We start from the raw sequence: 288,358 nt of genomic DNA, 5'->3' as shown, positions 1-288,358 counted from the left end.
GCTCAACATTGAGGGCTGAAGGGCCTGTTCTGTGCCATATTGTTCTATGTTCTTTGTTACTAAACTAACAAATTAAATAAAGCTGAAAAGTTTAGGTTCTCGATTTAACCCCAGTGTCCACTTTAATGATTTACATTATTTTTGAATATTTAGTTGGGTGATTCCTGGTGGTGGTGATGGTAGTTAGTCATTTTTGTAAAAAAGTCACTGATTTTGGTGGTGGGGTGTCACTTAGTTGTGTGCGACAGCTCTTCTGGCTTTGAAAACATAAAGGGAAACAAATAAAAGTATGAGTATCCCGCGGGGCAGTGGAAGTGTGAAATTTTGATTTCCCTGCCTAACAAGAATCTATCCACCTTTATCTTAACGATACTCAGTGACCCTCACCTCCACAGTCTGCTGAGACAGGCAGTTCCAGAGTCATATGACCCTCTGAGAGAGAGAAGCAACATTCCCCTCACCTTTGTCCTAAAGGGCAATCTCTAGGATAAAGACTGCCCCTTAATTCTGGACCGACCCACAAGAGGAAACACCTTTTTCACATCCACCTGGTCAGGGCCATTTTAGATCAGACTTCCATCACATCACGCCCATCAAAGCAGATGCTGGAAATCTGAAACAAACACACAGAATGCTGGAGAAATTCAGCAGGTCTGGCAGCATCAGTGCAGAGAGAAACACAGTTAATGTTTCAAATCTGGCGTGACGTCTTCTTCTGAAGGTGGTGTGATGTGATATTTGCTAAAAATGTGTTGCTGGTTAAAGCACAGCAGGTCAGGCAGCATCCAAGGAACAGGAAATTCGACGTTTCAGGCCAGAGCCCTTCATCAGGAATGATGTGATATTTCCGTGGTTGAATCAAGTCACCCCTCAATATTCTAAGCAGCTGTAGGAACAGATGTAGCCAGTCCTGTTTAGACAGCACTGGACTGCCTCTGCTGCCTTAAGATTGATTTTTAATTAAGGAGACCAGAACTGTACAACATAGTCACAATGTGGCCTCACCAATGCTCTACCACTAACAGACCATTCGGACGTATATGATCAACGCTGGCTGTGATAAATGATAGCACATCCATCGGTCACCCTTGTCACTTGCTGTTCCTACATACTAACCTTTTAGAGTCTTATATACCAGAGCATCTAGATCCCTCTGCACATTAGGATTCTGTGTCATCCTCCATTTGAGGAACACATTGCTTTTTCACTCTTTCTGCCAAAGGGAACTTACTTCACGTTTTTCCACGTTATACTCCATCTGCCAGGTTTTTGTCCAATCATTTAACAATGATGCAGATTGGTATAGATAGATAGTGTCATCACCACGCATACTTTCCTACATCTCTCTGTGTCATCTGCAAATTTTACTGCCACATCTTCAGTCGCCTGGTTTAAGACCATAAGACATAGGAGTGAAAGTAAGGCCATTCGGTCCATCGAGTCCACTCCGCCATTCAATCATGGCTGATGGGCATTTCAACTCCACTTACCAGCGTTCTCACCGTAGCCCTTAATTCCTCGAGACAACAAGAATCTATCAATCTCTGCCTTGAAGACATTTAGCGTCCCAGCCTCCACTGCACTCCGTGGCAATGAATTCCACAGGCCCACTACTCTCTGGCTGAAGAAATGTCTCCGCATTTCTGTTCTGAATTTACCCCCTCTAATTCTAAGGCTGTGTCCACGGTTCCTAGTCTCCTCGCCTAATGGAAACAATTTCCTAGCGTCCACCCTTGATATAAATTATACAAACTGGAGAGCCAGTACAGACCCCAACAGGGTACCCCTTGTGACATTCCTGCCAATCAAAGGCCTGTTTTCTGGCACATTGTCAGCCAAGTCTCCACACTAGCACAGAATGCTGTTTTATACAATAACCTTTGATGTGACACCTTGTCAAATTCCTTCTGGAAAACCAAGCACTGGCATCTGTAGGTTCCTTTATCCACAGGGAACGTTACTTCTTTCAAGGAATTCCAATAAATTAGTTAAATATCACTTCCTGTTCACAATACAATGCCTGATGTTCCAGATCACCTTGGGTTTGCAGGAAAGATTTACAAGGATGGTGCCAGGGTTGGAGGGTTTGAGCTACAGGGAGATGCTGAATTGGCTGGGGCTGTTTTCCCTGGAGCGGCAGAGGCTGAGGGGTGAGGATTATAAAATTGAGGTTTATAAAATTGTGAGGGGCATGGATAGGGTAAATAGACAAAGTGTTTTTTCCCCCCGAGGTGGGGTGGTCCAGAACTAAAGGGCATAGGTTTAGGATGAGAGGGTAAAGATTTAAAAGGGGCAATGTTTTCACGCAGAGAGGGTGGTACGTGTATGGAATGAGCTGCCAGAGGAAGTGGTGGAGACTGGTCCAATTACAGCATTAACAGGCATCTGGATGGGTATATGAATCAGAAGAGTTCAGAGAGATATGGGCCAAATGCTGGGAAATGGGACAAGATTTATTTAGAATATCTACTTGGTGGGAATGAGGCCTGTTTCCGTGCAGTACATCTTTATGACTGTGAGAGGCATGTGAGAAATTCTTCAATGCATGATTTTAATCATTTCCTCATTAACGTGTAGTTTCCTGTTTTCTCCCTCCCTCTCCTTGTGAATACAGAGTTATATTTGTTACTTGCCACAACCCCTCTCTCTTTCTCTCCCTATATCCTTGTCTTATTTTCCTGATGGCTGTGGGTCATACACCCCCCCTGTCTCTGTGCTGGGCTCAGCAGCCTGGGTTCTGAATACATGGTGTTGAAGGAAAGAAGAATATCAGATTTTATAAGCTGGTGTAAGGAGGAATATGGTTCATCCAAATGGCTCTGACCATATGACCATGAGATTTAGGAGCAGAATTAGACCAATCAGCTCATTGAGTCTGCTCTGTCTTTGTATTATGGCCGATACGTTTCTCAACCTCAATCTCCTGCCTTCTCCCTGTAACCTTTGATTCCTTTACCAATCAAGAACCTCTCCATCTTTGTCTTAAATCACTCAATGACTTGGCCCCCACAGCCCTCTGCGGCGATGAGTTCCAAAGATTCCCCGCCGTCTGGCTGAAGAGGTCCCTCCTCGTCTCAGTTCTAAAGGGTCTCCCCTTCATTTTGAGCCTGTGCCCTCGGATCCTAGTCTCTCCTACTTGTGGGAAAGTATTCTCCACTCTATCCAGACCCCTCGCATTTCTGTAAGTTTCAGTCAGACTCCCCCATCCCCCCCCCCGTCATCCTTCTGAACTCCATCGAGGACAGACCAGGAGTTCTCAACAGCTCCTCGTAGAAAAAGCCCGTCAATCCTGGGATCTTCCTTGTCAACGATTTAGCAATGACTTAGCAAGTCCCTTGGGTATTGAAAGGTGCTGTAAAATGCAAGTTGTTCCTTTTATTCCTTCCACTTTCTCTTGCTTTCAGGGGTGTCAAACAGCGATCCATGCCTCATGTTTCTACTGGTGTATGGGAGGATGTCCTCCCAGACCCTTTGGGGAATGAGCTGTAAGGATTGATGTGAAAGAGGTTGATTTACTGCTACTCAGCAGAACCTGAGCCCTGTTCGCTAAGTGTGTGGGTCTGGAAAAGCACAGCCGGTCAGGCAGCATCCGATGAGCAGGAGAATCGACATTTCAATGAGGTCTTATTCCTAATGAACAGCTTATGCTCAAAACGTCGATTCTCCTGCTCCTCAGATGCTGTCTGACCTGCTGTGCTTTACCGGCCCCCACACCCTTCAATTCTGATCTCCAGCATCTGCAGTCCTCACTTTATCCCTCGGTGTGCTAACCTATCGAAACTCAGAATCCACAATAGGATATTGATGAAGGACAGAAGAAGATGTTATAAAGACGGGACATGGATATTCTGCGTAGTAATCGGTCTGGTTCGACATCTGTATAACCAGCACAGTACCTCACCCATCGCTGTAACTTCTCATCATTCAGCTGACTCAAAATTACTCTCTCAAAAGTCATTTTAGTTCACTTTCTTTCTCCACCCTCTCCCTTAAAGCAATCACCTCAAAATGATAAACTCATTGCACAGAATGTTCTCAATGGTGTGCTGTTCCTGGTTGGTTGAACTGAAAGTACATGCACAGGTCGTTCTGCTATCACACAGGTTTCATTAATGCAAATTCATTATAATGCGATTGACGAAGTGGGGACACTGTTTCTAAATCGTGAACCTTGAAAGTGTGTATTGGTTGTAACGTGATTCCGGCCCCGTTAGTTTAAATGGTGCTGCTATTACACGGTTTTCTTATAACACAGGTTTGCTTGAGAACTGAAGTACCACATTATAACAGAGCCACCTGTATTCCACTTTGTCCATTTCCCTCAAGATTACAATTCATTAAAGCTCGCCAAATGGCAGGGGCGTAGATTTAAAGTGATTTGCAATCACAGCAAGGATAATGTGAGAAGAACATTTTCACACAGAGAATCACAGAGTCATAAAGATATACAGCACAGAAACAGACCCTTCGGTCCAACCCGTCCATGCCGACCAGATATCCCAACCCAATCTAGTCCCACCTGCCAGCACCTGGCCCATATCCCTCCAAACCCTTGTGCGCTGCCTGAGAATGTGGTGGGGGCAGGTTCAACTGATGCATTCAATGAGTGACATTGGAGGATTATTTGGATTGACATGGAGTACGAGGCCAACAGAAAAGTGTGGGAGGTTAGCACCAGGGAGTATAACTGGTGCTGGCACAGTGGGCAGAATGACCTCTCTCTTGTAACGATTCTGGGAATCCGTAATGAAGTGCTGATTCCACAGTGCCCATTGGTGAAACCCACTGTCAGCTGGTATTGCAGTCCCTTCAGGGTTTAAACTGTGGTGATGGGACGGTGGGTGGGAGTGAGAGTGGTAGGGCAGCATGTGGAGTGATTGGGTAGAGGTTCGATGTTAGTAAGTCTAACAGGAAGAATAGGTCGGGCCAGGTAATGAACACAGCAGGACTGGTGGGCTGAAGTGTTTTTATTTCAATGCAAGGAGTATAGTGGGTAAGGTGGATGAGCTTACAGCCTGGATTAGTACATAAAACTACAATGGTTGAGAAAAGGGCAGGACTAGCAGCTCAATGTTCCAGGGTTTACATGTTTCAGATATGATAGAGAGGGATGTAAAAGGGGGTGGCAGAGTTGCATTACTAGTAAAGGACATGACACAGCCACACTAAGAAAAGAGATCTTGGAGGACATCTAATGAGGCAATATGGGTAGAACCCAGGACTAAGAAAGATGAGTCACTATGATGGGGTTATACTATAAGCCTTCATATAGCCAGCAGGAGTGAGAGGAAGAGATATGTAGCCGAATCTTGGAAAGATGTTAAAATTACAAGGTTTTTGTAGTGATTTTGACCTCCTCAATATTGACTGGGATCTCCTTAGAGTTAGTAGTTTAGATTGGGGCAGAGTTTGTTAGGTGCATACAGCATGTAGATTGTCCAATCAGGGAATGGGCCTTACTCGACCTGGTATTGGGGGATGATCCTGGCCAGGAGATCAAAGTCTCAGCGATGGAGCATGTTGGGAGCAGTGACCATAATTCAGTAAGCTTTAAGATAGTGATGGCTATGGATAAGACAGGCCCTTGGGTGTAAGTGCTAAATTGGGGGGAGGCTAATTACAACAGGATTAGGCAGGAACTGAAGAAATTCGATGCCGGCAGCTGTTTGAGGGTAATCCCACATCTGACATGTGGGAGTCTTTTAAAGGCCAGCTGACCAGAGTTCAAGACCAGCATGCTCCTGTGAGGGCGAAAGGTCAAGATAGGAAGGATCAGGAACACTGGATGACAAAAGGCCAAAGCATGAAGGAAGTATATATATGGTTTAGGAAGCTGAAATCAAATAAGACCCTTTTAGAGGATAAAGGGAACAGAAAAAAATTTGAACAGGAAACAAAGAGGCCACAGGATCCTTGGCATGAAAGATTAAGAAGAATCCCAAAGCATTTTCCACGAATATAAGGGAGCAAGAGGGTAGCTAGGGAAAGGGTAGATCCACTCATGGACGAGCGAAGGACTTTATGTGTGGAGCAGGAGGAAATGGTGAAGTCCTTCATGTATACTTAGATATTTTTTGTTTAGATTTAGACTTTATTGTCACATGTACTCAAGTACAAAAGTACAGGGTCATGGAGAAAAGTGCATAATGTCATTGCCCACAGTGCCATCTTGTATCACCTAGGTACAAAATATTAAGAAAGAAACAAAGTTAAAACTTAATCATTACAGTCTTTATTAGTACTAAGTAGAAAAACAATGTAATAAAGCTAGAAGTTCAAACATTAGTCTTTCCTAAGTGCTTGGCCATGCCAGGACCCCTCAAGGGCTTGACCTCCTCCACTTTGACACGCTTGCCAGCACTGGTTTGATCTCCCCTGCTCTCATCATCGCTGCAGGTGTCAGGGGAACCTCCATCACAGTGTGGGGCTGACTCTGGGGATCTCAGACTGCCCAAGACCGCCTTCAGTCTGAATGCTGGGCATTGGGAACTCACCCCCTCTAGCTGACTGCCAGTGAGAGCCCCAGTTCAGCCCCAGCTACTGCCTCATCCTGGACCTCAAGCTGATTGTCAAAGTCTTCAACCAGCCCAACACTGCTCCAGAAGATACGTTAGTGGGAAAAACACTCACCAGCCTTCCCTTTCACCCTGACAGGAATATACTGTCTCTGGACCCTCCTTATCTCATTTCTGAAGGCTTCCCATTTCCCAGCCGTCCCTTTACCTGCGAACATCTGCCCTCAATCAACGTTTGAAAGTTCTTGTCTATTACCATCAAAATTCATCTTCCTCCAATTTAGAACTTCAACTTTTAGATCCGTCCTATCCTTTTCCATCGCTATTTTAAAACTAATAGAATTATGGTCGCTGGCCCCAAAGTGCTCCCCCACTGACACCTCAGTCACCTGCCCTGCCTTATTTCCCAAGAGTAGGTCAGGTTTTGCACCTTCTGTAGTAGGTACATCCACATACTGAATCAGAAAAATGGTCTTGTACACACTTAACAAATTCCTCTTCATCTAAACCTTTAACACTATGGCAGTCCCAGTTGATGTTTGAAAAGTTAAAATCGCTATTATTCTAACAGATAACTGAGATCTCCCTACAAATTTGTTTTTCAATTTCCTGCTGACTACTGGGGGAGTGTATAATTACAATCCCAATAAGGTGATCAACCATTTCTTATTTCTCAGTTCCACCCACATACCTTTCCTGGATGTATTTCTGGTAATACCGTCCCTCAGCACAGCTGTAATGCTATCCCTTATCAAAAATGCCACTCCCCCCTCCTCTCTTGCCTCCCTTTCTATCCTTCCTGTAACATTTGTATCCTGGAACATTAAGCTGCCAGTCCTGTCTATCCCTAAGCTATGTTTCTGTAATTGCTATGATATCCCAGTCCCATGTTCCTAACCATGCCCTGAGGTCATCTGCCTTCCCTGTTAGGCCCCTTGCATTGAAATAAATACAGTTTAATTTATTAGTCCTACCTTGTTCTCTGCTTTGTTCCTGTTTGCCCTGACTATTTGATTTCCTCCTTTTCCCAACTGTACCAGTCCCAGATTGATCTCTTTCCTCACTATCTCCCTGGGTCCCACCCCCCCCACCTTACTAGTTTAAATCTTCCCAAGCAGCTCTCGCATATCTCCCTGCCAGTATATTAGTCCCTTTCCAATTTAGGTGCAATCTGTCCTTCCTGTACAGGTCACTTCCACCCCAGAAGAGATTCCAATGATCCAAAAATGTGAACCCTTCTCCCCTGCACCAGCTCCTCAGTCACACATTCATCTGCTCTATCCTCCTGTTCCTACCCTCACTAGCTCGTAGCACTAGAAGTAATCCAGATATTATACTTTCAAGGACCTCCTTTTTAAATTCCTGCCTAACTTACTATCTTCTCCCTTCGGAATCCCATCCTTTTCTTGTCCTGTGTCATTAGCTCCAATGTGTACAATGACCTCCTGCTGGCCCCTCTCCCCTTTGAGAATACTCTGCACCCTCTCTGAGACATCCTTGCCCTGGCACTAGGGAGGCAACACACCATTCTGATTTCTCGCTGCCGGCCATAGGAACATCTGTCTGTGCCTCAGACTAGAGAATCCCCTGTCACAATCGATCGCTTGGAACCAAGTGTAACCCTCATTACATTAGAGCCTGTATTGATGCCAGAAACGTGGCTGTTCTTGCTACATTCCCCTGAGAGTCCGTTACCCCTTACATTTTCCAAAACAACATATTTGTTTGAGATGGGGATAGCCACAAAAGACTCCTGCACTACCTGCCTCCCTCTCTTACCTTTCCTGGCAGTAATTTATCTACCCGACTGTATCTGCTGTTTTTCTCCCTTCCTATAACTGCCATCCATCACACCCCTTTCCTGATTGCCTCTAACTGCTGCTCCAACTGATCCATGCAGTCTGATAGGATTTACTACCGAAGACACTTCCTGCTAACATAATCATCAGTAACATTGAAATTCTCCCTAATCTCCCACATCTGATGGGAAGAGCACATCAATAAAGTCCATCTTTGCACATTAACAAACCATAGACCCAGAAAATACTGTTTACTGCTCTAAAAAACACTGCTCCATTTGTAAAAGAATGCATTTATTGGCATAGTCAGCATGGCTTTATTGGGCAGCAGGTCAGGCAGCATCCAAGGAATAGGAAATTCGACGTTTCGGGCATAAGCCCTTCATCAGGAATGAGGAGAGGGTGCCAGGCAGGTTAAGATAAAAGGTAGGGAGGAGGGACTTGGGGGAGGGGCGAAACATAACAACACGACGGTTGGAGGAAGAACACCTCATCTTCCGCCTGGGAACCCTCCAACCACAAGGGATGAACTCGGATTTCTCCAGTTTCCTCATTTCCCCTCCCCCCACCTTGTCTCAGTCGGTTCCCTCAACTCAGCACCGCCTCCTAACCTGCAATCTTCTTCCTGACCTCTCCGCCCCCACCCCACTCCGGCCTATCACCCTCACCTTGACCTCCTTCCACCTATCACATCTCCATCGCCCCTCCCCCAAGTCCCTCCTCCCTACCTTTTATCTTAACCTGCCTGGCACCCTCTCCTCATTCCTGATGAAGGGCTTATGCCCGAAACGTCGAATTTCCTATTCCATGGATGCTGCCTGACCTGCTGTGCTTTAACCAGCAACACATTTTCAACTGTGATCTCCAGCATCTGCAGACCTCATTTTTTACCCGATGACTTTATTGGGAGCAGGTCTTACCTTACAAACCTGAGTGAGTTTTTTGAGGAAGTGACAAAGATGATTGATGATGGTAAGGCCATGAAAGTTGTCTACTAATGGGGTAAGTTGGCAAATTGGATACAAAATTGGCTTGGTTTCAGAGACAGAGGGTAGTTGTAGAGGGGTGTTTTTCTGACTGGAAGTCTGTGACCGGTGGTGTTCCACAAAGATCAGTGCTGGGTCCTCTGTAGTTTATGCTTTATATAAATGATTAAAATAAAATGTAGGTAGTCTGATTGGTATGTCTACAGATAACTTTGCATGCAAATCTGGTCTCCCTCCTACTGGAAGAATGTTGTGAAACTTGAAAGGGTTCAAAAAAGATTTACAAGGATGTTGCCAGGGTTGGAGGATTTGAGCTGTAGGGAGAAGCTGAACAGGTTGGGGCTGTTTTCCCTGGAACGTCGGAGGCTGAGGGGTGACCATATAGAGGTTTAAAAAATCATGAGGGGCATGGATAGGGTAAATAGGCGAAATTTCTTCCTTTGGGTCCGGAACTAGAGGGCATAAGTTTAGGATGAGAGGGGAAAGATATAAAAGAGACTCAAGGGGCAATGTTTTCATGCAGAGGGTGGTACGTGTACGGAATGAGTTGCCAGAGGGAGTGGTGGACACTAGTACAATTGCAACATTTAAGAAGCATTTGGATGGGTATATGAATAGGAAGGGTTTGGAGGGATATGGACCAGGTGATGGCAGGTGGGACTAGATTGGCTTAGGATATCTGGCCGGCATGGACGGGTTGGACCAAAGGGTCTGTTTCTGTGTTGTACATCTCTATGACTTTCTGAAAATTGGTGGAGTTGTGGTTAGTGAAGAGGATTGTAAAAGTTTATAGCAGGATATAGATCAATGGGAAAGTTGGGCAGATGGAGTTTAATATGAACAAGTTTGAGGTGATGCATTTTGGGAGGTCAATGCAAGTGGAAAGTACATAGTAAAAGGCAGGACCCTGAGGAGCATTGATACTGGGGTGCAGGTCTGTGCCCCCTGAAAGTGGCAACACAAATCAGTAACATGGTAAAGATGGTGTATTAGCAAGTCTTGAAAGGATTCATCTGAGGCCCACTGAAGAAGTTACCCAGTAGGGCAACGAAACATCTGGAAATGAACCTTACAGCTCAGCGAGCAAACCTACATCCAAAAGGGGGCATATGATACACCTGCCTTCATCAGTCGGGGCATTCAGTTTAAACGTTGGCAAATCATGTTGCAGCTGTACAACACTTCAGTTCAGCCGTGTTTGGATATTGTGTGCAGTTCAGTTCCCCATGCTATAAGAAGGATGTGGAGGCTTTGGAGAGGTTGCGAAAGAGGTTTACTGGGATGTTGCCTGGACTGGAGTATATTAGCTATAGCTGAAAATGTGTTGCTGGTTAAAGCACAGCAGGTCAGGCAGCATCCAAGGAACAGGAAATTCGACGTTTCGGGCCAGAGCCCTTCATCATCTGGCCCGAAACGTCGAATTTCCTGTTCCTTGGATGCTGCCTGACCTGCTGTGCTTTAACCAGCAACACATTTTCAGCTCTGATCTCCAGCATCTGCAGACCTCACTTTTTACTCGTGTATTAGCTATACACTTATTAGCTATTAGGTTGGACAAACTCGGATTGTTTTCACTAGAATCTGAGGTTGAGGGGGTGACCTGATCAAAGTGTACAGAATTATATATAGGCATGGATAGGGTGGATAATTGGAGTCTTTTTCCCTGGGGGGAGGGGGTGGAATGTCAAATATTAGGGCGGCATAGGAGGGAGATGTTTAAAGGAGATATTTAAGGGCGATTATTTTACACAAAAGATGGTGGGTGCCTGGAATGTGCTTCTAGTGGCAGTGGTAGAAGCAGACAAGATGACAATATTTAAGAGATACTTTTGCAGAGACAGAGGAATGGAGAGACACTGCCTGTGTCCAGGCAGGTGGGATTAGTTTAGAATGGTATCATGGTCAGCACAGGCACGGTGGGCCGAAGGGCCGGTTCATATGCTGTATGGTTCTACGTTCTAAGTTCTAACATGGTAACAGTTTCCTGTCCACTTCTGGAGGAACTGTAAGGGCAAAGGGAGCATTGGTATCACTCTCACATTTCAATGTCACGGCTAAATACTACACATTACATTGGTTCCACTTTATTCATTGTGACTAAGACTGGCTGAGTCAGGAGGTTAGATGTACTGGCACACATGGGCATAGTTTAGTCACGGAGTTAAACACACAGGTTTAAGTTAATCAGGAGGTTAAACACACTGGCACACATGGAATCCATAGAATCCCGACAGTGTGGCCCAATGCATCTACACTGACCCTGTGAAGAACATTCCATCCAGACCTGTCCCCCTGCCCTATCGCTGAGACCCTGCATTTCCCAAGGCTAACTCACACATCCCTGGACACTATGGGCAATTTAACACAGCCTATCCACTTCACTCGCACATCTTTGGACTGTGGGAGGAAACTGGAGCAAACCCACACAGACACAGGACGGATGTGCAAACTCCACACAGCCACCCGATGCTGGAATCGAACCTGGGCTCCTGGCACTGTGAGGCAGCAATGCTAACCACTGAGCCACAACTTAGCCAGGGAGTTAATGTACTGGCAGATGTGAGTGTAACATTGTGTGCAATGTGGAAACTCCAGGATTAACAAATTGTGTGGAGACGATGGTGGGCTTTACATTGGTTTCACAAGTCGGCGCAATGTTGAGGGCCGAAGGGCCTGTACTGTGCTGTAATGTTCTATGTTCTATGTCATCTTACCTGAGAGAATTGACAGCCAGAGCAGACCTAGGAATTGGGAGCCTGGGCTGAGGATAAATTGAGGTCCAGGTCTGGGGCCTGTTAGGAGCAACTGATAGGAGGGATAGAGCCTGGCATTCTAGACAGCAGGGGAAGTAACCTATCATTTTGGATTAGAGTCTGTAGCTGTAGAAACAGTTGGTTACCCATCATTTTGGCTCTTACAGTCTTCTTTAGGCACCACGCCCCTGTACAACTGAGTTACCCATCATTCCATAGTCTTGCCTCTTAATGCATTTCCCAGAGGAACTCTCACTCCTCAGAATTCCGAATGGAGGACACATCTTACTCAGGAGACTCCTGTAAGATGTGCCTGTTTCTACTTGACTGGTGGTTACCCATTCACACTGTCATCCTGCATATCCTTAAACTGGGACTTGACCCTTTCTGAAAGTGTGCTATCCACAAAGCTCACAAGGAGAGGCTTGAAGGGCCGATTGACCTCCTCCTTCACAGATGTGTTGCCATGACAGCAGCTGTTGTGAAACCTGGAGCTTGACCTTCTGTAATTGTTGACACTTGTCCCACGTGCAGTATCCAGGACACAGAAGGCATCCTCGAGCTCCCACATGTTACAGGATGTTGAACCTGGTTAAAACTGACCCATCATTCCTCGATCAGATAATATACCTGACTACAATTAACAAACATTATTAATTAAAAAAGAGGAAAACTCAACTACTACTCACATCATTTCAGTTGGTGTCACTTAAATGTAGGAAAGTTAACTGAATCTTTTAGTTAATTATTTTATTTTAATTTTTAATTTCCCAGTTCCTTAGACTAATCCACTTCTTAACTTTGTCAGAAAGGAAACAAAGTGTCAATACTCTTCAGTCAATCAACTCACTGCCTTCCTGAGATATCCAGTTTGAGAATGCCAAATCCTACTCCCAGTTTCTCCAAGCATACGTATAGGCCCCAAGCCTGGGCCTCAATTTATCCTCTCCAGCTCCCAGTTCTTGGTCTGCTCTGACAGTCAGTTCTCTCAGGTAAGTGGCCCTGAACATTATTCTTTCCCTGGAGCTCCTAATTCTCTGCTCAGGTAAGTTTGTGGGATAAAGAAAAATTATAAAGTGAGGCTAGGTAGCTCACAAACGGTGACCATGAAACAATGGAACCATGGTTCAATAACGTCCTTCAAGGGAGTTGAGGGCTATAAGGAGCCAGCACTAAAGAGAAGTTGAGGCCTGGGGCAGATTAGCCATGATCTTGTTGAATTGCAATGCAGGCTTGAAAGGCCAAATGTTGGGGTTGAGAGTGTGTTGCTGGAAAAGCACAGCAGGTCAGGCAGCATCTGCGGAGCAGGACAATTGACATTCTAGGCCGGAGCCCTTCATCAGGAATTGAAGGGCCAAATGGCCGACTCATGATCCAATTTTCTCACGTTCTTGTGTTTCGGAAAATATATCCTTGAAGGAAAAGAAATCTTGCCCGGTCTGGCCTAGAGGAGACTCCAGACCTGCAGTGATGTAGTTAGCTCTTACCTGTCCATTGGAATGACCCAGCCAGCCACTCTATCAGGACACTGATGTCCTGTGAATGAAGAAAATTTGAAAAAAAAAACAGTGCTGAAGGAGAGCATACAACAACATGAAGAAATTTAGAGAACAATCCATCAACAATCTAATGTCTACCCTTGTGACCTCCCTCCTGAGCCTGGAATGTGATGCTGATGTAGCATTAACAGATCTGAGAGGCTGCCATTAAACTCTGACACATTCACAAAGACTTTTCGGTTTCTCTTGGGATCAACTGAAATAATTTGCAGGATTAGCCTTTGTGTGGCAGGACATGTCTCATTCATTCTGTTCCCAATTGAAGAATGTTCACTTCACCCGGAAAAGGGCACCTCTTCCCTCCACCCTGTAACTTTAATGATACCTTTGTTATTTGACAATATTGAGAATTCCCAGCATTCCTAGCGTTTGCACTCATTATTCATCTCTCATCGCTGTAGAGAAATCTGACGAGATTTCCCCCGAGTGCTGGGGGACAGGGGCTATTCCTAGCAGACAGCTGTCCCTTGAATTCACACAGAGGAGCCCTCCATTACAGCCCTCTCTTACAGAACAGTGTCTGTCACTTAGTGAGGGTGTTGAAAGCTTTGGAAGAGACACATGGCTCAAGGTCATCAGAAAATCCACAGGACAATGCCAAATAAGCACTCTATCACCACAAAGTTATGTTAGCACCAAAGCTGTTGAGATATACCCACTTGTATAGAATAGACATTAATCTCACTGCATGCTGATATTTATGTTGCTAAATTAATTCGCAAAGATGATTCCAAGTGGTACTCATTGCTAAAGTCAACACAGAGCTCCACTTATTTTTACAGTCAACCTATTCGGAGATGTTGTCAAACACTTCTGGAGCAAGAGGAACTTACATCTGGCCCTCCTGGTGCACCAGCATTTCTACAATGAAAACAGTTACCCGTGCACACATCAAAGCATTAACTCTGTCTCTCTCTCTCTCTCTCTCTGCAGATTTTGCTGAGTTTCTTCATCATTCCCTGTGTTCATTTCAGATCTGCAGCCTCCGCAGTGCTTAGCTTTCCTGTTTCTCACAATAACCAGCTTCAGGATCATCTCTCTGGTCTCTGAGGTTAGTTGCCTGACCCATAGGGCTAGCTGTCCCTGGCAAGCACCATGCGGTATCACTCACAGGAGAAGCTTCTCCCACTGCACTGGCTAACTTGAGAAAGTCATAGAGATGTACAGCACGGAAACAGACCATTCTGTCCAACTCGCCCATGCCGACCAGATATCCCAACCCAATCTAGTCCCACCTGCCAGCACCGGCCCATATCCCTCCAAACCCTTCCTATTCATATACCCATCCAAATGCCTCTTAAATGTTGCAATTGTACCAGACTCTACCACATCCTCTGGCAGCTCATTCCATACACGTACCACCCTCTGCATGAAAAAGTTGCCCCTTAGGTCTCTTTTATGTCTTTCCCCCCTCACCCTAAACCTATGCTCTCTTGTTGACCGGTGATTTGATTGATGTTTCCAGGACATTAAGGGAATCAGATGGACACAGAAGGAGAAACAATTTCTCATGGTCAGAGATGCCAGCAATAAGAGCCAGTCCAGTCAGGAGTGGAGTGAGGAAACGTTGTTCCACACAAAGGATGGTAGAGGTGTGACATGTTCTGCAAATGACAATCGTACCAAAGCAATTCTTAACTCAGTAAGTTCTTAACTGAAGTGTATACCCTAAGTTACTGAGGACTGAGATGGTGTATACCCTGAGTTACTGAGGACCGAGATGGTGTATACCCTGAGACATTGGGGACTGAGATCATGTATATCCTGAGATATCGAGGACTGAAATGGTATATGCCCTGAGAAATTGGGGACTGAGATGGTGTATACCGTGAGATACCAGGGCCTAAGGTGATGTATACCCTGAGACATTGGGGACTGAGATAGTGTGTACCCTGAGGCATTGGGGACTGAGATAGTGCATACCCTGAGACATTAGGGACTGAGATGGTGTATATCCTGAGATACTGAGGACTGAGATGGTATATACCCTGAGACATTGGGGACTGAGATGGTGTATACCCTGAGACATAGGGGACTGAGATAGTGCATACCCTAAGATATTAGGGACTGAGCTGGGCGGCACGGTGGCACAGTGGTTAGCACTGCTGCCTCACAGCGCCTGAGACCCGGGTTCAATTCCCGACTCAGGCGACTGACTGTGTGGAGTTTGCACGTTCTCCCCGTGTCTGCATGGGTGCTCCGGTTTCCTCCCACAGTCCAGGTGAATTGGCCATGCTAAATTGCCCGTAGTGTTAGGTAAGGCGTAAATGTAGGGGTATGGGTGGGTTTCGCTTCGGCGGGTCGGTGTGGACTTGTTGGGCCGAAGGGCCTGTTTCCACACTGTAAATCTAATCTAATCTAATCTAATATTGGGGGACTGAGACGGTGTACCCTGAGATACCGGGGGCTGAGATAATGTATACCCTGATACATTGGGGACTGAGATGGTGTATACCCTGAGATACCGGGGACTGAGATGGTGTATATCCTGAGATATTGGGGACTGAGATGGTGTATACCCTGAGACATTAGGGACTGAGATGATGTATATCCTGAGACTGAGATGGTGTATACCCTGAGACATTGGGGATTAAGATAATGTGTACCCTGAGATACCGGGGACTGAGATGGTGTATACCCTGAGAATTTGGGGGACTGAGATGGTGTATATCCTGAGATATTGGGGACTGAGACAGTGTACACCATGAGATACTGGGGACTAAGATGGTGTATACCCTGATACATTGGGGACTGAGATGGTGAATACCCTGAGATTTTGGGGGACTTAGATGGTGTATATCCTGAGATATTGGGGACTGAGACGGTGTACACCCTGAGATACCGGGGACTGAGATGGTGTATACCCTGATACATTAGGGACTGAGATGGTGTATACCCTGAGATATTGGAGACTGTGATGGTGTATATCCTGAGACATTGGGGACTGAGATAGTGTGTACCCTGAGACTTTGGGGACTGAGATAGTGTGTACCCTGAGACATTGGGGACTGAGATAGTGCGTACCCTGAGACATTGGGGACTGAGATAGTGTGTACCCTAAGACATTGGGGACTGAGATAATGTGTACCCTGAGACATTGGGGACTGAGATAGTGTGTACCCTGAGACATTGGGGACTGAGATAGTGTGTACCCTGAGACTTTGGGGACTGAGATAGTGTGTACCCTGAGACATTGGGGACTGAGATAGTGTGTACCCTGAGACTTTGGGGACTGAGATAGTGTGTACCCTGAGACATTGGGGACTGAGATAGTGTGTACCCTAAGACATTGGGGACTGAGATAGTGTGTACCCTGAGACATTGGGGACTGAGATAGTGTGTACCCTGAGACTTTGGGGACTGAGATAGTGTGTACCCTGAGACATTGGGGACTGAGATAGTGTGTACCCTGCAAACTTCAGTGTTTCACAAATGATGAGATTCTCACATTTTCACTTTCGCTGGATTTGCCCACATTCCTCACCGTAAACCAAATGGTTCGGACAGTGGGAATTTCCACAGTCCAGTGTCCCAGCAAACCCAGAACAGCAGCACAATCAGACGAAGATTCAGGAGCGTAGGAAGTAGGAGCAGGAGGAGGCCATTCAGCCCTTCGAGCCTGCTCCACCATTTAATACCGTCATGGCCCATCTCGTCCTAGCCTCAACTCCTCTTTCCTGCCCGCTCTCTATGACTCTTCAAACTCTTACAAATTAAAAATCTGTCTATCTCCTCCTTAAGTTTACTCTACATTGCCCCACAATAGTACACATCCTATGTCTTCAATCCTCTTTAACATCTAATGTGCCTCAATTAGATGTCCTCCTATTCTTCTAAACTCCAGAAAGTATAGGTCTAAGCTGCTCTATCTCTCTGCATAAGGCAAGCCCCTCACCTCTGGAATCAATCTGAGCTGCCTCCAATGTAACTACACCCCTGCGAGAGTAAGATCCTGTGAAATAGAAACCTGTGCTGAAAATGTGTTGCTGGAAAAGCGCAGCAGGTCAGGCAGCATCCAAGGAGCAGGAGAGTCGACGTTTCGGGCATGAGCCCTTCTTCCTGAAGAAGGGCTCATGCCCGAAACGTCGACTCTCCTGCTCTTTGGATGCTGCCTGACCTGCTGCGCTTTTCCAGCAACACATTTTCAGCTCTGATCTCCAGCATCTGCAGTCCTCACTTTCTCCTCCAAATAGAAACCTGTGTCAGGCAGCGTCAAATGGTCTTCCCAATCCCAGTCTGGCTGTTGAAAAGGGGTTCCTTATTCGCAGTTTTTGAGAAGATTTGTAGCTCAGGGCTTGAATCAGGTTGTAAGGTTGCTCGCTGAGCTGGGGGTCTTTGTTCTTAGACGTTTCGTCACCATGCTAGGTAACATCATCACTGAGCCTCCGGTGATGTGCTGGTGGTCTGTCCCACTTGCTTAGTTACGTGTCCCAGTTTGCTGAGGTGGGTGGTATTATTTCCGGTCCTGATTCTTAATGTATGGGATCCCAAGAGGAATCTGCAAATTCAAAAATGTTCAAAATGAGAGCAAGGGCAAAGCAAATTAAAACAAAGAATTGTGGATGCTGGAGATTTGAAACAAAGCAAAATAGGAATTTATAGTGTCATAGGGATGTAGAGCATGGAAACAGACCCTTCGGTCCAACTCGTCCATGCCGACCAGATATCCCAACCCAATCTAGTCCCACCTGCCAGCACCTGGCTCATATCCCTTCCTATTCACATACCCATCGAATTTCTGGAGAAACTCAGCAGATCAAGAGAAGTCATAGAATGATGGAATCCTGACAGTACAAAAACAGGCCATTTGGCCCATTGGGTCTACACCAACCTTTCAAACAGCATCCCACCCTGACTTACGTCTCCATCATTTCCCTACATTGAGATTTACCATGGATAACCCATCTAGCCTGCACACCCCTGGATATTATGGGCATTTTCCCAGGGCCAATCCACCGAACCTGCATTTTCTTTAGATTAGATTACTTACAGTGTGGAAACAGGCCCTTCGGCCCAACAAGTCCACACCGACCCACCGAAGCGCAACCCACCCAGACCCATTCCCCTACGTTTACCCCTTCACCTAACATTACAGGCAATTTAGCATGGCCAATTCACCTAACCTGCACATTTTTGGGAGGAAACCCACGCAGACACGGGGAGAATGTGCAAACTCCACACAGACAGTTGCCTGAGGTGGGAATTGAACCCGGGTCTCTGGCGCTGTGAGGCAGCAGTGCTAACCACTGAGCCACTCTTTGGATTGTGGGAGGTAACCCAAGCAGACAAGGGGAGAATGTGCAAACTCCACACCGTCATTCAAGGGAGAAATCGAACCTGGGTCCCTGGTGCTGTGAGGAAGTCATACCAGGCTCAAGGTGTTAACTCTGTTTCTCTGTAACTCTTCACAGACGTCACCAGGCCTACTGAGCTTTTTTTTATTCACTCATAGGTTGTGGGCATCTCTCGCTAGGCCATCCCTAATTGCCCAGAGCCAGCCACATTGCTGTGGGTCAGGTAAGGATGGCAGTTTCCTCTTCTAAAGGACATCAGCAAACTAGATGGGTTTCTTCTGATAATTGGCAATCATTCAACTCTTAATTCCCAATTTTTATTGGATTTGAGTTCCACCATCTAATGTGACGGGATTCGAACCCAGGTCCTCAGAACATTACCTGGGTCTATAAATAGTCTAGTAATAATACCGCTAGGCCATCACCTCCCCTGATTCTCCTGTAGTATCTGTTCTGTTTGTCACCCAGTGCTTGACCCCATGTTCATGCGATTGGTCGCAAAATATGTCAATGTCCAGTCTTCATTGCACGTCATTGGAATGTGCAGAGTTCTCCCTTGCCTGAGATAAAAACAGACAATGACGGAGAAACAGAATTTCTCTGTTTTACCACCATTAACACTCTCTTTTGCTCTGGGCCCCCTCACCATTCGTTCCACTCCCTCTCCCCGTCCCGCTCTGTAAAGACCCCCACTCGTGTCCAGCCCCTTACAGTCGACTCTTCATTCCACAGTTTCCACCGGTTTGCGAAACATCCCCCTCATCTCGAACACGTTCCAGATGAGCAAACAGACATATTTAAAATCAGACAAGGAAACACAGTCCTAATGATTTTTTTTTGTTCCTCTGCTGAAACCCAGCTGTGTCCTACAGCTTAATCTTCAGTTCCAGGAAACTGGAGGATGGTCTTGGACAAGTGACAACCCCAGTTACAGGGCAAATTCCTGATTGAGATTCCACCAGCGATGATCCAAATACCCAAAACAGCCACGATATTGAGCGCAGAGCTGGGTGGATTAAATACAGCACGATATTCCAAATTCTCAACAAGACTGAAGGTTGGGACAGTTGCACTGTAACTTAGCAGGAGGCTGGAAGAACACAGTAAATCAGATTCCTGTTTATCTATCCCGGATTCCAACATCTGCTGTTTCTTTGTCCCTCATGTTCTAATTTAAGCAAAACAGAATGAAGGTGGAACTGTTTTTTTGCATTAAAGAGAATAAATAAATCCAAGTTGCAATCTATCTAAAGAAGAAAGATTTTAGGACTGGTTTAACAATTGATATGGCACAGTTATTATTATTCCTGCCTGTGAGACAGAAACTCTGGGTTCAAATCCCAATCCAAGGTTGGAAAGCCTAAGGCAGATACATTTATAAATATAGCTGAAAATGTGTTGCTGGTTAAAGCACAGCAGGCCAGGCAGCATCTCAGGAATAGGGAATTCGACGTTTCGAGCATAAGCCCTTCATCAGGAATGAGAGAGAGTAGCCAAGCAGGCTAAGATAAAAGGTAGGGAGGAGGGACTTGGGGAGGGGCGATGGAGGTCCACCGGCAGAACATAACAACACGACGGCTGGAGGAGGAGCGCCTCATCTTCCGCCTGGGAACCCTCCAACCACAAGGTATGAACTCAGATTTCTCCAGTTTCCTCATTTCCCCTCCCCCCACCTTGTCTCAGTCGGTTCCCTCAACTCAGCACCGCCCTCCTAACCTGCAATCTTCTTCCTGACCTCTCCGCCCCCACCCCACTCCGGCCTATCACCCTCACCTTGACCTCCTTCCACCTATCCCACCTCCATCGCCCCTCCCCCTAGTCCCTCCTCCCTACCTTTTATCTCAGCCGGCTTGGCTACACTCTCCTCATTCCTGATGAAGGGCTTATGCTCGAAACGTCGAATTCCCTATTCCTGAGATGCTGCCTAACCTGCTGTGCTTTAACCAGCAACACATTTTCAGCTGTGATCTCCAGCATCTGCAGACCTCATTTTTTACATTTATAAATATAGCCAAACAGGTGAGTTTCCTGGTCAGTTTAGAAACGGATCATAGGAACACCAGGAGGCCATTCAGCCCCTCGAGCTTGCCGTGCTATTCAATGTGATCATGGCTAATCCCAACTTGTTCCCCCCTTCTCCCCACAATGTTTGACCAGCAGAACTGTATCTAATTCCTTCTTGTCTTGCCACCCGCTGAGGCATGGAACACCACATGCTCAGCACTCTCAGTTTGATGTAGATTGAGGACTCCTCATGTTTTAACAGGCTGGTCAGTTGGGAAGACACAGATGGAAGCATGTGCTTTGCCTATCATGGGCCCCACTGGGTTTGACGAACAAAGGACAATAGTGGTTCTCAGTTTCCAACAACGGACAGGAGCAGGGATTTTCTTTTATAACTGACCTGGTCAGAAATGTCATTATGCAAATAGGAGGTAAGGGGGTGATTGCGATTGGAAGTCTGTGACCAGTGAAGTACCACAGGGATTGATGCTGGGACCCTTCTTTAGATTAACCACTTGGATATAAATGTTGAAGGTGTAATTAGTGCAGATGACACAAAAAATGTCGATTGTGAGGAGGATGGTCTCAGAATACAGTCTGGTAAATTGGGCAGACCAATGGCAGATGGAAGTTAATCCCAATAAGTGTGAGGTGGTGCATTTCAGGATGTCCGATAAGGGAAGGATTTATTCCATGTATATGTAGGTCCCTAGGGACCACTGAGAAACAAAGGGACCTTGGGGTACAGGTGAACTATACAGGTGTCTGCACAGGTAGACAGGGTGGTGAAGGTAGCATATAGGGATGCTTGCTTTCATTAACCAGGGCATAGAAAATAGGAGTAGGCCATTCAGCCCTTCGAGTCTGCATTGCCATTCAATATGATCCTGGCTGATCACATTATCTCAGAATCCCCTTTAGGTTATAAGCGCCACATCCAAGTCCTTCTTGAATTTATCTAATGAACTGGCCCCCACAGCTTCCTGTGGGAGAGTATTCATGTGGGACACAGAATGTAGGAACAGGGAACTCTTGTTGCAACTTTGTAGAGCATTAGTTAGATCATAGATGGAATACTGCACAGTTCTGGTTGCCACACTATCAATGTGATGTGATTGCACTGAAGGGGGTGCAGAGGAGATTCACCAGGATGTCACCTGGGGCGGAAAGTCTCAGCTATGAGGAGAGACTGGATAGGCTGGGTTTGTCTTTTTTTCTAAAGCCGAGGAGCCTGAGGGGGATCTGATTGAGGATTACAAAATGACGAGAGGCAGGGACAGGGTAGATCATGAGAATCTTTTCCCCATGGTAGACATGTCTAAGGCCAGAGGGCATAAGTTTAAGGTGAGGAGTAAGTGGTTTAGAGGGAATCTGAGGAAACATTTCTTTCACCCAGAGAGTGGTAGAAATATGGAACATGCAGTCTGAGAGGGTGGGGAGGCAGGTACTCTCACAATATTCAGAGATATCTGGACAGGCACTTAAAATGCCAAGATGCACTTAGCTATGGACTAGGTGCAGGTAGATGGGCTCAGTGTGCTTTATTGATTGGCATATACATGGTAGCCTGGAGGACGTGTTTCTATTCTGCCTGACTCCATGACCTCTGGAGCAGGTGGGACTTGAACCCTGACCCAGAGGTAGGGACACTACCACTGCAACAGAACAGCCCAGCTGCATATTCAGATTAAACAGGCCGGATAGGAGTTTGAAGGCAGCTGAACGTGAGGACTGCAGACGCTGGAGATCAGAGTCCAGATTAGCATGGTGCTGGAAAAGCACAGCAGGTCAGGCAGCATCCGAGGAGCAGGAAAATTAACGTTTCGGGCAAAAGCCCTTCATCAGGAAGCATCATTCCTGATGAAGGGTTTTGCCTGAAACATTGATGTTCCTGCTCCTCAGATGCTGCCTGACCTGCTGTGCTTTTCCAGCACCACTCTAATCAGGAGTTTGGAGGCTTGTTGTGTTTAAAGGATGTCAGTCTCTCCAAACTCAAATAAAAGGAGATACAATAACATCAAGGATTGACATTTATCTGATGTGTTTAGCATTGGCACTCAGCAGCAAGTCGAACATAGCTCTAGAACATCCATCCATGGCCGTTGGTGAAATCTTTCAGTATCTGAAAGTATCAGTATAGGCGGCACAGTGGTTAGCACTGCTGCCTCCCAGCGCCAGAGACCTGGGTTCAATTCCCCCCTCAGGCGACTGACTGTGTGGAGTTTGCACATTCTCCCCGTGTCTGTGTGGGTTTCCTCCGGGTGATCCGGTTTCCTCCCACAGTCCAAAGATGCGCAGGTTAGGGTGAATTGGCCATGCTAAATTGCCCGTAGTGTTAGGTGAAGGGGTAAATGTAGGGGAATGGGTCTGGGTGGGTTGTCCTTCGGAGGGTAGGTGTGGACTTGTTGGGCCGAAGGGCCTGTTTCCACACTGTAGGTAATCTACAAATCTAATCTAATTCACCATTTGGCCCTCAGTGGCCTCCCCTATGTTCCACATCTCTGTGAACATCTCAGACTATGGGTTAGACAACATTGGGGCCTGTTCCTCAGGCTTGAAATGCGTGGAGCTGGAAATCAGACCAACTGGGTTAACCTGTACCCAGTCTGTGCACCACAGGCTCTCTTGGGGTCGGGGTGTTTGTTTTTTAGGCAAATAGCGGAAGAAAACTCCAAAAGTGCCAATCGCTCATGTTTGCAGTGTCACCCGTATCCAAAAGGGATGATTAGACCAAGGGTCAGAGCCAGAGCCCCTCTCAGCATTCACCAACCTTCCCTGAAGACAGTACATAACTGTGCAATAGGAATGGTGAACCCTCCCTGCTGTATTACCTTGTTCCCTCCTGATGATAGCTCTTTCTCTGTACAATCGCCAGCAGCAGCTGTCCTCATGTGAAACAGACTTGGTCAGTACCTTGTATTTTGAGAAGTTTGGAGGTTGGAGATATCATGTGTAAGCAGTGAGAATGTACCTTGAGTCCAGCAAAAAGACAAGGGCTCATCATCCTCCTGCCCCCTCACCGAAAAACATCAACTGATTTGTCACTGACAGGGAACAATTCCACCAAACCTAGCAGAGAGGCAACATCAAAACCGTAACTTTCCTAGGTACCTGTGTTCGACTTTAACCTCATGCTGTCTTCAACCTTCTGGCTATTTTCACACAGCCACCTGATGAAGGAGCAGCGCTCCGAAAGCTAGTGCTTCCAAAGAAACCTGTTGGACTATAACCTGGTGTTGTGTGATTTTTAACTTTGTCCACCCTAGTCCAACACCAGATCTTTCACATCGTCTTCACTTTTACTGACATTCTTGTTTGTTGAAAGCATGGAATTGTTTAAATCTTCTTTTACATTCTCAGTTTTCTTCCCTCCAGTGCAGTGCAGAGGGAGTGCCACACTGTCAGAGAAACCACCTTTCAGTGGAGGTCTCACACCAACGTTCCTGTCTGTCTTTGTCGGAGTTCCTTGCCAATTTGTATCCCTCGAGAGACATCATTAAAACAGACGACCTGGTCATTTGCACATTGATATTTTCAGAGACCTTGCTGTGTGCTAATTTGGTTGCCTTCATTCCTGTATCCCAAAGGTGACTGCTATTCAAAAATATTTAACTGCCTGGGAAGTTCTTTCCAACTCCTGGTTGTGAAAAGCTATATATGAATGCAAATCTTTTTGTCAGGAAGGGGGATTCTTTGTTAAGCTGATGATCATAGGCTCCCTGTTGGTATCTCATGGGAACTGTGATGGTCCATGTATGATTGTAGAGATAGGTTTGCCTTCCCGGTGATAGAGTTCCAGTAAAGCGGGTCTACCGCCCCCAACTGGTCACATCCTGACCTCACAGGAACTGGCCCAGAAAGCTGATGTTGCTGTACGACAGGATACCACCGAGGGGGGGTGTTAAAGGGGTGGCATTGCCCTGTATTTGGGATGAATGTCTGTTTGTCTGGTTAAATGTGGCTGACAGAGCTGTTATCCCTGAATAGCCAACATATTGGAGGGTTATCAGGGCCCTTATTTTAAAATCTTCTAGAATCAAATAGTAAAGGAGTTATAGGTAGTCCTCTTTTCACTTAGCTGCAAATGTGTTGCTGGTTAAAGCACAGCAGGCCAGGCAGCATCTCAGGAATAGAGAATTCGACGTTTCGAGCATAAGCCCTTCATCAGGAATAAGAGAGAGAGCCAAGCAGGCTAAGATAAAAGGTAGGGAGGAGGGACTAGGGGGAGGGGCGATGGAGGTGGGATAGGTGGAAGGAGGTCAAGGTGAGGGTGATAGGCCGGAGTGGGGTGGGGGCGGAGAGGTCAGGAAGAGGATTGCAGGTTAGGAGGGCGGTGCTGAGTTGAGGGAACCGACTGAGACAAGGTGGGGGGAGGGGAAATGAGGAAACTGGAGAAATCTGAATTCATACCTTGTGGTTGGAGGGTTCCCAGGCGGAAGATGAGGCGCTCCTCCTCCAGCCGTCGTGTAGTTGTGTTCTGCCGGTGGAGGAGTCCAAGGACCTGCATGTCCTCGGTGGAGTGGGAGGGGGAGTTAAAGTGTTGAGCCACGGGGTGATTGGGTTGGTTGGTTCGGGCGGCCCAGAGGTGTTCTCTGAAGCGTTCCGCAAGTAAGCGGCCTGTCTCACCAATATAGAGGAGGCCACATTGGGTGCAGCGGATGCAATAGATGATGTGTGTGGAGGTACAGGTGAACTTGTGGCGGATATGGAAGGATCCCTTGGGGCCTTGGAGGGAAGTGAGTGTGGAGGTGTGGGCGCAAGTTTTACATTTCCTGCGGTTGCAGGGGAAGGTGCCGGGGGTGGAGGTTGGGTTGGTGGGGGGTGTGGATCTGACGAGGGAGTCACGAAGGGAGTGGTCCTTGCGGAACGCTGATAGGGGAGGGGAGGGAAATATATCCTTGGTGGTGGGGTCTCCTGCCCCACCGAACTCATCTCCCAATACCTCGACACGGTCCTCTCCCCTTTAGTCCAAGAACTCCCCACCTACATTCGGGACACCACCCACGCCCTCCACCTCCTCCAGGATTTTCGCTTCCCCGGTCCCCAACGCCTTATTTTCACTATGGACATCCAGTCCCTGTACACCTCCATCCCCCATCACGAAGGACTCAAAGCCCTCCGCTTCTTCCTTTCCCGCCGTACCAACCAGTACCCTTCCACTGACACCCTCCTTCGACTGACTGAACTGGTCCTCACCCTGAATAACTTCTCTTTTCAATCCTCCCACTTCCTCCAAACTAAAGGAGTTGCCATGGGCACCCGCATGGGCCCCAGCTATGCCTGCCTCTTCGTAGGATATGTGGAACAGTCCATCTTCCGCAACTACACTGGCACCACCCCCCACCTTTTCCTCCGCTACATCGATGACTGTATCGGCGCTGCCTCGTGCTCCCACGAGGAGGTTGAACAGTTCATCAACTTTACTAACACCTTCCATCCCGACCTGAAATTCACCTGGACTGTCTCAGACTCCTCCCTCCCCTTCCTAGACCTTTCCATTTCTATCTCGGGCGACCGACTCAACACAGACATCTATTATAAACCGACTGACTCCCACAGCTACCTGGACTACACCTCCTCCCACCCTGCCCCCTGTAAAAACGCCATCCCATATTCCCAATTCCTTCGTCTCCGCCGCATCTGCTCCCAGGAGGATCAATTCCGACACCACACAGCCCAGATGGCCTCCTTCTTCAAGGACCGCAGATTTCCCCCAGACGTGATCGACGATGCCCTCCACCGCATCTCCTCCACTTCCCGCTCCTCCGCCCTTGAGCCCCGCTCCTCCAACCGCCACCAAGACAGAACCCCACTGGTTCTCACCTACCACCCCACCAACCTCCGCATACAACGTATCATCCACCGCCATTTCCGCCACCTCCAAACGGACCCCACCACCAAGGATATATTTCCCTCCCCTCCCCTATCAGCGTTCCGCAAGGACCACTCCCTTCGTGATTCCCTCGTCAGATCCACACCCCCCACCAACCCAACCTCCACCCCCGGCACCTTCCCCTGCAACCGCAGGAAATGTAAAACTTGCACCCACACCTCCACACTCACTTCCCTCCAAGGCCCCAAGGGATCCTTCCATATCCGCCACAAGTTCACCTGTACCTCCACACACATCATCTATTGCATCCGCTGCACCCGATGTGGCCTCCTCTATATTGGGGAGACGGGCCGCTTACTTGCTGAACGCTTCAGAGAACACCTCCGGGCCGCCCGAACCAACCAACCCAATCACCCCGTGGCTCAACACTTTAACTCCCCCTCCCACTCCACCGAGGACATGCAGGTCCTTGGACTCCTCCACCGGCAGAACACAACAACACGACGGCTGGAGGAGGAGTGCCTCATCTTCCGCCTGGGAACCCTCCAACCACAAGGGATGAATTCAGATTTCTCCAGTTTCCTCATTTCCCCTCCCCCCACCTTGTCTCAGTCGGTTCCCTCAACTCAGCACCGCCCTCCTAACCTGCAATCCTCTTCCTGACCTCTCCGCCCCCACCCCACTCCGGCCTATCACCCTCACCTTGACCTCCTTCCACCTATCCCACCTCCATCGCCCCTCCCCCTAGTCCCTCCTCCCTACCTTTTATCTCAGCCGGCTTGGCTACACTCTCCTCATTCCTGATGAAGGGCTTATGCTCGAAACGTCGAATTCCCTATTCCTGAGATGCTGCCTAACCTGCTGTGCTTTAACCAGCAACACATTTTCAGCTGTGATCTCCAGCATCTGCAGACCTCATTTTTTACATTTATAAATATAGCCAAACAGGTGAGTTTCCTGGTCAGTTTAGAAACGGATCATAGGAACACCAGGAGGCCATTCAGCCCCTCGAGCTTGCCGTGCTATTCAATGTGATCATGGCTAATCCCAACTTGTTCCCCCCTTCTCCCCACAATGTTTGACCAGCAGAACTGTATCTAATTCCTTCTTGTCTTGCCACCCGCTGAGGCATGGAACACCACATGCTCAGCACTCTCAGTTTGATGTAGATTGAGGACTCCTCATGTTTTAACAGGCTGGTCAGTTGGGAAGACACAGATGGAAGCATGTGCTTTGCCTATCATGGGCCCCACTGGGTTTGACGAACAAAGGACAATAGTGGTTCTCAGTTTCCAACAACGGACAGGAGCAGGGATTTTCTTTTATAACTGACCTGGTCAGAAATGTCATTATGCAAATAGGAGGTAAGGGGGTGATTGCGATTGGAAGTCTGTGACCAGTGAAGTACCACAGGGATTGATGCTGGGACCCTTCTTTAGATTAACCACTTGGATATAAATGTTGAAGGTGTAATTAGTGCAGATGACACAAAAAATGTCGATTGTGAGGAGGATGGTCTCAGAATACAGTCTGGTAAATTGGGCAGACCAATGGCAGATGGAAGTTAATCCCAATAAGTGTGAGGTGGTGCATTTCAGGATGTCCGATAAGGGAAGGATTTATTCCATGTATATGTAGGTCCCTAGGGACCACTGAGAAACAAAGGGACCTTGGGGTACAGGTGAACTATACAGGTGTCTGCACAGGTAGACAGGGTGGTGAAGGTAGCATATAGGGATGCTTGCTTTCATTAACCAGGGCATAGAAAATAGGAGTAGGCCATTCAGCCCTTCGAGTCTGCATTGCCATTCAATATGATCCTGGCTGATCACATTATCTCAGAATCCCCTTTAGGTTATAAGCGCCACATCCAAGTCCTTCTTGAATTTATCTAATGAACTGGCCCCCACAGCTTCCTGTGGGAGAGTATTCATGTGGGACACAGAATGTAGGAACAGGGAACTCTTGTTGCAACTTTGTAGAGCATTAGTTAGATCATAGATGGAATACTGCACAGTTCTGGTTGCCACACTATCAATGTGATGTGATTGCACTGAAGGGGGTGCAGAGGAGATTCACCAGGATGTCACCTGGGGCGGAAAGTCTCAGCTATGAGGAGAGACTGGATAGGCTGGGTTTGTCTTTTTTTCTAAAGCCGAGGAGCCTGAGGGGGATCTGATTGAGGATTACAAAATGACGAGAGGCAGGGACAGGGTAGATCATGAGAATCTTTTCCCCATGGTAGACATGTCTAAGGCCAGAGGGCATAAGTTTAAGGTGAGGAGTAAGTGGTTTAGAGGGAATCTGAGGAAACATTTCTTTCACCCAGAGAGTGGTAGAAATATGGAACATGCAGTCTGAGAGGGTGGGGAGGCAGGTACTCTCACAATATTCAGAGATATCTGGACAGGCACTTAAAATGCCAAGATGCACTTAGCTATGGACTAGGTGCAGGTAGATGGGCTCAGTGTGCTTTATTGATTGGCATATACATGGTAGCCTGGAGGACGTGTTTCTATTCTGCCTGACTCCATGACCTCTGGAGCAGGTGGGACTTGAACCCTGACCCAGAGGTAGGGACACTACCACTGCAACAGAACAGCCCAGCTGCATATTCAGATTAAACAGGCCGGATAGGAGTTTGAAGGCAGCTGAACGTGAGGACTGCAGACGCTGGAGATCAGAGTCCAGATTAGCATGGTGCTGGAAAAGCACAGCAGGTCAGGCAGCATCCGAGGAGCAGGAAAATTAACGTTTCGGGCAAAAGCCCTTCATCAGGAAGCATCATTCCTGATGAAGGGTTTTGCCTGAAACATTGATGTTCCTGCTCCTCAGATGCTGCCTGACCTGCTGTGCTTTTCCAGCACCACTCTAATCAGGAGTTTGGAGGCTTGTTGTGTTTAAAGGATGTCAGTCTCTCCAAACTCAAATAAAAGGAGATACAATAACATCAAGGATTGACATTTATCTGATGTGTTTAGCATTGGCACTCAGCAGCAAGTCGAACATAGCTCTAGAACATCCATCCATGGCCGTTGGTGAAATCTTTCAGTATCTGAAAGTATCAGTATAGGCGGCACAGTGGTTAGCACTGCTGCCTCCCAGCGCCAGAGACCTGGGTTCAATTCCCCCCTCAGGCGACTGACTGTGTGGAGTTTGCACATTCTCCCCGTGTCTGTGTGGGTTTCCTCCGGGTGATCCGGTTTCCTCCCACAGTCCAAAGATGCGCAGGTTAGGGTGAATTGGCCATGCTAAATTGCCCGTAGTGTTAGGTGAAGGGGTAAATGTAGGGGAATGGGTCTGGGTGGGTTGTCCTTCGGAGGGTAGGTGTGGACTTGTTGGGCCGAAGGGCCTGTTTCCACACTGTAGGTAATCTACAAATCTAATCTAATTCACCATTTGGCCCTCAGTGGCCTCCCCTATGTTCCACATCTCTGTGAACATCTCAGACTATGGGTTAGACAACATTGGGGCCTGTTCCTCAGGCTTGAAATGCGTGGAGCTGGAAATCAGACCAACTGGGTTAACCTGTACCCAGTCTGTGCACCACAGGCTCTCTTGGGGTCGGGGTGTTTGTTTTTTAGGCAAATAGCGGAAGAAAACTCCAAAAGTGCCAATCGCTCATGTTTGCAGTGTCACCCGTATCCAAAAGGGATGATTAGACCAAGGGTCAGAGCCAGAGCCCCTCTCAGCATTCACCAACCTTCCCTGAAGACAGTACATAACTGTGCAATAGGAATGGTGAACCCTCCCTGCTGTATTACCTTGTTCCCTCCTGATGATAGCTCTTTCTCTGTACAATCGCCAGCAGCAGCTGTCCTCATGTGAAACAGACTTGGTCAGTACCTTGTATTTTGAGAAGTTTGGAGGTTGGAGATATCATGTGTAAGCAGTGAGAATGTACCTTGAGTCCAGCAAAAAGACAAGGGCTCATCATCCTCCTGCCCCCTCACCGAAAAACATCAACTGATTTGTCACTGACAGGGAACAATTCCACCAAACCTAGCAGAGAGGCAACATCAAAACCGTAACTTTCCTAGGTACCTGTGTTCGACTTTAACCTCATGCTGTCTTCAACCTTCTGGCTATTTTCACACAGCCACCTGATGAAGGAGCAGCGCTCCGAAAGCTAGTGCTTCCAAAGAAACCTGTTGGACTATAACCTGGTGTTGTGTGATTTTTAACTTTGTCCACCCTAGTCCAACACCAGATCTTTCACATCGTCTTCACTTTTACTGACATTCTTGTTTGTTGAAAGCATGGAATTGTTTAAATCTTCTTTTACATTCTCAGTTTTCTTCCCTCCAGTGCAGTGCAGAGGGAGTGCCACACTGTCAGAGAAACCACCTTTCAGTGGAGGTCTCACACCAACGTTCCTGTCTGTCTTTGTCGGAGTTCCTTGCCAATTTGTATCCCTCGAGAGACATCATTAAAACAGACGACCTGGTCATTTGCACATTGATATTTTCAGAGACCTTGCTGTGTGCTAATTTGGTTGCCTTCATTCCTGTATCCCAAAGGTGACTGCTATTCAAAAATATTTAACTGCCTGGGAAGTTCTTTCCAACTCCTGGTTGTGAAAAGCTATATATGAATGCAAATCTTTTTGTCAGGAAGGGGGATTCTTTGTTAAGCTGATGATCATAGGCTCCCTGTTGGTATCTCATGGGAACTGTGATGGTCCATGTATGATTGTAGAGATAGGTTTGCCTTCCCGGTGATAGAGTTCCAGTAAAGCGGGTCTACCGCCCCCAACTGGTCACATCCTGACCTCACAGGAACTGGCCCAGAAAGCTGATGTTGCTGTACGACAGGATACCACCGAGGGGGGGTGTTAAAGGGGTGGCATTGCCCTGTATTTGGGATGAATGTCTGTTTGTCTGGTTAAATGTGGCTGACAGAGCTGTTATCCCTGAATAGCCAACATATTGGAGGGTTATCAGGGCCCTTATTTTAAAATCTTCTAGAATCAAATAGTAAAGGAGTTATAGGTAGTCCTCTTTTCACTTAGCTGCAAATGTGTTGCTGGTTAAAGCACAGCAGGCCAGGCAGCATCTCAGGAATAGAGAATTCGACGTTTCGAGCATAAGCCCTTCATCAGGAATAAGAGAGAGAGCCAAGCAGGCTAAGATAAAAGGTAGGGAGGAGGGACTAGGGGGAGGGGCGATGGAGGTGGGATAGGTGGAAGGAGGTCAAGGTGAGGGTGATAGGCCGGAGTGGGGTGGGGGCGGAGAGGTCAGGAAGAGGATTGCAGGTTAGGAGGGCGGTGCTGAGTTGAGGGAACCGACTGAGACAAGGTGGGGGGAGGGGAAATGAGGAAACTGGAGAAATCTGAATTCATACCTTGTGGTTGGAGGGTTCCCAGGCGGAAGATGAGGCGCTCCTCCTCCAGCCGTCGTGTAGTTGTGTTCTGCCGGTGGAGGAGTCCAAGGACCTGCATGTCCTCGGTGGAGTGGGAGGGGGAGTTAAAGTGTTGAGCCACGGGGTGATTGGGTTGGTTGGTTCGGGCGGCCCAGAGGTGTTCTCTGAAGCGTTCCGCAAGTAAGCGGCCTGTCTCACCAATATAGAGGAGGCCACATTGGGTGCAGCGGATGCAATAGATGATGTGTGTGGAGGTACAGGTGAACTTGTGGCGGATATGGAAGGATCCCTTGGGGCCTTGGAGGGAAGTGAGTGTGGAGGTGTGGGCGCAAGTTTTACATTTCCTGCGGTTGCAGGGGAAGGTGCCGGGGGTGGAGGTTGGGTTGGTGGGGGGTGTGGATCTGACGAGGGAGTCACGAAGGGAGTGGTCCTTGCGGAACGCTGATAGGGGAGGGGAGGGAAATATATCCTTGGTGGTGGGGTCTCCTGCCCCACCGAACTCATCTCCCAATACCTCGACACGGTCCTCTCCCCTTTAGTCCAAGAACTCCCCACCTACATTCGGGACACCACCCACGCCCTCCACCTCCTCCAGGATTTTCGCTTCCCCGGTCCCCAACGCCTTATTTTCACTATGGACATCCAGTCCCTGTACACCTCCATCCCCCATCACGAAGGACTCAAAGCCCTCCGCTTCTTCCTTTCCCGCCGTACCAACCAGTACCCTTCCACTGACACCCTCCTTCGACTGACTGAACTGGTCCTCACCCTGAATAACTTCTCTTTTCAATCCTCCCACTTCCTCCAAACTAAAGGAGTTGCCATGGGCACCCGCATGGGCCCCAGCTATGCCTGCCTCTTCGTAGGATATGTGGAACAGTCCATCTTCCGCAACTACACTGGCACCACCCCCCACCTTTTCCTCCGCTACATCGATGACTGTATCGGCGCTGCCTCGTGCTCCCACGAGGAGGTTGAACAGTTCATCAACTTTACTAACACCTTCCATCCCGACCTGAAATTCACCTGGACTGTCTCAGACTCCTCCCTCCCCTTCCTAGACCTTTCCATTTCTATCTCGGGCGACCGACTCAACACAGACATCTATTATAAACCGACTGACTCCCACAGCTACCTGGACTACACCTCCTCCCACCCTGCCCCCTGTAAAAACGCCATCCCATATTCCCAATTCCTTCGTCTCCGCCGCATCTGCTCCCAGGAGGATCAATTCCGACACCACACAGCCCAGATGGCCTCCTTCTTCAAGGACCGCAGATTTCCCCCAGACGTGATCGACGATGCCCTCCACCGCATCTCCTCCACTTCCCGCTCCTCCGCCCTTGAGCCCCGCTCCTCCAACCGCCACCAAGACAGAACCCCACTGGTTCTCACCTACCACCCCACCAACCTCCGCATACAACGTATCATCCACCGCCATTTCCGCCACCTCCAAACGGACCCCACCACCAAGGATATATTTCCCTCCCCTCCCCTATCAGCGTTCCGCAAGGACCACTCCCTTCGTGATTCCCTCGTCAGATCCACACCCCCCACCAACCCAACCTCCACCCCCGGCACCTTCCCCTGCAACCGCAGGAAATGTAAAACTTGCACCCACACCTCCACACTCACTTCCCTCCAAGGCCCCAAGGGATCCTTCCATATCCGCCACAAGTTCACCTGTACCTCCACACACATCATCTATTGCATCCGCTGCACCCGATGTGGCCTCCTCTATATTGGGGAGACGGGCCGCTTACTTGCTGAACGCTTCAGAGAACACCTCCGGGCCGCCCGAACCAACCAACCCAATCACCCCGTGGCTCAACACTTTAACTCCCCCTCCCACTCCACCGAGGACATGCAGGTCCTTGGACTCCTCCACCGGCAGAACACAACAACACGACGGCTGGAGGAGGAGTGCCTCATCTTCCGCCTGGGAACCCTCCAACCACAAGGGATGAATTCAGATTTCTCCAGTTTCCTCATTTCCCCTCCCCCCACCTTGTCTCAGTCGGTTCCCTCAACTCAGCACCGCCCTCCTAACCTGCAATCCTCTTCCTGACCTCTCCGCCCCCACCCCACTCCGGCCTATCACCCTCACCTTGACCTCCTTCCACCTATCCCACCTCCATCGCCCCTCCCCCTAGTCCCTCCTCCCTACCTTTTATCTTAGCCTGCTTGGCTCTCTCTGTCTTATTCCTGATGAAGGGCTTATGCTCGAAACGTCGAATTCTCTATTCCTGAGATGCTGCCTAACCTGCTGTGCTTTGACCAGCAACACATTTGCAGCTGTGATCTCCAGCATCTGCAGACCTCATTTTTTACTCTTTTCACTTAGGCCTTATTAGTGTCATTTCTTTGAACATCATTTCAGTTTTAGACCCTATATTTCCTTGAATCATGTCACCATTTGCAGTACACCAACATTATCTCCCAGTGTTATCTCCCGATTGGCCATGCTCCCTCTGTGGCTGGCCTGGCATTGCCCTCTAACCTTTAGCCTCAGCCCTCCCCTTCCCATGGCTTCCATTCTGAAGTTGCACCAAAACCCTCCACCTGGTGGCAGAGGTGGTCATTGCAGGTAATGCTGGGAATTAGGAGCTCCTGACAGAGTGGTCGCTGGCCAATCTAAAAATACAAGATAATCACAAATTTTTAAAATATTTTAAAACATGTTATACTGCTTTGAATTTCCTTTATACTTATTGATGCATTTTAGTTTGTAAGCTCTTTCAGCCAGGAATACACAGCACTACATATGTGTGGAGCAGTATTTGAACTTTTATGTTGTTTCTTCCAGGCAAAAACCATGGTAGGAACTGAAGTCTGGTTTTAACATGGCCACCTATGACTGATTTAAAGTTGTTTCATGTAAAATAGATATTCTCAGTGTGAAAAACTAAGCTAACACACTTCAATAATTTCAGTCCAAGACAAAATCTGAATCAGTAGTGTCCTTTATTTTACTCTTGCAAGAGAGTGTGATGTTCACTGTATACATAATTTATATTTATATAATTTGGTTTCTATTTTTTTAATTTCATTGCTCCTCCCCTGTTTACATCTTCCACTTTCCTAAGACCAGTACCCATTACTCCTGTTTATCTTGCTTTATCTCACCTTGTCTGTGGCAAAATGCTTATTTCTGGCCTCACAAGGCCGTTTGACCTCATCCCGTCATTGGGGTCATTGGGTCATTGTTAGGCATATCCTTTCCTTACCATTATCTACTCCCTCCATCTGTGCCTTCCCAAACCATACTGATCCTTAATTGGGGTTTGTTCCTATGTTTCTGTAAAAGTGGGAAACAGATGTTTATACCTACTATTTGTACAGGCGTATCTAGCTTAACTCCCTCCCCTCACAGCATCTTATCTATTCGCCTGTAATATCTACCATTGTTTTGCACTCACGTTTATTTCTTGCATACACTTTTAGCTAATACAAAAAACAATTATGCATTTCCTCCGCATAGTTTCCATTCTTGTTGACTCAGCTTTTGGCTGAAACAATTACACACTGGTGTGAGTTCATTTACTTTGTATAAGCAATTATAATTGCAGAAGTAACACTACTTTACCTATAAGGTAAAAACAATGACTGCAGATGCTGGAAACCAGATTCTGGATCAGTGGTGCTGGAAGAGCACAGCAGTTCAGGCAGCATCCAACGAGCAGCGATATCGACGTTTCAGGCAAAAGCCCTTCATCAGGAATAAAGGCAGAGAGCCTGAAGCGTGGAGAGATAAGCTAGAGGAGGGTGGGGGTGGGGAGAAAGTAGCATAGAGTACAATGGGTGAGTGGGGGAGCGGATGAAGGTGATAGGTCAGGGAGGAGAGGGTGGAGTGGATAGGTGGAAAAGGAGATAGGCAGGTAGGACAAGTCATGGGGACAGTGCTGAGCTGGAAGTTTGGAACTAGGGTGAGGTGGGGGAAGAGGAAATGAGGAAACTGTTGAAGTCCACATTGATGCCCTGGGGTTGAAGTGTTCCGAGGTGGAAGATGAGGCGTTCTTCCTCCAGGCGTCTGGTGGTGAGGGAGCGGCGGTGAAGGAGGCCCAGGACCTCCATGTCCTCGGCAGAGTGGGAGGGGGAGTTGAAATGTTGGGCCACAGGGCGGTGTGGTTGATTGGTGCGGGTATCTCGGAGATGTTCCCTAAAGTGCTCTGCTAGGAGGCGCCAAGTCTCCCCAATGTAGAGGAGACCGCATCAAGAGCAACGGATACAAAAAATGATATTAGTGAATGTGCAGGTAAAACTTTGATGAATGTGGAAGGCTCCTTTAGGGTCTTGGACAGAGGTGAGGGAGGAGGTATGGGCACAGGTTTTACAGTTCCTGCGGTGACAGGAGAAAGTGCCAGGATGGGAGGGTGGGTTGTAGGGGGGCGTGGACCTGACCAGGTAGTCACGGAGGGAACGGTCTTTGCGGAAGGCGGAAAGGGGTGGGAAGGGAAATATATCCCTGGCGGAAATGTCGGCGGATGATTTGGTTTATGTGAATGTTTGTATGGTGGAAGGTGAGCACCAGGGGTGTTCTGTCCTTGTTACGGTTGGAGGGGTGGGGTCTGAGGGCGGAGGTGCGGGATGTGGATGAGGTGCGTTGGAGGGCATCTTTAACCACATGGAAAGGGAAATAGCGGTCTCTAAAGAAGGAGGCCATCTGGTGTGTTCTGTGGTGGAACCTTCTGGAGAGCAGATATGGCGGAGGCGGAGAAATTGGGAATACGGGATGGCATTTTTGCAAGAGATAGGGTGGGAAGAGGTGTAATCCAGGTAGCTGTGGGAGTTGGTGGGTTTGTAAAAAACGTCAGTGTCAAGTCGGTCGTCATTAATGGAGATGGAGAGGTCCAGGAAGGGGAGGGAGGTGTCAGAGATGGTCCAGGTAAATTTAAGGTCAGGGTGGAATGTGTTGGTGAAGTTGATGAATTGCTCAACCTCCTCGCGGGAGCACGAGGTGACGCCAATGCAGTTATCAATGTAGCGGAGGAAGAGGTGGGGAGTGATGCCGGTGTAATTACGGAAGATCAACTGTTCTACATAGCCAACAAAGAGACAGGCACAGCTGGGGCCCATACGTGTGCCCATGGCTACCCCTTTGGTCTGGAGGAAGTGGGAGGATTCAAAGGAGAAATTGTTAAGGGTGAGGACCAGTTCGGCCAAACGAATGAGAGTGTCGGTGGAAGGTACTGTTGGGGACATCTGGAGAGGAAAAAAACAGAGGGCTTGGAGGCCCTGGTCATGGCGGATGGAGGTGTAGAGGGATTGGATAACTTTACCTATATCACACATCAGGATCAGAATTGCAACATCAAATAAGGATCACCTCTACAAGATACTGCACACTTGGGCAAAAAAAAATCAACCTTTGTAGCCTTATCAACTACAGTGGAACGTCAATTTTGCAAACAACGTGGGTGGAGAGTATTTTGTTTGGATAATTGAATGTTCGGATAATCGAATACCGGATAACAGTTTAGCCAGGAATCGGGACCTTGCGATCTTGTTCGGAATAATCTGAAACTCGGATAATTGAATGCCGGATAATTGAGGTTCCTCTGTACTCAACTTCCTACCCATGTTGCTATGGTGTTTCCCAGGACAATGGTGTAGTTGTTGGAGGTCAGTCATCTCAGCTCCAGGACGTCTCTGCAGGAGTTCCTCAGGGGAGTATCCTTAGCCCAACCATCTTCACTGGTAGTTATAGACCAGTGAGCCTTACTCCTGTTGTGGGTAAAGTGTTGGAAAAGGATAATAAGAGATAGGATTTATAATCATCTAAAAAGGACTAAGTTGATTAGGGATAGTCAACACAGCATTGTGAAGGGTAGGTTGTGCCTCACAAACCTTATTGAGTTCTTTGAGAAGGTGACCAAACAGGTGGATGATGGTAAAGCAGTTGATGTGGTGGATATGGATTTCAATAAGACATTTGATAAGGTTCCCCACGGTAGACTATTGCACAGAAGCATGGGATTGAGGGTGATTTAGCGGTTTGGATCAGAAATTGGTGAGCTGAAACAAGACAGAGGTGGTGGTTGATGGGAAATGTTCATCCTGGAGTTCAGTTACTCGTGGTGTATCGCAAGGATCTGTTTTGGGGCTACTGCTGTTTGTCATTTTTATAAATGACTGAATGAAAGTGTAGAAGGATGGGTTAGTAAACTTGTGGATGACACTAAGGTCAATGGAGTACAGGATAGTGATGAAGAATGTTGCAGGTTACAGAGGGACATAGATAAGCTGCAGAGCTGGGCTGAGAGGTGACAAATGGAGTTTAATGTGGAAACGTGTGGGGTGATTCACTTTGGAAGGAGTAACAAGAATGCAGAGTACTGGGCTAATGGTAAGATTCTTGGTAGTGTAGATGAGCAGAGAGAACTCTGTGTCCACGTACATAATTCCCTGAAAGTTGCCACAGGTTGTTAGGGTTGTTAAGAAGGCATATGGTGTGTTAGCTTTTATTGGTAGAGGGATTGTGTTTCGGAGCCACAAGGTCATGCTGCAGCTGTACAAAACTCTAGTGTGGCCACATTTGGAGTATTGCGTACAGTTCTGATCACCGCATTATAGGAAGGATGTGGAAGCTTTGGAAAGGCTTTAGAGGAGATTTCCTGGGATGATGCCTGGTTTGGAGAGAAGGTCTTATGAGGAAAGACTGAGAAACTTCAGGCTGTTTTCGTTAGAGAGAAGAAGGTTGAGAGGTGACTTAATTGAGACATATAAGATGATCAGAGGGTTAGATAGGGTGGACAGTGAGAGCCCTTTTCCTCCGATGGCGATGGCTAGCACGAGGGGACATAGCTTTAAATTGAGGGGTATAGATATAGGACGGATGTCAGAGGTAGTTTCTTTACTCTGAGAGTAGTAGGAGTGTGAAATGTACTGCCTGCAACAGTAGTAGACTCACCAACTTTAAGGGCATTTAAATAGCCACTAGATGAACATATGGACGAAAATGGAATAGTGTGAGTTAGATGGGCTTCAGATTGGTTTCACAGGTCGGCACAACACCGAGGGTCGAAGGGCCTAGACCGCGCTGTAATGCTCTGTGTTCTATGTTCTAAGTCTACAATGGAGAAATTGTGTGTGTGTGTGTGTGTGGGGGGGGGGGGGGGTGCGGTGGAGATGTGTGTGTGTGGGGGGGGGGGCGGTGGAGATGTGTGTGTGTGTGTGTGTGTGTGTGTGTGCTTTTGACAAGGGGCTTGGGAGAGTACAGTCTAATATGTACACTTTGGAGGGAAATGTAGGAAGCATTACGTTCAGAGAACCCTGGATGTTGAGGACCCTTCAGGACTGGATAAGGGCAAAGAGAAGAACTTTAAGCAAAGCCAAGACAAACAATTCAGCCATGGCCCTTGAGGAATACAGGAGGCATAGGACAGAACTGAAGGAAGCAATTAGAAGAGTAAAAAGGGGACTTGAAAAACGATTTGCGAACAGGTTTAGGGAGAATTCTAAGATATTTTACAAATGGATGTTGGTTTGCTCGCTGAGCTGGAAGGTTCATTTTCTGTCGTTTTGTCACTCTACTAGGTAACATCTTCAGTGGGCCTCAGGTGAAGTAGGGTAACGAAACATCTGGAAATGAACCTTCCAGCTCAGCGAGCAAACCTACATCCAGAACCTCAACCTGAGCTTCAAATCTTCTCAAAACTTGCTAAGATATTTTATGAATACGTTAAAGAGGAGAGATTAACCAGGGAGAGAGTCAGGCCCAATAGGATCCAAAGGGGAAACCTGTGTGTGAAGCTGCAGGATATTGAAAGGGTGTTAATGAACATTCCTGTTCAGTCTTCACACTGGAAAAGGAGAATGTCGATACAGAATTTAGGAAAAAGGTAACTGTGAGTTTGACAGAGGAAATGGGGAGAAATTGGAGGCTCCGTCAGACTTAAAAATGGGCAAATCTCCCAGTCTGGATAAGTTACATCCCAGGCAACTGTGGTTCACAAGGCAAGAAATTGCAGGGGATCTAACACAATTTTTTAAATTCCTCTCTGGCCACAGAGGAAGTACCAGAGGACTGGAGGATGGCTAATACGGTTGCACTTTTTAAGAGGGGCATTAGAGATGAACCAGGAAATTACAGACCGGTGCGTCTCACATCAGTGACAGGGAAAACATTGGAGAGAATTCTGAAGGAACGAGTTAATGCCCATTTGGAAAGGCATGGGTTAATTTGGGATAATCAGCATGGCTTTGTCAGAGGGAAGTCACACCTAACAGATTTGTTAGAATTTTTTTGAAAGTGTGATCGTGTGTGAATGAGGGAAGTTGAGTTGATGTAGTTTAGAGTCATAGAGACATACAGCACAGGAACAGACCCTTTGGTCCAACTCATCCATGCCAACCAGATAATCCAACACAATCTAGTCCCACCTGCCAGCACCTGGCCCACATCCCTCCAAACCCTTCCTATTCATATACCCAGCCAAATGTTGCAATTGTACCGGCCTCCACCACATCCTCTGGCAGCTCATTCCATACACGTACCACCCTCTGTGTGAAAACCTTGCCCCTTAGGACCCTTTTATATCTTTCCTCTCTCACCCTAAACCTATGACCTCTGGTTCTGGACTCCATGACCCCAGGGAAAAGACCTTATCTATTTGTCCTATCCTTGCCTCTCATTATTTTATAAACCTTTATACAGTCACTCCTCAGCCTCCAACACTCCAGGGAAAACAACCCCAGCCTATTCAACCTCTCCCTGTAGCTCCAGTCCTCCAACCCTGGCAATATCCTTGTAAATCTTTTCTGAACCCTTTTAAGTTTCACAACATCTTTCTGATAGGAAGGAGACCAGAATTGCATGCAATATTCCAAAAATGGCCTAACCTGTACAGCCGCAACATGACCTCCCAACTCCTGTACTCAATACTCTGACCAATAAAGGAAAGCATACCAAATGCCTTCTTCACTATTCTATCTACCTGCAACTCTACTTTCAAGGAGCTATGAACCTGCACTCCAAGGTCTCTTTGTTCAACAACACTCCCTAGGACCTTACCATTAAGTGTATAAATCCTGCTAAGATTTGCTTTCCCAAAATGCAGCACCTCACATTTATCTGAATTAAACTCCATCTGCCACTTCTCAGCCCATTGACCCATCTGGTCAAGGTCCCATTGTAATTTGAGGTAACCCTCTTCGCTGTCCACTACACCTCCAATTTTGGTGTCATCTGCAACCTTACTAACTGGAGTTTATATGGATTTTACCAAAGCTTTGGATGAAGTCCCATGTGGGAGACTGATTGTGAAGGTTAAAGCACATGGAACTAAGGGAAACTTGGTGAGGTGGATCAGAAACTGGTTTGGTAATACAACACCAAGATTGGTGGGGGGAGGGGGGGGCGAACTATGTGGTGCTGGAAAAGAACAGCAGGTCAGGCAGTATTCAAGGAACAGGAAAGTCAATATTTCGGGCAATAGCCCTTCATCAGGAATGTTAGTGGGGGAAGGGACATTGCTAAGAGATAAATGGGGAGTAGGTGGGGGGGGGAAAGTACCTCTGAAGGCGATAGATAGATGCAAGTGGGGAGTGATAGTGATTGTTCGGAGGGGAGGGTGGAGTGGATAGGTGGAAAGGAAGATGAACAGATAGGACATGTTCAAGAGGGCAGTGCCGAGTTGGAGGGTTGGATCTGGGTTGAGATGAGGAGAAGGGAGATTTTGAAACTGGTGAAGTTGATGTTGATACAGTGTGGTTGTAAGGTCTCGAGGTGGAGATGGGAGTGTTTTTCCTCCAGGCTTCAGATGGCTTGGATGTGGCGGTGGAGGAGGCCCAGGATTTGCATATCCTTGGCAGAGTGGGAGGGGGAGTTGAACTGGTCAGCCAGTTGGGCAGTGGGGTTGTTGGGTGCGTGTGTCCCAGAGATCTTCCCTGAAATGCTCCGCGAATTGGAATCCTGTTTCCCCATTGTAGGGGAGACCACATCGAGAGCAACGCACACAGTAGATGAGATGTCTGATAGTGGTAGAAGGCTATTTGAGTGACTGGAGGCTGGTGTCCAATGGTGAATCATAAGGACCACTACTGGGACCCTTATTGTTTGTTATACACATAAACGATATAGATGAAAATGTGAGGGAATATTAAGTTAATTTAGAGATTCCAAGATTTGTAGAATGGTTAAGAGCGAAGGTTGTATGTTACAGGAAGATATAGATGGGTTGGTCAGATGCGCAGACCAGTGGTGGATGGTATTTAACCCTGATAAGTGTGAGGCACAAAGGACACTTACTTTCATCTGTCATGGCATGGAGTATAGGAGGAAGGAGGTAATGTTGGAGTTGTGCAGAACATTAGTCATAACACAACTGGAGTACTGTGTGTAGTTCTGGTAACCTCACTACTGGAAGGATATGATAGCACTACATGGGGTACAGAGGAGGTTCACCAGGATGTTGCCTGGGATGGAGAAATTGAACTAAAAGGAGAGACTGGACGGCTTAGATTGGTTTATTTAGAGCAGAGAAGATTGCAGGGTCGGGGGGTGGGGGGAGTGTGGCATGATTGATGTGTAGAAGATTATGAAGGATATGGGCAGGGTGAATAGAGAGCAGCTGTTCCCCTTGGTTGAGGGGTTAATCACGAGAGGAAATAGTTTTAGGGTAATGCGCAGATGGGATTTGGGGGAAAAAAAGAGTTTTCACTCAGAGGGTGGTGGGAATCTGGAATTCACTGCCTGGGAAGGCAGTGGACGCTGGAAACCTTACAAACTTTAAAAGATATTTCAAATATCACAACATTCATGGATATGGGACATGTGCAGGAAGTTGGCATTTGTGCACCTTTAGTGGAATGTATATTAGTGCAGATTCGATGAGCCAAATGCCTTTTCTACACTGTAAGACTCTGAATTTTACAAGAGCAGGTGAGAGGCTAGGAATACTGCAGTGAGTAACTCCCCTCCTGACTTCCCAAAGCCTGTCCATAATCTACAAGGCACAAATCAGGAATGTGATGGAATACTCCCCACTTGCCCTGAACGGATGCAGCTCGATTAACACTCAAGATTCCTGACACCATCCGGGTCAAAGCAGCCCCCACTTGATTGGCACCATATTCGCAAACATCCACTCCCCCCACCATCAACGCTCAGGAGCAGCAGTGTGCACTATCTACAAGATGCACTGCAGGAATTCCCCAAAGATCCTCAGACAGCACCTTCTAAACCCACGGCCACTTCCAACCAGAAGGACAAGGGCAGCAGGTACATGGGAACACCAGCCCCTGAAAATTCCCCTCCAAGCCAGTCACCATCCTGATTTGGAAATACATCTCCGTTCCTTCACTGCCGCTGGGTCAAAATCCTGGAATTCCCTCCCTAAGGGCATTGTGGGTCAACACACAGCAGGGGGACTGTAGCAGTTCAGGAAGACAGCTCACCCCCACCTTCTCAAGGGGCAACTAGGGATGGGCAATAAATGCTGGGCCCAGCCAGTGAGACCCACATCCCATAAGCAAGTGTAAAATATCTCACTTTCTCAGGAAAATGCAGCCCCATAAAAACCCCATCAAAGTGAACCGCCTCACATTTTGTCACATCAAACTTTATTTGCTGTTCACCCCCGAACTCTCTGACCTTGTTTGTGTTTTTCTATATTGAGGGCCCCGTGTCGTTAGCTACCCTGCTCGCATTGCAGAATTTCAACACTAATCCGTCCAATTTCCTGAACCCATGTCACCTGTTCATGTGTGAACAATAGTGATCCCAGAGCGGATCCCTGTGGATTAGTATTCCCCACCATTTGCCTGCTTGAGGAACTTCCTCTTCAGTCCTAACTTTTTCTCAGTTTTGTAGCTGCCTCTCAATTTATCTGTGAACCTTTGATCCTGTCTTGGTCATCAATCCTTTTCATGACGTCTAACCAATGGCATTGTAAGGCCCAACATATCACCCTCCCGACAAGGCCCTTTGCTCCATGTCTTCACATGGAGTTGCCTTTTGGCTGACGAGTTTACCGACATTTTCGGTGCATTGCTCAAAGTACAAAGAGTAACTCTTCCACTTGTACAGCGAGAAATCCTGACTTTCAAAGATTATGATGGTGGTAAACTAAATATCAAAGCACCGTACTCTCAAATTAGAGAGAGAGAGCGACAACTGATGGTGAGTTTACTGCACCTCAGGCAAGGTTGAGAAAGTGGGATTTATAAGGGTCACCTCAGCTAATGTGGGAATCGAGCCCACGTTGTGGGTATTGGTCAGTATTACAGCCCAGTTACCCGGCTCACGGAGCTAATCTTCTACTCATGTCCCAGCTTCCAGAGGGGTTCAGATGGTACCAAACTATGACAATGTTGGTTCTGGGCCACATTTCTTCCCCCTGGGGGGATTGTCCTGATCTACAGTCTTTGGTAAAAATAACAGTGAGTCAATTGTTTTCTTGTGTTTCTATTCCCTGAAAGGGCTGTGAGTCATTGGAAAGTCTCCCTTCCTTCTAAGCTTGCTAAAGCTTTGGGCTCTATCTACAAATAGGGACCAATGGCATTGAACCCTTTGATGTGTCTCCATTTAATAGTGAGGATCATTTCGCAGTTACATGCTCGATTAGTAGCTGGGTCTGTCATCAAGGTATGTAATCTATGTGTGTTTGGTTTTTAATCAAATGTTTTATTAACTGGTTATATTTTTAATTTAGCCAGTAGAGCTATTTCTAATTGGCACTGCAGGTTTTTATTTCATTAATGCTATGTGTCATAACATATTATGTGCTGGCGTGTTTTATACAATTACAGAATTTGTTGCACAATACATTCACAGTTTATATTATATAACACACTGACAATATATATTGTAGTTGCAATGCAACGCGTTATTAGGCAATATTTAATGTGCAGGTTAGGTGAATTGGCCATGCTAAATTGCCGGTAGTGTTCGGTGAAGGGGTAAATGTAGGGGAATGGGTATGGGTGGGTTGCGCTTCGGCGGGTCGGTGTGGACTTGTTGGGCCGAAGGGCCTGTTTCCACATTGTAAGTAATCTAATCTAATCTAATTTATGTAATGGGAATTATAAAGGCAAAATACTGCAGATGGTGGAAATCTGAAACAAGTACAGACCATGCTGGAGAAACTCAGCAGGTCTGGCAGCATCAGAGCAGAGAGAAACAGAGTTAACGTTTCCAATCCATTGACCCTTCTTCAGAATGTGGGAAAGGGAATCAGTGAAATGTCACAGTGTAGAAGGAGACCATTTGGTCCACCGTGCCTGTGCTAGTTTTATTATTGACTTCCACTCCACATTGTCTTTCCCACTTTTTCTGTACATCATTCCTATCCAAATAACCATCCAATGCTCCTCTCGAACGCTTCAGTTGAACTCACCAGGCAGTGTATTCCATAAGGCTTTTGCCCGGAACGTCGATTTCGCTGCTCGTTGGATGCTGCCTGAACTGCTGTGCTCTTCCAGCACCAGTGTACTCCATACCCTAACCACTTGCTGGGTTAGAAGGCTTTTTTTGTAACATCACCCTAACATGGTTTGTACTTTAAACCTGTGCTCTGTTATAGTTTATTTCTTTTACAATCAGAAACAGCTTCCCCCCCCCTTTTACTCTCTTTCAAACAGCATGTACTGTAATCTATAATGAATAGTATGGCTTGTTATACAGTATTTTTGATTAAGCTGCTCAGACACACTCCAAGGCAGGATGGAACGTTAACTGGGACTCCTAGAACACAGGGAGGGACACTGTCAACGCAACACCAGAGTCCTAAAGTAACTAGTTCTGTTAACTGCGGCGGAGAGTTTATGCCCTTTCTGTACTCTCCATTGGAACTGGTTGTGGGGTTAGAAAGACCTGCATCATTGAAACAAGCTCCATTTAAAACAAACTGCAGCTCTGTTTCCATGTAGAGTGGACATTTTGATGGTCACAAGGAGCCCCATTAATCGGGTCAGAGGGTGTGGTGTAGGACAAAGGGGTAGGTGTGTGGGGTAGGGGTACAGGGAGGGCATGGGGATTGGGCTGCAGCGGGTAGGAGTGGGGGATGATGGAAGGTGTGTGGGTGGGGGTCCGTGTGTGCAGTGGGAGGAGGTAGGAGTATGGTGGGGTAGGGATATGGAGTGTTCATGTGGGTGTTGAGTGGGGTAGGGGAATGAGTAAGGGTGTGGGGTATGGTGTGAGGGAGGGGAGGAGGGTGGGTGGGAGTGAGGGAGGGGTCTGTGGGTGTGAGGGAGGGGAGGAATGTGGTAGGAGTGAGGGAGGGGAGGAGTGTGGGTGGGAGTGTGGGAGGAGGAGGGGTGTGGGTGGGAGTGTGGGAGGGGGTTGTGGGTGTGAGGGAGGGGAGGGGTGTGGGTGGGTGTGGGAGGGGGTTGTGGGTGTGAGGGAGCTGGAGATGTGTGGGTGGGAGTGAGGGAGGGGATTGTGGGTGTGAGGGAGGGGAGGGGTGTGGGTGGGAGTGTGGGAGGGGGTTGTGGGTGTGAGGGAGGGGAGGAGTGTGGCTGGAAGTGTAGGAGGGTGTTGTGGGTGTGAGGGAGGGGAGGGGGGTGGGTGGGAGTGAGGGAGGGGTCTGTGGGTGTAAGGGAGGGGAGGAGTGTGGTAGGAGTGAGGGAGGGGAGGAGTGTGGGTGGGAGTGTGGGAGGGGGTTGTGGGTGTGAGGGAGGGGCGATGTGTGGGTGGGAGTGAGGGAGAGGAGTTGTGAGTGCGAGGGAGGGGTGGGTGTGGGTGGGAGTGTGGGAGGGGTTTGTGGGTGTGAGGGAGGGGAGGGGGGTGGGTGGGAGTGTGGGAGGGAGTTGTCGGTGTAAGGGAGGGGAGGGTTGTGGGTGGGAGTGTGGGAGGTGGTTGTGGGTGTGAGGGAGGGGAGATGTGTAGATGGGAGTGTGGGAGGGGGTTGTGGGTGTGAGGGGGGAGGGGTGTGGGTGGGAGTGTGGGAGGGGGTTGTGGGTGTGTGGGAGGGGAGGGGTGTGGGTGGGAGTGTGGGAGGGGGTTGTGGGTGTGAGGGAGGGGAGATGTCTGGGTGGGAGTGAGGGAGAGGAGTTGTGAGTGTGAGGGAGGGGTGGGTGTGGGTGGGAGTGTGGGAGGGGTTTGTGGGTGTGAGGGAGGGGAGGGGGGTGGGTGGGAGTGTGGGATGGAGTTGTCGGTGTAAGGGAGGGGAGGGTTGTGGGTGGGAGTGTGGGAGGTGGTTGTGGGTGTGAGGGAGGGGAGATGTGTAGATGGGAGTGTGGGAGGGGGTTGTGGGTGTGTGGGAGAGGAGGAGTGTGGGTGGGACTGTGGGAGGGGGTTGTGGGTGTGAGGGAAGGGAGATGTGTGGTTGGGAGTGTTGGAGGGGGTTATGGGTGTGAGGGAGGGGAGATATGTGGGTGGGAGTGTGGGAGGAAGTTGTGGGTGTGAGGGAGGGGAGATGTGTAGATGGGAGTGTGGGAGGGGGTTGTGGGTGTGAGGGAGGGGAGATGTGTCGGTGGGAGTGTGGGAGGGGGTTGTGGGTGTGAGGGAGGGGAGATGTATGGTTGGGAGTGTTGGAGGGGGTTATGGGTGTGAGGGAGGGGAGATGTGTGGGTGGGGAGGAATGTGGAGGGGGTTGTGGTTTCTCCAGAAATTTCTGTTCAGGACAAAAATCTTCTCAATGAGAAGAGAGATATAACGTCAGCACTTTATCGGTAGAAGTGAAGTCTAGAGAATTATTTAAGACTGGAGCAGAAGCTGGGAGGTGGTAGGTTGTAAAAATGCAGAGATAAAACAAGCAACAGCAGAGCGAATTTAATGGAGAGCGCTTAGCTTACAAAGGCTATGAGATAGCACACTAGCTCATATCAAGAAGAATCATGATTTTGCTCACTGGGTCTGGGTGAATGTTTGGACAGAAATAATGTGTCGGGCTATGAGGAAATGGCAGGAGATTGGCATGAGGTAACTGTGATCGTTTGAAGAGCTGGTGCAAACACGAGGGGCCAAATGGCCTCCTTCTCGTTCTATAACAATTCTGTGATTCTGACTTAATGAACACCCTAACAGTGCCTGGATAGTGATTGTAGAATGTAGTAGCATAGAGTACAATTGATGGTGTATCTGAAAGAGAGAAATGTGAATGGATGACCAATAAAATTCCAGCCTGACCAGTGATGATCACATCCTCTGAATGGGTGAAAATACAAGGTGAGTTGGCACAGAAATTCACACTGATATTCCCCGTGCCCTATCCCCATTTCTATTCCTCCACATCATTTTTAAAAAGGCAAACGTATACCTAGTGGACCCTACAGCGTTGATGGATAAAATGTTTATACTGTTGAGTTCATGACAGGCAGAGTAAACACAAAGTGACAATTAGCTTAGTTTTGAAGTCAGAGCAAATATACAGGTTTTAATTCAGAAGTTAGAAGACTTTGCCTCCGGAGGGGAATAAAGTCTGTTCAGAGAACTAATCACATCGACATAAGTAGTTTATAGTCTGTGGAGTTTCCAAGTCAGGAATGTTTAGCTTGAAAGCTGTTTAAACTGAGAAAGTTTATGCCACCAGAACTGATTCATGTCAGTCAACTTAGAAAGGAATCTTTTAAAAATATAGTCCCAGTGGTCTGAGGGAAAGAAACTGGACAGAACCAGTTGAGTAAAGCTTGCAAAAATTGGGAAAGAATGATATTTCTCTGAAATTGAGCATCTATGAAAGAATACTGATGAGAATTTTTTTTTAATGTTTGTGCTGTGAATCTTCTAACCTTTTTTTTATTTCTTTTGTACAACAAACTTATGTTCTCTTACCAAAGGACATTAGCAGCCTTGTGTGAATATGTTTCAATGACCAACTACCAACGTAACCAACTGCAGAAGTTAATTATGATCTATCAAGGCAGGGTTCCTTCTAGAATCTGTTTAGTATTATGATATTCTGGATTAGTGGATGCACCTGCCAATCTCCTTTTCCACTTATCCACTCCACCCTCTCCTCCCTGACCTATCACCTTCATCCCCTCCCCCACTCACCTATTGTACTCTATGCTACTTTCTCCCCACCCCCACCCCTCTCATTTATCTCTCCACCCTTCAGGCTCTCTGCCTTTATTCCTGATGAAGGGCTTTTGCCCAAAATGCCGATTTTACTGCTCCTCGGATGCTACCTGAACTGCTGTGCTCTTCCAGCACCACTGATCCAGAATCTGGTTTCCAGCATCTGCAGTCATTGTTTTTATCTTAGTATTACAATAGGCTGGGCTCATTACAGTGGGTCATTGTCTGGCACTTGTGTGGCATGATTGTTACTTGCCACTTACTAGCCCAGGTGTTTTGTACATTTTATACCCAGTTACAGTATGTGTGAGTTATACCCAATGACAATGTGTTATACTCGATACCATCCCTCTTTTCCAGCACCACACACTCATCTCTAGTCAGCCACTGCCCACCTCACACTGAGCATTCTCATGACTAATAAAATGCTGAGCTTTGGCAGTACACCTGCTTCCATGGGAGATTAGAGATTACAGTCTTGACAGCTATTGGAAGGCCTGACTAGAACAATGGAAGGATCCTAAAGCATTTCTGTCACCTAACTAGCCTTCAATTACAGGGCTGTCAATTGTCTGATAATACAGGTACACCTTAGCTGCTCTGGAATATTGTATAAAGTGGGTTGGCACAATACCAGCTGTGAATGAGCTGCCAGCGTCTATCAGGTCGACAGGACGGTATCACTCACTCCTTTCTCTCAGTGTCTGTGATGGCAGTGTACTCTCTGAGAAATGGGTACATTAGACCTCAGCTTTACTTTGTAGGATGCGGTCAGATCAGTGAACCTGAATCACATTACACTGTCTCTCAATTACCATGAATTTCAATTCAGGAGAAAGGTAAAGCCATGATCTCACTGAATGGTGGAGCAGGCTCAGTGGGCTGACTGGCCTCCCTTTGTTCCTGCAGCTTATTGTCTTTTTTAGTAATATTGGCCACCGCTGCCCATCTCATACTTAGAATCAAATTAGACACAATTTAAAATTTCCACCGGTCTCAATTGATCTTAATTTCAGGGTTTCCTGTTCGCCAGCCAATCTTCTATCCTTGCTGAAAATGTGTTGCTGGTCAAAGCACAGCAGGCCAGGCAGCATCTCAGGAATAGAGAATTCGACGTTTCGAGCATAAGCCCTTCATCAGGAATGAGAGAGAGTAGCCAAGCAGGCTAAGATAAAAGGTAGGGAGGAGGGACTAGGGGGAGGGGCGATGGAGGTGGGATAGGTGGAAGGAGGTCAAGGTGAGGGTGATAGGCCGGAGTGGGGTGGGGGCGGAGAGGTCAGGAAGAAGATTGCAGGTTAGGAGGGCGGTGCTGAGTTGAGGGAACCGACTGAGACAAGGTGGGGGGAGGGGAAATGAGGAAACTGGAGAAGAATGTAGTTCGGAGTCCGTGTGGGATCAGTCGGTTCCGTAGGCAGGTGCTGAGGAAGGAGATGTGGCTGTGGTAACGAGTCTGTTTGAGAACGTGGCTGAAGAGTTTCTGTGCAGAGGAGATGACCTGGGGGGGGGGTGCAGTGAGAGAGAGACTCACTGAAATCCTTGTAGATCTTACCCCCAACACCATGAGCTTTTAATTTCCACTATTTCCTTTGATGTAGCGCCTTCTGAAAATACAACATATCTATTGGTTCCCCTATGTCTATAGCACAAGTTACTTTGACAAAGAATAACAAACAATTAGTTAAACATGGTTTCCCTGTAATAAAATTAGGTTGGCTGTGCGCAATTATCTTGAACTTATCCTTCTATAACATCTTTAATAATATCTTCAAGTATTTTGTTGTTAACTTTAAATTTGAGGTAGATGAATTTTTCTTAAGCCAATGTGTTAAGGGATAGGGGTGAAGGCGATGTACAGCTAATTAGGCTACAGATCAGCCAAGATCTCATTGAAAGGCCTACTCTGTTTCCTATGGGCCTATTTTCTCTCTGACAGATGTTAAACTCACTGGTCGGTACTTTCCTGCTTTCTGCCTCCCTGCTTTTTTTGAATAAAGGGGTTGCAATCATTATTTTTCAATCTAAAGGAACATTCCTTAAATCTAATGAGTTTTGGAAAATTGAAACCAATACATCAACTACCTGACTTACTACTCTTCAGATACCCATCAGACGCTGAGGACATTTCAACTCACAGTTCCACTTGTGGTGTTCACAACAAGAATAAAACCAGGTTTTAGAACATAGAACATAGAAAGGTACAGCACAGAACAGGCCCCTAGGCCCACGATGTTAGAGTCACAGAGTCGTGGAGATGTACAGCATGGAAACAGACCCTTCGGTCCAACCCGTCCATGCTGACCAGATATCCCAACCCAATCTAGTCCCACCTGCCAGCACTCGGCTCATATCCCTCCAAACCCTTCCTATTCATATACCCATCCAAATGCCTTTTAAATGTTGCAGTTGTACCAGCCTCCACCACATCCTCTGGCAGCTCATTCCATACACGTACCACCCTCTGTGTGAAAAAGTTGCCACTTAGGTCTCTTTTATATCTTTCCCCTCTCACCCTAAACCCATACCCTCTTGTTCTGGACTTCCTGACCCCAGGGAAAAGACTTTGCCTATTTATCCTAACCATGTCCCTCATAATTTTGTAAACTTCTATAAAGGTCACCCCTCAGCCTCCGACACTCCAGGGAAAACAGCCCCTCTTATGCTCGCCAAGGATTAATCCTAATATAAAATAAATTAACTTATGCACCCCTCAATTCACTGCTATCCATGTGCATGTCCAGCAGTATCTTAAATGTTTTGATGGCACATTATTGTTTATTCCCTCTTCTTTCACAGAGAATTCCATAACTCTCTCTGCTCTTACAAAATGGACAAGGTGGATGATTTGGCAGCCTATGGTGAAGCTGCTCCTTACCTCAGGAAAAGCCCACAACAGCTGAAGGCAATCCAGAATGTTCCGTTTGACGGTAAGCTCTTTGTCCAGGTAGGGTGCGGTGTCAGAGAAGATGCTTCCTCATCATTGCCAGTAATCGCTTTTCAATAAAGTCATCTGGGTTAGACCTACATTTGTACAACAACCTCAAACTGTCCTAAAATGTCTGACAGCCAAATTATTGTTTTAAAATTGAAGACAAACATCAACATCCTGGGGTTACCATTGACCAGAAACTCAACTGGACTCACCACATAAACACAGTGGCTACAAGAGCAGGTCAGAGGTTGGGAATACTGTAGTGAGTAACTCCCCTCCTGACTCCCCAAAGCCTGTCCACCATCTGCAAGGCACAAGTCAGGAGTGTGATGGAATACTCCCCACTTGCCTGGATGGGTGCTGCTCCAAAAACACTCAAGAAGCTTAACACCATCCAGGACAGAGCAGCTCCATGATTGGCACCACATCCACAAGCATCCACTCTCTCCACCACCAACACTCAGTTAAGCAGCAGTGTGTACTGTCTACAAGATGCACTACAGAAATTCACCAAGGACCTTCCAAACCCATGACCACTCCCATCCAGAAGGACAAGGGCAGCAGATACATGGGAAACACTACCCCCTGCAAGTTCCTCTCCAAGCCACTCACCATCCTGACTTGGAAATATATTGCCGTTCCTTCAATGTCTCTGGGTCAACATCCTAGTCCCCTCCTGCCTATACCATATGTTGTGGGTGTATCTGTACCATAGGGACTGCACCGGTTCACCAGTCAAGCACAATTCGCAGTGGGCAATAAATGCTGGCTTTGCCAGTGAAACTGACATCCCATCAACAATTTAAAATAAACTCGTTGCTGTAATGCAGAGGAATGAGGTAGTGATTCTCACACAAAATCTGACATACAGCTGTTTTACCTCGAAACAAACAAGCTGGATGTTTTAGTGATATTGATCAAGTGATGGAATATAGCTCAGGATATATCGCTGTCCCTCGTTCAGTCAGACATGGAGATCTCTTTTCTATCTTCCTGGGGATAGCTGAGGCCTTGGCTGAGTTACCGATTTGGGAAATATTGCGAATGCCACCTTAGATGATAAACTTCAACATCTGGAGTAGGGCCAGAGTCTCCTCACTCAAAGGCCAGACACTGACCCTTGAACCCTACCCTTTGACACAGCTGAATTTAGCCTCAGAGAGACACCTTTCTGTTTTCCAGTCTCCTGTGGTATTCTGAACATGCACTGGACAGACTTACTCTGTCCAACTCATTGTCTCTACTAGACAGTCCTGGACATGCATTACTCCTGGAGTTAGGCAAGGTATTCTGTAAACATTTTCTTGTTTAAAAAGGTAAGAAGAAAGTCTGGGTCCCTGACAAGAAGGAAGTTTATATTGAAGCGGAAATAAAGGAACGTAACAGTGGGAAAATCATTGTGGAGACGATTGCTGGACAAGTGAGTGATCCTCCTGTGTGTTTTAATCAATTGTATTTTTAAAATTTGCTTTATTCTGTTTTAAGTCCAGCAGAGCAAGGTATGATTCTAGTTAAACGTTCCTTGCTCTCACATTTCAACAACTTGACTTCTGCCTTCTCAATAATTTCCAACCTCAATGACATGCAAATCCCAGGAACAAAGAAACAGGTGTAGCCCACCTTTCCTATTACTAAATCCAGATCATACATTATTCCTGCTCTCCGTTAACCCCTGGTCTAACAACGTCATATATTTAGAATTAAAATGTGAACAAAAATAAACAATTATCCCTGGAATTGATGTATGAAGAGAGACTGGACCCATCAAGACTGTATTCACTAGAGTATAGAAGAATAAGGGGGACGGGGTGCGATGTCACAGAAACCTATAGAATTCTAACGGGACTAGGCAGGATAAACTCAGAAAGGATGTTCCCAGTGCCTGGGGAGTCCAGAAGCAGGGGGTCCCAGTGAGGGCTGAGATGAGGAGGAATGTCTTCGCTCGGAGGATGGTGAGCCTGTGGGAATTCTCTACTGTAGAAAGTGGTGGAGGCCAAAACAGTGGACGGTTTCAAGAAAAAATTAGATACTGTTCTTAGGGTAAAGGGGTCAAAGGGTATTGGGGAGAGACTGGGAGCGGGGTTGGTGACTAAGTTGGATGATCAGCCATGACCATATTGAACGGTGCAGCAGGCTCAAAGGGCCGAATGGCCTCCTCGTGCTCCTGTTTCCGATGTGTCTATAATCCTTGCTGTCAAATCTCTTCAGTTCTTCCCCATCTCCCCTCCCGCAGTGGAACAGTCCAACATCTCTGTTCTCTTCCCAACTGGGATTTACAGCTCTCTGAGCACCTTCATCACACCGTTGTCCAGTGTTCCTTCATCTTGCCCGGCACTATGATCTGTCATTGACTCTTTCAAAGCTCTCCTCCTCTCTGTTAAACAAGTGAACCTCTTGGATTTGATCATTGGTGTCTGTGCAGTGAGCTGGGGAGCAGACCAGTCGAGGTGCTAAGGAAACGACATGTGGGCAAATTCCCGGAATTGTGCTAGGTGCTGATTGGCTCCTGCTGCTCTGTGGGATTGAACCAGGCTTGTCACGCTGACCTGAATTAAACCTGTTCAGCCACTCTGCTGGGGTTCACATGGGGAAGCGATCACCTGGTAGAAGAGGGAAGTGGGGGGGAAGTGGGGAGTGTGATAAGAGGGTGGCACGATGGCTCAGTGGTTAGCACTGCTGCCTCACAGCGCCAGGGACCCGGGTTCAATTCCAGCCTCGGGCGACTGCCTGTGTGGAGTTTGCATGTTCTCCCCGTGTCTGTGTGGGTTTCCTCCGGGTGCTCCAGTTTCCTCCCACAGTCCAAGGATGTGCAGGTCAGGTGAATTGACCATGCTAAATTTCCCATAGTGTTCAGGGATGTGTGGGTTAGGTGCATGAGTCAGGGGTAATTGAGGAGTAATAGGGTAGGGGAATGGGTCTGGGTGGATTACTGTTCAGAGGATCAGTGTGGATTTGTTGGGCCAAAATGGCCTGTTTCCACACTGTAGGGCTTCTATGATCCAACCTCCTTGACACAGTAACGATTGCCTCGTGTCAGGATGGTCAACTCACACTCAGGCTCTGCAGGCCTTTCCTGGTGTGGTGGTAATGTCCCAACCTCTGAGCTTAGAAAGCATGGGTTCAGACACAGCAAAAGCAGAACTTCCTGGAAACACTCAGCAGGTCTGGTAGCATCTGTGGAGAGAAATCAGAGGTAACGTTTCGGGTCCAGTGACCCTTCCTCAGAACTCAGTTCTGAGCTTTCTCTGATTTCTCTCCACATATGCTGCCAGACCTGCTGAGTTTTTCCAGCAATTTAGAGTCATAGAGATGTACAGCACAGAAACTGACTAGGTATCTTAATCTAATCTTTCAAGTTTCTTCACTTAGTGTTTAGATTAGATTAGATCAGATTATTTACAGTGTGGAAACAGGCCCTTCAGCCCAACAAGTCCACACCGACCCGCCGAAGCGCAACCCACCCATACCCCTACATTTATCCCTTACCTAACACTACGGACAATTTAGCATGGCCAATTCACCTAACCCGCACATCTTTGGTCTGTGGGAGGAAACCGGAGCACCCGGAGGAAACCCACGCAGACACGGGGAGAATGTGCAAACTCCACACAGTCAGTCGCCTGAGTCGGGAATTGAACCCAGGTCTCAGGCGCTGTGAGACAGCAGTGCTAACCACTGTGCCACCGTGCCGCCCACAAGTGTTAACCCAGGTTCAAATCACACCAGCTCTGGATTACATTTCTGAACAGGGTGAAAAGAAAATATTGACCCTGAGGAACTCCTGCAGAAATATGCTGGGGCTACAATGGTTGACCTCCACAATTTCACACTGATCTTACACTTAAAGATGAACTGCTCAATAAAAGGTACAACAAAAGATGCTGCCAGGTGCAAACTCCAATGTATCTTGTTTCAAAATTTCTTTCTTAGAAAGTGACTCTGAAGGAAGGGGATGCTCAGGAGATGAACCCACCTAAATTCAGTCTGGCTGAAGATATGGCCATGTTAACCCATCTGAACGAGGCGTCTGTGCTACACAACCTCAGGCAGAGATATGCAAACTGGCTGATCTACGTGAGTACTGGAGGAAAGGAACATTCCAGAACAATTGCCGAGATGTTCAGTACCTCTCTTACAGGCATGTACAGGCATGTTACTGACATTGGAGCAGTCATCAAAGGAATGGGTGAACATGAAGAAGCAATAATGCCATAATAGAACATAGAACACTACAGCACAAAACAGGCCCTTCAGCCCTCAATGTTGCGCTGACCTGTGAACTCATCTAAGCCCATCCCCCTACACTATCCCATCATCATCCATGTGCTTATCCAAGGATTGTTTAAATCTCCCTAATGTGGCTGAGTTAACTACATTGGCAGGTAGGGCATTCCACATCCTTACCACTCTCTGAGTAAAGAGCCTACCTCTGACATCTGTCTTAAATTTAGCGCCCCTCAATTTGTTGCTACACCCCCTCATAAAGCTGACATCATCATCCGAGGGAAAAGACTCTCACTGTCTACCCTGTCTAATCCTCTGATCATCTTGTATGTCTCCATCAAATCCCCTCTTAGCCGCCGCTTTTCCAATGAGAACAGACCCAAGTCTCTCAGCCTTTCCTCATTAGACCTTCCCTCCAGACCAGGCAACATCCTGGTAAATCTCCTCTGCACCTTTTCCAATGCTTCCACATCCTTCCTGTAATGGGGTGACCAGAACTGTACAATATTTAAAGTGCAGTCGCACTAGCGTTTTGTATAGTTGCAGCATGACATTACGGCTCCGGAACTCAATCCCTCCACCAATGAAACCTAACACACTGTATGCTTTCTTCACAGATGGGTGGCAACTTTCAGGGATCTATGTACATGGACTCCAAGATCCCTCTGCATATCCACACTACCAAGAATCTTTCCATTGACCCAGTCCATAGCTAATGTCCTCTAATGTGTAGCTGTAAAATGAGGTCATTTGGCCCATCTTCTGCCTACTTGATCCCCTTACTGATCAAGAACCTATCTATCTTAAACACACTCAATGACTTGGCCTCCACACCCTCTGTGGCAATGTCTCCCACAGATTCCCCACCCTCTGGCTGTCAAAATTCCTCCTTATCTCCATTCTAAAGGTCATCCCTTCACTCTGAGGCTGTGCCCTCAGGTCCTAGTCTCCCCTAGTAAACATAGAGTCATAGAGATGTACAGCACGGAAATCGACCCTGTGGTCCAACTCATCCATGCCGACCAGATATCCCAACCCACCTGCCTGTACTTGGCACATATCCTTTAAACCCTTCCTATTCATATACCTATCAAAGTGCTTTTTAAATGGTGTAACTGTACCAGCCTTAATCAGTTCCTCTGGCAGCTCATTCCATACACACACTACCCGCTGTGTGAAAACATTTCCCCTTAAGTTTGTTTCAAACTTCTCCCCTCTCAACTATTGTTTTCCCTCTAAACCTATGCCCCTTAGTTCTGGACTCCTCCACCCCAGGGAAAAGACTTTGCCTATTTATCCTATCCATGCCCCCTCATAATTTTGTAAGCCTCTATGAGGTCACCCCTCAGCCTCCGACGCTCCAGGGAAAACAGCCCCTGCCTGTTCAGCCTCTTCCCATAGCTCAAATAGTCCAACCCTGACAACATCCTTGTAAATCTTTTCTGAACCCTTTCAGGTTTCATAATATTTTACCTTCCACTCTATCCAGCCTATTCAGTATTCTGTAAGCTTCAATCAGATCCCCTCCCTCATCCTTCTAAACTCCATTGAGTACACGTCTAGAGTCCTCAAACTGCTCCTAATATGACAAGCCCTTCATCCCTGGGATCATTCTTGTGAACCTCCTCTGGACCCCTCTCCATCATCAGCACATCCTTCCTTTGATACAGGGCCCAAAACTGCTCACAATATTCTAAGCACAGACTGACCAGGGCCTTATACATCCTCAGCAGTACATCCCTGCTCTTGTATTCTTGCCCAGTTGAACTCAATGCTAACGTTGTATTTGCCTTCCTAACTGCTAACTGAACCTGCATGTTAACCTGAAGAGAATCCTGTACTAGGACTCCCAATTCCCTTTGTGCTTTAGATTTCTGAAGTCTGTTCCTGGTTAGAAAACAGTTTAGGAGGAGAAAGTGAGGCCTGCAGATGCTGGAGATCAGAGCTGAAAATGTGTTGCTGGAAAAGCGCAGCAGGTCAGACAGCATCCAAGGGACAGGAGAATCGACGTTTCGGGCATAAGCCCTTTTTCAGGAATGAGGAAAGTGTGTCCAGCAGGCTGCCTGACCTGCTGCGCTTTTCCAGCAACACATTTTCAGCTAGAAAGCAGTTTATGCCTCTATTCTTCCTATCAAAGTGCATGATCTCACACTTTCCCACACTGTATTCCATCTGCCACTTCATTTCTCACTCTCCCAGGCCTGTCCAAATCCTTCTGCAGCCTCCCCACTTCTTAGGTCCTCCACCTATCTTTGTGTCATTGTAAACTTGGCAATAATGCCCTCAGTTCCTTCAGGTCGTTAATGTATAACATGAACAGTTGTGGTCCAAACTTGATTACTGTGGAATACCACAAGGCACCAGCTGCCATCTTGGAAAAGACCCCATTATCCCCACTCTCTGCCTTCGGCCAGTCAGCCAATCCTCGATCCATGCCAGTACTTTGCCCTTTATTTAGCAGCCTCTTATGCAGCACCTTGTCAAAGGCCTTCTGGAAATCTAAATAGATTACACCCACTGTCTCTCCTTTGTCTAACCTGCACATTACCTCCCCAAACAATTCAGACATGACTTCCTCTTCAGGAAGCTGTGCTGACTCAGCCCTATTTTACTGTGCATTTCCAAACACTCCCTAACATCATCCTTAATAATGGACTTGAAAATCTTACCAACGGGCCGAGGTCAGGCTAACTGGCCTGTAGTTTCCTGTCTTCTGCTTCCCTCCTTTTTTTAAACAGGGGTGTTACATCATCCATTTTCCAGTTCTCTGAGACCCTCTCTGAAAGATCACTACCAATGCCTCTACCATTTCCTCAGCTATCTCCTTTAGAACTCTGGGGTATAGTCCATCTGGTCTGGGTGACTTATCCACCTTTAGATCTTTCAGCTTCCTTAGCACCTTCTCAAAGAACAAAGAGTGAATAATATAGCCCAGGAACAGGCCCATCGGCCCACCAAGCCTGCGCTGACACATTTTCCCTTCCTGTGTTCACTTCCAGGATCCGTATCCCTCTATTCCCTCCTATTCATGCACTCATCGAGGTGTTTCTTGAATGCTGCTATTGTGTCTGCTTCCACCACCCCCTCTGGCAGTGCATTCCAGGCACTGACCACCCTTTGTGTGACAAATTTGCAATCACACATCTCTTTTAAACTTCCCCCCTCGCAACTTGAACCTGTGCCCCTAGTAATTGACTCCTCCACCCTGGCTAAAAGCCTCATACTTTCCACTCTATCCATGCCATTCATAATTTTATAAACTTCTATCAGGTCGCCCCTTGCGTTCCAGTGAAAACAAACCCAGTTCCTCCAACAGTGATGACCACTACAACCACCTCTGCACCCTGACTCCCTTGAAGGTCTGGAATGCTGCTGGTGTTTTCCAACGTACAAACTTATGCAAAGTGCCTGTTCAGTTGCTCCGCTATTTCTCGTTCCCCATTACTACTCCTTCAGCATCATTTTCCAGTGGTCCAATGTTCTTCCTTGCCTCGCTCTTACTTTTTATATATCTAAAATTACTCATAATTTTTTATATTACTAGCCAGTTTACTCTCATATTTCATTGACTTCCCCCTTAATTGCCTTTTGAGTTAGCCTCCGCTGATTTTTAAAGGCTTCCAATCCTCTAGATTCCTACTAATCTTCAGCACATTGTAAACTTTTTCTTTTGCTTTTATAATGTCTCCGAATTTCGGCTGTTATCCCTGAATTGCCCCCAGAAACTCCTGCCTGTGCTGCTCTAATGTCTTCCATGCTCGGCTCCCCTTCCAATCACCTCTGGCCAGACTCCCCCTCTTGGCTTTGTAGTTACCTTTACTCAGTTGTAATACCGTTACATCTGATTCCAGCTTCTCCCAATCAAACCACAAGATGAATTCTAACATGTTACGGTCACTGCCCCTGAGGGGTTCCCTCATCTTCAGCTCTCTAATCACGTCTGCCTCATTAAACACCAGCAGATCCAGAATTGCTTGTTCCCCAGTGGGCTTAAGCTGCTCCAAAACAAAAAAATCCTCGACAATATTCCACAAATTCCTTTTCTTGAAATCCATTACCGATCTGTATTTGCTAAAGACTGCAGGTGGAGGAATATCTGGTTATTGTTGGATATTGATATGTTGCTTTGCATCTGCCTTCACCGGTAACATCCTGAAATTATAACGTGATGGATTAAAAATTCAGCTAAGGAGCACTGTCAAGACCATGGCTTTGAAACTAAACAGTTCCGAGTGGATTCTAGTTTGGTCATTTAGGTTGTGTTGGGGAATGAGTGGTGTGGAGAGTTAGCTGAAAAAGCTGAGCCTGTCCTGTCAGTGAGTGGCTGTGAACATCTTCAGTGGTATGTGCAGATTAACGGGAGCAATCTGTTCCTTTGCAGACTTACTCGGGGTTGTTCTGTGTGTCGGTGAACCCTTACAAATTGCTGCCTGTGTACACACCGACTGTGGTCGCGGCCTACAAACGGAAACGCAAGGGCGATGCTCCCCCACATATATACTGCATTGCAGACAATGCCTACTTCGATATGTTGAGCAGTAAGTACAGAGGGTCACACTTAACATTAACATTCAAACCCCACCATGTCGGATAAGCACATGTTGTCACTCTATGGCCTTAATCGGTCAGTGCATGGGCTAACACCACCACATTGGCATCCCTCACAAACTGATCATTATCCCTTCCCTTTCTCACTTACTTCCAATAGGAATTAACACATTGCAAGGCTTGTCCTCACCCATCACACCATTAAAGACCATCACCCAGTGATTGGCTCCCAATCTTTATATCTCTCTGTGTAAAGAAGTGAAAGGTTTGTTGTTTTATTTACTCATTCAGTGTGGGAAGTGGGCATCCCTGGCTGGCCCAGTGTGAATTGCCCGCCTCTAATTGTCCTTGAGAAGGCGATCAAACATCAATCTTCCCTTTATCGACAGACAAGGAAATCTGCTCTTTGAACTCCTCCCTGTTCTTGACATTGCTCCTAGCCCCACAATAAATCCTGCGAGCAACAGTTCCCAATAATCGGGATGAACCGTGATTGTTCCTTGTTGATATGATTAACATTACAATGTTCCCCATTGGACTGAGCAGCTTTGTGTGGAATTGGCATCTTGGAAATTGATGAGCAAACAAACCAGGAACAACAGCAGGCTATTCAGCCCATCGAGCCTTATGCGCTGTCTGCGGCTCATCTGACTTCAACTCAACGTTCTTGCAATGTCCCCAATAATCCCTTGGCAATCGAGAATCTATCTTCCGCTGCCTTAAAACAAGCCAAAGATTCTGCACCCACTGCCTTCTATCCATAGCTTTAGTGACATTTCTAAGGTTCAGAGTACAGTTGGAGGAGTGGGGTAGGACTGTAATTGATAAACTATTCCAACATGGAGAAGATCCAATGGTTAGCTCAGGTGCCTACAAGGCAAGTTTGCAATGAAGGATGATGCTAACAGTGTGGGTTCAATTCCCATGCTGGCTGAGGTCACTGTTAAGATTCAACCTCACTCCTCGCCTTGTTTATCAACTCATTCATTACCAACATGCTAATTGAAAAGCCGAAACATTGACGTTAGACCACTCTCAGATAATTGTGCACGGTTCTGGTCTCCCTATTATTAAAAAAACGGACAGAGACACTTGAGAAGACATGAAAAAATCAGAGTCGCGAGTGTGGCATCCAAGGAGCAGTCAAATCGATGATTCAGACAGGAGCCCTTCATCACTTCATTCCTGATGAGGGGCTCTTGTCTGAAACATTGATTCTCCTGCTGTTCGGATGCTGCCTGACTGGTTCTGCTTTTCCAGCACCACACTCTCGACTCTGATCTCCAGCATCTGCAGTCCTCACTTCCTACTCCATGAAGAAATCAGAGCAGAGGGGTAGGTTATAATCTGCTGAGCGTACTCCATCATTATGAATTCTGCTTTCCCCCCCTGCTCCCCTATCCCTTGATACCCTGGGTGACCAGGAATACCTCTACGCCAGCCTTAATCAATGACAAGCCTCTAAGTTAGAAAATTCCATCCGTCTACAACCCTCTGAGGGAAGTAGTTTCTCCTCAACTCAGTCCAAAATGGTTGACCTGTTATCCTGAAACTGTGTCCCCGAGATCTTGAAACTGCCAAACAGAGAAGTTTATTCTGATCAAGCCTGACTGCGGCTCCATAGCCGACAGAAACCAAAGGACTATGGGGAGGCCTGGTGGAGCTCCGTGAGTTTATGAACGTGTTCCCTCAATCAGGAATTGGGATCTTCCTCCAATCGGGAATTGAAAATCCCTCCGTTCCTGGTTGTACTGAACTCTGGGGTCATCTGTGAAAGTAAGTTTAGTTGTTGATGGAAATACCGGCAGCGATCCCTACCTAGGCCAAGGGTCAGAGGTTAAAGAGTGAAAGAGGAAGGCTGCAGATGGTGGGACATTGCATGGTGAGGAGCTGGGATTGTTCCAGTTCAAACAGGCCCCTGCAATGGGGCAGTCTGCAAGGGAACTCAAATGCATTTGTCTCCTGGGGCAGGTGATCTCAAAGAGCTGTGTGGGAGGAGGAAGCTCCCACTGCCCCCTCAAAATACACCCCCCACCCCGTCACCCAGTCCTGACCTACCCCCTCCTCCAGCTTGCCCAGGTCCCTGAGCTTCCCCCCCCCCACCCCCGAACAGGGCGTTTACCCAATGGTACCAAACCCCACCCCATCCCCTGTAACAGGGACTGTCCCTAAAGAGATCGGGATGTGAAGGTGTTAATAGAACATCGAACATTGCAGCGTAGTACAGGCCCTTTGGCTCTCGATGTTGTGTCGAACTGTGGAACCAATCTGAAGCCCATCTAAACCTACACTATTCCATTCTCATCCATATGCCTATTCAATGACCATTTAAATGCCCTTAAAGTTGGCGAGTCTACTAATGTTGCAGGCAGTGCAGTTGATGCTCCTACTACTCTCTGAGTAAAGAAACCACTTCTGACATCTGTCCTAAATCTAACACCCCTCAATTTATAGCTATGTCCCCTCATGCTAGCCATTACCATCCAAGGAAAAAGGCTTTCCCTGTCCACCCTATCTAACCCTTTGAAAATCTTATATGTGCTGCAAATGTGTTGCTGGTCAAAGCACAGCAGGCCAGGCAGCATCTCAGGAATAGAGAATTCGACGTTTCGAGCATAAGCTCTTCATCAGGAATAAGAGAGAGAGAGCCAAGCAGGCTAAGATAAAAGGTAGGGAGGAGGGACTAGGGGGAGGGGCGATGGAGGTGGGATAGGTGGAAGGAGGTCAAGGTGAGGGTGATAGGCCGGAGTGGGGTGGGGGCGGAGAGGTCAGGAAGAGGATTGCAGGTTAGGAGGGCGGTGCTGAGTTGAGGGAACCGACTGAGACAAGGTGGGGGGAGGGGAAATGAGGAAGCTGGAGAAATCTGAATTCATACCTTGTGGTTGGAGGGTTCCCAGGCGGAAGATGAGGCGCTCCTCCTCCAGCCGTCGTGTAGTTGTGTTCTGCCGGTGGAGGAGTCCAAGGACCTGCATGTCCTCGGTGGAGTGGGAGGGGGAGTTAAAGTGTTGAGCCACGGGGTGATTGGGTTGGTTGGTTCGGGCGGCCCAGAGGTGTTCTCTGAAGCGTTCCGCAAGTAAGCGGCCTGTCTCACCAATATAGAGGAGGCCACATCGGGTGCAGCGGATGCAATAGATGATGTGTGCGGAGGTACAGGTGAACTTGTGGCGGATATGGAAGGATCCCTTGGGGCCTTGGAGGGAAGTGAGTGTGGAGGTGTGGGCGCAAGTTTTACATTTCCTGCGGTTGCAGGGGAAGGTGCTGGGGGTGGAGGATGGGTTGGTGGGGGGTGTGGATCTGACAAGGGAGTCACGAAGGGAGTGGTCCTTGCGGAACGCTGATAGGGGAGGGGAGGGAAATATATCCTTGGTGGTGGGGTCCGTTTGGAGGTGGCGGAAATGGCGGCGGATGATACGTTGTATGCGCAGGTTGGTGGGGTGGTAGGTGAGAACCAGTGGGGTTCTGTCTTGGTGGCGGTTGGAGGAGCGGGGCTCAAGGGCGGAGGAGCGGGAAGTGGAGGAGATGCGGTGGAGGGCATCGTCGATCACGTCTGGGGGGAATCTGCGGTCCTTGAAGAAGGAGGTCATCTGGGCTGTGCGGTGTTGGAATTGGTCCTCCTGGGAGCAGATGCGGCGGAGACGAAGGAATTGGGAATATGGGATGGCGTTTTTACAGGGGGCAGGGTGGGAGGAGGTGTAGTCCAGGTAGCTGTGGGAGTCAGTCGGTTTATAATAGATGTCTGCGGCCGCCCGAACCAACCAACCCAATCACCCCGTGGCTCAACACTTTAACTCCCCCTCCCACTCCACCGAGGACATGCAGGTCCTTGGACTCCTCCACCGGCAGAACACAACTACACGACGGCTGGAGGAGGAGCGCCTCATCTTCCGCCTGGGAACCCTCCAACCACAAGGTATGAATTCAGATTTCTCCAGCTTCCTCATTTCCCCTCCCCCCACCTTGTCTCAGTCGGTTCCCTCAACTCAGCACCGCCCTCCTAACCTGCAATCCTCTTCCTGACCTCTCCGCCCCCACCCCACTCCGGCCTATCACCCTCACCTTGACCTCCTTCCACCTATCCCACCTCCATCGCCCCTCCCCCTAGTCCCTCCTCCCTACCTTTTATCTTAGCCTGCTTGGCTCTCTCTCTCTTATTCCTGATGAAGAGCTTATGCTCGAAACGTTGAATTCTCTATTCCTGAGATGCTGCCTGGCCTGCTGTGCTTTGACCAGCAACACATTTGCAGCTGTGATCTCCAGCATCTGCAGACCTCATTTTTTACTCGAAAATCTTATATGTCTCAAATAAGTCACCTCTCAATCTTCTTCTCTCTAATGAAAACAGCCTCAAATCCCTCAGTCTTTCCTTGTAAGATCTTCCCTCCATACCAGAGCTGAAAATGTGTTGCTGGAAAAGCACAGCAGGTCAGGCAGCATGCTGCCTGACCTGCTGCGCTTTTCCAGCAACACATTTTCAGCTCTGATCTCCAGCATCTGCAGACCTCACTTTCTCCTTCCCTCCATACCAGGCAACATCCTAGTAAATCTCCTCTGAAGCCTTCCCAAAGCTTCCACATCCTTCCTATAATGCAGTGACCAGAACTGTACGCAATACTCCAAATGTGACCTCTCCAGAATTTTGTACAGCTGCAGCATAACTTCATGGTTCCGGAACTCGATCCCTCTATTAATAAAAGCTAAAACACTGTATACCTTCTTAACAACCTTAACTACCTAGGCAACTTTCAGGGAATTACATACGTGGACACAGAGATCTCTCTGCTCATCTATACTACCAAGAATTTTACCATTAGCCCAGTACTCTGCATTCCTGTAACTCCTTCCAAAGGGAATCACCTCACACATTTCCACATTAAACTCCATTTGCCACCTCTCAGCCCAGCTCTGCAGTTTATTTATGTCACTTTGTAACCTATAACATCCATCGTCACTATCCATATCTCTTCGACCTTAGTGTCATCTACAAAGGTACTAACCCATTCTTCTGTGCCTCACCCAGATCATTTATAAAAATGACAAACAGCAGTGGACCCAAAGCAGATCCTTGTGGTATACCACTAATAACTGAACTCCAGGGTGAACATTTCCCATCAACCACCACCCTCTGTCTTCTTTCAGCAAGCCAATTTCTGATCCAAACCACTAAATCACCTTCAAACCTATGCCTCCGTATTTTGTGCTTTTGTGGGGAACCTTATCAAACATCTTACTGAAATCCATATACACCACATCAACCACTTCACCCTCCTCTCCCTGTTTGGTCACCTTCTCAAAGAACTCAATAAGATTTGTGAGGCACGACCTACCCTTCAAATACCGTGTTGACTATCCCTAATCAACTTATTCCTCTCTTGATGATTATGAATCCTATCTCTTATAACCCTTTCCAACACTTTACCCACAACTGAAGTAAGGCTCACAGGTCTACAAATTGTCTCTACTCCCCTTCTTGAACAAGGGAACAACATTTGCTATCCTCCAGTCTTCTGGCACTATTCCTATAGACAATGACAACATAAAGATCAATGCCAAAGGCTCGGCAATCTCCTCCTTGGCTTCTCAGGGAATTCCAGGATAAATCCCATCCAGCTCAGGGGACTTATCTATTTTCACACAGTCTAGAATTGCCAACACCTCCTCCTTGTGAACCTCAATCCTGTCTAGTTTAGTAGCCTGTATCTCAGTATTCTCCTCAACCACATTGTCTTTTTCTAGTGTGAACACTGACAAAAAGTATTCATTTAGCGCTTCCCCTCTGACTTCACACACAACTTCCCACTACTATGCTTGATTGGCCCTAAGCTTACTCTAGTCATTCTTTTATTTCTGACACACTGATAGAAAGCCTTGGGGTTTTCCTTGATTCTATCCACCAATGATTTCTCATGTTCTCTCCTGGTTCTTGGTTCTCTCTTTAGGTCTTTCCTGGCTAACTTGTAACTCTCAAGCACCCTAACTGAGCCTTCACATCTCATCCTAACATAAGCCTTCTTTTTCCTCTTGACAAGAGATTCAACTTCCTTAGTAAACCACAGTTCCCTCCCTAGACCACTTCCTCCCTGCCGGACCTGTATATACTTATCAAGGACATGCAGTACCTGTTCCTTGAATAAGCTCCACATTTCAATTGTGCCCATCCCCCGCAGTTTCCCTCCCTATCCGAAGCATCCTAAATCTTACCTAATCATATTGTGATTGCCTTTCCCCCAGCTGTAACTCTTGCCCTGTGGTATATACCTATCCCTTTCCATCACTAAAGTAAACATAACCAAATTGTGGTCACTATCACCAAAGTGCTCAACTACCTCCATTCTAACACCTGGCCAGGTTCATTACCCAGTACCAAATCCAATGTGGCCTCACCCCTCGTTGACCTGTCTACATACTGTATCAGGAAACCCTCCTGCAGACATTGGACAAAAACTGACCCATTTAAAGTACTTGAACTATAGTATTCCTAGTCAATATTTAGAAAGTTAGAGTCCCCCCTAACTACTCTATCATTCTTGCTCCTATCCAGAATTATGTTTGCTATCTTATCCTCTACATCTTTGGAACTATTCAGAGGTCTGTAGAAAACTCCCAACCTCTCCTTTTCTGTTTCTAATCTCAGCCCATACTACCTCAGTAGAGGAGCCCTAAAAATGTCCTTTCTGCAACCAAAATACTGTCCTTGACTAACAATGTCGCACCTCCCCCTCTTTTACCATCTTCCCTGTTCTTACTGAAACATCTAAGTCCCGGAACCTGCAACAACCGTTCCTGTCCCTGCTCTTCCCGTGTCTCAACATTGGCCACAACATTGAAATCCCAGGTACCAACCCATGCTGTAAGTTCACCCACCTTAGTCTGGATGTTCCTGGCGTTGAAGTAGACACACTTCAAACCACCTTCCTGCTTGCCAGTGAGCTCTTGCGATCTTGAAATTTTAGTTCTGACTTCACTATGCTCAACCTCCCATGTATTTGAACTACAATTTCAGTTCCAATCCCCCGGTGAATTAGTTTTAACCTCCCCCCCAACCCCCCAACCCCCGAAGAGCATTAGCAAATTTCCCTCCCAGGATATTGATATCTCTCTAGTTCAGATGTAGATCATCCCATTTGTAGAGGTCCCACCTACCCCAGAATGAGCCCCAATTATCCAGGAATCTAAAACCCTCCCTCTTGCACCATTCCTGTAGCCACGTGTTCAACTCCTCTCTCTCCCTATTCCTCGCCTTGCTAGCACATGACACAGGCAACAAACCAGAAACAACTGTTTGATCTAGCTCTAAGTTTCCACCCTAGCTCCCTGAATTTCTGCCTTACATCCCCATCCCTTTTCCTACCTATGTCATTGGTGTCTATGTGGACCACGACTTGGGGCTGCTCCCCTCCCCCTCAAGGATCCTGAAAACACGATCAGAGACATCACAAACTCTGGCACCTGGGAGGCAACACAGTCTCTCTCATCCCCACAGAACCTCCTATCTGTCCCCTAAACTGTAGAGTCCCCAATGACTACAGCTCTGCTCCTCTTCCCCCTTCCCTTCTGAGAAACAGAGACAGACTCTGTGCCAGAGACCTGTGCCCCATTGCTTACCCCTGGTAAATTATACCCCCCCAAACAGTATCCAAAACGGTATACTTGTTGTTGAGGGGAATGGCCACTGGGGATCCCTGCCCTGCCTGCCGGTTCCCTTTCCACCCCCTGACAGGAACACATTGACCTTCATCTTTTACCTGAGGGGTGATTACCTCCCTGTAACTCCGCTCAATTACTCTCTCCACCTCCTGAATGATCTGAAGTTCATCCAGCTCCAGTTCCCTGACGTGGTTTTCGAGGAGCTGGAGTGGGGTGCACTTCCCGCAGATGTAGTCAGCAGGGATAGGAGTGGTGACCCTTACCCTTATGTCAGGCTGTGTAACAGCACTGACACATTCCTGCTCCTGTCATCAGGAATTTTGCTGTTTTCAGTCTCACCCTCCTGACTGGGCCACCCTCATCCTCAGATGTTTATGTGGAAAGGATTCAAGGTTGTCTGAATCATTGTTATTCTTAATTCTAGATCGTGAGAACCAGTCCATGCTGATCACGTAAGTAATCCTGAGAAATCTGCTTCATTCCTTTCCATTGATCCCACCACAGGAGTCTCCGGTTTGGAATAGCGTCTGGGAACTCAGTGAGGAGCCTGAATTAGAACCAATACTTTCCTGTAAATTCACGCTGTTACCTGTTGTTTATTAACCAATGCACGCCATCTAATCTATGGCTGGAAACCAGGAGTAATGGTTACATTTTAGGGAATATTGAGATGTTGCTTTTCTGTAAAGTGAGTCCAAATCAACGGTTGATCTAGAAAGTACACAGTGAATGGCAGGACCCCTGGACAGCACTGATATACAAAAGGATCTTGGGATTCAATCCATAGCTCCCTGATAGTAGCAACGTAAGTAGCTAGGGGGGCCGTAAAGAAGGCGTATGGTGTCCTTGCTTTTATTGGTCAGGGAATTGAGTACAAGAGTCAGGATGTCATGTAGCAGCTTTATAAGACTTTCATGAGGCCACACTTAAGAGTATTGTGTTCAGTTCTAGTCACTGCATTACAGGAAGGACATGGAGGCTTTGTAGAGGGTGTAGAAGAGATTTACCAGGATACTGCCTGGATTGGAGGACAGCAGCTGTAAACTGGAACAACGTGGGTTAGATTAGATTAGATTAGATTACTTACAGTGTGGAAACAGGCCCACACCGACCCGCCGAAGCACAACCCATCCATACCCCTACATTTACCCCTTATCTAACACTACAGGCAATTTAGCACGGCCAATTCACCTGACCCGCACATCTTTGGACTGTGGGAAGAAACTGGAGCACCCGGAGGAAACCCACGCAGACACGGGGAGAACGTGCAAACTCCACACAGTCAGTCACCCGAGGCAGGAATTGAACCCGGGTCTCTGGCGCTGTGAGGCAGCAGTGCTAACCACTGTGCCACCGTGCCGCCCACTATTTGTTCTGTCTGGAGCGACAGAGACTGAGGGGAGACTTGAAAGATGTCTGTAAAATTATAAGATACATAGATCAGGTTGATGATCAGAATCTTTTGCCCAGAGTTGAAATGTCTAACACTAGGGGGGGGCAGGCATTTAAGGTGAGAGGGGGGAAAGTTCAAAGGAAATGTGAGGGGCAAGATTTTGACACAGAGGGTGGTAGGAGTCTGAAATGCCCTGCCAGGGAGATGCGATAGGGGTATTTAAGGGATTTTTAGATAAACAGATGAATATGGGTGGCACCTGGCTCAGTGTTTAGGGGTGGCACTGTAGCTCAGTGGTAGGTACTGCTGCCTCATAGTGCCAAGAACCCAGGTTCGATTCCAGCCTTGGGTGACCGTGTGGAGTTTGCACATTTTCCCCGTGTCTGTGTGGGTTTCCTCCGGGTGCTCCGGTTTCCTCCCCCAATCCAAAGATGTGTAGGTTAGGCAAATTCATCATGCCAAATTGCCCTGTTCAAGTCTTCAAGGATGTGTGGATGCATTAGTCAAGAAACAGGGTAGGGGAATGGGTCTGGGCGGGATACTCTTCAGAGGATCGGTATGGACTTGTTGGGCCAAATGGCCTGTGTCTACACTGTAGCACCATAGAGGCATAGAGATGTACAGCATGGAAACAGGCCCTTCAGTCCAAACTGTCCATGCCGACCAGATATCCCAACCCAATCTAGTCCCACCTGCCAGCACCCGGCCCATATCCCTCCAAACCCTTCCTATTCATATACCCATCCAAATGCCTCTTAAATGTTGCAATTGTACCAGCCTCCACCATATCCTCTGGCAGCTCATTCCCTACGCGTACCACCCTCTGTGTGGAAAAGTTGCCCCGTAGGTCTCTTTTATATCTTTCCACTCTCACCCTAAACCTATGCCCTCTAGTTCTGGACTCCACACCCCTGGGAAAAGACTTTACCTATTTATCCTATCCATGCCCCTCATAATTTTGTAAACCTCTATAAGGTCACCCCTCAGCCTCCGACACTCCAGGGAAAACAACCCTAGCATGTTCAGCCTCTGCCTGTAGCTCAAATCCTCCAACCCTGGCAACTTCCTTGTAAATCTTTTCTGAACCCTTTCGAGTTTCACAACATCTTTCCTATAGGAAGGGGACCAGAATTGCACACAATATTCCAACAGTAGCCTAACCAATGTCCTGTACAGCTGCAACATGACCTCCCAACTCCTGTACTCAATACTCTGCCCAATAAAGGAAAGCATACCAAACGCCGCCTTCACTATCCTATCTTCAAGGAATGGAGGCATATGGACCAAGGGCAGGCAGAAGGGATTAGTTTAATTTGGCGTCATATTCGGCACAACATAGTGGGCCAAAGGGCCTGTTCCTGTGCTGTATTTTTCTATATTCTAAATATACAAATGTACATGACTTCTCTGTGGGGAGTAGGTTCAGTTGACAAGAGACGGATGAGGTGATATACCTGTACAAATAACGAAACAGTATGAATGGAACTATACTAGAGAGAGCTGAAAATGTGATGCTGGAAAAGCGCAGCAGGTCAGGCAGCATCCAAGGAACAGGAGAATCGACGTTTTGGGCATAAGCCCTTCTTCAGGAATCCTGAAGAAGGGCTTATGCCTGAAACGTCGATTCTCCTGTTCCTTGGATGCTGCCTGACCTGCTGCGCTTTTCCAGCAACACATTCTCAGCTCTGATCTCCAGCATCTGCAGTCCTCACTTTCTCCTAAACTAGAGAGAGTGCAGGATCCGAGAAACCATGGTGGGTTTGTGCTTTGGATGTGGCAGGACTGGTCCAGAGAGCTGTAAATAAAGTACGACTGTATTCTCAGCTTCATTGAAGTACAGAGTACAGGAACACGGAGGTTATTGTGTATTGTCATGGGTGCCACAGTGGGGACAAAGCAGGAGGATTTTACTTGACTGGCTGCAGGAATGAGGAACTGCAGTGATGAGGATAGATTGAAGAGATTGGCACTGTTCTCCCTGGAGAGGAGAGGGCTCAGAGGAAGATCTGTTAGAGGCTTTTAACATCATCAGAGGTCTGGGCAGAGTGGGTAACGAGAAATTATTCTCATTCACAAAAGCCTCGGGAACCAGAGGACACGGGTTGAGAGCACAGTATTTTGAAAAAGAAGATGCCGCCTGGAAATGTGGTGGATTTAAGGCAAGTCGAGGAATTCAAAACTGCAGTAGAAATTACTTCAGTAGAAAACAGCGTGCAGATTTATGGGAAAGGGCGAGGTCAGCATTAAGTCAAATTGCTCAAAATGTCTGTGAGAGATGGTCTCTGTGGGGAATGGTCTCTGTGGGGAATGATCTCTGTGAGGGATGGTCTCTGTGGGGGATGGTCTCTGTGAGGGATGGTCTCTGTGGGGATGGTCTCTGTGAGGGATGGTCTCTGTGAGGGATGGACTCTGTGAGGGATGGTCTCTGTGAGGGATGGTCTCTGTGAGGGATGGACTCTGTGGGGGATGGTCTCTGTGAGGGATGGTCTCTGTGGGGATGGTCTCTGTGAGGGATGGTCTCTGTGAGGGATGGACTCTGTGAGGGATGGTCTCTGTGAGGGATGGTCTCTGTGAGGGATGGTCTCTGTGGGGGATGGTCTCTGTGGGGAATGGTCTCTGTGAGGGATGGACTCTGTGAGGGATGGTCTCTGTGAGGGGTGGTCTCTGTGGGGGATGGTCTCTGTGGGGAATAGTCACTGTGGGGAATGGTCTCTGTGAGGGATGGACTCTGTGAGGGATGGTCTCTGTGGGGGATGGTCTCTGTGGGGAATAGTCACTGTGGGGAATGGTCTCTGTGGGGGATGGTCTCTGTGGGGAATGGTCTCTGTGGGGAATAGTCACTGTGGGGGATGGTCTCTGTGAGGGATGGTCTCTGTGAGGGATGGTCTCTGTGGGGGATGGTCTCTGTGGGGAATGGTCTCTCTGCAGGGCTTGGATTGTGTGGGGCTTGGATGTGGATGAGACTTTGCGGGGAATGGACTCTGTAGGGGATGGATTCCTTAGGGATTGGGTTTTATGAGGATTTGACACTGTGGGGATGGGACACTGGAGATTGGATTCTATAGGGATTGGATTCTATAGGGATTGGATTCTGTGGGGATGGGACTCTGTGGGGATGGGACACTGTGGGGATGGGACTCTGTGGGGATGGGACACTGTGGGGATGGGACACTGTGGGGATGGGACTCTGTGGGGATGGGACACTGTGGGGATGGATTCTGTGGGGATGGATTCTGTGGGGATGGGACACTGTGGGGATGGGATTCTGTGGGGATGGGACACTGTGGGGATGGGTCTCTGTGGAGATTGGATTCTGGGGATTGGATTCTGTAGGGATTGGACTCTTAGTGTTGAATAAGTTTCGACCTTGTGTTGTTGAATCTATTTGTTATTGTACAGGGGTGAGTCTGGAGCTGGGAAAACAGTGAATACTAAGAGAGTGATTCAATACTTTGCCATTACCGCCGCTCAGGGAGACCTGGCAATGAAGAAGACGGTAAGAATGTAACACAGCCATGTCCGTGAGTCTGTCACAGAAATGCTGGAGCAATCAGCCATGATAGTAACTGATCCACAGGGCTCCCTGGAAGATCATTGAGGCTAGACCACTGTCCAGAACAGAGATAGATAAGGGGTCACCTGACCTCACTGAGATTATGAAAGTGTTCACTTGCAGAAAGCAGTAAGTCCTGGAAATTGCTGGCACTGGTCTGAGCACGGCAGTTCAGGCAGCATCCGAGGAGCAGTAAAATCATTTCGGGCAAAGGTCCTTCATCAGGAATAAAGGCAGAGAGCCTGAAGGGTGGAGAGATAAGCTAGAGGAGGGTGGGGAATAGGGAGAAAGTAGCATAGAGTTGGCTGTGGTAGCGAGTTTGTTTCAGGACATGGTTGAAGAGCTTCAGAGCAGAGGAAATGACCTGAGAGTTGCAGTGGGAGAGGGACTCCCTGAGATTCTTGTAGAGAGAGGAGGAAAACTTCTTCAAGGTAGGCGTCCTTGCAAGAGGATTCGCAGTCGGGTTAAAATCAACTAGGTAACAACAATGACTGCAGATGCTGGAAACCAGATCTCAGGGAGTCTTCCAGCACCACTAATCCAGAATCTGGGGGACAGCATGTGAACCAAGCTGACTAGGTACACTTAACGCCAAAATTAACCGCTCGGAAACCCAGAAGCAATACACAGGAGAAGCTGTTCCCATTGACACAGTGATAAAGTGTGGAAGGTCTCAGGTTTAAGGTGATTAGCAAAAGACAGCAAGAGGAAAGGCCTATGGAGAGCCAGGATCTGCAACATGCCATCCGTGACTTTCAGAAGGCAAACAGATTATCATCTGATGGGTAAAAATATCTCAGACTGGGAGGTGGCACTGGAATTGCAAAGAGTCAGCCAAGACTGGCCAAACGTGGAGATTCTATGATAACATCTAATTAAACATATATGTTGATTGAATGAATGATTTGGTAAATTGTGCAAGACTAGCTAAAGAGTAAGTCCATATATTGTACATTTTGCATTCTTAATATTTTCTACTTGTGAGTCCCACAGGCCTCCCTGGAAGATCAGATCATTGAGGCTAATCCAGCCATGGAAGCGTTTGGGAATGCTAAAACTGTTCGAAATGACAACTCTTCCAGATTTGTGAGTGGAAACATTCTTCCTTTGATGGCTCTCTCTCCTAACTGCAAGCTTGCCACTAATTGTGGCTCTACCCATGGTACCCAAATCCCAGACATAGCTCCTCCTGATCTCCAGCTCAGGTTGAGACAATCAATTGGATAAAACCTTGACAGGTTTCCAAACGTTAAATCCAAAGATCGGTATTAACCGTGACAGGCCAGAGACCAGAAAAATCATTGGTAACAAAAAAGGGGGTGGTTAGAGCTATCTTCTGTCCTCTCTGTGACACCTTCACAGTCTGATCATTTCAGTAGAAATGCTTCTGAAAATTAATCTTGAAAGGTGCTTTCTTGGTTAAGGAAGTGAACAAAAGATAGATTAGATTAGATTACTTACAGTGTGGAAACAGGCCCTTCGGCCCAACAAGTCCACACCGACCCTCCGAAGCGCAACCCACCCAGACCCATTCCCCTTCGCCTAACACTATGGGCAATTTAGCGCAGCCAATCCGCCTAACCTGCACATTTTTGGATAGTGGGAGGAAACCGGAGCACCCGGAGGAAGTAAGGGAAGTAAGGATGTTTTTCAAAGGCTATACAAAGCACTATTCAGACCACAGCTCAAAAAATGTCATAAAGATGTACAGCAAGAAACAGAATCCTTGGTCCAACCTGTCTATGCTGAGCAAACATTCCATCCTGACTTAGTCCCATTTACCAGCACTTCGCCCATATCCCTCTAAATGCTTCCTATTCATATCCCCATCCAGATGCTTTTTAAATGTTGCAATTATACCAGCCTCCACCACTTCCTCTGGCAGCTCATTCCATACACGCACCACCCTTTCTGGGTCCTTATCTAAGGGAAGATATCCTGGCATTGGAGGCAGTCCAGGTAGAGTTCACTAGGCTGATATCAGATATGGAAGGACATTGGTTAGGTCACTGTTGGAATATTGCGTACAATTCTGGTCTCTTTCCTATCGGAAAGATGTTGTGAAACTTGAAAGGGTTCAGAAAAGATTTACAAAGATGTTGCCAGGGTTGGAGGGTTTGAGCTATAGGAAGAGGTTAAATAGGCCAGAGCTGTTTTCCCTGGAGTGTCGGAAGCTGAGGGGTGACCTTATAGAGGTTTATAAAAATTATGAGGGGTATGGAATGGATAAATAGGCAAAGATTTTTCCATGAGGTGGGGGAGTCCAGAACTAGAGGGCATAGGTTTAGGATGGGAGTGGAAAGATATAAAAGAGACCTAAGGATCAACGTTTCACACAGAGGGTGGTACGTGTATGGAATGAGCTGCCAGAGGATGTGGTGGAGGCTGGTACAATTGCAACATTTAAAAGGCATTTGGATGGGTATATGAATAGGAAGGGTTTGGAGGGATATGGGCCGGGTGCTGGCTGGTGGGACTAGATTGGGTTGGGATATCTGGTCGGCATGGATGGGTTGGACCGAAGGGTCTGATTCCACGCTGTACATCTCTATGACTCTATGACTGCTTTATGAGGAGAGGTTGTGTAGATCGGGCCTGTACTCATTGGAATTTAAAAGAATGGGAGGAGACCTCATTGAAAGGTGTAAGATTCTTTAGGTTTTTGACAGATTAGCGGCAAGGTGGTTTCTCTCTTGTGGAAGAGTCTTGGACCAGAGGACATTATCTTTGGTTCCCCCATTTAAGACTGGACTGAGGAGGAATTTCTTCTCCCAGAGGGTAATGAATCTATGGAATTCTTTAGAGTAGAGGGATACTGAGGATGGGTCATTAAATATATTCAAGGCTGAGAGGGGACAGCTTTTTAGTCAGGAAGGGAATCAAGGGTCCAGGGGAAAGGACAGGAAAGTGGAGTGGAAGATGATCAAAAGAACCATGATCTCGACAATTGGTGGAGCAGACTCGATGGGCTGAATGGCCTACTTTGGGTCCGACATTGTATGGTCTCAGGGGTTTCTAAGAATTCTTCTATGGGATGGCATTTGGAGACCATCCTTACCTGCCCTCAAATTGAGAGGCTTGTTGAGCCATTTCACAGAGCAGTTCCGAGTCAGCCACACCGTTGTGGACCTGGAGTCACGTGTAGGTCAGACTAGGTAAGGATGGCAGATTTCCCTCACGAAGGCTCTTCACCAATCAGGAGAAACCCTACACAACAATCTCCGATAGACATCATGGAGGCTATTAATGAGACTAGCTTTATGTTCCAAACTTGAGGGCCAAACTTAAATCCCCTGAGTTGTTGCAGTGGGATTTGAACAGTGTAGTTCCAGAGTAGATAGTGGATAACTAATGGAATGTTACCACCTTCTCCGTCTGCACTACATACCCCCAAGAGGGGTGGGTTGGAGTTGAGCTGCAGGAGAGACGATCAAATCAAATGGCCAAGTAGCCTGCTCCTCTTCCTGTATAGATGCTTGGTCTGTCAGCCTGGGCATAGAGACAGAATGTTAACTAGCTCCAGTAACCCACTACATCGTACGTCATGCTATTTCGCTCCTCTTGAGGAACAACTAAACCTATTGTCTAATATCTACCTTGATTTCAGGGCAAATACATACGGATCCATTTTGGACACACGGGCAAGCTCTCGTCTGCTGACATTGACACCTGTATGTAAATACGATGATGCGCTTTGGGTTTGTGGGGAACGTGGGTGTGGGTGTCACTGGGTGGGTTAGCACTTACTGCCCGTCCTTAGTTACCCCCTTGAGAAAGTGGTGGGGAGCTGCCTTCTTCAAACGCAGCAGTCATAGAATCCCTACAGTGAAGGCCCATTGAGTCTACACCAACCCTTGGAAGAGCATCCCTCTCAGAACCACCCTCTTACCCTGTAACCCTACATTTCCCTTAGCTAGGCCATCTAAGCTACACATCCCTGAACACTATGGGCAATTTCGCATGGCCAATCCACCTGACCTGCACATCTTTGGATTGTGGGAAGAAACCAGAATCCACCTGGAGCACCTGGAGCAAACCCACGCAGGCATGGGAAGAATGTACAAACTCTACACAGACAGTCACCCGAGGCTGGGATCGAACCCGGGTCCCTGGCGCTGTTAGGCAGCAGTGTTACTAACTGAGCCACCGTGCTGTCAGGTACTGTAGATTAACCCACAATGCCCTTAGGAAGGGAATTCCAAGATTTTGACTTAGCGACAGTGAAGGAATGATGATATATTTCCAAGTCAGGATGGTGAGTGACTTGGAGGGGAACCTGCAGGGGATGGTGTTCCCCTGTCCTTCTGGGTGGATGTGGTCATGGGTTGGGAAGGTAGGATCTCTATTTGAAACTTAAACAGAAACAGCAGCTCATTCGGAAATTGCATAAAAATTTAATGCAGGAGGAAAGCTGCTCAGAGCAAGTAGGCTTGCCAGTTTGTAATGAAATGGACAGTGTCCTAAATACATTCCAAAGATGGGTTGGTTTGAAAGAGTTTAGTTTAGATTACTTACAGTGTGGAAACAGGCCCTTCGGCCCAACAAGTCCACACCGACCCGCAACCCACCCATTCCCCTAACCCTACAGGCAATTTAGCATGACCAATTTACCTGACCTGCACATCTTTGGACTGTGGGAGGAAACCCATGCAGACACAGGGAGAATGTGCAAACTCCACACAGTTAGTAGCCTGAGTCAGGAATTGAACCCGGAGTCTCATAGGATTGTGAGGCAGCAGTGCTAACCACTGTGCCACCGGGCCGTGTAATGGTGAACACATTTGGGGAAATGGTGGACACATTGTGTGAATACATCAGAATGAGAACTGTTATGATGCCTTGCAGAAGGAATGAAGAGAACGGGTGAAAATCGACCTCAACGAATTCAGGGAGAATAACTCACCTTAACTCTGAATTACAGTCACAGAGTAACTCAAAATAAGGGGCAGAATGAAGCACGGAACTGAGGGGGGAGAGAATGTCAGAATGAAATGAGGGAATGTACAGACAGAGTTTGTATATGGACAGGGAGGTCTCTGAATACCTGTCGTAGCTGTAGAGAAAGAGTGGGGATTGTTTTCTGCCAAGGTATTAATCAATATTTCTTCATCTGTTCAGACTTGCTGGAAAAGTCACGTGTTGTATTCCAACAACCTGGGGAGCGGAGTTATCACATTTATTATCAGATCCTGTCTGGCAAGAAAAAGGAACTTCAAGGTAAGGAGCAGCATTAGAGAGAGATCAATGGATTTACAGTGTGGGAGCCAGACACTCTTAGTTAAATGGAAAAGTCCATCAGCCTCATAGTCAATGTTGGGAGAAAGTGAGGGCTACAGACGCTGGAGGTCAGAGTTGAAGAGTGTGATGCTGGAAAAGCACAGCCTGTCAGGCAGCATCCGAGGAGCGAGAGAGTCGACTTTTCAGGAATTCCTGATGAAGGGCATATGCCCGAAACGTCGACTCTCCCCTCCTCGGATGCTGTCTAACTGGCTGTGCTTTTCCAGCACCTCACTCTCAGACTCAATGCTGCCATGTCCTTGACATCTCCCAATCTCGATAACCTCCTCCAGCCCTACAACCCTGACTCCCTCATCTCCCAGCCCCTTCATGCTCCCCATTGGTCTCCTTGTCTTAATTAACGTAGACCCTACGATCTTCGCAGATCACCTCACAGCTTGCTGTTTGAGCAAGATGCTGCTTCAAGCCCTTCACTCTGCCCAGACCTGACTCCCTCCTCTTTGGCTCAATGTTAACTTCTGTCTGAGACACACAACAGTGCATTAAAAACAGTTTCCCCACATACTGTTACTGCCTCAGGTTGGAATAGCTCACAGCACACGGAGTTAAGTTTCTAATCTGAACCAGGGACAGTTTACCATCACCAGAATCAAACGGAGTCCCCCTTCTCATTACAGATATCCTAATGGTCTCCACCAACCCCCACGACTATCACTTCTGTTCACAAGGAGTACTGACAGTGGACAAAGTTGACGATGGTGCAGAGCTAATGGCAACTGATGTAAGTGTTTTATATTCCACATCTCACCATTCCTTTAAGAAGTGGTTGTTTAATCAGGGGGACATGGTGCTTTGGGAATGCGACAGGAATAATCATCCCGAAGCCTGGCTTAATGCTCCTGCCTCGCAGGTTCGGATCCCATCACAGCTGGAGTTAAAATTAATTCTCACTCATTCATGAGGAGTGGGTGTCGCTGGCTATTTATTACCCATCCCCAATTGCCCAGTATGAACAAATCTGGAATTAAAAGTTAGACTCAGCAATGGTGAGCATTGACTGTTTTAAAAACCAATCTGGCTCACTCATGTCCTTCAGGGAAGGAAATCTGCCATCCTCACCTGGTCTGGCCAACATGTGACTCCAGACACATGTGGTTGACTCTAACCTGCCCTCTGAAATGGTATAGACAGCCACTTGGTTCAGGGGCACTTGGGGACAGGGAACAATGCCAATCCTTCCAGTGACATCCACTAACCATGAAAGAATGAAAAGTAACCCCTGTTAAGGGGACTCTGCGGCCTTTAAACTCCACTGACTAAATATTAAATATGGAAACTCATCCAGGTTTGTGGATAATTCTGTTGTTTACATATATTTGTATTTTTATATAGTTTTATTTATACTTTATAGATACCAGTCTGAGGAACCATGAGGTAAACATGCACACAATCCCAGTGACAGTTCATGGCCTCAGGTTGCTGACAGGGCAATACATGTGATGATGCCCCTTTGATAAGACGGGAATATTCCTGACTGCAGGATGGGGGTTGTTCCAGCCTTCCCTTGATCATCATTTTGTGTCTCTCCTCAGCCTAGTGATTTCTTAGAGCTCAGGTTGACAGTCTGAGATGCGAACAGGAATCATAAATTTGAATTGAATTATCGGATGTGACAAAGCGAAGTGAATGATTACTCTGCGTTGAACCAATGAGCTTCTGGCTGAAGGAGAGAAACACTGTCAGACACACATCAGACATGGGATCACTGGGTGCTAGGGGTATAAAGGATGAGGGTTATCCATCCTCCACCTTGAGCACTCAATATAATACAATTGAATTGAATTGAGTTTATTGTCATGTGTACCGAGGCCCAGTGAAAAGCTTTGTCAATGTGAGTTAAACTCGGTAAATGTCAATCCTTTTGGTTGCAGAATTCTTTTCCAATGAACAAGCAATCGGGGTTTCCCCTTCCTAAATTATAACGGCAGAGAATGTTTGTAAGAACTTTAAATCTTGCACCTTCTCTGTCATTGTGAGTGGTAACAGTTAACAATGTGTTTGCTGTCTGCAGGGGGGTTACACTCTCTGAGCCCCACCATGTACCTGTTCCTGTGCTCTACTCAATCACACACCGATCTCAAAAGGGAGGGTATTACAGACTCACAGGCAGGTTATTACAGACTCTCAGGGAGAGTATTACAGACTCACAGGGAGGGTATTACAGACTCACAGGGAGGGTATTACAGACTCTCAGGTAGGATATTACAGACTCACAGGGAGGGTATTACTGACTCTCAGGGAGGGTATTACAGACTCTCTGGGAGGGTATTACAGACTCTCTGGGAGGGTATTACAAACTCACAGGGAGGGTATTACAGAGTCACAGAGAGGATATTACAGACTCTCAGGGAGGGTATTACAGACTCACAGAGAGGGTATTACAGATTCTCAGGGACGGTATTGCCAACTCTCTGGAAGGGTATTACAGAGTCACTGGGAAGGTTTTACAGACTCTCTGAGAGGGTATTACAGACTCTTCGGGAGGGTAATACTGACTTTATGGGAGGATATTACAGAGTCACAGGGAGGTTATTATAGACTCTCCAGTTGGGATTACAGAGTCACAGGGAGGGTATTACACACTCACAGGGAGGGTACTACAGACTCTCAGGGACGGTATTACAGATTCTCTGGGATGATATTACAAATTGTCTGGAAGGGTATTACAGACTCACAGGGAGTGTATTATAGACTCACAGGGTGGGTATTACAGACACTCTGGGAGGGTATATAGATTCTCTGGGTAGGTATTACAGACTCTCTGGGTGTGTATTACAGATTCTCTGCAAGGGTATTACAGACTCAAAGGGAAGGTATTACAGACTCCCCGGGAGGTATTGAAGACTCTCTGGGAGGGTATTACAGACTCTCTGGATGAGTATTACAGACTCCCTGGGAGGGCATTACAGACACACAGGGAGCATAATACTGACTCTATGGGAGGGTATTACAGAGTCACAGGGATGGTATTGCTGACTCACAGGGAGGGTATTACAGACTCTCTGGGAGGGTATTACAGTCTCTCAGGGAGGGCATTACAGACTCACAGGGAGGGTATTACAGACTCTCTGGGATGGTATTACAGTCTCTCAGGGAGGGTATTACAGACTCTCAGGGAGGGTATTACAGATTCTGAGGGACGGTATTACAGATTCTCTGGGATGGTATAACAAATTCTCTGGAAGGGTATTACAGACTCACAGGGAGGGTATTACAGACTCTCTGGGAGGGTATATAGATTCTCTGGGTAGGTATTACAGACTCTCTGCGAGGGTATTACAGATTCACAGGGAGGGTATTACAGACTCTCTGGGAGGGTATATAGATTCTCTGGGTAGGTATTACAGACTCTCTGCGAGGGTATTACAGATTCACAGGGAGGGTATTACAGACTCTCAGGGAGGGTATTGAAGACTCTCTGGGTGGGTATTACAGACTCTCTGGGAGGGTATTACAGACTCTCTGGGAGGGTATTACAGAGTCACAGGGAGGGTATTACAGACTCTCTGGGAGGGTATCACAGAGTCACAGGGAGGGTATTACTAATCCTGTGTTTTTTTTTTATTAGCACGCTATGGACATCTTGGGCTTTTCCACAGAAGAGAAATACAACTGCTACAAAATGGTGGGGGTGATCTTACATTTTGGGAACATGAAGTTCAAACAGAAGCCAAGGGAGGAGCAGGCTGAAATCGATGGAACAGAAAGTAAGTACTTAACACGAGTCCATTATTGATCAGGGTGGACGGGATTACTTTCATTTCGAAACAGTGTGCGATAGCAGTATAGCAGCTCAATAACACACTGTACAGCTCAGAGTGGCTGCAATACTCATCCATTAAACTGGGGTGGTCCATCACACAAGCAAACCTGGAACTCAACAACACTGGCTAAATAACACACATATTGAAAGCTGGTTAAAAAGGGGAAACAGATGTTACTCATCTCCTTAACCATCAAGGGATGAATTTAATTGAAAGTTTCCTGCCTGATTCATGAATAGGTTCTTACTTTCACTGATGGTCTTTGGAATCCTGTTCCTCAAAAGGTGTTTGAAGCTGAGACCTTGAATATTTTGAAGACAGAGGTAGATAGATGTTTGAGAAGTGAGGGGGTGAAAGGTTATTGGTGAAAGGTTACTGAGTCCTGAAGCAGAGCCACTACGTCCCAAATATTCACTCTGTTTCTCTCTCCAGCAATATCTGACTTTGTGAAAGGTTATCAGGGTCATGAATGTGGAATATTCACAGCAGCCATCACCTCACTGAACGGCTGAGTGAACTCAAAGGGCTTACTCCTGCCCATAATTTGCATGAATTTACATCTTACTTGGAGACACATTGCTGTTCCTTCAATGACACTGGGTTAGCAGGCAGGAATTCTCCTTCCCAACAGCACCGCAGGAATCTCCACAAGCCCGAGACAACAAAGCAGCTCACCGTCACCGACTCCTGGGGCAATTATAGGTGGGTAACAGTTGTAGGTGCTGCCCTTGCCAGTGATACCCAGATTCCATCACAGCGGGATGCAGCGGATGGTCACCTTGGAGGCATAGTCCACAACAACTCCTGGATTCGGAATAAAGCGAGGTTTTACACTGATCTTTACTATCATCCCACCTTTTTGTAACAGGTGCAGATAAAGCCGCCTGCTTACTGGGAATTCGCTCAACAGACCTGATCACCAGCCTGCTCCACCCTCAGGTGAAGATTGGCAATGAGTGTGTGACCAAGGATCAGAATGTTGGGCAGGTACGTGAATCTGAAACTCAATCAGCTCTAGCTGCTCCCCAAACAATGCCGGCTGTCCCTGCAAATGGCGTTCAGCCTGGATAAATGTGAAGTGATGCATTTTGGAAGGCTGAACTCGAATGCTGAATTTAGGATTAAAGGCATAAATCTTGGGAGTGTGGAGGAACAGAGGGATTTTGGTGTTCAAGTACATAGATCCGTCAAAGTTGCTACCTAAGTGGATAGGGTTGTTAAGAAAGCATATGGTTTTTTTGGCTTTCATTAACAGGGGGATCGAGTTTAAGAGCCGCAAGGTTTTGCTGCAGCTCTACAAGTCCCTGGTGAGACCACACTTGGAATATTGTGTCCAGTTCTGGTCGCCCTACTATAGGAAAGATACAGAGGCTTTGGAGAGGGTGCAAAGAAGGTTTACCAGGATGCTGCCTGGACTGGAGGGTTTGTCTTACAGGGAGAGGTTGACTAAGCTTGGACATTTCTCTGTGGAGAGAAGGAGGAAGAGAGGAGACCTGATTGAGGTGTACAAGGTAATGAGAGACATAGAGTCAATAGCCAGAGACGTTTCCCCAGGGCAGGATTGACTGGTACACGGGTTCACGGTTTTAGGATTTAGGAGGAAGGTAGGTTCCTTATGCAGAGAACATAGAACATAGAAAAATACAGCGCAGTACAGGCCCTTCGGCCCTCGATGTTGCGCCGATCCAAGCCCACCTAACCTACACTAGCCCACTATCCTCCATATGCCTATCCAATGCAAGAGAGTTGTGAATCCATGGAATGCGTTGCCAGCAGTGATGGCGGCGGCAGAGTCATAGGGACATTTAAGCGACTGCTGAACATGCACATGGACAACAGTAAATTGAGGGGTATGTAGGTTAGTTTATTTTACTTTGGATTAGGATTAATCCTCGGCACAACATCATGCGCCGAAGGGCCTGTTCTGTGCTGTACTTTTGTATGTTCTATGTTCTAACTCCTGAAGTGTCAAAATCCTGAAATTCACTCCCTAAGGGCATTGTGGGTCTACCCACAGCAGACGGTTCAAGAGGCAGCTCACCCCCACCTCCTTAAGGGGCAACTAGGGATGGACAATAAATGCTGGGCCCAGCCAGTGACACCCACATCCCATGAATGTATTCAGGACTGAGATGAGGAGAAATATCTTCACCCAGAGAGTGGGGAGCCAGGGGGAATCCTCTGCCTCAGGAAATGGCTGAGGCCAAAACACAGAATGTTTTCAAGAAGGTACCAAAACAGACATTGCTGAAAAAGCTCATCAGGTCTGGCCGCATCTGTGGAGAGAGATCAGAGTTAATGTTTTGGGTCGAGGACCCTTCCTCCATTCTGACCCGAAACATTAACTCTGATCTCTCTCCACAGATGCTTTTGTTTCTGATTTACAGCATCCGCAGTTTTTTTTCAGATTTCAAGAAGATATTGTTCTTAATTCTTCAAGCCAAAGAGATCAAGGGAATGGGGCAAAAGCAGGAATAGAGGACTCAACTGGATAGTATTGAAAGGTGCAGCAGATTTAAGGGCCAAATGGTCTGCACCACCCACCCCCAACATTCCTGTGTATTTCAGTGAGATCTCCTGTACTCTCCGCAGCTCTGGGCAGTTTCACCTCAATCTTACTCATTTCAGGAACACATTGAATAAACCTATTTACCAAGCTTCATCTTTAGAAATGTAAAGAAAGGGATGAAAAAAAATGTACAAAGCTGGGGTGGAAATGCAAACTGTGAGGACAACACAAAGAGGTTGTGAGGAGTTATAGACAGGGTCAGGGAGTGAGCATTAAATCAGCGGTGGAGTCTAATGTGGCAGCCAGGAGATTATTCTGTTTGGCTGTAGGAATGGAAAATTAGAATCTTACCTTACACATTCATTCCTGAATTTGTTGCTTTCTCTTGTAATTTACTTATTTAGCTTTATCTCCACCCATCCTCACCCCTAAGATGGAAACAGGACTTGGTGCATTGCTCCAGGTGTGGTCTCACCAAAGACCTATGCAACTGTGGCGAGATTTCTTTACTTTTGAACTCCAGTCTCCTTCCAGGCAAAGCCAATCTGCCTTCTTCATTGGCTGCTGCCCCTGGATGCTAACTTGCTGTGTTCCTTGTCCAAACACACTCAAGTTCCTTCAAACAGCAACCTTAACAAGTTACACCAAAATAAAACCTACCTACTCAATTTGAATAACCTCCCACATTATACTCCATCGCCGAATCACTGATCCTGCCTATAAGTCTGTGTAACTTATTTGTGTCCTCACAGCTAGCAATATTAGCGAGTTTTATATCTTTAGTAAACTTGGATACATTATTTGTAATCTCTTTAAGTCATTAGTATTGATTATAAATATGGAAACTCATCCAAGTTTGTGGATTATTCTGTTGTTTACATATAGAGTCATAGAGTCAAAGAGATGTACAGCACGGAAACAGACCCTTCAGTCCAACCCGTCCATGCTGACCAGATATCCCAACCCAATCTAGTCCCACCTGCTAGCACCCAGCCCATATCCCTCCAAACCCTTTCTATTCATATACCCATCCAAATGCCTCTAAAATGTTGTAATTGTACCAGCCTCCACCACTTCCTCTGGCAGCTCATTCCATCCATGAGATATACTTGAGATATTTTTGAGAGAAGAGAGAAATTGACTAAAAATCCATGCAAACCCAAGTCCTAAGTTTTACTTCAAGGAACAGAAACATTCACTGAAGCTGTTGACTTGTTTCTCCGCAGGGTACTTTGTGCTAGCACTGCACCACTGTTCCTCACTGTGGACTGGCCTTTCAGTCAATTGGCTTTTTAATCTCTCCCACACACCTCTCCCTCTGGCGACTTTACTTCTTGCAGTAAACTTTATGTTGTGAAACGTGAAAGGGTTCAGAAAAGAGTTACAAGGATGTTACCAGGGTTGGAGGATTTGAGCTACAGGAAAAGGCTGAACATGCTGGGGCTGTTTTCCCCGGAGCGTTGGAGGCTGAGGGGTGACCTTATAGAGGTTTACAAAATTATGATAGGATAAATAGGCAAAGTCTTTTCCCTGGGGTCGGGGAGTCCAGAACTAGAGGGTATAGGTTTAGGGTGAGAGGGGAAAGGTATAAAAGAGACCCTAAGAGGCAACGTTTTCAAACAGAGGGTGGTATGTGTATGGAATGAGCTGCCAGAGGATGTGGTGGAGGCTGGTACAATTGCAACATTTAAGAGGCATTTGGATGGGTATCTGAAGAGGACGGGTTTGGAGGGATATGGGCCGGGTGCTGGCAGGTGGGACTAGATTGGGTTGGGATATCTGGTCGGGATGGACGGGTTGGACCAAGTTTCCATGCTGTACATCTCTATGACTCTATGTAAAGCACCTCTGCTCCCATATTTGAAACAAATTGCTTGATATACTCAATGAGGTCATGTCTGCACCTCTCCTGCCCATTGTCCGCACTAACAGGTGATCTGACCAACACCACATGGCTCTGGCTTCTGCCTGGACTCAGCTGGGCTTTGGTTTTTTATATGTCTGCTGGCAGGTCCTCTATGCTGTTGGAGCTTTAGCGAAAGCCACGTATGACCGGATGTTCACATGGCTGGTGACACGGATTAACAAGACACTGGACACAAAGCTGGCGAGCAAATTCTTTATCGGAGTGCTGGACATCGCAGGCTTCGAGATTTTTCAAGTAATTCTCAAATCAATTTTGCGTCCCACATAAGACGTTACTAAGAGCGGGTGGTGTGGGGGCTCATACAGAAAGGGGATGGGCTCAGTCCATTGCCCCTTGTCAGATGGATGAACTGTATCGAATAGCGGGGACCACAGCTATTTCTGATCCACGTGGATGAGTGAGGGGGCTAGGTCGGTCAGATTCACTGGTGGTCTGTGTAACAGCAGGGGGAAAGCCAAGTTGTGAAGAGGGTGCAAGGTGTCAGCAGGGAATGAGACTCCCCTCCACTCACTGTGACTCAGCACCCTCCCCTCACACTGCACACTCAGACCCCCACCCAAGCCATCGCCTAACGCAGATCTTCAGCACCCCCTCACCCCAGTCACAATCCGCAAGGTGGAGTGTGGAATCCTGAGGAGGGGGCTGTGAACTCTCTCTATGGTGGAGGGGGTGGGGGTTAATCCCTCACAGGGGAGGGGTCTCTCTGTCTCTCTCTCTGACCTGGGGAGGGGTCTCGCTCTGATTGGGGAGGGAGAGGGCCCTTTCTGACCCAGAGAGGGCTCTCTCTCTCTCTCTCTCTCTGATGGGGAAGGGGTCTCATTCTCTCTCTCTGACCGGGGAGGGGTCTATCTCTCTCTGACCGGGGAAAGGGGTCTCTCTCTCTCTCTCCGATGGGGGAGGGATCTCTCTCTCTCTCTCTCTCTCACAGGGAGTGGTCTCTCTCGCTCTCTCTCTCTTTCTCTCTCTCTCTCTCTCTCATAGGGAGGGGTTTCTCTCTCTCTGACAGGGAGAGGGGTCTCTCTCTCTCTCTCTCTCTCTCTCTGTCAGGGGTCTGTGCCTGGCCCTCACTGACCACTCTGTTTCTCCCTGCAGCTGAACAGTTTCGAGCAGCTCTGTATTAACTTCACCAACGAGAAGCTGCAACAGTTCTTCAATCACCACATGTTCGTACTTGAACAGGAGGAGTATAAGATGCAGGGCCTCGAGTGGACCTTCGTCGACTTTGGTATGGACTTACAGGCCTGTATCGACCTGATCGAGAAGGTGAGGGGGAGGGGGAGGGGGAGGGAGAGAGGGGGAGGGAGGGACAGGGAGGGTGAGGGAGAGGGAGCAAGGGGAGGCGGAGGGAGAGAGGGGAGGTGGAGGAGGGAGGGAGGGACGGGGAGGGGAAGGTGAGGGGGGAGGGGGAGGTGGAGGGGGAGGAAGGGAGGGAGGGGAGGGGAGGGAGGTGGAGGAGGGAGGGAGGGGCGGGGACAGCGGGAAGGAGGTGAAGGAGGGAGGGATGGTGAGGGGGAGGAGGAGGGAGAGAGGGACAGGGAGGGAGGGGTGGGGAGGGAGAGAGGCATGGAAGGAGGGAGGGGGAGGCAGAGGGAGAGGGAGGGGTAGAAGTAAGGAGGGAGAGAGGGGTGGGGAGGGGGAGGGGGAGGGAGGGAGGCATGGACAGGGGGAGGGGGAGGCGGAGGGAGGGATGGGGAGGGGGAGGAGTAGGAAGAGAGTGAGGGGTGGGGAGGGGGAGGGGGAGGGAGTGAGGGACGGGGAGGAGAAGATGGAGGGGGAGGGAGGGAGGGAGGGACGGATGGGGAGGGGGAGGGGGAGGTGGAGGGGGGAGAGAGGGAGAGATGGGGGCGGGCAGGGAGGGAGGGCCGGAGAGGGGAAGGGCGAGGGAGAGAGGGACAGGTAGGGAGGCACGGATGGGGGGAGAGGGAGGCGGATGGAGGGACAGGAAGGGGGAGGGGGAGGGAGGGACGGGGAGGGGTAGGGAGGTGGATTGGGAGGGGGAGAGGGGAGGGACGGAGAGAGGGGTAAGGTGGGGGAGGGGGAGGGAGGGATGGGGAGGGGGAGGGGGAAGGAGGGGTGGGGAGGGGTGGGGAGGGGCGGACATGGAGGGGGAGGGGGAGGGAGAAGGAGGGAGGGACGGACAGGGAGGGGGAGGGTTAGGGAGGGAGGGAGGGGTGGGGGAGGGAGAGGAGGGAGCTCTGTGCTGGCTGCAATGGAAAACCACAAACAGAATGTGGGGCAGAGCTGAGACAGTACAGCTCCATCATGTCCGTAACAGCCAGCCTCTGAGCAGTGGGGAAAGACTCGATTTGGGAGGTGTTTGAAACTTTCGTGCACACAGAGGCCTCTATCCCATCACCCTGTATTTACACGGGGAGAGTCCTCGACACTGACCCAGCTCCCTCCCTCTGGCTGACACTCCTGTTTATATCTGTCAGCCAGGGCTCCCTGACTGAAACAGATTGACAGCCCCAATCAGGGGACTCTTATTCTATGGGGTCCACTTCCTGACCTCGATACAATCACGACAACATGCTAAGTGGCCAATTCTGCATGGCAACCCCTCTGCCAATCAGAGTCCACTTGCCAACCAATGAGCACTCTCTTCTTGGACGGTATTCACGTTCTCCTTTCTCGTTGGAATTCCTGTGAGTTGTCCTGATGAGGGCAGGCCAAAGGATTGGACTAAATGGCTCAACCTTTGGACTAGATTTCCTAGCATTGCTCAAGTGCAAACATTATTGACTTTACAATGAAAATTAGAAAGATGGAAGGAACATAGCAACAACAGTCTGAATTGAGCCAGCATCCTGTTGAGAATCTTCCTCAGGGATTCAGAGGGAAACATTCCCAGCGGTCTGACCCCTGACCCATGCCCTGGGAGTTTGCTGCTATGAATTCTTTACTACACAGGGCTGTCAAGGCTAGGACATTACCTTCAAGGCTGAGGTGGACAGGTTTTTTTTTTAATCAGAAATGGAATGGACGGTGATAGGGAAAAGGCAGGAAAGTGGAGTTGAGGATCATCAGATCAGGAACTTGGTGAGACCACACCTGGAGTATTGTGTACAGTTTTCCTGAAGGAAGAATATACTTGCCATCGAGTGGAAGGTCATGAAGTGGATGAATTCACTACCACAGAAGGCTATGGAGGCCGTGTCACCGAGCACATTCAAGAAAGAGATAGATTTTTGGAATGTTTAGATTGTAATCGCATTGGGGGTATGGGGGGAAAGTGGGAATATCATGTTGAGGTAGAGGAGCAGCCATAATGAGGGAGGCCTGTGTTTCCAGATATAGGAAGTAATTGGAAGGCAAAATATTGGCATTGATTGCAAAGTGGTTGGAGTCCAGCAGTAAAGGAGCCATGATATAACCATGGTCAGACAACATCTGAAACAGTGATCGTGAATGTTGGGTGAACCTCCGATTTAGTCTGCACAGGGGATACAACAGTGAATGTTCTCTGGATTGATCAGAGTTCTTCTGTCGACAAGGGGCTGGACAAGGAGCATCTGTATTCTGTGAGAGAATGGAGAGAGATCTCACAGGTGCTGAAGGAGCTGGACAGAGTACACACTGAGAGATCGTTTCACATTGGTCAGAGAATGTGAAACAGGGGAACACCATCCCAGAACAAGGCAGAGGGGAAATCGCTTCCCTCAAAGTGTAGTGCATCTTTGGAATTCTCGATCCCAGAGTATTCATGGCTGATCCTTCATTGAACATATTTATCTGTGGGGGTGGGGGTGGGCAGGGAGTCAAGTGAGTGTCGTTAGGGTTTGGAACGATCTTGCACACAGCAAGATCCCATAAAAGGGAATGTGAAAATGACTGGATGGCCTGCTTGTTAGTTTGGCTGTGAGTACCCCGAGATTAACTCCTCCTTAATGGCCAGGATTTGAAGTCTCCCTTGCATGATGGAAGTTCACAAGATCGACACGCTGAGTGTTCAAATACAATGTCAGAATTTGAGGGCAGAAAGATAACCCCATTTCAAAATAAAACTTCACAGTAAAATCAGAGAGGTTAAACACAAAAATGTTTTTTTTTTATCAGTTTATCCAATCACTGGTTGGGTCAGTATTTCCTGCCCTGTCCCTAGTTGCCCCCTTGAGAAGGTGGGGGTGAGCTGCCATCCTGAACCTCCTGCTGCAGTCTGGGTGCTGTAGGTGGGCCCACAATGCCCTTAGGGAGAGAATTGCAGGATTTTAACCCAGCAATAGTGAAGAAACACTAGTGATATATTTCCAAGTCAGGATGGTGAGTGCCTTGGAGGGGAACCTGCAGGAGGTGGTGTTCCCATATCTCATGGGATCATAGACTCTCTGCAGTGTGGAAACAGGCCATTCAGCCCAACAAGTCCACACAGGCACTCTGAAGAGACCCGTTTCCCCAGCCTGTTACTCTAAATTTCTCCTGATTAATGCTGCTAACCTACACATCCCTGAACACTACGGGCAATTTCCCATGGCCAATTCACCTAACCTGCATATCTTTGGACTGTGGGAGGAAACCCACACAGGCATGGGGAGAATGTGCAAACTCCACACAGCCAGTCACCCGAGGCTGGAATTGAACCTGGGTCCCTGGTGCTGTGAGGCAGCAGTGCTAACCAGTGAGCCGCCGTGCCATCCAATATATCTGCTGTCCTTCTAGATGAAATTGGCCAGTTCTTGCCCAGTACCAGACATTCCTGATGAAGAGCTTATGCCCGAAGGTTTGATTCTCCTGCTCACCGGTTGCTGCCTGACCTGCTGCGCTTTTTCAGCACCACACTCGCGACTCTGACCTCCAGCATCTGCAGTCCTCACTTTCTCCCAATACCAGACACTGTCTGGCTCCAGGATTCTGCCCAAGGTGGGGACATTTTCCAACCACAGTGCTCCCCGGACCCTGCCCAAACCTGCTGGTGTTCGGTCCTGGGTTTGTCTTCACCACTCCCTACATCCTCACCCACATTCTGAACCACCACATGCTGACGGTCTATCACTTTCCTTCCCTTTCTGTTGGAATGTTGCAGCCGTTGGGAATCCTGTCGATCCTGGAGGAGGAGTGCATGTTTCCAAAGGCCACGGACGTAACCTTTAACGCAAAACTCCACGACAATCTCCTGGGGAAGTCGCCGAACTTTCTGAAGCCGAAACCTGACAAGAAGAGAAAATACGAGTCGCACTTTGAGATCCTGCATTATGCTGGAGTGGTGAGTAACCGGGATGGAACGGTATCCCAGAATTCCCTGTCCCATTCCAGGAGGGAACAGCATCCCAGAATTCCCTGTCCCATTCTGGGAGGGTATGGTATCCCAGAGCTCCCTGCCCCGTTCCAGGACGGAATGGTAGCCCAGAGCTCCCTGTCCCGTTCCGGGAGGGAACAGTATCCCAGAGCTCCCTGTCCCATTCCAGGAGGGAACAGCATCCCAGAACTCCCTGTCCCATTCCAGGAGGGAACAGCATCCCAGAATTCCATGTCCCATTACGGGAGGGAACAGTATCCCAGAGCTCCCTGTCCAATTCCGGGAGGAAACAGCATCCCAGAATTCCCTGTCCCATTCCGGGTGGGAACAGCATCCCAGAGCTCCCTGTCCCATTCCGGGAGGGAATAGCATCCTAGAATTCCCTGTCCCATTCCGGGAGGGAACAGTATCCTAGAACTCCCTGTCCCATTCTGGGAGGGAACGGTATCCCAGAGCTCCCTGTCCCATTCCGGGAGGCAACGGTATCCCAGATCTCCCTGTCCCATTCCAGGACAGAACAGCATCCTAGAACTCCCTGTCCCATTCTGGAAGGGAACGGTATCCCAGATCTCCCTGTCCCATTCCAGGACGGAATGGTATCCCAGAGCTCCCTGTCGCATTCCAGGAAGGAACAATATCCCAGAGCTCCCTGTCCCATTCCAGGAGGGAAGGTATCCCAGAGCTTCTTTCCCCATTCTTGGATGGAATGGTATCACACAGTTCCCTGTCCAATTCTGGGAGTGAATGGTATCCAGACCTCCGTGTCCCAATCTGGGAGAGAATGGTATCCCAGAATTACGTACCCCTTTCTGGGATGGTATGGTATCCCACAGAGCCTTGTTTCATTCTGGGAGGGAATGATATCCCAGAGCTCCCTGTCCCATTCCTGGAGGGAATGGTATTCCAAAGCTCTGTGTCCCATTGAGGGAATGATATCCCAGAACTCCATGCACCATTCTGGGATGTATGGTATCCCAGAGCACCCTGTCCCATTTCGGGAGGGAATGGTATCCCAGAGCTCTGTGTCCCATTCCAAGAGTGAACGGTATCCCAGGGCTCCAAGTCCCCTTCCGAGAGAGAATGGTATTCCAGACCTTCGTGCCCCATTCTGGGATGGTATGATATCCTAGAGTTCCCTGTTCCATTTTGAGAGGGAATGGTATCCCAGAGTTCTACGCCACATTCCAGGATGGAACAGTATCTCAGAGCACCCTCTCCCATTCTGGGAGGGAATGCTATTCCAGAACTCCTGTCCCCTTCTGAGAGGGAACAGTATCCCAGAGATCCCTGTCCCATTCTCCCATCCCAGAAACACACACACCCTCATTCAGGCACACAACACACACATACACACAGACACATAGAAACAGACGCACAAACACACACATACATACATAGACACACAGTCAGACACTCACACAACACACACAGATGCACACACGTACAGACACAAGCCCCACACAGACATACACACAGAGACAGACACAGACATGCACAAACCCACACACCCATTTTAAAGGGGCACAGTATCTGGAAGCGATCCAGTGTGGGAGGGGAATTAACTGAGCAAGTTCTCCCAGCGAAGGTCACCGTATTCCATTCTGTCACTCGGTCTCAGAGTATTTTCCTTTGATAAAAGTGAACAACATCCCAATGTACACAGGGAGAGGAAGGACACACTCCACACTCAGATAAACACTGCTGAAATCCGAGCGCTATCCAGGGAACTGTAACCCATATATCTCCCCATCCTGGGGAAGTTTCCATACACTTCACAACCAACGCAGTCAAGTTGAAAAATAGTCCTTGCTGAAAGATGTCAGTCTCAAGGAGAAGAATGAGCATTTAGGTGAAGTCGACTGAGAGAAGATTTTTCACTAAAACATGGGATTGTCCCAGGACAGGCTCTGGAATCTCTACCGGAATGATCTCAAGAGGGATCCTGTTCCCCTTCAGTGTGTGGACTGAGCCAGTGTTTCACTGGGTGAAGAACTGAGTGGGTTTTTGCCATCCAATCACTCACTAACCTCCCTCTCCATCCCTCATGCATCACCAGGCCCACAGTATGTAGTCCCACTGAATACCAACAGGTTAAGCAAGAAATTCTGACTAGAATTCCCTCCTTAAATAGTGGCTAAAACATAGTATATACGCAAACACTGTGAAGCGGCCATGATTTAAATATAGCTATGTTAAAATCTGATAAGCTTCATGAGTGTTAAAGGAGCTGTCCTCATCCAGACAAGTCAGGAATGTTCATAGAATCATAAAGTCCTACAACACAGAAACAGACCCTTCAGTTGAACCAGTCCATGCCGACCATGTTCCCTAACGTAACCAGTCCCACCTGCCTGCGTTTGGCCCATATCCCTCCAAAGGTAAAAACAATGACTGCAGATGCTGGAAACCAGAGTTTAGATTAGAGTGGTGCTGGAAAAGCGCAGCAGATCAGGCAGCATCCGAGGAGCAGTAAAATCCCTCCAAATCCTTGCTATTGGTGTGCTTATCCTAACATCTTTCCAACGCTGTAACTGTACTCGCATCCACCACCCCCTCTGGCTCATTCCACACACTGACCACTCTCTGTGTGAAACAGTTGCCCCCTTGTGTCCTTTTTAAATCTCTCAAAGTTTGTGAGAAGATTTGTAGCTCGGGTGCTCGTTGTTGTGGTTCTGTTTGCCGAGCTGGGAATTTGTGTTGCAGACGCTTCGTCCCTGTCTAGGGGACATCCTCCGTGCTTGGGAGCCTCCTGTGAAGTGCTTCTGTGATGTTTCCTCCGGCATTTAAGTCTCTCTTCTCTCTCCTTTAAAATTCGCCCCCTATTTTGAACTACCCCACATTTGGGTAAAGACCCTTGTCATTTGCCTTATTTTGCCCCTGACGATTTTATAAACCTCAATAAGGTCACCCCATAAACTCTGACACTCCGATGAAGGAAATCCCAGCCTATCTAGCCCAGTGTTTTATAACTCAAGCCTTCCATACCCAACAATAAAGGGAAGGCGATGGCCTGGTGGGATTATGACTAGACTGTTAATCCAGAGGCCCAGGTGAGATTCTGGGGACTCAGATCTGAATCCCACCATGGTAGATGGGGGAATTTGAATCCAATAAATATCTGGAATTAAGGATCTAATGACTACTATAAATCCATTGCCAATTGTTGCAAAACCCCATCTGGTTCACTAACATCCTTCAGGGAAGGAAACTGCCATCTTTACCTGGCCTTGCCTACATGGGACTCCAGACCCACAACAAAGTAGTTGACTTTTAACTGCCCTCTAGGCAATGCTTGCTGTCTGTATAAAGTCTTTCAAGCTCATTAGCTGCTATTTTAGTGTGTTGGTGGGTTTATGGGCTACCATGATGCCAAGGGGTCTGAGTGGTCTGGCAGTCATTTCCGAGATGTCTTTGATGTAGGGGAGAGTGGCTAGGATTCCTGGATGGGTTTTGTCTGCTTGTTGGGGTTTGCTGCTGAGAAATCGGCGGACTGTGTTCATTGAGTACCCATTCTTTTTGAATACACTGTATAGGTAGTTTTCTTCTGCTCTGCGTAGTTCCTCTGAGGAACACATACGGACTAAATATTGAGTCCCCCCCAAGCCCCTTTGAGTTGCAGCTTTCTGAAGTTTTCCTCCATTTAAATAACACGGTTATTTTGTTCTCACTTGCAAGATAAACAATCTTTTTATCCCAATTTCCCACGTTAAACTCCATTTGCCCACTTTTTTGCCTACTTACATAACCTAACAATATTTCTCTGTCACCTGTCTGTATCCCTTTCACAACTGGCCTTTGCAACTATATTTTGTGGTGTTTGAAAATTTGACTACGGTCTATTCATTTCTTTCTTCCAAGTCATTAACATATACTGTAAATCTATTGTCGTAACTAAACTGTCCAATTACTTCCTCCAAGTCATTAACGCAAATAGTGAACAGTTGTGGTCCCAACATAGATCTCTGGAACCCCAGTAGGTATGGGTCACCAACCTTACCCCCACTCACTGTTACCTGCCCATGAGCCAATTCTCTATCCATGCCAGTATACTACTGCCAACATCATGGACTCTTATCATATGACTTAACCTTCTGTGATGAGTTCTCTTAGAAAAAGAGATTTGGGCATCGCTGGTTGAGCCCATCGCTGGTTGAGCCCATCGCTGGTTGAGCCCTGTCCCTAGCTGTCCCTTAAGAACGCGTGTTTTAGGCAGATCGACAATCCTGTCAGAAAGCAGATTCCAGGACTTTGGCCCAGTGATACTGAAGGAAGTTGAAGACTGTGACGCTGGAAAAGCACAGCCGGTCAGGCAGCATCCGAGGAGAGGAGAGTCAACATTCCAAGCATGAGCTCTTCGTCAGGATCTCATCATTCCTGATGAAGGGCTTATGCCCGAAACGTTGATTCGCCCGCTCCTCGGATGCTGCCCGACCTGCTGTGCTTTTCCAGCGTCACAGTCTTCGACTCTGATCTCCAGCATCTGCAGGCCTCACTTGCTCCCTGACATATTTCCAAATCAGGATGGTGAGTGGCTTGGAGGGGAACTTGCAAGAGGGTGGTGGTGGAAGATTGACTCCTTGTACTATATGAATCCTTTCAATATTTCTCACCTCTGTGTTGTCCTTCACTGAGTTAGGGCTTTTGTTCAGATCTATGGCTCAGTGAGCCACTGTCCTTTAGAAACTGATTGAGAAAGAAGAGAATTCCATCACTTGCGTCTTTGTTGGACAGAGACACTTGGTTCAGTCTGGAATTAATCAATGTCCTCTCTCTCCTGTAGGTCCCCTACAACCTCCATGGCTGGTTAGACAAGAACAAAGACCCCTTGAATGAAACGGTAGTGGAACTCTTCCACCAATCCTCGAATGAGTTAGTGGCCCTCCTGTACCAGGACTACGTCAGTGCATATACAGGTGGTTAGAGAATTCTCCCCTTCAGATTTCCCTGAGCAGTTGAAGTTAGGGCCATTCTCCTGAAATAGGAAGAACACTTGGACCAAACTAATGGGATGGAAACAGCTGGCAACTGACCTATCAACAGCCAGAGACCTTCAAATTTGTGATTTGTAAACTCAAAACAGATACGAATTGAATTGAATTGAATTGATTGTCACGTGTACCGAGGCACAGTGAAAAGCTTTGTCTTGCGAGCAATACAGGCAGATCACAGAGTTAAGGAGCATAGATAGTAAATGATAGGTAAACAGTGGCAAAAACACAAACACAGGTACAGGCGAATGTTAAGAGTTTGTGAGTGCGTTCAGTATTCTAACAACGGGAGGGTAGAAACTTTTTCAAAACCGGCTGGTGTGTGTGTTCAGGCTTCTGTACCTTCTCCCCGATGGTAGAGGTTGTAGAAAAACATTGCCAGGGTGGGATGGATCGTTGGGAATGCTGGCGGCCTTTCCTTGACAACGGGCCTGGGAGATGGATTCTATAGATAGGAGGTTGGCCTTTGTGATAGTCCGGCCGAGTTCACCAAAGTATATCAGTGAATAAAATCCAATGAATAAACATCAATGATTACAACGAATGGAATAGTCTGTCTGGCTTGGAACCAGACTATTCAGTCCACAGGGTCTCTGCAAGCATTTATTTCCGACACAACTCCCTGATCATCCAACCCCAAAAGCTGATGAAAATGGCATTGAAACTGAAAAGAGAGAAAGGGTTCTGGTCAAGTGAGGAAGGAGGTAGACAGTGGTGTAGTGGTAATAATATCACTGGACAAGTAATATAGAGACTCACAGATTAATGCTACAGTTCAAATCCCATCACAGGAGGCATGGTGGCTCAGTGCCACTGTAGCACTGCTGCCTCATGGCGCCAGGGACCTGGGTTCAATTCCAGCCTCAGGTGACTGTCTGTGTGGAGTTTGCACATTCTCCCATGTCTGCATGGGTTTGATCAGGATTCCTCCCACAGTCTAAGGATGTGCAGGTGAGGTGGATTGACTGTGGGAAATACAGGGTTACAGGAATAGATGAGCCGGGTAGGATGCTCTTCAGAAGGTCGGTGTTGGCATGGTGGGCTGAATGGCCTGTTTCCATAATATAAGGATTCTATGTTTTTATCAAAGTAGCTACTGGAACTGAACGTCAATCAAAATAAAGTTAATCTCAGTAATAGTGAACATCAATTGTGTTAAAAACCCATCTGGTTTGCTAATATCCTCTTGGTAAGGAAGTTGCCTTTCTTCCATGTAACTCCAAAACCAGACTCTTAATTGCCTTTAATTGTCCTAACAAATCCTACCAGCAATCTCTGCATCGCCTGAAAGAATAAAATTAAAATTAGTGCACGTAAATCACTTTGGAAAGATGGATGTGTTGCTTAAAGTCTGATGTGGGACAAATGGGTTTCAATTTCTGGGACAATGGGGAAAGTGGGATTGATATCTTCATTAAAGTCTTCCTCTGATTCATGTTGGACCCCATGTTCTGGCAGGAGGTATAATTACGGTAGCAGAGAGAGCATTAAACCATACAGTGAGGGATCAAGTTTGGGAGTAGACAAAAATTCAATAGATTAGAGTCTAGATTAGAGTGGTTCAATTGAGAAGACAAAGCAAGAGAGCAAGGCAGCGATAAGGAAAATAGTGATTGGAGTGCAATAAGAAAGGATGGAGTGTACAGACCATAAAGAATACAACAACAGAGAGGGCTGGAGATTATAACAATCATAAAAGGCTAGAACTAAAGGTGCCATTTCTGAATACATTTGTGACAAAACCGGTGAATTGACAGCACAAATAGAAATAAATACGTCTGATTTGATAGCTGTCAGAAACATGGCTAAAGGGGTGACCAAGGCTGGCACTTGAATAGCTAAAGAAATCCAGAAAGCTTAAGAAAAGATGAGAAGAGTATTTCTGTTAATTAAGGATGACAATCAGTACAATAGAAAAAGTGAATCTCAGAGTCAACTTGCAATTCAATCAGTACTCGCTTCTCATACTGTATAAACATCTGCCCTTTACACTGGAATTCTTATTAATGGTCCTGATGAGTGCAAGACAAAAAACTCCATTAATATATTTTAGCAATACTGAAGAGCTTCACATTAAAGCGTTAGTTTATGTGAAGGTAAGAAACCGTAAAGGTAAGAACCCACTTGGGAGAGAAGTAGAGTTATAATTTTGGGTGATTTTACTCTTTACATTAGTTGAATGAATCAGATTGGTAATGGGCTCATAGAGTGTCTTTGCACTGTTTCTTAGAGTCGAACATTCTAGAGGAGAAAGTGAGGACTGCAGATGCTGGAGATCAGAGCTGAAAATGTGTTGCTGGAAAAGCACAGCAGGTCAGGTAGCATCCAAGGAACAGGAGAATTGACGTTTCGGGCATAAGCCCGAACATTCTAGAGCCAACCAGTGAGGAGACCATGTGTAATAAAATAGGATTGACTCATGATTTCACAGTAAGGGCACCCTGAGGTAACAGTGATCATAATAATGATTGAGTTTTGAACGAGAGAAGAACAAATTGAACACTAGCATTTCAAATTTACATGGGGGCTGGAGGAAAGCAGTAAACTGGGACATTAGATTAATGGCTGGGTCAGTATGGATACACTGGCAGATACTGAAGGAGGCATTTCAGAACATATTCTTCCAATTCGAAAGAAGATTCCAATGGAAGAACATTCCCAGTTGCAAATAAGGAGGTTAAAGATTGTATCAAACTTCATAATTCTAAGAAGATGAGCGATAGGTCAGAAGGTTAGATCGAATAGAAAGAGCCCCAAGGAATGACTAAAAGGCAAGAGAAATTGGAGTATGAGTGAAAGCCAGTTAGAAATCTTAATAAAAATTGTAAGTTTTTAGTTATAAGTTGTAAGTTAAAATAGAAAATAAGAAAATGGCTGGTGAGTTTAACAGATATTTTGAGTCTACCTTCATTACGGAGGAGTCCAGAGTTAATTGTGAATGAGAATGTGAAATGATCACAATCACTGGGGAAAGGGGACTGAGAAAAAATCCAGGAATTTCAACCAGACACATCCCAGAATCCTCATGGGTTCCATCCTTGGGTGTTAAAAGAAATTGTAATGCACACATGAATTTTATTTCTACAAATTACCTGTGATTCAGGAAAGGGTCCAATCAGATTAGAAAATGTAACTCCCTTTCAAGAAAGGAGGAAAATGAAATGCAGGAAATTACTGCACTGGCCCTTTTGTATTCTCTGTGATGAATAGATTTTGCTGTTTTTAACAATATTTATGTTTTTAGTGGCCCAGATATTAATGAAATGAACGTGCGGCAGAGAGAAGTTGTGCAAGCATTACAAGTGCTGGTTTTGTCAATAGCTCACTTTTTGAAAATTTGAAACTCTTCATTTATTTATGAATAGAGTTTATTTAGAACATTAAAACTTAAGAACCAGGAGCAGGAGGAGGCCATTCAGCCCCTCTAGCCTGCTCCGCCATTTAACAAGGTCAGGGCTGATCTCATCTCACCCTCGTCTCCACTTTGCTGCTTGCTCTCCATAACCCTTCAACATGTTACTCATTAAAAATCTCTCCATCTCATCCTCCAACTTACTCAATGTCCCAGCATCCACCTCACTCTAGGGAAGTGAATTCACAACCTTTTGAGTGAAGTAATTTCTCTTCAGCTCTGTTTTAAATCTGCCAATCCTTATCCAAAAATATGATTTCGAGATTGTCCCACAAGGGGAAACATCCTTTCTACATCTACTTTGACAACTCTTTTAGCATCTTGTATCCCTCAAATAGATCTCCTTCCTCTCTTCTAAGCTCCAGAGAACATAGGCCTGAACTGTTCAATCTGTCTTCATAAGACAAACTCCTCACCTCTGGATTCTATCCAGTGAACCTTCTCTGAGTTGTTTCCAATCTATATCCCTCTTCAAGTAAGGTGACCACAACTGTACACAATACACAGAGTTATAGTCATAGACCACAGAAACAGACCCTGCGGTCCAACTCATCTGCTCGACCAGTCTTCAAAATCTGACTAAGTTTCATTTGTCAGCATTTCCCTCCAATTCATATACCCATCTAGATGCCTTTTAAATGCTATATTTATACCAGCCTCCACCACTTCTTCTAGCAGTTCATTCCATACACGCACCACCCTCTGTGTGGACAAATTACCCCTCTATTTTAAATTTTTCCCCTCTCCCCTTAAACCTGTGCCCTCTAGTTTTGGATTCCCTACCCTGGGAAAAAGACCTGGTCTATTTATCCTATACATGCTCCTCATGATTTTATAAACCTCGATAAGGCCACCCCTCAGCCTCCAACACTCCAGGGAAAACAGCCCCAGCCTATTCAACAAAAGGTATCTGGATGGGTATATGAATAGGAAGGGTTTAGAGGGATATGAGCCAAGTGTTGGCAAATGGGACTAGGTTTATATAGGATATCTGGACAGCATGGATGAATGGGACTGAAGGGTCTGTTTCCATGCTGTATATCTCTATGACTCACCCTATAGCTCAAACTCTCCAATCCTGGCAACATCCTTGTAAATCTTTTCTGCACCCTCTCAATTTTAACAGCATCCTTCCTATAGCAAGGAGACTAGAATTGGGGTACGCAGTATTCTAAACATGACCTCACCAATGTCCTGTACAGCTGCAAAATGACATTCCAACTCCTATACTCAATGCACTGGCCAATAAAGGAAAGCATACCAAATGCCTTCTTCACTATCCTATCTAACTATGACACCACTTTTAAGGAGCTATGGACCTACACCCCTAGGTCTCTTTGTTCAGCAACACTCCAGGGCCTGAACATTAACTGTGTAAGTCCTGCTCTGATCTACCCTAACAAAATGCAACATCTCACATTTACCTAAATTAAACGCCACTTGCCATTCCTTGGCCCACTGACCTATCTGATTATGGTGCTGTTGTACTCTGAGATAATCTTCTTCACTGTCCACGATACCACCAACTTTGGTGTCATCTGCAAACTGACCATTCCTCCTATATCAATAATATAAATGATGGAAACTAGAGGATCCAGCACCAGCCCTTGCAGCACATCGCTGGTCATAGGCTTCCAGTCTGAAAAGCAACCCTCCACCATCACTCTCTTTCTCCTACTTTCAAGCCAATTTTGTATCCAATTGGCTAGCTCTCCCCGGAGTCCATGTGATCTAATGCCTTGTACAGTTGTAGCAACACTTCTCTAACTTTTATACTGTCTTCCTTAAGTAATAAACACCTGAAATTCAATTTGCCTTCTTTATTATTTCCTGTGTCTGCAAGCTAGTTTCCTGTGATTCATGCACCAGGACACCCAGATCCCTCTGCACCGAAGTACCCTGAAGCTTCTTGCCATTTAGGGAATAAGTTGCCTTTCTACTCATTTGACTAAAATGAATCATCTTCTCCATTAAACTTTATCTTCCAAATTTTGGTTTATTCAGAACAGAAACAGCCAGGCGGGAAGACCAGGAGGAGAAAAGCTGCCTCATTCCGTACTGTCTCACAGCTACATAAAGTGAGTACTCACCAGAGCAGATAATGTCAAATAAGACTGACACCAATATTGTCGCACTGCCCATTGTCTCCCTGTCCATCATTACACTGACACTAACCTCAGATCCCGTCCCCTGAGATCTTGCATCTAACTGTTGGTTTTCTGGACTGTTGGCCTGTGTTTCGGGTGTTTGAGGTGTTTAATTTCCCATGACTGTCAAATCGACAGATTTGTTTTTGTACTTTCAGGAGAACCTGAACAAGCTGATGACAAATCTCCGTTCCACACAGCCGCACTTTGTCCGCTGTATCATTCCCAACGAGACCAAGACACCAGGTATGACGGAGAGGCGCTCTCAGGAAGAAAATGGGTGAGGTGCTGGGACAATCCGAGCGCTGTAAACCACAGACTGACTCTCATGACCTCTGCTTTGGTCAATGCATTCCCTTTCTTGGCATTATTTCCCACGGCCCAGAAACATTTTGAAATGAGTGAGTGCGGGTTGCACACCCATTACGATGGGTAGCCACTCAGTATGAGATGTAGTTCAGGATTTTAGCTGTCACATTGCTGAGTCACACAGTTGTGGGTTCAAGTCCCACTCTGAACTCTTGCTGAAGGGAGGTGATGGGCTAGTGGTATTGTTACTGGGCTAGTCATCCTGACCAGGTAATGTTCTCATTAGAATAGTCATTGAATCCCTACAGTGTGGAAACAAGCCATTCGTCCCCATAAGTCCACACTGACCCTCTGAAGAGCATCCCAGCCAGACTCCACCCCTCTACCCTATTCCTATAATCCTACATTTTCCATAGCTAACCCACCCTAACCTGCACATCCCTGAACACCATGGTCAATTTAGCATGGCCAATTCACCTAAACATTATCTTTGGATTGTGGGAGGAAACCGGAGCACCCGGAGGAAACCCATGCAGACACGGGGAGAATGTGCAAACTTCACACAGTCACCCGAGGCTGGAATCGAACTGGAGTTCCTGGCGCTGTGAGGCAGCAGTGCTAACCATTAAGCCACCATGCCGCCCGGGTGGTTGTTTATCAACAGCACAGAAACAATGGGCCAATAGGCTTTTCTCTGTGATGTAGATCTCCATGACCCTTGAGTATAAAATCGAGGCTGACTCTCCAATACAGCTCTGTCCTCCTTCCCCTTTCCCCTCTCGTTCTTCTGACACTCCTTCCATCCTCCCAACTTTGATTGTCTCTCCGTCCATGTGAAGATGACACACCCCCAAGAGGCCGGTCACTACCTACGTAACTCCATCCCATTACGTAGTGAGTTGGCACTAGTTGAGGGGGTGACATTTTGTGTGGGATGGCAGTGGGCTTGGGGCTGGGAGGGATGGTGGTGGTGAGACAGTGATGTTGGAGGTGATGTCCCCCCCGAGGCAGTGGGGACGCTGGGAGCTCATCGGCCTGTGTTCTGTGTTGAAGGTGTCATTGAGCCCCATCTCGTGCTCCATCAGCTGCGGTGCAACGGTGTGCTGGAAGGAATCCGCATTTGCCGCATCGGTTTCCCCAACCGTATCTTCTATGGAGAGTTCAAGCAGAGGTTAGCCAGTGAATTTTCTTAAAATAATCCTTAAAATTTTGTTCTGATTTTCCTTCGTGAAGACTTGAATCCTCATGGACTGTGTTGTGAAGATGGCACAGATGTGTAGAGACCAAGTGGGAAATCTTGGAAAACCATTCAGTCTACACCTGTTCCAATAATGTGCAACTTCACTTTATCCCTCATAAAGATCTAACAAATTTTTGTTTGGGGGTTGGGGAGAGGGGGTATGGTGTCATAATGGTATTGTCACTGGCAATCCAAAACCCAAACTAATGTTTTGCGAATCATAGGTTCAAATCCCAGGATGGCACCTGCTGTGCTTTTCCAGCACCACTCTAATCTAGACTCTGATCTCCAGCATCTGCAGTCCTCACTTTTGCCTAGGTAGAGGGAGCAGCGTTACAATGTTTACTGAGGAAATTTGAGCTAAATTAATAAAGAATTTGGAATTAAAAAGCTAGCCTAATGTTAACCTTGTAACCAATGCTAGATATCGTTAAAGACCCATCTGGCTCACTAATGTTCCTTGTGGAAGGAAATCTGCCGCCCTTACCTGGTCTACACTATATGTGACTCCAAACCCATAGCAACGAGGTTGACTCTTACCTTCCCTCTGGGCTATTAGGGATTAGTAATAAATGCTGCCTTAGCCAGTGATAGCCTCGTCCTATGAATGAATTAAGAAAAACCAACTTCCTTAATCATCTTAAATGCAATTGGATCAGTCCTCCACCACGCTATACGCAAGACAACACCTTTGATAACAGGCAGAGGGAGCACAGCAGGTCAGGCAGCATCCAAGGAGCAGGAAAATCGATGTTTCGGGCAAAAGCCCTCCATCAGGAATCCTGATGAAGGGCTTTTGCCCGAAAGTTGATTTTCCTGCTCCTCGAATGCTGCCTGACCTGCTGTGCTTTTCCAGCACTACTCTAGACTCTGATCTCCAGCATCTGCGGTCCTCACTTTTGCCTCGGTAGAAGGAACAACATTACAATGTTCACTGAGGAAACTAAACTTGGCAAAGTCATCCATCATAAGGACATTACAAGGCTCCAGGATGATGTTAACGAGCAGAAGCATTGGCCAATGGATTCACCAAAGATGTGAATGCCTTAGAAAGGACATAAAGTTAGTGGTCAAGTGTTCTGTATTTTATTAGGGGAGTACAAAGGGTTTGTCGTTCAATACATTTAAGGCAATGACAGCCAAATGTCTAGTCTCTCAGGAAATCAAGAGGTGGAGGTATCAGGAGGGAGAGTGAGGTTAATGCCTGAGGAAAATTGAGTGATGGTTGTATGGCCTACACCTGCCATTTCCTGTGTTTCTGAGGGACTGTGCTCAGAAATGAATGCTGTGTTCTGGATGGGGTCTAAGCAGAGCCTGATACATCTGCAAAAAAATCTTCCACTGCTTTGTAATCCAGTCACATGAGACAGCTCTTTAAATTTTCTGTCACCACCAAAACTGGCCGATTTCCCAGCTCCGAGTCCGAAAAGCTCACTGCCCAGGACTCTCCAGAGTTTCAGTCATTCACTGACCATCAGATCCTACAGCTCTTACTCCAATCACTGCCACCACTGACATGTCTTCATCTGGAATCGAGAAAGCCTTCTGAAAATTCCGAGTCCAAAAGACTTAGAACAGAGATGAGGAGAAACTTCTTCACCCAGAGAGTGGTGGCTGTGTGGAATGCTCTGCCCCAGAGGGCAGTGGAGGCCCAGTCTCTGGATTCATTTAAGAAAGAGTTGGATAGAGCTCTCAAAGATTGTGGAATCAAGGGTTACGGAGATAAGGCAGGAACAGGATACTGATTAGGAATGATCAGCCATGATCATATCGAATGGCGGTGCAGGCTCGAAGGGCTGAATGGCCTACTCCTGCACCGATTGTCTATTGTCTATTGACTATTCTAGAAAACGCATCAATGAGAGAGTAAAATGAAACAAGGGTCTCAGTTTTCCCACTGTGCAGGCAGAACGGGGGGTCCTAATGTCAACTGGGGATTTTCTTCACTCAACCTATTCCTCAGGAACATTAGAGACCTTGGCAAAGCTGCCCTCTCCTGCCTCTATCATCGCTCCCTTCAAGGATTAGTGACTGACCACACTGAGTAGACCAAAAGAGCAGGATCTTTCCTCTGAAGGACACAGAGTGAGTGCCTTGGACTTTTATACAGCTTCCTTTGTTCTTTCTCCAGATACTAACCAACAGACCAGCTCTGGTGGGAGCTGACCCCCCCAGCATTGGGTCATTCCCTGTGTCATTCCAGCTTGCCCTTCCCGGCCTGCTATCCCCCCCGATACCCATCTCTTCACTTTGACCAAGCTGTGGATATGACTCTTACAGATACTGGATCTTGAACCCGAATATCCTGCCGAAGGGCACCTACGTGGACAGCAGGACAGCAGCAGAGGCCCTCCTGGCATCACTAGCTATCGATCGGAGTCAGTATCGCTTCGGGCACACCAAGGTGAGGGGAGAGCGTGGGCATCGGAACAATGGAGACGGCAATCACAGGCCCAGAAATGGCAGGGAAGGGTTCCAGTCGACCAAGTGGACCCCGGCGCGGTGTTAGCTCTCTTTCTCATTCACAGGATCTGGGCATCGCTGGCTGGGCCCAGTACTTATTGCCCGTCCTTAGTTGCCCGCTTGAGAAGGTGGGGGGGTGAGCTGCCTTCCTGAACTGCTGCAGTCCATCTGCTGTGGGTTGACCCACAATGCCCTTAGGGAGGAAATTCTGGGATTTTGACCCAATGACAATGACGGAACGAAGATATATTTCCAAGTTAGGATGGTGAGTGGCTTGGAGGGAAACTTGCAAGTGGTGGTATTGCCTTTATTCTCTCCCTAAAAGCTGTGGGAATCTAAGGATACAGAGTATCGGGCCCTGTTCCCTTATACACAGAAATAGGCCTAACTAATCCATACTGGTAGCCTTTTCACACCTCTCCCCATCTCACTCTATCAATAACAGTTTTGATTCCTGTTCCCCTTGCGGTAACTATGTTGATGAGGACATACTGTTCCAGCAATATCCACACAACAAGCCAAGTGAAGCAATTTTTGAAACAGGTTAGTCATGACCAGACAATATGTCTGACTTACTGATACCTGCATTCCTTATGTTTTCAAAGTCTGTTTTTTCACCTCACTCCCCCACCCCCCTCAGTCGGTGACCAAGGGTTAGACTGAAGCAGTTCCTTGTGTGCAGTTTAAGAATGACTGCGGTGGAGGCTGAGGGACACGTCGGCCAATGGCTGGGTAAAGGTGGGAGGGAAGGGGAAGACGATAAAGTAACCAGGGAGCGGCCTAAATGTTTGTCACTCCCTACCCAACAGGTGTTCTTCAGAGCTGGACTCCTTGGTCTGTTGGAAGAAATGAGAGACAAGAGGCTGGCTAAGGTTCTGACCCTGATGCAGGCCAAATGTCGAGGCATGTTGGCACGTTTGGAGTTTGCGAGGTTGGTTGAGATAAGGTAAGAGATGAGCGAGAGAGAGAATGACGGTAACCTGTTTGAACGGCAACTGGCAGCTTTGAACCAATCAGGGTTGAGAAGGGCATCGGAATCTTTGGAACTTCAACATCAAAGGATTACTTTGGTCTAATTGATTCCCAGATCCTGAAAGGATTTGCTGACGTGACATAGTCCTTTCCACCCAAAACAGGACAGACAAAAGTCTAGGCCATGCTCCATCCAGTCTCTGAATGAGCAGCCTATTGAATTCATACAAATCGGGGTCTTATTTCTTTCAATGGAACTTCATCCCTGACAGGAATGGCACTGGAATGATGTTCATCAATAATTCCCTAATTAGTGATAACCTTTACAATTCAGCCAATCAAAGCACTTCATAATTTGACAAACTGGTATTGCATCTTCCTTTAGCCTCTGCTGGCGATATTGTCATCTGAGATTTGGAGATCTGCTTGAAATGTATAAAATTCTAAAGGCGCTGGACAGATCGGAGGAAGGAAGGTTGTTTCCCCTGGGATGGAGTTTGAGAACCAGGGAACACAGATTGGGTAGACTGTTTAGGACTGAGATGAGGAAAGATAGTGAAATTCACTATTGCCAAATGCACTGGGGGAGGGGTGGGGAGGTTAAGTCTCTGAATATCTTCAAGAAAGAGAATTTTTAGATATTAAAGACATCAAGGTATTATAGACAGGAAACAAAATAGAGATAGGTAATCAGCCATGATCATGCTGAATGGTGTAGCAGGATCGTAGGGCAGAATGGTCTCCTCCTGCTACTCGTTTCTATGTAAAGTTCTCCTCACAGCTATGACTCCCCACCTCTGATGTATCTAAACCAATGATTCATTGTAACCCTGAAGGGATCGAAGGACATGGAGGAAAAGCAGGAACAGGATATCAGGTTGGATGATCAGCCAAGGTCATATTCAATGGTGGAGCAGGCTTGAAGGGCCGAATGGCCTACTCCTGTTCTTAGTTTCTATGTTTACCATCATCTTCTCAAGGAGAGCTAGGAACAGGCAATTGAAGCTGCTCCAGCCAGTGACACCCATGTCCCCAGAGAAAAATATTCCCACTCCCTTAGATTTCTGTTTGATGTTCTCTCTGTTATTTAAAATTTCCCCTGCCCTCTGACCTTCCTTCGTGTTCCACCTGACACATCCCCCCACCTTTTTCTCTACAGTATTAAACTCATCACATTCTCCACCTCTGCTCAGTCCTGATCAGACTTGAAACGTTAACTCTGTTTCTCTGTCCTCTGATGTTGCCAGACCGGCTGAGTTTCTCCAGCATTCTCTGTGTTTATGTTGGAAACTGATGTTTGTGACGTACGAGAAATGACAGATGATGTACCTCCCTGACCGTTCCGTTATTGTTCTCCTGAAGATTGATGTGGAACTTATCCACAAGGAGAGATTGAACAAACTCAGTTTATTTTCAATTGAACGTCAAAGGCTGATAGACATTTAGAAAACAGAGAAGGCAGGGATAGATTGGATAGTTGGAGTCTTTTCCCCAGGGGAGAAGCGTCAATTACCAGGGGACTGGGTTGTAAGGTACAAGGGGGCACATTTAAAGGTAATGTGAGAGGCAGGTTTTATTTTACACAGTGGGGGGGATAATTTCCATGGAATGTGCTGCAATAGGAGGTGGTGGAGGAGGATACAGTAACAATGTTTAAGAGGCATCCGATATATAAACAGGCAGGGAATAGAGGGAGACAGACAGTGTAGTAGCAAAAGGGTTTTAGTTTTGTAAAAGGTCATGTGTTGGCACAGTCCTGATGGGCTATACTGTTCTTTGTTCTTTCTCATTGTCAATACCACCACCCTCCCCCCTGAGTTTGTTCAGTCACTGGAACCTGTAGTTGGCCATTCAGCCCTTTAAGCATGCTATGCCAAGCAGCAAGATAGTGACTGATCTTTCTGTCAACTCCCTGAGGACTATCTTGACTCGACCCGCGTCCCATCTGGGATATTTCACCTTCATCGTCTTTTCCAGGGACACTATCCAGATCATCCAGAGAAACTTCCGGGCTTTCCAGAGGTTGAAGAAATGGAGCTGGATGAAGCTGTTTTACAAAATCAAACCCCTGCTGAAGTGTGCTGAGACAGAGAAACAGCTTCAGGAGCTGAAGGAATCGCTCGCAAAATCAGAGAGTATGAGGAAGGTGGTGGAATGCCAGCATCAGGAACTCATCAATCAGAAAGATGAGCTTCTGCAGCAACTACAGACCGTGAGCCGCCGCCCTTAGTTCCTTCTGTTTAATAGGAACCTTTGTGCTCATCAGAATGTAGCTCTGGTCCTGCATCTTCTCAGGATGGAATTGACTTTAACCCCGTTGACAATACTTGTGTGGATGTGAAAGATCCCGTAGTAGTGTTTTAAAGAAAGGAAAAGGAATCTCCCTCGCCCTCCCAGTGCCATGGCCCAATATCAATCCATCAAAAAACATTAAAAATAAACTGATCAATATCACATTGCTTTCGTTCAATAGAGTAATACATTTATGTGGACAGCACGGTGGCACAGTGGTTAGCACTGCTGCCTCACAGCACCAGAGACCCGGGTTCAATTCCCGCCTCAGGCGACTGACTGTGTGGAGTGTGCACATTCTCCCCGTGTCTGCGTGGGTTTCCTCCCACAGTCCAAAGATATGCCTATTCAGGTGAATTGGCCATGCTAAATTGCCCGTAGAGTTCGGTAAGGGGTAAATGTAGGAGTATGGGTGGGTTGCACTTCGTCGGGTCGGTGTGGACTTGTTGGGCCGAAGGGCCTGTTTCCACACTGTAAGTAATCTAATGTAATCACGGAAACAGAGTCTTCGGTCCAACTTAACCGTGCTGACCAGACATCCCAATCTGACCTAATTCCCTTTCTCATCATTTGACCCATATCCCTCTAACCCCTTCCGATTCATGCATTCATCCAGATGCCTTTTAAATGTTGTAATTGTACCTGCCTGTTTGTATAAGCTGATTCTGCTCAGTATCACATCACTGTGTTTTGGGGTCCACTGTGGGCAAATTGGTTGGAATATTTACGAAATTACATCAGCTGAGGCATCCTGTGGGCTTTACAAAACAGCAAGCCATCCACATCCTGAGAAATTGCCCAAATTTAAAAAAGTTAAAATATATACTTTTGATAGAATCTTTCTGATAAATCAAACGTTTAATCCCTTGAAGTGTTATTGGGCTACTCATCTGCTTTGTACACGTGCTAATGCAGCCCTGGTCTGAGGTTTGAGAAGGATATCTTTAACATTTCAGGCTCACATCATCTGGCAATCCAATGCATTCTTCACTCTGAGGCCTTGCATGAGATTTGAAACTCTTGTTGTGGTTTTACTTTGAGATTAAAATCTATTGACGTTTGGATTTGAGAATCACTGAAAAAAAGTTTTCTGTCTTGCACTTGTCAGGATAACTGACTAGAGTGCCAATTTAATTGAAAAAAACCAGGATTTATATTGCACGAGAGGAGGGTGTTGATTGTTTCGCAAGTGGACTCAAATGGTAGAGGTATTTCCATGGAGAACAATTAATTATGATTGATGAGTTAGTTTTAAATTTTAAACAAAGCCTGACTATTAAGTGTGAATCTGTAACTTTTAAAATTTAAAATTTTAAACAAAACCTAGCAGTCAATTATCAATTGTTTAAATTTTAAACAAAGCTTGGCAGTTAACTGTCAACTGTTTCAACTTTAAAATTTAAACAAAGCTTGGCAGTTAACTGTCAATTGTTTCAACTTTAAACTTTAAACAAAACTTGGCAGTTAACTGTCAACTGTTTCAACTTTAAACTTTAAACAAAACTTGGCAGTTAACTGTCAATTGTTTCAACTTTAAACTTTAAACAAAACTTGGCAGTTAACTGTCAACTGTTTCAACTTTAAAATTTAAACAAAACTTGGCAGTTAACTGTCAACTGTTTCAACTTTAATATTTAAACAAAGCTTGGCAGTTAACTGTCAATTGTTTCAACTTTAAAATTTAAACAAAGCTTGGCAGTTAACTGTCAATTGTTTGAATTGTAAATAAAGTTTGGTATTTTAATACATTCTCCATGGTAGTGCCTCTATCAGTCTTGCCAACTCTCACCCCATCTATTGTAAATGTTAGCTTTCTCCTTAAATCAATTTGTTTTTTGCAAATGGTCTCGATGAGTGCAGTAGATATCTGTAGAATTTATCTTGTAGGCTGTTCCATTTGCCTGACATTCCTCCTATTGAACTGTCTCCAGGATCAGGAAAACCTGGCCGATGCTGAGGAGAGGTGTGAGCTGCTGGTTAAGACCAAGAGACATCTGGAATCCAAAATCCAGGAGCTTCTGGAAGGTTTGGAGAGTCAGATGGAAATGAGCCAAGAGCTGGCCAATAGAAAGCGGAAATTGGAGGAGGAATGTGGGCAGATGAAGTCCAACATTGACACCTTGGAGAGTACTCTGAGCAAAATGAGCAAGGAGAAACGTGTAGCTGAAAACAAGGTACTGCCCACGAGTCAGATCCGCGGTTGGCTCTGCCAATGGATGAGGCTCTCTCTCAACCAGGAAATGAAATCTTTGGAAATTCTGGCTTCTAAAAACATTCAAGGGTTGGAGTTTATTGCCCCATTCTCTGTTGCCTTGTTCCAGCTGAATGGTGGATAGGCTACATCAGAGGGGTGGCACAGTAGCTCAGTGGTTAGCACCGCTGTCTCACAGTGCCAGGGACCCGGGTTCGATTCCAGCGATGGGTGACTGTCTGTATGGAGTTTGCAGGATTTCCCCGTGACTGCGTGGGTTTCCTCTCACAATCCAAAGATGTACAGGTTAGCTGAATTGGCCACGCTTAAATTGCCTCATAGTGTTCAGGGATGTGTAGGTTAGGTGCATTAGTAAATGTACAGCCATAGGTTCGGGGAATGGGTCTGGGTGAGTTACTGTTCGGAGGGTCAGTGTGGACTTGTTGGGCTGAAGGGTCTGTTTCCAAACTGTAGGGATTCTATACAACCTCAAACACAAGATCACATCTACACTCAGATCAGGTCAAGATGACAAATTCTGAGCATTTATGAAAAAAATTACACTTCTGTGACAATATAAAGGTCTACTTAAAAAGTTCTTGCCACACAAAAACAGGCCATTCAACCCAAATGGTCCATGCTGCCCCACACACTAGCTTCCTCTCCAATTCTTCATCTAAACTGTTAGAATACCTTCCTATTCCTCTGACCCTCACAGGTTTATCCCACTTCCCTTTGAAAACACTTCTATCTAAAACACATGACATGGTAGTGAGGTTTACGTTCGCACCATTCCCCGGGTCAAGTAATTCTATCTGAAATTCCCTTTTTGGATTCCCTAGTGACTACCTTCCATTTGTAACTCTAGCTCTGGCCTGTCTTGACTGTGCACCCCATTCCCCCCCCCCAGCCACATTATCTCATTGACGATGGTCGCCGTAGAAACAGAGTGTTCAATGCCAAACATCATGGAACAAATATAAAGTCGACTAAGTATGAGACCGTGACCGAGATAATCAATCACAGAACCTGTGGACATCGTGTCAAGGATTCATGTCTGTTGAATGTGTTTTAATGAGGACCTCTGTTAGGGAACTGGGACCTAGAACTAGGGATCACTGTTTCAAAATAAGGGCTCACCATTTATGTCAGAGATGAAAAATATTCTCTTTTTACACAGGGCAGTGAATCGTTGGAACCCTCTTCCTCAGCTGGCAGTGGAAGCAACATCTTTAAATATTTTTAAGTCAGGGGTAGGAAGAAGAACAGGCCGTCCAGCCAGTCGAGCCTTCCTCCACCTATTAATACCATCATGGCCTTTTTACCCAGCCTACCCCGACAGCCCTATGCGCCACTGGCAATCGGTAAACTGTCACTCTCTGTCTCAAACACACCCAAAGGCTGAACTTCCATTGGCTTCTGTGATCGAGGATTCCAAAAACTCTCTGAGGATAAGGGTGGCACGGTGGCGCAGTGGTTACTACCGCTGCCTCACAGCACCAGGGTCCCAGGTGTTCGTGTGGGGTTTGCACATTCTCCCTGTGTCTGTGTGGGTTTCCTCTGGGTGCTCCGGTTTCCTCCCACAGGTCAGGTGGATTGGCTATGCTCAGTTGCCCATAGTGTTAGGTGCATTAGTCAGAGGGGCAATGGATTTGGGTGGGTTACTCTTCAAAGGTTAGTGTGGACTGGTTGGGCCGAAGGGCCTGTTTCCACATTGTAGGGAATCTAATCTCATCATAAACAACAAAACAGAAACCTGAGGTGTAGAACAGCCCAGTCCTATTTCCAATTCTGATGTTCGTGAAGCAAATTAAAGTGATTCTAAACAATTGTATTTCCTGGTAGGAGCTTTTTAGGTAAATAATTTAAATTTATAAGCTGCCCTGAGTTGAATTTGCCTGCAATGCTAAGTCTGGATTTTTAGACAATGAAATCAATGACATACCCTTGGTACACTGATTACTGGACTCTGCTTATTCTGACAACAGCAACTTTAAGAACAAACTATTTCACCTGCTGCCTATTTTTCTAACTGTAACACAAACTTTGTTAGTTGCCAGAGCTAACTGTCTCAGATACCAAGTTATCCGATGAATTTCCATGTTCTGCTCCAGTAATTTATTCCAAGTGGTGATCATCGCTTGTGTTGACTGTTTGATTCTGATTTCAGACCATCTCACCCCATTTTTACAGCAACGGTGAAAGATACAGGGGGTGGGAGATGAGGGTATTTAACACGGGGTTCTGATATTTAACCCACTGCCTCCGAAGTGGTGGGAGCTAAAAGGAACATAGAACATAGAACATGACAGCGCAGTACAGGCCCTTCGGCCCTCGATGTTGCACCGACCTGTGAAACCAATCTGAAGCCCATCTAACCTACACTATTCCATTCTCGTCCATGTGTTTATCCAATGTCGACTACTATTTCAGGGAATGCATTCCACGCCCTTACTACTCTCTGAGTAAAGAAACCACCTCTGACATCTGTCCTATATCTATCACCCCTCAATTTAAAGCCACATCCCCTCGTGCTAACCATCACCATCCAAGGAAAAAGGCTCTCACTGTCCAGCCTACCTAACCGTCTGATTGTCTAATATGTCTCTATTAAGTCACCTCTCAACTTTCTTCTGTCTAACGAAAACTGCCTCAATTCCCTCAGCCTTTCCTCATAAGACCTTCCTTCCACACCAGGCAACATCCTGGTAAATCTCCTCGGAACCCTTTCAAAAGCTTCCACACCTTTCCTGTAATGAGGTGACCAACAGTTTTGTACAGCTGCAGCATGACCTTGTCACGCTGAAACTCAATCCCACTACTAATAAAAGCTAAACCGGGAATTAGGAATTGGGCTTGAGTTGAGAGATTCGCAGGGTTCTGGGTAAGGAGGAGGGCAGTGGGATTAATTGGCCATCTCTTAAAGAGTCGGCACAGGCAGTATGGGCTGAAAGGCCTCCTGTGTTGTAATATTCTGCCGAGTGACTCTCACCTGAAGCTCCGTCTTTGATTGAAGGTGGTAAATCTCACAGAGGAAACGTCAGAGATGAACGCGCTGATTGCGAAGTTGAGAAAAGAGAAGAATGCCCTTCAAGAAGCCCATCAGAATATTCTGGAAGATCTGCAAATGGAGGAGGAGAAGGTCAACAGTTTAAGCAAGGCCAAGGCGAAATTTGAACAGCAAGTGGAAGATGTAAGTGTAACCAAAGGGGCCATTATAAACGGGAAGGGGTGAGGAGGGGTATCCATGCCCAGAGAGGAAGAGAAATTGCTAAAGTCATTCACCCCATTTAACAACAAGCTGTCTTCTTTCCCAGCAAAGGCAAGATACAATCTGCCACAAAGCATGAGTTATTAGAGAGGGAAAAAATATCTCTGCAGATGCTGGAATCCAAAGTAGGCAGGCAGGAGGCTGAGAGAACACAGCAAGCCAGGCAGCATCAGCAGGTGGGGAATAGATGTTCGGGGTCCTAAAGAAGTATTACACCCGAAACATCGACTTCTCCCCTCATGATGCCTGGCTTGCTGTGTTCTTCCAGCCTCTTGCCTGCCTACCAGGGAATTATTCGGACAGGCCTTGGTCAAATAGGTAGATTTTAGTGAGTCACTCACGGGAGGGGAGAGAGAGAGAGAGTGGAAAGGTGTGTGAGGGAAGTTTTGAGCTTAAGCACAAGGGAGCTGAAGGAGCGCCCAACAATGTTGGAATGGTCAAAATTGGGAAGGTTAAAGAGGCCAGGGGAATATTTGGTTCCCTGGGACAGTCGAGCTGGGGGAGGTTACAGAGATCAGGAGGAGACACAGGCCTTTCCAATGTCAGGTGCTGATAGGTTAGATGGTTCGGCCTGAAAGGTAGGCCTCAAGGAGAAGAGAGGAGCAGGGAGGGTATTCTGGAATATGGGTCCCCAGGTACGACAGCCACCAGTCTGGGAACAATTCAACCCACCGGTGCTCAGAGACCAGAACAGGAGAAGCAGAGAGAGCACAGAGGGGTGTGGGGCTGGTGGTGATTGCAAGTATTTTAGAATCGAGATGTGCCCTGACTGGGAGCCAGACTGGGTCAGAGAACATGGAGGACGGGATAGAGTGATGGCTTGCCGTGCGAGTTCAGGGTTGGGTTGCTGAGATGTGCCCGACCTCAGTGGTTGGAAGGGCAGCCAGACAGCTTTGGAATTGTCAGTTCTGTAGGAAAACTGGATCAGGATTTGAGCGGCCGGTGAACTGATGCCAGACAATGGTGAAAAAGGAGGCAACTCACATGCCCTGTCGTTGGAAGTTCATTTGGGTTAAAAAAATAGGAAATACTCATGGAATGATGGAAAGCAGGAATTGAAATCCGGAAAGACCAGGGACACTCGACAGTCCTGGGTGAAACGTGCGGGGAATTCCTGAGGTGATCTGTTTGTAAACAATACTTCTTTCCCTGAAGATGGAAGTATCCCTGGAGGAGGAGAAGAAGATCCGTATGGAAATTGATCGATCCAGGAAGAAGTTGGAGGAAGATTTGAAACAGACTCTTGAGTCGGTGATTGACTTGGAAAGTAATAAAGTGCAAATGGAGGAAAAGCTGAGGAGGTAACCAGGGGACCGGGGGGGTAACCAGGGGTAACCGGGGGTAACCGGGTAGCCAAGGATAACGGAGTAACGGGGGGAACAGGGTACCCAGGGGTAACCAGGGGTAACCGGGGGGTAACTGGGTAGCCAGGAGTAACGGGGGGGAAAATGGTACCCGGGGTAACCAGGAGTAACCAGGGGTAACCGGGGGGTAACCGGGTAGCTAGGAATAATGAGGTGTACAGGGCACCCGGGGTAACCAGGGGTAACCGGGGGTAACCGGGTAGCCAGGAGTAACGGGGGGGGAGCAGGGTACCCAGGGGTAACAAGGAGTAACCAGGGTTAACCGGCGGGGTAACCAGGTAGCCAGGAGTAATGGGTGGAACAGGGCACCCAGGGGTAACCAGGAGTAACCAGGGGTAACCGGGGGTAACCAGGTAGCCAGGAGTAACGGGGGAATAGGGTATCCAGGGGTAACTAGGGAGAGCATCCTGTGGTTATAGGAAACTGGGATGGTCTCGTGTGAAGACCCTTGCTCCAATTTATGGGTTCATCCCCACTGTATCCATTTAACAATCCAGGATAACACAACACACCCTCTTCCACCGGAGAGTGGAGAATCTGTGGAACTCTTTACCACAGAAGGCTGTGGAGATGGGATCACTGAGTATATATAAAACAGAGATAGATAGGTTCTCGATTGTCAAGGGGATCAAAGGTCATGGGGAGAAAGGGGAAAATAGGGTTGAAAAATCTGTCTGCCATGATAGAATGGTGAAGCAGACTCGATGGACTGCATGGCCTAATTTCTGATCCTATGTCTTATTGCCTAGTAACAGCTTGTTCTATTAGACCATAAAACAAAGCGGCAGAAGTAGACCATTCAGTCCATCGGGTTAGCTCTGCCAGTCAGTGATATCTCAGCTGATCTGATAATCCTCAACTCTACTTTCCCAGATGTTCCCCATCACCCTCGATTCCCTTCCTGATTAAGTATCTAAACAAAATTAAAATCAATTAAATATCTGTCTGTCTCAATCTTGCATATACTTAAGGACACAGCCTTAGTAGCCCTCTGGAATAAAGAATTCCACAGATTCACTATCTTCTGAGAGAAGAAATTCCTCCTCATCTCCATCTTTAAAGGGTAACTCCTTATGCAGAGATGTTGCCCACTGGTCCCGGACTCTCCCCCCATCTCTCCACCTCTTACCTGGTCAGACCCCCTCAGGATCTTGTATGTTTATATAAGGTCTTCAGTCATTCTTCTAAACTCCAATGTGGACGGATCCAACCTTCTTAATCTCTCCTCATACGCCAGGCCCTCCATAACCACTTCTCTGCACTGTCTCCAATGCCAAGATATCTTTTCATAGACAAAGATACCCAAACTGTAGCCAGTATCCCAGCTGTGCTCCATTGGACTTGGGGTAGTGTTAGCCCCTGGTGTATACACTGCCTGGGCTTGGGGTAGTGTTAGCCTCTGGCGTATACTCTGCCTGGGCCTTGGGTAATGTTAGCCCCTGGTGTATACTCTGCCTGGGCCTTGGGTAATGCTAACCTCTGGTGTATACTCTGCCTGGGCGAGGGGTTGTGTTAGCCCCTGGTGTATACTCTGCCTGGGCCTTGGGTAATGCTAACCTCTGGTGTATACTCTGCCTGGGCCTGGGGTAGTGTTAGCCCCTGGTGTATACTCTGCCTGGGCCTTGGGTAATGCTAACCTCTGGTGTATACTCTGCCTGGGTGAGGGGTAGTGTTAGCCCCTGGTGTATACTCTGCCTGGGCCTGGGGTAGTGTTAGCCTCTGGTGTATACTCTGCCTGGGCCTGGGGTAGTGTTAGCCCCTGGTGTATACACTGCCTGGGCCTGGGGTAGTGTTAGCCCCTGGTGTATACTCTGCCTGGGCCTGGGGTAGTGTTAGCCCCTGGTGTATACTCTGCCTGGGCCTGGGTAGTGTTAGCCCCTGGTGTATACTCTGTCTGGGCCTGGGGTAGTGTTAGCCCCTGGTGTATACTCTGCCTGGGCCTTGGGTAATGTTAGCCCCTGGTGTATACTCTGCCTGGGCCTTGGGTAATGCTAACCCCTGGTGTATACTCTGCCTGGGCCTGGGATAGTGTTAGCCCTTGGTGTATACTCTGCCTGGGCCTGGGGTAGTTTTAGTCCCTGGTGTATACTCTGCCTGGGCGAGGGGTAGTGTTAGCCCCTGGTGTATACTCTGCCTGGGCCTTGGGTAATGTTAGCCCATGGTATACTCTGCCTGGGCCTTGGGTAGTGTTAGCCCCTGGCGTATATTCTGCCTGGGCCTTGGGTAATGTTAGTCGCTGGGGTATGGTCTGCCTGGGCCTTGGGTAATGTTAGCCCTGGTGTATACTCTGCCTGGGCCTTGGGTAATGCTAACCTCTGGTGTATACTCTGCCTGGGCGAGGGGTTGTGTTAGCCCCTGGTGTATACTCTGCCTGGGCCTTGGGTAATGCTAACCTCTGGTGTATACTCTGCCTGGGCCTGGGGTAGTGTTAGCCCCTGGTGTATACTCTGCCTGGGCCTTGGGTAATGCTAACCTCTGGTGTATACTCTGCCTGGGTGAGGGGTAGTGTTAGCCCCTGGTGTATACTCTGCCTGGGCCTGGGGTAGTGTTAGCCTCTGGTGTATACTCTGCCTGGGCCTGGGGTAGTGTTAGCCCCTGGTGTATACACTGCCTGGGCCTGGGGTAGTGTTAGCCCCTGGTGTATACTCTGCCTGGGCCTGGGGTAGTGTTAGCCCCTGGTGTATACTCTGCCTGGGCCTGGGTAGTGTTAGCCCCTGGTGTATACTCTGTCTGGGCCTGGGGTAGTGTTAGCCCCTGGTGTATACTCTGCCTGGGCCTTGGGTAATGTTAGCCCCTGGTGTATACTCTGCCTGGGCCTTGGGTAATGCTAACCCCTGGTGTATACTCTGCCTGGGCCTGGGATAGTGTTAGCCCTTGGTGTATACTCTGCCTGGGCCTGGGGTAGTTTTAGTCCCTGGTGTATACTCTGCCTGGGCGAGGGGTAGTGTTAGCCCCTGGTGTATACTCTGCCTGGGCCTTGGGTAATGTTAGCCCATGGTATACTCTGCCTGGGCCTTGGGTAGTGTTAGCCCCTGGCGTATATTCTGCCTGGGCCTTGGGTAATGTTAGTCGCTGGGGTATGGTCTGCCTGGGCCTTGGGTAATGTTAGCCCTGGTGTATACTCTGCTTGGGCGAGGGGTAGTGTTAGTCCCTGGTGTATACTCTGCCTGTGAGAATGCAGGCTGTGTGGAGCCCAGCTCTCGGGTAGGTTCAGTTGAATGCTTTCCTCTGCTCATTTCCAGGCGGGAGTTTGAGATCGGTGAGCTGCAGACAACTATCAGTGAGGACCAGAGTTTAATCTCAAAGCTGCAGAAGAGGCTGAAGGAGCTGCAGGTATTTACTTCACCCAGTACTTCACCAAGATGTTCCCAACTCAGGCCGTACTCACAGGCTGCAGCCCTGACACTACCCAGTAACCACTGTGACAACAAGGGACCGAGAGATTGAGTGTTTGAGACACTGAGGGGCTCTGAGGGGGAGGGTCTCTGAAGGGGAGGATCTGAGCGCATGAGGGCTATACGAGTGAGGGTCTGAGACAGTGAGAGACTGAGATGGTGAGTGACTGAGAGAATGTGTGTCTGAGAAAGCGAGGGACTGAGAGAGTGAGGTTCTGTGAGGGTGAAGGTCACACACACACACCCCAACCTAATCTAGTCCCACCTGCCAGCACCCGGTCCATATCCCTCCAAACCCTTCCTATTCATATACCCATCCAAATGCCTCCTAAATGTTGCAATTGTACCAGCTTCCACCACGTCCTCTGGCAGCTCATTCCATACACGTACCACTCTCTGTGTGAAAAACTTGCCCCTTAGGTCCCTTTTATATCTTTCCCCTCTCACCCTAAACCTATGCTCTCTAGTTCTGGATTCCCCCACCCTAGGGAAAGACCTTGTCTATTTACCCTCATGATTTTATAAACCTCTGTAAGGTCACCCCTCAGTCTCTGACGCTCCAGGGAAAACAGCCCCAACCTATTCAGCCTCTCCCTGTAGCTCAAATCCTCCAACCCTGACAACATCCTTGTAAATCCTTTCTGAACCCTTTCTAGTTTCACAACATCCTTCCTATAGCAGGGAGTCCAGAATTGTGTGCAATTATTCCAATGTCCTGTACAGCAATAACATGACCTCCCAACTCCTGTACTCAATACTCTGACCAATAAAGGAAAGCATACCAAACGCCTTCTTCACTATCCTATCTACCTGCAACTCTACTTTCAAGGAGCTATGAACCTGCACTCCAAGGTCTCTTTGTTCGAAAACATTCCATAAGTGTATAAATTCTGTCCTAATTTGCCTTTCCAAAATGCAGCATCTCACATTTATCTGTATTAAACTTTCTTAATTTATATAATTAAAATGACGCCAGCTTATGGTGACTTATACACATTTTTTTGTATTTTCATAAACATTTCTATCAATAAATTACTACTACACATGTTGCCCTCACACACAGGAGCAGCTTTTTCCTGCCATTATCAGAACCTCTCAAATATTAATTCTGATCTCTCTCTGTGCGGCAGTAACACTGTATTTTGCACTCTGTTCTGTTACCCTGATGCACTTTATATGTTACGATCTGCCTAAGTAGCACACAAAACAACACTTTTCACTGTATCACTGTACACGTGACAACAATGAATCAAACGCAGACATATGTAGATTCCTGTGTCACGGTGTGATCTGTTGCTGCTGTCGTTGTTGGATCCTGTTGCAGGGTCAAAACCAGGAGCTGACCGAGGAGTTGGAGAGTGAGCAGAGTGCGCGAGCGAGGAGTGAGCGGCAGCGAGCTGAACTCGAGCTCAGGGTCCAGGAGCTCACCCAGCAGCTCCAAAACGCCGGGGGCCAGAGCAGCTCACAGGCAGAGCTGACCAAGAGGCAGGAGGCAGAGTGCCAACGCCTACGCAGGGAGCTGGAGGAGAGCCGCCTGTGCCAGGAGAAGGCGGCAGCGGAACTCCAGAGGAAACAGCTGGGCACAGTGGGCGACCTGGAGGAGCAGGTCGAGAAGCTGCAGTACGCCAGACAAAACCTCGAGAAGGAGAAGCAGGCCATGAAAACCAACATGGACACGATGACTGCAAATATTGACCAACTCTCCAGAGCAAAGGTACCACAGCTCAGAGAGCTCAGGGCCAGCTATGTGGTCACCTGGCATCGGGTCCCACTCACAGACGGGACGGCAAGATATTACAGCCCAGTTCCACCGCTCACACAGTCACACAACAGCAGGGAAACACAGCATTCAGTCCAAAGTGTCCACCCCAACCACACTCCCAAACTCAACCAGTCCCACCTGCAAATGGAAAGTGCTGGAGGAACTCAGCAGGACTGGCAGCATCTGTAGAGACAGAAACAGAGTTACTGTTTCCAGTCCAGCATCAATCATCTCCTTCACTATTGTTTTGTGCAGGACTCCCTCAGTACTGACGCTCCAACAGTGCGGCACTCCCTCTGCACTGACCCTCTGACAGTGCGACACTCCCTCAGCTCTGACCCTCTGACAGTGCGATACTGCCTCAGCACTAACCCTGACAGTGTGACACTCCTTCAGCACTGACCCTCTGACAGTGTGGCACTCCCTCAGCACTGACCCTGTGACAGTGCGGCACTCCCTCAGTACTGACACTCTGACAGTGCGGCACTCCCTCAGCACTGACCCTCCGATGGTGCGGCACTCCCTCAGCATTGAACGTGTGACAGTGCAGCATTCCCTCAGCACTGACCCTCTGACCGTGCGTCACTCCCTCAGTACTGACCCTCTGACAGTGCGGCATTCCCTCAGCACTGACCCTCCGACAGTGCAGCACTCCCTCAGCACTGACCCTCCGACAGTGCGGCACTCCCTCAGCCCTGTGGTATGTTGTTGCCCTGGTTGATGTGCGGAAGTCACTGTGGTCGGGGTTTCTGATTGGTTGGATTCTCTACCCCCCACAAGCTAGGATGTGGATAGACTGTCACGGGCAGGTCTCACTGCGGAATTCCCTCTCTTTCAGGTTGAGTTTGAGAGACGTTGTCACGCACATGAGGCTGAAGCGAGAGACGCCAAATGCAAAGTGGAGGAACTTCAGAGTGAATTGCAAAACCTTCGAGCACACATGACAAGGACAAAATCTGAGGCAGGTGTGTGGAACGGAGGGAGTACGGCTTGGAGAGAGTCTGGGATCTGGGAGAAGTGGATCTGGGCTGTGGATGGCGAGCAGAGCAGACTGACGGGGAAATGTCCTCCCGCAGAATGAGGCTGTTCATCCCATTGAGGCCATGCTGGCCCTCGGCCAAGCAATCCCCCTCATCCCATCAATCCTCTCAATCACCATAGTCCCCTCCAATGACTCAGTTTCCATCAGACGTCTTTCCAATTCCCTGTTTGAAATTGATCGTTGCCTGTTGCCAACACCCTGTCTCCAAACAGGGATTTACCGGTTCGTTGTCCATTTCCTTTCCCGGCTCCTCTCCGTCCAGGAAAGTTGCTGGATGCACAGAAAACAATCTCTCTCCAAGACGGTATTGTCACCTCAACGCTTGGCATATGGAACGCTGTCCTACACAGAGTCCCCACTACTCCCCAGCTCCATCCCCCCCCATCACCAGGGCAACTTGCAGAAAGGGCCTGGTTCACTCCCTGATCTACAAAATGACAATACCATAACATCCCATTTCCAGAAAGTTCCGTCCTCACCTTGGCCATGCTAAGTGACACTGTGGTGTACAGGCTCGGTGGATTAGTCATGCAGACACAGGGATGGGCTGGTGGGAGTGGGTCTGGCTGGGATGCTCTTTGGAGGGTCAGCACAGACTCAATGGGCCCAATGGCCTGTATCTGCACTGTATCTGTAGGGGTTCTATGCTTTTCTAGACCAGGGCGTGTATCGTGAGCCAGCTCTGACGAGTGACTGTTCTGTGTGTGTACGGACAATGCCCATTGGCTCCTGCCTGGATGTGATCCCGATGTGTCTCCGCTTTCAGGGGAGCTGTCACACCAGCTACAGGAACGGGATGCTCTCATCGCACAGTCCGCTCGGGTTAAAATGGCCATGAACCAGCAGCTCGAGGAGCTGAGGAACCAGCTGCAGGAGGAATCGAAGGTTTGTATCCTCGGCCTACCATACTCACCCTCACTCCTAACAGGGGTAAACCCCAAACCAAAACTCTGACCTTTCACCCCACTTGCTGCAAGTGTGAGAGGCAAGGCCAGCCTTCATCGCCTGTCCCTAGTTGCCCTGGAGAGGTGGTGGTGAGCTGCCATCTTGAACAGCTGCAGTCCCCATGGTGGAAGTGGTCAGATTGACGCTACGTTAACCTCCGTGATATTGTGGTACAATTCCCCTCACAGATATTGTGGTACAATTGGCCCTTACTCCCCACCCATTTCTAATCCTCAAGGTTCAGATTGGATTCAGAGAGTCACTCTGGCACTGAAAGAGAAAGTGAGGACTGCAGATGCTGGAGATCAGAGCCGAGAGTGTGTCGCTGGAAAAGCGCAGCAGGTCAGGCAGCATCCGAGGAGCAGGAGAATCGACGTTTCGGGCCAGAGCCCTTCAGGAAGGGCCTGATGGAGAGCTCTGGCCCGAAACACCGATTCTCCTGCTCCTCGGATGCTGCCTGACCTGCTGTGCTTTTCCAGCAACACACTCTCGACTGTGGCACTGAAAGAGTCTGTTCAGCCCATCGCTGCCATGCCAGCCCTCTGTACTATAATCTCGTCACTCCCGATTCCCCATCCAATTCTCCTAATGCTGCAAATTTGTTTCTCAGCAATGTCCACCCAATTTCCTTCTGAAATCATTGATGCCCTCTGATTGTCCCACCACCCCCTCGGAGTGGGTTAAGGACAATGACCTAAGTGCTGGGTGAAATCGTTCTTCCTCATAACGCCCTCCCTCCCATATATCTCACCCCAGCAGATCCTTATTGGGTTATTTCCGGGATATGCCATGGTTACTGGAAATGCTCACGTTTCCTTTTATAGAATCCATGGTGCCAATAGGTTCATCACACATTTGAAGGAGTTCCCACTCCTGTTCCTTTGTGCTTTCATGTTGTTGCTTTGCAATTTAGTTGTCCTTATTCCCTCCAACCTTCCCCAAAAATCTCTGGGGTACATGAGGTATTTTTCATTCCCTTGATTCCCACTGCCAATTTGCAAACTGTGATCCAGTTCAAGTCGGATTTGGCCAAGTTTTTGCAGCATCTGAGATGGCCTGGTGAAGCCAGTAAGGTGTATGTCCCCAAGGGATGGGCAGTCAATACTTACTGAGTGTCAGTCTCAATCACACAGACACAATATCATAGCAGCTGTGTGACAGTCACTGCAGTCTGACTGCGTGGTGAAAACACATATCTCACAGTTCTGGAAATCCTTCAAATGCATACCCAGAATCAATGTTAACAATGGTATTGTTATGAACCAGACCAAACCCCCCTCAAGGGATATAAAGAAGATAGTCTGGATCCTGTCTGTTCCTTAGTTTAAAGGCAGGTGCCTGGAGTTGTATTCTGAGTCCATTTTGATTGGTCAAACTACCACATTTAAAGCAAAACACATTTTATTCACACACACTAGAGTTACAATGCCACAACAGAAAGAATTGGAATAACTTTATTGGAAAACTTAACAGAACAATAGATTATTCAACTCCTAAACAGTAACTGTTCCCAAATAGTAAACTCTCAGCAGCACACCCTTGGTAAAGGCAAATTCAGTAAAATCGATTATCTCACAAGCTATTCTAGCTGCAGGAAGAGAACCCGAGCTTTTAGCTGTAACAGAGAGAGAGGAATGCGAGCTTCCACATCTGCAACTGCAGAGAGCTAAAGCTAAACATGCTGTTTCTGTGGGAGCTTGACCCCACCCATTCAGGCTGCTTCTATTGTTCTAACTTAAAACAAAACCCAAGATTTCACAAGCTGTTTACTTTATTGGCTCTGAGCAGACTGCTCTGTACCTCTGTCTCAACCTCCCTTCACAAAAAAATGCCAGGACAAAATATACCTCTTAAAATCATACGTATTAATTCAGTACTTTCCAAAAACATCTTTCCTGAATGGTGCTCTGACCTAAACTGATGTTAATAACAGATCCCAGAATGAAACATGGATGGACAGTCCTTTGTTTCTTCTTATCCATGAGTTTGTCAGTGTACTTCCAATAACAAAGATAATGTGTTTATTAAACAAGAAGGAAAAACTGGACTGTACTATAAAAGAAAAGTTGAAAAGGTTCAATCACAAACACAAAAAATGATTTGAACTCACACTATTTCTTTAATTCCAGTAATATCCAGACAAACACCAAGGCTCCCTGACTGACAATGATTCCCACACCTGCTCCTTTTGCCCCAGTTAGCACAGTTGCCTGAGATTCCTTCTGGTGAATTCCTCACAGTCATAGAGATGTACAGCATGGAAACAGACCCTTCGGTCCAACCGGTCCATGCCGACCAGATATCCCAACCTAATCTAGTTCCATTTGCCAGGACCCGGCCCATATCCCTCCAAACCCTTCCTATTCATATACCCATCCAAATGCCTTTTAAATGTTGCAATTGTACCAGCCTCCACCACATCCTCTGGCAGCTCAGACCATTAACATACCACCCTCTGCGTGAAAAAGTTGCCCTTCAGGTCCCTTTTAAATCTTTCCTCTCTCACTCTGAACCTATGCCCTCTAGTTTTGGATTCCCCCATCTTGGGGTAAAGACCTTGTCTATTTATCCTATCCATGCCCCTCATGTACGAGTCTGTACAAGTGGCATAACTACAAAATGAGGGGTGATAGATTTAAGACAGACATCAGAGGTAGGTTCTTTACTCAGAGAGTGGTACGGGTGTGGAAAGCCCTATCTGCCAATGTAGTCAACTCAGCCACATCTGGATAGGAATAATGTGATCAAGGATAGTCAGCATGGTTTTGTGAAGGGCAGGTCGTGCCTCACAACTCTTATTGAATTCTTTGAGAAGGTGACTAAGGAGGTGAACAAGGATAAAGCGGTGGATGTGGTGTATATGGATTTTAGTAAGGCGTTTGATAAGGTTCCCCATGGTAGGCTAATGCAAAAAATACGGACGTATGACATTGAGGGTGAATTGGAGATTTGGATTAGGAATTGGCTGGCTGGAAGAAGACAGAGGGTAGTAGTTGATGTTAAAGGTTCATCTTGGAGTGCAGTTACCAGCAGTGTTCTGCAAGGATCTGTTTTGGGACCATTGCTGTGTGTCATTTTTATAAATGACCTGGAGGAGGGGCTAGAAGTATGGGTGCGCAGGTTTGCAGATGATACGAAAGTTGGTGGAATGGTTGTTGACAGTGAGGAAGGATGTGGCAGTTTCAGTGGGATATAGATAAGCTGCAGAGCTGGGCAGAAAGGTGGCAAATGGAGTTCAATGTAGGTAAGTGCGAAGTGATTCACTTTGGTAAGAGTAACAAGAAGATGGAATACTGGGCTAATAGTCGGATACTTGGTAGTGTGGATGAGCAGAGGGATCTTGGTGTCCATGTACGCAGATCTCTGAAAGTTGCCACCCAGGTAAATAGTGCTGTGAAGAAGGCATATGGCGTACTGGGCTTTATTGGTAGAGGAATTGAGTTCCGGAGTCCTGAGGTCATGTTGCAGTTGTATAAGACTCTGGTGCGGCTGCATCTGGAGTATTGTGTGCAGCTTTGGTCGCCATACTATAGGAAGGATGTGGAGGCACTGGAACGGATGCAGAGGAGGTTTACCAGGATGTTGCCTGGTATGGTAGGAAGATCGTATGAGGAAAGGCTGAGGCACTTGGGGCTGTTTTCATTGGAGAAAAGAAGGTTTAGGGGTGACTTGATAGAGGTGTACAAGATGATTAGGGGTTCAGATAGGGTAGACCATGAGAACCTTTTCCACGTATGGAGTCAGCTATTATGAGGGGGCATAGCTTTAAATTAAGGGGTGGTAGGTATAGGACAGATGTTAGGGGTAGATTCTTTACTCAGCGGGTTGTGAGTTCATGGAATGCCCTGCCAGTAACAGTGGTGGACTCTCCCTCTTTATGGGCATTTAAACGGGCATTGGATAGGCATATGGAGGATAGTGGGCTGGTGTAGGTTAGGTGGGCTTGGGTCGGCGCAACATCGAGGGCCAAAGGGCTTGTACTGCGCTGTATTTTCTATGTTCTATGTTCTATTAGGGAGTTTTAAACAATCCTTAGATAAGCACATGGATGATTTTGGAATAGTGTAGGGGCAATGAGCTGAGAATAGTTCACAGGTCGGCATAACATTGAGGGCCGAAGGGCCTGTTCTGCGCTGTATTGTTCTATGTTCTATGACTTTATAAACCTCTATAAGGTCAACCCTCAGCCTCCGATGGTCCAGGGAAAACAGCCCCAGCCTGTTCAGCCTCTCTCTGTAGCTCAAACCCTCCAACCCTGGCAACATCCTTGTAAATCTTTCAAGTTTCACAACACCTTTCCTATAGCAGGGAGACCAGAATTGAACGCAGTATTCCAAAAATGGCTTATGTCATGAGATGCTTTTTTCTTTAGCTGGTATCTCTCTCTGACATACTGTAAACGAATGGAAAGGTAAACTGATTGCTGCGTTAACTTCAGAGCAAACACACAATTCCTGAAGCCAGTTCCCAGCCAGTTTTGTGGGATTTCTCACTGACGGGTTTAACAGTCCTGCCTCCACAATATGGCGCATCCATCCATACTGAGTGACTGACTCCCTTCCAGAGTGTTCTCTGTCTCTGTGTGACCCTGAATCCCTGTCGCTAGGCAACAGCATGGTTTTATTTTAATGCACTACGCCACAAATTCCCACAGAGTCAAGGGTTGTAAAACCACATTAAATTGCTTATAAAGAAACGAGTTTAGGACATCCTTGTGCCAAGTTGTAAAACGGAAACTAAAACGATGTCCTCCACCCCCCCGCACCCCAACTCCTTAATAACACACAAAATCGAAATGTAAAGTTATATATTGTCCAGATCACTACGCAGTAATAGATATGAATATTTTTAAGTGCATCTGCCTCACCCAGTCTGTTTCTGAATCCCTGATTTAGAGATTTGCGATCTGCTTTGTTACTCTCACTCTCAATAAACGAGAACTCCTCCATAGTCCTGCTGCCCATCCCACTGTGTGCAGTTTGCCAGTTACTCCGAAAACTCTCAATCCCACACAGGCTCCCAGCTTGCTGATACTTCGAATGTAAAACATTCCCCAGAGGCTCTTGCTTCTCCTCTTATTTGTAATGCCCTCCAGCCCTAAAACCCCTCCAAGAGGGTATCTGTGCTCCTCCAATTCTGGCACTCCCACTCCCTTTAACTCAGCACTGGGGTGGTCAGGGCTGTAGTTACCCAGGCCCTAAACTCTGGGAACACTGCTCCCCCCGACCCCCTCCCAAACCTCCACCTCCCAACCTCACTCTCCTCCTCGGAAGGTGTTCTCTCAAGCCAACATCTTTGACCAACCTTTTGGTCACCATTTTCTCTCTTGGTGGCTTGGTGTTGAAGTCTGCTGTCCCTCCTGTGACATACACCTTCACATTCAACGACATTCAATGGCTTGGAAAGGGTGGACGCTAGGAAATTGTTTCCATTAGGCGAGGAGACTAGAACCCATGGACACAGCCTTAAAATTAGAGGGGGTCAATTCAGAACAGAAATGTGGAGACATTTCATCAGCCAGAGAGTGGCGGGCCTGTGGAATTCATTGCCGCGGAGTGCAGTGGAGGCCGGGACGCTAATTGTCTTCAAGGCAGAGATTGATAGATTCTTGTTGTCTTGAGGAATTAAGGGCTACGGGGAGAACGCTGGTAAGTGGAGTTGAAATGCCCATCAGCCATGATTGAATGGTGGAGTTGACTCGATGGGCCGAATGGCCTTACTTCCACTCCTATGTCTTATGGTCTTAACAAGACAGGAGCTATATCAATGTAAGTTGCTGCTGAAATCAATCCCAATTGATGGGGTGAACGTAGTTTCTACACCCCCCACACCATGTCACCTTCCACCGTCCAAAAACCTCCTGCTCACCCGGTGAAGATCTCCCGCAGCTTGGCATTAAATGCCTCAGGGCCGTTTCCCTGTTGCGCCGTGCGAGTGCAGGTTGTTGTTGTATTTGATAGTGGGTGCCCTCTGTCCACAGCTCCGGATGGGACTAGCTCAGAGCCTGCAGGACACCCGCAATGACTGCGAGTTCCTCCGGGGGCAGAACGAAGAGGAGCAGGAAGAACGGGCCCTCCTTCAGAAGAGCCTCAGCAAGGCCATTGCGGACGCCGCGCTGTGGAAGTCAAAATACGAGGCAGATGGAGTCCAGAAACTGGCCGAGTTGGAGGAGGCCAAGTACAGTGTTTGAACTTTAAAACCTGCACTCTTTCCCACAGCTGAGGATAGAAGGTGCTGGAAACAGTCAGTTGTCAGGCAACACCTACAGAGAGAGAGAGACAGAGATCACAATGGTGACCTCAGGGGGGATTCGAACTGGGGACAGCAAACATTCACGCTCTCCACAGGGAGACCTGATGAGTGTTTCCATCATTGTGCCCAGTTTGATTTCAGAGCAACGAGAGAGAGGGAGAGAGAGAGAGAGAGAGCAGCACCCCTTTAAAGATCAACAAGGTCATCTCTGTGTTGGACCTTGGAGATAGGAGCAACACTAAATAAATATCTTGCATCAGTTTTTACTGTAGAGAAAGAAATAAAGAGGGCAGCATGGTGGCTCAGTGGTCAGCACTGCTGCCTTACAGCACCAGGGTCCTAGGTTCGATTCCAGCCCAGGGGGACTGACTGTGTGGAGTTTGCACGTTCTCCCCGTGTCTGCGTGGGTTTCCTCCGGGTGCTCCGGTTTCCTCCCACACTCCAAAGATGTGCTAAATTGTCCATAGTTGTTAGGTGCATTAGTCAAAGGGGGGGAGGGGTGGGGTTGCTGTTCAGAGGGTCGGTGTGGACTTGTAGGGCCTAAAATGGAGGCTAGAGAACTCAGGGAAAATAAATGTTCATGCTTTGAAAACAGTAGACCTTGCAGAAGAGGAAGTGTTGGAGATCTTAGAAAACATGAAGGTGGATAAATCTCTGGGATCAGAGCAAGTCTATGCCAGGACGCTGTGGGAAGCCAGGGAGAAGGTTGTGGGGCCCGTGGGGCCCATAGCAGAAATAATTGTATCACTAAAGGTGCTGGGGGACTGGAGGGTGACTAATGTTGTATCTTTATTTAAGAAAGGCTGTAAGGAGATGCCTGGAACTATAGAATTGAGGATAAAATTGGACACAGTTCGTGGGGATTAAGGGGTAGGGGAGGAGGACGGGGTGGGGGTCAGATGACCAGCCATGACCATACTGAATGGGGAAGCAGGCTCGAGGGGCCGGATGGTCTCCCTCTGCTCCTATTTTCTATGTTTCCTGCACAGTATAACAACTGAGAACCTATGCCCACCCTCCAGCCTTGTCGTGGGTCATCCAAAATCTGGGAAAATCCCAAATCCAGCTGGTTCTGAGGGTGTCAGTTTCACATATGGAGTCCATAAGTGTCATGGGATCCTCTACTTGTCCCTGGGAGGGGAGTCAGGGCCTTGGTTTAATGTCTCATCCAATGGAGGGTCCCTTTGTCAGGACAGCACTCCCTCCCTTAATCGTGGGTGAGCAACGTTCCATTGTGTCCTGGGGACTCTGTGACTCCCTTTGTGTTTCTGTGTGTCCCCCTCCCCTCCCTGTCAGGAAGCATCTCGCTGCCCGCCTTCAGGAAATGGAGGACAAGGCTGAGGCAGTGGGCAGCAAGTGCGCTGCCCTGGAAAAGGTCAAGAACCGGCTCCAGGCGGAGGTGGGGGACCTCAACGCCGAGGTCGAGAGATCCCACGCTGTGTCCGCCACCCTCGAGAGGAAGCAGCAAAACTTCGACAAGGCCCTGAACGAGTGGAGGGTGAAACTGGAGCAGTCCCAGGCTGAGCTGGAGGCAGCACAGGGAGAGACGAGGGAGATAAGCACCCAGCTACTGAAGCTCAAATCGGCCTTCGATGAGGCAGTCGATTCGAGAGAGGCGCTGAGAAGAGAGAACAAGCACCACCTGGGTAAGAGGCAGCCGTACTGCCCTGGACTACATGGGGAATTGGAGCAGGAGGCCATTCAGCCCCTCAAGCTGCTCTGTTATTCAACTGGATCACAGCTGAACCTCTACCTCAGTGATATATTCCCTATATTCCTCAATATTCACCCATATTCGATATTCCCCATCCCTTGATATTCCCTCATATCCCTTGATATTCTCCCATTTCTCAAGATTCCCCCATTCCTCAATATTCCCCCATTTCACTCGATATTCCCCATTGTTCAATATTCCCCCATATCCATCAATAATCCCCCATTCCTTAATATTCCCTTGTATCACTCAATACTCCCCCATTCCTCAATTTTCCTTCATATCACTCGATATTCCCCATTGTTCAATATTCCCCCATATCCATCAATAATCCCCCATTCCTTAATATTCCCTCGTATCACTCAATACTCCCCCATTCCTCAATTTTCCTTCATATCCCTCGATATTCCCCCATTCCTCAATATTCCTTCATATCACTTGATATTCCCCATTTCTCAATATTCCCTCATATCACTTGATATTCCCCATTCCTCAATATTCCCCCATATCCATCAATAATCCCCCATTCCTTAATATTCCCTCGTATCACTCAATATTCCCCCATTCCTTAATTTTCCTTCATATCACTCGATATTCCCCATTGCTCAATATTCCCCCATATCCATCAATAATCCCCCATTCCTTAATATTCCCTCGTATCACTCGATATTCCCCCATTCCTCAATATTCCTTCATATCACTCTATATTCCCCATTTCTCAATATTCCCTCATATCACTTGATATTCCCCATTCCTCAATATTCCCCCATATCCATAAATAACCCCCCATTCCTTAATATTCCTTCATATCACTCGATATTCCCCATTTCTCAATATGTCCTCATATCACTTGATATTCCCCATCCCTTAATATTCCCACATATCCCTCGATATGTTTAGTATCTGCAAGTCCCCATCCGACTCCATCTCGAACATCCTAAGTGCCTATTGACAGGGTCCAATGCATACAAACAGCTGTAATGTTCAATTCAGAACCAGCTTTCACTAATTGAAAAGAAAGAGTTGCCGGGCACTGATTATTGGTTCATTGGTTCAAAGGGACGTCCCTTTCTAAGAGATAGGAACAGGAGGAGACCATTCAGAGAGCATTGCACAGAGAGGGGGCAGGAAGGATGTTGCCCGTGGCTAGGGAGGATCCAGAATTTGGTGGGGTGGGGGCAGTGTTTCAGAGAGGATGCAGTGGTGGAATGTCTTCACTCAGAATCACTGGGACTCTCTACTCTGGGGGCTATGGAAACTCAGGTTAAACACTGAGTTCATCAGACTTCAATATACTATATGATGGCTCAATGGTTAGCACTGCTGCCTTACAGCACTAGGGACCCAGGTTCAATCCCACCCTTGGGTGACTGTATATGTGGAGTTTGCATGTTTTCCTCATGTCTGCATGGATTCCTCCCACAGCTCAAAGATGTGCAGGTTAGATGGGTTGGCCATACTAAGTTAGAGTCATAGAGATGTACAGCACGGAAACAGACCCTTCGGTCCAACCCATCCACACCGATCCAACCCCATCTAGTCCCACCTGCCAGCACCAGGCCCATATCCCTCCAAACCCTTCCTATTCATATACCCATCCAAATGCCTCTTAAATGTTGTAATTGTACTGACCTCCACCCATTCCTCTGGCAGCTCATTCCATACACATGTACCCTCTGAGGTCTCTTTTATATCATTCCCCTCACACCCTAAACCAATGCCCTCTAGTTCTGGAATACCCACCCCAGGGAAAAGACTTTGTCTATTTATCTTATCCATCCCCCTCATGATTTTATAAACCTCTATAAGGTCACCCCTCAGCCTCCGACGCTCCAGGGAAAACAGCCCCAGCCTGTTCAGCCTCTCCCTATAGCTCAAATCCTCCAACCCTGGCAACATCATTTTAAATTGTTTCTGAATCCTTTCAAGTTTCACAACATCTTTCCGATAGGAAGGAGACCAGAATTGCATGGAATATTCTAACAGTGACCTAACCAATGCCGCAACATGACCTCCCAACTCCTGTACTCAATACTCTGACCAATAAAGGAAAGCAGACCAAATGCCTTCTTCACTATCCTATCTACCTGCGACTCCACTTTCAAGGAGCTATGAACCTGTAATCCAAGGTCTCTTCATTCAGCAACACTCCCTAGGACCTTACCATTAAGTGTATACGTCCTGCTAAGATTTGCTTTCCCAAAATGCAGCACCTCGCATTTATCTAAATTAAACCCCATCTGCTATTTCTCAGCCCATTGGCCCATCTGATCAAGATCCTGTTGTAATCTGAGGTAACCCTCTTCACTATCCAATTTTGGTGTCATCTGCAAACTTACTCATTGAGTGTGGGCTAGGTGGGTTAGCGGTGGGAGATGTGGGATTGTGGGGATAGGGTAGGGGAGTGGGTCTTAGTTGGATGCTGTTTGGAGGGCCAGTGCAGATTTGATGGGCTAAATGGCCTGTATCTGTACAGATTCTATGATTTAGGACTAATGGAAGAAAGTGGGAATATTTACAGAGTTGGATGATCACACTCTTGTTCCTAGTTTCTTTTCGGGGATAGTGTGGAAAATGGCGTGAGTTGGAAGACCAGACAATGAAATAGGAGATCATTCAGGTCCTCAGCCTGCATCACCTTTCAATGGCTGATTGGATTAAGTTTGGAATTCCACATTCCCACCTCTTGCCCCGGTACACCCCCATAATCTTTAATTCCCTGACTGACAACAATCTATGTATCCCCACTTCCAGAATTTTCCGATCTGGAAGACTCCCAGGTCACACAACCTTCTGACAGAAAATAGGTTTCCCACATCACTTTCTGCAAAGACAACGCCTAACTTTAAACCAGCGCTCCCTGGTTCAGGACTGACCCACCAAGAGCTAACATCTTTTCCACATCCACCTTTTCAAGACCATTTAACATTTTACACTCTTCCAATCCAATTATCGTTTCCCTTTTAAACTCCAATAGAAACATACCTAGCCTCTCCAATCATTCCAGACAACCCTCTACTCCAGGCTTCAATCCAGTAAACCTCCTCTGAATCACCTCCAGGGCAGTTAGACCCGTTCCAAAATAAGGAGATCCAAACTGAATACAGTATGTACAAACTGGCCTCACCAAAGCTCTGTGTAACAGAAAGGGAACATTCATATTCATGTTCAATTCCTTGCCTATTAAAGGATAGCATTGCATTAGCCTTGCTGAGCGTATATTGGTCCTGAGTGTGTGCCGGACTTGAGTGTGTGTTGTACCTGAGTGTGTGCAGTACCTGAGTGTGTGTTGTACCTGAGTGTGTGCTGTACCTGAGTGTATGTTGTATCTGCGTGTGTGCTGTACTTGAGTGAGTGCTGTATCTGCGTGTGTGCTGTATCTGCGTGTGTGCTGGACCTGAGTGTGTGTTGTACCTGAGTGTGTGTTGTATCTGCGTGTGTGCTGTACTTGAGTGTGTGTTGTATCTGCGTGTGTGTTGTACCTGAGTGTGTGTTGTATCTGCATGTGTGCTGTACCTGAGTGTGTGTTGTATCTGAGTGTGTGCTGTACCTGAGTGTGTGCTGTACCTGAGTGTGTGTTGTATCTGAGTGTGTGCTGTACCTGAGTGTGTGCTGTACCTTAGTGTCAAGCTCTCAAACACCTTGATCCCTCTGCGCCTCAGAGTTCTGAAACATCTCTGCTTAATTAACACTCAGCATCTGAATTCTGCATGCCAAGGTGAACAAATCGCACATTTTCACACATTATGCTCCATTTGCCAGATTTGTGTTCAGTCACATAAACCTTCTCTACGCTGGTCTACACCTTCACATCCTGACCTATCTTTGGAATATCTGATAGCTCCCATGCCTTCAGTCCTCTCCTCTGAACGATTGATATAAATTATAAACACATACAGATCCTGGTAGGGACACATCATATCCTGCCAATCTCAATACCCATTGATGCATGCTCTCTGTTTCCTGCCAACCGGCCAATCAGCTGCTGGTATGTTACCTCCTTCCACCATCAGCCTTTTGTGCTGCAACATATGAAATGCCTTCTGGAAATCCAAGGACTATATGACAACATGCACCCATTACACAACACCACGTGTTACTCAGAGATGTATGCTTTCCTTCACAAAAGATATTGTCAGGGTTGGAGGATTTGGACTGTAGGGAGAGGCTAGGGCTGTTTTCCCTGCAGTGTCGGAGGCTGAGAGGTAACCTTATAGAGGTTTATAAAATCATGAGGGCCATGAATAGGCAAAGTCTTTTCCCTGGGTGGCGGGAGTCCAGAACTAGAGGGCATAAGTTTAGGGTGAGAGGGGAAAGATATAAAAGAGACCTAAAGGGCAACATTTTCACACAGAGGGTGGTACGTGTATGGAATGAGCTGCCAGAGGAAGTGGTGGAGGCTGGTACAATTACAAGGCATTTGGATGGGTATATGAAAAGGAAGGGTTTGGAGGGATATGGGCCAAGTGTTGGCAAATGGGATCAAATTAGGTTGGGATATCAGGTCAGCATGGACAAGTTGGACCGAAGGGTCTGTTTCCATGTTGTACAGCTCTATGACTCTATGGCTTGAATTGTATACATTTCAATCAGATCTCCCTCTCATCGTTCTAAATGCCGGTGAACACAGGCTGAGCCGAACCAATCTCTCCCCCAGAATGGTCCTGCCATTCGGAGACACTGAGGACTGCAGATGCTGGAGGTCAGAGTCGAGAGTGTGTTGCTGGAAAAGCACAGCAGGTCAGGCAGCATCCGAGGAGCAGGACAATCAACATCTCAGGCTGGAGCCCTCATCAGGAATCAGGAGTCCTGATGAAGGGCAGGCCTATATCCCCTACCCCTGCTCCTAATTTATATGCTTATACAGGTAATGGATAAGTAAAGTCAGTGTTGAGTCTCCAGAGTGAGAATGGGGGAGATAATTGCGGATAATAAGAAAAGGGAGACATAGACAATTAATATTTTACCTCAGTCTTCACTATAGAGGATACAAAAACCACCCCAATAATAACTGGAGGTTGAATGAACAGAGAACTGTCATCAGGTGGGGAGTAGACTGAACAAACTGATGGGACTGCTGTTCATAGGTGTCCGCGTCCCAATGGTCTTCATCTGAGGATCTCACTGGTGGTTAATGAGATGGAAGATGTGCTGGTGTAACAACAAACTGTGTTCAATTCAGGAAAGGTTCCATCAGACTGGAAAGTAACATGAGAAGGAGGCAGGCAACAGAAAACAATACAGCACTCAGTGTGGCGTGCGTCATGGGTCATGTGTTTGAGTCAGTGAACCAGTCAACAGCTGATAACAGCACACTTAGAAAACCTAAAGGAACAGTGAAGAGGAATTCACTTTAACCAATCTATTGGAATTCTTTGAAGGAGGAAAGATGTTGTGAAACTAGAAAGGGTTCAGAAAAGATTTACAAGGATGTTGCCAGGGTTGGATGATCTGAGCTATAGGAGAGGCTGAATAGGCTGGGGCTGTTTTCCCTGGAGCGTCGGAGGCTTGGGGGTGATCTTACAGAGGTTTACAAAATCATGAGGGGCATAGATAGGATAAATAGACAAGGTCTTTTCCCCAAGGTAAGGGAATCCAAACTAGAGGGCAAATGTTTAAGGTGAGATAGGAAAGATTTAAAAGGGGCAATGTTTTCACACAGAGGGTGGTACGTGTATGGAATGAGTTGCCAGAGGAAGTGGTGGAGGTTGGTACAATTACAACATTTAAAAGGCATCTGGATGGGTATATGAATAGGAAGGGTTTGGAGGGATATGGCCAAGTGCTGGGAAATGGGACTAGATCAGATTAGGATATCTGGTTGGCATGGATGAGTTGAAGTGAAGGGTCTGTTTCCATGCTTTAGAGTCATAGAGATGTACAGCACGGAAACAGACCCTTCGGTCCAACCCATCCATGCCAACCAGATATCCCAACCCAATCTAGTCCCACATGCCAGTACCCGGCCCATATCCCTCCAAACCCTTCCGATTCATATACCCATCCAAATGCCTCTTAAATGTTGCAATTGTACCAGTCTCCACCACATCCTTTGGCAGCTCATACACATACACGAGGATTTGGAGGCCAATTCACTGAGTATATTCAAGAAAAAGATTAATACATCAATTTCACACGGATGATCCCTGGAATGGTAGGTCTAACAGGTGAGGAACGGCTGAGGATCCTGGGATTGTATTCATTGGAGTTTAGAAAATTAAGGGGAGACTTAATAGAGATGTACAAGATAGTACATGGCTTGGAAAGGGTGGACACTAGGAAATTGTTTCCATTAGGCGAGGAGACTAGGACCCGTGGACACAGCCTTAGAATTAGAGGGGGTCAATTCAGAACAGAAATGCGGAGACATTTCTTCAGCCAGAAAATGGTGGGCCTGTGGAATTCATTGCCACGGAGTGCAGTGGAGGCCGGGACGCTAAATGTCTTCAAGGCAGAGATTGATAGATTCTTGTTGTCTCAAGGAATTAAGGGCTACAGGGAGAATGCTGGTAAGTGGAGTTGAAATGCCCATCAGCCATGATTGAATGGCGGAGTGGACTCGATGGGCTGAATGGCCTTACTTCCACTCCTATGTCTTATGGTCTTAATTTTAAAGGCATCAAGGGGTATAGTGAGAAAGCAGGAATGTGGATTTGAGAAGGAGGATCAGCCAGGGTCATAGTGAATGTTACAGCAGACTCAAATAGCTGAATGGCCTGCTGCTGCTCCTAGTTTTGATGTAATTTAAGCATATTCAGGTCTGAGATAGATTTTTAACCAGTAAGGGAATCAAGGGTTCCAGGGAAAAAGCAGCAAACAGCAGATCAGGAATATCAGAACAGTCATGATCTCATTGAAAGGAACAGCAATGGGCCAAATGGCCTGAACCTGCTGATGGCTCTATATTTGCTGGAAAAGGTTGGCGGGTCTTCCAAAACAGATGGTCTTTGCTGCTCTGTCAACTTAGCGATGGATTAACCCAGTTCCTCTCTCTCTCCCAAACCAGAGGAGATTGCCTCGCTGACAGAGCAGCTGAATGAAGCCACACAGCACTGGCACGAGACGGACAAGATAAGGAAACGGCTCCAAGAGGAACACACGCAGCTAGAGGTGGCACTGGAGGATCTCCAGGTACAACCCTTTCACCTTTCACCAGTCAAAGCAGCCGCAGCTGTCAGTGGGCAGGAGGTGGGGGCTGGAGGGTGTGGGGGAGTACCGGGGATGGGGCAGTCTCAGGTAAAATTGTCAAATGACCATGGTATACAATACCTACAGCGTGGGAGCAGGCCATTCAGCCCATTGAAGCCATTTCCCATGGTTAATTCATCTAGCCTACACATCCCTGGACACTGGGCAATCTCCCATGGCCAATCCACCTGACCGGCACATCTTTGGACTGTGGGAGGGAACCCACGCAGACCCAGGGAGAATGTGCAAACTCCCCACCGAGAGTCGCCCTAGGCTGGAATCGAACCCAGGTCCCTGGTGCTGTGAGGTAACAGTGCTAACCACTGAGGCACCCCTTTGATAAGAAGAACACTGAGAGATAATTCCAAATAAACAACACAAATCTAAAGCAAGCAGGAGAACAAAGGAACCTGGGTGTGTGACTGAGCTGAAAATGTGTTGCTGGAAAAGCGCAGCAGGTCAGGCAGCATCCAAGGAACAGGAGATTCAACGTTTCGGGCAGAAGCCCTTCTTCAGGAATCATGTCAGGACAGCTTAAAGGACAGATTGAGAGATCAATTTAACCATATGTTATCCCAGACCATACCAATAGGGCAAAGAGTTCAAAAGGAAAGAAGTTATGTTGAATTTGCGTGGGATTCATCAAGACATGACGTGGCATTATCATAATGGTCTGGCAGTATCATTCTCTGATACTTATGTTAGCTCCTGTTACATCATGATCAGAGCTGAAAATGTGTTGCTGGAAAAGCGCAGCAGGTCAGGCAGCATCCAAGGAACAGGAGATTCGACGTTTCGTGCATGAGCCCTTCTTCAGGAATGAGGAATGTGTGCCAAGCAGGCTAAGATAAAAGGTAGGGAGGAGGGACTTGGGGGAGGGGCGATGGAGATGTGATAGGTGGAAGGAGGTCAAGGTGAGGGTGATAGACCGGAGTGGGGTGGGGGCGGAGAGGTCGGGAAGAAGATTGCAGGTTAGGAGGGCGGTGCTGAGTTCGAGGGTTGGGACTGAGACAAGGTGGGGGGAGGGGAAATGAGGAAACTGGAGAAATCTGAGTTCATCCCTTGTGGTTGGAGGCTTCCTAGGCGGAAGATGAGGCGCTCTTCCTCCAGCCGTCGTGTGGTTATGGTCTGGCAATGGAGGAGTCCAAGGACCTGCATGTCCTTGGTGGAGTGGGAGGGGGAGTTGAAATGTTGAGCCACGGGGTGGTTGGGTTGGTTGGTGCGGGTGTCCCAGAGGTGTTCTCTGAAACGTTCCGCAAGTAGGCGGCCCGTCTCCCCAATATAGAGGAGACCACATCGGGTGCAGCGGATGCAATAGATGATGTGTGTGGAGGTGCAGGTGAATTTGTGGCAGATATGGAAGGATCCCTTGGGGCCTTGGAGGGAAGTAAGGGAGGAGGTGTGGCGCAAGTTTTGCATTTCCTGCGGTTGCAGGGGACAGTGCCGGGAGTGGAGGTTGGGTTGGTGGGGGGTGTGGACCTGACGAGGGAGTCACGGAGGGAGTGGTCTTTTCGGAATGCTGATAGGGGAGGGGAGGGAAATATATCCCTGGTGGTGGGGTCCGTTTGGAGATGGCAGAAATGACAACGGATGATACGCTGTATATGGAGGTTGGTGGGGTGGTAGGTGAGAACCAGTGGGGTTCTGTCCTGGTGGCGATTGGAGGGGCAGGGTTCAAGGGCGGAGGAGCGGGAAGTGGAGGAGATGCGGTGGAGGGCATGGTCAATCATGTCTGAGGGAAAATTGCAGTCTTTGAAGAAGGAGGCCATCTGGGTTGTCCGGTATTGGAACTTCATCTTCCGCAGCCACACTGGCACCAACCCCCCACCTTTTCCTCCGCTACATCAATGACTATATTGGCGCTACCTCATGCTCCCACGAGGAGGTTGAACAGTTCATCCACTTTACTAACACCTTCCACCCCAATCTCAAATTTACCTGGACTGTCTCAGACTCCTCCCTCCCCTTCCTAGACCTCTCCATTTCTATCTCGGGCGACTGAATCAACACGGACATTTACTATAAACCGACTGACTCCCATAGCTACCTAGACTACACCTCCTCCCACCCTGCCCCCTGTAAAAACGCCATCCCATATTCCCAATTCCTTCGTCTCCGCCGCATCTGCTCCCAGGAAGACCAGTTCCAATACCGAACAACCCAGATGGCCTTCATCAAGAATCAGATTCTGGATGACGGACTTATGCCCGAAAAGGTCATTTTCCTGCTCCTCAGATACTGCCGATTCTGCTGTGCTTTTCCAGCACCACTCTAATCTTGACGCTAATCTCCAGCAGCAGCAGTACCCACTTCTGCCTACATAATGATGAAACGTGGCTCACGGAGTACTGCATCATTCACTGAACTTTTCTTGCATCAGCTGCCATTTATAAATGTACGTTACAATCTCAGGCACCTGTGTGTGCCTGCTCACACTAAGCAGTTCAGATGCCCTAGCCCACATTACTCTGTGTCCTGCTGCAAAAGGACAGAGCTCAGTAACCATGGAAACTGTGAGCTTCATATCAGAGGCCAGGATATTAGATTAGATTTGGTTGAAAATGTGTTGCTGGTTAAAGCACAGCAGGTCAGGCAGCATCCAAGGAACAGGAAATTCGACGTTTCGGGCATAAGCCCTTCATCACAATTAGATTAGATCACTTACAGTGTGGAACAGGCCCTTCGGCCCAACAAGTCCACACCGACCCGCCGAAGCGCAACCCACCCATACCCCTACATTTACCCCTTACCTAACACTACGGGCAATTTAGCATGGCCAATTCACCTGACCCGCACATCTTTGTGACTGTGGGAGGAAACCGGAGCACCCGGAGGAAACCCACGCAGACACGGGGAGAACGTGCAAACTCCACACAGTCAGTCGCCTGAGTCGGGAATTGAACCCGGGTCTCAGGCGCTTTGGGACAGCAGTGCTCACCATTGTGCCACCGTGCTGCCCACGGTGGTGACATCATGACCCTGTCCTTTAAAGGTATATCGTACATTGGTCTGAGATATAAGCTAACGTCAGATGTTGTTTCTTTTAACCTCAGCCGAAGTATTGGTGTTTAGTTCTGGACTGTGTGAACTGGACATAGCAGGCTAACGGTCCCAATTGTACTGTAGTTATTTTAATACAAATAACCTTCACAGACTCACATTTTCTTCACAGTTTGCACTCCTTTTCTGGTGTTACTTGTACAGTAGGATAACCTGACGGCCTGTATTTCAGGTGATGTGTTGCTGATAAGAAGTTCAATGAACCTTAATCATTTAGTTAAGTTTTGTAGCGCCAAAAGACTGGAGGTTGGCAAACGTGGTGCCACTGTTTAAGAAGGGCGGTAAAGACAAGCCAGGGAATTATAGACCAGTGATCCTGACCTTGGTGGTGGGCAAGTTGTTGGATGGAATCCTGAGGGACAGGACGTACATTTATTTGGAAAGGCAAGGACTGATTTGGGATAGTCAACATGGCTTTGTGCATGGGAAATCATGTCTCACAAACGTGATTGAGTCTTTTGAAAAAGTAACAAAGAGGATTGATGAGAGCAGAGCAGTAGATGTGATCTATATGGACTTCAGTAAGGCGTTTGACAAGGTTCCCCATGGGAGACTGATTAGCAAGGTTAGGTCTCATGGAATACAGGGAGAACTAGCCGATGCTGCATTTGGGAAAGCAAATCTTAGCAGGACTTATACACTTAAGGGTAAGGTCCTAGGGAGTGTTGCTGAACAAAGAGACCTTGGAATGCAGGTTCATAGCTCCTTGAAAGTGGAGTCGCAGGTAAATAGGATAGTGAAGAAGGCGTTTGGTATGCTTTCCTTTATTGGTCAGAGTATTGAGTACAAGAGTTGGGAGGTCATGTTGCGGCTGTACAGGACATTGGTTAGGCCATTGTCAGAATATTGCGTGCAATTCTGGTCTCCTTCCTATCGGAAAGGTGTTGTGAAACTTGAAAGGGTTCAGAAAAGACTTAGAAGGATGTTTCCAGGGTTGGAGGATTTGAGCTACAGGGAGAGGCTGAACAGGCTGGGGCTGTTTTCCCTGGAGCGTCGAAGGCTGAGGGGTGACCTTATAGAGGTTTACAAAATTCTGAGGGACATGGATAGGATAAATAGACAAAGTCTTTTCCCTGGGGTTGGGGAGTCCAGAACTAGAGGGCATAGATTTAGGGTGAGAGGGGAAAGATATAAAAGAGACCTAAGGGGCAACTTTTTCACGCAGAGAGTGGTACATAAATGGAATGACCTGCCAGAGGAAGTGGTGGAGGCTGGTACAATTGCAACATTTAAGAGGCATTTAGATGGGTATAGGAATAGGAAGGGTTTGGAGGGATATGGGCCAGGTGCTGGTAGGTGGGACTAGATTGGGTTGGGATATCTGGTCGGCATGGATGGGTTGAACCGAAGGGTCTGTTTCCGTGCTGTACATCTCTATGACTCTATAACATCAAAATACAGGACTACAGGATCCATTGAACAATTGACTGACAGAGAGTTCCATGGTGTGAGAGAGGGAGTTGAACTTCCTTTTGAGAATGTGAATAATTGAGTGGAGCCAAAGACCCTTGACAGATTGAGACAGGCAGGACTAACAGTGTTCTCTGGAATCTCCCTGTGCCACTGTCACTCACTGCTTCTCTCTTGTTGTGTGTTAGAATGAGCTGAAGACAGCGGAGAACAGGAGCAGCCGTCATGAGGTGGAGCTGAGTCAGCTGCAGAGTGAGAATGAGAGAAAACTAAAGGAGAAGGATGATGAGCTGGCCAGCGTGAGGTAAGGAGGAGGAAGCACACTAGGAAGCAGGGTGACCTCTACTCTGCCAACATTAATCACTTCGGAGAAAGTCAGGACTGCAGATGCTGGAGATCACGAGTCGAGAGCGTGTTGCTGGAAAAGCACAGCGGGTCAGGCAGCATCCGAGGAGCAGGAGATCGACGTTTCAGGCATAAACCCTTCATCAGGAATATGAGCCGAGGGGATGGAGAGATAAGTGGGATAGGGCGATGGGGCTGGGGGAAGGTATGAGAGTGCGATAGGGAGATAGAGGTGGGGTTAGTGGTGGTAGATCGGAGAGGAGGGTGGAGTGGATAGGTGGGAAGGAAGGTGGACAGGAAGGACAGGTCATGAGGGCGGTGCCGATTTGGAAGGTTGGATCTGGGATAAGGTGGGGGGAGGGGAAATGAGGAAACTGGTGAACATCGATCATTGACAGAGGGAAAGCAAGGGTGTTTATTACTGCATTCATGTCCCAGATAATGTGACTGCTATTGCTGGCCACAGTCTGGGTGTTTCATTCAGCCAATCAGATACATTACTAACAAGAAAACAACCACTGGGAAGTCTAACAGCAGCAACCTGCATCTTTACAGCACCTGTAAACAATGAAATGCCCCACTGTCATAGGAGCATCCTGAAACAAAGTATAACACTGGCCCCCAGGAAGAGGGGTAAATCAGACATCCAAGAGGGTATAAGAAGTGTCCACAGGTAGGATGTAAGGTGGAGACGCACGAAGGTGTAGGAAGGCAAATCCAGAACTTGGGGGCCTTGGCAACTGAAGGTAAGTCCAGTTGTGGCGAACCAATACAAAATGGGCGTGTACACGATGCCTAAATTAGAGAGGGGCAGAGATTATACAATCATAGAATTCCACAGTGGAGAAGGAGGCACTGTTCCCTGTCCGGGAGCAGCAGGAGACAGAGCGGAGGTGATAATGGGACCAGGAGGATACCAGGAAGGGAAGGACTTGGTATATTATTGGGCAGCAGCTGAGGTTTTTTCTTTGTTTCATCTCTTTAAGTGCATTGTTTGGTTTTAGTTAGTTGATATAAAGCTAAGGCTTACAATGTCAGGGGAGCTCAGACCCGTGGCATGTGCCTCTTGCCTGATGTGGGAGCTCAGGGACGTGGCTGACGTTCCTGACCCTTACACTTGCAGGAAGTGTGTCCAGCTGCAGCTCTTGTTTGATCACATGACGGCTCTGGAGCTGAGGATGGACTCACTGTGGAGCATCCGCGATGCTGAGGGGGTCGTGGATACCATGTTTAGTGAACTGGTCACATTAGAATTACTGAGGGAGACAGTGAATGGGTGACCAAAAGGCAGAAAAAGAGTAGGAAGGCAGTGCAGGTGTCCCCTGTGGTTATCTCCCTCCAAAACAGGGATACCGCTTTGGATACTGTTGGGGGAGATGGCTCACCAGGGGAGGGCAGCAGTTGTCAGGATCATGGCACCGTGGTGGGCACTGCTGTTTGGAAGGGTGGGAAAAAGACTTGTAGGACCATAGTCATAGGGAATTCTATTGTGAGGGGAGTAGATAGGCGGTTCTGTGGCTGAAAATAGGCCTCCCGGATGGTATGTTGCTCGGATCAGGAATGTCACCCAGCAGCTGCAGAGCATTCTAAAAGGGGAGGGGGAACAGCCAGTTGTCTTGGTGCATAGAGGCATCAACGATATAAGCAAAAGAACAAGATGAGGTCCTGAAAGCAGAATTCAGGGAGCGAGGGGAGAAGTTAAAGAGGAGGACCTCAAAGGTAGCGATCTCGGGATTACTACCAGTGCCACGTGCTAGCCAGCGTAGAAATGAAAAAATAGGCAGGATGAACACGTGGGGCTTGAGGGATGGTGTAGGAGGGAGGGGTTCAGATTTGTTGGACATTGGGACTGTTCTGGGGAAGGTGGGACTATTACAAATTGGACAGTCTACATCTGAACCAGACTGGGCCTAGTGTCTTTTGGGGAGGTTTTGCTCCTGCTGTTGGGGAGGGTTTAAACTAATGTGGGGCTGGGAACCCCCAGAGAAAACAAGTAGGCAGTGAGGTGGAGACTGGGGACTGTAAGGATCATGAAGATAACATTAATAAGGGGAATAGTGGGCCGAGAGCAGGTGAGCTCAAAAGAACTGGTGGCCTGAAGTGCATCTACTTTAATGCGAGGAGTGTAGTGGGTAAGGCAGATGAACTTAGGGCTTGGATTGGTGCCTGGGAGTATGATGTTATTGCCATCACAGAGACTTGGTTGAAGGAAGGGCATGATGACTGGCAACTAAATGTTCCAGGATATAGACACTCAGACCAGACAGGGAGGGAAGTAAAAGGGAGGTGGAGTTGCATTGCTGGTCAGGGACGATATCATGACTGTGCTATAGGAGGACACTATGGAGGGCTGGAGTGTGAGGTAGAAGAACAAATAGGTAAACAGATTATGGAAAGATGTAGAGGCAATAGGGTCGTGGTAATGGGAGATTTTAATTTTCCCAACATTGACTGGGATACACTTAGTGTCAGAGATCTGGATGAGACAGAATTTATAAGAAGTGTCCAAGAGAGTTTTCTAGAGCAGTATGTCAATAGTCTGACGAGGGAAGGGGCCTATTGGACCTGGTACTGGGGAACGAGCCAGGACAAGTGGTAGAAGTTGCGGTGGGGGATTTCTTTGGGAATAGTGTCCACAATCCTGTAAGTTTTAAAATACTTGGAGACAAAGATGAGAGTGGTCCTAAGGGAAGAGTACTAAACTGGGTCAAGGCCAATTATATCAAAATTTGGCAGGAGCTGGGAAATGTGGATTTGACATAGCTATTTGAAGGGAAGGTCCACATTTGAGATGTGGGAGACTCTCAAAGATCGGTTAAAGATAGTGCAGGATAGGCATGTCCCGTTGAAGGTAAAGGATAGGAAAGGCAAGCTTCGTGAAACGTGGATGACAGGAGAAATCATGTGACTAGCCAAGAGGAAAAGGGAAGCATACATAAGGTCCAGGCAGCTAAGAACAGAACGGGCCCTGGAGGAATATCAGAAGAGTAGGGCAAGCCTTAAATGAAGAATCAAGTGGGCTAAAAGGAGTTCATGAAATAGCTTTAGCGAGCAGAATTAAGGAGAATCCCAAAGCCTTTTATTGTTATATAAGAAGCAAGCGGGTAACTAGAGAAAGGATTGGTCGACTAAAGGATAACTAAGGAAGGCTGTAAGCCGAATCTGAGAGAATGGGTGAGAGTCTGAATGATTACTTTGCATTACCGACCTCAAATTCACCTGGACTGTCTCAGACTCCTCCCTCCCCTTCCTAGACCTTTCCATTTCTATCTCGGGCGACCGACTCAACACAGACATCTATTATAAACCGACTGACTCCCACAGCTACCTGGACTACACCTCCTCCCACCCCGCCCCCTGTAAAAACTCCATCCCATATTCCCAATTCCTTCGTCTCCGCCGCATCTGCTCCCAGGAGGACCAGTTCCAACACCGCACAGCCCAGATGGCCTCCTTCTTCAAGGACCGCAGATTCCCCCCAGACGTGATCGACGATGCCCTCCACCGCATCTCCTCCACTTCCCGTTCCTCCGCCCTTGAGCCCCGCTCCTCCAACCGCCACCAAGACAGAACCCCACTGGTTCTCACCTACCACCCCACCAACCTCCGTATACAACGTATCATCCGCCGTCATTTCCGCCACCTCCAAACGGACCCCACCAGCAGGGATATATTTCCCTCCCCTCCCCTATCAGCGTTCCGCAAGGACCACTCCCTTCGTGATTCCCTCGTCAGGTCCACACCCCCCACCAACCCAACCTCCACTGCCGGCACCTTCCCCTGCAACCGCAGGAAATGTAAAACTTGCGCCCACACCTCCTCCCTCACTTCCCTCCAAGGCCCCAAGGGATCCTTCCATATCTGCCACAAGTTCACCTGTACCTCCACACACATCATCTATTGCATCCGCTGCACCTGATGTGGCCTCCTCTATATTGGGGAGACGGGCTGCTTACTTGCGGAATGCTTCAGAGAACACCTCTGGGACGCCCGGACCAACCAACCCAACCATCCCGTGGCTCAACACTTTAACTCTCCCTCCCACTCCACCGAGGACATGCAGGTCCTTGGACTCCTCCACCGGCAGAACATAACAACACGACGGCTGGAGGAGGAGCGCCTCATCTTCCGCCTGGGAACCCTCCAACCACAAGGAATGAACTCAGATTTCTCCAGTTTCCTTATTTCCCCTCCCCCCACCTTGTCTCAGTCGGTTCCCTCAACTCAGCACCGCCCTCCTAACCTGCAATCTTCTTCCTGACCTCTCCGCCCCCACCCCACTCCGGCCTATCACCCTCACCTTGACCTCCTTCCACCTATCACATCTCCATCGCCCCTCCCCCAAGTCCCTCCTCCCTACCTTTTATCTTAGCCTGCTTGGCACACTCTCCTCATTCCTGATGAAGGGCTTATGCCCGAAACGTCGAATTTCCTGTTCCTTGGATGCTGCCTAACCTGCTGTGCTTTAACCAACAACACATTTTCTACTTTGCATCAGTGTTCACTGAGAAGAGGAATATGATGGATGATGAGTTTAGAGATAGAAGTTTGTTTACTCTGGATCACATTGACATAAGTAGGGGAGATGTGTTGGGTAGGCTAGAGGTTATTAAGGTGGACAAATCCCAAGGACCGAATGGGACCTATTCCAGGTTGCTAAGGGAGGCGAGAGAGGAAATAGCTGGGGCCCTGACAGATATCTTTGTGGTATCTTTAAACACAGGTGAGGTGCCGGAGGACTGGAGGGTTGCTCATTCGATTAGATTACTTACAGTGTGGAAACAGGCCCTTCGACCCAACAAGTCCACACCGAACCGCCGAAGTGCAACCCACCCATACCCCTACATATACCCCTTACCTAACACTGCGGGCAATTTAGCAGGGCCAATTCACCTGACCCGCACATCTTTGGACTGTGGGAGGAAACCGGAGCACCCGGAGGAAACCCACGCAGACACGGGGAGAACGTGCAAACTCCACACAGTCGCTTGAGTCGGGAATTGAACCCAGGTCGCTGGCGCTGTGAGGCAGCAGTGCTAACCACTGTGCCACCGTGCCACCCCTAATGTTGTCCCCCTGTACAAGAAGGGTGGTATGGATATTCTGGGTAACTACAGACCAGTGAGCCTGATGTCAGTGGTGGGAAAGTTGCTGGAGAAGGTACTGAGGGATAGTGTTTCTTTATATTTGGAAGCCAATGGGCTTATCAGTGATAGGCAATATGGTTTTGTGCAGGGAAGATGGTGCCTTATCAACTTAATAGAGGAAGTGACCAAGTTGATAGATGAAGGAAGGGTTCTACATGTCATATACATGGACTTTAACAAGGCATTTGATAAGGTTCCACATGGTAGACTAATGGAGAAAGTGAAGTCACATGGTGTGCAGGGTGTTCTAGCTGGATGGATGAAGAACTGGTTGAGCAACAGGATACAGAATAGTAGTTGAAGGGAGTTTCTTGAAATGGAGAAAGGTGACCAGTGGTGTTCCACAGGGATCAGTGCTGGGGCCACTGTTGTTTGTGATGTACATCAATGATCTGGAAGAGGGCACTGTTGGTATGATCAGCAAGTTTGCAGATGACACAAAGATTGGTGGAGTAACAGAAAGCATAGGGAACTGACAAAGAATACAGGAGGATATAGATAGACTGGACAGCTGGGCGGAGAAGTGGCAGATGGAGTTCAATCCAGGCAAATATGAGGTGATGCATTTTGGGAAGTCTAATTCTAGAGAGAATTATACTGTAAACGGAAGAGCCTTGGGAAACGTTGATGATCACAGAGATCTGGGAGTTCAGGTCCATTGTACCCTGAAGGTTGCTGCACAGGTGGATAGAGTGGTCAAGAAGGCACATGGTATGCTTGCCTTCATCAGACGGGGTATTGAGTATAAGAGCTGGCAGGTCATGTTAAAATTGTACACGACATCGGTTCAGCTGCATTTAGAATACTGTGTACAGTTCTGGTCGCCCCATTACCAAAAGGATGTAGACGCTTTGGAGAGGGTGCAGAGAAGGTTTACGAGGATGTTGCCTATTATGGAAGGTGCTAGCTATGAAGAGAGGTTAAGTAGGTTAGGATGGTTTTCATTAGAAAAAAGGAGATTGAGGGGGACTTGGTTGAGGTTTACAAAATCATGAAGGGTATAGACAGGGTGGGTAGAGATAAGCTTTTTCCCAGGGTGAGGGATTCAATAATGAGAGGTCACACCTTCAAGGTGAGGGGTGAAATGTTTAAGGGGGATACACGCGGCAAATACTTTACACAGAGGGTGGTGGGTGCCTAGAACGCATTGCCAGCAAAGGGAGAGGCATAATTGTGCATAATGTTGGACACCTCAATAAGGTCACTTCTTAATCTTCTCTGCTCCAAGCAGAATAAGCCCAATCTCTCTAACCATTCCTTGTATCTAAAATCGCTCATTCCTGTTATCACTCTAGTAAATCTCCTTTGAATTCTTTTCAGGACTTTAACATTTTACCTTAAATAAGGTGCCCAGAATTGAACACAACATCCTCAATGACCTGGCTCCCACAGCCTTCTGTGGCAATGAATTTCATTGGTTTCCCCACTCTCTGGCTGAAGACGATTTTCCTTATCTCCGTTCTAAAAGGTCTTCCCTTTACTCTCAGGCTATTCCCTTGGTCCTAGTCTCTCCTGCCAATGGAAGCATCTTCCCAACATCCACTCTGTCCAGGCCATTCAGTGTTCTGTATGTTTCAATTAGATCCCCCCTCATCCTTCTAAACCCCATCGAGTATAGAACCAGAGTCCTCAAACATTCCTCATATGTTAAGCTTCTCATTCCAGGGCCCATTCTTGCGAACCTCCTCTGAACCACTCCAGGGCTAATACATCCTTCCTCAGATATGGGGCTCAAAACAGACCACAATGCTCCAAATGTGGCCTGACCAGAGCCTTATAGAACCTCAGAAGTACATAAAAAGAAAAGTTGTGGTCCCAACACTGAGCCTTGCCGAATGCCACCTATCACCAGCTGCCATCCAAGACAGACCCTTTTATCCCTACTCTCAAAACAAAAATACAGGTACAGGTGAATGTTAAGAGTTTGTGAGTCCATTCAGTATTCTAACAACGGGAGGGTAGAAACTGTTTCAAAACCGGCTGGTGCCTGTGTTCAGGCTTCTGTATCTTCTCCCCGATGGTAGAGGTTGTAGAAAAACATTGCCAGTGTGGGATGGATCTTTGAGAATGTTGGCAACCTTTCCTTGACAGCGGGCCTGGGAGATGGATTCTCTCGATGGGAGGTTGGCCTTTGTGATTGTCCGGGCTGAGTGCACCACTCTCTGTAACCGTCTCCGATCTGGAATGGTACAGTTGCCATATCAGGTAGTGATACATCCAGACAGAATGCTCTCGATGGTGCACCTATAAAAGTTGGCGAGGGTATTCGCCGTCACGCCAAATTTCCTCAGCTGCCTGAGGAAGAAGAGACGTTGTTGGGCCTTTGTAACCAGTGTGTCCACATGAAGAGTCCAAGAAAGCTTGTTGTGGATGGCTACTCCCAGGAGCTTGACACTCTCCACTCATTCCACCTCTGTGCTGTTCATGTATAGGGGGGTATGAGTAACATCCCACCAAAAGTCAATAATGAGTTCCTTGGTTTTGCTGGCATTGAGAGCTAGGTTGTTCTCAGTTTCCAGGTCTTTCACTCCCATCTGTAGCCTGTTTCGTCATCATCTGAGATTCGACCAACTATGGTGGTGTCATCAGTGAACTTGTAAATGGCATTAGTCTGGCATGTGGCGACACAGTCATGGGGATACAGTGAGTACAGTAGGGGGCTGAGTACGCACCCCTGGGGGGCTCCAATGTTGATGTTAGTGAGGATGAAATATTGTCTCCAATCTTCACTGATGGTGGCCTGTGGGTCAGGAAACTGAGGATCCAGTTACAGAGAGTGGGGCTTAGTCTGAGATCACTAAGTTTAGTAATCAGTCTCAAGGGGAAAATAGTGTTGAAGGTTGAACTGTAGTCAATGAGTAGGATTCTTACGTAGCTATTCTTGGTGTCAAGATGTTCTCGGGAGGGGTGAAGGGCATGTATATGGTATCTGACGTGGATCTGTTGGTCTGTTTGACAAATTGGAGTGGGTCAAGAGTAGTGGGGAGGCTGGAGTTGATTAATGCCTTGACCAGCCTTTCAAAGCACTTCATGACCACTGAGGTTAGGGCCACTGGGCGGTAGTCATGGAGACATGCTGCATGAGCCTTCTTAGGCACAGGGATGATGTTGGCCCTCTTGAAACAGGCAGGGACAGTGGCCTGCTGCAGGGAGAGGTTGAAGATTTTCCCAGTCCACCTACATTATGAAATCCCCATGATGACTGTAACTTTGCCTATCCTACACATCTTTCCTATCTCCTGGTGTATCTTGCGCCCCAGTTCCTGAGGCCTGTACATAACTCCAATTCCGTTTTATTTTACCTTTGTGGTTCCTCAACTCTACCCACACAGATTCTACACCATCTGACCCTATATCGTTTCTTACTATTGATTTAATTTCATTTTTTACGAATAAGGCAACCCCCACCTCTCTGCCCACCTGCCTATCTTTTCAATAGGCTGTATATCCTTGAATATTCCGTTCCCAATCCTGATCTCCTTGCAGCCAGATCTCCGTGATGCCCACTACATCATACCTACCAATTTCAACCTTCACCACAAGCACACTTACCTTATTCCTTATACTACCTGTATTCAGGTATAACACCTTCAGTCCTGTATTCACTGTCCCTCTTCTCATTGTCATTCATTATTCAGTGTGCTTGAAGTTTGATTGGCATGTATTTAGATACAGTGAAGTGTTGTCTTACATGCTAACCAGGTAGATTGTCCAATACAAAGTGCATCAGGGTAGCAGAACAGAGTGCCGCAGTGAGATAGAGAGAGAGAGAGGGGGAGAGAAAGAGACAGACACACAGAGAGAGATCCGAGGAAGGGTCCCTGGACATGAAATGTTAACTCTGATTGCTTTTCCCAGACACTGCCAGACCTGCTGAGCTTTTCCAGCAACTTCTGTTTTTGTTTCTGGATGTTATTAAAGACTGGTCACTGAAACAGCTGCGCTGGTATTGACCCCCATTAGAACCAGGTGACCATTGAACCAGATGTTTATTTTGATTGGTTCTGATTTGGATGTTGCTAAGCAATTTAGCTGTGCCAAACCAGGATGTTCCGGGGTGTGCACTCTCCTGGGTACCGGCCTGTGAGTTCTCTCACTCAATTCAGACCAGGAGGGACTCTCACCGTCTCAAATTGATTCTGAAAGCCAAACGTCACTTTATGGAGCAACTCATAACTATCAGCTGTTAACCTTGCTGTTTTAACTCTCTGCTCTTCCACATGAATTCTCACTACTTCAGAAAGTGAATTTTTGAATTCCTCCAAATTAATTATCCCTCAAAGAGCATCACAGGTTTGCTCTATTTTTAATGCCCTTGTCCACATATCAAAATTACTTTGTTTGATCCTTTCAAACTCACTGTAGGTTTGATCAGGATCTCTCCTTAATTCCTGAAGCGTTATCTGTAAGCTTCGGGCACCAGCTCCTATGTACTGAAGATGGATTTCTTCATCCCCTCATCCTCCCCAGATCCCTCCTCTGATAGTGATGTGAATACCTCACCGGTTCTACCTACAAGTTTCGTTTAATCAACAAAACCCACATGGTCACTGGCCATCGCTGTTCTTTAGTCACTTTTTCACATGAGATGAAAAAGTCTTCCACCTCCTTCTCATTAGCTTTAGGCAATGTTTGAATATATTTAAACAGATCCCCACCAGGCCTTTGGCTGCCATGGGTTTGCTCATCCTCACTCTCCTCCTCACTGAGCTTACCCTCAGTCCTCATCTCTATCCCTTTAAGCTGACTTTCCTGCCTGAGTGCCAATTTCTGAGATTCAAATTCCCTCTCTTTCTTCCTTTCCTCTCTCTTCTGCTCTTTATCAGACCTCAAACTGTTTCATTTTTGTTGCCCTTTCCTTGTCTTTCGCCTCTAACTCAAGTTGCTTCATTTTCAGTTGAATTTTAGCCATCGCTAAAGGTTCTGTTAGTGTTTCCAGCAAATGTAAATGCTGAGCTATTGCTGTAATTATCTCTTCTTTCCTCACGGAAGGATGCAGCTCCATCTCCAGATTATCTGCTAATTCCAGCGGCTTGGCCTTCCTTGTAAAACCCCAAAGTCAGTTCTTCCAACCCCTAGAAAACTTTTGATGACTGAAAGAGTCATTGCTATGCTAAACCAACCAGAGTCAACACCCAGAATAAAAGACACGAACACCTATCACTCGCTGCCCTCAAGTCCAACAATTTGGAACTACAAAATAAATCCTGCAAAGAGGCTCCAACCTGTTATGGACCATTGAAAACGTTTCAAGAAAGTATTCCAGACCCTAACTTTGCTAGTTGTTTTCAGCAGGTCTAACGTGGGTCTTTCAGGAGAGATACCAATGGTCAAACCACTAAGTTTTAAACAAAACAGAATTTATTTGCAAGATTACTGAATGAAACACAAACAACAGAAAACAGAATACCGAATAACTTTAACCTCTCCAAACACCCAACAGATTATCCCAACTTAATGATGCTGTTCCAAATACTTGCGACAATCCCCATGAACACCCCTTGGCACAAAAGGTGAAATCAAGCATAAGTTCTTACAGATTGAAGTCAGAGAGAGAGAGGGCTAGCTTAGACCAGCTTCTTTGGGTCCACACTATTGCTAAAAACCAAACCAAACCAGAGTAAAGCTGGGCTGGGAGAACTAGCCACCCCCCTTTCATTGTATAAGTGTGTGTGTTTTTTTAAGTAAAATGTGAGGTCTGCAGATGCTGGAGATCAGAGCTGAAAATGTGTTGCTGGTTAAAGCACAGCAAGTCAGGCAGCATCCAAGGAACAGGAAATTCAACGTTTCGGGCAAAAGCCCTTCATCAGGAATGAATTCATTCATTCCCGATGAAGGCCTTTTGCCCGAAACGTCGAATTTCCTGTTCCTTGGATGCTGCCTGACTTGCTGTGCTTTAACCAGCAACACATTTTCAGCTGTGTTTTTTTTAAACTTGAAAGCCTTCTGCCTGAGGTAGTATCTGTTAGCTATTATCAAATTGGCCCTGAAACCCTACATGCCCAGACTTTTCGGAGTCTGTGTCATTTATGACTTTCTGAAAAAAAAAGCCAAGGACAGCATAAACTTGTTAAAAGAGCAGCAGAGGCACAGGTACATGACATGACACTGACCCAGCTGGTGCAGAGCCAGCTCTCAGAGTCAACAGAACCCCCAACAACCCTGTTTGTTTATTTATTTATATAGTTTTATTACCCCCACACTACCGCTAACTACGGCAGTGCTTATTTATTCCCCCAGCACCCATGCTGTGTGTGTGTGCAGGTGAAAGTCACAAGGTGCACGAATCTTTATTCAAATTTCCACCACCAGGAAGAAAGGAAAACACCCGAGTGGCCAGTGACGAGCAGTGCCCTTCACATCAAAGGGCAATGCTGTGTGATCAAACAGTGAAGGGGAGGGCAAGAACTAAATCAAAATAGAGTTGGAGGGGGAAATGATGCACTCCACTCCCTGCGGCGCCCACCTCTCCCTGAACAACTCCAGGGTGTTGGTGGACACCGCGTGCTCCTTCTCCAAGGACACCCGGGCCCTAACATGACCGCGGAAGAGGGGCAGGCAGTCGGCCCTAACGACCCCCTCCAAGGCCCGCTGCCTGGACCTGTTTATGGCCAGTTTGGCCAGGCCCAGGAGCAGACCCACGAGGAGGTCTTCAGGCCTGCCCTCCTTCCTCCGTACCGGGTGCCCAAAGATCAGGAGCGTGGGACGGAAATGCAACCAAAAGCAGAGGAGGAGGTTTTTGAGGAAATCAAAGAGGGAGTGCAAATGCCCACCCCAATATACACATGGTCCACGGACTCCACAGCACCACAGAAAGGGCTGGGAGTCCGTGAACCACCGCAATCTGCGGTTGCAGGGGACCGCTGTGTGCAGCACCCTCCACCCCAGATCCCCGAGAGATTAGGGGAGGACTCCCACATAGAGGGCCCTCCACTGGGGATCCCCACCACCCGGTGGCAAATGGGCACGCCAGGGCGTGGACACTCCTGTTTATAGCTGTCAGCCAGGGCTGCCTGATCGGACCAGATTAACAGCCCCAATCAGGGAACTCATACTCAGTGAGGTCCACCTCGTTGCTGTCACTACAGATGCAATGTTAGTTTGACCCTGCACCTGGCCCCATTGTCCCCTGGAATCTCCACCCAGGATGTGTATCTTGCTAACTACTGATACCAGGGCTATCCCACTCAATGACATGAATGAACATTATCCCAAAGCCCTGTGTGTCTCTATCTAACTGGGAGGAATGTAATCTCTGCAGGAGGAACCACCAGCGTACCATAGACACCCTGCAGGCTGACCTGGAGACTGAGATGAGGAGCAGAACCGAGGCTCTCCGAATACAGAAGAAAATGGAGAACGACCTCAATGAGATGGAGCAGCAAATGAACCAAGCGATTCGCAGAGCCAATGAGACACAGAGGGCTGTCCGCAACTTATTGTCTCAGACAAAGGTCAGTGTGCGTTCGGGCAAAAACACACTCACCTCCTCACACTCACTCACTCACACTCACCACGGGAAATCCATCCTCACACTCACTCACTCACACTCACCACGGGAAATCCTTCCTCACACTCACTCTCACTCAACACAGGAAATCCCTCCTCACACTCACTCTCACTCAACACGGGAAATCCCTCCTCACACTCACTCTCACTCAACACGGGAAATCCCTCCTCACACACACTCTCACTCAACACAGGAAGTCCCTCCTCACACACACTCACACTCAACACAGGAAGTCCCTCCTCACACACACTCACACTCAACACAGGAAATCCCTCCTCACACTCACTCTCACTCAACACAGGAAGTCCCTCCTCACACACACACTCACACTCAACACAGGAAATCCCTCCTCACACTCACTCTCACTCAACACGGGAAATCCCTCCTCACACACACTCTCACTCAACACAGGAAGTGCCTCCTCACACACACTCACACTCACACTCAACACAGGAAATCCCTCCTCACACTCACTCTCACTCAACACAGGAAGTCCCTCCTCACACACACTCACACTCAACACAGGAAATCCCTCCTCACACTCACACTCACTCTCACTCAACACAGGAAATCCCTCCTCACACTCACTCTCACTCAACACGGGAAGTCCCTCCTCACACACACTCACACTCACACTCTCCACGGGAATTCTCTCACACTTACTCACACTCACCACGGGAAATCCCTCCTCACACTCACTCTCACTCACCACGGGAAATCACTCCACACACACACTCTCACGCACACTCACCACAGGAAATCCTTCCTCACACTCACTCACACTCATCACGGGATATCCCTCCTCACACACACTCTCACTCACCATGGGAAATCCCTCCTCACACTCACTCACACTCACCACGGGAAATTCTTCCTCACACACACTCACACTCACCACGGGAAATCCCTCCTCACACTCAGTCACACTCACCACCGGAAATCCCTCCTCACACTCATTCACCGTGGGAAATCCTTCCTCACACTCAATCACACTCACCACGGGAAATCTCTCCTCACACTCATTCACACTCACCACGGGAAATCCCTCCTCACACTCACTCTCACTCACCACGGGAAATCCCTCCTCACACTCACTCACACTCACCACGGGAAATCCTTCCTCACACACACTCACACTCACCACGGGAAATCCCTCCTCACACTCAGTCACACTCACCACCGGAAATCCCTCCTCACACTCATTCACCGTGGGAAATCCTTCCTCACACTCATTCACACTCACCACGGGAAATCCCTCCTCACACTCACTCTCACTCACCACGGGAAATCTCTCCTCACACTCATTCACACTCACCATGGGAAATCCCTCCTCACACTCACTCTCACTCACCACGGGAAATCCCTCCTCACACTCAGTCTCACTCATTACGGGATATCCCTCCTCACGCACACTCTCACTCACAATCACCACGGGAAATCCCTCCTCACACTCAGTCACACTCACCATGGGAAATCCCTCCTCACACTCACTCACTCACACTCACCACAGGATATCCCTCCTCACACTCCCTCACACACACCACGGGAAATCCTTCCTCACACACACTCACACTCACCAAGGGAAATCCTTCCTCACACTCACACTCACCACGGGAAATCACTCCTCATACTCAGTCACACTCACCACGGGAAATCACTCCTCACACTCAGTCACACTCAACACGGGAAATCCCTCTTCACACTCACTCACTCTCACACACACCACAGGAAATCCCTCCTCACACTCACTCTCACTCACCACGGGAAATTCCTCCTCACACTTACCACAGGAAATCCCTCCTCACACTCACTCTCACTCACCACGGGAAATCCCTCCTCACACTTACCACGGGAAATCCTTCCTCACTCTCACTCTCACTCACCAAGGGAAATCCCTCCTCACACTCACTCACTCACCAAGGGAAATCCCTCCTCACACTCACTCACTCACTAAGGGAAATCCCTCCTCACACTCACTCACTCTCACCAGGGGAAATCCCTCCTCACACTCACTCACTCACTCACACTCACCACGGGAAATCCCTCCTCACACTCACTCACTCTACTAGAGATCCTTTCAAACATTCACACGCAAACTCGCACTGACTCTGAGAGCCTTTGCTCACCCCTCACAGTCACAGTCACTCTGTGGCCCCGTCATGGCCTGACTATCTCCTGCTCTGTCCTCACTGCTCCATCCCTGTTCCTCTCATGGCCTTAGCCACACAGTGAGGGGGTAATGATCTGGAGTAACACTGCTGGGCTCTGAACAAGTGGAAGTTTCACATGCAACATGAACACCAGCTTGGGCCTGATGGGCCAAATGGCCTGCGTCTGTGTTGAGAATGGACAGCTCTTTCAAAGATCTGACCCAGGCACCGCGGGCCGAATGGCCTCCTCTGTGTTCTCTCATTCTACAATCTTTCATCTAGTATAATCTCCGAATCGGACCAATCAGGAAACAGTGGCGACACATGACACTGGATACAGACAATGTCACAACAGCAAGACATTTGTTCAATCCCATGTGAATGTTTGTATCACTCTGGGACATGGGGCAGGGTTGGGAGGGAGTGGTGTATGGGATGTGTGTTATCCATTGTGTAACAACTTTTCACAGACCTCCATCCATCACCAATGCATAGCCCTTGACAACAGCACTGCCTCTAATTGAGTCAGGCATTCCAACATCCCTGACGTCCATTTCCTTGCTCCTCGGATGCTGTCTGACCTGCTGTGCTTTTCCAGCAACACACTCTCAATTCGTCCTTTTGTGTCAGCCAGGGCTCCCTGATTGGGCCAGATTAATAGCTGCAATCGGTGAACTTGTTCCAATGGTTACACATTGTGCAGTGTGCTGTCCTCTGTGCTGTCAGTGAATTACATTCCCTCTCCCTCCTCGTTCACCACTCTCTCTCTCTCTCTCTGCTCTCCGGCCAGGAATTACAGGCTCAGCTGGAGTCCAGCTCTCAGCTGAACGAGGGCCTGAAGGAGGAGCTGAATGTGTCAAACCGCCGCGTAATTACGCTGACCGCTGAGCTCGAGACCGTGAGAAACCTGCTGGAGACCGCAGAACGCAACTGCAAAACAGCGGAGCAGGAACTGCAGGACGGACGAGACAGATCAGAAATGATTCTCTCTCAGGTATCTCATCATCTCTAAATTCAAATGGTCGCGCGTTAGATCCCTGACTCTTATTGGCGTGCAGTGAGAACCACCGGTCAGTGCAGACACGAGGGGCCGAATGGCCTCTCTCCACATTGTAGTGATTCTATGATTAGATAAAACAGTTGGGATTTTCTGACAATGGACAATGGATTCCTCTCAATTCCAGATTTGTTTTTTCCTTTTCCATTGAATTCGATTTCCACCATCTGTTTGTGGCGGAATTCAAATCCAGATCCCCACAACATTGTCTGGGTCGGCAGATTAACAGTCCAGCGATGTCCTTTAGGGAAAGCAACTGGGGTCCTCACCTGGTCTGGCCTACATGTGACGCCAGACCCACAGCAACGGGGTTGATTCTTAATCGCCCTCAGGGCAATTAGGGATGGGCAATAACTGCTGGCCTAGTCAGTGATGCCATCATCCTGTGAATGAATAAACGAGAGAGAAACAAATTGGAACGTCATCATTCTCAGATCCCAGGAGGGAAACAGGAAATGAGGGGAATTGAGTGGACAGAACCAGCCGTAAGACCCGTGCTGCCTTTGAGTCCTTTGTAACGTCTTCCTCTATCCTAGTTCATGGAGATTTTGTGACTCAGCGGGTCATGCCCCTGTCGCTGGGACAAAAATCCAAATCCCACTCCAGGATTGGCTGGTCCCATGTAGGAAACAGGGAGGATGCAGTCGAGACAGCACTCAGTGGGTCAGCTTGCAGAGTCTCTGAACACTTCCCCACCTGGAAAATTCCATCCAGCAGCTGAGTAATGATATTCCCAATGGGTTTCCATTCCATTTTGTGTCAGTTCTCAGTGACCCACTGTGTCTTTCCCACAGCAGCCTCTTCAGATCTCTCAGTGAGGAGACTTTAGTTGAACACTCCACAACCCACTGGCTCTGCTAAATGTGTTTCATTCCTCCAAAGAACTACCACCATCCCCCACAGCTCATTCATGGAATATTGCTTGGAATTTTCCACTGGATCTTTCCAGAACTCGCACTGTAATTCCAGATCATTCCATTTCTCTGGAATCTCAGCTGAAGTTAAGGCAAAAATTGGGAAGAAGCCCATGGGGTTTCCCTGTTATTAGATTAGATTAGATTCCCTACAGTGTGGAAACAGGCCCTTTGGCCCAACCAGGCCACACCGACCCTCTGAAGAGTAACCCACCCAGACACATTTCCCTCTGACTAATGCATCTCCATGTGTTATTGGGAGATCGATCTCACTGTGCTCAAATCAGCAGTGTGTGCTGGATTTTGTCTGAAGGTGGAGTCACAGGTAGACAGGGTGATGAAGAAGGCATTTGGTATGCTTGCCTTTGTAGGCCAGTGCATTCGGTATAGGCATTGGGAGGCCATGTTGTGACTGTACAGGACATAGGTTAGGGCCAGCTTTTGGAATCCTGCATTCAATTCTGGTCTCCCTGCTATAGGAAGGGTGTTGTTAAACCGGAAAGGGATCAGACAAGATTTATAAGGAAATTGCTCGTGTTTGTGCTCTGGGGAGAAGCTGTATAGGCTGGGACTATTTTCCCTGGAGCAATGGAAAATGAAGCTTATACAGGTTTATAAAATCATGCGGGGTGTGGATAGAGTGACTAGAAAAGGTGTTCTCCCCAGGGACACAGGTTTAGGTTGAGAGGGGAAAGATATAAAAAGGACCGAAGGGGCAACATTTTCACGCAGAAGATGGTGCGTGTATGGAATGAGGAGGAAGTGATGGAGGCTGGTACAATTATAACATTTAAAAGGTATCTTGGTGGGTATATGAATAGGAAGGATTGCGAGGGATGTGGACCAAATGCTGACAAATGGCACTAGATTAGTTTAGGATATCTGGTCAGCATGGACAAGTTGGACCGAAGGGTCTGTCTCTGTTCTGTACAACCCTATGACTCTCTGAATCTTTCAAAGGTGGAATGGCGTCCCGAGTCCATTCACACTCAGGGTCAGGCCTGGCTCTTCTCTGAGTCAGGAGGGTGAGAGTTCAAGTCCCACCACAGGATATGAACATCAAAGCTGACCCTGCAGCTCAACACTGAGGGAGTGCTGCACTTTTTCAGGTCTTGGATGTTTCGATGGATGGGTGTAAAAGCCAGAGAAACCTCACCAGAAACAGATGAGCCCAGCTGTTGCTGTTGGGATGTTGCTGTGCATGAATCGGGCGCCAACTTCGTCTCAATTACAACACAACCATACTTCACTGGAATGTTATTTAGGATCTCCTGAGGATGTGAAGGATGCTACAGGAGGGTGAGGTCAGAAGAACACCAGGGGACAACATAAAATAGGAAGGGACAATTCTAAAGGTGGGGCAGCAACAGAGGGATCTCAGGTTTTATTCGCACAGATCGTCGAAGGTGACAAGACAAGTGGAGAGAGCAGTAAATAAAGCAGACAGTGCTCTTAGTTTTACTAACAGGGGTATTGAGTAGAAGGGCTGAAAATGTGTTGCTGGAAAAGCGCAGCAGGTCAGGCAGCATCCAAGGAACAGGAGAATCGACGTTTCAGGTATCTCATTCAAATCCCTCGAACTCAGCACCACCTTCCTAACCTGCAATCTTCTTCCCGACCTCTCCGCCCCCACCCCACTCCAGCCTATCACCCTCACCTTAACCTCCTTCCACCTATCGCATTTCCAACGCCCCTCCCCCAAGTCCCTCCTCCCTACCTTTTATCTTAGCCTGCTGGACACACTTTCCTCATTCCTGAAGAAGGGCTTATGCCCAAAACGTCGATTCTCCTGCTCCTTGGATGCTGCCTGACCTGCCGCACTTTTCCAGCAACACATTTTCAGCTCTGATCTCCAACATCTGCAGTCCTCACTTCCTATTGAGTAGAAGGGGAAACATAGTGGTATTATCACTGGATTATTCATCCAGAGACCCAGGTAATATTCAGGGGACCCGGGTTCGAATCCCACTGTGGCAGGTGGTAGAATTCGAATCCAATTTTATAAAACTCTGGAACTAAAACTCTAATAACCCATTGTCAATTATTGGGGAAAACCCATCGGATTCACTAATGTCCTTGAAGGAAGGAGACTGCCATCCTTACCTGGTCTGGCCTACAGGTGACTCCAGACCCACAGCAATGTGGTTGACTCTGGGCAATTAGAGATGAGCAATAAATGCTTGCCTCACCCCTGATGCCTTCATCCTGAGCGGAAAGGTGACTTTGAACTTATACAAGACACTTGTTAGACCTCAGCTGGAGTAAAAAATGAGGTCTGCAGATGCTGGAGATCACAGCTGCAAATGTGTTGCTGGTCAAAGCACAGCAGGCCAGGCAGCATCTCAGGAATAGAGAGTTCGACGTTTCGAGCATAAGCCCTTCATCAGGAATAAGAGAGAGAGCCAAGCAGGCTAAGATAAAAGGTAGGGAGGAGGGACTAGGGGGAGGGGCGATGGAGGTGGGATAGGTGGAAGGAGGTCAAGGTGAGGGTGATAGGCCGGAGTGGGGTGGGGGCGGAGAGGTCAGGAAGAGGATTGCAGGTTAGGGGGGCAGTGCTGAGTTGAGGGAACCGACTGAGACAAGGTGGGGGGAGGGGAAATGAGGAAACTGGAGAAATCTGAATTCATACCTTGTGGTTGGAGGGTTCCCAGGCGGAAGATGAGGCGCTCCTCCTCCAGCCGTCGTGTTGTTATGTTCTGCCGGTGGAGGAGTCCAAGGACCTGCATGTCCTCGGTGGAGTGGGAGGGAGAGTTAAAGTGTTGAGCCACGGGGTGGTTGGGTTGGTTGGTCCGGGCGGCCCAGAGGTGTTCTCTGAAGCGTTCCGCAAGTAAGCGGCCTGTCTCCCCAATATAGAGGAGGCCACATTGGGTGCAGCGGATGCAATAGATGATGTGTGTGGAGGTACAGGTGAACTTGTGGCGGATATGGAAGGATCCCTTGGGGCCTTGGAGGGAAGTGAGTGTGGAGGTGTGGGCGCAAGTTTTACATTTCCTGCGGTTGCAGGGGAAGGTGCCGGGGGTGGAGGTTGGGTTGGTGGGGGGTGTGGATCTGACGAGGGAGTCACGAAGGGAGTGGTCCTTGCGGAACGCTGATAGGGGAGGGGAGGGAAATATATCCTTGGTGGTGGGGTCCGTTTGGAGGTGGCGGAAATGGCGGCGGATGATACGTTGTATGCGGAGGTTGGTGGGGTGGTAGGTGAGAACCAGTGGGGTTCTGTCTTGGTGGCGGTTGGAGGAGCGGGGCTCAAGGGCGGAGGAGCGGGAAGTGGAGGAGATGCGGTGGAGGGCATCGTCGATCACGTCTGGGGGGAATCTGCGGTCCTTGAAGAAGGAGGCCATCTGGGCTGTGCGGTGTTGGAACTGGTCCTCCTGGGAGCAGATGCGGCGGAGACGAAGGAATTGGGAATATGGGATGGCGTTTTTACAGGGGGCAGGGTGGGAGGAGGTGTAGTCCAGGTAGCTGTGGGAGTCAGTCAGTTTATAATAGATGTCTGTGTTGAGTCGGTCGCCCGAGATAGAAATGGAAAGGTCTAGGAAGGGGAGGGAGGAGTCTGAGACAGTCCAGGTGAATTTCAGGTCGGGATGGAAGGTGTTAGTAAAGTTGATGAACTGTTCAACCTCCTCGTGGGAGCACAAGGCAGCGCCGATACAGTCATCGATGTAGCGGAGGAAAAGGTGGGGGGTGGTGCCAGTGTAGTTGCGGAAGATGGACTGTTCCACATATCCTACGAAGAGACAGGCATAGCTGGGGCCCATGCGGGTGCCCATGGCAACTCCTTTAGTTTGGAGGAAGTGGGAGGATTGAAAAGAGAAGTTATTCAGGGTGAGGACCAGTTCAGTCAGTCGAAGGAGGGTGTCAGTGGAAGGGTACTGGTTGGTGCGGCGGGAAAGGAAGAAGCGGAGGGCTTTGAGTCCTTCGTGATGGGGGATGGAGGTGTACAGGGACTGGATGTCCATAGTGAAAATAAGGCGTTGGGGACCGGGGAAGCGAAAATCCTGGAGGAGGTGGAGGGCGTGGGTGGTGTCCCGAACGTAGGTGGGGAGTTCTTGGACTAAAGGGGACAGGACCGTGTCGAGGTATTGGGAGATGAGTTCGGTGGGGCAGGAGCAGGCTGAGACAATGGGCCAGCCGGGGCAGGCAGGTTTGTGGATTTTGGGCAGGAGGTAGAAACGGGCGGTGCGGGGTTGTGGGACTATGAGGTTGGAGGCGGTGGATGGGAGATCCCCTGAGGTGATGAGGTCCTGGATGGTCTGGGAGATGATGGTTTGATGGTGGGAGGTGGGGTCGTGGTCAAGGGGGCGATAAGAGGAGGCGTCCGCGAGCTGGCGTTTGGCTTCAGCGGTATTACAGGTCAGTGCGCCAAACTACCACCGCGCCTCCCTTGTCTGCGGGTTTGATGGTGAGGTTGGGATTGGAGCGGAGGGAGTGGAGGGCTGCACGTTCTGAGGGTGAGAGGTTGGAGTGGGTGAGAGGGGAGGGCTTATGCTCGAAATGTCGAATTCTCTATTCCTGAGATGCTGCCTGGCCTGCTGTGCTTTGACCAGCAACACATTTGCAGCTCAGCTGGAGTACTGTGTACGGCCATTAGCATCATACTATAGGAAAGATGCAAATGTATTGGAGAAAATGCAGAAGCGATTTGTTAGAATGAGCGCAGGAATGAGAACCTTCAGTGATGAGGATTGATTGAGGAAGTTGGGACTATTCTCCTTGGAGAGAGAAAAGCTGAGAGGGAGGTCTGATAGAGGTATTCAGATAGAGCGGATAGGGAGAAACTGGCCCTTCTCGTAAAAGGAACAAGAACGAGAAGACATGGATTTAAGGTGTGGAGTGAGAAAGACATTTTCACCCAGTGAGTTATCGGGGTGGAGAGTGCACTGCCTGGAAATGTGGTAGGGGCTGGTTCACTGAAGCATTCTAGAGGGGTATTGGATGGGTGTTTGGATAAGTTTGTTTGCAGGTATGTGGGGCAAAGGCAAGAGATTGGCACTAGGTAATACAGGAGGAGAGAGTGAGGTCTGCAGATGCTGGAGATCAGAGCTGAAAATGTGTTGCTGGAAAAGCGCAGCAGGTCAGGCAGCATCCAAGGAGCAGGAGAATCGACGTTTCGGGCATAAGCCCTTCATCAGGAATGGTAATACAGCCAGGCTAGTTAACAGGACCAGTGCAGAGGTGATGGGCTGAGTGGCCTCCTCTGCACTGAAACAAGTATGTGATTTGACGGTAAACTCATGCACTTCCCTCTCGCACCTGCAGAACATAAGCCTCCTAAATCAGAAGAAAACGTATGAATATGACATTGAGCAACTGAACCAGCAAGTTGAGAAATTGGTGCAAGAATTTCGGATGGAAGCAGAGAACTCCCGGAAAGCCAAAACTGAGGTAAGTACAACACAGTGTTCTGACTGGGCACGCAACACTGACTCTGCTTTCTCTCTCTACAGGTGCTGCCAGACCTGCTGAGTTTCTCCAGCACCTTCTGGTTTTGTTTCAGATTTCCAGCATCCTCAGTTTTTGCTTTCATTTAATTTCAGCACTTTTTTAAAAATGAGTTCACATCCTGCCTCATCCCTATCTGTCACTATCCCTAATCCTGTGTAATGTTCCCAGCTCCACAGACTCTCCTCCCTGTCAGAACCTGACTTATATTAAAATTGTGCTGACAAGTAGCGAGTAACATTCGTGCCAGACAATTGGGGGTCTGGATCAGAGTGGTGCTGGAAAAGCACAGCAGTTCAGGCAGCATCCGAGGAGCAGGAAAATCGACGTTTCGGGCAAAAGCCCTTCATCAGGAATATAGGCCTGAAAGGTTGATTTTCCTGCTTCTCGGATGCTGCCTGACCTGCTGTGCTCTTCCAGCACCACTCTAATCTAGACTCTGGTTTCCAGCATCTACAGTCATCGTTTTTACCTGTGCTAAGCAAATGCCAGGCTATGACCATCTCCAATAAGAGACAATCTAACCACCGCCCCTTAACATTCAATGGTGTTACCATCACTGAATCCACCACTATCAACATCCTGGGGGTTACCATTGACCAGAAACTCAACTGGACTCACCACATAATTACAATGGCTACAAGAGCAGGTCAGAGGTTAGGAAAACTACAGTGAGTAACTCACCCCCTGACTCCCAAGAGCCTGTTCACCATCTGCACAAGGCAAGTATACTTCCTACCGGCTTGGAGGGGTGTAGTTCCAACAACACTCAAGAAGCTTGACACCATCCAGGACAAAGCAGCCCACTTGATTGGTACCACATCCGCGACCATACACTCCCTCCACCATCGACTCTGCAGAAATGTACCAAAGATCCTTTGTGGGCAGCACGGTGGCACAGTGGTTAGCACTGCTGCCTCACAGCGCCAGAAACCCGGGTTCAATTCCCACCTCAGGCGACTGACTGTGTGGAGTTTGCACGTTCTCCCCGTGTCTGCGTGGGTTTCCTCCGGGTGCTCCGGTTTCCTCCCACATTCCAAAGATGTAGGGGCCAGGTGAATTGGCCATGCTAAATTGTCCATTGTGTTAGGTAGGGGCTAAATGTAGGGGTATGGGTGGGTTACGCTTCAGCGGGTCGGTGTGGACTTGTTGGGCCGAAGGGCCTGTTTCCACACTGTAAGTAATCTAATCTAATCCTCCAACCCAGCTATTGTGGCCCAAGTCTTTAACAGTGGCAGTCTACTCTCAGTCTGAGTTGGTTGGACAGTATTTGGAATTGGACTGGAGACCCTGGAAACGCAAAGACGCTGCCCCCATTCCTGAGGAGGCCTGGGCAGAAAGACTGACTGAGAGTTCCAGCCAGTTTAAAAGTAAACTTTAGAACAGGGGGTCATTCTTACTATTCTCGCCCCCTCACCCTCCCTGCCCTCACTCTCCCTTGCCCTGCACAGTTCAGAGAGTGCTGACTGCACGTGTTTCTCATTGTTCAGGTTACGGCACTGACTGAGAAGCTGAAGAGAGAACAGGAAATCAACTCCAGCCTGGAACTGGCCAAAAAGAGCCTGGAACAGATGGTCAAAGACTTGCAGGAACAGCTGGATGAAGCTGAGATGGGGGCACTGAAAAGCAGCAAGAAGCAGATGCACAAGATGGAGGCTCGGGTGAGAGGTCCAGAGCTGGGGTAACCCACACTGTACAGTATCCATGGAAACCAGGCCCTCCATCGTACAATATCCATGGAAACCAGGCCCTCTGTTATACAGTACCCATGGAACTAGGTTCCCCTCGTACAGTATCTATTGGAATCAGGCTGCCATCATGGTATCCATGGAAACCAGGCCCCCCACTGGACAATGCCCATGAAAACCAGGCTCTCCATTATCCAGTATCCATGGAAACCAGGTCACCAACGTACAGTGTCCATGGAAACCAGGCCCCCACTGGACAATGCCCATGAAAACCAGGCCCTCCATTATCCAGTATCCATGGAAACCAGGTCACCATCGTACAGTGTCCATGGAAACCTGGTGCTAATCGTTCAATATCCATGGAAAATAGGTCCCAATTGTAGAGTATCCATGGAAACCAGGCCACCTTTGTACAGTGTCCATGGAAACCCGGTGCTTATCGTTCAATATCCATGGAAACTAGGTTCCGATCGTAGAGTATCCATGGAAACCAGGTTTCCATTGTACAGTGACCATGAAAGCCAGACGTCCATCATTCAGTATGGAATATGAGCCCTGAATTGGCAAACACACCCTCCTACATGAATCATAAATGTTTAGTTTGCAGGTATAGCCTGTAATTGAGAAAGGCAATAGCGTGTTGACCTTTATTGCAAGGGGCATGGGGTATCAAACTAGGGAGGACTCCCTACAACTGTGCAATCAATGAATGAATATATCAGAGTCAGTGGCAGTGAAAGTGAGGGCGAGCATGTTCCTGAAAGGATGAAGATTGTGACCCAAAATTCCTGAGAACCCTGGAAAAGTCAAGGAATGTACAGGATTGAACCAGGAATAAAAGTGAAGCCAACAGCTTAGAGAACCTGAAACCAGAGGAGACTGAGAGGGGGCCATGATTGAGGTGTTTACAGTTATAGAGGGGTAGAACAGGAGAGGTTGGGACAGAACCTTTCCCTTGGTGGAGGGATCAATGATCAGAGGGACATTGACCTGTTTGAGAGGAATATCTCTTATACCTGAAGGGAGGGAGGTGGGAATCTGCCTGTGAGGCTGTTAGAGGCAGAAACCCTCATAATAAAAAGAACAAAGAAAATTACAGTACAGAAACGGGCTCCACGGCCCTCCAAATCTGTACCGATCCAGATCCTCGATCTAAACCTGCTGCCTATTTTTGAAGGATCTGTATTCCTTGCTCCCTGCCCATTCATGTATCTGTCCAGATACACCCTAAATGACACTAGCGTTCCCACTTTCGTTGGCGATGCATTCCAGGCCCCCACCACCCTCTGCGTGGAGAACTTTCCAAGCATATCTCCCCTAAACCTTGCCCCTCTCACTTTGAACTCGTGGGTCCTTTAGTAATTGAGTTCTGCACTCTGGGGAAAAAGCCTTCTTGCTATCCACCCTGTCTATACCTGTCATAATTTTGTAAACCTCAATCAAGTTCTCCCTCAACTCCATCTTTTTAATGAAAATAATCCTAATCTGTTCAACCTCTCTTCATAGCTAGCACCCTCCATATCAGGCAACATCTTGGTGAACCTCCTCTGCACCCTCTCCAAAGCATCCACATGCTATTGGTAACATGGTGACCAGAACTGTACGCAGTATTCCAAATGTGGCCGAACGAAAGTCCTATACAACTGTAACATGACCTGCCAACTCTTGTACGCAATACCCCATCCACCGAAGGAAAGCATGCCATATGCTGCCTTTACCACTCTATCGACCTGTGTTGCCACCTTCAGGGAACAATGGACCTGAACATCCAGATCTTCCTGTACATCAATTTTCCCCAGGGCTTTTCCATTTACTGTATAGTTCGCTCTTGAATTGGATCTTCCAAAATGTATCACCTCGCATTTGTCCGGATTGAACTCCATCTGCCATTTCTCTGCCCAGCTCTCCAATCTATCAATATTCTGCTGTATTCTCTGACAGTCCCCTTCACCATCTGCTACTCCACCAATCTTAGTGTCATCTGCAAACATGCTAATGAGACAATCCACACCTTCCTCCAAGCATTTATGTATATCACAAACAACAGTGGTCCCAGCATGGATCCCTGTGGGACACCACTGGTCACAGGCTTCTGTTTTGAGAAGCTCCCTTCCACAACTACACTCTGTCTCCTGTTGACCAACCAGTTCTCTATCCATCTAGCTAGAACACCCTGGACCCCATGCGACCTCACCTTCTCCATCAGCCTACCATGGGGAACCTTATCAAATGTCTTACTAAAGTCCATGTATATGACATATACAGCCCTTCCCCCATCAATCAACTTTGTCATCTCCTGAAAGAATTCTATTAGGTTTGTAAGACATGACCTTCCCTGCACAAAACCATGCTGCCTATCACTTATGCTACCTATAAGCCCATTTTCATCTAAATGGGAATAGATCCTACCCCTCAGCAGCTTCCCTACCACTGACATCAGGCTCATCGGTCTATAATTACCTGGTGTATCCCTGCTACCCTTCTTAAACAAGAGGAACACATTTTATTTTTCCTCCCTGGGACCAGTGGGAGACAGAGCAGAGGTGACATGGAGACCAGGATGGTGCCAGGAAGGTAAGGATTGGTAAATATTTGGGCTGTGGCTAAACCCAAGATCCTACACATGTAGTATCTCCCTCCCGCACCCCCCTCCTCTAACCAGAAGTGAAAGATACTGTAAGGTAAGATTTTTATTTTTTTCTCTTTCTTTCATATATTGAAGTGCGTTGTTTGGTTATAGTTAGTTGATATAAAGCTAAGGCTTACAATGTCACGGGAACCTCAGACCCATGACATGTGCCTCTTGCCTGATGTGGGTGCTCAGGGACGTGGCTGACGTTCCTGACCCTTACACTTGCAGGAAGTGTGTCCAGCTGCAGCTCTTGTTTGATCACATGACGGCTCTGGAGCTGCGGACGGACTCACTGTGGAGCAGCCGCGATGCTGAGGGGGTCGTGGATAGTACGTCTGGCAGACTGGTCACACCGCAGGTTAGAATTACTGAGGGAGACAGTGAATGGGTGACCAAAAGGCAGAAAAAGAGTAGGAAGGCAGTGCAGGTGTCCCCTGTGGTCATCTCCCTCCCAAACAGGGATACCGCTTTGGATACTGTTGGGGGAGATGGCTCACCAGGGGAGGGCAGCAGTTGTCAGGATCATGGCACCATGGTGGGCACTGCTGTTCAGAAGGCCGGGAAAAAGACTCGTATGACTATAGTCATAGGGGATTCTATTGTGAGGGGAGTAGATAGGCGGTTCTGTGGCCGAAAACAGGACTCCCGGATGGTATGTTGCTCGGGTCAGGAATGTCACTGATTGGCTGCAGAGCATTCTAAAAGGGGAGGGGGAACAGCCAGTTGTCTTGGTGCATAGAGGCACCAACGATCTAAGTAGAAAGCGAGATGAGGTCCTGAAAGAAGAATTCAGGGAGCTAGGAGAGAAGTTAAGGGGGAGGACCTGACAGGTAGCAATCTCGGGATCACTACCAGTGCCACGTGCTAGTCAGCGTAGAAATGAAAAAATAAGCAGGATGAACATGTGGGGCTTGAGGGATGGTGTAGGAGGGAGGGGTTCAGATTTGTTGGACATTGTGACCGGTTCTGGGGAAGGTGGGACTATTACAAATTGGACAGTCTACATCTGAACCAGACTGGGCCTAGTGTCCTTTGGGGAGGTTTTGCTCCTGCTGTTGGGGAGGGTTTAAACTAATGTGGGGCTGGGAACCCCCAGAGAAAACAAGTAGGCAGTGAGGTGGAGACTGGGGACTGTAAGGATCATGAAGATAATATTAATAAGGGGAAGAGTGGGCCGAGAGCAGATGAACGCAAAAGAACTGGTGGCCTGAAGTATATCTACTTAAATGCAAGGAGTATAGTGGGTAAGGCAGATGAACTTAGGGCTTGGATTGGTGCCTGGGAGTATGACGTTATTGCGATCACAGAGACTTGGTTGAAGGAAGGGCATGATGATTGGCAACTAAATGTTCCAGGATATAGACACTTCAGACAGGACAGGGAGGGGAGTAAAAGGGGGGTGGAGTTGCATTGCTGGTCAGGGACGATATCACAGCTGTGCTAAAGGAGGACACTATGGAGGTCTTGGGTAGCGAGGCATTATGGGTGGAGCTGAGAAATAAGACGGGTGCAGTGACATTGTTGGGGCTGTATTACAGGCCTCCCAACAGTGAGCATGAGGTAGAAGAAAAAATAGGTAAACAGATTATGGAAAGATTTTGGATGAGAGGTGCTGGAAAAGCACAGCAGTTCAGGCAGCATCCGAGGAGCAGTAAAATCGACATTTTGGGTAAAAGCCCTTCATCATGAATACAGTATTCCAGTATCCTGTGTTCCTGATGAAGGGCTTTTGCCCGAAACGTTGATTTCCCTGCTTCTCGGATGCTGCCTGAACTGCTGTGCTCTTCCAGCACCACTGATCCAGAATCTGGTTTCCAGCATCTGCAGTCATTGTTTTTACCTAGATAATGGAAGGATGTGGAGGCAACAGGGTGGTGGTCATAGAGGCATAGAGATGTACAGCATGGAAACAGACCCTTCAGTCCAACCCATCCATGCCGACCAGATATCCCAACCAAATCTAGTCCCACCTGCCAGCACCCAGCCCATATCCCTCCAAACCCTTCCTATTCATATACCCATCCAAATGCCTGTTAAATGTTGCAATTGTACCAGCCTCCACCACATCCTCTGGCAGCTCATTCCATACACATACCACCCTCTGTGTGAAAAAGTTGCCACTTGGGTCTCTTTTATATCTTTCCCCTCTCACCCTAAATCTATGCCCTCTAGTTCTGGACTCCCCAACCCCAGGGAAAAGACTTAGCCTATTTATCCTATCCATGCCCCTCATAATTTTGTAAACCTCTATAAGGTCACCCCTCAGCCTCCAACGCTCCAGGAAAAACAGCCCCAGCCTGTTCAGCCTCTCCCTGTAGCTCAGATCCTCCAACCCTGGCAACATCCTTGTAAATCTTTTCTGAATCCTTTCAAGTTTCACAACATCTTTCCGATAGGAAGGAGACCAGAATTGCATGCAATATTCCAACAGTGGCCTAACCAATGTCCTGTACAGCTGCAACATGACCTCCCAACTCCTGTACTCAATACTCTGACCAATAAAGGAAAGCATACCAAATGCCTTCTTCACTATCCTATCTACTTATAACTCCACTTTCAAGGAGCTATGAACCTGCACTCCAAGGTCTCTTTGTTCAGCAACACTCCCTAGGACCTTACCATTAAGTGTATAAATCCTGCTAAGATTTGCTTTCCCAAAATGCAGCACCTCGCATTTATCTGAATTAAACTCCATCTGCCACTTCTCAGCCCATTGGCCCATCTGGTCCAGATCCTATTGTAATATGAGATAACCCTCTTCACTGTCCACTACGCCTCCAATTTTGGTGTCATGTGCAAACTTACTAACTGTACCTCTTATGCTCGCATCCAAATCATTTCTGTAAATGACAAAAAGTAGAGGACCCAGCACCGATCCTTGTGGCACTCCACTGGTCACAGGCCTCCAGTCTCAAAAACAACCCTCCACCACCACCCTCTGTTTTCTACCTTTGAGCCAGTTCTGTATCCAAATGGCTAGTTCTCCCTGTATTCCATGAAATCTAACCTTGCTAATCAGTCTCCCATGGGGAACCTTGTCGAACGGCCTTACTGAAGTCCATATAGATCACATCTACTGCTCTGCCTTCATCAATCCTCTTTGTTACTTCATCAAAAATCTCAATCAAGTTTGTGAGACATGATTTCCCATGCACAAAGCCATGTTGACTATCCCGAATCAGTCCTTGCCTTTCCAAATACATCTACATCCTGTCCCTCAGGATTCCCTCCAACAACTTGCCCACCACCGACGTCAGGCTCACTGGTCTATAGTTCCCTGGCTTGTCCTTACCACCCTTCTTAAACAGTGCCAACCTCCAGTCTTCCAGCACCTCACCTGTGACTATCAATGATACAAATATCTCAGCAAGAGGCCCAGCAATCACTTCTCTAGCTTCCCACAGAGTTCTCGGATATACCTGATCAGGTCCTGGGGATTTGTCCACCTTTAACCGTTTCAAGACATCCAGCACTTCCTCCTCTGTAATCTGGACATTTTGCAAGATGTCACCATCTATTTCCCTACAGTCTATATCTTCCATATCATTTTCCACATTAAATACTGATGCAAACTATTCATTTAGTATTTCCCCCATTTTCTGTGGCTACACACAAAGGCCGCTTTGCTGAACTTTATGGGGCCCTATTCTCTCTCTAGTTACCCTTTTGTCCTTAAAATATTTGTAAAACCCATTTGGATTCTCCTTAATTCTATTTGCCAAAGCTATCTCATGTCTCCATTTTGCCCTCCTGATTTCCCTCTTAAGTATACTCCTACTTCCTTTATACTCTTCTAAGGATTCACTTGATCTATCCTGTCTATACCTGACATATGCTTCTTTCTTTTTCTTAACCAAACCCTCAATATCTTTAGTCATCCAGGATTCCCTATAGCTACCAGCCTTCCCTTTCACCCTGACAGGAATATACTTTCTCTGGATTCTTGTTATCCCATTTCTGAAGGCTTCCCATTTTCCAGCCGTCCCTTTACCTGCAAACATCTGCCTCCAATCAGCTTTTGAAAGTTCTTGTCTAATACCGTCATAATTGGCTTTTCTCCAATTTAGAACTTCAACTTTTAGATCTGGTCTATCTTTTTCCATCACTTTTAAAACTAATAGAATTATGGTCGCTGGCCCCAAAGTGCTCCCCCACTGACACCTCAGCCACCTGCCCTGCCTTATTTCCCAAGAGTAGGTCAAGTTTTGCACCTTCTCTAGTAGGTACATCCACATACTGAATCAGAAAATTGTCTTGTACGCACTTAAGAAATTCCTCTCCATCTAAACCTTTAACACTATGGCAGTCCCAGTCGATGTTTGGAAAGTTAAAATCCCCTACCATAACTACCCTATTATTCTTACAGATAACTGAGATCTCCTTACAAGTTTGTTTCTCAATTTCCCTCTGACTATTGGGGGGGGGTCTGTAATACAATCCCAATAAGGTGATCATCCCTATTTTATTTCTCAGTTCCACCCAAATAACTTCCTGGATGTATTTCCGGGGATATCCTCCCTCAGCACAGCTGTAATGCTATCCCTTGTCAAAAATGCCACTCCCCCTCCTCTCTTGCCTCCCTTTCTATCCTTCCTGTAGCATTTGTATCCTGGAACATTAAGCTGCCAGTCCTGCCCATCCCTGAGCCATGTTTCCATAATTGCTATGATATCCCAGTCCCATGTTCCTAACCATGCCCTGAGTTCATCTGCCTTCCCTGTTAGGCCCCTTGCATTGAAATAAATGCAGTTTAATTTATTAGTCCTACCTTGTCCCTGCCTGCCCTGACTGTTTGACTCACTTCTGTTCTCAGTTGTACCCATCTCAGATTGATCTCTTTCCTCACTACCTCCCTGGGTCCCACACCCCCACCCTTACTAATTTAAATCCTCCCAAGCAGTTCTAGCAAATTTCCCTGCCAGTATATTAGTCCCTTCCAATTTAGGTGTAATCCGTCCTTCTTGTACAGGTCACTTCTACCCCAAAAGAGATTCCAACGATCCAAAAATGTGAATCCTTCTCCCATACACCAGCTCCTCAGCCATGCATTCATCTGCTCTATCCTCCTATTCCTGCCTTCACTAGCTCATAGCACTGGGAGTAATCCAGATATTACTACCCTTGAGGACCACCTTTTTAAAATTCTACCTAACTTTCTGTAGTCTGTCTTCAGAGTCTCAACCTTTTCCCTTCCTATGTCGTTGGTTCCAATGTGGACAATGACCTCCTGCTGGCCCCTCTCCCCCGTGAGAACATTCTGCACCCTCTCTGAGGCATCCTTGATCCTGGCACCAGGGAAACAACACACCATTCTGCTTTTTCTCTGCTGGCCACAGAAACGTCTGTCTGTACCTCTGATTACAGAATCCCCTCACACAATTGATCTCTTGGAAGCCAATGTACCCCTCATTACATTAGAGCCAGTCTCAATACCAGAAACTTGGCTGTTTGTGCTACGTTCCCCTGAGAATCCATTACCCCTACATTTTCCAAAACAGCATACCTGTTTGAAATAGGTATATCCACAAAAGACTCCTGCACTAGCTGCCTACCTCTCTCACCCTTCCTGGAGTTAACCCATCTATGTGACTGTATCTGAGACTTTCCCCCCTTCCTATAACTGCCATCCATCACATACTGTTGCTGTTGCAAATTCCTCATCGCTTCTATCTGTCTCTCCAACCGATCCACTCGATCTGATAAGATTCGCATCCAACAGAATTTATGGCAGATATAATCCGCAGTAACCCTTAAACTCTCTTTAAACTCCCACATCTGACAAGAAGTACATATCACTGCAAAGGCCATTTTTGCTCCTTCACAATCTCCAGACCCAGAAAACACTGCCCCAGGTTAAATTAATAACTATGGCTTATATTTTAAGTTTAATCAAGAGACTTATCGCCAAAAACACATAATCAAGAGAGAATCCACTATACTCACTACTGCAGCCTTTCTCTTGGACAGACTTAAAACTATAGTTAACTTCTCTGATTCTGTGCTGTGAACTTCGTCCAACTTTCCCCAAGATTAGTTGTGAATTTCACTGTTTGTTAATTTTCCCAGATGCACTCCGAAGTCCAGCAATACACGAATTCAAAAACAGCAAAGGCTGTAACTGTGCAGGTTTTCTCTCTCTCTCACTCCTGCACTGACCTCACCATGTACTTCCTTTGTCTGGCCTTCTCCCTTTTAAACTGCTGTTGCTTTGACTTTTTTTCCCACAGTTCCAAAACAATGCAACAGCATATAAAACTGTCATTGCTGCTCCTGGAATTCGAGGAAATCACCAACAACACCTAAAATACCTCAAAAAAGGAGCAGCTCTTACAGACAGAAATTTTTCCTGTCCTCCATCTTGGATTGGTGATGACAGATTTTAATTTTCCCAACATTGACTAGGATACACTTAGCGTCAGGTGTCTGGATGGGGCAGAATTTGTAAGAAGCGTCCAGGAGAGTTTTCTAGAGCAGTATGTCAATAGTCTGACGAGGGAAGGGGCCATATAGGACCTGGAATTGGGGAACAAGCCAGGACAGGTGGTAGAAGTTGCAATGGGGGATTTCTTTGGGAACAGTGTCCATAATTCTCGTAGACAAAGAAGAGAGTGGTACTAAACTGGACCAAGGCCAATTATATCAAAATTAGGCAGGAGCTGGGAAATGTGGATTGGACACAGCTATTTGAAGGGAAGTCCACATTTGAGATGTGGGAGGCTTTCAAAGAGAGGTTAAAGATAGTGCAGGATAGGCATGTCCCTTTGAAAGGAGAAAGTGGGTATTGCAGATGCTTGAGATCAGAGTCAAGATTAGAGTGGTGCTGGAAAAGCACAGCAGGTCAGGCAGCATCCAAGGAGCAGGAAAATCAACGTTTCAGGCAAAAGCCCTTCATTGGGAAAACAGATTTCCTAATGAAGGGCCTTTGCCGAAACGTTGGTTTTCCTGCTCCTCAGATGCTGCCTGACCTGCTGTGCTTTTCTAGCACATCTTGAATCTTGTCCTGTTGAAAGCGAAGGATAGGAAAGGCAAAATTTGTGAACCGTGGATGACAGGAGAAATCGTCCGACTAGCCAGGAGGAAAAGGGAAGTGTACATAAGGTCTAGGCAGCTAAGAACAGAACTGGCCCTGGAAGAATATCGGAAGAGTAGGAGGTGTCTTAAACGAGGAATCAAGCGGGCTAAAAGGGTCATGAAATAGCTTTAGCGAGCAGAATTAAGGAAAATCCCAAAGCATTTATTCTTATGTCAGAAGCAAGCGGGTAACTAGAGAAAGGATTGGTCCACTAAAGAATAATGAAGGAAGGCTGTGCGCCGAACCTGAGAGAATGGGTGAGATGCTGAATGATTACTTTAGAAGTTTTCACTGAGGAGAGGAACATGATGGATGTTGAGATTAGGGATAGAAGTTTGATTACTCTGGATCACGATGACATAAGTAGGGAAGATGTGTTGGGTAGGCTAGAGGCTATTAAGGTGGACAAATCCCCAGGACCGGACGGAATCTATTCAAGGTTGTTGAGGGAGGAAAGAGAGGAAATAGCTGGGGCTAGTTCCCCATGGTAGACTAATAGAGAAATTGAAGTCACATGGTGTGCAGGGTGTTCTAGCTAGGTGGATAAAGAACTGGTTGAGCAACAGGAGACAGAGAGAAGTAGTTGAACGGAGTTTCTTGAAATGGAGAAAGGTGACCAGTGGTGTTCCACAGGGGTCAGTGCTGGGGCCACTGTTGCTTGTGATATACATAAATGATCTGGAAGAGGGCACTGTTGGTATGATCAGCAAGTTTGCAGATGACACAAAGATTGGTGGAGTAGCAGAAAGCATAGGGAACTGACAAAGAATACAGGAGAATATAGATAGGTTGGAAAGTTGGGTGGAAAAGTGGAAGGTGGAGTTCAATCCAGGCAAATGTGAGGTGATGCATTTTGGGAAGTCTAATTCTAGAGTGAATTATATAGTGAATGGAAGGGCCTTGGGAAATGTTGATGGACAGAGAGATCTGGGAGTGCAGGTCCATTGTACCCTGAAGGTGGCTGCACAGGTGGATAGAGTGGTCAAGAAGGCATATAGTATGCTTGTCTTCATTGGATGAGGTATTGAGTATAAGAGCTGGCAGGTCATGTTAAAATTGTATAGGACATTGGTTTGGCTGCATTTAGAATACTGTGTACAGTTCTGGTCGCCACATTACCAAAAGTATGTGGATGCTTTGGAGAGGGTGCAGAGAATGTTTACAAGGATATTGCCTGGTATGGAAGGTGCTAGCTATGAAGAGAGGTTGAGTAGGTTAGGACTGTTTTCATTAGAAAAAAGGAGATTGAGGGTGATCCTGATTGAAGTTTACAAAATCATGAAGGGTATAGACAGGGTGGATAGAGATACGTTTTTTCCCAGGGTGAAGGATTCAATAATGAGAGGTCATGCTTTCAAGGTGAGAGGTGAAAAGTTTAAGGGGGATACATGCGGCAAGTACTTCACACAGAGAGGATGGTGGGTGTTTGGAACGCGTTGCCAGCAGCGGTGGTAGAGGCAGGCATGGTAGATTTATTTAAGATGCGTCTGGACAGATGCATGAGTAGGTGGGGAGCAGAGGGATACAGATGCTTAGGAATTGGGCGAAAGGTTAAAGCAGTAGATTTAGATCGGCTCAGGCTTGGAGGGCTGAAGGGCCTGTTCCTGAGCTGTACATTTTCTCTGTTCTTTGTTATTAGCAACTCTCCAGTCCTCCGGGACCTCACCTGTGTTCAAGGATGCTGCAAAGATATCTGTTAAAGCCCCAGCTATTTCCTCTCTCATTTCCCTCAGTAACCTGGGTTAGATCCCATCTGGATCTGGGGACTTGTCTACCTTAATGTCTCTTAGAGTACCCAAAACTTCCTCCCTCCCTTAAGCCAACTTGACCTAGAGTAATCAAAGATCTATCCCTAACCTCAATATTCATCTCCTCGATGAATATCGATGCAAAGTACTCATTAAGAATCTCACTTGTTTTCTCTGATTCCGCAACCTTCCTCCTTTGTCCTTGAGTGGCCAACCCTTTCTCTCATTACCCTCTTGCTCCTTATATATGAGAAAAGGTTTTGGGACTTTCCCTAACCCTGTTTGCTAAAGATATCTCATGACCTCTTTTAGCCCTCTTAATTCCTCGTTTCAAATTGGTCCTACATTCCTGATATTCTTCCAAAGCTTCGTCTGTCTTCAGGCCGCAAGACCTAATGTACGCATCCTTTTTCCTCTTAGCTAGTCTTTACAATTTCACCTGGCATCCATGGTTCCCTAATCTTGCCATTTCCCTCCCTCATTTTCACAGGGACATGTCTGTCCTACACTCTAACCAACCTCTCTTTAAAAGCATCCCATATATAAAATATGAATTGACCCTCAAATAGCTGCTCCCAATTCACATTCCCCAGCTCCTGCCAAATTTTGCTATCGTTGGCCTCTCCCAATTTAGCACTCTTCCTTCAGGACCACTCTTGTCTTTGTCCATGAGTATTCTAATATTTATGGAATTGTGATCACTATTCCCAAAGTAGTCCCCTATTGAAACTTTAACCACGTGGCTGGGCTCACTCCCCAACACCAGGTCCAGTTTGGCCCCTTCCCGAGTTGGCCTGTTTACATACTGCTCTATAAAACCCCCTCCTGGATGCTCCTTACAAATTCTGTTTCATCGAAGTGAATCCCAGTCAGTGTTGGGAAAATTAAAATCTCCTATCACCACCACCCTGTTGCTCCTACATCTTTCCATAACCTGTTTACATATTTGCACCTCTATCTCACACTCGCTGTTAGGAGACCTGGAGTAGAGCCCCAACATTGTTACTGCAGCCTTCCTATTTCTGAGCTCTCCCATATTGTCTCACTGCTCGAGTGAGGTACACAGTGCCCTCCTTCAGCACAGCTGTGATATTTTCTTTGAGCAGTAATACAACTCCTCTACCCCTTTTACCTCCCTACCTATCCCGTGATATCCTGGGATATTTAGCTGCCAATCATGCCCTTCCATCAACCAAGTCTCAGTAACAGCAATAATGCTGCCAGGTACTAATCCAAGCCCCAAGTTCATCTGCCTTACCTACTACACTTCTTCCATTAAAACAAATGCGCCTCAGACCACATGTCCCTTACCATTCATATCTGCTCCTTTGCCTCCTCTTTTTAATCAGTAATTTAAGAAGTAACATTTAAGAATATTTAAGTTATAGACCATATGAGGTTATGGACCAAGTGCTGGAAAGTGCTTAGAATTGTTGGAAGGCTACTTTTGAGCAGCAGAGAGTCAATGGGCAGAAGAGCATTTCTCTGACTGTAGGTCGCTCGAGACTATCTCTAGAAGAGTATCAAATGTACAGGGGATGGTTTTAAAAGGAGATTCGAAAAGAGAAGAGCTGTGAAAAAGCACTGACGGCTAAAATAAAGAAAAATCCATCGGTGTTTTATATGCATATTAGGGGAAAGAGAATCACTTGGGAAAGAATAGGGCTCATTAAGAATGAAAGTGGCAATCTGTGTGGAGTGGAAGACATATCTGATATTTTAAATGAGTACTTTGCATTTCTATTCATGATAGAGAAGATTGTTGTACATATAGAAATCAGAACTGAGGTTGTGATATACTTGAATAGATTAGCATTGCGAGGAAAAGGGTATTAGTGATTTTAGTGAACTTGAAAGTGGATAAATATCCAGGCCCAGATGAGATGAATTCCAGGCTCCTCTGTGACACATGGGACGAGATTGCAGAGGTTCTGACTTTAATTTTCAAATATTCTCTGGCCATGAGGGGTGCCAAAGGACAGGAGCATGGTTAAAGTAGTACCAAAACGCAAGAAGGGTGGTAGGGGTAAACCAGGAAAGTATAGGCCAGTGAATCTAACATCTGTGGTATGGAAATTATAGGGAAAACACTGAGGGGAAACTATAGGAAAAACTCTGACGGACAGAATTAATCTGTACTTGGGAAGACATGGATTAATCAAGGATAGTCACCATGGCTTTGAAAGGGGAAGATCATGTCTAACAAATTGGATTGAATTATTCAAGGAGGTGACTGGGTATGCAGATGAGAGTCATGGAGGCTACATGGAATTCAGTAAAGCTTTTGACAAAGTCTCGCATGGGAAACTGATCAGGATGTAAGATCCCATGGGATCCAGGGCAAATTGGGTCCAGAATTGGCTTAGTGGCAGGAAACAGAGGGTGACGGCCAAAGGATGTTTTGGTGACTGGAAGCTTGTGTCTAATGATGTACGAGGAGAAAGTGAGGACTGCAGATGCTGGAGATCAGAGCTGAAAATGTGTTGCTGGAAAAGTGCAGCAGGTCAGGCAGCACTGGAAAAGCGTAGCATGAGCCCTCCCTGAAGAAGGGCTCATGCCCGAAACGTCGATTCTCCTGTTCTTTGGATGCTGCCTGACCTGCTGCGCTTTTCCAGCAACACATTTTCAGCTCTAGTGATGTACCACAGGGTTTGGTGCTGTGTCCCTGATGTCTGTAGCATGCATTAATGATCTTGACATGAATGTATGAGTTATGATCAGTAAGTTGACCTCCTGAAGTTGTTATGTAGTGAGAAGGAAGGCCTATTAATACATGACAGTGTCGACAGGCTGATTAGATGGGTTAGCAGTGGCCAATGGGAGGATTAATAAACAGGAGAGTACACAGAGAAAACCACTGGGTCCCTACAAAGGTTACATACAGTACTACACTTCCTGTTCCAGAAAGTGGATTTTCATAAAAATATTCACTCTCCATTAGGCCGCATGTTGGTGAAGGTTGTCATAGTGACAATGATGGCACAATCTTGGCCTAACTAAATTATCCCACAACAGTGTCTGCCTCATTAATGAAATACAAATGTGGTGCATGTAAACTCCCAACTCCTCCAGCGATTTCCATTCGGATAAACCCCCCCACTCCACAGCTAAAGTCTAGGATTTCAACTTGTTATTGGATTTCAGTGGGTGAGCTGCCTTTAAATAAAATGTGGGGATTATTTCTCAAACTGCAGGTCCGAGGGTTGGAGGAGGAGATTGCCATCGAGAAGAAGAAGAATGCTGAGTTACAAAGAGGAATAAGAAAGCAGGAACGCTGTGTTAAAGAACTCAACTTCCAGGTAACTGACTGCGTCATCATCAGCTAATGCTCCCACTGCTTCAGAAAATTCCAACAACCTCATCAAACACAATTTGTCGTTAACCAACCTTTGCTGGTTTTGCTTAATTAAATCGCCACTTTATCCAAGTTGATGATCTAGTCCCATGTTGTATTTAGAACACATAACAGTACAGCACAGCAACAGGCCCCACTAAGTCTGTGCTAACCTGAATAATCCCATCTGCCTGCACATGGTCTATACCCTCTATTCGCTTCCTGTTCATGTGTCTGTCTCAATGGCTCTCAAACATCGCCCTGGCAGCGCATTCCACACACCTACCATCCTTTGTGGAAAAAAAATTGCTGTGGACACGTCCTTTAAACTTTCCCCCTCTCACCTTTAACCTTTGCCTCCTAGTACTTGACATTTCCACCATAGGAAAACGATTCCGACTCTCCACCCGACCAATGCCTGCTTATAATTCAATGCACTTCAAACAGTTTGCTTCTCAGCCACCAACACCCTAGTAAAAACAATCCTTATAGCAAACACACTCCAATCCAGGCAATATCCTGGTAAATCTCCTCTGCACCCTCTCTAAAGCCTCCACATCCTTTCTATAGTGTGGGGAGAGAACTGGGCGCAATATTCATGTTCCAAATGTGGCCTAATTAAAGTTTTGTACAGCTGCCACATGACCTGCCAGCTTTTATACATAATGACCCACTCAATGAAGGCAAACATGCCATATGCCTTCTTTACCATTTTAGTCGTTTGTGTTGCCACTTTCAGGGAGCTATGGCCTTTTTACCCAAGATCCCTCAATGCTGCTTAGAGTCCTGCCATTCACTGTACACTTGCCACTTGCATTTGACCTCCCAAAATGCATCACACTTATCCAGATTAAACTCCTATCTGCCATTTATCTGCCCAACTTTCCAACTCATCTGTATCCTGCAGCAACCTTCCTCCCTAACTACAACTCCACACTTTCTAGAAGCTTCCGCACGACCGAGGTTAAACTGACTGGCCTTTAGTTGCTGTACTTACCCTTACACCTTCATGGGCGGCATGGTGGCACAGTGGTTCGCGCTGCTGCCTCACAGCGCCAGAGACCTGGGTTCAATTCCTGCCTCAGGCGACTGACTGTGTGGAGTTTGCACATTCTCCCCGTGTCTTCGTGGGTTTCCTCCAGTTTCCTCCCACAGTCCAAAAATGTGCAGGTTATGTGAATTGTCCATGCTAAATTGCCTGTAGTGTTAGATGGAGGGGAATGGATCTGGGTGGGTTGCGCTTTGGTGGGTTGGTGTGGACTTGTTGGGCCGAAGGGCCTGTTTCCACACTGTAAGTAATCTAACCTACACCCTTTTTTTGAACATGGGCGTAACATTTGCATTTGGCCTCTCCTCTGGCACTAGCCCTGAGTTGGAGAAGGACTGGAAGATGATGACCAGAACCTCTGCTATTGTTATCCCTACTTCTTGTAGCATTCCTCAAAGCTTCCCGTCTGAAAACCAGTCTCTCCAAGACTGCCCCTTCGTCAACTTCTAACCAATTTGGTGTTTCAACCACCTCCATTTACACCATAACAAAAACACGTGCAGCACGCTCACTTGGTTTCTGCCTTCATGTATAAACCTCCTTTTGGCCACACTTACGGAGTCGTAGTCATCCAGCACGTAAACAGACCCATCAGTCCAACCATTCCAACCCAAAGTCAACTGGTCCCACCTGCCTGCACTTGGCCCATATCCTTCCAAACCTTTCCTAATTATGTACTTATCCAAATATCTGATAAACATTGTAATTCTGCGCATATCCACCACTTCCTCAGGATGTTCATTCCAATGCTGTGTGTGAAAGGTTTGACTCTCATGTCTTTTTTAAATCTCTCTCCTTAAAAATGTGCTCCCTAGTTTTGAAATCTCACATCCTCGGGAAAAGACAACCACTGTTAACTCTATCTATACTCGTCATTTATTTTATAAACTTCTAGAAGGTTGCCTCTTGACCTCCTGAGGCCAATAAAAGATTATGAATTATTTTTAAGGTACCTCCTTGTTCTTTCTTGTACCCCATGTGTCATCCAGAACATGAATTTTTAAATGTAATTTCTCATGACATTATCTTCAGAATATAGACAATATGCATCGCCCCACTGTCACAGGCCATGACACTAACTGGACAGGAGGCATCACCAATAACCTAGCCTGACTTTCAGACCGAAAGCAATGACGATCTAGTATTACTTTCCCAAGTCATTTTGGTTTTTCACATATTTCCTTTCATTTCTACTTTTAAACAGACTGAAGAAGATCAAAAAAATTTGAAAAGGCTGCAGGAAGTGATTGATCAAATGCAGCTGAAGATGAAAAGTTACAAGCAGCAAACTGAGCAGGCCGTAAGTAACCTTCACTCTGCAATACTTCATGGGAGTTACTAGGCAGTCAGTAACCTACTTATGAGGATCCTAACCTTGCAACAGCAAGGACTTGAGTGGCCCAGGCAGAACCCAAACTGGGCATCACTGAGCAGGTTATTGCTGAGCAGGTGCTGCTTGATAACAGCTTCCATCACTTTACTGATGATGGAGAACAGACTGATGAGGTGGTCATTGACTGGGTTGGATTTGTTCTGCTTTTTATGTACAGGACTCACCTGGGCAATCTGCCATGTTGTTGGGTAGATGCCAGTGTTGTAACTGTACTGGAACAACCTGGCGAGGGGAGTGGCAAGTTCTGGAGCACAAGTCTTCAGTACCATTGCTGGAATGCTGTCAGGGCCTTTGCAGTGTCCACTGTCTCCAACTGGTTCTTGATATCACATGGAGAGAATCAAATTGACTGAAGGCTGGTGTCTGCAAAGCTGGGGACCACTGGAGGAGGCTGAGATGGATCATCCACTCAGCACTTCTAGCTGAAGATCACTGTGAAAGCTTCAGCCTTATCTTTGGCATTGATGGTTTACTCTCTTCTATCACTGAGGATGAGGATATTTGTGGAACTTCCTCCTTTAGTGAGTTATCTAATTGTCCACCACCATTCACAACTACACGTGGCCAGAACTGCAGAGCTTAGATCTGATCCACTGGTCGTGGGATCGCTTTGCTCTGTCTATCACTTGCTGCTTATGCTGTTGGGCACAGATGTAGTCCTGAAAATGTGTTGCTGGAAAAGCACAGCAGGTCAGGCAGCATCCAAGGAACAGGAAATTTGACGTTTCGGACATAAGCCCTTCATCAGGAGGGCTTATGCCCGAAACGTCGAATTTCCTGTTCCTTGGATGCTGCCTGACCTGCTGCACTTTTCCAGCAACACATTTTCAGCACAGATGTAGTCCTGCTTGGTAGCTTCACCGGGTTGACACCTCATCTTCAGAGATGCCTGGTGCTGCTCCTGGCATCCCCTCCTGCACTCTCCACTGAACCAGGGTTGATCCCCTGGCGTGATGGTCATGGTTAAGTGGGGGATATGCCGGGCCATGAGGTTTCAGATTGTGCTGGAGTATAGTTCTGCTGCTGTTGATGGACCACAGCACCTCATGGATGCCCAGTCTTGAGTTGCCAGATCTGTTCGAAATCTTTCCCATTTAGCACGGTGATAGTACCACACAACACGATGGAGGGTATTCTCAATGTGGAGGTGGGACTTTGTCTCCACAAGGACAGTGTGGTGGTCACTCTTACCAATACCATCATGGACAGATGCACCTACAGCCGGCTGATTGGTAAGGATGAGGTCAAGTATGTTTTTCTTCTTGTTGGTTCTCTCACCATCTGCCGCAGACCCAGTCTGCCAGCCGTGTCCTTTAGGACCCAATCAGCGTGATCAGTGGTATTCCTGCTGAGCCACTTTGGTGGTGGACATTGAAACCCCCAGGGTACATCTTGTGCCCTTACCATCCTCAGCATTGTTCAATATGGAGGAGTACTGACTCAGCACCTCAGGGAGGATGTGGGAATCAGCAGGAGGTCTCCTTGCCCATATTTAACCTGAAGCCAGGAGACTTCCTGGGTCTGGAATCAATGTTGAGGATGCCCAGGGCAATTGCCTCCCGACTGTATCTCATTGTGCTGCCACCTCAGCTGGGCCTGTCCTGCCAGTGAGACAGGACATATCCAGGTGTGTCTGGAGTACTGCCTGTAAGGTTTGATTCCGTGAGTGTGATTATATCAAGCTGTTGCTTGACTAGGCTGTGAGACATTCCTGATGAAGGGCTTTTGCCCGAAACGTTGATTTCCCTGCTCTTCGGATGCTGCCTGACCTACTGTGCTTTTCCAGCACCACACTCTCAACTCGAGGCTGAGACAGCTCTCCCAATTTTGGCACTAGCTCTCGGGTGTTAGTGAGGAGGACCTTGCAGGGTCGACAGGACTGTTTCTGCTGTTGTCTTTTTCAGTGACTAAGTGGATGCCAGGTAATTTGTCCAGCATCAATCCTTCAGTTACTCGAGGAGTTACTGGGCAGTGAATAATCTTTACTCTGCATTACTCGATGCATTACTGCACAATGACTAATACTTGGACAAGTAGCCAATGAATTACCTGAACTCTTATTATTCTAAAGGTTACTAGGCAGTGAGTAATGCTCAGTCAGTATTCAACTCAGGCTGAGCAGAATACAGTTGATCAGGCGAAGAGTGGGTGACGAGACCAGAGGTACTGTTTTCCTACCATCTGCTCATACTAGCAGGTTATAAACACATTATAGCAGGTTATGGAAAGGATACTTAACTAGTTAATGTAGAGAAAAGTTTCCTTAATATTGTACAATCCGAGAATATAAGTAAGAGTACAAGCCCTGAGAAATCCCAGCTTGTGTAGATGTGGGTATTTTGCTAATCAACCGTCTCGGGGATGTTGGACCAGGTAGCACTTGAACCTTGGCCTCCCAGTTCAGAAGTACGGACACTACCACTGCATCAGAAGAGTCCTCCCTGCTTTAGGTATACTGATTACCTGTAGGTGTAGAATAATGTTTCAGTGAGATATAATCTATGTGAGCGTCAAATGGTGTGTGCACTTACTCTGCATAATGTCAACTCAAAATTGCCAGTCTACTGTAACCAGGACAGTTAATGAACATGTGTATATTGCCACATGAACTGAGTGTTTCCCTGATTCCAGGAGGAACAGGCCAACATGAACCTCTCAAAGTTTCGGAAAGCACGGTACGAGCTGCAAAACGCAGAGGAGCGAGCGGATGCAGCAGAAAATCAAGTGAACAAACTGCGGCCAAAGGCAATGCAGCTCTATGGTTAGGTAAAGAACTGAAAATGAGATTATTGTTTGTCTGTGTACAAAACGACCTTTCACAGTACAGTGAAATGACACACTCAGCTGCACAATATTCCCTATTTAATATGGATTATAATTCAGCCCAATTTGTGTTGCTCTGAAAAATAAAAAATTTTTCAAAAAATCATTTGTGGGATGAGAGTGTCACTGGCTGTGCCAGCATTTATTACCCGTCACTAATTGCCCCTTGAGAATATGGTGGTGAGTTGTCTTATTGAATCACTGTAGTCCACCTACTGTGGGTTGACCTACAATGTCATTCGGGAGGGAATTCTAGGATTTTGACCCAGCAGCAGTGAAGGAACAGTAATATATTTCCAAATCAGGATGGTGAGTGGCTTGGAGGGAAACTTGGTATTAGTAGTGTTCCCATGTATCTGCTGCCCTTGTTCTTCTGGACAGAAGTGGTCATGGGTTTGGAAGGTGCCATCTGAGGATCTTTGATGGATTTCTGAATTGCATCATGTACATAGTACACAGTGCTGCTAGAGCATGGGTGGTGGAGAGTCATTGAGTCATAGAGATGTACAGCATGGAAACAGGCCCTTTGGTCCAACCCATCCCTGCCGACCAGATATCCCAACCCAATCTAATCCCATCTGCCAGCACCCAGCCCATATCCCTCCAAACTCTTCCTATTCATATACCCATCCAAATGCCTCTTAAATGTTGCAATTGTACCAGCCTCCACCACTTTCTCTGGCAGCTCATTCCATACACGTACCACCCTCTGCGTGAAAAAGTTGCCCCGTAGGTCTCTTTTATATCTTTCCCCTCTCACCCTAAACCCTCTAGCTCTGGACACCCCCACCCCTGGGAAAAGACTTTTTCTATTTATCCTATCCATGCCCCTCATAATTTTGTAAACCTCTATAAGGTCACCCCTCAGCCTCCGACACTCCAAGGAAAACAGCCCTAGCCTCTTCCGCCTTTCCCTGTAGCTCGGATCCTCCAACCCTGGCAACATCCTTGTAAATCTTTTCTAAACCCTTTCAAATTTCACAACATCTTTCCGATAGGAGGAGACCAGAATTGCACGCAATATTCCATCAGTGGAATTTTCTGAACCCTTTCAAGTTTCACAATGTTAAAAATCACACAACACCAGGTTATAGTCCAACAGGTTTAGTTGGAAGTACACTAGCTTTCAGCGTTTTGCTCCTTCATCAGGTGATAGTGGAGGGGTCAGTCCTAAGACACAGAATTTATAATAAAAAATTACAGTGTGATGTAACTGAAATTATACATTGAAAAATACCTTGATTGTTGAGTCTTTCATCTGTTCGAATTTACATCACACTGTAATTTCTTGCTATAAATTCTGTGCCTTATAATTGTGTCCTCCACAATCACCTGATGAAGGAGCGACGCGCCGAAAGTTAGTGTGCTTCCAATTAAATCTGTTGGACTATAACCTGGTGTGTGTGATTTTTAACTTTGTACACCCCAGTCCAACACCGGCATCTCCAAATCAAGTTTCACAACATCTTTCCGATAGGAAGGAGACCAGAATTGCACGCAATATTTCAACAGTGGCCTGACCAATGTCCTTTACAGCCACAACATGACCTCCCAACTCCTGTACTCAATACTCTGACCAATAAAGGAAAACATGCCAAACACCTTCTTCACTATCCTATCTACCTGCAACTCCACTTTCAAGGAGCTATGAGCCTGCACTCCAAGGTCTCTGTTCAGCAACACTCCTTAGGACCTTACCATTAAGTGTATAAGTCCAGCTAAGATTTGCTTTCCTAAAATGCAGCACCTTGCATTTATCTGAATTAAACTCCATCTGCTACTTCTCAGCCCATTGGCCCATCTGGTCCAGTTCCTGTTGTAATCTGAGGTAGCCCTCTTCGCTGTCCACTACACCTCCAATTTTGGTGTCATCTGCAAACTTACTAACTGTACCTCTTATGCTCGCATCCAAATCATTTATATAAAAATGACAAAACGCAGAGGGCACAGCACCGATCCTTGTGACGCTCCACTGGTCACAGGCCTCCATTATGAAAAACAACCCTGCACCACCACTCTCTGTCTTTGAGCCAGTTCTGTATCCAAATGGCTAGTTCTCCCTGTATTCCGTGAGGTCTAACCTTGCTAATCCCCATGGGGAACCTTGTTGAACACCTTATTGAAGTCCATATAGATCACATCTACAGCTCTGCCCTCATTAATCCTCTTTGAGTTTTTTTTTGAAGAAGTAACAATCAAGTTTGTGAGACATGATTTCCCACGCACAAAACCATGTTGACTATCCCTAATCAGTCCTTGTCTTTCCAAATACATGTATATCCTGTCCCTCAGGATTCCCTCCAACAACTTGCCCACCACCGACGTCAGGCTCACCGGTCTATAGTTCCCTGGCTTGTCCTTACCACCCTTCTTAAACAGTGACACCATGTTTGCCAACTTCCCGTCTTCCAGCAGTCACCTGTGACGATCGATGATACAAATATCTCAGCAAGAGGCTCAGCAATCACTTCTCTAGCTTCACACAGAGTTCCCGGGTACACCTGATCAGGTCCTGGGGATTTATCCACCTTTATGCTTTTCAAGACATCCAGCACTCCCTCTTCTGTCACCAACTATTTCCCTACAGTCTATATCTTCCATATCCTTTTCCACAGTAAATACTGATGCAAAATATTCATTTAGTATCTCCCCCATTTTCTGCGGCTCCACACAAAGGCCGCCTTGCTGATCATTGAGGGGCCCTCTCTCCCTAGTTACCCTTTTGTCCTTAATGTATTTATAATAACTCTTTGGATTCTCCTTAATTCTATTTGCCAAAGCTATCACATGTCCCCTTTTTGCCCTACTGATTTCCCTCTTACGTATACTCCTACTTCCTTGGATGCAATGCCAATCAAGCAGGAGCTGCTTTGTCCTGGATGGTGTCAAGCTTCTTGAGTGTTGTTGGAGCTCCAGCATCCAGGCAAGTGGGGAACATTGCATCACATAAAAGGCAAAACAGTCGGCAACCATGGTATTTCATCCCAAGTAAATATTGAGTCCTACAGCACAGAGACAGGCCCTTTGGCCCAAACTGGTCCATGGCGACCAAAATATCCATAAATGCTAACCCCATTTCCCTGCACTTGGCCCATATCCTTCTAAACCTTTCCTATCCATGTATTGGTCCAAATGCCTTTTAAATGTTGTTAATGTACCCGCCTCAACCATATCCGCTGGTGGTTCATTCCACATATGTACCACCCTCTGTGGAAAAACGTTGCCCCTTGGGTTCCCTTTTATTTTTTCTCCACTAACCTTAAACTGATGCCCTCTAGTTCTCGATTCCCCAACCCTGGGAAAAAGACTGAGTGCATTCACCCTATCCATGCCTCTCATGATCTTATACATTTCTGTAAGACCCCCCCCTCATTCTCCTACGCTCTGAAGAAAAAAGTCCTTGCTTGTCCAAATCCTCCCTGTAACTCAGACCACTCAGCCCTGGCAACATCCTTGTAAATTTCTTCTGCACTCTTGCCAGTTCAATAACATCCTTCCCACAGCAAGGTGACCAAAACTGAACACTCCAAAACTGGCCTCACTAATGTCCTGTTCAACTGCAACATAACCTCCCAACTTCTATACTCAGTGGCCTGATTATTGAAGGCTAGTGTGCCAAAAGCCATCTTCACTGCCCTGTCAACCTGGGACTCCACTTTCAGAGAACCGTGCCCCTGAACTCCAAGTTCTCTCTGTTCCACTACACTCCTTAAGGCCTTATCATTCACCATGAAACTTCTGCCTTGATTTGACTTTCCAAAATGCAAGACCTCACACTAATCTATATTAAACTCCATTCGCTATTTCTTGACCCACTTCCCCAGCTGATCAAGGTCCTGCTGCAATTTCTGATACCGTGATACCACCTATTTTAGTGTCATTGATAAATAGAAAATATGTTTTTAAAAAAAATTCAAGACAAGAAGAATCAGGAGGTATCATAAAGTTACTCCACATGGGCCACCCAGTGGCTGCAGCGTGAAACTAAAATGTGACTGCTGAGATGGACAAATTGAATAAGAAATATCAATAAATATAGAACATAGAATGTGGAAAAGTACAGCACAGAAAAGGCCCATGATGATGTGCCGAGGATTAATCCTAATGTAAAATAAAATAACTTAACCTACGCACCCCTCAATTCATTGCTATCCATGTGCATATCCAGCAGTCACTTAAATGTCCCCAATGACTCTGCTAAATATGACAAAAATATTACGACAAGGTGGAATTCTTGTAGAAGTGTGTCCAGCATAAGACGTTTAATTATATTCAAGACTAAAACAGGATGGTAAAAGCCAATGCTAACAATATTTAAGTACCTAGATTGAGGGGGTGACTGAGGTTGAATTATTTGTTTTAATAAATCTTCATCTTATTGACACTCCTTAGGGTAGCGACGGATGGAATGCAAGAGGACTTCATGGCCAGGCGAGAGCTGCAGTGAAATTTGATTGCTTGAGCTGAAACACTCGAGAATCGAGGCGATCTTGCTGATGATTCCAAGCCCAGATTGGGAAATCACAGATTATGGATGGGCTATGACACCTAGAATTTTGCCAATAGCTAAACAAGATTTACAATGAATTTTTAGAAAAAAAATTGTCCGAAGATTTAAAGAAAAAAAACACTGGCTTTTCCATCAAGTGTGGAAATATGATTGATTCGCGCTTGTTAGTACAAATGCCTCTGGCACCATCAGTGCTTCATTTAATGCTTTATAGAATTCTGCAGATTGATGAAAACACGCAAACGTACATCTGCCCGATATGATTCAGTAGTAGCACTTTTCTGAGTCAGGAGGTAACAGATTCAAGACCCACTGTAAGCGAGGCTGATGCAGTCTGAAGGGATTCCTGCATGTTGCGGGTGCTGTCTTTCACATTTAATGTTTAACCAGAAAATACTCCAAGTCCAATACCCCATTGGCTGAGATAGGTGCAAAAGACGCCACTGTCTGAGGAGTAAGCTTGTCTTCTGGCCAATATTTATTACTCAACTCAGATTAACTGATCAACAACCTGTTGCTGATGAGACATTGCTATGTGGATATTGACTAGTAGTCATGCTTTTCCTGACATTACAAAGCAATGGAGCATTTTTAAGTGAAAAAAGGACTATATCAGTCCAAATTCTTTCCTTGCTAACTGCAGACCAGCTGCCATGATATTGTTAGAAATGCAGGAAGAAGCAACTGCAATTCCCTCCTGCAGATCAGAGCTCCACCTCCAAGTACCTCCTCATGCAGACTGGAAACAGGTGTCTCTGAGCTTGGTAAAGTATCACCTGATCAGACTATCCGAGTGCAGAACTGAGAATATATTGTGTCCCTTATTTTAGATGAGCAAAAATAAGTTGTACATCCTGAGGACAGATAAGGAAAATGAAACAAAATGCTACAATCAAAACAGAAAGATTTGAAATTGCCTCAAGTTCTAACGAAAGGTCACACTCAACACTTTCAGTTGGCTTGTCATCTTATTCAGATTTCCAACAGGGACCATTTTGGCAGCTTTCATTTTACAGATTACATTTAAATAGCAACTTTATTCAACTGAACTCACCCAAAGTGCTTCAACAGGAGCATAAACAAAATTAGACACCAAACTTCAACAGGAGACCTTAGGGAAGTTTAACAAAATATTGGTCAATAAGGTAGGTTTTAAGAAACGCCCTGAAGGCTAGGGGGAGGAGAAGTTCAGGGAGAGAATCTCAGAGGCTTGTATAACTGAAGATCTAATATAAATCAGGGATGCAGTGCACTGCAGATAAATCATCGGTGAGTGGTGTTAAACCCATTGAACTTTCAGGGATCATAATAGATATTCTTAAACTGAAATCAGGTCAAATTGAGAACCGTATTGTGAAATGATGGAATCAGTCAATTGAGTTGAAAATATAGAGTGTAATAAGCACAAATTTCTGAGTTCGGAGGGTCGAGGTTCAAGTCCAGCTCCAGAGATTTGTGCACACAGTTCAGGCTGACACTCCCACAGCACAGACTCTACAGCTTAATACTGCGTCATCAGAGGGGCTGTGTGTTTTGAATGACACATTAAACGAATTAGGGTAGGCCATGTGCCTCCTCAGGCCTGCTTCATAAAACCAGGGCCTATCTACACTACTAGACATAAAAGATGCTAGCATACTATTCAAAAAGCAGCAAAGTACTCTCTCCTGGTCAACATTAATTCTCAACTGACATCAGTAAAATAATTAATTTGCTCATTATCACTGTGGGAACTTGCTTTGTACAAACTGGTTTCTAGACCTTTTTTTGTATGAAACGACCACATTTTACACAGTGGTGGTAAAGCATTTTCATTCGTACTGAGGCAGTGAAAGGTTTAAATGCAAGCTCCTTTGCTTGATTGAGTTCTCAGCTGAAGTAATGGTAATCACATAAGCCACAGGCAACTCATGGTTAACTAACAATCACTCTAACTCCACATCCTCCTCTCTCTCGCACAGGGTCTCTCCCATTTCAGTGATACACTGACTCACCCAGAGACAAACATGATCATAGACTGTTTGAGATGGCTCCCACAGTTGGAAATGGTGGAAATAACCTATTCTAGTAAACCCAAAAGTTTGATGTTTCTTGATAGTTTGTTGCTTTGCTTTCTCCCTCCTGTTTTGAATATTGCTTTGATAGCTACAATAACTGATGTCATGCAAGAACAATAAAATTGTGGAAAGAATATGACCAATCTTTCTCAAAGCAAAATTTATTTGTTTAAAAAAAACATAAAAAGTCCAGGTACTTAGTTATAAAATGAAACTTCTAATTGAATACAAATATAAATAGATTTAAGACAGTCAGAATGCTGTGTAAAATGACGACCCATGAACATTGTGATACCTTTGGAACATTCCCCTGTATGCAGGAAGCCTTGTTCACCGCAGTACATCACCTCTGCAGAGCTACAGCAGTAGAGGAGACTGTTTTGAAGGCAGTAACTGAATTAATAAGCACATTTGGAAGACGTGATTGCGAAATTACTCTGGTTGTCGATGACCATTGAACGTTTACCCTCGAACATCAATTAAAATAATTTAGTATTAACACAACATTAGGTCCTCCATAAAAACTCAGCAGCTCTGATTTAAAAATAAGAAGCTGCCAAATATTTCAAGTTACTACAGATTTACAAATTATTGGAAAATACAAAAGTTGAAGGCCTGAAATAATAAGTCAGAACATGTATGAACACGCAGCACGACCATTAATACTAACCAAGAGAAATGAATATTTTGGGTGGATCTCATTCACGAGAGTATTTCTGACAAAACGTCAGTCCCAGAGGCCTACCTGTTTTCACAGTTCTGGATCATCTAAATGGGAGTCAGTGTTCCATTATTATTGCTTTGAGATATATTTAATGGCTCGAGCACTTCAAAAACTACTGATGGCAAATGGTTACCAAAGCAGCAGTGATGACAAAGTGCTTTATTATCCAGTGTTTGCCAAGGATCATTTGCCGGTGGACTCCTCTGCAGCCTGTGTTAACATGACATGCATTAGCTGCACATCTGAGAGCTCCCACTGACTTTAACCCTACCACTGTGAACAGGAGCTGCCCAATGGATGCCAGGCTTAATATGGAAACCATGATTTAATCACAAATCCTATTTCAAAAGGTTCCTTCCCCTTGCTTTATGGAAATTAGTTTTTCCTCGGTTCCTAGTAACATTCCCATGCTTTTTTGGTTTTGAGTTGGGAAGCAGGATGAGAAGAGGGAACAGCCCTGAAATTCACAATGAGTCAACAGCTAAGAAAACTCTGAATGACAGAGTCTGATTAGATTTGATTCCCTACAGTGCGGAAAAGGCCCTTCGGCCCAACCAGTCCACACCGACCCTCCCTGACCCATTCACCTACTCATGCACCTATCACTACGGGCAATTTAGCATGACCAGTTCACCTGACCCGCACATCTTAGGACTGTGGGAAGAAACCGGAGCACCTGGAGGAAACCCACGCAGACACGGGGAGAATGTGCAAACTCCACGCAGTCAGTCGCCCGAGGCTGGAATTGAACCCGGGTCCCTGGCATTGTGAGGCAGCAGTGCTAACCACTGAGCCGCTGTGCCGTCCTCCTTGCACAGGATCGGGATGAAAAGAGCAGCCCATTATACTAAAATCATCATGGATCTAAGATCACTGCTCCCAAATGAAGGTGTTATGTGGCACAGTTGAGAGGTAGCTACAACGTTTAATAGCAGCACTAACCATGTTATGGTAACATACATTCCACCCCAGGGATCTGGCTGCCAGAGCTCACTTCATTCTGATCAATTCCTCTGTCGCCATCCGTATTAGTTCATTGAAATCAAAGTGGAGATATTTGCGCCAGAATCTTCGATCTCGCCCGTAGATCTGAGCTGGATAACATGGGCTCTCTGTGTAAACAGAAGGAAAAGAACAAGAATATGTTATATGTTTGTCAGATAACAACTGGAAAACCAATAAAAACATTTCAGCTCAACTGCACTTGTTAACAGAAAGCATATGGTGGCAGCTATGTCGTGTCTAGACAATAAACATAGCATCTCTCTGAACAGTATATATGTCAGAAAGAGGGCGACAATGGAAATAGACGGAGGTGCCGGTGTTGGACTGGGGTGGAAGAAGTCAGAAATCACACGACACCTGGTTATAGTCCAGCAAATGTATTTGACATCACAAGCTGTCGGAAAGCTGCTGCTTCATCAGGTGAAATGACAAATGGGAATGGATGCAGTCTAGAACCAGGCACGTGTGTACACACACACACACACACACACAACATGGCAGCTGGAAGAATTTAAATTCAGTTCGTAAATCTGGAACTGAAAGCTGATCTCAGTTATGGCAACAATGAAACTATCAATGTGCTGATTTTTTTGGGGGAAATCTACCATCTTACCTGATCTACATTTGACTTCCCCACCTGTACCCCTCTGAAATGACCTACCAATCCACTCAGCTCAAGGGCAACTAGGGATGGACACCAAAAGCTGGTGTTACCTGCAACAGTCACATCCAAGGAAAGAACATACATTTTAAAAGTTCCAGGGTTGCACTGAGGTCACCGATTATGGCCTGCACCACATAGGGTGTTATGCTTGGACTCTAAACACATCAACCCAGAGATCCCATCATCACATAAGGTGAAAATGCATGCATTAAATCTGGGAACTTGAGTGAGCAGCAGAAAATGACCATGTAGGCCACCACATTAAAAACCAGCTGTTTGACCAGTTTCTTCTGGGGAAGGCAAGCTCCATGATTCCGTTTTCACACTTTGGTGAATGACATTGTGACAGTAGTGAAAACCAAATTAACCAGGATTCCCGTTAGCGATCACGTTTCTACAACACAGAGACAGAGACAGAGTCTCAGAGTAAGGAACAGAAACAGAAGTTGTTGGCAAACCAGGTCTGGCAGCATCTGGGGAGAAAACGTCGAGTTACCATTTTGGTTTGATAGTTCTGAAGAAGGGTCGCTGGACCCCAAACATTAACTGTTTTCTCTCCACAGATGCTGCCAAATGCCTGAGTTTTCCCAGCAATTTCTGCTTTTGCTTCTGATTTTCAACATCCACAGTTCTTTGTTTTATTTTTCTCAGAACAAGGAGTTGGGCCATTTAGGTCTGAGGAGAATGTTTTGTTTTCCCCTTCACACTCAGATGGTGGTCAATCTTTGCAATTTTCCACCCTAGATCTGATTCTGACTATATTCAAGACAAAGGTTGTTAAGACCTTCGAATACGAAGGGAAGTAAGGACGTGAGGTTAGTTTGGGAAGATAAAATTGATGGAAATCAGCAATGGTCTTGTTGAATGTCAGGACACTTGCATGACTGAATGCTTGATTTCGTTCCAAGGCTAAAAAAGTATGGGAGCAAAGGTAAGTCAGAGTTGCGCAGCATAGAAACAGAGCCTTCGGTCCAATGTGTCCATGCCAATGAAATATCCTGAACTAATCTAGTCCCATTTGCCACCATTTGGCCCATATCCCTCCAAACCCTTCCTATTCATTAACCCATCCAGATGCCTGGAAAATGTTGCAATTGTACCAGCCTCCACCACTTCCTCTGGCAGCTCATTCCACCCTGTGTGTGAAAAATCTAGGTAGGGGAGTCTAAACTAGAGTCAATAGATTTAAGATGAGAGGAGAAAGAAATAAAAGGGACCAAAGGGGCAACTTTTTCACACAGATGGATGGTGCATGTTTGGAACAACTTGCCAAAGGAAGTGGTGGAGGCTAGTACAATTACAAGACATTTGGATGGGTAAATGAACAGGAAGGGTTGAAGGGGTTATGGACCCAATGCTGACAAATGGGACCCGCATTCAACCCAACAAGTCTGTTCGACCACTGAATGAGATCATGGCTAATCCGATAACTCAATTCCACTTTACTGCCTTTCCCACATAACCTTTCACGCTCTTCTGTTTATCTGTTTAAAGCTTTCTACCTCACTCTATATTTCATTCCAGTAACCCTGTCGATAGAGCTTCTCTCTCAGTGACACAGTTTTAATGCTCACTTCAGACCCTCTTGAAAAGCTCACTTGAATGAGACACAAACTGGCTCTTGTATAACCATAATCCAAAAGGTCAAGGGGAGGACAGGAGGAAAATTAGCAAAAGACAGCAGGTGGGATTAGAAATTCACTCCAAATCCAGTAAGGCTCAACACGGAAACACGTTTTTAAAGTTTTAATAAATGAGTAGGAGGTGCCTTACCAATACCATGAAATATTCGTGCAATGGCTCTGCCAGAGAACTTCTCATCATGACGAATAGACAGGAACTGTCGGATATCAGCTCGGATCTGACTTTCCCAGTCTTTGAGCTGAAACAGAGATGCCAATTCGAGTGAAGTCTTACAATCACCGACCCACCCTCTCGAGATGTTCCCGCTTTAGGAAAACAAAACTACTAGTCTTGGCCAAAAGGAAAATGACTGAGCAATGCCCCTTTCAGTCATTCCGGGAGATGACTTCTGTTAAGTGGCTGGGATTGATTTGACACACATCTTTGGTATGAGGCAATTATCTTCCATTGGTCACACTTAGCTGTTCTCATCAGGAAATGGCTGAGATTGCTGACATGAGTTGTGTTGGGAAGGGCTTTTGCCCGAAACGTCAAATTTCCTGCTCCTTGGATGCTGCCTGACCTGCTGCGCTTTAACCAGCAACACATTTTCAGCTCTGATCTCCAGCATCTGCATACCTCACTTTTTACTCATAGCCCTTAGGAACTAATTTGAACCGTGTTCCATCTCCAACTATCATAACACTCACTGCAACTTGTCAGTGCCAACAACGTTCTCAATTGTCAAACCCATTTTAGTTACAAAAGTAATGGACCTCAGAACCTAATGTGGCCAAAATGAGCCAATGGAGTTACAAATTCACTCCAATTCCATTAGGGTTCAGCACTGAAAGAACAGAAACAAATTTTTCAAGTTTTAATAAATGGGTTCTAATAAATAACGTTGGAGATGCATTCTTCACTCAGTTCATTTTTAAATATCAAACAGCACCATAAAAAGCTCTGGGCCTGTACAAACCTTTGCTCTGGTCAGGTCGTCCTCCCAGCCTTCTGGGTAATTTGCGCTTTGACTCTGGTCATTTTTCTGGTCAAAATATTCTTTCAGCACCTGTTTTAATCGTGAGCTCTTCTCCATAGAAACAGCATCTGCACAGATGCTACAGTTCTTAAAGGCCACACTGTAAGACAGGGAGAGAGAAAGAAAGAGGGAGAGAGCGAGAAACAGAGAGAGGCAGACAGATAGACAGAAGAGAGAGAGAGACAGAGACAGAGAGAGACAGACAGACAGACGAGAGAGACAGAGAGAGAGAGAGAGAGAGAGAGAGACAGAGAGAAAATCAGAGAGAGAGAGAGAGAGACAGAGACAGAGAGAGACAGAGTGAGAGAGAGAGAGGAGAGGGAGTAAAGAGAGAAACAGTAATTGGTCCTTAATTAAAATGGCTTAACAAATACCACACTTTCAGCATTAACGAAGAGTAATCTGATGAATCCAGTCCAAGTTTAGTTAATGGAATTATCAGTACGCAAGCCAGTGAGGAGCAAGGTCAATCATCCAATGGCCTACTTCAGGATAATGGCCACCTCCTTTGGCTTTCACTCTTCTTTGTCACTCACTTATTTGAGGACCTTATTTCGTACAAGTCACCTGTATATACAAGCAAGAGATTGTTACAGAATGACACTCACTTTTCCAAGTACTTTACTTTAAGAAGTGATGTGCCACCTCAGAAAGCATGTAAAGGTCCTTGAGAGAGTATATGAAGAGGGAACCAGCATGGTTTCATGGCAGGGGGTACTATTTAGACACAAAATTTGGTTCAGTAATCTAGGGGTACCCTCGGCCAAAGGACATTGAGTGGAGATTTGATAGAGATGTACTTGATTATGGCAGGTTCAGGTATGGTATACAAGTTCCTCAAGAAATGTAACATTCACATCAACATGGGAGAGATCCTTGTTCAAAAGGAACCAACTAAGAGGCAGTTCCTGTATGAGGGATACCTTGTTTTGAGAATAATCACTAGCAAGAAGTACAGAAATACATCTGGTCACACCACGTTTGGAGTATTGTGCACAATTTTGGGCTCGATATCTCAGGGAGGATGCACTCGCCCTGGAACGTGTTCAGAGGAGGTTCCCAAGAATGGTCCCAGAAATGAAAAGCTTAACGAGTCTGGGTCTATACTCGATGGAGTTTAGAAGGATAAGGGGGGATCTGACTGAAACTTATAGAATACTGAATGACCTAACAGAGTGGGTGTTGGGCAGATGTTTCCACTGGCAGGAGAGTAGGATCCAAGGGCACAGCTTTAGAATAAAGGGAAGACCTTTTAGAATGGAGATAAAGAGAAACTTCTTCAGCCAGAGTGTGCTGAGTCTTTGGAATTCATTGTTATAGAAGGCTGTGGAGGCCAGGTCATTCAGTATATTTAAGATTGAGATAGATAGGTTCTTGGTTGTCAAGGGGATCGAGGGTTACAGGGAGAAAGCAGGAGAATGGGGTTGAGAAACTTACCAAGGCTGAGCAGACTCAATGGGTTGAATAGCCTAATTTCCGCTCCCATGTCTTATGGTCTTAAATGAAATAGAGATAGGAATGCCAGCAGTCAAAGTCAAGAACATCACTCCCACCGCCTGGAAATACCTGCCAAACATGTGGCCATAGCTGCGGCTCTAGGATTGGGCTCATCATCCAAACAAAGGCCCCCAGAAGCCCAGACCAGTGACATGGAGTTCGCGAGGTGGACAGACGTACTCACAAGCTGATAATGACACGGAAAAGGCACTTCCTTTAGATAATAACACAAGGATGAGGGACAATGATTTAAGGTTTTGGGAAGGAAAGTCTTTTGTAAAAAAATCATTCTTGTGATGTAGATGTTACTGGCAAGGCCAGCATTTACTGCCAACTTCTAATTTCCTTTGAGATGGTGGCGGTCAGGGGCCTTCTTAAACTGCTGCAGATTGTGAGGAAGATGGAAAGTGGCTTCAGGTGAATTTGGACAAACCTAGTGAACAGGCAAGAACATGGCACATAGAATATAATGTAGAAAGTATGAGGTTATCCAGTTTGGCAGGAGAAGCAGAAATGCACAGCACTTCTTAAAAGGTAAGAGAGGTTGAAAGGTGTGGTTGTATAAAGGGACCAAGGTGACCTTGTTGATAAATCACGGAAGGCTACAAACAGCAAACCATATGAAAGCTAATGGAGTGTTTTCCTTTAATACAAAAGGATTTAAGTACAGGAGTACTGAATTCTTTCTTCAATTGCAAAGGGGCTTGGTTAGACTGTGCCAGGAGTACTGACAGCAATATCCAGTATCTCATGTTAAGCTTTTCATTCCTGGGGGAGTGCAAATAGGTTCACAAGTTTTGTTCCTGGGATGATGGGACTATCTTATGAAGACAGCTTGAGTAAACTGGCTCTGTTTTCTTGAGTTTCAAAGAATGAGAAGGAGATCTCATTGAAACTTACAAATACTTGAAGAAATTGACAAGGTAGATGCAATTAAAATGTTTCCTCTAGAGGAGAGTCGAGAATCAGTTGGCAGAATCTAAAAAAATGAGGATTCCACTTCAGTCAGAGATGAGAAGAGTTTGTTTGACTCAAAGTTGCGAATCTTTGGAATTCTCCACCTCAGAGGGTTGTGGAAGCTCTGAGTATATTTAAGGAAGAGTTTAATCCATTTATGATTACCAATGACATACAAGCTTATTGAGATGGGGTGGGTAAAAGTGTTAGGTCATACAGAATGGCTCGACAGACTGAATGCCGTGCCCTGTTCCTAATTTTTTTTATGACATTGCTGTTGGAAAGAGATTTCTAGGACTTTAACCTAATGAGAACAATGGCAATATAGTCCCAATTCAAGATGGTGTGGGGCCAGGAAGTGAAATTGTAGGTTATCATGCAACCTCTGCCCTTCTCCTTAGCAACTGGCAATGGGAGATCAGTGGCAAGAAAATGATGGAAGTAGAGACCATGTGTATTTTCATAATGAAATAGATGTGCATTCAAAGGAAGCAAACTTATAGGGTTATGAGGACAATGTGACAAAATTGGACAAATTGAGTTGCTATACATGAAGTCAATGGGATGAACAGTTTCCATTTGTTCTGTAATGAATTCAAGACCGTCTTTTGAAGACCCTAACCTGTGCTCTTCTGGACAGATGATACCCACCTGTGGAATGACTTGAAGCAAGCTTTGAGGTGACACAGCGCAGTCTTTTCATGAGCCAGTACTCGTTGATGCAGGAACCTACAAACTGCATCCAGTTCCTCATGGTCAAGATCTCCATAGGATCGGAAGTGGAAGGACAGGTTACTGAATTCCACAAGTATGCCACTCTTCCCTGTGCCTTGAAACCCTATCAACAGAGTTTAAAAAAAATCGACAAAAATCAAAGCTGACTGAGCAAGATCCCGACAAAGTGAATTTTAGCCAAAGGGAAACATCAACTTTAATGAAAGGTCTATGACCTGTAATATGAACTCCATTTCTCTCACAAACACTGAATGATCCACTGAATATTTTCCGATTTCCAGCAGCATCCATACTATCTAGATACTGTAAGGGAGACAGCAGGTTTGTCTCGACCAGCAGTTAATGGCTGTGTTGCAAACCGCATGTGTGATCAATCATTCAAATTAACAGCAGCTGAAAAATGAACTAACTAGAATGGCGAAGAACATAGAGTGAATTCCTCAGTAAATGATTGGTTAGTACAAACCAGATTATGACAGGTTATATTGAAAGAGAGTTGCCTATTGACATCAGTGAAGACAGGGAAGGTTTCATATCCTTCAGCCTGGCAGCTAAGTGAAAACATGCTCTACTTAATTAAGTCTAGACAAACCTAGAACTTAGGAGCATGGTACAGGTACCCAACCCTTTACCCAAAAGTTCAAAATCCGAAAAACTCCAAATTCGAAGTTTCTCTTGTGAAGACTTTTTTCTGCATAACAAGGTTGTCTGGCATGTGAACAGGTGGCCCAAGTTCCCATCCTCTCGAGAGTGTGGTGCTGGAAAAGCACAGCCGGTCAAGACAGCATCCGAGGAGCAGGAAAGTCGATGTTTCGGGTAAAGGCCCTTCATTGGGAAGGGTTCCCCTCCCCACCAACGTCACTTAGACGTGACGCAGCAGCATGGCCCAGCACTGGCAGACATTAACTGTGTCTCAGCGCTTGTACTAGTTGCAAGTGGGTCTGCTGTTCGGTAATTCTTTTTTATTTCACTGTGAAAATGTCATTTATTCTGAAATCTGAAACAACTGGCACCAAGGATTTCGGATAAAGGATTGTGTAGCTGTACAATCAGGATAAGGATCTATGGTAGTGAAGTATGCACCTTTCACAAAACGGTATGAGCCAAAAGTATTCAAAAGCACATTTCAGAAAGTACCAGCGTGCTGAATTATTCAAGCAGAAGGTTAGATAGCTGTACCTGGCAATAAGACCACACAGGAAAGGTTTCCAGAAGAAACATTAAGAAGATTCAATGAAACATGTTCAACAAATGCGGCCGCACTTGGAGTATTGTGTACAGTTCTGGTCAGGAGAAAGTGAGGACTGCAGATGCTGGAGATTAGAGCTGAAAATGTGTTGCTGGAAAAGCGCAGCAGGTCAGGCAGCATCCAAAGAGCAGGAGAATCAACATTTCGGGCCTGAGCCCTTCTTCAGGAATCCCTGAAGAAAGACTCAGGCCCGAAATGTCGACTCTCCTGCTCCTTGGATGCTGCCTGACCTGCTGCGCTTTTCCAGCAACACATTGTCAGCTACAGTTCTGGTCACCACATTATAAGGAGGATGTGGAAGCTTTGGAAAGGGTGCACAAGAGATTTACTAGGATGTTGCCTGGTATGGAGGGAAGGTCTTACGAGGAAAGGCTGAGGGACTTGAGGCTGTTTTCGTTGGAGAGAAGAAGGTTGAGAGGTGACTTAACAGAGACATGCAAGATAAACAGAGGGTTAGATAGGGTGGACAGGGAGATCCTTTTTCCAAGTATGTTGATGGCGAGCAGGAGGGAGCATAGCTTTAAATTGAGGGGTGATAGATATAGGACTGATGTCAGAGGTAGTTTCTTTACTTAGACAGTAGTAAGGATATGGAATGCTTTGTCTGCAATGGTAGTAGATTCACTAACTTTAAGTACATTAAAATCGCCATTGGACAAACATGTGGACGTACATGGAATAGTGTAGGTTAGCTGGGCTTCAGATTGGTATGACAGGTCAGTGCAATATCAAGGGCCAAAGGGCCTGTACTGCGCTGTAATGTTCGATGTTCTAAATATAATTCAGAGACTGCATTAAAAAGGAGGAAAATGAAAAACAAACATCTTACGGAATGGGATTGTCCAAAACACAGCAATAATGTAGACAATGAAAGAATCATAAACAAGGGTATTCAACCTGGGATACAGTAATATAGGAGCAGGCCATGTCAACCCATCAATCTGTTCCACCATTCAATCAAATCATGGCTGATGGGCAACCTGAGGGAGTGTATATAGCTTTTTCTCCACATCCCTCAACACATTGGGTTAACAAAAGTTATCAATCTCAGATTTAATGTTCACACTTGATTAACAGCAATTGAGTTCCAGACTGCTACCATCCTTTGCACAAAGAATATTTCCAAATTTCACTCTTCATTAAAGACAACCAGGGTACTAGAAAGAAAACGTGTAGCTTACGTGAAAAGGAGAGTCAATAACCTTTGGAAGTCAGAGTCATACAGTGCGGAAACAAACCCTTCGGTTCAACTAGTCTCTGCCGAACATAATCTCAAACTACATTAGTCCTACCTGCCTGCTCTTGGCCCATATCCCCCCCATACCTCTGCTATCACTAATAAGAGGAATCTCTTGCCAGAGAGTAGTGAATCTGTGGAATTCTTTATCGGATAGGGCTGTCAAACTGAGTCATTAAGTACATTCAAGGCTGAGACAGATTTTGAATTAGTAACGTAATCAAAGATTACTGGTAAAGGTAGAAAAGTGGAGTTAGGGGTCTATCAGATCTGCCATAATCACATAGAATGATGGAGCAGACTCGATGCGGTGAATGGTCTATTCTGCTGCTACATCTTATGGTCTTATAGAACATAGAACAATACAGCGCAGAACCGGCCCTTCAGCCCTCGATGTTGCACTGACCTATGAACTATTCTCAGCTTGTCTCCTACACTATCCCATGCAGGTAGGGCATTCCACACCCTTACCACTCTCTGTGTAAAGAACCTGCCTCTGACATCAATCTTAAATCTATTATCCCTCAATTTGTAGTTATGCCCTCTCGTACAAGCTGACATCATCATCCAAGGACGTCATTATCCAATAGTAGTAGTGGGAAAATTCTATAGTTGGTGGGTATACAGCTTTTACAGTCATGATTTAAAATCTCAAATAACATGACATGACATCTCCCAGCTCCCAGAGCTGAAGGACTTAATGGAACGGATGGGAAATACTGTCAAAAAATGGGAAAATAGAAAGAGGTGGTTTGCGTAGCAAAAATTGAGAGAAAATAGAAGCAGATATTTTGCATGCAAGACTCGGAGGAGAGGAATCTCAGCATTATGCTCTATTCTCGAAGAGGTCCTCAGCTCCACCCAAACTCACTTACTCACCTTGCCTGGATTGAGTTGTCCACTGCAGTTGCCTTAGTTCTCGTTTAACTGGCAGTAGTTCCCATCCCATTGAATCAGCCAGTTCCACCACATCAAACTCAACTGAATTGGAGTGGGTATGATCCACACCACGCAGGCGCTCTTTGGCGAGAGCCACAGCTATAGGAGGACATCTTCAATTAAACAACAGGCAGAAATTAAACATGACCAGCCTCCTCGAATGTCAAAGCTTCAACATGCTCAGTGATTTAGTTATTGTTGTGGTGCTTAGATTCCTATGCAACAAGAGGTTTGCAATAGATATGTTGGGCAAGGACAGGAACTTGCAAGGGGACTAAACCCTTGATTAGATTAGATTCCCTACAGCCCAACCAGTCCACACCGACCCTCCGAAGGGTAACCCACCCAGACCCATTTCCCGCCTGACTAGTGCACCTAACACTACGGGTAAGAAATGAGGTCTGCAGATGCTGGAGATCACAGCTGAAAATGTGTTGCTGGTTAAAGCACAGCAGGTCAGGCAGCATCCAAGGAACAGGAAATTCGACATTTCAGGCCAGAGCCCTTCATCAGGAATCTGGGGCTCTGGCCCGAAACGTCGAATTACCTGGTACTGCACTGCTCGGCCCGACACTGCACTGCTCGGCCCGACACCGCGCTGCTCGGCCCGACACCGCGCTGCTCGGCCCGACACCGCGCTGCTCGGCCCGACACCGCGCTGCTCACCCATACCCCTACATTTACCCCTTACCTAACACTACGGCCAATTTAGCATGGCCAATTTACCTGACCCGCACATCTTTGGACTGTGGGAGGAAACCGGAACACCCAGAGGAAACCCACGCAGACACGGGGAGAATATGCAAACTCCACACAGACAGTCACCCGAGGCTGGAATTGAACCTGGGTCCCTGGCACTGTGAGGCAACAGTGCTAACCACTGTGCCACCGTGCCGCCATCTACTCTGGTTCTGCCCGAAATCAAGATTGATACAGAAGAATTCGGTTTGCTGTTCTCTTCTCCAGATAAAATGTTACAGGAATTCCAGGAGAATCCCATACATCACTACCTTGCCAGAACTAGAAACTGGACCTTCCAAAAGCTGATTTCAAAGGAGGAGTAATCATCAATTCCTAGGAGACTGATTCCCAAATTTAGGTCACCTTTGTCTTTGGGATGAAACAATGCAAGTTTGAAATTTTCCCTTTGATTTGTAAGGAGCTAATAGTTGCCACAGTCAGAACTGTGGGACACTACTCCAATTCCCCAGATTTCCTTGTGCAAGATGATGTTTAAAGGTCACTGACACTGTATTTGATTGACCCTAACCCCGAGGTTGTTAATGTCACCTGCTGTTATGGCCAAGAGTTACAGTTATTCCAGCAGAGAAACCTGATGCCTTTTTTCACAAACAATGACTTCAGCTTCAAGTAAATCTGAAAACTGCGCAGAATTTACATTGAAATGCCGGTTGACAGGATGGGGAGGAACTGCAAAAGGTCACAAAGCATCAGGTGCAGCAAGTCTTGGATGCATTGGAAAGTTTTCTGATGCTAAAGATTCGATACAAGTGTCAACTGTGGTTGAAAGAGTCAAGGCTGTGTGTGAAGACACAAGGTGGTAGGAGCATGGACTGAAACAGAGTAAAAACTTGATCAATGCTGCCCCACTCATGACAACTTATCATTATTATTTGGTATCAAAAAGCTTGCAGGACATTCTGCAGCCCTGACATGACACTGATTTTATACCGATTCAATTGGAACCAGACAGGTTCATCTCATACCTACGTGACTGCACCAATACACTGTGATAGGTCAGGACTTTGTTTTAGGAGAAAGTGAGGACTGCAGATGCTGGGGACCAGAGCTGAAAATGTGTTGCTGGAAAAGCGCAGCAGGTCAGGCAGCATCCAAGGAACAGGAGAATCGACATTTCAGGCATAAGTCCTTCTTCAGGAATGAGGAAGAGCTCATGCCTGAAACGTCGATTCTCCTGCTCTTTGGATGCTGCCTGACCTGCTGCGCTTTTCAAGGACTTTGTTTTGTCACATAACTTGTTTTTAATTGATACAGAGTCTCAATCTTTTCTTTTCCAAGGAATTCCAGTCAACTCTGCAATGAAATCCTCTCTCATTCAGCATTACACTTCAGAGTCATTACCTTCAGCCACCATCACCGATGATAATGGGAACAATGTTTACCTTCTTGCTGTGCTTCTCAGTTGCACGGGTCCACTGTAACACTGGAGGCGACAGGTTGAAAAGGTTGGGTGCATCAACTCTACCCACTGCTGGGGGTGCAGCTCCAGGTAACAGAGCAAAGTTTCAATTCCTGCAAGTTAAACAGAAATGTGCCCGAGTCATCCATGTCTTGGAACCAGTGATGGAAAACCAACACTACATTCCTGCGGCAACCTGCTTACACCAAGAACGTGGGCACTCCAAAACTTAGAACGCTGGTGAAAAGTACAGCCAATATTCAGGTCTAGTTCAGTTCCTGTTGTTTTATATGTAATATATAGTGGGTTATTTTGAAGTCTGATATCCAGCCACAGACAAGTTAACACTGGGAGAAGCATTGCCACCTACCTTCCTCTCGGAGATCTAACATCTCCACAGTTTTCTGGATTGATATTGCCCTCTCGTGCCTGTGGCACACCCTTGGAGAACTTCCTTCAAATTCTTTGAGGGGCTGAGCTCCTTCAGGGGGCAGCTCCTCAGATGGGTCAGGCATTTCCAGCAACTCATCATCTGTGATGGCCCTACACTGTCATGAAGGAGGAAAAAAAAACACAGGAATCTCACCATCTGGATCTCCAATGTAAAATCAAACAAGCTACAATGATACCAAAAGAGAAAACGCTGGAAAATCTCAGCAGGCCTGACAAAGGGTCAGTTAGACTCAAAACGTCGGCTCTTTTCTCTCCTTACAGATGCTGCCAAATCTGCTGAGATTTTCCAGCATTTTCTCTTTTGGTTTCAGATTCCAGAATCCGCATTAATTTGCTTTTATTAAGCTATAATGATACATTATTTCAGGAAATCAGACACCTAAAAAAAAACACCTGATCACCGATGGCACTATTCTCTCACTACATCTTTTTAGTCAACTGCTGCTTCAACACACCATGGTGCTTCCTGGTCAACATCTCTATGCTCCACAACCACCCGACGAAGGAGCATAGTGCTTCCGAATAAACCTGTTGGATTATAACCTGGTGTTGTGTGATTATGTTCAAGACTCATATTGAGTTCAATAATTTTAGGTCCTGTAGTCCTTCTCCCAGGTTCTTGTTCTCTCTCCAACACTAGGCTTTGTCATCATATGGTCTCCTATCACAACCATCCTATTGTCAACTCCTAATGGCCCCCAGGCTGACCTTTATCCAGTCCTTTGTCTGTCCAATTGGTTTTCTCTCTCTGGGCTTCACCTATCATTTAAGTCTCCCCCTTTTTCCCCACTCCATCTTCAGCATATAAACCAACCTTTACCAAGCTAAAATCAACTCTGAAGGTCGGTCACTGGACCCACAATGTTAATTCTGCTTTGTCTCCACAGATGCTGCTAGAGTTGCTGAGTTTTTCCAGCAATTAAACATACTTCACAGTCACGTGTGTTTAAATAGGTCTAGCAGTCGATAGAACAGAAATAATTAAGAGCTGGATTTGGCAACTTGGTCCAACGAGCCTGCTCCAAATTCTCTAGATCATGGTTGATCTTGGGTTTCATCTCCAACACCCATATTTTGCAGCATACAGTCCATTTACAAATATTATTCACAAATTTGCAAATAATACTCCACTGCTAAAATTTGGTGATCTTGGAAACTTGTATTGCATTAGCTTTGGAATGTTAATTGATCCCTTTAAAGGTGACAGTCATTAACTGTGGAAATAACTGCTGCTCCATCACTAGTCAGGTCATTCTGGAAACTTGCTTGTTCTCTTGACATTTACGATTAACAATTTAACCAATTTGTCAGGTCTTTCATGGTTCTAATCTTTCCCCAGATAAAACAGCCAAAATATGCCAGACGTTTGAAATGTATATAAATGTGGTTCAGTGTTGCACTGAGAGCTATATTAGAGAGTTGACCTGTGATGAAAATGGGGGCGGGGAGTAAAGAAGAAAAATAAATAATCACTGAAGCATGAGACTTACACTGACGACCTGCTGTTTCTGATAAATTTGACGGCATTTACAGGGTTGGAATACTTTCTGTACCAGTTTCTTGACTGTATAATAATCCACAGTGTCAGCATAAATGTGCCGTCGCAGTTCATTCATATCTCCACCCTGAGAAGAAAAGCCCAGCAATTAAACAGACCATCGAGGATTTGCCAGTTAAAAACATTGTTGGCTAAACAAAAGTCACATGAAGGATGAGAACACCCGACCTTTTTTGAACATTTTACTTTTGTGCACATGCACATGATAGGATTGCCAATTCTGCTTGCACCACGCCACCCCCACCCTTCCAATTCTGCCATTAGTTTCCTAAACGAATTACCCGGCAGGAGTGCAACATTCCTAATCACTTGTGAAAAGTTGGGAGTGGGGGAGTGTTGAAATGGATTAAAAGTAGCTACAGGACTGTGACAGCTGAACAAACTCAACAAAAGTTCAACAAAACTTGGTCCAACAAAACAATTGGTCTTTATTAACAAGGAAACTATACAGAGAGTGGTTGAACTTGGAAAAGAAAGAGTTGATTACAGCATGGAGGCTCTCTCACAAGTTCACGCTTACAGAGAGAAGAGCAGGAATCTTTATACTTAAAAGTTATCAACAGCTATCAATAACTATCACTAGAGGTTAGTCACCCATTATACCAGTACATTGAATCCTGATCTGTGTTATTACTTCCAAGGTTTATAGAACAAGAACCAAAGTAAATTTACAAGCCCTCCAAGCCTGAGCCGATCCAAATGTACTGTCTAAACCTGTCAGTCAATTCCTAAGCATCTGTATCCCTCTGCTCCCCATCTACTCATGCAATTGTCCAGATGCATCTTAAATGAATCTACCGTGCCTGCCTCTACCACCCCCTGCTGGCAACGCGTTCCAAACACCCACCACCCTCTGTGTGAAGTACTTGCCGTGTGTATCCCTCTTAACTTTCCACCTCTCACCTTGAATTATATTGACTTCCCAAAACCTTGTGCCACATACATTATCTCATAATTTCATCCTTGTTGGGGCTCAGAGGATTCTGTGGAATATCTTAATTTGGGCTTAGCCAGTATCCCAGATTTTATGTGGAGCCAGCCAAATCAAGGTCTGCCGAGATGGGCTGCACGGTGGCACAGTGGTTAGCACTATTGCCTCACAGCGCCAGAGAACCGGGTTCAACTCCCACCTTGGGCAACTGTCTGTGTAGAGTTCGCACATTCTCCCAGTGTCTGCGTGGGTTTCCTCCGGGTGCTCCGGTTTCCTCCCACAATCCAAAGACGTGCAGGTTAGGTGAATTGGCCATGCTAAATTGCCCACAGTGTTAGGTGAAGGGGTAAATGTAGGGGAATGGGTCTGGGTGGGTTGCTCTTCGGACGGTCGTTGTGGACTAGTAGGGCCGAACGGCCTGTTTCCACACTGTAAATAATCTAATCTAGCAAGGTTAAAGAGTTTATGTGCACTTAGCCTACTTCGAGTCCTGCTGAGGTTAGCAATGCTTTGACCTTTGCAATAGTCTGAACTTGTGTTATGGGACAACCAGGGGTTAGCCAGTTTTCCCATCATGCAACCATCTGTTTCGTACAATTCCACAGGAAGGGGTTGCGGAAAGAGGGAACTGTCAGCATTCTGTTTGTTTACTGATAAAGAAGGAAAACAGAAATGCAGATGGAGAGGGACCAAGCTGATACATTACACCATGTTTCTCTATTCCTCCTTGAAGACCTGTTGAGTACTGTCAAAATTATTTGATTTTCATTAAATTCCAGTCTTATTATAGCCAATTGGATGGCCCCTACTGGTTTAGTTTTTTGTTGTGGTTCTGCTCGCCAGGTCGATGTGTCACATCGACCTGGACCCCACATACAAATCACTGCAGCTGAAACTGACACCCGGAAGCGGCAAGAACAAACCACTATAAATACCGGAAGAAACATCAAAGCAGCGCTTCACACGAGGCTCCAACAGCACTGATGATGTTCCCTAGCCAGGGAACAAAACGTTTGCAGCAAAAACTTCCAGCTCGGCGAGCAGAACCACAACAACGGATACCCGAGATACACATCTTCAATCTGGTTTAGTTTTCTTTGTTAACACATTCAAAGAGAGATATACGAGACAGAAGAAAAAAAAACACCCTTTTCTTTCCCCCACCCCAAAACCATCCTTGAATGGAGTGGATCACTGAGAAATTTCAGAAAGCATTTCATAGTCAACCATACCGCTGAGAGTCTGGCATCAAATGTAGGCCAGACCAGGTAAGGAAGGCAGACTTCCTTCTCTAAAGGAACATAGAAATAGATGTCATTCAGACTGTCAAACCTACTTTATCATTCAATACGATCATGGCTGTTGGAACACTTCAATACCTTTTATCCTCATAACTCTTATGCCATGGTAAATCAAAAGTTTAATCAATCTCTATTTTAAATAAACTCGAAGACTGAGTTTCACAGTCCTCTGGGATAGAGAATTTCAAAGATTCACCGTACTCTTAGAATAAACATTTTTCCATATCTTGAAAACTTTTGAAATTAGTCTTATTTTTTCCAAGTGGAACATAGAATTCTATAATTTAGTATCCCTAACCATTTAACAGGTGGAAACAGGTTGCAAAACTCTCGCTTTCCTTCTGCCCTTCTAACTTCAACCTGTACGCATTTGTTCCATTTTTACTGTTTTCTTTAAGGGGCCATACTTATTGGGACTGTTGTGTATATTCAGAACAGCATAACTAAGTCTAATTTGAATAGCCAGAGTTCTGTAGGGGTTTTTTGTGCTTCATTGTGTAATTTTGTGAATAAACGTTTGTCTGTTTTAAAACCTGGTAGTCAACCTAGCTAACTTCGGGTAATTTTCACTGTACACTTACCGAAACAAATTGCCAAGTTATGGTCTGGGCTGTCCGCTTAAGAGTATTTTGAGTGTCTGGCCTAGTCCAGAAAACACTGTCAAAATTGTGCATAATGTTGGACACCTCAATAAGATCACCTCTAAATCTCCTCTGCTCCGAGCAGAATAAGCCCAATTTCTCTCATCTTCCTTGTATCTAAAATTGTTCATTCCTGACATCATTCTAGTAAATCTCCTTTGAATTCTCTCCAGGACTTTAACATTTTTCCTTAAATTTATGGGCGGCACGGTGGTTAGCACTGCTGCCTCACAGCGCCAGAGACCTGGGTTCAGTTCCTGTCTCAGGCGACTGACTGTGTGGAGTTTGCACATTCTCCCCGTGTCTGCGTGGGTTTCCTCCGGGTGCTCCGGTTTCCTCCCACAATCCAAAAATGTGCAGGTTAGGTGAATTGGCCATGCAAAATTGCCCATAGTGTTAGGTGCAGGGGTAAATGTAGGGGAATGGGTCTGGGTGGGTGCGCTTCGGCGGATCAGTGTGGACTTGTTGGGCCGAAGGGCCTGTTCCCACACTGTAAGTAATCTAATCTAATCTAAGGTGCCCAGAACTGAACACAATACTCCAAATGTGGTCTGACCAATGATTTGTAGAGGTGTAGCATCACTTCATTGCTTTTATACTCTTATGCCTCTATGTATAGACCAAAGGATCCTATAAGACTTCTTAACAACTGATTCAACTTGCCTAGCCACCTTCATAGAATTATGAACGTGAATCCCAAGGTCCTTCCGCTCCTGTACTCCCCTCAAAGCTGGACCATTGAGCCTGTATTGTCTCTGTGTTTCTTCTAGCAAAATGCATTGTCTCACATTTCTCTGCATTGAGATTCACTTGTCCAGTGTCTGCCCATTTGTCCAACTTGTCGATGTCCCTCTGAAAGTCACTCAGTATCATCCTTACATTTCACTAAATTTGCAGATGATACTGAACTAGGAGGAATAGAGATTTTGCCCTCAACACCCATCTCCAAATCGCTTATAAAAATCTGAAAAAGCAAGGGTCCCAAGACTGATCCTTGGAGAATGCGTCTTTCAACTAGGCTTCAGTCTAAGAAATGCCCAAGTGCATAAGATGCACAAGATACAGGAGCAGAATTAACCATTGGGCCCATCAAGTCTGCTCCACCATTCAATCATGGCTGATGGTTCTCAACCCATTCTCCTGCTTCTCCCCGTAGCCTTTGATCTCATGACTAATCAAGAGCCTCCCTCCCTCTCTCTGTCCCAAACACATTCAATGACTTGGCCACCACAGCCCTCTGTGACAATGAGTTCCACAGATTCACCACCCACTGGCTGAAGATATTCCTCCTCTTCTCTGTTCTAAAGGGTCATCCCTTCATTGAGGCTGTGCCCTCGAGTCTTAGTCTCTCCTACTAGCAGAAACATCTTCTCCATGGTTCTTCTATCCAGGCCCTCAATATTCTGTAAATTTCCGTCAGATCCTGTTCCCACCATTTCTAAACTCTATTGAGTAGAGACCCAGAGTCCTCAATCACTCCTCATTTGGCAAACCCTTCATCCCTGGAATTTTCTTGTCAACCTCTTCTGGACACACTCAAAGACCAGCACATTTTTTCTTAGATATGGACCCAAAACAGCTCACAATATCCCAAAGGAAGTCTGACCAGAACCTTATACAGCCTAAGCAGTATGTCTCTGTATATTCTGTGTCTCAGTGTATCTCTTAGATCCTGTGCCTCTTGAAATGAAAACTAACATTGCATTTGCCTTCTTAACTGCCATGTTAAACTTAGAAGGATCCAGAACTAGGTCCGTCATGTCCCTTAATGCTTCAGATTTCCAAAGCCTTTCCCCATCCTTTCTACCAAGGTGCATTACTTCATACATTCCTGCACTATATTCCACGCGCCACTTCCTTGCCCACTCTCTAGCTTGTCCAAGTCCTTCTGCAGCTGCCCCACTTCTACACTCTCTAAATAATTTTGTGTCATCTGCAAACCTGAACAAAATCGTACCTGCCAATTCCAATCTCTGCTACAAGCTCATTTACTTTGTTTTGTATACAGTGTGCATTTAAGTACAACACCCTCAGTCTGGCATTGACTGCCCCCACTTCTCATAGTTGTCCCCTTAACTGTTGTGCCCGAAGTTAGATTCCTGACCCTTTCCATATTCTGTCCCAACACTAGTTCTGGAAACTTCCATAACCTCTGTGAGCCGTCCCCCACTTCAACTTTTTCCATAATTTTCCACACAACTGAACCCACTCCCAAGTATTTAGATTAAAGCTCTATACAGCCCTAGGAGTGAGACCGGCCAGGACTCTAGTTCTATACCTACCCTGGTTCCCATTCTTTTACACCTAACTTGTAATCCATGATGTCAAGAATCCATCAATCCCAAATATTTCGGATTTGTTAACAAACCTGCCATTTGGCACTGTACCAAATACTTTCTGAAAGTCCAAATATACAAGATCCATAGCACTACTCTCATCCACTGGCCATTAAAGAACTCATTAAGGGACCCAGTTAAATTTACCAGACATGATCTGCCCTTGACAAAGCCACATTGACTTGCTTATTTTTCTCTAAACGTATACAGAAACTATCTTATCCTGTACTATGGTCTCCACCAGTTTTCCAACTATTGCTGTCAAGCTGATAGGTCTGGTCTGTTGTTTCCTGGGGGGAGCTATCTTCGACCTTTCTTAAAGTGTCACATTTGCAATCCTCCAGTTTCCGGGAACCAATCCTTGTTTGGAGGCCTGGAAAACTTCTGTCAACAGCTCTGCAATTTGCTCCCTTACCTCTCAACAATCTCAGAAGCATCCTTGGGGAACTCTCAACCTGGAGTGCTGCCAGCCTTTTTAGCACATCTCCTTGACCTATCGCTACCTTGCTCAGTTGCTCAACACCCACATTTTCACCTGGGTCAGTGTCACTGCCTTTTTAAAAAAAACTTGGTAAAGATAGAAGCAAAGTACTCATTTCACAGCGAGAATTCAAGAGTGAACGTTTCAGGTCCAGTGACCTTTCCTCAGCTGGACACAAAATGTTAACTCCGATTTCGCTCCACAGATACTGCCAGACTTGTTGAGCTTTTCCAGCAATTCAGTTTTTGTTTCAGATTTATAGCATCTGCAGTTCTTTCTGTGTTTACTCATTTAGTAGCTCTGCCATACCTTTTACCTCAGCAAGCTGCTTACCCTGCTTCTTCCTATGGTCCCATTCTATCCTTCAGTAATCTCTTACATTTGAAGAACATCTTATCACTTATTTAGCACAGCCTGCCATCCTTTCCTCATACTTCCTGTTAGCTTTCCTTATTCCAGCCTTAGCCTCTCTCCTGCATTGAAGATATTCTTCCTGATTTCTATTGCTATTATTTTTCCGATATGTACCACATGCCTTTATCTTCCTTATTTTCTCATCAGTATCAACAGCCCCAATTTCTTCAATTTTTTTCCTCATAACTGAAGTTTCACGTTTCTGAACCATTCTTGTAAATCGCTTCAGCCCTCTCTCCAATGCATTCACATCTTTTCTATAATACGGCACCCGCAACTGTACACAATACCCTCGCTGAGGTCTAACAAGTGTCTTATACAAATTCAATATCACCTCCTTGCTCATGTCCTCTGTTTATTCACAGGATGTGGATGTCACTGGTTGAACCACCATTTAATGCCTATCCCTAGTTGTTTTAGAGAAGATGGTGGGTGGCTACCTTCTTGAGCCAGAGCAGTGTATCTGGTCTCGGCAGGCCTACAATACCGTTTGGGAAAGTTTCAGAACGTTGACCTGGCCACATTAAGGAATTGCAATATATTTCCAAATCTGGATAGTGAGTGGCTTTGACTGGGAGGGGGCGGTTGTGGGGGAGAATTGTGGTTGGTGGTGTTCCCAAGTATCTGCTGCCGTTGTCCTACTGAATGGTTGTGATTTTGAAGTGTGCTGTCAAAAGGAGCTTTGGTGAATTTCTGCAGTGTATCTTGTGGGTGGTACACACTACTAGTACTACTGAGCATCAGTCGTGGAAAGACTGAATGTTTGTGAATGTTGTGCCAATCAAGTGTGCTGCTTTGCCCTGGATGGTACCAAACTTCTGAGTGTTGGTGAAGCTGCACTCTTCCAGGCAACTGGGCATATTCCTGACTTGTGCCTTGTGGACAGGCTCAGGAGGAGACCTATTTGCTGCAGGATTCTTAGCTTCTGGCTTCACTTGTAGCCATTGCAATTATAGGGCTAGTCCAGTTCAATTTCTGCTCAATGGTCAACCCCAGGAATTTGATGGTGGGGGAATTACCAAGGCAATGTCAGTGAATGTCACAGGTGATCGTTACATGCTACACAAGTTGGTCTCAGCCTGTATATTGTCCAGACCTCGCGGCATGGAAACATAGGCTGCTTCAATATCTGAAGAGTTACAATGACATTGACAATTATGTAATCAGTAGATATTCCCACTCCTGACCTTGTGATGGACAGAGGTCATTGATCCTGAACTGATGGTGTGCCACGGGGATCAGTGCTGGGGCCACAATAATTTGCCATCTATATTAATGGCTTGGATGAGGGACACGAATGCACTACAGCCAAGTTTGTGGATGACACAAAAATAGGTGGGAAAGCAAGTAGTGATGAAGACACAGAGTCTTCACAGAGATATAGATGGGTTAAATAAATGACCAAAAACTTGGTCAATGGAGAAATGGGGAAATGTAAGGTTATACATTTGGGTAGGAAGAGGAGGAGCTGAATACTATTTAAATGCTCAAGATGTTTGGGAGTCCTGATCAATGAATCACAAAAAAGCTAGCATTCAAATTTAGCAGATAATGGAAATGGTCTTAATTCCAAGGGAAATGGAGTATAAAAGTAAGGACCTTCTGCTAGAACTATACTGTAGTGATTGTAACAAGGTCAGCCAGATGGACCTCAGAGTATGAATTCCCTGATTGGGACCGTTAATGAGGTTGAATCAGGGAGCCCTGGCTGACAGACATAAACAGGACTGTCAGCGGTTCTGTTCACTCTGACAGCTGGCTCTGAAGAAGCTGCATCAGTGTCAATGCCTTTCCTCATGTCAATAAAGGGTGACTTGGTGATGGGATTCCAACCTGTGTGGAGTTATTCCACATACAGGCACTAGTCAATATCACAGCTGAAAAACTTAGATAAGGAAAATTATACTAGCATTGGAGGCAGTGCAGGGATGGTTCACGAGGCTGATACTAGGATGGTGGGATTTTCTTATGAGTTGAAATATAGAAGAATGAGGGGTGACCTTATTGATACATACAACCCTGTGAGGGAACCTGACAATGTAGATACAAAAAGATTGTTTCCCATTGTGGGAGTGTCTAAGACTGCAGGGCATAATCTCACAATCACAGGTCACCGATTTACAACAAAGATGAGGATGAATTTCTTCTGAGGGTAATGATTCTGTGGAATTCTTTACTGCAGAGAGCTATAGAAGCTGGGTCATTATTTGTATTCAAAACTCTACATTTATGTGAGGAACAAGAGGATGGCCAGAGTGAGGGTAGTGGAGGGAACTTGTGTCTGGAGTCAGAGGTGGTAGGGGAGGCTTTAATGAATACTTTGCTTCAGTATTCACTACTGAGAGGGACCTCGACGTTTCTGAGGACAGCATGAAACAGCTCGAACAGATTGATGTTAAGGAGGATGTGCTGAAAAGTTTGAAAAACCATGACTGATGATAAATAAATCCCTTGGGCCAGATGGGATATACCCTAGGTTACTGCAGGAAGTGAGAGAAGAGATTGCTGCATCTTGGGGAATGATCTTTGCACCCTCACTATCCACTGGAAAAGTGCCAAATGATTGGAGGATGGCAAATATTATTCCCTTCTTCAAGATAGGTAATAAGGAATTACAGACCAGTCAGTCTTATGTCTGTGGTGGGCAAAGTACTGGAAAAGATTCTGAGAGACAGGATTTATGACCAGTTGGAAAACTATGTTTGAATAGACATAGTCAGCATGGCTATGGCTGGGGTGGAGGGGGGGTGATCCGAGGAGCAGGAAAATTGACATTTTGGGCAAAAGCCATTCATCAGGAATAGAGGTCTCCAGCACCACTGATTTAAACCCTATAGATCTATAGAGTCCTGGTTCCATCATACTTGGAATATTGTGTTCATTTTTGGTTGCCTCATTTTAGGAAAGATGGGGAAGCTTTGGAGGAGATTTACCAGGATGCTGCCTGAACTGGAGGACGTCTTATAAAGAAAGGGAGCTAGGCTATAAAGTCATACAGATGTACAGCACAGAAATAGACCCTTCAAGTCCAACTCGTCCATGCCGACTCGATATCCCAACCCAATCTTATCCCACCTGCCAGTACCCAGCCCATATCCCTCCAAACCCTTCCTATTCATAAACTCATTCAGATGCCTTTCAAATGTTTGCAATTGTACCAGCCTCCACCACATCCTCTGGCAGCTCATTCCACACAGATACCACATTCTGCGTGAAAACGTTGCCCCTTAGGTCTCTTATATCTTTCCTCTCTCATCTTAAACCTTTGCTCTCTACTTTTGGACTCCGCCACCCCAGGGAAAATACTTTGTCTATTTACCCTATCCATGCCCCTCTATAAACCTCTATAAGGTCAACCCTCAGCCTCCGACACTCCCAGGGAAAATAGCCCCAGCCTGTTCAGCCTCTCCCTACAGCTCAAATCCTCCAACCCTGGCAACATCCTTGTACATTTTTCTGAACCCTTTCAGGTTTCACAACATCGTTCCGACAAGAAGGAGACCAGAATTGCCCACAATATTCCAACACTGGCCTAACCAATGTCCTGTACAACCGCAACATGACCTCCTAACTCCTGTACTCAATACTCTGACCAATAAAGGAGGTGGTACTGTGGCTCAGTGGTTAGCACTACTGCCACACAGCACCATGGTCCCAGGTTCGATTCCAGCCTCGGGTGACTGTGTGGAGTTTGCATATTCTCCCTGAGGCTGCATGGGTTTCCTCCGGATAATCCGGTTTCCTCTCACAGTCCAAAGATGTGCAGGTGAATAGGCGATGCTAAATTGCCCACAGTGTTAGGTGCATTAGTCAGAGGGAAATGGGTCTGGGTGGGTTACTCTTCGGAGGGTCAGTGGTTGGGCCAAAGGCCCTGTTTCCACACTGTAGGGAATCTAATCAAACACCTTCTTCACTATCCTATCTACCTGCAACTCCACTTTCAAGGAGCTATGAACCTGCACTCCAAGGTCTCTTTGTTCAGCAACACTCTCTAGGACCTTACCATTAAGTGTATAAGTCCTGCTAAGGTTTGCTTTCCCAAAATGCAGCACCTCGCATTTATCTGAATTGAACTCCATTTGCCACTTCTCAGCCCATTGGCCCATCTGGTCAAGATCCCATTGTACTCTGAGGTAATCTTCTTCACTGTCCACTACACCTCCAATTTTGGTGTCATCTGCAAACTTACTAACTGTACCTCTTATGCTCGCATCCAAATCATTTATATAAATGAAGAATAGTAGTGAACCCAGCACCGATCCTTGTGGCACTTCACTGGTCACTGTTGTGGCACTCCACTGGTTCTTTTCTCATTGCAGAGAAATGGGATGAGAGGTAACTTGATAGAGGTGTACAAGATGATGAGATGATGTGGAGGAGTTGATGTTGATCTGGGGTAGACAAGTTAAAAATCACACAACACCAGGTAATAGTCCAACAGGTTTATTTGGAAGCACTAGCCTTCGGAGCACTGCTCCTTCATCATGTTGTTGTGGAGCAGGACCAAAAGACACAGCATGTATAGCAAAAGATTACTGTTTAATAAACTGAAGTCATATACTGAACAAACCTAGATTGCTAGGTTTGTTTAATATATCATTTCAGTCGAATGACACTGTAATCTTTTGCTATAAATTCGGTGTCTTATGATGCTGTACCACTAGTTACCTGATGAAGGAGCAGCACTCTGAAAGCTAGTGCTCCCAAATAAACCATTGGACTACAATGTTGTGTGGTGTTTAAAGATGATGAGAGGCATAGATAGAGTGGATAGCCAGAGACATTTTCCCATGGCGGAAATGTCTGTCACGAGGGACCATAATTTTAAGGTGATTGAAGGAAGGTTTAGGGGAGATGTCAGAGAGTGGTGGGTGCATGGAATACACTGCCTGTCAGATACATTAGGGACATTTAAGCAACTCTTGGATAAGCACATGGAAGTTAGTACAATGAAGGGTATGTAGGTTAGTTTGATGTTACAGTAGGATAAAAGGGTGGTACAACATTAAGGGCTGAAGGGCCTAAACTGTGCTGTACTGTTCTATGTTCTCTATGTTCGAAAACAAAAACAGATCTCTAATCAATAATGGAATCAAGGATTATGACAAAAAGGCAGGAAAGTAGAGTTGCGGATTATCAGATCAGCCGTGATCTCACTGAATGGTAAAACAAAACAGTTAAATTGCCTACTTCTGCACATTCGTGGTGTGGTCTTCTCGATGAAGCAACTAACGGTAGGTGAGCTGAGGATGGGGAAACTGGATGCTTTATTAATTATTCTTTCTATTGAATGCATCACCTCACACTTCTCTGCATTGAACCTCATCCTTCCACTCCAGTGTGGAGTTCCACACTGTCCTCACAGTTTGCAATTTTAACAAGTTTAGTGCCATTGTGGAAAACTGAAAATTGTCCCTTGCACATCAAGATCCGGAATATGAAATACAGTAACAGGAGGAGCAAAAATCCCAGTGTCGACCCATAGGAAGCTCTAGTGTGCACCTTCCCCCTCCCCCAGAAATTCACACTGCGAGCAGTGGCTGGGTTGCAAGTGGTTTGAGTAAAAAATGAGGTCTGCAGATGCTGGAGATCACAGCTGCAAATGTGTTGCTGGTCAAAGCACAGCAGGCCAGGCAGCATCTCAGGAATAGAGAATTCGACGTTTCGAGCATAAGCCCTTCATCAGGAATAAGAGAGAGCCAAGCAGGCTAAGATAAAAGGTAGGGAGGAGGGACTAGGGGGAGGGGCGATGGAGGCCTATTGCGAATCCTCTTACAAGGATGCCTTCCTTGAAGAAGCTCTCTTCCTCCCTCTACAAGGATTTCAGTGAGTCCCTCCTTCCACCTATCCCACCTCCATCGCCCCTCCCCCTAGTCCCTCCTCCCTACCTTTTATCTTAGCCTGCTTGGCTCTCTCTCTTATTCCTGATGAAGGGCTTATGGTCGAAACGTCGAATTCTCTATTCCTGAGATGCTGCCTGGCCTGCTGTGCTTTGACCAGCAACACATTTGCAGCTGCAAGTGGTTTGAGTTAAAAATGTGTTGCTGGTTAAAGCGCAGCAGGTTAGGCAGCATCCAAGGAACAGGAAATTCCTTGTGGTTTGAGTTGTGGAGTGCAAAGTTGATTTGTAAGGAACACAACATGGGAACTGCAAAACAGTGAAGGGGTGGGAGTGCACTGTGACCTGGTGTTGTGTGGTATTTAACACTGTGCTCAGTAAGGGAGCAGTGATCAAGCTGACAGGCTGTGTTATTGTGCTGCACAGCACTCTGTTTGCCCACCACCGGGAAATGCAGCGAGTGGAGGAGTTTGCATTAATTAGGCAACACATTTGCAGCTGCATTAATTATCCCCAGGTTTGAGATGGAGATGTGATGGAGAGTTCCCCAAGTCTGTGGTGAATGAGCAAGGGGCAGTGTCTGGACAGTGGACACCCCCCCCACGGGGTCACCTCTGGCGGGGGGATGGAGGGCACGGACATCGGGGAGTGGTTCTACCACCAGCGCCTGGCTGACGGCCTCTACCTGATCCGGGAGCGTTACTTCGAGTCGGGGAACCGGGCGAACATGTGGCTGCTGCGGGGCTCCGCTCGGGACGTGGTGGTGGACACGGGCCTGGGCCTGGGCAGCCTGCCCGAGTACCTGCGGCGGCACGGCCTGCTCGACGGCCGCCGGCCCCTGCTCGCCGTCGCCACCCACGTCCACTTCGACCACGCGGGCGGCCTGCGGCACTTCGAGGGCGGCCGGGTGGCGGTGCACCGCGCCGAGGCGGCGGCGCTGGCCCGCGGCGACCAGCTGGAGGCGGTCTGCTGGCTCGGCGAGCGGGAGCTGAGGCGCCCGCCTCCCGGGGCAGGCCCAGGATGGACGGCCCGCGGTTACCGGGTACAGGCCGTCAGCGCCGGCCTCCTGCTGGAGCACGGCGACCTGCTGGAGCTGGGGGACACGCAGCTGCGGGTGCTGCACACCCCCGGGCACTCCAGGGGCAGCGTGTGTCTCCATGAGGCCCGGCGCGGCCTCCTGTTCACCGGCGACACCCTGTACCAGGGGGCTCTCATTGACTGGCTGCCCCACAGCAACGTGGGCCATTACCGCCGGAGCTGCAGGCACCTCCTGGAGCTGCTGGACCAAGGCCAGGTACACACCGTGCTGCCCGGGCACTTCGACCCCTTCGGGCCCGACACGATGCGCAGCCTGGCCTCGGACTACCTGGCCCGGGCTGGGCTCTGCCACAGGATTACGGCCAGTGCCATCGGCTGCCTGGCAAACGTAGCACTGAGGGGGAGGCACTTGACCAGATGACCAGCCAGAGGGCCAGGACAGGACACCAGCCACTGGGCCAGAGGGACGGGCCAGGACACCAGCCACGGGGCCAGAGGGCCAGGCCAGGACACCAGCTAGAGGGCCAGGCCAGGACACCAACCACGGGGCCAGAGGGCCAGGACAGGACACCAACCACGGGGCCAGAGGGCCAGGACAGGACACCAACCACGGGGCCAGAGGGCCAGGACAGGACACCAGCCACGGGGTCAGAGGGCCAGGCCAGGACACCAGCCACGGGGTCAGAGGGCCAGGCCAGGACACCAGCCACGGGGGCCAGAGGGCCAGGCCAGGACACCAGCCACGGGGGCCAGAGGGCCAGGCCAGGACACCAGCCACGGGGGCCAGAGGGACAGGCCAGGACACCAACCACTGAGCCAGAGGGACAGGCCAGGACACCAGCCACGGGGCCAGAGGGCCAGGCCAGGACACCAGCCACGGGGCCAGAGGGACGGGCCAGGACACCAACCACAGGGCCAGGCCAGGACACCAGCCCAGGGCCAGAGGGCCAGGACAGGACACCAGCCACGGGGCCAGAGGGCCAGGACAGGACACCGGCCAGAGGGACAGGCCAGGACACCAGCCACGGGGCCAGAGGGCCAGGACAGGACACCAGCCACAGGGCCAGGCCAGGACACCAGCCACGGGGCCAGAGGGCCAGGACAGGACACCAGCCACAGGGCCAGGCCAGGACACCAACCACTGAGCCAGAGGGACAGGCCAGGACACCAACCACTGAGCCAGAGGGACAGGCCAGGACACCAGCCACTGAGCCAGAGGGACAGGCCAGGACACCAGCCACTGGGCCAGAGAGACAGGCCAGGACACCAGCCACTGGGCCAGAGAGACAGGCCAGGACACCAGCCACTGGGCCAGAGAGACAGGCCAGGACACCAGCCACTGGGCCAGAGAGACAGGCCAGGACACCAGCCACTGGGCCAGAGAGACAGGCCAGGACACCATCCACTGGGCCAGAGAGACGGGCCAGGACACCAGCCACTGGGCCAGAGGGACAGGCCAGGACACCAGCCACTGGGCCAGAGGGACAGGCCAGGACACCAGCCACTGAGCCAGAGGGACAGGCCAGGACACCAACCACTGAGCCAGAGGGACAGGCCAGGACACCAGCCACGGGGCCAGAGGGACAGGCCAGGACACCAGCCACTGGGCCAGAGGGACGGGACGGGACGGGACAGGCCAGGCCAGGACACGACACCATCCACCAGGGGCGGTTATGATTACATTGATATTAGAAAACAAACTTGATTTATCCAAGCTTTTTTTAAAACAAAGTACACTCAAATTTATACTGCATATTACTTATACAGCATTTTAAGAACTGTTTTCCAAAGAAAATGTTCACCATAATAACAAATCTTTCAGCATCATTACTTGATTTCTCTGGGTTTTTATTTTAGGACATGAATTACTTTGTTATCAGCTCGGAAGTCTATTTCCTTCCATTGTAGGCACTTTTTCACATTAATTAACACTTAATTACAAAATGGAACAACTTAAACTTGATCAGTGTGAATTTCCACTGTCTGGCTCCCCTGCAATCAATGTAAAGGTACAGTTCTAATCTCCAGTATCTAACAAGAGTGATTGAATCAAGGCAGTTAACTTATTACTCAATACCTCTAAATATTACTTCATTCATTTCTTTTTTATTTCTATCCTAAATCCTATTTCCACAAGCATTTAAAGCTTGTACTCTTTTCACACACAGTGCCAGCCTGACAAGCTTTTATAGGCAATTTCCATTGCAATTTAGGAAGGGAATATGAACATGTTTAATTCATTAAATGAAAATATTAACAGCTGTACAATTATTCTTCAAACCTTCTGATTGTTGGGTATCAAGGGAAAGTCTTTTCCCTGGGATCGGGGAGTCCAGAGCTAGAGAAATGGGTTTAGGGTGAGAGGCGAAAGATATAAAAGAGACCTAAGGGGCAACTTTTTCATACAGAGGGTGGTACGTGTATGGAATGAGCTGCCAGAGGATGTGGTGGAGGCTGGTACAATTGCAACATTTAAGAGGCATTTGGATGGGTATATGAATAGGAAGGGTTTGGAGGGATATGGGCCAGGTGCTGGCAGGTGGGACTAGATTGAGTTGGGATATCTGGTCGGCATGGATGGGTTGGACTGAAGGGTCTGTTTCCATGCTGTACATCTCTATGACTCTTGAATGGTCTTGTGTTCTGAACAAAATAAAGAGGGGTGAGGGTCCCTTGTGTTCGTGGGAGAAGAAAAATACAGCTGAAGTCTTGCTCGTGATCAGTTTGTTTCAGCTGTTTGAAATATGCCAGACTGACTTCAAGTAACAGGAGGATCTGACTGCAAAGAGATAGCTAACCCGACTGTTTCTGTACCAGTTGAATGATAAGCACAGAAGTTTGCCATTTGGACCACTGTGTCTCTTCTAGCTCTATGAATTACCCAATTAGTCCCATTCTGTTAGCACAGCCCTGCAAATTGCATCCTTTTTTAAAAAAAATTCCTACTGAAAGATGCTGTTGAATTTGCTTCCATCACCTTTCCAGACTATACATTTCAGAGAACATCTTTCTATGTTAAACAAAGAAATCATTTCTCCTCTGATCATAGAACTGTACAGAACAGAAACAGACCCTTCAGTCCATGCTGACCAGACATCCTAAATTAATCGCATCTCATTTGTCAGCAATTGGCCCATATCCCTCTTAAACCCTTCTTATTCATATACCCATCCAGATCCCTTTTAAATGCTGTAATTGTCCCAGCCTCTATCACTTCCTCTGACAACTCATTCCATTCACACCAACCTCTGCAGAAAAAAGTTGCTCCTTAGGTCCCTTTTAAATTCTACCCATCTCAACTATACTCTCTTGTTTTGGATTCCCTTTTCCTGGGGAAAAGATCTTGGCTGTTAACCTTATCCATGTCTCTCATAATTTTATAAACCTCTATAAGGTCACCCCTCAGCCTCTGACACTCCAGGGAAAACAACACCAGCCTGTTCAGCCTCTCCCTATCGTTCAAACCCTCCAACCCTGGCAACATCCTTGTAAATGTTTTCTGAACCCTTTCAAGTTTTACAACATCTTCCCCAGAGCAGGGAGAGCAGAACTGAATACAGAATTGACCTAACCAATGTCCTGTATAGCTGCAACATGACCTCTCAACTCTGATAATGTGTTGCTGGAAAAGCGCAGCAGGTCAGGCAGCATCCAAGGAACAGGAGATTCGACGTTTTGGGCATAAGCCCTTCTTCAGGAATGAGGAAATTGTGTCCAGCAGGCTAAGATAAATGGCTTATGCCCGAAACGTCGAATCTCCTGTTCCTTGGATGCTGCCTGACCTGCTGCGCTTTTCCAGCAACATATTTTCAGCTCTGATCTCCAGCATCTGCAGTCCTCACTTCCTCCTCTCAACTTTGATACTCAATTACTGATTAATAAAGGCAAGCATACCAAATACCTGCTTCACTACTCTGTCCAACTGCAACTCCATTTTCATGGGACAACGAACTGTTCTTTTGCTAATTATCTTTGCTCTGTCTTCTCTATTAATGATCCTCCTACAAGTGCAAAGAGACACAGTAATTGCTTCCAGCACCAGGGATGCAGAAATGCAAATCTCAAAAGTAAGCAATACAAAGTCAGAAGTCGCACAACACAGGGTTATAGCCCAACATATAACCTGTTGGACTATGACCTGGTGTCATGTGACTTGACTTTGTCTAGCCCAGTCCAACACCAGCACCCCACATCGTAACTAATACGTAACATGTTTGTACTCACATCTGGGTCGAGGAAGAGATGGCAATGGGCAGGCTTCCCATCTCTCCCAGCACGGCCAATTTCTTGCACATAATTCTCAAAGCCCTTTGGTATATTATAGTGTATGATTCCTCGGACATCCGACTTATCCAATCCCATGCCAAATGCCACTGTTGCCACCACAATACGCAGCTGACCACTCATGAAGTTGTTCTGAATTCTCCTCCGTTCACTGGCTGACATTCCAGCATGGTAGCAATCAGCAATCCACTTTAAAGGCCGCCTCAACTTCTTTTTTGCTGCATTTTGTGTAGAGGAATTGCAAGAAAATAATCTTTAGAACCTTCTCCACAACCAAAACAAATTGTACGTGAATATATTTTTCCCAGTGTCAGGACAGGCAAAAAATCCTATCTAATAAACTCATTTCAGACTCTTATTAAATACACTGCCTATCTTTGGCAGTAAAATACACCAGTGATACTGGTTTAACTGACCTCAAGAAAAATGGCAGACAGTGTTATAATTGGCATCTAGGCTGAGAAATAAATTGCAGAGATAACTATCAAATCTGTCACGGGATCCTACATGTGTCCCTCTCTCACAATAGAACACTAATCCACCTTCAATGTTGTGAAAAAAAGTCATAAATGAAGTTTTCTGACTTGCACTCATTAGGAACAATGCAAGATGACCAATGGATGTAGGTTTGCAAGTTGAGCTGGAAGGTTCATTTTCAGATGTTTCGTCACCATACCAGGTAACATTATCAGTGAGCCTTTGGTTGAAACACTGGTGGTATGGATTACTTTCTATTTATGTGTTTAGGTTTCCTTGGGTTGGTGATGTCATTTCTTGTGGTGACATCATTTCTTGTTCTTTTTCTCAGGGGGAGGTAAATGGGATCCAAGTCAATGTATTTGTTGATAGAGTCCTGGTTGGAATGCCATGCTTCTGGACATGCAAGAATGCCAAACTTCAAAATGATCACAAAAACACATACTTTTGGAGAGAAGGGTGCTGATTGGTCAGCAAGTTGACTCTTAATTGGCTGAAATATTACCATGAAGATCACAGCAAGGAATTGTCGGCTCAGTGAGCTCTTGAATAGTTCAAAAAAGGCACAAGGCTTGAGCATATTCTTGTTTGCAGTGTCTGGATTCTTGTGCATGAATCAATGTACTTCTAATGAGCATAAATGAGCTTTGTTCCCACCTTAATTTGTTGTCTGAAATTGGTTGTACGTAGAGCCATTTATAGCCAGGATTATTCAAGCAAGTGCTTCCCAATTACAGAATCTCATGCCCCAACCCCACTCTCCTCCCTCTATTTATTCCCAAGTCTCCTTCCCCAGTCCTGACCCAAAAGATTGACTTTCCTGCTCCTTCGATGATGTCTGACCTGTTGTGTTTTTCCAGCTTCACATTTTATTGACTCCAAATGTTGGTTTTGGGTTTTGCCAGTACAGGTTGGTTGGATACAGTTTGTGCTCTGACTATTACAAACAGCTGAAGGAACTGCAAGATGTACAGCCTATGGACCTGGCATTGCATTGACACTGAAATTCATATACAATGATGCAATATACAATTCATAAACAACTGTTAAGAGTAGTAGAGCATCCTTTTGGGCATACAGCACCCCATTAATGGAAAATACTATCTGTGTTACCTTTGCATAATGGCAGCATGAAATGACTTGCTTAATTTGTTGTTCAAATGTTTCAACGTGTTGCCTCTCCCAGGGCATTCTGAAGTAGACAAAGCACTGTTCAGGTTCAGAGTGGCAGACTCTGGCTCAATTGCATGTATGAGTTTGAGATTATTCCATTAGTCACAATAAGTACGAGTCAAAAATCTTCAGAAACGAGACTCTCACCAAGAATAATTTTCTCATTCATTGCAGGGACACTACACTGTTGCCACCACTCTAATCAGCATTCTGGCTATTTATCATTCTCAATGATTATAGCATAGAAAGAGGCCATTCAAACAGTGGCTGAAAATGTGTTGCTGGAAAAGCGCAGCAGGTCAGGCAGCATCCAAGGAGCAGGAGAATCGACGTTTCAGGCATGAGCCCTTCTTCAGGAATAAGGAAAGTGTGTCCAACAGGCTAAGATAAAAGGTAGGGAGGAGGGACTTGGGGGAGGGGCATTGGAAATCCGCTAGTGGAAGGAGGTCAAGGTGAGGGTGGTAGGCCGGAGTGGGGGTGGGCGCGGAGAGGTCAGGAAGAAGATTGCAGGTTAGGAGGGTGGTGCTGAGTTCGAGGGATTTGACTGAGACAAGGTGGGGGGAGGAGAAATGAGGAAACTGGAGAAATCTGAGTTCATCCCTTGTGGTTGGAGGGTTTCTAGGCAGAAGATGAGGCGCTCTTCCTCCAGCCATCGTGTTGCTATGGTCTGGCGATGGAGGAGTCCAAGGACCTGCATGTCCTTGGTGGAGTGGGAGGGGGAGTTGAAGTGTTGAGCCACGGGATGGTTGGGTTGGTTGGTCCGGGTGTCCCAGAGGTGTTCTCTGAAACGTTCTGCAAGTAGGTGGCCTGTCTCTCCAATATAGAGGAGGCCACATTGGGTGCAGCGGATGCAGTAAATGATGTGTGTGGAGGTGCAGGTGAATTTGTGGCGGATATGGAAGGATCCCTTGGGGCCTTGGAGGGAAGTAAGGGGGGAGGTGTGGGCACAAGTTTTGCATTTCTTGCGGTTGCAAGGGAAGGTGTCGGGAGTGGAGGTTGGGTTGGTGGGGGGTGTGGACCTGACGAGGGAGTCACGGAGGGAGTGGTCTTTTCGGAACGCTGATAGGGGAGGGGAGGGAAATATATCCCTGGTGGTGGGGTCCGTTTGGAGGTGGCGGAAATGACGACGGATGATATGATGTATATGGAGGTTGGTGGGGTGGTAGGTGAGAACCAGTATGGTTCTGTCCTGGTTGCGATTGGAGGGACAGGGCTCAAGGGCAGAGGAGCGGGAAGTGGAGGAGATGTGGTGGAGAGCATTGTAGATCACGTCTGGGGGGAAATTGCGGTCTTTGAAGAAGGAGGCCATCTGGGTTCATTCAAACAGTTGCCAAATAAATTCAGCTAGTCCCATTCCCCTCCTCCTTCTACATGACCTGGCAAATTCTCTCTCTCAGTGCTTATCCAATTTCTTTTTAGAATCCTATGTTGAATCTGGCTGCACTCTCTGGTAATGCATGCCAGATCATAAGCACTCATGTAAAAATATATTTGTGTCACTATTTCTTCAAGTTTCTTTTTGGTGTTTTGTGCTTCTTGATATAAAATATTGAACTTGTCAATGAGTTATACCAGTTCACCCTTGTCAGACAGTCCAGATTCAACTTGCAGTGGCTCCACTGAATTGGTGCTGAAAATGTGTTGCTGGAAAAGCGCAGCAGGTCAGGCAGCATCCAAAGAGCAGGAGAATCGACGTTTCGGGCATGAGCCCTTCTTCAGGAATTCCTGAAGAAGGGCTCATGCCCGAAACGTCGATTCTCCTGCTCTTTGGATGCTGCCTGACCTGCTGCGCTTTTCCAGCCACACATTTTCAGCTCTGATCTCCAGCATCTGCAGTCCTCACTTTCTCCTCCATTGAATTGGTTCCAGGCAGTGTTTTCCATATCTGTGAACAGTACCTTCTTATTCTCACATACAGTACAACCTCGATTATCTGAACATCAATTATCTGAAAAAGCTCTCAACGTCCTGTAAAAAGGGTATTAGGCAACTCAGCATTCAGTTCACAGTTAACAGCATTATGGCATGCAATGCCAGATAACTGAGGCATGTTTGATAAACAGCGCTCAAATTACCACTTGTTTACAATCAGATCAGTTATTCGAACAAAATACTCACCGCTCGTCTTGTTTGGATAATCGAGGTTGTAGTGTATATCAAGACTGGCATTATAGTTATAGTCCTCTGACACTGGAGATAACACTATCCCTTTTAAAATGTTCTATTCCTGCCTAACAAATTTCTCAATGGAATCTTTAAATTGGCACCAGATCTAAACTTAGCCATTTAAAAGGACTTAACTCCTGATTAGAAGTGTCCTTAAAAAAATGAACTTAGCAAATTTAGCAGTGGGCCTTTTGTGGAGCTGCAAGCCATTGCTAAATTGATATGCTTTCCAGACATTTTATGCCCCAGTGATTGAGTGTATAGCATTTCAGTTTCTACCCCAAACAACTCATTTTGAGCAACATCCTGAGCTTCCAAAGGCAACTTACCCATAGCTTTCTTTCGTTTTGCTAGGATTTCCTCAGCCATCTTCCCCTCCTCATTTAGTTCTTGTGGCGACTCCTTTAGTGTGACTCCCTGAAGGCATGTCCGGAGCAGGGCTGCAATGCGGGTCGTCTCTTCTCTTCGTGTGCAGTAGACAATAATGGAATCCAAAGAGGCAAATCGATCCCCTTGGATCAAAGTTACAAGAGCCTGGGCAGGAATGAAATTAAACAATTTACCACAATAAAAAAAAAGCACACAGATATAAAACATAAAGTTGATATTCTAAAATATTATTTCTGGAGCAAAGTTTCTGCCACCTACAAGGACAAAAGCAGCAGACATATGGGAAGATCATAATCACCAGCAAACTCCCCTCCAAACTTGAAAATATAGAAAGTGGATGGAGGAGTAGGCTGTTGGAACCTGCTCTGCCATTCACTATGATCATGGCTGATCCTCTACCTCAGCACCATATTCCTACTCTCTCTCCATAACTCTCGATGCCTTTAATATGTAAAAAAAAAATCACTCTTTATAACACCATTCCTGCAGGATTGCAAGGATAAAAACCTGAATCATTCTACCCAATAGCACTTTGTTCAAGGCAGCTTTACAAAGGCAATTAAGCAAGTGCAATAAATGCTAGTATTCTCAGTGATAGAGCTGAAAATGTGTTGCTGGCAAAGCACAGCAGGTCAGGCAGCATCCAAGCAGCAGGAGAATTGACTTTTCGGGCATGAGCCCTTCCTCAGGAATCGGGCTCATGCCCGAAACGTCGATTCTCCTGTTCCTTGGATGCTGCCTGACCTGCTGCACTTTTCCAGCAACACATTTTCAGCTCTGATCTCCAGCATCTGCGGTCCTCACTTTCTCCTATTCTCAGTGATATCCAATTTGAATGAATGCATGAATTAGCTTCATTGTCACATGCTCAAATGAGTACAGTGAAAAGATCATTAGTTGCCACTTATAGTGCCATCTTAGATGTCAAGGTACAGCTTCTTCAGTTATAGACTACTCACAGTGTAACAATGTCACTAACATACTGCACCATCTTAGGTACAGAGTAGCTAAGTCCAATCCAAAAGAGAAAATGCTGGAAAATCTCAGCAGGTCACAGCTTTGACAAAGGGTCAGTTAGACTCAAAATGTCAGCTCTTTTCTCTCCTTACAGATGCTGCCAGACCTGCTGAGATTTTCCAGCATTTTCTCTTTTGGTTTCAGATTCCAGCATCCGCAGTAATTTGCCTTTGCCTAAGTCCAAACCTTGGTTATAGAATAGCATCATTTTAAAAAGTTCAATGTTCATCTGGTCTAACTTCAATTTAATTTGGGTCTCATACACCACATTATTGCAAACAAAAACAGAACTTGTTGGAAAAACTCAACAGATCTGGCAGCATCTGTGGACAGAAAGCTGAGTTAATGTTTCGTAACCACATTATTGCATATTTTTACACAGTTACTAACAAGAGCCAGATGCTTTTCGCTCTCATGCTATCCTAGCCAGCAAGGACCACACCCAGTAAGTGATTAAAAAGCTCCCTTCTACAATGGGCTATTAACAGTCCGACTCTCAGGCTTTACCTGGTCTCTATCCCGGTCAGTAGACACACTGAGGAATAAATTGGCTGGTACATCTGCAGAGCGTACAGCTATTCCTTCTCGCTCCTGGATCCCAAGGTGATGTGCGATATTTTGGGCTGTCGCTAGCGTGGCAGTGGCTGTTAATCCCAGCAGGCATTTCACTCCCAAACGTTCCTTCAGGACCTGCAGATCAGACAAAATAATTGACTAAAGAATAAACATACTGGAACTCTGCAGGTTACTCTCTAGTGACATTTGGAATTTAAATTGAATTTGTTCATTCACTGGCTGAAGTTCTGACATAACTGAGAAAAGGAGCAATTTAATTAGCCTACTAGCTAACTGACAGTAGTGTTCAGTGCGTCACTGATTTTCTTTTCAAATTCCTCCAATCACCCTCCCTCATCTCAAAATGACTGATTTGTGATAGGATGCAAACGCTTTGGCACTGCCTATGCTCGAATAGTCAAGTGTCCAGTACTCAGTCTTTCTTTAGTCAAACAATTGTATTCCTTTAGCACATAAATAATCATATCTCAAGGATATGCAGCCATCATTAAGGGCTCTTCTGGTCTGGTCATGTCCCTGCCTCTGATCCAAAAGGCCCAAGTTCAAACTCACCTGCTTCAGAGGTATAATGATAATCCATCTGAAGACAGTGATTAAGAATATCTATACAGCCATGCTCACTCTGTCCTCAATTTGACCAATTAATCAAAGGCATAATTGTGGGCGGCACGGCGGCACAGTGGTTAGCACTGCTGCCTCACAGCGCCTGAGACCCGGGTTCAATTCCCGACTCAGGCGACTGACTGTGTGGAGTTTGCACGTTCTCCCCGTGTCTGCGTGGGTTTCCTCCGGGTGCTCCGGTTTCCTCCCACAGTCCAAAGATGTGCAGGTCAGGTGAATTGGCCATGCTAAATTGCCCGTAGTGTTAGGTAAGGGGTAAATGTAGGGGTATGGGTGGGTTGCGCTTCGGCGGGTCGATGTGGACTTGTTGGGCCGAAGGGCCTGTTTCCACACTGTAAGTCTAATCTAAAAAATAATTCCAGTGAATCTGTTTAACCTTCAAATCTTTCCCAACAGAAAATGCGAGAAATACTCAGCAGGTCAGGCAGAACCTGTGGAGATAAGTACCTCAGATCAATGGAAATTCAGAATCCGAATCACTATCAGAATCAGTGGGAGTTCATCAATCTGAAACAAGGATTCGGTTTCTCTTAACAAATGCTACCTAACCTGCTGAGCTATTCCAGCACTGTCAACTTTAATTTTGGATTTCCAGCATGTACAGTTTTCTACTTCTGTAAGTGATTGCTGACCCTTGATGTTCAAAACTAAAGACGTGAGCTCCAGATGGTATCTAACCAAGATTATGTACAATTGATGCATTCGCACCTCATTGCATTTGACCAACACATTTGAGAAAACAAACATGCCATCATATATTATTACTAAAAACAGAGTCACAGCTTTTCATTTTACACTCAAAATTAGGGGACAAGATACAGGCTTAATTGAAACAAAGGACACCAATTAAGTTACAGGATAAAGGTAGCTAGGTGACTGTCAGGAGAGGGTAAGAGAATAGGCAGACAGTGCAGCGATCCCCCCTGGCTGTCTCCCTCAATAATAAGTATACTGTTGGGGGTGGGTATGACGTACCGGGGAAAGCCAGCGGCCAGGTCTCTGACAGTGAGCCTGGCTCTGTGGATCAGAAGGGAAGGGGGAGAATAGGACAGCAATAGTGATAGGAGATTCAGCGGTTAGAGGAAAGACAGAAGATTCTGTGGTCGTGAACGAGACTCCTGGGGTGCCAGCATCAGGGATGTCTCAGATTGAGTCTACAGGATTCTTAAGGGGGAGGGGGAGCAGCCAGAAATTGTGGTACACTTTGGTGATATAGCTAGGAAAAGGGAGGAGGACCTGAAAAGTGAATGTAGGAAGTTAAGTTGTAAGCTAAAAGGCAAGACAAGCAGAGTAATAATCTCAGGATTGCTACCAGTGCCATGGGCTAGGAACAGAGAGCGAGTGTAGCTGAACACATGGCTGCAGAGCTGATGTAGGAGGGAGGGCTTCAGATATGTGGATCATAGGGATACATTCTGGGGAAGGTGGGACCTGTATACCTGGAGGATAGGTTGTACCTGAACTGGAAGGGCACCAATATCCTGGGCTGAAGGTTTTGTTAGAGCTTTACAAGAGGGTTTAAACTAGTTTGGCAGGGGGATGGGAACCGGAACTACAGATCAGAGGATGGGGTAGCTGGTGAACAGGCAGATACAGCGTGCAGAGAGTCTTTGAGAAAGGATAGACAGTTGTTAGGGCAAAGTTGCAGTCAGTGTGATAGTTTGAAGTGTGCATGTTTTAACACAAGAAGTGTCAAGAATAAAGAGTGATGAACTTAAGAGCATGGATCAGTACTTGGAGCTACGATGTTGTGGCCATTACAGATATCACAGGTTCAGGAATGGTTGTTACATGTTCCGGGGTTTAGATGTTTCTAAAGGAAGAGGGAGGGGAGTAGCCAGAGACTTTGCCCCAGAGCAGGATTGACTGGCACACGGGATCATAGTTTTAAGATATTAGGAGGAAGGTATAGAGGAGATGTCAGAGATAGGTTCTTTACGCAGAGAGTTGTGAATGCATGGAATGCGTTGCCAGCGGCGGTGGTGGAAGCAGAGTCATTAGGGACATTTAAGCGACTGCTGGATATGCACATGGACAGCAGTGAATTGAGGGGTGTGTAGGTTAGCTTATTTTATTTTAGATCAGGAATAATCTTCGGCACAATACTGTGGACCGAAGAGCCTGTTCTGTGCTGTACTTTTCTATGTTCTATGAGTAGCATTGCTAATCAGAGATTGTATCACAGATGCAGAAAGGGAGGTCGTCAAGGAGAGTTTGTCTGCTGAGTCAGTACGGGTGGAAGTCAGAAGCAGGAAAGCAAGTCAATTTATTGAGAGAATTGTATACAGCCCCCAACAGCAAGAGAGACACAGAGGAGTAGATTGGGAGCAAGATTTTGGAAAGCTGCAGAAGTAACAGGGTTGTTATCTTGGGTGACTTCAACTTCCCTAATATTGATTGGAACCTCCTTACTGCAAATCGTTGGATGGAGCAGACTTTGTCAGGTGTGTCCAAGAAGGATCCCTGACTCAACATGTAGGTAGAGGGGAGGCCATATTGCCAAGCAGCAAATCCAATGAGCCATATCAGGTGTCAGATCTCTGAGTGGGAGAGCATTTCAGTGATAGTGATCACAACTCCCTGACCTTTACTACAATCATGGAGAAGGATAGAAGCAGACAGTATGGGAAAGTATTTAATTGGAGGAGAGGGAATTACAATGCTATTAGGCAAGAACTGTGGACCATAAATTGGGAACAGATATTCTCAGGGAAATGCATGACAGATATGTGGAGGTTGTTTAGGGAGCACTCACTGCAAGTGCTGGATAGGTTTGTCCCACTGAGGCAAGGAAGGGATGGTATGGTGAAGGAACCTTGGATGACAAGAGATGTGGAACATCTAGTCAAGAGGAAAGAAGCTTACTTAAGGTTGAGGAAGCAAGGATGAGACAGAGCTCTTGAGGGTTACAAAGCAGCCAGGAAGCAACTGAAGAATAGACTTCGGAGACCCAGAAGGGGGCATGAAAAAGCTTTGGTGGGTAAGGTTCAGGAAAACCCCAATGAGTTCTACATTTTGTGAGGAACAAGACGATGGCCAGAATGAGGGTAGGGCTGATCGGGGATAGCGGAGGGAACTTGTGCCTGGAGTCAGAGGAGGTATGAGGGGTCCTTAATGGATAGCTGAAAATGTGTTGCTGGAAAAGCGCAGCAGGTCAGGCAGCATCCAAGGAGCAGGTGAATCAACGTTTCGGGCATGAGCCCTTCTTCCTTGGATGCTGCCTGACCGCTGTGCTTTTCCAGCAACACATTTTCAGCTCTGGTCTCCAGCATCTGCAGCCCTCACTTTGTCCTTAATGAATACTTTGCTTCAGTATTCACTACTGAGAGGGAGCTTGTCGTTTGTGAGGACAGCATGAAACAGGCTGATATGCTTAAACAGGTTGATATTGAAGAGGAGAATGTGGTGACAGTTTGAACAACATGAGGATAGGTAAGTCCCCTGGGCCAGACGGGATATTCCCAAGGCTATTACAGGAAGCAAGGAAAGAGATTGCTGCGCCTTTGGTGATGACCTTTGCGTCCTCACTGTCAACTGGAGTAGTACCAGATGATAGGAGGGTGGCAAATGCTATTTCCTTGTTCAAGAAAGGGAATAGGGATAACCCTGGGAATTACAGACCAGTCAGTCTTATGTCTTGGTGGGCAAGTTATTGGAGAGGATTCTGAGAGACAGGATTTATGATTATTTGGAAGTTTGATTAGAGATAGTCAGCTTGGCTTGGCTTGGCTTGGCTTTGTGAGGGGTAGGTAATGCCTCACAAGCCTTATTGAATTCTTTGAGGATGTGACAAAACACATCGATGAAGGTAGAGCAGTGGATATGGTGTACATGGATTTTAGCAAGGCATTTGATAAGGTTCCCCAAGGTAGGCTCATTCAGAAAGGAGGCATGGAATACAGGAAAGTTTGGCTGTCTGGATACAGAATTGGCTGGCCCACAGAAGACAGAGGGTGATGGTAGATGGAAAGTATTCAGAGGGATCTTAGGGTCCACCTCCTTAGATCCCTCAAAGTTACCACCCAAGTTGTTAAGAAGGCATATCATGTGTTGGCTTTCATTAGCAAGGTGATTGAGTTTAACAGCCACGAGGTTATGCTGCAGCTTTATGAAGCTCTGGTGGGACCACACATGGAATAGTGTGTTCAGTTATAGTTACCTGATGTGAAAGCTTTAGAGAGGGTGCAGAGGAGATTTACCAGAATGCTACCTGGACTGGAGAGTATGTCTTGCGAAGAAAGGTTGAGGGAACCAGGGTTTTTCTCATTGGAGAGAAGAAGGATGAGAGATGACTTGATAAGAGTTGTACAAGCTGATGAGAGGCAAAGATTGAGTGGATAGCCAGAAACATTTTCCCAGAGAGGAAATGGCTATCAAGAGGGAACATAATTTTAAGGTAATTGGAGGAAGTTTTGGGGGAGATATCAGAAGTAGGTTCTTTACACAGAGTGGTGGGGAAGTGGAAGGCACGGTCAGCAGTGGTAGCAGAATCAGATACATTAGGAACATTTAAGCGACTCTTGGATAGGTACATGAATGATAGCAAAATGAAGGGTATGTAGGTTAGTCTGATCCTAGAGTAGGATAAAAGGTCAGTACAACATGGAGGGCTAAAGGGCCTGTACCATGCTGTACTGTTTCATATTTTATGTTCAATGTAAGAGGGCCAGAATACAAAAGTAGAGATGTACAAGAATGTGGTCAGACTGTCTTTGGAATATTGTGAGCAGTTTTAGGCCCTGCATCCAAGGAAGGATGTGTTGGCATTGGAGGCAGTCCAGAGAAGGCTTCCTAGAATGATGCCAGGGCTGAAGGGCTTGTCAGATGAGAAGCAATTGAGGACTCGGAGTCTGCACTTGATGAAGTTTAGAAGGATGAACGGGGAGATCCTGAATGAAACTTCCAGACTTCCAAAAGGCCTTGATAGTCAGCCTGGAGAAGATGTTTCCAATAGTAGGAGAGACTAGGGTTCAAGGGTACAGCCTCAGAGTGAAGGGATGACCCTTTCAAATTGAGAGGAGGAGGAATTTCTTCACCCAGAGGGTGATGAATCTGTAGAACGCATTGCCCCAGAGGGCTGTGGAGGCCAAGTTATTGAGTGTATTTAAGACAGGGATAGATAAGATCTTGATTAGTAAGAGGATCAAGTTTTGGAGACAGGGCAGGAGAATGGAGCTGAAAAACATGTCAGCCAAGATCGAATGGTGCAGTAGACCTGATGGGCTGAATAGCCTAACTCTTCTCCTATATTTTATGGTTTTATACAACATCAGAATGTGGTGCTGATTGGTGGATTCATCATTGGTGCGGAGATGCAGTTAACTGTCAACCTTAGTAATTGGATCAAGCAGGTACACAGATCAGTCAGGGTATTAGCAGGTGGCTACAATGGGGATTTATAGTCTCCATGACCCTTTTTCTCTCCCCACTGAGAAAGGCACAATATAAATGCAACCGTTTTCCATATCTGTTCGTCGCGTCCCAGTTCTCTTCGGTGCAAGACAAAAAGTCCTTCCAGGAAACGCATCAGGGTGGAAATTGGGCAAGGCCAACATTACAATGTCCATCACATACACTACTCGAAGTCAGGGTGTCAATCAAATAGGTCACATGCTCTAGGAAGCATCGTCAGGAGAGCAGGAAACTGAAAATGTAATTAGATTCCGAATTTGAATTCAGATTATTTCCCTCAAACTAATCCTGATCAAAGCTGCACTGCACAAAGGAGCCACCCGTCTAAACCACGACACCACTGAGATGTTCCTCCCTTACCTTACACAGACGGAGATAGCATGGTCTGAAGTTGTGAGACCATTCCGAAACACAGTGTGCCTCATCAATACATGCAAAAGCCACTGGGGGAAGCTCGTGTGCAGGCGGGAGACAACTTGATCCAGCCCGACCACCACCAACAAGTGCTTCTGGGGACAGCAACAGCACATGGACCTTACCCTCTTTCACCTGAGGATCCAAAGATAAACATATGAATCCAAACCAATCTGAAATTACTTCCAATTACATTGAAACAAAAAAAATATTCCTGCTGCAGTTTGTTTTAAAATACTTGATGTCTTTCAGCATATATTCTGCTCTGCAACCATCTGGTCATACACCTCAACATCACCAATCATCCAATGAGAACTGTTGGGAGTGAAGTCAGTAACTGTTGTACATTGTGCCAGTGGTGAACGGGGCTCCAATCAATGACTAATTTGTCCTGAATGATGTCAAACTACTTGATGTTATTAGAGCTGTACACATTTAGGCAAAGTGTTCCATCATACGCCTGCCTTGCAGGTAAAGGATAAGCTTAGGGAAGTCAGTCATCACAATTCCCAGTCACTGACTTGTTTTCATAGTCACGATTGTTCCAAGTAGCGACTTACAATGTGTTGATGGTGGGACATTAGAAATATTAGTAAGGACAAGAAATATCACTGGGAGGTAGATTAGATTAGATTAGATTACTTAGTGTGGAAACAGGCCCTTCGGCCCTTACCTAACACTACGGGCAATTTAGCATGGCCAATTCACCTGACCTGCACATCTTTGGACTGTGGGAGGAAACCGGAGCACCCGGAGGAAACCCACACAGACACAGGGAGAACGTGCAAACTCCACACAGTCAGTCGCCTGAAGCGGGAATTGAACCCGGATCTCTGGCGCTGTGAGACAGCAGTGCTAACCACTGTGCCACCGTGCCGCCCACAAATATATTCTTGCTGGAGATAGCAAGATGGTTGTAGGCAAATAGGGATGGAAATAAATGCTGGCCCTGCAAACAAATAAAGTGAATTTAAAAATGATCATTGCCTGAAACTTGAGTGACATAAACATGACAGGACTTGCTGCTTGGTCCCATGAGACCAAAAAGTACAGATTGTTTCAATAGAGGATAAAGACACAAAGCTGCATCCAATGGCCTGCCACATACTTGGAGAAACAAGACAGCAAGAAACATCACAGGTGACTCTACATCTGATGGGTCCCACACAAAAGTGCTTTAAGTTAGGCCTGTATTTTCAGTGTTTCGAAGAATAACGCACATTTAATAGAAACCTTCAAAATTGTTAAATATAAAAAAAGTGTGAATGAATAAAGAACGTTTTCACAAGTTCTGGGGTCTATAACCATGAGACAGTCTCAAATTAAAAGGCAGGGGGCATGTAAAACTGAGATACGAAACAACTCCTTCACTCAGATGGTAGCAAGTGTTTGGTATTGTTCATCCACAAGGACTGTGGAAGTCCAAAACAGAGGTCATTAGATTTCTAATTATAATGACAAGGAATATGGGAATAGCGCAGGCACATGGCATTGAGGTAGATACTCAGCTTGGAATAGTGGAGCAGGCTGTAGGGGTTGAATGGCCTACTTCTGCAACCTTCTGAGCATACCAAGGTTAAAAACTACACACAGACAGTTACAAGGATATACCCATACAGGATTAAGGGACACTTACTTTTTTATGGCAGGGAGCTAATCTTTTCTCATCTCCTGACTCTCATACTCACTGTGAATCCAGAAATTCAAAATGTGACACGATAATGTTGGTAATAGAGGTTTAAGAGGTAAAAGTTCCTATAGTTCAAGGCATGAAGTAATAAACTGTACAAGTGAAGTTTTTGATGGCTCTGTAAAGTTAACATTTGTAAGGACTAGCATCATTTGATATTAAAAACCGAAAGAACTGGGGATGCTATAAATCAGAGATAAAAATAGAAATTGCTGGTAAAAGCTCAGCAGGTCCAGCAGCATCTGTGGAGAGAAATCAGAGTTAACGTTTTGGGTCGAGTGATCCTTCCTCAGAACTTTGATATCACCTAGCTGTACTGGGGACACAACTTGTTTCAACAGCATATTTCTGAACCAAAAATGCTTTCCAGCAATGCTTTTGAAATATGGATAATCTCTCAGAATCCTTTAGCATCAGTATTCAGCAGACTTGTACCGGAGTTTTTATGTTGATGACAGCATTGCTGCTAATCTAAATGCTTATATTTAAAATGGGATTAATGGAAACCTGTAGCAAAGAAACAGTATCCTCACTCCAAACTGTACTGTAAAATTGGCATTCGTGTATCCCAAAAGATGATAGAAATAATTGGGTTCTTTCCATTTGAGAGAGTGGATGCTGACTAAAATAGCAGTGGGAGCACAGTGGTTCAGTGGTTAGTACGGAGAACCAGGGACTCAGGTTCGATTCCGCCCTCAAGCAAGTGGTGTAGAGTTTGCATGTATGTGTGTGTTGCCTTCCACAGTCCAAAGACATGCAGGTTAGGTGGACTGGCCGTGGTAAATTTCCCAGGGATGTACTGTCTAGGTGGATTTGCCATTGGAAATACAGGTTTGCAGGGACAGGGTAGGAGGTAGATGTGGGTGGGATGCTTTTCTGAGGATCAGTGTGGAATTGATGGGCTGAATGGCCTGCTTCCACTGTCGGGAATCTATGATTCTAAGCAGAGTCAACATCAGCTTTCAAAAATGGAATTGAATAAACACTTGGACAAATATTAGAGCCAGCACACACAGGATGAGCCAGCATATCCACCTGTATGGCACAGTTCTCTAAACAGCTCAAAGAATAATTGAAACTAGGTCAGATTGTCATATTTCCACAGTTGATGAGCACAATGAATCATTAAATCTTCAGCTGACCTTTGCAATAGCTGCTTCTCTCTGTGTCCTTGTCATACTGGAGTGGATACAAACTGCCTTTAGGTTGGAAGGAAGCCCCGAAACCTGTTAGAAAGGTACAAAATAAATTTGCAAAAGTTAATTAGTTTCTCACCAATAACCTGATATCGGAGCACAATTTGACATGGAGTGAACTAACAAAAGGAGCTACGTGCATATGCCATTGAAGGTGACATAAAAGACAAGTTGAATGCAACTTATAAAGCATAAAAATCCAGGGTTTTATCAACAATGACAAAGTAAAAAAGAGAAGGTTGTTATTCAAAGTTTGGGAGAAGATTTGTAGCTCGGGTGCTCGTTTTTGTGGTTCTGTTCGCCAAGCTGGGAATTTGTGTTGCAGACGTTTCATCCCCTGTCTAGGTGACATCCTCAGTGCTTGGGAGCCTCCTGTGAAGCGCTTCTGTGATGTTTCCTCCGGCATTTATAGTGATTTGTACCTGCCGCTTCCGGTTGTCAGTTCCAGCTGTCTGCTACAGTGGCCGGTATATTGGGTCCAGGTCGATGTGTTTGTTGATGGAATCTATGGATGAGTGCCATGCCTCTAGGAATTCCCTGGCTGTTCTCTGTTCGGCTTGTCCTGTAATAGTAGTGTTGTCCCAGTCGAACTCATGTTGCTTGACATCTGCGTGTGTGGCTACTAAGGATAGCTGGTTGTGTCGTTTCATGGCTAGTTGGTGTTCATGGATGCGGACCGTTAGCTATCTTCCTGTTTGTCCTATGTAGTGTTTTGTGCAGTCCTTGCATGGGATTTTGTACACTACGTTGGTTTTGCTCATGCTGGGTATCGGGTCCTTCGTCTTGGTGAGTTGTTGTCTGAGAGTGGCTGTTGGTTTGTGTGCTGTTATGAGTCCTAGTGGTTGAGTAGTCTGGCTGTCAGTTCAGAAATGTTTTTGATGCATGGTAGTGTGGTTTGTCCTTTGGGTTGTGGCATGTCCTCGTTCCGTTGTCTTTCCCTTAGGCATCTGTTGATGAAATTGCGCAGATAGCCGTTTGGCGAATACATTGTATAGGTGTTCTTCTTCCTCTTTTTGCAGTTCTGGTGTACTACAGTGTGTTGTGGCCCTTTTGAACAGTGTCTTGATGCAACTTTTTTTGTGTGTGTTGGGGTGGTTGCTTTCGTAGTTTAGGACTTGGTCTGTGTGTGTGGCTTTCCTGTATACCTTTGTGATGAATTCTCTGTTAGGTGTTCTCTGTACCGTCACATCTAGGAATGGGAGTTGGTTGTCCTTTTCTTCCTCTCTAGTGAATTGGATTCCTGTGAGTGTGGTGTTGATGATCCGGTGTTTGTTCTCTATTTCTGTGTTTTTAATGATTACAAAGGTGTCATCTACATATCTGACCCAGAGTTTGGATTGAATTTGCGGTAAGACTGTTTGTTCTAACCTTTGCATTACCACTTCTGCTATGAGTCCAGAGTCCCGATTCACTAGAGAGGAAGAAAAGGACAACCAACTCCCATTCCTAGATGTGACGGTACAGAGAACACCTAATGGAGAATTCACCACAAAGGTATACAGGAAAGCCACACACACAGACCAAGTTCTAAACTACAAAAGCAACCACCCCAACACACACAAAAGAAGTTAAATCAAGACACTGTTCAAAAGGGCCACAACACACTGCAGTACACCAGAACTGCAAAAAGAGGAAGAAGAACACCTATACAATGTATTCGCCAAAAACGGATACCCGCGCAATTTCATCAACAGATGCCTAAGGGAAAGACAACGGAACGAGGACATGCCGCAACCCAAAGGACTAGCCACGCTACAATACATCAGGAGCATTTCCAAACTGACAGCCAGACTACTGCAACCACTAGGACTCATAACAGCACACAAACCAACAGCCACTCTCAGACAACAACTCATCAGAACGAAGGACCCGATACCCTGCATGAGCAAAACCAATGTAGTGTACAAAATCCCATGCAAGGACTGCACAAAACACTACATAGGACAAACAGGAAGACAGCTAACGATCTGCATCCATGAACACCAACTAGCCACGAAACGACATGACCTTAGGAGCCACACACTCCGATGACAAGCAACATGAGTTTGACTGGGACAACACTACTATTATAGGACAAGCCAAACAGAGAACAGCCAGGGAATTCCTAGAGGGATGGCACTCATTCACACATTCAATCAATAAGCACATCGACCTGGACCCAATATACCAGCCACTGCAGTGGACAGCTGGAACTGACAACTGGAAGCGGCAGGTACGATTCACTATAAATGCCGGAGGAAACATCACAGAAGCACTTCACAGGAGGCTCCCAAGCACTGAGGATGTCACCTAGACAGGGGACGAAACGTTTGCAACACAAATTTCCAACTCAGCGAACAGAACCACAACAAAAGGTTGTTATTTTAAAACTGTACAAAATACTGGTTCACCCTCAAATGTAGTACTGCACCCAGTACGTGGTCATACATGAGAAAGGAAGTGAAGGGATGAGACAGGGAATAAAGAAGGTCCATTATATTCCAGTGATGAGGAACTTCAGTTGCAGAACAGAAAAGCTGGGGTTGTTCTCCTTGGAGAAGAGAGATTGAGGGAAATTTGATAGAGCTGTTCAAAATCATGAGGGTTCTGGATTGAGTAGACAGGGAGAAACTTCCCAATGCTGCAAGCATCAAAAGAGATCACAGGTATAAGATAATTGGTAAAAGTAGTCATGGTGACAGGAGGAGAAACATTTTCACGCAGCAACTGGTTACGGTCTGGAATGTTCGACACGAGTATGTGAAAGAGACAAGTTCAATCAAAGGATTCAAGAGGGACTACTCTCTGAAAAGGAACAATTTGTAGAGTCATGGGGAAAAGTCCAGGGATTGCCTCTCAGTGATTTGCTCCTGCGAAGAGTCAGCATGAGTAGGATAGATTGAATTGCCTTCTCCTGTGCTGATGTTGAGTATTGCTTGTTGTTCCTTTCAAAAGATTTAAAAGGTATTCTCATACCTGATATAAAGCAAACAATAGATCAGTGATTTTTTTTTCTGCCCTTAGGCTTCACAGCACCAGGGATCTGGGTTCAATTCCAGCCTCGGGCGAGAGTCTGTGTGGAGTTTGCACATTTTCCCCTTGTCTGCGTGGGTCCCCTCTGGGTGCTCCGGTTTCCTCCCAAAATCCTAAGATGTGCAGGTGAGATGAAGTGGCTGTGCTAAATTGCTCATAGTGTGCAGGGATGTGTAGGTTAGGTGAATTACTCAGGGGAAAATGTAGAATAATACGGTAGGGAAATGGGTCTGGGTGGGATACTCTTCGGAGGGTCAGTGTGGACTTGTTAGGCCGAAGGGCCTGTTTCCACACTACTGAGACCTCGATGAGGCTATCCCAAAGCAGTTCACATCCAACCAAGTACTTTTTTCATTTTTATTTTTTTTCTGGAGGATCTGGGCATCACTAGCTATATCATTATTCCCATCCCTCATTGTCTCAGAAAAGATGGTGTGCTGACTTCTTGATGTGCTGCAGTCCCTGTGGTCTCGGAACACCCACATTGCTGTTACAAAGGAAGTTCTGTGATTTTGATAGGATTCCAAGTCAGGATGGCAGATGTCTTGACTGGGAACATGCAGGTGATGGTCCCAGGCACCTCCTGCCCTTGTCCTTCCAGGTGGTCGAGTTTGTGGGTTTAGAAGAGTGAAAGTGTCACTTGCCACTTATTAGCCAAAGCTTAAATGTTCTCCATGTCTTATTGCTGGACCCAGCTGGAGGCCTGGAGTCAGAACTGCCGTGGGCAGTAAGAGGCTTGTGAGGCCGGTCAGACCACATGTGGATGCCCCTGTGCTGATCTACTGCAACGTAATGTTTATCCTTTAAACTTTAAGTCTTACTTTCTAATTTATACTATGAATCACTAAGGTAATGCAACTTTTTTTCTCCTTTATTTCTCTTTCTGTATATAAAATTTTTACCTAGGGACTTTGTACCTAATGAGGGACAATAAACCTGACAATAAAGCTAATTCTAATTCAGTATCTGAGGAATCACAAATGATATCGAATATTCTGCAAACCTCTGGTAACATTTCCCTCTACTAATCTCACAACAGAAGGAAAGTCATTGATGACACAACTGAAAATGGCTGGTCCTGGAATACTACACGAAGGAATTCCTGCAGTGATTAGATTAGATTATTTACAGTGTGGAAACAGGCCCTTCGGCCCAACAAGTCCACACCGACCCGCCGAAGCACACCCACCCAGACCCATTCCCCTACATTGACCCCTGTAGCCAACACTACAGGCAATTTAGCATGGCCAATTTACCTAAACTGCACATTTTTGGATTGTGGGAGGAAACCGGAGCACCTGGAGGAAGCCCTTGCAGACACGGGGAGAATGTGCAAACTCCACACAGTCAGTCGCCTGAGCCGGGAATTGAACCGGCAGCAGTGCTAACCACTGTGCCACCGTGCCGCCCAAAATGATGTCCTTGGATTGCAGTGATGTCCTCCAGCAACTGTAACCTTTGTGTTACATATTATTCCAATCAGTGGAGTGACTGTCATTACTCCCATTGCTTCCAAGAATCCATACTCAGTCAAGTGCTGCTTGATGTCAAGGGGAATCACTCTTAACTCACCTATGGAGTTCATTTTTTTAAAAATCATAATTAAAATTAAAAGGTAAAAGATCAGAAGATAAATCCAAACTGAATGTCAGTGAATAGCTCATAGCTAAGCAATGTACACCTTCCATCACTTCCCTGATAACTGACAGTAGATAGATGGGGCAATTATTGGTTCAGTTAGGTTAGTTCTGATTTCCGAGTTCTGTAGAAATCATACTGGCATCGAAACATTAACTCGGTTTCTCTCTCCACAGACAGTGCCGGGCCTGCTGCACTTCTCCACGTTTGCTCCTGGTGGCTGCAATATTTGTAAAGCTGGTACAGTCAGTTTCTGATCAATACTGATCCTCAGCTGTAGACAGACAGTCAGGATTCTGTGATGAAATGTTGTTGGACTGAAGAAAATGCAGTAGCCAGTTTGTTTCAGTATGATCCCACAGATAGCTGCAAAACAGATAACCAGGCTTTTCAGCCCCATCTGAAAGACCTTGTGACAGATGATGCCTGACCTGCTGTGCATTTCCAGCATTTTGTTTATATTTCAGAGTTCTCACAGAGTGCTTAGCCTTGCTTCCATTTAGTAACCTTAAACTATCAGCATTTTGCATGGAGTACTAATACCATAATGTATGCCTGAGTTATAGTTTAGGTTTGTGACTGAGAAGTAACTGAAGTAGGATTGGTGCATCATCTGTTAGGGTAAAACATACTTCATAATTTGTCGAGTTAGGAGTTAGACAGAACAGGACTTGAGTGCAAGGACCCTCTGGGTTATGAACAGATGCTGTTACATGTTCTAAAAGTGTCAATGTAGTGAGGGTCACTCTTTAAAAACAGATGCACTATACGATAAAGAAAATAAACTGAAAATCTCACCTGATCATCCATCAGTGAGACAAGAGGTGAAATCACCAAGGTGATGCATTTTGACCTCTTGGCATACAGGTACGCAGGTAATTGGTAGCAAAATGATTTCCCCATTCCGGTGGAGAGCACAACCAAAGTAGAAAGACCTAGTTTGGTGACAATGGACAGAACAGACACCACACAAGAACATTAAGCACCTCTGAAAATGTTGTGTTCAAGTGTTACATTTTAATTAACTAAGTTGTACAGCAAACATTTTATTGACCAGCACCTATGGGACCAGGAGTGTACCAGTTATCAAATATTCTGGTTGATCAAGAGGTCCACATAATCAATGTAAAAACACAGAGTAATGCAGGTATACACATCCCTGTTATACATTATTTACAACATAAATCACTTAAATAATGATGCAACTTTGCCTTAAATTTTTTAAAAAGTGTACTGTCAGAGAGACTTTTCACTCGCACTCTCAGCTGACTACTCAGACATTGTGGAGATTGCAATAATACGGTAAATGTCTGCTATTTGAGGTATATAATTTTTGCTGGTTTAATCAAGTGTGCCAGTTCCAAAGTGCTAGTTAAAACAAAGTTTGAAGTTACTTTACATGCTGAAGCAGAGGAGATATGACTCATTCTAATTGTCACAAGGAAACGAATAATTCAGTAAAGCCATCATACAGATGAAGCCTTTCCTCGCCTTGCTTCTCACCTCTCGCAGCCTTCATATTGAGTGGCTATGTCATTTATTCCTGTTTGCAGAACTTTATTTGACAGTGTGGGTTTCCACATAGTGCCAATAGTTACAGAATAAACAGACTTCCCGGCTGGAGGGACTGCACCACTATTGCCATACGTATGTTACTGAAACATGGTCACTGCCTGAACCAGTTTGTTCTTTCTGACATACCTGATAAAATTCTCATCACGGTTAATTCCTGGCCTGGTCTGAACGAATGGTACCCGAGCTCTGTCAGGGCTTCAAATACCTCTGCCGGAGTAGCTGACAAAGAGAGTTTTAAAAAAAATTAATAAATGTAGTGTAACCCAAATCCAGAGCCTGAGCTGGTAGCACACATCACCAGGTCACAAATCCCATTCCAAAACCGGAGCACAAAACCCTCAGGCTGACAGTACATTGTCTTACACTTTCAGAAAAATCATTAAACCATGGAACCAAACATTCTGACAGGACAAAGCAAAAGACTGCCTGGTACCATTTCAAGGAAAAGCAGAGAACTTATCTCTGGTATCCTACTAATATTTATTCCTCAATCATCATCCTATAGAGATTTCCTGGTCATTACCATACTGCTGTTTGAGACAGCACGTCCTTTGGAAATTGGCTGCCACATGTTTCACCTGACAACAGTGTATACTGTTTGACACACCCTAAGATATTCTATAGAAATGCAAAACCTTTCCTTCCTTATGGTTAATTCAAATTTCCCCCAAAGGAAAGTAGTCCACATGATTGGCAACCCATCTAACTACAAGCTCCACTGCACCAACTCAGAGGATGCTTCCCCAGCACTTTCAAGACTCAACCTCTACCAATTAGAACACCAATTTCTATTCCAAGTCACACCCCACCCTGACTTGAAATTGTGTTGTTGTTCCTTCCCTACAACTGGCTCAAAGTTCTGGAACTCCTTATCCAAATCATGGTAGGTGTCCCTACACTCAATGGATTGGAGCAATTCAAGGCAGCAGCTCACCACAACCTCCTCAACTGCAATTAGGAATGACACAAAATGTTGGTCTTGCCAATAATGTCTACATCACATGACCAATATTAATACATATTTTTCCATAATTAAAGCTTCACTTAACATCAGTCACTTGTTACACTGTCCTTTTGGGTTGATTGTAAAGGACTGTCCTATTTGTGGGGATCTCAACCAACAGAAGACTGTGGTTATTCGTTTGTGTTCCATAATAAATCAGAGTCACTGTTATAGAGTTATACAGCACGGAATCAGACCCTTCGATCCAATTTATCCATGCTGATCTGATATCCTAAATTAATCTAGTTCCATTTGCCAATATCCCTCTAAACCCTTCCTGTTCATGTAACCATCCAGATGCCTTTTCGATGTTGTAATTGTACCTCCACCATTTCCTCTGGCAACTCATTTTATACCATCTGCATGAAAAAGTTGCCAATAGTTATAATGTCAGTAATAGACAGAGATTCATTTATATTCACCCATTACTAAGAATAAAATTAGGCAGCCAGATAACATTACACAAAGATGGTTTCTCTCCACTGCTCTATTATATCTTCCCTTGCAGTGCTGCACATGGACATCAACATGCAACCTCCTGCAGAGGTGATAATGGAACTATTTGGAAACATGACCTTATCTCTTACACCAAGCTCATATATACTTTCTGGCAAGGATAGCTTACAAATATTAGAGTGTGAAGGGGCTTTTTTTTTATAAATTCATTCACGGGACGTGGGGTGTCGTTGGCTGACCAGCATTTATTGCCCATCTCTAGCTACCTTTGAGAAGGTGGTGATGAGCTACCTTCTTAAACTGCTGCAATCCACATACTGTAGGTTGACCTACAACGCACTTAAGGGAGGAAATCCCAGGCATTCGTCCCAGTGACCGTGGAGAAACAGCGATAGATTTCCAAGTCAGGATGATGAATGGCTTGGAGAGGAACTTGTTGATAGTAGTGTTCCCTTGTATTAGTGTTCCTTTGTCCTTCTAGATGGAAGTGGGTGTAGGTTTGGAAGGTGCTGTCTGAGGATTCTTGATGAATTTGGTGCATCTTGTAGATAGTACACACTGCTGCTTCTGACCATCACAGTGCTGGATGCTTGTAGATGTGGTTCCAATCATGCAGACTGCTAGATGGTGTCAAGCTTCTTGATTGGGAAGTATTCCACCACACTCTTGACTTGTGCCTTGTAGTTGGTGGACAGACTTTGGGGAGTCAGGAGGTGAGTTACTCTTTGCAGTACGCTCAGTCTCTGACCTGCTTTTGCAGCCACTGGATTTATGTGGCAAGTCCAATTGACTTTCTGGTCAGTGGTAATCTTCATAATGTTAATAGTGGGAGATTCAGTGATGGTAACATCATTGAATGTCAAGGAGCAATGGTTAAACTGCCTCTTACTGGAGATGGTCATTGCCTGGCAGTCTGTGTTGCAACTGTTACTTGCCACTTGTCAGCCCCAGCCTAAATGTTTTCCAGACCTTGTTGCATACGAACATAGACTGTTTCATGACTGGAGGAGTTGCAAATGGTGCCGAATATTGCATAATCAATCCTTGGTAAACATCCCCATTTCTGACCGTATGGAGAGGATGCAATGGCTTAGTCTCATTATCACTAATCTATTTATCTAGAGACACAAAGAATGTTCTGAAGACCCATTGCAGTGAATGGTGGAATTTGAATTCCATTAAAATCTGCAATTAATAGTCTAACAGTGATCATGTAACCAATGCTGATTAGCATTAAAGACCCACTAATGTCCTTTAAGGAAGGAAATCCCATGGCCTACATGTGACTCCAGACTCACAGCAAAGTGGATGCCCTCTGGATAATTAGGGATGGGCAATAAATGCTGGCCCAGCCAGCGACACCCTCATGCCATGAATAAATTTTAAAAAAAGATCATTGACGAAGTAGCAAAAGATGGTTTGTTAAAACTCAATTAAATCTCATACCTATGACCTTTCCATCCTCTCCAAGCCTGTACAGAGGTTCCACTGCTGGGGGAGCATCTGGTTTCTCAAATGTCGGACAGGCAGTGTTCACTTGAAGCTCAGCAGCAGACACCGGTTCAAACTGTGCCCTTGTATTATCTGGAGCCGAGATGCCTGCAATGGAAATGTGATAGCCAAGAACATGGTCCTGGTTACAAGGTTAAAACAGTGACACAGACATGTAAGAAGGACCACTTTCAGAGTCAGCAGCCCTAAGTCTGAATAAAATAGGGAAAGAGGGTTCATTTCAACAGCTTCTGTGAGGTGGGAGATTTGCTCATGATTTATCGCCATCATTTCTAATGATGTTACAAATGGATAAACTATGTGGTCAATTTTAACTAACTCATATCCAACATTATTAAACATGAAAGATGGCCCATTCAGGATTAGACTGTCCTAATAGGAGATTTCCCGAGTGTATCCATAAATGGTTCCACCCCATTAATTATCAACACCACCCATCGCTGAGAAAAATCCCATGGCCTTTGAGGGAAACCAATCCATTCATTGATCGTGGAGAATATAACTAAAGTGTACCTTCCCCTCTACCTTTGGATTTTCATTTGTTTTGCAGTACTTACAAGCCTCATTCTATTCCAAACTGCAGGTCGCCCAAATGCAAGAATCAATGTGATTCTTTAGTCATGCTAACAGTGAATCAGACCAACAGGATCCTTCCATTCAACTGCACACCTAATGTGGTTTTTAAAAAGGTTTTAAATTTTATTTTGCTCCACTCTCTTCCTTTACATTGTACATTGAAAATGAAACTCGTTTTTATTGAAACCTGAACCATTTGTTTCTCAGTCATCTCTCTTACCCCTCTCAGTGTTACACATTGATGTCAAACGTGCCACTTCCTCCAAGGTTGGTAATGGGGCAATCTCATCATCTATCATCTCAGACATTTCCACTTTCTCCTCAGATACTGCTTTAAACCTGGTGTTAACTCCTGAAACAAAGCATGACATTGCAACAGTTACTGCACTGTTCAGAAATGTGAAATGGTGTTTAGTATCACTTCTACATTGTAAGATCCCCTGTCCAGAGACATGGAGGTTAGTTAGCAAGGGTTACTGTAATGTGCAAGTTTAGTCTAGAGAGAAAGCAAACTATAAGTGTAATAGAGGCTAAGGGCATTACTAAGTTATAGAGTCATAGAGATGTACAGCATGGAAACAGACCCTACGGTCCAACCCGTCCATGCCGACCAGATATCCCAACCCAATCTCGACCCAACTGCCAGCACCCGGCCCATATCCCTACAAATCCTTCCTACTCGGATACCCATCCAAATGCCTCTTAAATGTTGCAATTGTACCAGCCTCCACTTCATCCTCTGGCAGCTCATTCAAGTTGTGCAAAGGACTTTGGTCATTTTGTAATTGGAAAGGTGATAGAAAGGCACTTCAGTATTTCTGGCTGGAGACAAACATTTAATAGGGGAACATCTCTTCCCACATCAGGAGTCCTTCCAGAGCAATAGCCCGAACAGTGAAAGTTTACAGAATTGCAAGGAGGACAGTGATAAACTTCAAGAGGGCAAAGACAGGCTAGTAGTTTGGACATGTGCATTGAGGACAAAATTTAATGTAGAGAAGTGAAATTATTTATTTTAGCAGGAGTAATGAGGAAATGCAGAATAAAATAAAGGATGATTTTACAAGGGTACTATTGGAAATGGGGTTCCCCTTTAAAACGGTGTTCTTAGTATTCCATATTTAGCATTTCCCGTGTCGCATCAGACCTCCTGCTATCGGGAGAGGGTGAATAGGCTAGGGCTGTTTTCCCTGGAGCATCGGAGGCTGACGAGTGATCTCATAGAGGTTTATAAAATCATGAGGGGCATTGATAGGGTGAATAGACAAGGTCTTTTCCCTAGGGTGGGGGAGTTGAGAACTAAAGGGCATAGGTTTAGGGTGAGAGGGGCAAGATATAAAAGAGACCTAACGGGCAATTTTTTCATGCAGAGGGTGGTACGTGTATGGAATGGGCTGCCAGAGGATGTGGTGGAGGCGGGTACAATTGCAACATTTGAAAGGCATCTGGATGGGTATATGAATAGGAAGGTTTTGGAGGGATATGGGCCAGGTGCTGGCAAGATTGGGTTGGGATATCTGTTCGACATGGACAAGTTGGACCAAAGGGTCTGTTCTGTGCTGTACATCCCTATGACTCTATGACTAACCATCTACAAGCGTAAACAAAGACTTATCATGTACCACGCTTCTTGATTATGAGTGCAGCATTTTCAAAAATAACAATTTTTTGTTTGTGGAAGAAACAAAAACTTTCAAATGGAGGTGAGCAAGGTGACAACGGTCATTCAACATCAACATTTTGGGCGGCACGGTGGCACAGTGGTTAGCACTGCTGCCTCACAGCGCCTGAGACCCGGGTTCAATTCCCGACTCAGGCGACTGACTGTGTGGAGTTTGCACGTTCTCCCCGTGTCTGCGTGGGTTTCCTCCGGGTGCTCCGGTTTCCTCCCACAGTCCAAAGATGTGTGGGTCAGGTGAATTGGCCATGCTAAATTGCCTGTAGTGTTAGGTAAGGGGTAAATGTAAGGGTATGGATGGGTTGCGCTTCGGTGGGTCGGTGTGGACTTGTTGGGCCGAAGGGCCTGTTTCCACACTGTAAGTAATCTAATCTAATCATGAGGAGCTGTTCCATGGTCATTTACCAAAAGGATTCAGACAGTTGGTTGACACAGCATAAGCTGCCAGATATCAGGGTGCTCAGGCATAGATCAGTCCTGAAAGAGCTGTTTACACCAGAAAGATGGACCAGAAGACGGTGGGCTGGCGGGGGGAGACAAAGACCCAGGAAAGCTCCGGGAAAAGAAAAGAAAGGTGATGATGGAGGTGCTAGGTGATTTGCACTTGTGCAACAGGAACACATACCATGGGCTGAATGAGCTCCTTCTGTGCTGCAACCATTGTACAATTCTTCTGATGATTTATATGTTAAAGTCAGTTCCACTTAGATTGCGCAGTCTGTGAACATTGCTTCCAGCAGCAACCAGACATGTAATTCTTTCCTCTTAGACCAGCAAAGTCCTTTATTGAGTGTGCAGGCCTGTTAACTGCTGTTTCGGACAGGTGCCATAAAATTCTGAAGCCACTGATTAATATTGTCGGGGCACCTTTTCACACAGCATAGAACATTACAGCGCAGTACAGGCCCTTCGGCCCTCGATATTGCACCGACCAGTCATACCAATCTGAAGCCCATCTAACCTACACTATTCCATGTACGTCCATATGTTTGTCCAATGACGATTTAAATGCGCTTAAAGTTGGTGAATCTACTACCATTGCAGGCAAAGCATTCCATACCCTTACTGTTCTCTGAGTAAAGAAAAGGAGATTTGAAACATGATAGATTTTATAATAAGGTGAATCTTGAAATATCGATGTATTCAAGTCCATTCAGACCGAACACCTTTCTCCAGCCTGCTGCCAAAGTTACTTCACATTTGGAATAGGGAGAAAATAGAGCGCATGGGTTGGGGGGGGGGGGGGGGAAGTTTGGGTTGGGGGGAAGTTTGGGTTGGGGGAGTTGCGGCTGTTGTGGCTTCTGATCAGAGGAAATAAACTCATTCCATACTGTATGGATCAAGCGCTGTGACTCCCTTGCAAATCCTCCAGCTTTCTATAACTTACTGTTTCAAGTTAATTTCAGTTGCTGATTGTCTTTGTACTTACTCCTTCAGGATGCAAAAGACAGATTTTAATACGCTTCACTTTCTCTCACTGACAAGCTGTTGGAGCATGAGAAATACTCTCATTCCAATTCTTGAAAAGAGAATAATGGACGGGTATAACCTGTTTCCATGGATACCCGTTAAACAGCACCCTTACTCCCATCTCTTCACCCCAATCAAAACAAAAGGGATTAAATTCCTATAAAGTTTCTTAAATTAAAAGTTTATACTTTTGTCTTCTTCTAAGCACAAGCAAATAGCTGCTGAAGATCTGAGATAACTAATCTCTAAATCATTCCAGTTTGGATGACAGAACCACTTTCTTCCCACTGGCTTCATTTGTTTCAGCACATACCAGCTTAACTTCTCTTAAGTCGTCCCCAGCAGACACAGATAAAATAGAATTACTCGAATTTACAGCTGTCAGGATGTCCTTCTGCACTACCTCAATCTCAACAATCAGCCTTTTGGCTCCAACTGAGGTGTGAACCGAACAAGCAGCAGAATACAGGAACATCAGGAATGTTTATTCATAGCCGACCCTGATCCAAAACATTAATTCTGATACCAACCACAGGCCTGGAGGGAGGGTGGGTGTGGGAGGGGGGAGGTGGTGGTTTGGCAGGGGTGGAGGTATCATTTCAGCCAAGCAGAACATGGATTCCTGACTGTCACATCATGCTGCTTGTTAGAGCTCTTGCCTGGTCAGGTGGGGCTGCCACCTGGGGTCTCCCCTCATTACTATAAAAGTCAACACAAGTCTTCTTTTTAAAAAAAAAGAAGCACAATGTCCAACCTCTGAAAGGCAAGAGTGGTATGACTGAATACACTTACCCTGACCGCTGCAGTTCTTGGCCCAGTGACCTGCTGCCCCACAGCGGAAACACGTGTCTCCCTTTCTGCTGAATTGACCAGCACCACCACCAAAACGTTCCCCTTTTAAATTCCACTTCTGCTTCCAGGCCTTTGGAAATCCATAATATCAGAAAGGCACATTAGTAAACTACATTTGTTTTCAAAACCAAAATAATTACAACATTTAAAAGACATTTGGAATGGATACATGAATAGGAAAGGTTTGAAGGGATATGGATCAGGAGCAGGTAGGAAGGACTAGTTCAGTTTGGGATTGCGTTGTGTTTGGACTGAAGGATCTATTTCCATGCTGTATGACTGCACGACTCTACAACTGTGGATGCTGGAAATCAGAAACAAAAATAGAAATTGCTGGAAACGCTCAGCAGGTCTGGCAGCATCTTTGGACAGAAATCAGAGCTAACGTTTCTGCTCCTGTTCGAAGGAAGGGTGAGTGGACCAGAAACATTAACGCTGATTTCTCTCCACAGATGCTGCCAGACCTGCTGAGCGTCCACATTGAAAGAATGGGAAAACAGCGGCTGTGAATGTCGCTGGCAATAGCAGTGTTTGTTACCTTTCCCTAACTGGCCTTGAACTGAGGAGCCCACTAGGCCACTTCAGACTGCGGTTGAGATCCAACCATATTTTGCTGGGTCTGGAATGACACGGAGGCTAGATGGGTTACAATGGCTGATTTCCTTCCTTAAAAGATCAATGAATTAGGTGGGTTTTACAACAATCGAGGAGACTTATTATAGTCCCGGTCACAGATTGGTTTACAATTCCAAATTTGATGAAGTGAATTTAAATTCAATCAGCTGCTGCTGAGCTGGATTTGAACTCATATCCACAAAGTATTAGCTTGGGTCCACAAAGACTGCGACTCGTCAACACAATATGCTCTAGGTTGATGCTTTTCTGGCAAACAGGCAGATGTTCATGTTAACTACATTGCCAAGTTTTGGTTCATTCCCTGAGTGGAATGTACAGATATGATTGACTGCATCTCAGGCAACAGATAAAATTGAAAAGGTGTGTTTTTTTTCTGATCAGACCACTGCTAATATCAATAGTCAGGTCCTTGCTCTTTTAAAATCATCTTTCAAATACTAAAAAACCTGCAGCTATCCAAATATTAATAACCATATTAATATTAATAAAAACCAGGAAGAACACAATTGCATTGTTTTCAAACTTCCATACCTCAAAAAAGGAGAAGCTACTAGTTTTATATTCATCAAAAGAAGCGTCATGAACAACAAGTTCCACCGCAGAAAGTAACTTAAATACAGTACCTGTTTGCGAAGATACGTTCCTCGTAACACTCCACCTCTGACGTGTGATTTCTTCTTAAGGTTGATTCTCACAAAATTTCCATCTTTTTTAGGTGGTGCAACTCTACAACAGATTATAAGCAAAGCAAAAGTAATAGTAGAGAAGATTGATCAAGCAGTCAAGATTCAACACGACTACAATGTAAACATCTACAACAGAAATCCTTTTCTCAGTCGGTTTGCAGTATACTGCATCCACTCATTCTCCTTTTACCCACTGCACATTACTTCTTTGAAAAACTCCAATAAATTAATTAGATAAGCTTTCCCCTTTCACAAAACTATGACTCCACCAGATTACCTTGATTTTTTTAAAGTAACCTGCTCTTCTGTCCTTAATAACAACTTCTAACATTTTCCATCTACAGTGCAACTTTGTCAAAGGCCTTACTTAAGTCCATGTGGATAACAGTTAACACTTTGCCCTCAAAGAATTCCATCAAGTTTGTGAGACATTTTCCGAGCTCAAAGCCATGCTGACTATCCTGAATCAGTCCTTGCCTCTCCAAATGCATGTTAATCCTATTTCTCAGAATCCCCTTCAACAACTTCCCCACCACTGATGTCAGACTCACTCGTCTATGGTTTTCTTAAATATAGGTACAACATTAGCCATCCTCCAGTCCTCTGTTGCCTCACTCGTGGCTGTAGATGATACAAATATCTCTGATTGGGGCCCTGCAATTTCTTCATTAACTTCCCATGCTGTCCAGGGATACATTTGATCAGGTCATAGAGATTTATCCACCTTAATGTTTTTTCAGTCCTCCAGCACTTAGTCTTCTGTAATGGGGACTATTTTTAAAACACCAATATTTATTTCCGAGTTCCTCCATTTCTGTCTCAACAATAAAAACTGACAAAATATTAATTTAGTATCTCTCTCATCTCCTGTGGATCCACAGATAGACAACCTCACTGATCTTTAAGGGGCCCTATTCTCTTCCTACTTGCTCTTTTGCTCCTAATGAATTTGTAGAATCTCTTCGAATCATCCTTTGCCTTAGCAGATAAGGTTATCTCATATTCCCTTTCTGCCTTCCTGATTTCCCTCTCAAGAATGACTCTGCACCTCTGTTACTCCTCAAGAAATTCAGTTGATCCCAGCTATCTATTCCTAATAATACAGCCCTTCCTTATTCTTGACCAGAGCCTCAATCTCTTTATTCATTCATTCATTGTTCCACTCTGATCAACCTTAGCCCTCTCTTGAACAGGAAGAGAATGCTTCTGAACTTGTTTTCACACTTCTGAAAGCGTCCCCTCGCCAGTTGTGCCTTTACCCACTAACAGTCTATTCCAATCAACTTTTGACAGTTCTTGTCTCATATCTTCAAAGTTTGCCTTACTCGAATTAAGAACTTTAAGTTTTATACAAGGCCTGTTTCCATAACTATTTTAAAATTAATAGAATTATGATTTGAAACTCTTACTATCTATATTTCTTGTTAGCTTTCTCTTGTACTCTAATTTTGCTCTCATTCTTTTAGTCATTTGTTGTATGGAGTATGAAAAAAGGCAGCCTTCCGACTTGTCATCCACCTTTGCTTTTCGGTTAAGTTCAATCAACTATGGTCCCTAGCAGCTCAAGTATAGCAAGGTTATAGAAAGATATTTCATACACCTTGCATGAGAAATGAGATCAATACACCTAAAAAAGCCCTGAAGAAACAGCCCAAAAGATCACATTTATAGCATATTTGCTAGCTTGAACTATATAATGGCATTTCCTCTAACTGGGAAGGACAAATAGTTCCATCTCAGGCTTGGTCTCGTAATAGATAACTACAACTGCAACCAAAGTAAGAATTTGTTCCATTGAATCAAGCATTAAAATAGAAAGCAAAACAAACCCCAGTACATCTTTCTCATGTATCTCTGATATTGCTTGATAGGTCAATGTCTTCACCTACCTCATGCCACTGCTCTTCTGAGCCTCTGAACAGATGTTCCCTTCTTCCACATCTCCGTAGAGATTCTCCTTTGGCAGCTCAGGTTTTGACTTCCCCTCATCCTCACTCGCTGGTGGACTGCTGTCGTCCACCACAGTTCTGCAATTGGCTTTGAGGATTTGCTTCTTCACCGTCTGAGCTGTGGTAGTGTTTGAAGGTTTAGTTGCTTTTCTGCGTTTCTTGGCATTGCCGTTGAGATCTTCACAAGCGTCAGCACTCACTCCGTCTGCTGCTATTGTTCTCCGTCGCTTCTTACTGCTTCTCTTTAGGTCTTGTGTGCCTTTCCCAGTATTTATCACTTTAGGCTGCTCACAATCAGTCTCTCTCTCTCCTTCATCATAACTTTCCTGCAAAGATTCTGGGACATTGCAATTTCTCTCTTCACTGGTCACTGAATTAATGTACAATTGATGTTCCAAACCAGTTCTTGTTAGAATCTGCATTTTCCCTGTGTCAACATATTTTTGGCAAGCATGATCATCTCGGAAATAGCCATTCCCTAATTCTGGAGGCTTTTCAGAATCCTGAAAATCACTCGAAGAAATTGATAGCTCATCATGTCTAACTTTTAAAAAGACATTACCCAATGAGGAGGGTGTATCACCAGCTGAGGGAGATGTAGCAGTCACTGAACAGGACCCCTTATTGACTGTTGGGGAATCACTTAGTTGCAGATGCTGCTCACTGGCTACCTGTATTGTGTCATTCACATTTCGAGGCTTGTGATCAACTTGGGGAGTAGAGTGACCGCATGAAGGAGGTTCCCCATGATCAGAGTCAAGACTGTATTTACCACTGGCTGGGAGTGAAAGTCTGCCCAGTATGGGCAATTCAACATCTGGTTGTGTTCTCTCCTGGCATCTGTCTAACCAGCCACGATCAATCGAGGATAATCTCCGAGACACACACTGCTGTAATTGCTGTAGTTTATTAATAGACTGGGGAGTCCTTGTCTGGGTTCGGAGCACTTTTGATGGAGAAATACCTTTCATGACTGGATGCTGAAATTCTAGTTGATCAGATCCATCTGGAACGTCTTGAGATACAAGCTGCAGATCTTCAGCAGGCTTGGGGGTGACAGGGTGTCCCCCAACAACTGGGCCATTCTCCCCATCATCGATCTCTTTGGACATCTGCGTCCTCCTTGAAGTCAGCGACTTACGGAGAGAAATTGGCCTTTCCTTTCAGATATTTAAAAAAAAAGACATTCACTATTTTTGCTCTGGTCTTTTACTTGTACAGCCGTACTAAAGTTCAAAACATTTAAAACCAAACGGCGAAAACTATGAAGTCTCTTGTAACTAAACTCGCTGACGTTGCAGCTCCGGTACTCAGCTTTGTTGTACTTTCTCTGAATTCACCAAGAGAATTACGGAAACAAACCAAATGACCCATCAACTTTATGTTTTATTCTTCCAGATAAAGTACCCAACTCTAAACTCACTCACTTCCTTCTTCCCAGTACCCCTTAAAGTTCTCCGGTTTCAAATAACTACTTAATTCTGCTTTCAAATAATTTGTGGACTGCGTCAAGTTTGTGACAGAAAAACCACATTCCACTCCCCTGACTCCCTCTCGAAAGACAGCTTTTCAAAGTTCCTGTGACTGTTTACCAAGAGTCTGATATCAGCCGTGTTACCAGGTTAATCCAACACCAACATGTTCCACAGAGATAGCTACATCACAACTGAAGTAACTGCAACCGTACCCTCCTGAGCCAGGGCAGACGATTTCATACGTGTGATACACGGGGTGGGAAGCAGCAAAGGAAGTAACACTTACCTTTCCTGATGTTCCAAATTTCTCCTTTAATTTCATTCCATAATACTGTGCTGATGCTTTTAGAGCACCGTGCTCTTTCGGCGTGAGCTCCTGAAACTTTCTGTTCTGACGATTAAGATGTAATCCCCAAGTATCACACTTAGAAGCCTGGAGAGACAAATCAGCTGAATTTAGTTTTTTTTAAGAACAAACTAGATTCCTCCTCAGTTACAGCCATCTCAAAAGATGACCAATAGCTGCTCACATGGCATTGGAAGGCTCAACCAGTTATCCAGTCACAAAATGACGTGATTCATGCCAGTTACCAAACAACGGATGGACCAAATGACAGTGACTTGTTCAATGCCTGTTTTGTTCTTGCTGGTTAGAACACCATGCCCCTTGTGCAAAACAAATTCTGAATGGTTCAAATATTAAACATTTTCCACATTGTTTGGATTTCCCTACTCGAGCAAATAATTATCTACCCCCATCAATGCATCTGGAGTCATGTGTCTACATAATAGCAGTGAAATTCAAAAAAACCCTACATAAACAGCAGGACTGGGTCAATCAGTCCATGGAGTCTGCTCCATCATTCAATAGTCATGGCTGCATCATGGTTAGTTTGAGTGTGCCCGTAAGTTCATTTTCCTGTCTGTCCCACATAGCCAGAGACTTCCTTGTCATAGGTCTGAACACAAAGGTAAAGACAAAGACCCAACCTCCACCGCTGTCTGCAGAAAGAGAATCATAATGATCTGCAGAGGAAATTCTATCTCCATCTTAATTTTTAACTGTGTTCCTCGTTACATAGAACTAGGAGGAAGCAGCCAGTCATTTGAGTTTGTTCCACCACTCAATATGACAATAGTTGAACCGAAATCTCAAAGCCACATTTCCAATTTCTCCCTCTACCTCTCGATGCCATATCTAAAAAAATTATCTCGTTCTTGACAATATTCAGTGATTTCTGTGGTAGAGTATTCCACAGATACACTATCTTTTGAATGAAGAATTGTTTTCCTCATCGCAGTCGGAAATGCCCTACCCTGAAAGATCCCGCATTTCTGTTTGTGGTGCCAAAATAGAGATCTTTTAGATTAGATTAGACTTACAGTGTGGAAACAGGCCCTTCGGCCCAACAAGTCCACACCGACCCGCCGAAGCGCAACCCACCCATACCCCTACATTTACCCCTTACCTAACACTACGGGCAATTTAGCTTGGCCAATTCACCTGACCTGCACATCTTTGGACTGTGGGAGGAAACCGGAGCACCCGGAGGAAACCCACGCAGACACGGGGAGAACGTGCAAACTCCACACAGTCAGTCACCTGAGTCGGGAATTGAACCCGGGTCTACAGGTGCTGTGAGGCAGCAGTGCTAACCACTGTGCCACCGTGCCATCTGTGTTTGGTTACATTATATTTCATCAGTCAATACTATCCTGAGTCTGTGTCCCCCAGTTCTAGAGTTTTCAACCAGGAAAATCATACTCCCTGCATCTAGCTTCCTCCTTGTTAGAATTGTTTCACCTTTTATCTCATCTCTCTTAACTATAACGAATACAGGCCAAATCGAGCCATCTATATTCAAAAAGATCATCTTGCCATCTCTGTTATTAGTCCAGTTAATCCCTTTGTGCCAAGAATATTCTCTCTTAGGAAGAAAGACCAACATCATACACATTACTTCCGGTGTGGTCCCAACAAGGTCCTGTATGACTGCAGTAAGACATTCTTACTTCTAAACTCAAATTGTCTTGCAATGAAGGCCCCTCTATCATGTAGGAGAAAGTGAGGACTGCAGATGCGGAGGATCAGAGCTTAAAAATGTGTTGCTGGAAAAGCGCAGCAGGTCAGGCAGCATCAAAGGAGAAGAAGAATCCACGTTTCGGGCATGAGCCCTTCTTCAGGAATGAGGAGGGTGTGCCAAGCAGGCTAAGATAAAAGGTAGGGAGGAGGGGCATTGGGGATGCGATAGGTGGAAGGAGGTTAAGGTGAGGGTGATAGGCCAGAGAGGGGGTGGGGGCGGAGAGGTCGGGAAGAAGATTGCAGGTCAAGAAGGCGGTGCTGAGTCTGAGGGTTAGGACTGAGAAAAGGTGGGGGGAGGGGAAATGAGGAAGCTGGAGAAATCTGCATTCATCCCTTGTGGTTGGAGGGTTCCTAGGTGGAAGATGAGGTGCTCTTCCTCCAGGCGTCGTGTTGCCATGGTCTGGCGATGGAGGAGGCCAAGGACCTGCATGTCCTTGGTGGAGTGGGAAGGGGAGTTAAAGTGTTCAGCTACGGGGCGGTTGGGTTGGTTGGTCCGGGTGTCCCAGAGGTGTTCTCTGAAACGTTCCGCAAGTAGGCGGCCTGTCTCCCCAATATAGAGGAGACCACATCGGGTGCAGCGGATGCAGTAAATGACGTGTGTGGAGTGCAGGTGAATTTCTGATAGATATTGAAGGATCCCTTGGGACCTTGGAGGGAAGTGAGGGGGGAGGTGTGGGTGCAAGTTTTGCATTTTTTGCGGTTGCAGGGGAAGGTGTCGGGAGTGGAGGAGGTTGGGTTGGTGGGGGGTGTGGACCTGACGAGGGAGTGGCGGAGGGAGTGGTCTTTCCGGAAGGCTGATAGGGGTGGGGAGGGAAATATATCGTTGGTGGTGGGATCTGTTTGGAGATGGCGGAAATGACGAAGGATGATCCGATGTATCTGGAGGTTGGTGGGGTGGTAGGTGAGGAGTAGTGGGGTTCTGTCCTGGTGGCGATTGGAGGGGCGGGGTTCAAGGGCGGAGGTGCGGGAAGTAGAGGAGATGCGGTGGAGAGCATCATCAACCACGTCTGAGGGGAAATTGCAGTCTTTGAAGAAGGAGGCCATCTGAGTTGTTCGGTATTGGAACTGGTCCTCCTGGGAGCAGATGCGGCGAAGGCAAAGGAATTGGGAATATGGGATGGCGTTTTTACAGGGGACAGGGTGGGAGGAGGTGTAATCTAGGTAGCTGTGGGAGTCAGTCGGTTTATAGTATACGTCCGTGTTGAGTCGGTCGTCCAAGATAGATATGGAAAGGTCTAGGAAGGGGAGGGAGGAGTCTTCGAGACGGTCCAGGTGAATTTGAGGTCGGGGTGGAAGGTGTTGGTAAAGTGGATGAACTGTTCAACCTCCTCGTGGGAGCATGAGATAGTGCCGATACAGTCATCGATGTAGCGGAGGAAAAGGTGGGGGGTGGTGCCAGTGTAGCTGCGGAAGATGGACTGTTCCACATATCCGACGAAGAGGCAGGCATAGCTAGGGCCCATGCAGGTGCCCATGGCTACTCCTTTGGTTTGGAGGAACTGGGAGGATTGGAAGGAGAAGTTGTTAAGAGTGAGGACCAGTTCAGTCAGTCGAAGGAGAGTGTCAGTGGAAGGGTACTGGTTGGTTCGGCGGGAAAGGAAGAAGCAGTGGGCTTTGAGGCCTTCGTGATGGGGCTGGAGGTGTATAGGGACTGGATGTCCATGGTGAAGGTAAGGCGTTGGGGGCCGGGGAAGCGAAAATCATGGAGGAGGTGGAATGTGGTTGGGGAGTTCTTGGACTAAGGGGGACAGGACCATGTCGAGGTATGCAGAGATGAGTTCTGTGGGGCAGGAGCAGGCTGAGACAATGGGTCGGCCGGGGCAGTCAGGTTTGTGGATTTTGGGCAGGAGGTAGAAACGGGCGGTGTGGGGTTGGAGTGGTGGATGGGAGATCCCCTGAGGTGATGAGCTTATGGATGGTCTGGGAGATGATGGTTTGGTGGTGGGAGGTGGGGTCATGATCAAGGGGGCAGTAGGAGGAGGTGTCCGCGAGCTGGCGTTTAGCCTCAGCAATATAAAGATCAGTGCACCAAACTACCCTCTATCATGTGCCATCTTTTTTTCTTGCTGCACCTGCCTGTCCTTCATCAACTGGTGTACAAGGACACCCAAACCTCTTTGTACATCTACATTTCCCAGTACTTCATTAAATAATACTCTTCCTGTCTGTAATTCACAACAAAGTATTTAACTCCATTTTAGCCACATTGTCCTGCATCTGCCATGTGTCTCCTCACTCAGTCAGACTTGTTGGATTTGATTTATTATTGTCCCATGTGCGAAATGCAGCAACATGTATTGCTTTACGTGCTATCCAGACAGATCACACAGAATGTAGTGTTACAGTTACAGAGAAGTTACAAAAATCAATTCTGATACACGAGAGGTCTGTTCAGCAGTCTGATCAGAGGAGAAGAAGCCGTTCTCGAAGTTACCATGTCAAAGTTTTCATGAAGCCTCCTTTGCCCTGTCTTTAAATGTCTACGACCAGAGGGCTGAATGGATAATGGGTTGCACATTTATATGTGAAGAGGAATTTCTTCTTGCAAAAGCTGGCAAATCTGTGGAATTGTTTAACATAAAGGCTATAGAGGCGGACTCATTACATATCTTTAAGGCTGAGATAACTAGACTTTTAATCATTAAGGGAACCAAGGGTTATGGAGACAAAAACAAGGAAGGTGGAGTTGAGGTTTATCAAATCAGCTGTGATTCATTGAAAAGGTGGAGAAGACACAGTGGGCTCAATGATCTGTTTCTGCTCCGACATCTTACGATCTTAACCCACTGGGCACTGCCTGCTACCTGGAAAAATGCTTCCCCTCAGTCAATCAATTCTAATCCATGCCAATTGATTGCTCCCAGCTCCCTCCAGAAGAAACATGCTTGGAATCAAGCTTCTTTAGAATCTTACATGTTTCAATAACATTACCTCTCATTCTTCTAACCTTCGCTGAGTACTAGCCCAACCTGTTCAACCTTTCCTCAAAGGGCAGCTCCTTCATCATGGCCTTGTGAACATTTTCTAAACTACTTCCAACGGAATTCTTAAGGAAACCAGAATACCACATGATCTCACCAATGTCGTCTAAGGTTGTAGTAATGACTGCAGTAAGACATTCTTACTTCTAAACTCAAATTGTCTTGCAATGAAGGCCCCTCCATCATGTGCCATCTTCGTTGCTCGCTGCACCTGTCTGTCCTTCATCAACTGGTTTTGCAAGGACACCCAAATCTCTTTGTACATCTACTTTTATACTCTACTGCCTTGAAATAAAGCTGAAGATTCTGCTTGCCTTCTGAGTTATATGTTTATTTTTGTGATCTATGTGCAAGGATACCCGATCGCTCTGTACCACAGTGCTGTCATCTCTCTTCATTTAAATAAGATCCTGCATTTCTGTTTTTGCTGCCAAAATGGACATCTGTGTTTGACTGCACTATATTTCATCAGTCAATATTTCCCACTCACCTAACCTCTGTATGTCCATTTTTAGCCTCTTCACAAATTGCTTTCTCTATTTACCATACTGTCAATAAGTTTGGCTACAATAATGGTGGCTCCTTCATCCAAGTTGTTAATATGGATTGTGAATAGTTGAGACCCCAGCACAATTGCCTGTGGCACTCTATCATTAACAGCTTACCCCATCAACCTTTAACATAACCGGAGGTATCCCTTGTTCTACATGTTGGTGGAAAAGAGACATTGACAGTTCAAATCCAATTATTAAAAAAGGAACATAAAAGCTACAAATCAGAGACAGCTGTAAGTTTGGAAAGGCAAACATCTATCTTTATTGGCTGAAGAGCAGAATCAATCGGGTTCACTAAGTAGTCTCTCTGTCAGAGATCACAGCCTGTCCTGCTGCTTAAGCCACAATATTCTGTAAATGACTGGTTACCTGGAGGCAGACAGAATTGTTTGATTTTTGCTGCACAAAATTCCATGAGGAATATTCTATGCAGGGACATATTATGGAAAAAGCAGCAAAGAAAACGGACATAATGCAGAAATCTAGACTCACCTCCTCATTTTGGCTAGTTTTCATCAAGGGCTTACTCCCAGAATCTACCGGTGGATGTTGATTGTTCTCTATAGTACGTCCCTCCCTATTTTGCTTGATAGTTCTATATTCTCTATACAATTCTGTGGATTCAAAAAACATGGATTATTAGTGTGCCCTGGGGTGTAAATGGTTTAATCCAATACATTAATATCAGTGAATTCAGTTCCAATGCAACACAACATAAACAAGTTCGATCCACATCAGTCAGGCACCATCCGTGCAAGCTGGAACGGGTTGCATTCTCGTCTTTCAGATACGTTATTTTACCATATACAATTCCAGCTGACCCATAGTGGGGTTGGGAATTTCCGGTCTTGAAGTTCAGATTCTCTTTATACACACTAGAATTACTTAAAAAAAAACAAACAGTCACCCTCCAGCCATGCCAGAAAATTCAGACAATACTTTGGGTTATTTCAGAAGTTGTGCGTTAATATTACTGGGGGGATAAAAGGGAGACATTAAGTCTTTTCATCTTGCAACCCTTGGGAGAGTTGCAAGAATACCATTATAAACTTTACAAAAGAGTGCTGATTGATTAACAAATGGACTCTGATTGGTAGGAGATATCGCCATGGAAAATCCACCAGTTAGGCAATGACTGACAGTAAACTGCCAAGCTTTGTTTATATTTGAGCACAGTTGACGCTCATTAGTCAAGCAGGTCAGGCAGCATCCAAAGAGCAGAAGTCTCGACGTTTGGGCATGAACCCTTCTTCAGGACTCATGCCCGAAACGTCGATCCTCCTGTTCCTTGGATGCTGCCTGACCTGCTGCGCTTTTCCAGCAACACATTTTCAGCTCTGATCTCCAGCATCTGCGGTCCTCACTTTCTCCTCGCTCATTAGTCAAGGCATTAATCAATCAAGGAATGGCAGTCACCTATGTTATTTGTTAGCATTTGTGTAAAGGTGGTTCAGTTGGTTAATTAATGAATTATGTGTGAGTCACACAGCCCGAGAAATCACAGGATCAGTTTTTTGATCTTCAGGGGGCAAAGGTCTTTTTATCCCCACACAACAGGATACAAGGTTGACTTCATACTTCCCTGGACAAAACAAAGAGGGAAATATAAAAAGACACAACTCTTCCTCCTCATGCCCCTCATTCAGTAAACTTTGCTAAAAATGTATACTTATGGACATCAAATAAAAACCAAGGTCGATATGGTGAACTCCATTGATATGCCTTTCGGGAACATTCAATGCATAACCTCACAATCAAATAATGGTCCTGAGTGGTTTCCAGCAGCCAGCATTATTGCAACCATCCCAACCCAAGGAAGAGTTAGCACTTTCTATAAAAGACAAAGGTTGGAAATATTTGGTGACAGTATTGTGATATCACAGAGATGTGCAAATTCTTCTACATTTTGACGAGTGAAACCACCATGTTTCCAAGCCAAGCAGATAAAGGAAAATATAAGAGAAAAACATTAATATGTTACAATTGTTATCAAGCTGCTGCCTTGCATTCCGTCTTGACTGTCTTTAGTACTGGCCTAAGTACAGGACCTATTCACTTAGTCAAGTCACTTGGTTGGATAAAGTTAGGGTTAGGCAGGGGAAGATCAAGCATAATCAGAGTAAAAACTTCCTTTAGTTTAATGTATCAAAACTGAAGCATTCTTCCTCAGCTCCCTCACACTCCTGGCCTCAGTCACTTCTCCAGCTACGGAATGGCAAAAATGTTGTCATATTTGTTCCAATTGCCCCTCCACCAAACTGTAATTCTCTCCTCAGCATCTCTGTTCCACTAAGGCTTTTACTTTCTTTCTGGAATCCCTTGCCTTCCAAATGCCCTCCCCTCTGTAACATTTCCTTCTCAAAATTTTCCCAAACCACTTCCCTTCCTTCTTTACGGCTTAGTAAAGCAACCTTAGGCTTTTATTTCCAACAAGCAAAAACGTACAGGCTAATTTATCTGTGCCAACACAATCCATTGACAATAAAACCTACAGCTCAGAAAGGCTTGAGAACAACAAGAAGTCAGAAAAAGCTGCAGAGGAGAAACTTTGTTTACGCTGTGCTACATACTACATGGATATTTTCCCTGCAACCAGATTATGCAAGTAAAGGTCGGTCCAATGCATTCTTTCCCTTCCATCCACTACCAATAAATTCTCTGAATTAAGGTAACAAGACATATTCCTTTCATACATTACTTACTTTGAGTCTCTTCTGAAGCACAAGCCACATCAACCTAGAGGAAAACGTTGAGGAACAGTAAGTTTTCTTGGACAGACAGAGCAGCTTTATTCCACAAAATTTAAAAAATCGCAATCTGAAATCATACTTATTACAAATGGCTACTTGCAGCAGTCACACACATATACCAGATTAGTCTGATCTGCACCATCACATATTGCATTCCCTCCATAAAGTCATAGTTTTAAAATGTCATGAATTGTCTGTAAATTTCCAGATGAGACCAAATTGATTTGCATGACTAGCAACACAGGTATGTGCCAAATCCTATAGGGGGAAAAAGAAACAGAAGACCAAATTAAATGGTGTACCAGGCCAGAACATAGGAACAGGAATAGGCCACTCAGCCTGTTGAGCCTATTCTATCATTTAATACAATCATGACAGACCATCCACCACAAGATTGGCTTAGGACAAGGAGGACATGAGCATACTGGTATTTGAAGTAATAAGATGAAGGGAAATTGATTTGGTCCAAAACTATTTCTTGACTCTTACATTTATTGAATTTTAGACATCAAAATAGTAACACTCTGATTGCAGAAGAAGTTATGACTAAAACAAAAACAAAATTTCAGATAGAGGAGCAGCACGGCAGAATTTATTGAACTCGTTTTTTTCCATGAGTGCAATTATACCAATTCAACTGGTTATTTAGAGATTGAAGAAACAAGGATTGTGAGGATAAGATTATTGATAGTTTTTCAGATAATAAAACTCAAGGGTAATGAGGGGACTAGTGACTCTAAGACGCAAAGACGTGAGACTATGAGTGAATAAACATGAATGCAAGGTATTTCTCCAAATTTAATATAAGCTATTGCAGATTTAGAGGATGTAACATTATCTTTATGTGTCCATCATCATTAGGTGGCCAGCCATTTACACCTTTCGAAAATGTAAAAATTCTCTTGAAGATAGTTGCAGAATAACTATGTGAAAAAAATCCACAGTTTAAAAAGGTCATTCTTCTCACACACTGTACAGGCCCTTACTGAGTATGCAGATCAGTGAATATTTTAAAATTGTATTCACTGATTGAAACACTGCTGGATGTCACAAGGCTGTGAAAGGTAGTGCAAATTCATTTTAATACTCCAACAGATAAGGGCATCTTAGATTATTTTTTGGAAGTTCTGAAGAAAGATCACTGGACCAGAAACGCTGACACTACTTTTTCTACGGGACCTACCTAGTTTTTCCTGCTATTCTGTTCCTGTTTCAAATGACTTCTGATGGCAACCTGTCCAGAACTAACCCTTATTGGAAACTGTGAAGCTAGTGACATTCACAGCCATTACTTCAATCATAAAGTGTTTGTGGTAGGCTTTCAAGACTCAGTGACTACCTTAGTTGGTTTCCTTCTGTTTTTCTCAAAGAACAAAGTCTCCCACTTTTTCAACGCAAGTTTTAACTCAGTGTATCGATCCATCTCCCAACAATAGTCCACAGTGGTTTCTCTCAATCTTTCATTTGCCTCTACAAGGAAGAAAACAAGACAAAATAAAACATTTGATTGCACATATTTTTTGGAAAGTTAGAATTGTGCATTTATCAAAAGATGAAGAAAAATGGCCTTCAACAATTTTCAGTCCTATAGTCAAGACACATCTGACTGGGTATATGTACTCCCCCACTTGATGCCAAATTTTAAACACTTCAAGATATGGAGATGCTGGTGTTGGACTGGGGTGTACAAAGTTAAAAATCACACAACACCAGGTTATAGTCCAACAGGTTTAATTGGAAGCACGAGCTTTCAGGGTGCTGCTCCTTCATCAGGTGGTTGTGACAACCACATGATGAAGGAGCAGTGCTCTGAAAGCTAGTTCTGTGTTGATTTAGAGGGTAATTCTCTCAGCTCTACACTTAACCTCAGTGATCTTAAAAGTACGGTGGAGGATGAAGGATTGAGAGATAAAAGGACCAGAACTCCTGCCATTATGCTCTCATTCAATGAAAACTGTGACTCGCGCTCAATCCACTCCAAATATTTGATACATCAGTTCAATCCATTCAATCCCTATCCTCAGCCGTATCCTCAATCCCTTTTCCATTCACTGGCTCCAAAAGGTCGAGTGCTAGTCAGCCAGAACCAATCCCGATCCCACACAATCTTCAATCATGGTATTTCCCTTCCCAACAGAAACACTGTTCCCATCAGATTCCTTCCAAAGGAGGTTATGATTTTATTTTTCATCACAGATGAAATTGGAGTGCTGGGAGAACAGGGCTCTAAGAGCACAGAGGATGGTTACTGAAGCTATGCAGCTTTTTGCAGTGAACATTATTTACAACTTTTTGACTGACATTTTTGGAACAATCAAGACTGGTAACACGTGGTCAGAACTTCGTACAAGTCCATCCCTCATGATCCCACTCATGGCCAGCAACTCAATGAGGTGCTATAGTTAATGAACTGCAGTGGCAATATTTTCAACCTCAAAATCCAGCATATCCTGACTTGGTAATCAGTGTCACTGGGTGAAATTGTGGAAACCCCTTCGAGATCGCACTCTGGCTGTACCTACAGCCGAAGCACTGCAGCAGTTAAAGAAAAAAAATCAAAGTATATATAATACCATAGGCTGCTTTTTCATGAGAGAGACACTGCATCAGGAAATCAGCCACTTTATCAAGTTAGGGGGACTAAGCGTGTTTCCATGAGAGGCATGGGAGGAACAGAACCAGACCGATGTGAAAGTGAGGTGTAAATTTGTAGCTACAAACCTATTACATCAACCCCCCCAGAGGGCAAGAGCAGTAGATACATGGGGAACCATCACCTGCAAGTTCCCCTGGAAGTCACTCACCATCCTGACTTGGTAATCAGTGTCACTGGGTCAAAATCATGGAAACCCCTTCCAGGTAGCATTGTGGCTGTACCTACACCAGAAGGACTACAACAGTTATCAAAAAATTCCAAGTATATATAATACCACAGGCTGCTTTCTCATGAGAGAGAGAGATTACTTCAACAAATCAGCCATCTAACCAAAGTACCTCTGAACAATTCAGGAAGGCAGCTCCTGACCGCCTTCCTTAGGGCAATGAGAGATGGGCTACAAATGTTGATCCAGCCAGCAACATACCAAAAAAACTGGACCATAACCAACAAGCATCATTGTGATCGACATTTCTCATTGGTAACACTTTCTTTTAAAAGTGGTGTTTTAAATACTATTAAGAAACAATTCACTTCAGCTAGAAATAAAGCAAGAAGACTGACAAAGGGACAGAAGTTACGTATAAAATGAGAATTTACAAGTCAAGCATCTGGGGGGAAAAAAACAGAAGTGTTCGTGTGGAATTTGAAGTCATTGGGAGGCATTGGTGGAAGTGAGATTAGATTAGATTAGATTACTTACAGTGTGGAAACAGGCCCTTTGACCCAACAAGTCCACATCGACCCGCTGAAGCGTAACCCACCCAGACCCATTCTCCTACATTTACCCCTTCACCTAACACTATGGGCAATTTAGCATGGCCAATTCACTTAACCTGCACATTTTTGGATTGTGGGAGGAAACCCACGCAGACACGGGGAGAATGTGCAAACTCCACACAGAAAGTCGCCTGAGGCGGGAATTGAACCCGGGAATTGAGATGGGACCAGAGAGACACCTGTTTGTTCTCGTTGTGTTGTTGGTTTGGCACAGGGATTCAAGATATCGGGGCAGAGGACACTAATCTAGGCCCATGACTGAGCCACAAGTGAAAGGTTTTCCGAAGACTAACTTTAAGGTAAGACTATAAGATGAATGTTATTGTTTCATTTTTCATGCTTAATATTGTGTTTGAAGATGGACTGAAGAGTGGTGACACTAAACAACACTATTCGGAATAAATCCATGTGACAATAAATTAAATGTAAAAATTGGGCAGCACAATGGCTCAGTGGTTAGTACTGCTGCTTCACGGCACCAGGGACCCAGATTCAATTCCAGCCTTGAGTGACCATCTGTGTGGAGTTTGCACATTCTCCCCATGTCTATGTGGGTTTGCTCCAAGTTCCTTCCACAGTCCAAAGGTGTTCAGGTTAGGTGGATGAGCTACAATAAATTGCTCATAGTATCCAGGGATGTGCAGGCTAGGTGGGTTAGCCACAGGAAATGCGGGGATAGGATACTGGTTCTCACCTACCACCCCACCAACCTCCGCATACAACGTATCATCCGCCGCCATTTCCGCCACCTCCAAACGGACCCCACCACCAAGGATATATTTCCCTCCCCTCCCCTATCAGCGTTCCACAAGGACCACTCCCTCCGTGACTCCCTCGTCAGATCCACACCCCCCACCAACCCAACCTCCACCCCCGGCACCTTCCCCTGCAACCGCAGGAAATGTAAAACTTGCGCCCACACCTCCTCTCTCACTTCCCTCCAAGGCCCCAAGGGATCCTTCCATATCCGCCACAAGTTCACCTGTACCTCCACACACATCATCTATTGCATCCGCTGCACCCGATGTGGCCTCCTCTATATTGGTGAGACAGGCCGCTTACTTGCGGAACGCTTCAGAGAACACCTCTGGGACACCCGGACCAACCAACCCAACCACCCCGTGGCTCAACACTTTAACTCCCCCTCCCACTCCACCGAGGACATGCAGGTCCTTGGACTCCTCCACCGGCAGAACACAACTACACGACGGCTGGAGGAGGAGCGCCTCATCTTCCGCCTGGGAACCCTCCAACCACAAGGTATGAATTCAGATTTCTCCAGCTTCCTCATTCCCCCTCCCCCCACCTTGTCTCAGTCGGTTCCCTCAACTCAGCACCGCCCTCCTAACCTGCAATCCTCTTCCTGACCTCTCCACCCCCACCCCACTCCGGCCTATCACCCTCACCTTGACCTCCTTCCACCTATCCCACCTCCATCGCCCCTCCCCCTAGTCCCTCCTCCCTACCCTTTATCTCAGCCGGCTTGGCTCTCTCTCTCTTATTCCTGATGAAGGGCTTATGCTCGAAACGTCGAATTCTCTATTCCTGAGATGCTGCCTAACCTGCTGTGCTTTGACCAGCAACACATTTGCAGCTGTGATCTCCAGCATCTGCAGACCTCATTTTTTACTCATAGGATAGGGAAGGGTGAGTCTGGGTGGGATACTATCAGGAGGGTTATGTGGACTCAACAGCCTCTGTAGGGATTCTATTCTAAAAAGATAACCTGAGCCAACTAGATTGGTCAGGATTGTATTATTTTAACATTGTATTCGCTGGAGCTTAGAAGCAGAGTAGGGAGGGGGCAGGTGAATGGGCAAAGCTGTGGCTGATGAATTTATTGAGTTCTGTCAGGGCGAAGCAGGAAGGATGGTCCTGATGGTGGGGGAGCCCAGATTCTGGGTTTGCAGGGTAAGGATATGGACTGAGGTGAGGAGACATTCAGAGGGTAACCCCAGAGCCTGTGCAATGGCCTGTCTGTCTGTCACAGAAGGTGGAGGAGGATAAAAGGAGTTGGACACAGTTCGTGGGGGTGGGGGTGCTCAGATTACCATGACCAAACTGAATGGAGCAGCAAGCTCGAGGGGCCGAATGGCCTCTTCCCGCCTTTTTCCCCCCGCTTCCATGGTCACCCTGTCGCCATGGTAACCCGGCAGCAGCGCCCCCGCGCGGAGCCTGGACGGTCCCCAGCGCGCGCCCGAGGGAACTCTTGGTTGTTTCGGGTGGGGGGGGCGATGAGAGGATGATCATCCTTACCCAGCCCGGGAGAGCGCCGCGCCCGGCCCGGCCCGGCCCCGCCCCTTGCCCTTTGCCCCTTGCCCCCTGCTCGCGGGGTAACCGGTGGAGCCTTCACCTGGACAGCGGGGGCCGGCAGAAGCTTCTCGAATCCGAGTTTCCCGCCTCAGGCCGCTCAGCTGCAGCTGGCTGCGCGCGCAGGGGAACCTCAGCCCGCCCCCCTGGGCACAGTGTGGGCGGGGACTGGTACAACAACAACCATTGTTCATTTATACAGCACCTTTAGAGAGCCTCAGCCCGCCCCCTGGGCACAGTGTGGGCGGGGACTGGTACAACAACAACCATTGTTCATTTATACAGCACCTTTAGAGAGCCTCAGCCCGCCCCCTGGGTACAGTGTGGGCGGGGACTGGTACAACAACAACCACTGTTCATTTATACAGCACCTTTAGTGAGCCTCAGCCCGCCCCCTGGGCACAGTGTGGGCAGGGACTGGTACAACAACAACCACTGTTCATTTATACAGCACCTTTAGTGAGCCTCAGCCCGCCCCCTGGGCACAGTGTGGGCGGGGACTGGTACAACAACAACCACTGTTCATTTATACAGCACCTTTAGTGAGCCTCAGCCCGCCCCCTGGGTAGTGTGGGCGGGGACTGGTACAACAACAACCACTGTTCATTTATACAGCACCTTTAGTGAACCTCAGCCCGCCCCCTGGGTACAGTGTGGGCGGGGACTGGTACAACAACAACCACTGTTCATTTATACAGCACCTTTAGTGAACCTCAGCCCGCCCCCTGGGTACAGTGTGGGCGGGGACTGGTACAACAACAACCACTGTTCATTTATACAGCACCTTTAGTGAGCCTCAGCCCGCCCCCTGGGCACAGTGTGGGCGGGGACTGGTACAACAACAACCACTGTTCATTTATACAGCACCTTTAGTGAGCCTCAGCCCGCCCCCTGGGCACAGTATGGGCAGGGACTGGTACAACAACAACCACTGTTCATTTATACAGCACCTTTAGTGGGCCTCAGCCCGCCCCCTGGGCACAGTGTGGGCAGGGACTGGTACAACAACAACCACTGTTCATTTATACAGCACCTTTAGTGAGCCTCAGCCCGCCCCCTGGGCACAGTGTAGGCAGGGACTGGTACAACAACAACCACTGTTCATTTATACAGCACCTTTAGTGGGCCTCAGCCCGCCCCCTGGGCACAGTGTGGGCAGGGACTGGTACAACAACAACCACTGTTCATTTATACAGCACCTTTACTGAACCTCAGCCCGCCCCCTTGGGCACAGTGTGGGCAGGGACTGGTACAACAACAACCACTGTTCATTTATACAGCACCTTTAGTGGGCCTCAGCCCGCCCCCTGGGCACAGTGTGGGCAGGGACTGGTACAACAACAACCACTGTTCATTTATACAGCACCTTTAGTGAGCCTCAGCCCACCCCCCTGGGCACAGTGTGGGCAGGGACTGGTACAACAACAACAACTGTTCATTTATACGGCACCTTTAGTGAGGCTCAGCCCGCCCCCTGGGCACAGTGTGGGCAGGGACTGGTACAACAACAACTACTGTTCATTTATACAGCACTTTTAGTGAGCCTCAGTCAGCTCCTGGGCACAGTGTGGGCAGGGACTAGTACAACAACAACTACTGTTCATTTGTACAGCACCTTTAGTGAGCCTCAGTCAGCCCCTGGGCACGGTGTGAGCAGGAACTGGTACAACAACAACAACTACTCTTGAGACAGAGGCAATAAATGCTGGCCCAGCCACCTTTGCTCTCATCCCGTGAATGAATAGAGCAAATGGAAATGCCCCTGTGGCGAAACGGACTGCCTTCCTTAGCCTGCGACTGCAGTTTGCTGGAGCAGAGCAGAATGAAGTCAAGCCAATCTCCTGCTTTTATGGGTGCACAGTGGTTAGCGCTGCTGCCTCACTGCACCAGAGATGCGGGTTCAATTTCCACCTCAGGCGACTCCCCATGTCTGCGTGGGTTTCCTCCAAGTTCTCCAGTTTCGTCTCACAATCCAGGAATGTGCAGGCTAGGTGAATTGGCCATGCTAAATTGCCCGTAGTGTTAGATGATGGAGTAAATGTAGGGGAATGGGTCTGGGTGGGTTGTGCTTCGTCAGGTTGGTGTGGACTTGTTGGGCCGAAGTGCCTGTTTCCACACTGTGAGTAAGTACGTAATCTTCATTTATACAGCACCTTTAGTGAGCCTCAGCCCGCCCCCTGGGCACAGTGCGGGCAGGGACTGGTACAACAACTACTGTTCATTTATATAGCACCGTCAGTGAGCTTCAGCCTGCTTCTGGGCACAGCAACAACAACTTCATTTATACAGCACCTTTAGTGAGCCTCAGCCCGCCCCCTGGGCACAGTGTGGGCGGGGACTGGTACAACAACAACCACTGTTCATTTATACAGCACCTTTAGTGAGCCTCAGCCCGCCCCCTGGGTAGTGTGGGCGGGGACTGGTACAACAACAACCACTGTTCATTTATACAGCACCTTTAGTGAACCTCAGCCCGCCCCCTGGGTACAGTGTGGGCGGGGACTGGTACAACAACAACCACTGTTCATTTATACAGCACCTTTAGTGAACCTCAGCCCGCCCCCTGGGTACAGTGTGGGCGGGGACTGGTACAACAACAACCACTGTTCATTTATACAGCACCTTTAGTGAGCCTCAGCCCGCCCCCTGGGCACAGTGTGGGCGGGGACTGGTACAACAACAACCACTGTTCATTTATACAGCACCTTTAGTGAGCCTCAGCCCGCCCCCTGGGCACAGTATGGGCAGGGACTGGTACAACAACAACCACTGTTCATTTATACAGCACCTTTAGTGAGCCTCAGCCCGCCCCCTGGGCACAGTGTAGGCAGGGACTGGTACAACAACAACCACTGTTCATTTATACAGCACCTTTAGTGGGCCTCAGCCCGCCCCCTGGGCACAGTGTGGGCAGGGACTGGTACAACAACAACCACTGTTCATTTATACAGCACCTTTAGTGAGCCTCAGCCCGCCCCCTGGGCACAGTGTAGGCAGGGACTGGTACAACAACAACCACTGTTCATTTATACAGCACCTTTAGTGGGCCTCAGCCCGCCCCCTGGGCACAGTGTGGGCAGGGACTGGTACAACAACAACCACTGTTCATTTATACAGCACCTTTACTGAACCTCAGCCCGCCCCCTTGGGCACAGTGTGGGCAGGGACTGGTACAACAACAACCACTGTTCATTTATACAGCACCTTTAGTGGGCCTCAGCCCGCCCCCTGGGCACAGTGTGGGCAGGGACTGGTACAACAACAACCACTGTTCATTTATACAGCACCTTTAGTGAGCCTCAGCCCACCCCCCTGGGCACAGTGTGGGCAGGGACTGGTACAACAACAACAACTGTTCATTTATACGGCACCTTTAGTGAGGCTCAGCCCGCCCCCTGGGCACAGTGTGGGCAGGGACTGGTACAACAACAACTACTGTTCATTTATACAGCACTTTTAGTGAGCCTCAGTCAGCTCCTGGGCACAGTGTGGGCAGGGACTAGTACAACAACAACTACTGTTCATTTGTACAGCACCTTTAGTGAGCCTCAGTCAGCCCCTGGGCACGGTGTGAGCAGGAACTGGTACAACAACAACAACTACTCTTGAGACAGAGGCAATAAATGCTGGCCCAGCCACCTTTGCTCTCATCCCGTGAATGAATAGAGCAAATGGAAATGCCCCTGTGGCGAAACGGACTGCCTTCCTTAGCCTGCGACTGCAGTTTGCTGGAGCAGAGCAGAATGAAGTCAAGCCAATCTCCTGCTTTTATGGGTGCACAGTGGTTAGCGCTGCTGCCTCACTGCACCAGAGATGCGGGTTCAATTTCCACCTCAGGCGACTCCCCATGTCTGCGTGGGTTTCCTCCAAGTTCTCCAGTTTCGTCTCACAATCCAGGAATGTGCAGGCTAGGTGAATTGGCCATGCTAAATTGCCCGTAGTGTTAGATGATGGAGTAAATGTAGGGGAATGGGTCTGGGTGGGTTGTGCTTCGTCAGGTTGGTGTGGACTTGTTGGGCCGAAGTGCCTGTTTCCACACTGTGAGTAAGTACGTAATCTTCATTTATACAGCACCTTTAGTGAGCCTCAGCCCGCCCCCTGGGCACAGTGCGGGCAGGGACTGGTACAACAACTACTGTTCATTTATATAGCACCGTCAGTGAGCTTCAGCCTGCTTCTGGGCACAGCAACAACAACTTCATTTATACAGCACCTTTAGTGAGCCTCAGCCCGCCCCCTGGGCACAGTGTGGGCGGGGACTGGTACAACAACAACCACTGTTCATTTATACAGCACCTTTAGTGAGCCTCAGCCCGCCCCCTGGGTAGTGTGGGCGGGGACTGGTACAACAACAACCACTGTTCATTTATACAGCACCTTTAGTGAACCTCAGCCCGCCCCCTGGGTACAGTGTGGGCGGGGACTGGTACAACAACAACCACTGTTCATTTATACAGCACCTTTAGTGAACCTCAGCCCGCCCCCTGGGTACAGTGTGGGCGGGGACTGGTACAACAACAACCACTGTTCATTTATACAGCACCTTTAGTGAGCCTCAGCCCGCCCCCTGGGCACAGTGTGGGCGGGGACTGGTACAACAACAACCACTGTTCATTTATACAGCACCTTTAGTGAGCCTCAGCCCGCCCCCTGGGCACAGTATGGGCAGGGACTGGTACAACAACAACCACTGTTCATTTATACAGCACCTTTAGTGAGCCTCAGCCCGCCCCCTGGGCACAGTGTAGGCAGGGACTGGTACAACAACAACCACTGTTCATTTATACAGCACCTTTAGTGGGCCTCAGCCCGCCCCCTGGGCACAGTGTGGGCAGGGACTGGTACAACAACAACCACTGTTCATTTATACAGCACCTTTAGTGAGCCTCAGCCCGCCCCCTGGGCACAGTGTAGGCAGGGACTGGTACAACAACAACCACTGTTCATTTATACAGCACCTTTAGTGGGCCTCAGCCCGCCCCCTGGGCACAGTGTGGGCAGGGACTGGTACAACAACAACCACTGTTCATTTATACAGCACCTTTACTGAACCTCAGCCCGCCCCCTTGGGCACAGTGTGGGCAGGGACTGGTACAACAACAACCACTGTTCATTTATACAGCACCTTTAGTGGGCCTCAGCCCGCCCCCTGGGCACAGTGTGGGCAGGGACTGGTACAACAACAACCACTGTTCATTTATACAGCACCTTTAGTGAGCCTCAGCCCACCCCCCTGGGCACAGTGTGGGCAGGGACTGGTACAACAACAACAACTGTTCATTTATACGGCACCTTTAGTGAGGCTCAGCCCGCCCCCCTGGGCACAGTGTGGGCAGGGACTGGTACAACAACAACTACTGTTCATTTATACAGCACTTTTAGTGAGCCTCAGTCAGCCCCTGGGCACGGTGTGAGCAGGAACTGGTACAACAACAACAACTACTCTTGAGACAGAGGCAATAAATGCTGGCCCAGCCACCTTTGCTCTCATCCCGTGAATGAATAGAGCAAATGGAAATGCCCCTGTGGCGAAACGGACTGCCTTCCTTAGCCTGCGACTGCAGTTTGCTGGAGCAGAGCAGAATGAAGTCAAGCCAATCTCCTGCTTTTATGGGTGCACAGTGGTTAGCGCTGCTGCCTCACTGCACCAGAGATGCGGGTTCAATTTCCACCTCAGGCGACTCCCCATGTCTGCGTGGGTTTCCTCCAAGTTCTCCAGTTTCGTCTCACAATCCAGGAATGTGCAGGCTAGGTGAATTGGCCATGCTAAATTGCCCGTAGTGTTAGATGATGGAGTAAATGTAGGGGAATGGGTCTGGGTGGGTTGTGCTTCGTCAGGTTGGTGTGGACTTGTTGGGCCGAAGTGCCTGTTTCCACACTGTGAGTAAGTACGTAATCTTCATTTATACAGCACCTTTAGTGAGCCTCAGCCCGCCCCCTGGGCACAGTGCGGGCAGGGACTGGTACAACAACTACTGTTCATTTATATAGCACCGTCAGTGAGCTTCAGCCTGCTTCTGGGCACAGCAACAACAACTTCATTTATACAGCACCTTTAGTGAGGCCCTGGTCCTTCACCCTGACCCTGAGTTCACTGCGAGCAGGAGAAGCTGCAGCAGCACAACTGTTCATTTATACAGCACCCTTACATCAGGGACTAGCATAATGGTCCTGAAAAGGTAAAATTTCACTTGGTCAGACTGCACACAGCCATAAATTTTCCAAAAGTCATTGGACTCTGGAGAAGTCCCAACAGACTGGAAAACTGATGTGACATACATATTCCAAAAGAGAGAGGCAAAAATTAGGTAACTACAGGTCAATTAGCCCAAAAGAGCTGGACAAGTGTTGGGATCAATTATTACGTTAGTAAGAGGAGAACAATTGCAGAATGAGCATATTTTCATCTAGAGAAATAGTGTCTGACTAATTTGTTAGAATGTTTTCAGGAAGTCTCGACCAGAGTGGAGAGAGGGAAATGAGTAGATGTGAAGCATTTGGACTTCCAGATTGAGTTCTGGGACCTCATGACAAGTTAAAGACTTAGACCCCATGGTGTTGAAGGTAGTATATTGGCATGGATAGAGAATTGGCTAATGGACAGGAATCGGTGATTGGGGATAAGGTGGAGGGGTCTTTCTTTCAGGAACCAGTGGAGTTCCACAGGATCAGTGCTGGCACCACAACTCTGTGTATATAATGACTCAGAGGACAGAAAGTAATGTCGTGTAGCCAGAGGCACAGATAACAAAAATTGGTGGAAAGGCAGGTTGCAAGAGACAGATTGATAGAGTTATTGGCAACATTTGGCAATATAATGTGCAAAAATGTGAAGTTGTTCATTTTGAAAGGAAGAATGAAAGAACTATTATTTAAAATATAAAAACACAGCAATTCAAAGGGACTTGAGGTACTTAGAAAGTAAACATAGACAGCTGACACAGGTGCAACAGGTAATGAGGAAGGCTAATGGAATTGAATTTATTGTCACATGTACCGAGGCACAGTGAAAAGCTTTGTCCTGTGAGCACTACAGGCTGATCACATCATTAAGTAGCATAGATAAGTAAATAATAGGTAAACAGCAGCAAAAACCAAAACCCAGGTACAGGCAAATGTTAAGAGTTTGTGAGTCCATTCAGTATTCTAACAACAGTTGACTAGAAACTGTTTCAAAACCGGCTGGTGCGTGTGTTCAGGCTTCTGTACCTTCTCCCCGATGGTGGAGGTTGTAGAAAAACATTGCCAGGGTGGGATGGATCTTTGAGAATGCTGGCGGCCTTTCCTTGACAGTGGGCCTGGTAAATGGATTCTCCAGATGGGAAGTTGGCCTTTGTGATTATCCGGGCTGTGTTCACCACTCTCTGTAACCATCTCCAATCCTGAATGGTACAGTTGCCGTACCAGGTAGTGATACATCCAGACAGAATGCCCTTGATGGCACCTATAAAAGTTGGCGAGAGTATTCGCCGTCATGCCAAATTTCCTCAGCTGCCTGAAGAGGAGGAGACATTGTTGGGCCTTTGTAACCAGTGCGTCCACATGAAGAGTCCAAGAAAGCTTGTTGTTGATGACCACTCCCAGGAGCTTGACACACTCCACTCGTTCCACCTCTGTGCTGTTCATGTGTAGAGGGGCATGAGTAACATCCCGCCGAAAGTCAATGAGTTTCTTGATTTTGCTGGCATTGAAAGCTAGATTGTTCTCAGGGCACCATTTTTCCAGGTCTTCCACCTGTAGTCTGTTTTGTCACCATCTGAAATTCGACCAACTATAGTGGTGTCATCAGTGAACGTGTAAATGGCATTAGTCTGGTGTTTGGAAACAGAGTCATGGGTATATAGTGAGTACAAAGAGTAGGGAAGTCTTATTGTATCTGTACAAGGTGCTGGTGTGACCACATATGGGAGTACTGACAGCAGTTTTGGTCTCCTTAAGGGACCCAAGGTACAACTTTTTCACGCAGAGGGTGGTGCGTATATAGAATGAGATGCCAGAGGAACTGATGGAGGCTGGTACAATTGCAACATTTAAAAGGCATCTGGATGGGTGCATGAATAGGAAGGGTTGGGAGGGATTTGGGTCAAGTGCTGGCCAATGGGACTAGATTAGGTTGGGATATCTGGTCAGCATGGAAGAGTTAAACGAAGATTCTGTTTCCGTGCCATACATCTCTATGACAGGTAATGTTTTGTAGGAAGCAGCTCAGAGTAAGCTCAGCAGAATGGTCGCCAGCAAGGGGAAGGTATTACCACTGGACTCTAAATCCAGAAAACTAAGTATCGTTGTGGGGATCCAGAATCAAATCCCAGTATGGAATTTGAATTCAATAACAGTCTGGAATTAAGACATAAGAGTATATTGGCATGGAGTTCGAGTTCGGCCCATCGAGTTCCACTCTGCCATTTAACCATGGCTGATGGGCATTTCAACTCCACTTACCTGCGCTCTCCCCGTATCCCTTAATTCCTTGAGAGAAAAGAATTTATCCATCTCTACCTTGAAAACATTTAATCTGGCCTCCACTGCACTCCATGGCAAGGAATTCCTTAAGGCCTACCACACTTTGTCTGAAGAAATATCTCATTTCTGTTCTAAATTGACCCCACCTAATTCTAAGACTATGCCCACGGGTCCTCGTCTCCCGCCTAACGGAAACAACTTCCCAGCATCCACCCTTTCTCAGCCACACATTACCTTGTAAGTTTCTATTAGATCTCCCCTCAGCCTTCTGAACGCTAATGAATACAATCCCAGAATCCTCAGCTGTTCGTCGTATGTTAAGCCTACCATTCCATGGATCATCCAGGTGAATCTCCACTGGACACGTTCCAGTGCCAGTATAGCCTTCCTGAGGGGTAGAGCCCAAAATTGGACACAGAATTCTAAATGGGGCCTAACTAGAGCTTTATAAAGTCTCGGAAGCATTAAGCGTCTAATGATGACCATGATCCATTGTTGATAGTCTGAAAAACCCATCTGTTTCACTAATATTCTTCAGGGAAGGAAACTCATCCTTACCTGGTTTGGCCAACATGTGACTCCAGACCCACAGCAATGTGGTTGATTCTTAACTGCCCTCTGGGCAATTAGAGATGGACAATAAATACTGGCCTCACCAGTGACACTATCATCTCACAAATGAATTTTTTTTCAATAAAGAGGAGGAATTGTCTTATGATTAGAAGTTCAATTCCACTCATTGGGCTTTAGAAGATCTTGTTGAGACATATCGAATTCATAAAGGGATAAATGCTGAGAGGATGTTTCCCCTCATTGGAGAGTCTATGACCAGAGGGAATAATCTTAGAATTGAGGGACATCAGTTTAAGACTCAGATAGGGAAGGAATTTCTTCTGAGACTTGAGTATCTTTGGAATCCTTGCCCCACCCCCACCCCCACCCCTCACAACGCCAAAGACCCAGGTTCAATTCCCGCCTCAGGCAACAGTGTGTGGAGTTTGCACGGATTTGGGTTTCCTCCCACAATCCAAAGATGTGCAGGTTAGGTGAATTGGCCATGTTAAATTGCCTGTAGTGGTAGGTGTAGGGGAATGGGTCTGGATGGGTTACTCTTTGGAGGGTCAATGTGGACTTGTTGGGCCGAAGGGCCTGTTTCCACACAAAGTCATCTATCTATCTAATGTTGGGACAGGCCTGCTCCTATTGAGGGGCCGATTGGCTTACTGATTTTTTTTAAAATGGTCTTCTGGTGGCTGCTGGCCCGACCTCAGAACAAAGGTGGTGGTGATCTACCTTCTTAAACCACTGCAGTACATATGCTGTAAACAGACACATGTCGTCTTTTGAGAGGGAGTTCGATGATTTTCTCCTAATGACTCAGAAATAGTTTGCTGTTCCTTCAAAGTCAGGATGGTGAAAACAAGCAATTACAAGTCTGAGGAGAAAGTGAGGTCTGCAGATGCTGGAGATCAGAGCTGAAAACGTGTTGCTGGAAAAGCGCAGATCAGGCAGCATTCAAGGAACAGGAAATTCGACGTTTCGAGCATAAGCCCTTCATCAGGAATGAGGAGAGGGTGTCAGGCAGGCTAAGATAAAAGGTAGGGAGGAGGGACTTGGGGGAGGGGCGATGGAGATGTGATAGGTGGAAGGAGGTCAAGGTGAGGATGATAGGCCGGAGTGTGGTGGGGGCGGAGAGGTCAGGAAGAAGATTGCAGGTTAGGAAGGCGGTGCTGAGTTCGAGGGATTCGACTGAGACAGGGTGGGGGGAGGGGAAATGAGGAAACTGGAGAAATCTGAGTTCATCCCTTGTGGTTGGAGGGTTCCCAGGCGGAAGATGAGGCGCTCTTCCTCCAACTGTCGTGTTGTTATGGTCTGGCGATGGAGGAGTCCAAGGACCTGCATGTCCTTGGTGGAGTGGGAGGAGGAGTTGGAGTGTTGAGCCACGGGGTGGTTGGGTTGGTTGGTCCGGGCGTCCCAGAGGTATTCTCTGAAATGTTCCGCAAGTAGGTGGCCTGTCTCCCCAATATAGAGGAGCAACACATTTTCAGCAATTATAAGTCTGACACTGGTAGTGGTGATGACGCTGGAGTCCATTATCAAGGATTTTATAACAGCATATTGAAAATAGTGGTAAAATCAGACAAATCAGTATGGCTTACAAAAGAGAATTCGTGCTTGATAAATCTAGAGTGCCCTACAAGAGAGGGGATAGCCCTGGGTTTAACTTCAGGTAATGTAGCTGAGCAAGTGGCTGAAGGATCAGTGGGCGAGCATTGTGCACACAGCCATCATAACTCCTTAGGATTCAAAAATATTATGGAAAATGGTAAGGATGGGCCAGAGATGGAACTACTGAACTAAGGGTTGGGGTTAGGGTCGGAGGGCGGGAGGAAATTTTAATAAGATCAGATATCATTTGACCAGAGTGGATTGGGAGCCAATACCATAGCTCCTTGAAAGTGGAGTGGCAGGTGGATGGGATAGTGAAGGTGGTGTTTGGTATGATTTCCTTTATTGGTCAGAGTATTGAGTACAGGAGTTTCGAGGTAATGTTACGGCAGTACAAGACATTGTTTAGGCCACTGTTGGAATATGGCGTGCGATTCTGGTCTCCTTCCTACTGGAAAGATGTTGTGAAACTTGAAAGGGTTCAGAAAAGATTTACAAGGATGTTGCCAGGGTTGGAGGATTTGAGCTACAGGGAGAGGCTGGACAGGCTGGGGCTGTTTTCCCTGGAGCATCAGAGGCTGAGGGTGATCTTACAGAGGTTTACAAAGTTATGAGAAGTATGGATAGGGTAAATAGACAAAGTCTTTTCTCTGGGATTGGGGAGTCCAGAACGAGAGGGCAGAGGTTTAGGGTGAAAGGGGAAAGATATAAGAGAGACCTAAGGGGCAACTTTTTCACGCAGAGGGTGGTACGTGTATGGAATGAGCTGCCAGAGGATGTGGTGGAGGCTGGTACAATTGCAACATTTAAGAGGCATCTGGATGGGTATATGAATAGGAAGGGTTTGGAGGGATATGGGCTGGGTGCTGGCAGGTGGAACTAGATTGGGTTGGGATATCTGGTCGGCATGGATGGGTTGGACTGAAGGGTCTGTTTCCATGCTGTACAGATCTAAGACTAAGAACTAGGAACAGGAATAGGCCATCTGGTCCTTTTGACCCTGCACCGCCATTCAATAAGATCATGGCTGATCTTTGCATGGCCTCAGCTTCACCTACCCACCCTCTCACTATGACCCTCAATTCCTTTACTGTTCAAAAACTTGGATTTAAAAACTTTTAGTGTGGAAACCTCAACTACTTCACTGGGCAGGGAATTCTATAAATCCACAATCCACTGGGTGAAGAAGTTCCTTCTCAATTCAGTCCTAAATCTGCTCTCTTTAATCTTGAGGTTATGCCCTCTGTTCCTAGTTTCACCCACCAGTGGAAACCTTCTCTCTACTTCTATCCCCTTCATAATTTTATATGTTTGTACAAGATCCTCTCTCATTCTTCTAAATTCCAATGAATATTATCCCAGTCTACTCAGTCTCTCCTCATTAGCCAAACCCCTCACCCCAGAATCAACCGAGTGTACTCCTTCCAGTGCCAGTACGTCCTTTCTCAAGTAAGGAAACTAAAACTGCACACAGTACTGCAGGTGTGGCCTCACCAGCACCTTATACAGCTTCAATATAACCTCCCTGCTTTTAAACACAATTCGTTTGTTGTCTTCAAATAAAGTTGAGTGTTTCACTGACTGCAGGCTTGTGTACATAGTTCTTTCTGCATGTCAAAATCATTTCACATTTATCAGTCACGTGAGTCCACAGAATCACAGAGATTGTCTGAACCAGTCAACAGTCAGTCTAACCTCAGTGATGGGGAAAACTACTGGAAGAAATTCTGACAGTTAATCTTCATTCAGATAAGCAGGGATTAATCAAAGACAGTCAGCATGGATTTTGTTACAGGAGGTGATGTTTGACCATCTTAATTCAATTGTTTGAAAAAAAAAATGAGGTGACCAGGTATGCAGAAGAGGGCAAGGCTTTTGACATAGTCTCATTATCAAAAGCCTTGCTGAAGTTCAATGTCCTTCAAGGGAGACTGATAGGGAGGGTATGAGCCCATGGAAATTTGGCTAATTGGATGCAGACTTGGCTGAGTATCAGGAAGCGGAGGGTGATGGTTGACAGGGGTTCCTGTGCCTGGAAGCCTGTGGAGTTCCACAGGGATCAATGTTGGAGCCCTTGCTGTTTACCACTCCAGCAGACACCATCTCCCTAGCCCTATACTCATCCCTGGAAGACCTGGATAAAAAGGATACCTATGTCAGGCTCCTACTTATTGATAACAGCTCCATCAAACTACTGTCCAAACTCAGATCTAGTTCTCAGCTCCACCCTCTGCAACTGGATCCTCTACTTCCTGACCCATAGACTGCAATCAGTAAACATAGGTAACAGCACCTCCTCAATGATGATCCTCAACACTGGCGTCCTGCAAGGATACATACTCAGCTCCTCACTGTACATTCACAATTGTGGTGACCAAATCCCATTCAATCCCTACCTACAACTTCACTGATGTTACCAGCATTGTAGGCCAGATATCAAACAATGACAAAACAATACAGAAACGAGAGAGAGAATGCTTGGTGTC

At 46.5% G+C, this 288,358-nt stretch overlaps 3 protein-coding genes and 1 long non-coding RNA gene across 4 annotated transcripts; 3 read left to right on the top strand and 1 right to left on the bottom strand.

Moving 5' to 3' along the window:
• The first annotated feature begins 51,888 nt into the window (after positions 1-51,888).
• On the top strand, positions 51,889-194,426 carry LOC132815876 (myosin-7B-like). The gene is made up of 41 exons (XM_060825218.1): positions 51,889-51,988; positions 53,310-53,417; positions 55,928-56,067; positions 60,599-60,755; positions 68,834-68,861; positions 73,202-73,298; positions 74,349-74,441; positions 76,963-77,026; positions 78,474-78,572; positions 79,271-79,374; positions 82,222-82,360; positions 83,286-83,404; positions 86,938-87,087; positions 87,946-88,116; positions 91,874-92,053; positions 96,867-97,002; positions 102,491-102,564; positions 102,792-102,879; positions 103,996-104,113; positions 106,463-106,586; positions 107,455-107,591; positions 109,595-109,829; positions 111,841-112,083; positions 115,117-115,293; positions 116,527-116,672; positions 119,978-120,068; positions 121,455-121,844; positions 122,731-122,857; positions 123,701-123,819; positions 129,860-130,056; positions 131,428-131,777; positions 138,852-138,976; positions 143,692-143,807; positions 156,257-156,449; positions 159,446-159,649; positions 165,883-166,008; positions 167,556-167,726; positions 182,400-182,504; positions 184,792-184,887; positions 187,612-187,746; positions 192,196-194,426. Exons 1-40 carry the CDS (start codon positions 51,889-51,891, stop codon positions 187,744-187,746), a joined length of 5,772 nt encoding a protein of 1,923 aa, XP_060681201.1. The 3' UTR covers positions 192,196-194,426.
• A 505-nt stretch (positions 194,427-194,931) lies between these two features.
• On the bottom strand, positions 194,932-275,218 carry recql4 (RecQ helicase-like 4). The gene is made up of 25 exons (XM_060825219.1): positions 275,187-275,218; positions 270,834-270,964; positions 269,447-269,480; positions 267,237-267,358; positions 261,413-261,559; positions 259,592-260,811; positions 257,640-257,742; positions 256,321-256,450; positions 252,601-252,732; positions 251,739-251,891; positions 248,960-249,052; positions 248,057-248,193; positions 242,555-242,638; positions 239,669-239,857; positions 233,207-233,389; positions 231,622-231,826; positions 227,417-227,694; positions 210,144-210,278; positions 208,571-208,748; positions 208,184-208,313; positions 205,980-206,152; positions 202,531-202,717; positions 199,366-199,525; positions 198,537-198,645; positions 194,932-196,206 (listed from the first exon to the last, which is right to left on the bottom strand). The coding sequence occupies exons 2-25, from the start codon at positions 270,915-270,917 to the stop codon at positions 196,085-196,087; spliced, it is 4,488 nt and encodes a 1,495-aa protein (XP_060681202.1). The 5' UTR covers positions 270,918-270,964; positions 275,187-275,218; the 3' UTR covers positions 194,932-196,084.
• Positions 222,059-234,549, top strand: LOC132815879 (uncharacterized). Its single transcript, XR_009644717.1, has 3 exons — positions 222,059-222,141; positions 229,301-229,519; positions 234,293-234,549. It is a non-coding gene; the product is annotated as an uncharacterized LOC132815879 (long non-coding RNA).
• On the top strand, positions 222,386-223,706 carry LOC132815878 (acyl-coenzyme A thioesterase MBLAC2-like). The gene has a single exon (XM_060825221.1). The coding sequence runs from the start codon at positions 222,717-222,719 to the stop codon at positions 223,611-223,613; it is 897 nt and encodes a 298-aa protein (XP_060681204.1). The 5' UTR covers positions 222,386-222,716; the 3' UTR covers positions 223,614-223,706.
• Positions 275,219-288,358: the final 13,140 nt, after the last annotated feature.

Source organism: Hemiscyllium ocellatum, chromosome 5 (assembly GCF_020745735.1).
Source record: "Hemiscyllium ocellatum isolate sHemOce1 chromosome 5, sHemOce1.pat.X.cur, whole genome shotgun sequence".
Classification (NCBI taxonomy): Eukaryota; Metazoa; Chordata; class Chondrichthyes; order Orectolobiformes; family Hemiscylliidae; genus Hemiscyllium; species Hemiscyllium ocellatum.
This window is presented reverse-complemented; position numbering and strand designations above follow the sequence as displayed.

Excerpts from the sequence above, each read along its gene's own strand:
- LOC132815876 (XM_060825218.1), top strand. The coding sequence starts at position 51,889 with ATGGACAAGGTGGATGATTTGGCAGCCTATGGTGAAGCTGCTCCTTAC. Across the intron at positions 107,592-109,594 it reads GCGAGGTTGGTTGAGATAAG|GGACACTATCCAGATCATCC; the intron begins GTAAGAGATGAG and ends CGTCTTTTCCAG. Across the intron at positions 184,888-187,611 it reads AGCAGCAAACTGAGCAGGCC|GAGGAACAGGCCAACATGAA; the intron begins GTAAGTAACCTT and ends CCCTGATTCCAG.
- LOC132815878 (XM_060825221.1), top strand. The coding sequence starts at position 222,717 with ATGAGCAAGGGGCAGTGTCTGGACAGTGGACACCCCCCCCACGGGGTC.
- recql4 (XM_060825219.1), bottom strand. The coding sequence starts at position 270,917 with ATGGATCGATACACTGAGTTAAAACTTGCGTTGAAAAAGTGGGAGACT. Across the intron at positions 267,359-269,446 it reads TGCTTCAGAAGAGACTCAAA|AATTGTATAGAGAATATAGA; the intron begins GTAAGTAATGTA and ends TTGAATCCACAG. Across the intron at positions 257,743-259,591 it reads CAGAAGAGCAGTGGCATGAG|AGTTGCACCACCTAAAAAAG; the intron begins GTAGGTGAAGAC and ends AATCTGTTGTAG.